General features: G+C 46.9%; 1 protein-coding gene, 1 long non-coding RNA gene and 1 pseudogene across 4 annotated transcripts; 1 reads left to right on the forward strand and 2 right to left on the reverse strand.

Annotated features, from left to right (window-relative positions):
- Positions 1–876: 876 nt before the first annotated feature.
- intu (inturned planar cell polarity protein) lies at positions 877–126,803 on the reverse strand. Of its 3 annotated transcripts, none has more exons than XM_072495678.1 (16): positions 126,327–126,803; positions 99,776–100,392; positions 92,004–92,089; positions 61,350–61,559; positions 40,302–40,420; positions 39,214–39,303; positions 38,216–38,293; positions 36,825–37,014; positions 30,790–30,843; positions 21,391–21,453; positions 18,383–18,604; positions 17,206–17,709; positions 12,977–13,074; positions 8,955–9,144; positions 7,440–7,606; positions 877–1,378 (listed from the first exon to the last, which is right to left on the reverse strand). In XM_072495678.1, the coding sequence occupies exons 1-16, from the start codon at positions 126,410–126,412 to the stop codon at positions 1,267–1,269; spliced, it is 2,886 nt and encodes a 961-aa protein (XP_072351779.1). In that variant the 5' UTR covers positions 126,413–126,803; the 3' UTR covers positions 877–1,266. The 3 variants fall into 3 exon arrangements, with proteins under 3 accessions (XP_072351779.1, XP_072351778.1, XP_072351780.1); XM_072495677.1 differs by lacking the exon at positions 126,327–126,803 and adding an exon at positions 110,549–110,735; XM_072495679.1 differs by lacking the exons at positions 61,350–61,559; positions 126,327–126,803 and adding an exon at positions 110,549–110,735.
- On the reverse strand, positions 64,961–65,257 carry LOC140408210 (nuclear cap-binding protein subunit 2 pseudogene; annotated as a pseudogene).
- Positions 110,912–125,388, forward strand: LOC140409491 (uncharacterized). Its single transcript, XR_011940354.1, has 3 exons — positions 110,912–110,988; positions 113,107–113,167; positions 124,725–125,388. It is a non-coding gene; the product is annotated as an uncharacterized lncRNA (long non-coding RNA).
- Positions 126,804–211,314: the final 84,511 nt, after the last annotated feature.

The following is a 211,314-nucleotide window of genomic DNA, read 5'->3' on the forward strand; positions in this document are numbered from 1 at the left end:
TCCTGACATACTCCAAGAATTATTTTTTTTTAAATATAAATTTAGCGTTCCAATTATTTATTTTCCCCAATTAAGGGGCAATTTAACATGGCCAATCCACCTACCCTGCACATCTTTGGGTTGTGGGGGTGAGACCCATGCAGACACGGAATGTGCAAACTCCAAACGGACAGTGACACGGGGCTGGGATCAAACCTGGGTCCTCAGCGCCGTGAGGTAGCAGTGCGCCACCGTGCCACCCACCCCTAAGAATTATTAAGGACATTTTCACTTATTGTTTTTGTAGCTGTGGGAATAGGTTAGGTTGTTTATGTGAATTGTCTACAACATTTGTATTATTGATAAGTGGATGTAGTATTGTTTGTACAGCTGCAATCTGTATCTAAAGATGTATCATTGTTCACAATGTAATTAACTTCTGGAGACCTAATGGAAATGAAATTTGTCTTATTTACATGTCACTATTTACAGAGATGATATGACACAAGGTGACCTCACCCTTAGCTAATGAAAATACTTAAGGGAATTGGGGATAGTCAGAATTAAGGATAAAAGTTAAGGATAAGGATAAAATCCAGAGTATTCATTGGCACAGTTCAACTGTTGCTTCTGTGGTGTAATTCTTCTGTGACACAGTTCAACATCACTTCAGAAAAGAAAGGAAATAGTCTGCTTGTGCTGTCAGCAATCAAGAAATCTGGGTCTTGAAGGAGAAGACACTTCCATGCTGTATTTGCTACTTTTTGTTAAGTATATATAATATCTTGCTTAATAAATTCTACAAATTGATGTTGTCAAGTTTTGCTGGGAGCATGAATGATTTGTTTCATTGTTTAATGTCACTCATATGGAACAAAATAACACAATGTTCGTCAATAAGTTTTAGTTGCTGCATTTATTACCTTTTGCAAACCAGGGAATCTATAAATCAAGGTGGGATATTTATGCAGAGTTCATTTTTGCATTAATTGTCAAAGGCCCATTTCAAGTAATGGTTCAAAACAAATTTCACAGTTACATAAACAGTCCAACAAACAAAATCCAGTACGAAATGAACACATTACAAATCAATTCCCTTCATTTAAATTACAATTACATTAAGATCGTTGTATGAATACTTCAGTTAGCAATATAAGTGATTGTATAAATATAGAGTAATTGTTTTATTAACAAAAATTATGGACCATGTTGTTTTACACGTTCTTTCTCTTCCATACATTTTGGAATGCGTCAATGAACTGTCGTCAAAGCAGACCAGCACTTGCATTACGTAATCAAACCGAATGAGAGTCTGAAAGCAAGCTCTACAGCAATCTCCGTCACAGAATCATGGAAACACACATAAAACTCTTGAGGATGAGGATCTATAAAAAGTCTTCTGCAATGGAATGAACAAAAACATTTTACTCAAAAATATGGCTGAGTCCTTCTGAAAAATTTTACATAAAGTCAAAACTTTATTCCTGTAAAGTTTATGCAGTTCAATATATCGTCACTCTTTGAAGGCACATATTCCTAAAATTTAACTGGTATCTTCATTTACTTACAAACTATGATAAATATAAACTCTTGAAGAAACAAATTGCATCCTGTAAATGTACATCCTGTAAATTGGACATGGAGCTTAAAACATCTGTGGTGGTATGGTTAATTCACTAACGTAAATAAGGGAAGATTTTAATTAATCTTAAGTTTTCTTCCACTGACTGTAATACAATGAGTAAATCAGGTTGAAATTTGTTAGTAGCTTTCTATTACTAGGACCACAGCAAAGAAAGACATTTGGATGAATTTTGTAATATTCTACTATATTGTTTCTGACCTTATAAAGCAGATAATATTGCTACATATGAACAGTAATTCATTTAGTATATATCTTAAGGCAAACAAAGTTTCAAACTTTATTGGATTTCTTCCGGCCTTGGCTGCTACCCTCAGCAGGTTTTTCCTAGCAGGAAGTCACTACCTCTTAGGTCTCAGATTCAAATTACCTGACATTCATAATTCCAACAAGGTAGCTAAACAGAAATCAAGAGTAAAAACGCAAGTCCATCTCCAATCAAGGAGTGCTGAGGCAAATTGAACTAAACCATCCCAGCTGAATTCAGTTAACTCAGCACAGATCTGGGAATTAGATCTAGATTGGATCTGCATGATTAGGTTAGACTGACTGGATACATTTGCTGAGTCAATATGTGAAGAATTAATTTTTTGAACACAAGTATTATCCACAATACTTTCATGGTTTCCTTTAAACCCCTGGCAAAACATTACTTATAAGTTAGCAGTCGAAAAAATCCAGAGAATTGACAAATTCAAAGTCACATAACAATCTATTTAAAATAGATGACTATGTTCACAATTCTTATATTGGATTACAATCTAAACTAGGCTGCTGTCTGGAAGTGCTGAGTGAAGGCCAAACATTCCCCAATGGAAGATTTAAAAAAAAATCATTTATGGGATGTGCTAGATAGGCCAGCATTTATTGCCCATCCCTTGTTGCCTTTCAGAAGGTGGTGGCGTGTTGCCTTCTTGAACTGCTGCAGTCCTCGAGGTGTAGGTACACCCACTGTGCTGTTAGGGAGGGAGTTCCAGGATTTTGCCCCAGCGACAGTGATGGAACGGTGATATATTTCCAAGTCAGGGTGGTGAATGAAAATTAGAGGGCTGGTTAATTGCTTTTGTGCAACTCTTATCAGTTCTAAACTGTCCTTTCAGTGAAGAAAAGGTGAACGGAGACTATAGGGAGGTAAATTTAGGGGCGATAAATTAAAACACATTATAAAAGGAGGGGAAAATAAACACCTCAAGCTAAACAGCAAAGAAAAATACTACAAATACTGAAAATATGAAATAAAAACAGAAAGCGCTGGAAATACTCAGCAGGTCAAACAGGATCAGTGAAGAGAGAAAACAAACTTAACATCTCAGGTTGATGAACTTTCATCAGAACAATTCAAGACCCTATTTTTCAGATGTAATTTAACTTGAACAATTTTCCAAAGGGCCTTTGATAAGGTACCAAACAGTAAATGTCTGACAAAGATTAGGGCTTGCAGGGGATAATTGGTGAATGAATAGCAAATTGGTTATAAATTAGGGAGTAGAGATAAAGGTAGCTATTCAGATTGGAGAAAGGTAGAAAGTGGTATTCCCTAAGATCAGTGCTGGGGTGTCTGTAATTCATAGGGTGGAATTTTACGGCCGCATCGCGCAGGGCCGTAAAATCCAGTGAACCGTTACAAGCTCCACTGCCCCCGGCAGGAACAGAGATCCTACCAGCAGAGGTGCAGTAAAATTCACTCATGATTTTCATTAATGATTTGGACTTGAGAGTAAGTTTCACAATATCAAAATCTGCAGATGATAGCAGAACTGGGGAGCGCAGCTAACTATGAGGAAAAATACAAGGACATTAGAGGGCATGCATAATGAGCAGTTACGCAACAGATAAATTTTAACATAGAAATGTGTGGTGATGTTTTTAAACTGTTCCAACACAAGTGTCCAACACTCTTCCTGCATCCACCAAACGGCGGAAAAAGGCTTGAGCAGCAAGATGGTCTCAGTCATCACATGCAGGCTTTTAAAAAATATATAAATTTTGAGAACCCAATTATTTTTTTCCAATTAAGGGGCAATTTAGCATGGCCAATCCAGCTACCCTGTACATCTTTGGGTTGTGGGGGTGAAACCCACGCAGACACAGGGAGAATGTGCAAGCTCCACACCGACAGTGACTCGGGACCAGGTGAACCCAGGTCCTTGGTGCGTGAGGCAGCAGTGCTAACCATTGCGCCGCCACACCCAGGCTTCTATCACCGTTTCTTGAAAAGTCTTGTGGTGATGGGGGATTGCCAACCGGGAGAGAGACGTGAACCTGGGAGACTCGAGGCAAGTGACAGATGCATGAAGGTCATTGGATACCTATGTTGGAACAGAGGTGCCATTGGACAGCAGCATCGGAGACTGAACAGTATTCTTTACAATACCCTCTACTCATCCTAAATGGGGGCGGGACTAAAATGGGTCCTAAAATAGGATGTTCCACTTTCACTTGGCTGGGGAAACTACACCGTGCGGGATGACCATCATTGTAGTCAAAGAAAAAAAACTCTAAATTTTGCAATTTAGAATGTTAGAATACTCATGGATAATCTGAAGATTGACCATCAGGAAAGAGGAATTGCAATGGTATGACGTGAACATTCAGGATTCCAAATTGATACTGCTGGCCTCAGTGAGACCTGCCTTTTTGGGGCGGGGCAGCTGAAGGAACAAGTGGGGGACACTGCTTCTTAAGGGCGACAATGCCATCTGTCAATGCTGGAACAAATATTTCAACTGAATCCATAGTGGCAGCTGATACTCGTACCCTGTGATAAAATCTACAGGTGAACCTCAATCAAGGGGAGAGCTGCAAGAATCAATCGAACAGATGAAACAAAACCAAAGCCTGCGGTCCCGACGGTATTCAGGTGAAGTCTTCAACTTTACATCAAGACTCCATCCAGTCATTCTACAGATTTTGCAGCTAAATCATGTGGTCGAAAGTATCGAAATGCCTGGACACACATTCCCCTGAATCATCTACTTCCTATCCTCACAAAAGGCAGTGTGGCTTTAGTCCTTCCAGAGGAACCGCTGAGATGGGCCATTCGCACTGATGGGATTTCATGCCAACAGGATTTCCGGTCCCGTTGACGGTGTGTCAAGCCATGGGATTCCCGGCAGTGAGGAGTGCATTCACAGGAAACCTCATTGACAATGGCAGGACAGGACCAGAAGATCCCACCGACGGCCAATGACGGGCTGCCTCCACCGCAGTGAAACACGCAGTGGGTTTTATGGAAAATCCCACCCATGGTCTTTGTTGTAAGACAAATCTAAGGAAAGCGTTGAGAACAAAACACTGTCATTGATTTCATCAACCAGACCAAAGTATCTGGCTCAGTATATCATGATGTTCTGTGGACTATGCTTTTGGATGTCCAAGGAGCTTCAACACAATCCAGCAATTGCTTCATGATGATAAAAATGCAACTATCTTGAGTGGGAGGTCTGAAACTGATGCCTTCAAAATCCAGACTGGAGTCAAGCAAGGCTGTGTGATAACCCCCAATAATATTTACAAGTTGCTTGTCACCTCAGTAACTGTCAATCATGCTCTGGTGTCAGTATGAAACACTGTCTAGATGGAAATCTCTAACCTCGGTCACCTCCATGACCAAAATAAACTCACCCCCATAGACATCAATTTGCGGATCACTGCATTCTACAGTGATCTACTTGAAATGACTCTCAATCTCTCCAATTCTGCACATAAGAAACTCAGCCTGCCCTTCAGCCCATACCTGGTCATCCAAATATTCCACTCTCATATATATTGAAGGAGAGGCTCCAGAATATATTGAGCACTTCCCAGGCCATGACAGCCAGCTCTCTCAGAAGATCACCATTGATGAGGAGATCCAACCCTGGATAGGCTGTGCTAGTACAGTCTTCTACAAACTGCAACAGTGGGCGGGATTCTCCTACCCCTGCCAGGTCAGAGAATCCCCGGGGGCGGCACGAATCCCGCCCCGACGCCAGCTGCCGTATTCTCCGCCGCCTTTTTTGCGGCGGGGGCGGGATTCACGCCAAGCCGGTCGGGGGCAGTTGGCAGCGGCCACCCTGGCAATTCTCCCGGCCCCAATGGGCCGAGCGGACGTCCGTTTTTGGCCAGTTCCGCCAGCGTGAATCACTCACCTCACGTACCGTGGCAGGTAAGTCGGCGGGGGCGGTCCTCGGGGGGGGGGGGGGGGGGGGGGGGTACAGTGGCCTGGCCGGTGATCGGGGCCCACCGATCTGCAGGCGGGCCTGTTCCGTGGGGGCACTTCTTCCTTCCGCACCGGCCCCTGTAGGACTCCGCCGTGGCCGGCGCGGAGAAGAGAACCCCCTGCGCATGCGCCAAAATACACCGGTCGGACTGCGCATGCGCAGAACCACGGCGGCGGTTCCGCGCAAGTGCGAGATCATGCTGGCCCTTTGCCGCATGCGTGAACTCGCGCAGTCCCTTCGGCGCCGGCTGGAGTATTGCCAACCCCTCCGGTTGCAGAGTGCAGAGAATTCCGCACTTTCGGGGGCTGTTGACGCCGGTTCTCCCGCCTGCGTAGGGACTTAGTCCCCCAGAAGGGAGAACCCCGCTGCGTGTGTTTGACAACAAAGATCTCCGCAAGTCAACAAAAGTCCTAGTATTCAGAGCAGTTGTCATCATCACACCCCTGTACTGTAGTGAGACCTGGATTATGTATTAGCGGCACAGAGTGCCAGAGAAATTACATCAACAGTGCCTCAGCCACACCTTTGGATTCTATGGGAGGACCATTGAACAATGATTAGGCAAAATGGCAGAACATTGGAAAGAAAAGAAAGCAAATCCCACACTCAATATTCCACTACCACATGGGATGTCCTGCTCCATGTGCTTAAAGATCTTCAGGTCGTGAATTGCCTCTTCAGTCACATGAAGACCCATGGCAATATTTTGAGTTTGCAGGACAGGCGCCTCTATCAACAACAATGATTTTATTTCTCCTATCAAAGTACATCATGTACACACTTGAAAATTTAAAAAGTAGCAAATAGAAGAGCAAAGGGATCTAAGACACGGGTGAATAAATTATTGAAAGTAAACCCTCAGGTCAGAAAAATAATTAGAAATGCTAGCAGTATTCGGATTTATTGCAGGGCATAAAATTCAAAAGTAGTCAAAGTTATGCTAAATTTGGTCAGATAGCACTAAAGTGCAATTCCAGTTTCCATACTATTAAAATGACACAGGAGAACTGCAGAAGGAACAAAAAACATACAAAAACCACAGAAGAACTGTGATTCCAGTTAAACCAAATGACTGAAAAGATTGTTTTTTAAAAAGGCATACAGGTGACCTGATGGAGGACTTTAAAATTATGAATTGGTTGGGCAGTGTAAATGTAGAGAGAATGGATCCACTTCTGAAATATGTTAAAACTAGGAGCCATGAATACCAAGAAAGAAACAAGGACTCATTTTTTTACCCAAGAGGTGTTAGAATGTAGAATTCACTGATGTAGGAAATGATTGAGGCAAATGATTGAGCCTAGATATTTCCAAAAAACAATCTTGAGTAATGGGAGAAAAGAGAATAGAAAGATTTGCTGAAACGCTGATATGAAGCAGATGGAATGGAGGTCGGAGAACACTTTTATGCGAAGCATAAATACAAGGGGCCAGTTGGGCTGAAAAGCATGTTTCTGTATTATACATAGTGAAGAAAATTTCAGGGATCTTTTGACGTTTAGTCACCATGGATGTTTCCATTATAACTAAGAGATGAGCAATTCGGCAACAAAAAACAAACTAAAAAATTAGAACTCCAAACAGGATAGTTATTGATCAAGGTAATGCTAACTCACCCAACAACCCAATAGGACATGATAGGCGGTGGTTTCTTTTGATCAATCCAGTTTTCAGGGCTATACTGGAATAAGACACCATGTTCCTTCACTGGGCCAAGTCCTGAGCTACTTTTCCGGAGATTCATTTGACTTGAATTGTAGATAATATCTGGGTATTTCCTTTCCTATTAAAATATATTCATAAAAATCATAGTGGTTATCCATCAGATTTTACTCTGCAAATTACAATGCACGTCTTCAAATACTAAAAGATTTAAACATTTTTTTTAGCTTATTCACATGCCTGGTTCTAAGACTGAAATGATGACAATGGACTTATCAAAGGGTAGCACAGATGTTATAGCTTAGTGCACAGAAGTAATCTTTATGGATATTTCACAACTTCTGAAGAGAAATCACTTACAGCAGGAAGCTGTAAGTTGTTTAATTCAGAAGCACACAGTTAAAATCTGGTATTGGCCCTCACACACACTATTCTCCATACCAGGTGAACGTCATAGAATTTACAGAGCAGAAGGAGGCCATTCGGCCCATCGAGTCTGCACCAGCCCTTGGAAAGAGCACCCCACGCCTCCACCCTAACCCCGTAACCCCACCTAACATTTTTGGACACTAGGGGCAATTTATCAGGCCAATCCACCTAACCTGCACATCTTTGGACTGTGGTAGGAAACCGGAGCACCCGGAGGAAACCCACGCACACAGGGAGAACATGCAGACTCCGTACAGACAGTGACCCAAGCCGGGAATCGAACCTGGAACCCTGAAGCTGTGAAGCAACTGTGCTAACCACTGTGCGACCGTGCTGCCCTACCTAATTGAATACTTGACAGATCATATGATAATTTCCTGTACTATAGCAGTAACTCATATGTACCAGAGTAAATAAAGGAAGATCACTAAAGTTGGTAACACTTTGTAATTAAATGGACAAATTAAAGGAAGATTTTACCAGAAATATACTTGGAATGAGTGGATTGTCTTATGAGGACAGGCCAAGCTTGTATCCGCTGGAGTTTAGAAGAGTAAGAGGCAGTTTGATTGACACATATAAGGTCCTGAGGGGTCTCGACAGGGTGGCTGTGGAGAGGATGTTTCCTCTTGTCGGAGAATCTAGAACTAGGGGTCACTGTTTAAAAATAAGGAGTTGCCCATGTAAAACAGAGATGAGGGTCATGAGTCTTTGGAACTCTCTTCCTCAAAAGGTGGTGGAAGCAGAGTCTTTGGATTAAGATTGCCAAATGTTGTTGTGGGCAGTGTTTTGCCCTGGACCAGCATCCATTACAACAGCACTGGATTGAATTATCATTTTGGAAATTCACAACCAAGAAAATGAGGATACATCCATCCTATCTATTTGGGCTGGATTCAAACTAAACGAAAGGATTGGTTGCTAGACCACTCCACTGTATCACTCAGCTGTTTGAATCACCAGGTAAGTTTACCCATAGCAGTATGTATGCTACAAATACTAATATAAACCCAATTACTATATAATTTAAGCAGCCTCACCTGTTTGTCCAAGGTCTGTTGAAAGACTGACCGTATTGATAAGCAACAACGATGGAAGTTTTTGATTAGCTGTGAGTGAACTGAACCATTCAGCTGTGTAATATCTGTATGTGTGGGTGCTAGGAATATTCCTTGTACTGTTTCTAAAGAAATGTAATAAAATAGAGTGTTTTCTGAGCCTGACGTCAACCTGAAAAACAGGAGATAGTAGATCTTCAACAAGTTTGATACAAATTTCTTGGGCATTTAGTCTAAATAAGCAATATTAAATTTTCATTTGAGAAAGTGCTTAACATTAAAATCATTGACAAGGATGCCATTTATATAGTTGTGCTCTCAAACATTCATCACTACCCCTCCACTGTCAGTCTTAACTCAAGATAATCCTTGCTAACTCTACACTGAAGCACTAACTTTGCATCACCTCCACATGTTCATTAAAAGCATTATTCATTGCACTCTCAAGTCTCACATTGAATTTGTATCTCCAAGATCCTCTTCACTTAGCTTCTAAGCCAGGTTATTTTAATTTTCGGAGACCCAGACCAAAGAACACCCATTGAACCGTGCCATTATGCAAGGCTTCACAGCTTTCAAGGCTTTACTCAACAGTGTCACCATAGGAAATCTCACAGACTTCTAAACCCCATACTTGCTCATCAGCAAGGTAATTCCTAACTGTCTTCAGGTTTGAGTGTGCATTACATATCGTTACCAATGTTAATGCAATTAACCGTTTTCTTAGCTCTGCTTTTGATCACTGATCATCACCAAATCCCCAATGGTCTCAGACCTTCACTGTTGCTTCCTGATATGAGTTTCACAATTTTCTCACATTTAAACGTTAAATACTTGTGCACTTGACCATCTCAGGATGCACTGCATTCGTTCTTTCCAGCAGATCCTTCAACTACATCAGGATCATGCTGCAGGGCAAGGACAAACTCAGGCTCAAAAATAAAACCATATTGCCTACTCCTTCCTTGCCTCAAACTGTGAAGACCTATGGAATTTTTGATTTCTACACATTTGTCATCCTTTCTTTCTGTGTCCGCAATTTGCTCCAACTTCAACCCCCTCCCTAAGTACTCTCGGGCAGTATTAGATAATGTGAAATCCTGTTATCCTATTTGTCCTGGAAAGAGCTTCCAATCTTGTTTATGCCCGGATCAACTTTAATCCCCATAATTTTGAAGAAACATTGCCCATCTTGATTTGACTTCTATTACTGCCATCCATGACCTTATTGCAGATCATGGTTTCAACAAAAACGTGGTTCATATATGACAACAATTTGCCCTTACCGAAGCCTCCTGTATGGCTATACTTTCCACTGCCATTTCCAACTAAACTGCCGAAATGGGCGACACATCTTCACCAAATTATGCCAAGTGGTCCCCTTCCGAAACTTTCTCTTTCAAGCACCTTGTCTTATTCCACCTCATCATTCCTTTATAATCCTTATTTTCTCCTGCCCCCCCACCCCTCCTGATATCCCCACATCCCACCAGCTTCATCCCAAATTTTTCACTTCATTATCCTTTCTCCGTTCCTTCTTCAGCCTCTGCAACAGGTGATTACTCATCTTCATTGATTTAATTTCCATTCCAAATCTTCTGGTCTTCTTGTTTTGAGCTGGTCATCCTGCCCTTCATTAATCTCTCCTTCCATACAAACTCTCCTACCTATTTTGAGACCACAATCAGAACAGCATTGATCTTCTCAAATGGTGAAGCAGGCTCAAAGGGCCTCATGCTCTCCCAATTCATTAATTTATATTCATGGTTGTCTCCTCAATTTTGACACCTCTTGTGGCTGCTTTACGCCCATTATCCTTATTATAGATTAAGCCATCTCTGATGATATCCTTGTATCCCTCCCCCATTTCCTTCCAATTTTGCCCCATGAAAATCTTTTTTCAAACTTTGAACTACCTAACCTTTCACCCTCCATTTGGCACAATACTTGAAGTGCAAATTTACATAACTGCTCCCTCAACTACACCCTTGACACTCTTAGTTCCCCGTAAAACCCTTTCTCTCGCACTCTGGTTCCCCAGTGTGGCCCTCACTTTCACTTCCTCAAGTTCAAGAGATTTCAACTATATCTGACACACCAGTTCCACAAGCCATTATCAGTTCTGGTTGCACCAATCAAGTGCTAGTTGGCATTCCCCCCTCTGTCAAAACCGCTCACTAACTGTCTTTGGATTGTTCGAAAATGAACTGGCCAAATAGAGCAACTGGTCTTTTCCTGACCTCCATTTCCATATGTTTTCCAATTTGCTGGAGATCTGCTGCTGAAAATCTTATCCATGACTTTGTAATCTTCAAAGACCAATATTCAAATGTTCCCCAGGCCAGTCCCTGACCCACCAACCTCTGTAAACTTCAGCATATCAAAAACATCTGTTGCCTATACCCTACCCACATTAAGTTTCATTTACCCTTATCCCCTTATCCTGTTCCCACTTTAGACCATAAGACATAGGAGCAGAATTAGGCCATTCAGCCCATCGAGCCTGCTCTGCCAATCAATCATAGCTGATATTTTTCTCATCCCCATTTTCCTGCTTTTTCCCCATAACCCCTAATCTCCTTAATAGTCAAGAACCTATCGAAAAGCCTTTCCAACAATTTTTTATTGGCCTGCGCCTGCATATGTACAGTTCTACTGATAACAAAGTACAATTTGTCTAAGCTGCTGATTGCATTCTTACAGTTAGGGGCTGGTTTAGCACACTGGGCTAAATCGCTGGCTTTTAAAGCAGACCAAGGCAGGCCAGCAGCACAGTTCAATTCCCGTAGAAGCCTCCCCGAACTGGCGCCGGAATGTGGAGACTAGGGGCTTTTCACTAACTTCATTTGACAATAAGCGATTTTCATTTTCATTTCATTTCAGTTACCTCTTCCACACAGTTACCTCAAAAATCTTTCTATCAACTGCAAAACTTTTCCTTTTGATTACACTTTGACCATTTTCCCCAGGTCTTCGATGATTGCTTCGTATCCATTTCTTCTCTTCAAAGTATCATGGGATAGTTTCCTCTTTAACATCCAATTGGAGACATCCAACATCTATACTTCCTCAGGAAACGAAGGAAATTTGGCATGTCCACATTGACTCTTACCAACTTTTACAAATGCACCATAGAAAGCATCCTATCTGGCTGCATCACAGCCTGGTATGGTAACTGCTCAGCCCAAGACCACAAAGAAACTGGAGAGTCGTGAACACAGCCCAGTCCATCACACAAACCTACATCTCATCCATTGACTATCTACACCTCCCGCTGCCTGGGGAAAGCGGGCAGCATAATCAAAGACTCCCACCCGGCTTACTCACTCTTCCAACTTCTTCCATCGGGCGGTAGATACAAAAGTCTGAGAACACGCACGAACAGATTCAAAAACAGCTTCTTCCCCGCTGTTACCAGTCACCTAAACGACGCTCTTATGGACTGACCTGATTGATATTATACTCCAGTATGCTTCACCTGATGCCGGTGTCCATGTATTTACATTGTACACCTTGTGTTGCCCTATTATGCATTTTCTTTATATTTTCTTTTCTTTTCGTGTATTAAATGATCTGTTTGAGCTGCTCGCAGAAAAAATACTTTCCACTGTACCTTGGTACACGTGACAATAAACAAATCCAATCTATATACTATGTTTTAGGTACAGTTTTTTTTTAAATGTAGCTCGACAAGTGCATAAACTCATGTGTTACATTTAAAACCTGGAATTTAGTACCTTTAACTCTTGCATAGCACATACACTATTTTAAATTCACAAGAGTATCCACTAGAAGTACATATCAAGAATATCATTTATACATCTCACATCACAAAGGGTACTCATATCAGGCTCTTGTTCTAGATATAAACAAAACAATGAACAGTGAAAAGAGAAACTGAGACCAAGTATGGAAATTAAAAGGAAATGCCACAGTACATTTTTATTTATGAAAGCATAAAAGAAAGTGCATCAAAAATATTTAATAAACAGTTTTAAACTTACTTTGTTATACTCAACATTTCCTCAGTCTCGGTCTCAGAAAGGCTTTTTTTCATGCTTCCCAGGTAAAACGGATTAGGAAAGTTTTGTTTCTTCTTGCTCTGAAATTGCATTTGTTTTTTTAACAAATTCATTACTTGTAAATCTACTGAAAGATAAACAGTAAACATCTTTAACAGCTACCTTTATATGCAAGTGTAATCAGCTAAAAAATTACGAGCATTGCTTTACTTGAAAAATATCCGAGTACTGAATATTTTAGCCCACACTGAATTTCTACTGATAAGCATGGTGATGCTCCACAGAGTTGGAACCATTGCTGCTGTTACAAAATATATCACATATAACAGAGTAATTAGAATTTTTTCATCTCCTTTTCCATTTGTCTTGCACTTCCCATATGCTTTTCTTTATAACTTTTTATAAAATTGTTAGGATACTGAACCAGACCCCAACTGTTGTTAGAATACCAGACGAGAACTCCAACAATTTCTTAATTTGTAAAATTGTGAGGAAAGGATACTTCACCCCAGGAGTGACGACTCGGACTAATAGGTATCTTTATGTTAAAACAAACTTTAATTTGAACAAGAATTAACCACATTATCAAAAAAATAGCTTTACAATTTTCAGTTAAACAATTCTTAAATAAAAGGAAAAACGTGAGCTTACTATCTACATCTGTCGCTAATTCCAATTAAGCAACCCAATTACCAATGTTAGGTTAGGTTTTAACACAGTTCAATTGCCCCTTAAAAATAAAGTTAACAAAGCAGGTTACTTAGCGGACCTATGAAAAGATTCCCTTTCAAGAGCAGATCCAGTACACTTCTGCTCAACCCAATAGCATTTGGCAAAACTGCTGTCTACAAAACTACAGACAGACCACGCCCCACCTAATAATTAGATCCTCAGTATCCCACTAAGTTCCATGGCCTGCTTTGCTCGGACTAAACACCACTCCCTCAAATTATCTACACTCCAGGGAATCTCCAGCAATCAAATCACTATTGCATTAACCCTTTATCTGTAACCAAGTGGTTTGAATCAATGATTACCTCACCTTTTACGACTCTTTAATTACAGCTTTAGTAAACCCATTGTGTTTATGCATTTTAAAAATAAATAAATTTAGAGTACCCAATTATTTTTTCCAATTAAGGAGCAATGTAGCGTGACAAATCCACCTATCCTGCACATCATTTGGGTTGTGGGGGCGAAACCCACGCAGACACGGGGAGAATGTGCAAACTCCACACGGACAGTGACTCAGGGCCAGGATTCAAACCCGGGTCCTCAAACGCCGTAGGCAACAATGCTAACCACTGTGCCACCATGCTACCCGTCTTTATGCATTTTAAACCAGGTTTTTTAATAACATTGCCACCACAAATATGAAATATAATGTATATCAATTTTTATATTCATCACAAAATCCAGGTTAGAACATGAAGAAATAATGTTTTTTAAAATTAATTTAGAGTACCCAATTTTTTTTTTTCCAATTAAGGGGCAATTTAGCGTGGCCAATTCATCTACCCAGAACATAAGACCATAAGACATAGGAGCGGAAGTAAGGCCATTCGGCCCATCGAGTCCACTCCACCATTCAATCATGGCTGATTTCAACTCCATTTACCCGCTCTCTCTCCATAGCCCTTAATTCCTCGAGAAATCAAGAATTTATCAACTTCTGTCTTAAAGACACAACGTCCCGGCCTCCACCGCCCTCTGTGGCAATGAATTCCACAGACCCACCACTCTCTGGCTGAAGAAATTTCTCCTCATCTCTGTTCTAAAGTGACTCCCTTTTATTCTAAGGCTGTGCCCCCGGGTCCTAGTCTCCCCTGCTAATGGAAACAACGTCCCTACATCCACCCTATCTAAGCCATTCATTATCTTGTAAGTTTCTATTAGATCTCCCCTCAACCTCCTAAACTCCAATGAATATAATCCCAGGATCCTCAGACGTTCATCGTATGTTAGGCCTACCATTCCTGGGATCATCCGTGTGAATCTCCGCTGGACCCGCTCCAGTGCCAGTATGTCCTTCCTGAGGTGTGGGGCCCAAAATTGCTCACAGTATTCGAAATGGGGCCTAACTAATGCTTTATAAAGCTTCAGAAGTACATCCCTGCTTTTATATTCCAAGCCTCTTGAAATGAATGACAACATTGCATTTGCTTTCTTAATTACGGACTCAATCTGCAAGTTTACCTTTAGAGAATCCTGGACTAGGACTCCCAAGTCCCTTTGCACTTCAGCATTATGAATTTTGTCACCGTTTAGAAAATAGTCCATGCCTCTATTCTTTTTTCCAAAGTGCAAGACCTCGCACTTGACCACGTTGAATTTCATCAGCCATTTCTTGGACCACTCTCCTAAACTGTCTAAATCTTTCTGCAGCCTTCCCACCTCCTCCATACTACCTGCCCCTCCACCTATCTTTGTATCATCGGCAAACTTAGCCAGAATGCCCCCAGTCCAGTCATCTAGATCGTTAATATATAAAGAGAACAGCTGTGGCCCCAACACCGAACCCTGCGGGACACCACTCGTCACCGGTTGCCATTCCGAAAAATAACCTTTTATCCCAACTCTCTGCCTTCTGCCTGACAGCCAATCGTCAATCCATGTTAGTACCTTGCCTCGAATACCATGGGCCCTTATTTTACTCAGCAGTCTCCCGTGAGGCACCTTATCAAAGGCCTTTTGGAAGTCAAGATAGATAACATCCATTGACTCTCCTTGGTCTAACCTATTTGTTATCTCTTCAAAGAACTCGAACAGGTTTGTCAGGCACGACCTCCCCTTACTAAATCCATGCTGACTTGTCCTAATCTGACCCTGCACTTCCAAGAATTTAGAAATCTCATCCTGAACAATGGATTCTAGAATCTTGCCAACAACCGAGGTTAGGCTAATTGGCCTATAATTTTCCATCTTTTTCCTTGTTCCCTTCTTGAACAGGGGGGTTACAACAGCGATTTTCTAATCCTCTGGGACTTTCCCTGACTCCCATGTTTGGGTTGTGGGGGTGAGATCCACGTAAACACGGGGAGAATGTGCAAACTCCACACGGAGAGTGACCAGGGGCCACGATCAAACCCGGGCCCTCATTGCTAACCACTGCGCCGTGTCGCCCTTGATGAAAGAATGTACTGGCTGGGAGGCAGTACCTGACCCTAGTCAAGGTGCAGAATGGATAAATCACCTGGGAACTGCTACAATGTGGGCAAAACAAACAGAAATTGGAAACCAAGGTTTGAACTGACAGGGAGTTAGAAACAAGCAGAAAGAGAAATGCTATGGCTAACCTTGGGTTTAAGGCCAGTGATAGGAAGTAGCAGATATGATGGCACTGAAAATAAACAAACTTTAAAAAAAAAACTTACCCTCTCTGCCGTAGCAACAGGATGTTCCTCTCCCCAACCCTGACTAAAGCCAATTGGGGAAGAATGAAAAGGAAGTGGAGGTGTTTATACTCAAAAGTATCACTGAGCAGACATACACAAAGTTAACCATGTTGATATTGAAGTGTTCTGGACCGTATTCCTTGTACTGGCAGAACTGCATGTTAGGAATCTAGATGTACACCTCCTTTAACAGCTTCAGGTTCTGTTTGTAATGCACCACAGACAAACGCAAAGAAAATAATTGTCTGAAAATCTATCAAGACTTGTGTACTTGAGTCACCAAACTCAACACAATTCTGCATCCTGTCCTGCAAAAGGTAGTATAATTGCCCGGATCGTTAAGAGTAATGGAGCTCACTACAGTGGAGGAGTTGGGGAGGGGGGGGAACGGACACATGGATTCCAGCCAAACATCCTATTATTGTTTAGAAAGATGAAAGAAAACAACAGTTGCTCATTTCTCAGCAGCAATTCATTGCTCTGGGTCAGACAAGGAGTGGATGGACTGGCCAGCTTCTCTTGGGATTGGTGGTATTTTTTGCTTATGACATTGCACCTCCTCCTTTTTGATGTCCTCCCCAATCACACTGGAATTTCACAAAGGAAAAAAAAAAAGTGATGGGTACCCACTGGAACCAGGTTCTACCCGGAATTCCTCTCCACTTACTCAGATGACAGTGGCTTTCCATGGTCAGAGACCGTGAATCTCTGGTCTGTTTTGATTATAATAATTGAGGAGTTGGAGAATACCGAAATAAGTAAATTCTACACCTAAATTTCATGATTATATACTTCATCAGATTTTTTATCCCTTACCTTAAATACACTTCCACTGCCCTCAGTTGCACAAGAACCTTGGGATTCCCTTTGAGGTTGTTTCTTGATTGTATCTAATGTGAAATGCGGACTAAAGTTCATACTGAAGGAACCAGCATCTCCATGTCTTTCACCACCACTTTCAGATGCACTATTGCTCCTTGGAGGACTAGATTTCTGCATCCTTAGGTTGGAGTCTCCAAATAGTGTCCTGCGACTTGTTGATGATTGAGCTGATTTAGTTGTACCTTGCAACTTGTTGATGATAGGAGAGCTGCTGATACTTTCAAATTTGTCACGAGAAGAAGGAAGGAACCAATCAGCACATGACAGGCTTGCAGTGGAGGAGCTATCCAGCCTATCTTGTATACTGGCTTCTAGTCCCTCAAGCTGAAGTAAAGTTGATTTAACTTGATCAACATAAACACTGTCCGGCCCTGGATTTCCATGTATTTTGGAAGCACAACCTCCTGCTTCCAGCAGCACACACATCATCAAGTGCCTCTAAAGAGATTAAAGTCTTAATTAATTTTTGCATTTCAAAAACTATCCAATCTTATCAAATATTAATAAAAAGGTCCAAATTCCATTGATCAAAAGAAGACTTCAGGAGCTTTGGGAAAAGAGCAGAGGAGTAACACTAACTCAAAAGCAACCAATGGTTGTGGTATTCTGGCTAGTACAAAGTCAACTCTAAAAATAACAGCAGTAAATTATTCCACTAAATGCTCGCATGACTTAGTCGGCAAATCCTTTCAGCATATGCCGAGGGCAGGCAGTAAAATTGGGGGAGATTCCTAGTTAGCCATGTGATGGAAAAAATTGGCACCTCTACCATCATTATCCATAGCTTCAGGTTACAATATGCACATAAAAGCATATGGTGCCACAGCAACTCTGACTGTAGATCAGATTGGTGCGAAGAGCACAGAGTTTGATCCCCATTCTGGTTGTAGCGGATTCCGGACCCGTCTCCTTCCCCTACCCATAGTGAAGGTTGTGGCACCATCGGTTCGACCTGCCTTCGGGCAGAGAACTCAAGAAGAGGAGAACTGAATAAACACAGGAAGGTCAATAGCCCAATAATATATGAAGAATAACATTTGTTTACTTGCTTGAATTGGAACGATCCTAAATTACATGGAAGAAAAAAGTATAAAGATAATTTAATGCATACCAAACCAACAATTAGTAAAAAGTATCTTCCTTTTGGCTCTTGATAATCCTCGATGATCGGTTTGTGACTTGAAAAAAGGTGTCTACATGGAAACGTCTCACGCCAAATGATGAGCTGACCAATCCTTCGCTCTGCTGCAAGGGGTAGTAAGCAATAATGCTGGCAGTAACGTGCAATGTCAAGCAGGTCATCTTTGGGTAAATGATTGCCAATCAAGTAACCCTTAGAAATACATAAAAATTAAACAAAGGTTAGCAAAGTATTACAATAAAAACAGTAAAGAAAATAAACTGTAAAAATTAACTGAAAAGCAATTCTAGCTATTTGCCAAAATGCAACAAATAACTTGCCTTTCTGCAAGTAGTATGGGTTGTACACCAACATTAGTAGGTCATAGCCATTGTATGCAAATTCTGACTAAATGCAAACACCTCCTGCTCAAACATACACAACTGAGACTTACCAACATTGCACAAGCCATGCCTCTATAGTCAAATTTTAGTCAGAATGAATATATTATCACCATACGTGCACTCTTCAGCATAGGTGAAAAGCCTGTTTAATCTGTCATAAACCTGACTGGAGACAGCAGTAGACAGTATTCAAAGGTGCCTCCATTTGTATGTGTCTCCTAATAATGAGTTTAGAATGGCAGTTCAGATAATCATCAAGTGTGAATAGTTTTTGGAGGAGAAACAGATTATAGGTGATTGGAAACGTCCCTGATATAAACATATCTTAAATGTGTAGTCAAGAAAGTTGATGGGGGCACTTAACCGAATAAACAGAAGGAATAATCAAAGAACAAAGGTGTAACTGTTCAGACCCTGAAAATCCAGGAGCGGCAGATACCATTTAACAGTCTCAAAGTGGACAAGCCAGTTTTCAGCCACCTGGAGACTACGTTTACAACAAACAAGTTTCTAAGTCTTAGAGCCAAGGCAGTGCGGTAAACAGGTTTGTTTCGAATCACTAGCTTTCGATGCACTGCTCCTTCCTCAGGTGAATCCTGAGCAGTGCTCCGAAAGCTAGTGATTCGAAACAAACCTGTTGGACTTTAACCTGGTGTAAGACTTCTTACTGTGCTCATCCCAGACCAACGCCAGTATCTCCACATCAGTGCAGTAAACAGCAGTTTTAAAATATCTTCGCTGGATCAGAAAAAATATAGTTCTCAGAACGGAGTTTCATCCCTATATTGTGTGCAAACTATAGCTGGTTATGTAATTTGGATGCACTGATCCCTTAAAAACACAATGACCTGATTAGGGTCTACTGTGAGCAAAATTAAAGCTCATGGTATTGGGGATAATGTACTGACATGGATAGAGAACTGGTTGGCAGACGGGAAGCAGAGGGTGGGAATAAACAGGTCCTTTTCAGAGTGGCAGGCAGTGACTAGTGGGGTACCGCCGGGTTCAGTGCTGAGACCCCAACTGTTCACAATATACAATAATGATTTGGACAAAGGAATTGCATGCAATATCTCCAAATTTGCAGACGATACTAAGCTGGATGGCAGTGTGTGCTGTGAGGAGGATGCAAAGAAGCTGCAGGGTGACCTGGACAGACTGGCTGAGTGGGCAAACACTTGGCAAATGCAATAGAATGTGGGTAAAATGTGAGGTTATCCACTTTGATAGCAAACACAGGATGGCACATTATCTGATTGGTGGCAGTTTAGGAAAAGGGGATGTGCAACGAGACCCGAGTGTCATAGTGGAACAGTCGCTGAAGATTGGCATGCAAATACAACAGGCGGTGAGGAAAGCTAATGGCATGCTGGTCTTCATAATGAGAGGATTGGAGTATAGGAGTAGGGAACTGTCTTGCTACAGTTATACAGGGCCTTGGTGAGGCTACACCTTGAGTAATGTGTGCGAGTTTGAGGAAGGACACTCTTGCTATTGAGGGTGTCCAGCGAAGGTTCACCAGACTCCCGGGATGGCAGCACTGACATATGAAGAAAGACTGGATCGATTGGGCTTGTACTCACTGGAGTTCAGAACAATGAGAGGGGATCTCATAGAAACATATAAAATCCTGATGGGACTGGACAGGCTAGATGTGGGAACGTTCCCAATGTTGGGAACGTCCAGAACTAGGGGTCACAGCCTAAGAATAACAGGTAAGCCATTAAGGACTGAGATGAGGAAGAACTTCTCTCAGAGTTGTAAACTTGTGGAATTATCTACCACAGAAAGCTGTTGGCGCCAGTTCGTTGGATATATTCAAGAGGGAGCTGGACGTGGTCCTTGCGGCTAAAGGGATCAAAGGGTATGGAGAGAAAGCAGGAGTGAGATACTGAATTTGTATGATCAGCCATGATCATATTGAATGATGGTGCATGCTCGAAGGGCTGTATGGCCTATTCCTGCACCTATTTTCTATGTTTCTATAAGATATAGGAGCACAAATAGGTCATTTGGCTCATCGAGTCTGCTCCTCCATTCAATGAGATCATGACTGATCTGAAGTGATAATCTTCCAGTCCCCTTTTCCGCCCTGATCTCCAGAACCTAGATTCCTTTACTGATTAAAAATATGTCCATCTCAGTCTTGACCATACTTAACAACCTAGCTTCGACAGCTCTCTGCAGTAAAGAATTCCACAGATTCACTCCCCTCTAAGAGAAGTAATTCCTCCTCATTCCTGTCTTAAATGGGCGACCCCTTACTCAGATTATTCCCTCTGCACCTAGATGCTCCCACAAGGGGAAACAACCTCTCAGCATCTACCATGCTTAGCCCACTGGGAATTCAATCATTTACCTTGCAGCAGAAATATTGGTTTAGTATTCTATTGATATTTCAAAAAGGTCAAGTGCGTTCCACTCCTCAAGTCCCATTCTGCTCAAATCCCCCGACAATCAGATGCAATGTCAGTACATTTCACTTGTTAGTCAAGTTCATGGATCAATTAATACCCAAAATGTTGTTTCTCAGAGTTCACGTTACAGTTTGATTCCTTAAATCAACTCTAAACTACCAACCATTAACAGGCTCACCTTGAAGAACAGGCATGAACCCAGTATCACATACAGTCGTCGCATGTCATAATAATCTTCAGACTAAAATGAAACCAACAAGATAATTAGGTTCCTGGTGACTAGCCGATTAAATATAAACATTAATCAATACAGGATAATTCATTTACTTTATTTTATCTTGAAGAATATTCTGATAAATAAATTTTGAGCAGCTGAGAACAAACAATCCATTGTAAACAAGTAAATGAAAGCAGTGTAATTTTGGCAAACTGTTCTTTTGTATATATTGTTCAGATATCTGTGTTGGTAAGAGCAGATCACATCTGAATGGCTCCCATCACTGACACCATGGTACAACACCTACTGCATATGATTTTTTTTGAAACCCTGCTATTGCAATTCCAAATAAGCCACATTAAAAACAACAGTGGCCATGTGATTCAGCCCACACCTCACCCGCACATTCTAATCCAAAATAAAATTCAGATTTTCTTCCCTGCTTATATTATGAACACTCAGTTCCCTGATGCAATGACAAATACACATCTCCAGAATACAACCCAGGGATTTCTTGCAGTCTTCTGAACTTGCATCACGGGCTTAGTGCTGGAAGTAGACACAGGTCACTCTAACCTACAATGTTAGGTTAGGTTTCAACTTGCAAGAGCATGTGGATTTGGGAGCGCATTGAGAAGCTGAATCCAATTCACTGCCTTTCGCATTAGCCATGACATATTGGGGTATGTGCAAGCAGGTTCCTTGCAATAGGCAGGCTGACTATGTTCATGTCCTAATTGTTCAATTACAGCGACATTAGATCATGATAATCTAAAATAAATAGGAGACCATTCGACCCATTGAACCTGCTCTGCCATTCAATAAGATAATGGATGATCTGACTGCTGTTTTAAAACCACTTTTCTGCCTTAATCTTCGACTCCATTGTAGATCAAACCGTGATGATACCAAGATCCTTGTGTACAAGTCGCACTCCCAACTCTTCTATAAGGCTCAGAAACTTTGGACTACCTACAGACCCCACCTCAATGCCATGGAGCGATACCATTAATGCTGTCTGAGACTGATTCTCTGCATCAGCTGAGAGGACAGGTGTATGGACATTAGCTCCTTGAAGGAACCAAGAGCACCAGCATAGAGGCCATAATCACCCAAAACCAACTCTGCTGGGCCAGCCACATGCTTAGGATGTCAAGAGTCCTGGCTGCCAATGCAAATCTTCTTCACCCAGCTCAAGGGAGGCGCCCGAACAAAAGGAGGGCAAAGGAATTGCTTCACAGACACCCTGAAGGCTTACCTCAAGAAATGTAACACAGACGACAAATGTCTGGGAGACCTTTGCTCAGAAGAGACCTACTTGGAGGAAACTCCTGATTGAAGAGACACAATTCTTCAAGATCACCCAACGGCAAGAGAAAAAGGAGCCAGAGAAAGGAATACCAGTCACCTTGACTCCAAAGACCCATCCCACCTCCCGGAAACACCTGCCAAGTGTGTGGTCGGAGATGCAGCTCTAGGATCGGGCTCATCAGCTATGCAAGGACCCACAGAACCCATGATCAGTGACACGGAATTTCTTGGGTGAACAATCATTCTAGTCAGTGAGTGATCGCCGAAGGTGATGATCAAATATCTCTCTAACTCAGCCCTGAATGTATTCAATTATCCCGCCTCCACTGCTCCTCTGTGGAAGAGAAAGATTTACAATTCTCAGAAAATTCCTCCTCGACTCTGTCTCAAATGGGAGACCACTTATTTCAAAACTATGCCCTCTATTTCTAGATTCGCCCATGAGGTAAACATTCTCTCAGCATCGACCCTGCCAAGCCACTTCAAAATCTTGCATTCTTTAATAAGACCAGCTCTCATTCTTCTAACCTCCAATGAGTATAGGCCCAACCATTCCTCATAAAACAACCCCTCTCCCCTTCATTCCTGGAACCAGTCTAGTGAACCTTAAGTCAGGAGACCAAAACGGTATACTAGGTGAGGTCTCAGCAAAGCCTTGTACTGTTGCAATAAGACTTCCCTACTTTAATACTCAGTCTCCCTTGTAGTAATGATCAACAATCCATTTTCCTTCATTACTTGTGGTACCTGCATGCTAACACTCTGTGATTCAGGTACAATGACACCTGATCCCTCTGTACCACAGAACTCTGCAGCCTCTCTCCATTCAAATAATATTCTGCTTACTATTCTTCATGCCAAATTGGACAATCTCACATTTTACTGCAATATGTTCCATTTGCCATTATTTCCCCATTCACTTAACCGATCGATATCCCTTTGCAGACTTTTGTGTCCTCCTCACAAGATACCTATCTTTCTACATTTGGCTACAATACATTCTGTCCATTCGTTCAAATCATTAATATAGTGTAAAAAGTTGAGGCCACTGCACCGATTCCTGTGGCATTCCACTAGTTGCAGTTTGCCAATCTGTAAATGCTCCCTTTATTACAAACCTGTTTCCCATCCATTAGCCAATCCTCTATTCATATACTCCCCAATATTATGAGCTTTTATATTGTGTAGTAACCTTTTATGTGGCACCTTATTTAATGTGCCTTTATCACCCTGCTTTTTCATTCCTAGAAGAACGGTGATGAATTTGTCTAATTTGATGGGCAGAATCTTATGCCCTCCACACGGTGAGTTTGGGGCAGGATCATTTTATCAAATAGCAGGGGGCCCACCACCTTCCCATCTTCACCCTGATTAAATCCATGGCATGAAAGACAGCAGATGGCCTTCCGGCCCTGCTGCAATTGAGGCCGAGTGGGTAATTAATGCCTCATAAGAGCCCCATATCACGACTGCTGGTATTAACACAGCAGCAAATGGGGGACTCTCCATTCAGGGAGCATGACAAGGAAACCCTGGCGTGTTTGCTTGTGGGATCCCCAGGGAGGTTCCTAGTTCAACAACACTCTGGACGAGGGACCTGGCATTGGGAATGAGGGGCCCACTGAGAGACACCCAACTCCCCTTCCTGCCACCCTCCCCCTTACCCCCATGATCTATCCCGTCTCCCACTCTGATTCGCCTGGATCCTCCTCAATCCAAGGCTGCAGGTGGATGTAGCACCAGCAAAAGTTACGGGGCTACCCCAGTAGTGCTGCTGAGCATTGCCGGCCTCTTATTGAAGATGGTCTGCAATCAACCAGACCCTGCTTACAAAATGCAAAATAAAATGTCTACTTTTAGATATGATTCAGAGATTGGGCAGAATTTGCTGAACAATCCTGACTGCGGCAATCGATAAACAAATAACCAATTTAATCAATTTAACCAATTCAACATAATCAGTTGAGTTCGTAAGCTAGAAGCGATGTATATTCACACGCAGAGACCCATTCTCAGTAAACTGAAGGAATATGTTCAAGCCTTAGGTCACTTTTCAAATTACTTGGGAGCTTGGGGAGCCTTCCTCCTGTTGCTTTCTTCATGCAATGCCTCAACCAATCAGAGTTGACTTGCTAGTCGATCAGCACCCATTGTGATCATTTGAAATTTGGCATTCTTGCATTTCTCCTGATAAGTGAAAGTCGAAAAGCTTCTGCAACATTTCTTTCTTTCCAGCATTATTCGAGTTCTGTACCACCAAACTACTTAATAATGGATTCCAGTATTTTTCCAGGAACAGATTAGGCTAAGAGGTCTATAATTAATTTTTGTCATTTCCATTCTTTCTTAATTACATTTGGGGTTTTCCAATCAATCAATGGAATTTTGGAAAATTACGACCAATACATTCACTATCTCTGCAGCCACTTACTTTAACATCTGATGACACTGGGCATCAACTCTTGGGGAATTCTCACTGCTATTTTTCCAGTGATCATGATTGTTTTAAGTTCCCCCCCCCCCCGCCTCATTTTTCTACGTTCTTGGGATACTTTTTGATTCTTCCAACTGGAGGACAAATACAATAGGCAGGATTCTCTGTCCAGCGACGGCAGAATTGCAAAACATGATTGGGCGGAGAATGGCGCATGAGCCAAAAATCATAGCCAACGCCGGGCACCCAACAGAATGCCATGCTCCATACCTCGACAGCGGTGTCAATGCATTCTATTCCACACGTACAGTAAACGCTGTTGGCATACCAACCCGGTATTCTCCAGGGCTCTGCGATGCTCTGCCTCTGCCAGGAGGAATTACGAAGAGCGAGGTTCACTTGTGGCTTTAAAAATCAGGAAACAGGCGGCGTGGCCTGTGAGGGAGAGAGGAGGTAGGTCATGTTTCCAGAGACACGACCGTAGGCTGCCGATTGGGCCCGGTGGGGCATAGACCACCATTACCGCGGCTTACAAGGCAGCTATCTTTCTGTGCACCCCACTGGCTGCCTGTGGCTGCGCAGAGTGACATCGGCCATGTGGGTGCCACCTGTCAGCTGGGCATCATGCGGTCTACCCAAGGGGGTCGCCCACAGTAGCCCCTAAAGGAGGGCGCCGGATGGGGGCCACATGGTACCACTGGCATGGGTAGCACTAGCCATTAGCGATCTGCCGGGAGGGACAGGTGTTGGTGCCAGAGGCCCTCGTGGTGCCAGGTACTGACAGGACATGTGGGTGGGGGTCTTCCAAGGGCAGAGGCTGCAACGTAGGCCGGGGCCACAGTGTAGCCCATTGGACCTGGTTGCGCACGGGGGGTATGCACCATGCTAACATGTCGGCCTTTCACCCCCTGCAGTCAATGGACTTCAGAATCCAACCAGGAACGGTTGCCATCATCCTAATAGCCACAGCCCTAGGTGATGCACCAAGACTGTTAGGAGCAGGAGCTGCTTGGGGAGGGCCCTGCAGTGGCGGAGTCTGCCCCAGAGGAACAGGGGGCAGCCGGTGGAGGATGGAGAGCCGGCCATCCAACAAGCCAAGGAGGCACTGCATCAGGCCTCATGTGTACTGGCAGTGCCTGTCATTTGAGACCTGCGGGACGGGCATTCCGTTGAAGACTCCAGCTGAGCAGAGACAGTGTGACATATCTGCCTGATCATGACGCACCTGGAACCATGGGGATATGGTGGAGGACATCCACTCCCGGTAGCCGTCAAGGTGATGGTCACCCTGAACCTTGGGGTCGTTCCAAGCGATGATTGGTGACCCGTCTGGGATCTCACAAACCTCGGTGCACAGGGATCTCCACGCCATCACGGAGGCCCTATATGCCTGCTCAGCATATAATATCAACTTCAATGTGGACCAAACCCATCAGGGTGTCTTTGGCATCGCCGGGATGCCCCAGGCCCAAGGGGTGATCGACAGATGCATGCCCTCCTATGACAGACAGGTCTTCACAGACCAAAAGAGGTTCCACTCGATAAATATGCAGCTGGTGTGTGACCATGAACTGCACATCATGCACGTCTGCGCCCGATACCTGGGCAGTGTGCACAATGTCTTCATCCTGGCACACTCGATGGTTCCCGACACCTTCGAGGTGCACCCCAGGCTGAGGAGATGGCTCTTGGGCGACAAGAGTTATCCGCTGCGGTCATGGATGCTGATGCCTATCCGGAGGCCAGACCGACGCAGAGATCCCTACAATCATCTCCATACAGTGACTAGTGGCTTGAATGAGCGGTGCATCGGCATCCTGACGATGCGGTTCAGGTGCCTGGACCCCTCTAGAAGGGTCCGTCAGTTTAGCACTAGGAGGGTCTCTCAAATCGTGGTGGCCTGCTGTGTCCTCCACATCATCACACAGCAGAGGGGTGGTGTGACTGTGCCACCTCCCAGTGGGACTGGCTCAGATCAACCAACACCCGGACAATGCCGTCGACGCTTCAGCCATAACTCCTTGCTCCTTGTGACTGGGGCAAGCTCTGGGGCGCCACTGCAATGTCAAAGTAGCATAGCTGCCTGGGACAGGGCAGCCCTGTCCTGTGCCTTGGCTACTGCACACACAGAGTACTCAGTCCTTGGACATCCTGGCCCATGGCCGATACCTTCGCCCCAAGGCCTCCACTGCGGACACCAACTGTGCAGTGCTGGCCTGGGTAGGATGCATGGTCGGCACCGCCTCCTGCCGCTGCAGGCGGTTGGACTCCTCCAACTGCAAGCGCTAGATAGATGTTGACAGCCCCTAAGCAGTCCCTGGATCTGTGTCTGCATCTTTATTATCAATGGGACTGCCCTTTCCAGAAGCCCAAGACCCTTCTGGATGGCAGCTAGTCCGTGGGGTCAGGCCACCCTCCGACCCCTCCCCCCTTCCTACCTCCACCTAATGTACCATTGCACGTGTATGGTCCGCACCAGATAGAACCCCAGGGGCCCCTTCACTAATGCCCAACCGAGGCGAGTGTCTCTGGGATGGTGGAGGGTATTGGAGACACAATCAACATTCTGGGGATTACCATTGATCAGAAACTGAACTGTATTACCCATATTAATACTGTGGCTACCAGGGCAAGTCAATGGCTAGGAATCCTACCGTCAGTAACTCACCTCCTGACCACCACCACCAACCCCCTCCCCCCCCCCCCCCACCTCCCTCCCCCCACCTCCCTCCCCCCAAAGTCAGGAGCGTAATGGAACGCTGTCCACTTGCCTGGATGAGTGCAGCTCCAACAACACTCAAGAAGCTCAACACCATCCAGGTCCTTGATTGGCACCCTTTCCAAAAACATTCACTCCCTCCACCACCGACAAACAGTGGCAGCCATGTGTACCATATACAAGATGGACTGCAGGAACTCGCTAAGGTTCTGTAGACAGCACCTTCCAAACCCACGACCACTACCATCTAGAAGAACACGAGCAGCAGATACTTGGAAACACCACCACCTGGAGGTTCCCCTCCATGTCACTCACCAACCTGACTTGGAAATGTATTGCTGTTCCTTCACGGTCGCTGGGGCAAAATCCTGAAACTCCCTCCCTAACAGCACAGTGGTTGTACCTATGCTTCAGAGACTGCAGAAGAGACAGAAAGCGCACAGTGTTAGGCAGTCAAACACGTGCAGCACAAGTGGAGGGCAGCTGGTGGCCTTTGTGGCCATGCTTACTCACCCTGGCCACCCTGAGGAGGTTGTGCAACTCTCCCAGCGCTGCTGTACGGTCCTGGCGGTGGGGGCTACTGCATTCACTGTCTCTGCCACCTGTACCCAGGCCCAGTGCAACGAGGTGGGTGGCAACCTCCTTCCCACCCCGGGAACAGGGTGACCCACCTTTCCTCCACGATGTCCAGCAGGGTCTCCAGCTCTGCATCCACATACCAGGTGCCGTTCTTTGTGTTGTCATCTTGTTGGCTGGGATGAGTGGAGTGCTAATATGCAGCTGCAGCGTGCCAGCCTCTCGAGTGGCAATCCCAACCCCGTTGAATCAGACACTATTTTTCAGTGGAATCGATTGAGTTCCACGTGGTGCCAGTGCTAGCCCATTAACGGATCATGAATTGCTCCAGGACCGGCGTGAATTTAGTAGAAGTCCACCGATTCAGTCCCGGTGTCAACACTTAGTTTCTGAAACAGAATCCCACCCAATATACTTGTTCAACATTTCTGCCATTTCCTGGTTTCCCATGATTCCCAGTCACAACTTCACTCACACGGGCAGCATGGTGGCACAGTGGCAAGCACTGTGGCCTCACAGTGCCAGGACCTGGGTTCAATTCCAGCCCCTGGGTGACTGTCTGTGTGGTGTTTGCACTTTCTCCCTGTGTCTGCGTGGTTTTCCTCCCGCAGTCCAAAGATGTGTAGTTTAGGTGGATTGGCCATGCTAAATTGAACCCGAGTGTCCAGGAATGTGCAGGTTAGGTTACGGGGTGCGGTAGGGTGAGGCGGGCTGGGGAGTGGACCTAGATAAAGTGCTCCTTCGGAGGGACGACGCAGATCCGATGGGCCAAATGGCCTCCTTCTGCACTGTGGGGTTTCTATGATAACTTTAGCTACTCTTTTCTGTTTTATATAACTTTTACTGTCTGTTTTTATCTTTCTTGCTAGTTTTCCCTCATACTCTTAATTTTTCCAGATTCAATTCTGGCTTTGTGTAGAAGCCAATTATTTTCTAATACACCTGATAGGTAAAAGATAGCTATTTAGTGTAAATATTAAGCCCCAGTCTTTCTAAATACCCATTTTAAATTCACTCATAACCTCAGGTCATTTCAAAACATACAGCTTCAACAGAACAGCATGACACAGCATAATTCCATTATAGATTAAAACAGCACATTTGCAAGACAGTTTGACACTATACTTGTGCTGTCGGATCAAGGACATAGCAACACCACAGTAATATGAAGGCACCATTGTTCATAATGGTGATAACAGCTAAGTCAGCAGAAGCCCAGTTTAAGCTGGTCGCAATAACAGCATAATATCGCATTCCATAACATGTACAAGAATTCAGACATGAAACAATTAAAGCCAATGTTGCACATTGAAGATTGACAGCTAACCATCAAATCAAACTCATTTGATTCTAACCCAAACCAATTAGGATTACATAGGGGTGTAGATAGATGGCTAAAGACTGATATGATTTAGTATAACCGTGTGGGTCCGTACGGCCATTTTTATCCCGATCATTCTATACTTTGATCTAAACTATTCTCTATCTCTATACTTTCATTTTTCCACTCTGACTCTTGAAGTAAATGCAAGCTGTTTGCCATAAGCAAGAAACCATTTCTGTATTATTTTAAAAATCAAATTGTGTACAAGTTGCTTCTCTTCAAGTCCATTTTGCTAGCTGGACTTATTAGAGAATAAGATTTAAGTGATTCTCAACTGTAATCAAATATAGAGGCAATAAACGATTCTTATTTGCACCCGAGAAGTTTTAACTCAAATTTCTACTGAGTTTTAGTGTTTGCAAGTGCCACTAGATCCACATGGTAGATCTCTTTCACCTTGGGTGACTGTGTATAGAGTTTGCACATTTTCTCAGTGTCTGTGTGGATTTCCTCCAGGTATTCCGGTTTCCTCCTGCAGTCCACTGACATTAGTGTTAAATTATGAATGCAAATATGAGCAACTAGTTTTACTTTGAACACAACCAAGAATCATACAATTTACAGTGCGGAAGGAGGCCAATCGCCCATCGAATCTGCACCGGCCCTTACAAAGAGCACCCTACTCAAGCCACGTCTCTACCTTATCCCCGTAACCCCCACTTAACCTTTTTGGACACAAAGTGCAATTTAGCATGGCCAATCCACCTAACCCGCACATCTTTGGACTGTGGGAGGAAATCGGAGCCCACCCGCAGGAAACCCACGCAGACAGGGGGAGAACGTGCAGACTCCGCACAGACAGTGACCCAAACTGGGATTCGAACATGGGATTCTGGAGCTGTGAAGCAACTGTGCTAACCACTATGCTACCGTGCTGCCCGTACGGAAGTACATGAGATGATGTTCAAATGTTGCACATTATTGTAGTTTTATTACCAGTTCTCCAAAGTCTGCTGATTCTAGATCACTCAGTGCAGTATCAATATCCACCTGAAATTGGAATAATTAGAATTTAGGTGCAATTAAAGTAAAATACATGCCAGAATCACTAAACTCATTGAAAAAAAAAATTTTGGAGTCATGATTAGCACATGAAAAGTAACAGGTGACTTTCTATTATGTGCCAGGGTTTAGAGAACACCAAAATATATCATGGAGTTCACCTGACCCTCAACTTTTAATAGATTTTGATTATGGGGAGCACAAGGGCCCACTTTACAGGTGTCATGCAACAGAGATCTAAAGTATTTTTAAACAAAAACAATGTTTATTCTATGAATCCAGTTAACATTTTAGAAACACACAGTAAACATCGTATCAACTACCAACACTAATAACCCCCCAAAGATACAGTACTCTTATAGGTAACCCTTAGTAAGATTCCTAACAACATCCATAAGTCAAAGAACCTTTTTAACAAAGACCGTAGGTTTGCATTCCTTACAGAAACAGGTATTACTTTGAAATCATCAAGTGATCTGGAGACATTCTTTAGCATGCAGAGAGAGACCAAAATACACCTCCTTGGTTTGAATGCAGCTCTCCAACTGAAAACAAAACTAAAATCCAGAGCCAAAAACAACTTCCAGCTCAAAACGAAAGTAAAAAGCAGAGCCCAGCTCCACCCACACACTGACATCACTGCAGCCACTTGAGAAGACAAACATTTCTTAAAGTGACATTCCCATGACACTTCTTACTTCATAAATTTACAGGCAGTTATGTAGAATTTAAGTAGTTACGAGTGTAATAAACTGACCAGCAGCCTGAATTTTAGGCCCGATACAGAACTGGACACTTTAAATTAAGATTTGGACATATTAAATTAAACCACAGTCAGAACCACAGGCAGGCCTGATGTTAATTCAAACTTAGCTAAGTTCAAATACACTGAACACAGACAGACTGCCAGGACATGTCTGGGCCTGCTCTGTCCAACAACACATCAGGAGATAATCAGTCCCATTCCAATGGATTGATTGTTGTAGACTGTCCAGATAAAGCGAGACCTTTTGGACCCAGTTTACCATATATGGAGTACGGTTACGTGCGAACAATACACCTAAGAGATGGACCTACACCCGCCCTGAAACCTCATGGCTGAGGGAGAGTGAACTTTCTGGAAAGGCACGAAGAGGGGTATAACGATCCAGGACCCTCCTTAGCGAAGACTCACAGAGGTAGTAAAGGTTGGACGACCAACCAGAGATGGAAGATAGTGTACGAGATCCACCTTCATGGCCGAAGATCCTGAGGAACCGAGACTCCGACCCGCAACTCGACTGAGTCCATCGCCTCGGGTAATATTAAGAATCTTGGGATCATTTACTATTGTTTTGAGATAATTTAAGATGGGTGACTGTTTTACTGTGTTTAATAATAAATTTGTGAATCATATACTTGTATTTGTTCTTTGTTCATCTCACAAAGAAAGGCACCTGGGTAAAACATTTGAGGAATAAACTGATTATTTGTCTGAAGTTTTACTGACAACACAAAGAAAGGCAAGTAGTTTTTCAACTATGCTGCTGATGGGGTATGCAAGAGGCAGCAATACTTTTTCACCCAACAACAATTTATATTTCATAAAATGGTGTGCCTAATTTATGACGTATATCGATGAGTATAGTTAGTTAACGGAGGGAAAAAATTAGAAAAATCTAGATTTTAAAAAATAGTCAACAATGGTGTGGCACAGAATGAAACATCCACTATTTACTAATTTCTATCATCCCATCAAGGAAAAGCAAGACATACTCCACAGGGAGGGAAAATTCAGTGCAGGTCACTAAGGGCTACACTAGAAGTGAACCAGAGTCACAATTAGATAATCATGCTAAGTTGGAGAATGCAAACATTTTGGAAAAATTGACAAGGGTAGAGGAAGCAAGAAAAATATAAGATCACCTAAATACCTTGGAAGAAAAAAAATCCAAGATTGACTTTAGCTAGGTTTCAACTGGTCAAAAGGTCCTTTAAATAATTATTAAATAATAGAACTAAGCCTCATGTTACGTGGGTTGATTGGAAAGAAACAAGTTGGCAGGCAATAACATACACAGCACTTCCATGAAGCTTTGTAAAAATAAATCTATAGAAAGCCTGGTACATTTTCAGAGAATCCACTCCTCACTCCTTAGTCTACTGGGGAATGTTCATATTTTATTTTTTTATTTGCGGGATTTGATTATTTAAGGCACAGCAAGATCGATTCTTGATCAGCAAGGGGGTGAAAACAGTCTTTTTTCTCAAGAGACTGGCTGCAAAAGGCAGCTGTATAAGATAACGGTGCACAGCGTTACGGGCAATGTATTGGCATGGATAGAGGGTTGGTTAACTGACAGAAAGCATAGAGTGGGGATAAATGGGTGTTTTTCTGGTTGGCAATTAGTGGCTTGTGGTGTGCCTCAGGCATCAGTGTTGGAACCGCAATTGTTTACAATTTATATAGGTGATTTGGAGTGGGGGATCAAGTGTTATGTGTCAGAAGTTTGCAAAGATGAGTGGTAGAGCCAAGTGTGCAGAAGACACAAAGTCTGCAGAGGGATATAGATAGTTTAAGTGAGTAGGCAAGAGTCTGGCAGATGGAATCCAATGTTGGTAAATATGAGGTCATCCAATTTGGTAGGATGGACTATTATTTAAATAGACTATTATTTAAATGGTAAAACATTGTAGCATGCTGTCGTGCAGAGGGACCTGGGTGTCCTTGTGCATGAATCACAAAAAGTTTGTTTTTCAAGTACAGCAGGTAATTAAGAAGGCAAATGGAATTTTGTCCTTCATTGCTAGAGGGATGGAGTTTAAAAACAGGGAGGTTATATTGTAGCTGTACAGGGTGCTGGTGAGGCCACACCTGAAGTATTGTGTATAGTTTGGTCTCCTTACTTAAGAAAGGAAAGGATGTACTTTCACTGGAGGAGGTGCAGAGGAGATTCACTAGGTTGATTCGAGAATTGATTCCGGCTTTTGAGCAGAGACAGAGAAGACTGGGACTATACTCATTGGAATTTAGAAGAATGAGGGGGGGGGGGGATCTTATAGAAACATAAAATTATGACAGGAACAAATAAAAGCAGGGAGGTTGTTTCCACTGGCGGGAGAAACCAGAACTAGGGGACATAGCCTCAAAATAAGGGGGAGCAGTTTTAGGACTGCGTTGAGGAAGAACTTCTCCACCCAAAGGGTTTTGAATCTGTGGAATTCCCTGCCCAGTGAAGCAGTTGAGGCTACCTCTTCGAATGTTTTTAAAGCAAAGCTAGATAGATTTTTTTAACATTAAAGGAATTAAGGGTTATGGTGAGTGGGCAGGTAAGTGGAGCCGAGTCCACAAAAATATCAGCTATGGTCTTATTGAATGGCGGAGCAGGAGCCAGATGGCCTATTCCTGCTCCTAGTTCTTATGCTCAATAAATCCATGATCAGGTTACATGAATTTTGATAGTGACTAATGGGATGAATAGCGCTTTTCTCTCCTATTCCATGCCATCTTATGCTTTTGTTAAGAATTGGTTGATCATTGTGTAAGATCATCAACAAGTCAAGCTGCAATTAATTTCAAACACTACTTTCACAAAACACTTGCACCAAAACAAAGTGAAAAATACATTTCAGGTCTATTTTTTTCTCAGCAAGCATGGAAATCCTCCCTTATTAATTAATCTTGCTTGCAATGAAAAGCTACAAGTTCATTATCCCCTTTTAATTAAATGTTCATTCCTCATTGTGCTTTAGAGAAGGGCTTGGGACAAATCATATGCAATAGCAGCAAGAGGCATTGAAGATTTTTTTTAAAATTCCAGACACATTCTGTATCCCACTTTTTTGATCCACACACACCGTGGGATGAATAAAACAGGGGGCGACGTGCTCCATGCCCACCTGTCCTGCAGCCATAAAGCACTGTGGGGCTGATTAACAGGGGCTGTGTGAGACTTGAGTTCCTCATTGCAGCATGCACTCTGGAACTGCCAGCCAAACCAATTGGCTTGAAGCATCAGGGAATCATCAGTGGTTGTTGAAGGACTGCTGGTGAAGAAAGGATCCCATGGCCTCGGATCCCTGAGCAGATACGTCCGGAGTCTTGGGCAGCAAGTGCTTGGATAGGTCATGGAGAGGGGCAGTGGAGGTGGGTTTAAGGAACTAGCAGGTGCAAAGGAAGGGGGGCTTCAATCGTAAGGGGAGCTGCCCCACGATCAGAAAAGAGCACCCTCCCCCAACAGCGATCACCCACCTCCCCAACTCCCTTTTGAAACTGAACGTGACAAATTGGGCTTCCCTCTCCCATCCTGCTATCCATGCAAAACATTTTAAGGCATGGGCAACGTATTATTAGGGTCAACTGGCTTGATAACAAACCAATGGACTCTTAATTGTTCATTTAAATATGATAACAAGCTGACCATTTGGTGCCTACTCAAACTCCCATACTATGGGGTGAGTGGGAAGGTGATGGAATGGGTGCCACCACATTTTATATGCCATCCCCCATCGGGGGCATGTAAAATTCAGACCCATCTTTCTGTTTGCATTATGGAACTTTATGTTTAAAGGAATGTATATGGATTTCCCTTCATATGCAAAGCAAAGATTCATAATATTTTATGTTATTACATATTCATCCTGAGGTGCTGCAATATTATTATGGCTGTTTGAACATTATGGTTGGTAACATACATGCTAAAAGAAAAAGGAGATTTAAATATCATTAACGGAAAAAAGATGTTACATGAAAAACTAAAACCATGCAACACAAGTCACATTGAACTGATGTGAAATCCATTCACTTTGAAACTTTCCAGTCATGGAAACATCATTCATCTATGTTAATAAAAAAACACCATAGCAAATGAGCAGAATGAACAAGGTTGCAAGGCTACACGCTCTTCCATCCTTCAGTCCTTCACATTCACATCCTTTCTCAAGTAAGGGGACCAAAACGGTGTGCAGTACTCCAGATGCGGTCTCACCAATGCTCCATACTATTGCAACAGGACTTCCTTACTTTTATACACTATTGCATTCGCAATGAATGCCAAAATTCCATTTACCTTCCTCATTACCTGCTGCACCTGGATACTAACTTTCTGCGATTCGTGCACGAGGACATCCAGATCCTTCTGTACTGAAGCATTTAGAAGTTTCTCTCCATTTAGATAATAGGTTGCCTTTTAATTCCTCTGACTAAAATGGATAATCTGACATTCATCCACATTAAATTCCATCTGCCAAATTTTGGCCCACTCACCTAACCATCCATTTCCATTTTTAAATTTCTTATTTCCTCATTGTCACTAGCTTTCCCACCTATACATTCAGTCCCTTCATCCAAGTCATTTATATAAATTGTAAAAAGTGACTCCTTCAAAGAAATTCCCTAAATTGGTGTAACATGACTTCCCTTTCATAAAACCATGATGACTCTGTCCAATTGCCTTGAATTTTACCAACTGCCCTCCCATAACATCTTTAATAATAGCTTCTAACATTTTCCCGATGACAGTAGTTAGGCTAACTAGCCTGTAGTTTGCTGCTTTCAGTTTCCTGGTCTTTTCGAATAAATAATAATGACATTTGCTATTTTCTAATCTAATAGAACCCTCCACGAATCTAGGGAATTTTGAAAAATTAAAATTGATAAATCAACAATCTCATTATCCAAAGAGCTTAGGATGAAGTCCATCTGTACCCAGGAAATGTTAGCCCACAGATCCAACAAATTTGCTCAATACCACTTCCCTGGTGATTCCAATTTTCCCGAGTTTCTCCCTCCCTTTCATTTCCTGATTTACAGCCATTGCTGGTATGTTACTTGTGTCCTCTATAGTGAATACCGAAGCAAAATACTTTTTCACACGATAATGCAATAGGCAATGTGTATTTGAAGGCTAAGGATATACAATAAAAACTGAGTAAATAAAAATTTACTGCAAGCAATGGTTGTAGCTGCCTTTCAAATAAAATTAGCTTACCTTGACACCCTGAGGCAACGTAAGCCAGCGAACTCCGGGTAGACCATCTGTAAACATCGCACTCGAACTACTGTAACACTGAGAACTGGGACTTGCTCTGCAGTTTAACTTTGCTGGCTGGATAGCTCGTTGGAAGTACAGATTGAAAAAGTGGTCTAACTGAGGAACATTCTCCGACTTGCAAAAGGCACTGAAAGAGGACAAGATATTTAGAACTAAAGAGTGTGAATAATAAATTACTTCATTAACTGTTTAGAAACAGAATTACAAAAATAAATAAGCAAAATTACAATAACTCATCATACAATAAACTAGCACTTCAGTGATATCAGATGATGTTTAGAAGATGCTGTCAACCTTGACTTTTAAGTGTAAGCTTTATAAATAAATACTGCTCGCCATCTGTTCTTTTGTCTAGATAAAAGGTTTCACCATCAAGACCTCTTGTAGATCACTATAATTAGTCACTTCAGCATCAATTTATTTTTCCAGCTATTTGTGGTGTGTTTGGTCTGAACGTTGAATCATTGGAAAAAGAACTAAACAATAAGTGAGAGGAGTTAATTAGCCTGAGTTTGTCAACTGTTATTAAGCTTTGATGCTGATCCATGGAACAGCACAACCAGCTCAATGCAATACTTCTACCCTTTCTCCAGTCACTGCCTTAGGCTGACCATTTGTATTCTGTTCAACTCCAAATGGGCGTTTCTGATCCGTATCCCTTCCAGCAGAAAGAACACTTATTTCTACATCTGAATATTGACTGTCTTAGTCTTTACCTCAGCCTGAGCTGAAACCCTTGGAGGTTCCTTTTACCAACTCCAAACTCAATTATTCCCGTTTTCTCATTGCTACTCTTTCATTCTCACCATCCATTGAAATCATATGGAGTCCAACAATTCTGTTCACATGTGTTCCTGCACCACGTCCCACTCCCATCTTCAATAACCTACATTGGCTCTTACTCCTTATAGTACCTCAATTATGATATGTGAAGTTACCAACAGTTTTGAAAACTTACCTGTCAAAAGATTCCTCACTCCAGAACAGGCTTCCCCCTTAGATCAGAATCCCTTTCACCTGGCATGTTCCACACAGATTTCAGAAACCCACCTATTGTGTATTCATGCTATTTCTAGTGTTTCCTCACTAGCAGTCTTGCAGTGAAACAGGGCACTTTAAGAGACTGATCATATGACATCTTCAGCTGTTTGCACAGGCAAACGGGCAGTGTACGTTAGCAGCCTGTAGTGTTAACATCTTCCAATCAAGCTCTTTGTTTGTTTGAGCCTCAAGATATTTTCAGTTTATAACTTTGAATTAATATTTATAATCATTTTTTAAATTTACTATCGATCTGGTGCTTGTAACAACTTTGTTTCAGTACTTGCCTGTCTAATGAGTTGTACATATACTTCAAGGTTCTCACTACATTCCGGATCATGTTCCTTAGCTGTAGAAGGGGTACCCTTTGAAGGAGAGAACAACCGGTCAATTTAGCATGTGCACATGCTTGAATGAATTATAATAGCTCTTGTACTGGTGGAAAATAGCAGCAAAAACTTCTGTTTGTTTTGTTGGGGGTGGAGGAGAAATGGGCAGCAATAACTCCTACTGATATTGTGCCTTTAATGCAGCAAAACATCTTGAGGCATTTCACAGTAGCGGATCAAATAAAATTTTACACCAAGCCATATAAGGAGGCATTGGGAGAGGTAATCAAAAATGTGGTCAAAGATGGATGTCTAAGAAGTGTCTAAAAGGTGGAGAGAGATCAAGAAGTGGAGAGTTAAGGAAGCGATTCCCAGAGTTTAGGGCCTAGGCAGCTGAAGTCCCAGACATGACTGGTGGAATGATGAAAATCGGGGATGTGCAAGAGGCCAGAATGGAGAAATTAAGAAATCACAAAGCATTATAGGGCTAGAGGTTACAGTGATAGGAAGTGAGGAGATCACGTTTGAAATCAAGGCTGATAACTTTCAAAATTGAAATATTGGTACACCAGGAATCAATGCTGGGCTATACGCACAGAGCAGATAGGCGACGGGTGACTTTGTGAATAATTAGCATTTTGAAGTAGAGATTTGTTGTTAATGAGCTTGAGTTTATGGAAGGCACTAGGTGGGAGGCCAACCAAAGCAATGACTTTCTTTCATAAGCGCCACAAATCATTCAACATTCTCCTGCTACTTAAAGCCAAATCCTGTAAACCACATATTTATATTCGCACATCAACCCGAATTTCTGGGTTCCGAACTTCTGAATGCAATTGGAAATATTATTTTGGTGAGCTAAACTGGAAAAAAAAAAGAACATGCACAGGCCAATATGAATTAATAATTATTCTTCCAAGAATGTTTCTACAACATTAACCAAAAACTTTATTTACCTTTCAGCTGGTAGTCCTATGAGCAGTAGGTTGCTACCTTCTTTCCAATAGCCTACATTAATCAGTTTTCCATCCAGCAGCAATGACGAACTATCCAAAAGAATTGCACAAAGTAAACCATTTTTAAAATTTGATTTCGGGTGACTTTTCTTTGGTTATACATACAGCAGGTCCTCACTCTTGTAATTTATTCTTTTGAACCTTTTTTTTTTTTAAAAAAAACAACAATTTGCATTGCCATTTTCAGTTTTATGTCATCTGCACTCTGGTCCAGGTCCTGCCCCTCCTGTATTGCACTTTGGGCCAGCCATTACCATGTTCTGATGCCAGAATAGCCACCAAAAACCCAAGAAACAGAGAGTGAGTAGGAGCGCAGGGCAGGGACAGGAAGCCGCCAGTCACCGCTCAGGTGATAAACTACGAGGAACAGGGCGGGAGTGGAGTCCCCAGCTTCTTCCGCAGCAACCCCCTTTAAGGGTTAGCTGACTGGTGGTGGTTTAACCTGAGGATCACCACATCTCAGGCGAGGGGATGGGGACTTGGGGGGGGGGGGGGGGGGGGAAGATAGATAAAGCGGGCCTTCAGAAATAAACTCAGCCAGTACGGGAATTGAACCTGTGCTGTTGACCTCGCTCTGCATTACAAAACAGTTGTTCAGCCAACTGAGCTAAACCAGTTGGTTCACTTGAGTGACTGATATGGATCAGATTGGTGGCAACAGCACCAGGTTCCATCCCCTTTCCAGTTGGTATGGAGAGGCCTGCCTCTTCGCTCTACCTGTGGTGGAAGTCGTGGTATTATGGGTAAGACCTGGCTTCGGGAGAAGAAAGTCATATTTCATGGATAGCGAAATTTGTGATTATTGAAGAAATAAAGCATGTTAAATAGAAAGAAAACATGTATATACTTTAGCAAAGTGTAGAGAAAACATATTACACTATATTTGCACCTTCAGCTCAGATGGTTGACTGGTGAATCACTGATATAAATTATATATATTATTTTTCTTTTTAAAATAATGGCAACTTATGACAAACAGCGGCTCAACATTTTTCATTCTACAAATTAAATAACATGCTTTGGATCACCTGATAATTTGTCCCCCAGTTATATTCTCCAGCATGTCACAGAGCGTAAGAAATATTCCTCGGACATTTTTCAACTTTTGGGATATGTTCGTCATTGGATACTGGTAAAGAATTTCTTGCTGTTGAAAAATAAGAAATGCTTCACATCGTTACAGCTAAACGCAAAATGTAACTGCTAACATTAGCACGATACTTCACCACCTGCACAACATATTAAAACTGTTTTTTGTGCTTTGTAGAATAACTAGGTCAACGCTGTTTGCAGTTTAAGGCCTCAATTTTCAAGGTATACACAAATACTCAATGTACAAGAAGTGCATCCAGTTTAATGTTACCTAAGCAACAGCATGATGTAGTTCAGTCAATGATGTTAGTTAGTATTTCATGTTGGGACATCCCCAAGTACTGAATCATGAAACATAAGCGGAGACACCTGAAGTTCTAAACATTTGGTTTTGTTGCAAGCTGGTTCACTAAAAGCTATGATGTAAAAGGGCGGCTAAACTAGCAAAGGAACAATCATGTCCTGCCTGACTGACACTGCTCCAAACTTCAGAAAGGTCACAGAACTAACCAATTCATACGGATGAACATATTTTTAGAGGAGAGTAAATAATAAAAAAAGCACTGGAAGCATATTAATATAGAGGTGCCGCTTAGTCATAAAGTCACAGAATTTTATCATAGAATTTACAGTGCAAAAGGAGGCCATTTGGCCCATTGAGTCTGCACCGCCCCAACCTAACTTTTTTTTGGACACTAAGGGCAATTTAGCAAGGCAAATCAACCTAACCTGCACATCTTTGGACTGTGGGAGGAAACCGGAGCACCCGGAGGAAACCCACACAGACACGGGAAGAACGTGCAGACTCCACACAGACAATGACCCAAGCTGGGAATCGAACCTGGGAAGCAACTGTGCTAACCACTGTGCTACCGTGCTGCCCTAGAGGTCTACAGCACAGAAAATGCCCTTTGGCCCATCATGTCTGCGCTAGTCAAAAACAACCACTAACTATTGTAATCCCATTTTCCCGCACTTGGCCCATAGCCTTGTATGCTATGGCATTGCAGGCGCACATTTACATATTTCTTAAATGTTATGAGGGTCTCTGCCTCCACCATCTTTTCAGGCAGCAAGTTCCAGACTCTCACCATCACGTGGTGGGTGGCACGGTAGCTCAGTGGTTAGCACTGTTGCTTCACAGCTCCAGGGTCCCAGGTCCGATTCCCGGCTTGGGTCACTGTCTGCGTGGAATCTGCACATTGCCCATAGCGAACAAAAGGTGTGAAAGGCCAAACTGCAGAGCAGCTAACATCAGAGGTGTAGCCACCTGGGTTGGCCACTTCCCGACTTAAAATGGAGATCCGCAAAGACTACAGGGAAACTCAGCCAACACAAGGCAAAAACTAGTAAGTGCAAAAATCCTGTGTATTAGAACTTGCAAGAGCCCAGACAGCACTGAAACTCACAGCCATCTGCATGCTAATGAGCGATCCCCGGGTATAATTGAAACATGTAAGGTGAATAAGGCCAAGCCAGACTCCTCAGTGCCAGCAGGAGCCAAGACAAAGGAAGGCCAATGGACACTCAAGGACCGCCCAGTGATCAGGGAACAGCTGCAGTATTGGAGAGATCGATCCAAGTGATCAGAACTTAGTCCAATCACTTGGAACCAGGTACGGGTTCTGCCCCGACAGGGCATGAAGCCCCTGGGGACTATAAAATAGAGTCCCCAAGTTCAATTCGTACTTCTTGGCAGGGTCACTCAGCAACTCGAATCAACCCTTGAGAGTGAACTTCCTAAGCTGCTGCATCAACCAAGTAAGCCTCCAGTCAATGCACACTACGAGATAGGCGCTCCTACCTACCAGTCCATACCAGCTTTTGAATCCTGCAGACTCAGATCAAATGAAAGGCCATTTGTTCACCATATATGGTGGGCCAATTCCGAAGCTAAGTATAGGCCTTTTAGTGATAGGGATAGTCTAGAAAGTGGAGTTTATGCATGAGTAGTGATTTACTGTGTGTAATAAATGTGTTTTGATTTGAATCTTACTAGTTGGTGTGTTGAGTTATTGATCAGTACTTGAACTTGAACCTCGTGGTGGTATCATAAAGATACCTGGCGACTCTAGAGCAAAGGTTATAGAAATAGAGCAAATTCAGTAAAGACCCAACGGGCAACGAATTAAGAGCCAACCAAAAGTTAGCAACATATCACTGGCAACATCCTGACGGGACCCGACTTAGAAGTGGCCTAACCACTCCGGGAGAACCCAAAATTTGTATTAGAATCCAATTGGGAACAGAAAAACCACAAGTGTTCAAGCAGTTCTGATTAATCCTCATAATTCGGAAGCATGTTAATGCGTGCGTAACTAACAGGGCTATAAGGTAAAACTGATAGATTTTGTTGCGGAAAACTGTCGGGAGTTTGTATTCCGGAAAATAGCGAAAGCCGTACTCGTAATTACAGCACCGCCTTAATACCCCTTGTTCCAAATTTTAAGAGAGTATTTAGAGAGGAAAGTTGGCAATGCAACGCCTCATGAACCCTGAAGAATTTGTGGTCGCAGCGACCAGCAGCAGAGTAGGTCAGTGTCCCGTTTGGGAAGAAGAGATCAGGAAATATCTCAAAGTGAAAGGATGGCCCCTTTGGAGTGAATTCTGTGATAATGAGGAAACAGGTCCCGGGAGTATAGGACATACTTGGTGGGAGAACCTGTCAGAGATCCATAAGAAAAGCTTAGGGAAAGCTCGCAAGCCGATGGCAATCGTGTCCTGTCTGGCACAATTGCAAGGCACAGAGGAGGTCGTTCGGATGCTCCGCAAAGAGATAGAAGAGAGACATTGAATGAGCAAGGTCGATGTTAGTGAGATTGAGAGAGAGAATATAGATTTGAGAAGGAAAGGACGGAGAGGTGGATGATGCCAAAGGGACACACCAGTCTTGTCTAGCGCATCTGAGCAGCTTCCAAACCCAATACGATAAGGCCTATCAGGACACGCAACGTGCAGTCCTGGTAAGAGAAGAGACAGAGAAACAGGTAGAGGCATTGCAAAGGCAGTGCAGCAATTTAAAAGCAGCGTTAAGAGCACTCCATGCTGCCACCACGGAGCACAAACAAAGCTCATTAGATCATGCGAAATGCAGGAAGCAGATTGCGGAACTGCAGTCTTTGCTTTCAGTACAAAATGGGTTTCAGAGCACCTTTGGATCCCAATTAGATGAGGAAGACGGCCCTGATTGGCAAGAATTAAATGAAACCATGCATAGGTATGTTCAGGGAACATGTGCGCAAGGAAAGCCCCAAAAGAGAAAAGCACCCCAACCCCCCACAGAGCAGATAGATCAGGCACCCATGAATCCAGTCACTACCCACCGCACAGTCACATCGGAAGGAGACGCAGAATTTCTTTACACCACCCCCTTAACCGTGACCCAATTACGGGACGCGTGCGAACAGATCACACCGTTCCTCCCCACCTCAGACCCCCACCACTTCTTTGCTAGAGTGAAGAAGCAGGCGACCATGTACGGCCTGGATGAGCGTGAGCAAGTGAAGCTCACAGTTTTGAGTTTAGACCCTTCAGTTGTAGCAGCCCTTCCCGACTCACAGAATGTAGGAGGAGGCACCCTTGCAGAGATGCACACGGCGATCCTAGACGCGATCGGCTATAACAGAGGTGACCCAGTAGAAGGCCTGAATAAGTGCAGGCAGAAGACGACAGAACACCACACAGCGTTTGCTGGATGCCTGTGGATCCATTTTACAGCCGTTTTTGGAAACTTAGACCGCGCACATATGTCCCCAGACAACATGGCCAAATGGACCTGCACCCTCATCTCCCATGCCACAGAGGCAGGACGAAAAGCTTGCGCAAATTATGACCCCTCAGATGAGGCCCACAATCAAAAATGGGTTTTGAAGAGATTGTCCCGCGCTTGGGAGCAATCAATTGCAGGCAAAACCGCATTTATAGCACCCGATGAAGAGCAGGTAGAAATGAACCCAGTTAAAGCACACCAGAACCCCGCATGGGTAAATGAGGGCAGGAACAGCCAACCCCAGCCCAAAGCTCAAGAATGTTACAATTGCGGACAATTAGGACATTACGCACAAGAATGTCAAGCCCCCCTGAAACAGCAACGGAATCAGCCCACAAATGCCCCCCGAACCAGCAAAGACACCAACAGCCCCGACCCCCCACCCAGGGAACCATACCCAAGGGAACAATGCACCAGAGAGCCTGCACCACCTTATGTGCCCCAGGGGTCATGTTACAACTGTGGGCAGTCAGGACACTTTGCCCGAGATTGCAGGAGACCCCCACCAGCTAGACTAGCCCCCAGATATGAAAGAGAACACCACCCACAGAAGCTACAAGGTCCCAGCTGCCCCATGCAAACTGTGACAACTTACCCACCACTTCTCATGGCAGGGACACCTCAGCAAGGCCACTTCATTTTTGTTTCACTCCTCCTTCCTCTCTTCTTCAGCCACACTACACTGCCTCCATATGCTAGTTACACCCCAGTCCAAATGTGATTTACGATGTCCTTTCTGATTAAACCTGCAGCATGTTGTTTAATGTTTGTTTGTTAGTGCTATTGTTAAGTGTTGTTTGTACACTCGGAAGTTCCACGGCCACACGCCATATTTGTCGGCAGAAACCTGTGAAAACTTGCCAGCACGCTTATCGGCAGAAACCGCTGAGAGCTTGCCAGATCCCAGTTCATAACTGCTCATCTGGTTCGACTGTAGAACCTTTACAGCAACCCCCCAGGATGACTACATTTTTGACGGTTCTTGCCGGTTGCTCAGGCAGTGGAGAAACGGCATTGATCCCCGCCCTGCCTGAGGACCCCCCTCTGGTCAGCTACGCTCGGGTAGAGCACATACGGAATTGCTCACCGTCCTACCCGGGGATTCCATCCAAATCTTACCCGCCGCGGCCCATACGCACCCCATTTTTGGCTCATTATGTTCAAAATTATTTTGTTTAGTTTTGGCAACCTATGGTTGCTTCCCTCTGCTATTTACATCCTCAAACACTAGGATGGTAAATGACACAGGCTGTGAGACGGTTTGCAGTACGGCAGTATTTTCTTAGATGCCTAGTCCAAATTTTTGGTTTAAAAAAAATGAGGGAGTCACACATGGTGACCAATTATAAAGGGAAATTGGCACTAAAAGACAGACATGCTAACATTCAAGATATCACACAAGATAGTAACAGGTATTATGCTCGTGTCCATAGAACTCCGGAACCTCAGGAACTCCAGAGGAAGAAAAAGAGGAAGAGAAGAAAGGAAAAGAAGACAACAATGAAGAAGTCATACGTGTTTTTCGTCGTTATTGTAATATGTACCTGGTTCCGCGCGAATGCGAAAACACCCTGAAATAATTAACCCCGAGATAGTTACCTACACCCCGACCTGGTGTGACAAGTTTCTAACCTGGTATTCACTATTGTACATTGTAGAATCACTCTTAGTACTGGTAATACTCTGCAGTGTCATGCAGACACTTAAGACTTAGAAAATGGCGAAGGAGAGCCTACCGTTCTCGCACCCCGGTATACACATTTAGGTCCCCTATTTTCGGACTTCATCAAACCCCCCAACCCCTCGCGTGAATTAAAGTGCATCCGTTTTTCTTTATGGGTGTTTTGTTCAATAAAGAAATGTAAACCTCTGTGCTTGACTGCCAAGCCAGACAAACTTGTGTTGCTGCTTTTTGTACATTTAAAGTGTTGTAGATTATTTTTGATTGTTTGAGTGAGGATAGTTTATTGAGGATAGTTAGAGGTACCGTTTTTTATGTTGTAATGTATGTCCCTGTTGTGACATAGCGCCACTTAGAATTGTTAGTTAAAATTTTTCATACGTAGCTATGGTCAGTGTAGAGGCCATGGAAAGAGTGCTCGCTGGGTCAGGAAGTGAAGACAATGCAGTTATGTGATCCTTCACGCTTCGCGTTAGGGATCACAAGGAGGGAATGTAGCCACCTGGGTTGGCCACTTCCCGACTTAAAATGGAGATCCGCAAAGACTACAGGGAAATTCAGCCATCAGGCAAAAACAACCAAGTGCAAAAATCCTGTGTATTAGAACTTGCAAAAGCCCAGACAGCACTGAAGCTCACAGCCATCTGCATACTAATGCGCGATCCCCGGGTACAATTGAAACATGTAAGGTGAATAAGGCCAAGCCAGACTCCTTGGCGCCAGCAGGAGCCAAGACAAAGGAAGGCCAACGGACACTCAGGGACCGCCCAGTGATCAGGGAACAGCTCCAGTATTGGAGAAATCGATCCAAGTGATCAGAACTTAGTCCAATCACTTGGAACCAGGTACGGGGTCCGCCCCGAAGGGGAGTGAAGCCCCTGGGGACTATAAAATAGAGTCCCAAGTTCAATTCGTCCTTCTTGGCAGGGTCACTCAGCAACTCGAACCAACCCTTGAGAGTGATCTGCCTTAAGCTGCCGCATCAACCAAGTAAGCCTCCAGTCAACGCACGCTACGAGATAGGTGCTCCTAGCTACCAGTCCATACCAGCTTTTGAATCCTGCAGACTCAGATCGAACAAAACGCCATTTGTTCCCCATACCTGGTGGGCCAGTTCCGAAGCTAAGTATAGGCCTTTTAGTGATAGAGAATAGTCTAGAAAGTAGAGTTTATGCATGAGTAGTGATTTACTGTGTGTAATAAATGTGTTTTGATTTGAATCTTACTAGTTGGTGTGTTGAGTTATTGATCAGTACTTGAACTTGAACCTCATGGCGGTATCATAAAGATACCTGGCGACTCTAGAGCAACTATAACTCAAGGTTATAGAAATAGAGCAAATTCAGTAAAGACCCAACGGGCAACGAATTAAGAGCCAACCAAATGTTAGCAACAGAGGGTAAACTGTGACAGATGTAGATGTGGGGAAGGGGGAGAGGAAGGGGAAGCAAAGGGGAGAAACGTTAAGGAAAGGGGGATAAGATGGGGGGGGTGAAATATATATAAAGAAAGACAAGAAAGAAGGGGTAAAAGACAGTTACAATGAAATGGGATGAAAACCTTTAACAACTTTTGTTCTCTCTGGGGTCTGCCATTAGCATTCTTTCCCTTGGTTTCTGTGGCTATTAGCCCCCTGTTCCCTTGGCTTCTGTGGCTTTGACTCATTTTTCATTCTCTCAATCCACAGTATAAATATTTCCCACTTTCTCTGTCTTTTAGTTTGACAAATGGTCATCTGGACTAAAAATGTTAGCTCTTTTCTCTCCCTACAGATGCTGCCAGACCTGCTGAGATTTTCCAGCATTTTATCTTTGGTTTCAGATTCCAGCATCCACAGTAATTTGCTTTTATATATATTTATTGAGATTTTACATTTTAAGAAAGTAACGCAACAAAGTTCCAAAATAATAAATTGCCAGAAGCAAAGAGAAAAAATGCTTAACATACACAAGTACAGAATGGAACAGGAGAACAACATTATAACTGGTTCAATATTGACAAAACTGGATACTCGTCTCACCCATAGAATCGCAACAATGCAGAAGGTGGTCATTTGGTCCATTGAGTTTGCATTGACCCTCTGAAAGTGCACTCGACCTAGGCCAACTCCCCGGTCTTATCCCCGTCACCCTGCGCATTGATTATGAACAATCCATCTAACCTGCGCATCTTTGGACAGTAAGGGGCAATTTCGCACCAATCCACCTACCCTGCACATTTTTGGATTGGGGCAGGAAACCGGAGACCCCTCACACAGACACAGAGAACATGCAAACGCCACACAGACAGACAGTCACCCAAGGACGGAATTGAACCCATGTCTCTGGTACTGGGGCAGCAGTGCTAACACCACCATGCCATTCACAGTGCTACCCTACTGAAGACAGAGGGAGAAACAGGATATCATAAAAACATTAAAAAATGGTGCACACTCTCCCATACTGCAAACACCCACAATCATTGTGAGAAATCAGGAGATACTTCCTAATCTGGCACACATTAAGGTACAACCCCCTCAACACCAACGGTGCCAATGGCACCAAGGACCCAGCACAGCCTCCTCTTTCCGGATATCAGACCCATCTACACTCATGTAGGAGCCCAAGAACTGATTTGTCATACCCACGGTTACAGAAAAATAAGAAAATACACAGACACCCCAGCTCGAAGTGGAGTTACATACGTGCCACCCAACGCAACTAAACCCCAATACAGGCTCAGGGCAGAACCAAATTCAATGCATACAATTGTGAAGAGAGGATCTCCAAAATAATCATGCATGGATTATGATCATGCCTTCTGGGCCTCCCTAAGGAGAAAAGAAAGAAAAGAGCTAAAACTACCAGAACTAACCCAGCATATGTCAAACCCTTAAGGCTTCCCAAGAGAGAAAAAAAGAACTAGCACTACCAGAACTAACACACCTGACAACAAAGGTTCAAGACACGACCCAGACCCCTCGTTTCTCTAGCTCCCGCCCAGTGCGCAACAAAGGAGAACAGGCTACTCAATCAGCAAGAAAACGTCCCACCCCTAGGGAGGTAACAGGATATCCACCAAGGCACAGCCCTTCCCCATGCATCAGTGAAGCAAAACACAGCCTCCCAGGATGTTGCCGCAATCTCAAAGAGGGACATCCCGAGCTCCCACGGTCAACAGAATAATAGCCACAGCACCAGCCGACACACAAGAATATCCCCAGGACCTCCAGCACACCCCAAAAACCTACACCCCCACTGAGCCTGTACCTTTCCAACCCCATCCAGGGCAAGGCACAGTCACCACACATACTAATAAGAGGATAATTACTCCAGCCCAGCCGGGGTGAGTGGGGTGGGGAGGGTGGGGGGTGGCAGTCCGAGAAGAACAGTCAAGACACTGGGCACTCTGGGAGAGAGGGCCGATTCCCTCCCCCCGGTACAAATAGGGAAAAGGTGCCCCCCAAACCAAATCAGAATAAGAACCAACACAATGCTCATCTGGACGAAGAAAAACAAACAAAAGAAGGGACGTCCAGCCTAGCTCAAAGTGACCATCATTGTAGAAAGGATACCAAGAGCAACCTCCTTCCTCAACAAACCAACAGCAATTATCAGTCCTACCTCAGCATGCACCAATACTAATCATCACGTTCTGATAGCTCAAGGGAGGAGTAAAGAGAGCGACCCAAGCGGAAGAAAAGAAAACCTCAACCTCTCAGAAGGAACCCAGTCCCCTCAGGATATAAAATCAGCCCAGACCAAAGGATAGAAATGGATTCGTAAATTCAAATAACATGTTTAAAAATCCAAAAGGAAAACCCGAAATGGATTAGCTCTAACTAGGGAGCTATCCTCAATCTCAGTGAGGACTAAACTAACCCTACCAACGTTATCCACCCACGCTTCACTCAGCCCCGGCTCCACTCTTCGCAAATGAGACGGGGTGATTAAAAAAACTGGCCTCCAAATCAAGATTGTTTCCCCCCCCACCCCGGAGTGAACCATAAAACAGTGTGGAAGTTTGATGAGAAGGGGAGAGAGGTACTCCTTTGCCTTTTCTAACTTTTTCACCCTATAGGTGGTTTCTGCTCCACTACACGGAAGGAAACAAGCATCTGGTGAATATCCAGTAAGTGGCCATGGTCTATTTTCCAAAGGTTTAATACTAAAGTTTGTGAGAAGATCAATAAATATCTAAAAGAAAATAAATAGTTAAATGGAATAGCCAGTATGGCAGGACAAGTGGTGCTTCAAGGCTGCAGCATGTGGGAGCTCCTGGATACCAGTGGGTTATACCATGTCTGCAGTAAGTGCCTGTGGATTGAGGAGCTTCGGCTCAGTCATTGAGCTGGAGGCTGAGCTGCGGACGTTGCGACACATCAGGGAGGGCGAAGGTTACATTGGATGCTTCGGTTCAGGAGGCGGCACACCCCTTTAGGATAGGGCCCCTTCTAGTTTGGAAAGTGGTCAGGGATAGGTGGGTGTGACTGCAGCTGAGGCAGGCAAGGGGACTGAGAGAGCAGGAGATCAGGAATGTCAGCCTCTGCCATTATTCAACAGGTTTGAGGTTCTTTCAGCTTGTTTGGATGAGAGTCAGGACTGCAGGGTGGATGAGCTGACTGACCATGGCACTGTGGTACAGGCAGGATGCCATTCAGATGGGGGAGCGCATAAGACTTCAGTGGTAGCAGGGGACAGAATAGTGAAGGAGATTGATATTGTTCTACGAAGCAAGGTGTGAGAGCCCAGATGGCTGCATTGCCTGCCTGGTCCCAGGGTTTGGGACATCTGCTCAGGTCTGGAGAGGAACTTGCAGTGGGAGGGGAGGATCCAGTGGTCATGGTCCATTTAGGAACTATGGCATAAGCAAGACGAGGAAGGTCCTACATTGTCAGTATGAGGAGCTAGGCACTAATTGAGAAGCTGAACTTCAAAAGGATGATAATTTCTCGTTCATTACCTGAGGCACAGGTAAATTGGCACAGGGCAAATAAGATTAAAGAAATTAATGCATGGCTCAAAGACGGAGAAGTGGGTTTCGTTTTGTTGGGCACTGGCACCAGTACGAGGACTGATGTTCGAGTGAGCCGCATAACTAGGAAAGTCTCAGCTGGTCTCACTATAAAATGCATTCCCAAGATCTAACCAAGGCGTGGGATCTAACCTCCTCGCCTTGGAGGCCGCAGGCGAGGGCCGTTCAGTGCTGGTCTCCACAAACGGAGGCCAGACGAAATGGCACTCATGGGGGTCTCCCAATGGATTGGAGCACCTTGGCACCACTGGGTGGCACACAGACCTAGGTGCCAGCCCAGGAATGGAGCTAAGTGCGGTCTCGGCAGCGAGTTCCCCGCTGAGGCCCCCAATTTACCCAGATGGGCGTTAGATTGCATGGTGTTTCTCAGCGCTCTGAGCACTGGGAAACACCCGGCTAATTGCGCTACAGGACTCTGTCTTCATTCGGGTAGATTGCGCCCATAGTGTTTGGAAGGAATTGGTTCAATTGCGGAAATTAATTTTTTTTGTTTCATTAGTCCAGAGATGAAGATGATCCAATTAAAAGAAAAAATAGTAATGGTAGGATAGCACAGGTTCCTGAACAAACATGGCAAGAACTATAGTTCTGACCAAATGTTTTATAAATCAATTAGTTGACAAGATACATCCTTGTAGCTCATTCACATAATTTTCAAATCTGAGGACTTCCATGTAGGAGGGGAAGTCGGGTGGCTCCTGCTTGAGATGTATTGAGGTTTGAAGACCGGTCCCGGGGTAATTTTGGGAGGATTGAAGAAAGAAAGACAATAAGTCACTAAAGGATGCGAAAAGGACTGGGAGGAGCAGTTGTGAAGAAGGGAGGAAACGAGGGTTCGCTGTCGAGTGAGAGGGCCAGCAAAAGCGCTGGCAAGCTGGCGGAGGCTGGACCCCTTGGTGGGGCCGCACTGCTTACGGTGGAAACAATGATGGAAGTGATGGATGTGGAGCTGGAGAAGCAGTTTGCGAGGCGCATGGAGTGCATTGAGGAAGGAGATGGTGGTCGCACTGAAATCATTGATGGAGGAGGCAATTGCCCCAGTGAGGGTAGCTGTGGCAAAGACATCGGCTGAGTTGAGAGAGCAGGGCGAGAAGATGAAGGAAGTGGAGGCGTTATTCATTGTGCACTTTCAAGAATTGGATTACATCGAACATTAGGGGGGCATTGGGAGGAGGGGGGTCTATATATGTTAATGGTGACTATGGGTGATTCCGGATTCCTTTTTGTTTATGTTAACATGCGGGCTGTTGTTTGGGGGTTTGGTAGGAGGATGGGATTGTTGTTGTTGATAAGGGGATTGACATTGTATTGTAAATTTGGAAGAAAATGTAAAAAAGGAGAATAAAAATATTTAAAAAAAAATAATTTTCAAATCTAGTTTATGACTGCATTCTAGTGTTAAATCTTTAACAATGGATTTGCGAGGTGCAGCAGCATAATGAGACTTCTTTTTAAACTACCGAAGAACACGGTTATAAAATATCATTTACCCAGCTCTAATGTGGAGAAGGATTAATGCTGTTACTTGAACGGGTTTCTAAGGAAACATATGTTAAAGCAATTGATGAAAATACTGTATTTTGCAGATTTATAATCACACACTGATAAAGCTTCCGAAGAATGGCTTTCATATAGCTAGAACTGTTAGAAAAGTCACCACACTCAAAACAAAAATGTCTATGCAGTATTTTTCAATGGAAGCAATAAAAATGATCCAATACTAAGCCTGGTGTGAACCACACCCATCTTTATACCAAAAAGAATTCTAGTGAGGTAATTTAATTTAATTTCAAGGCAATAGGATCACTATCTCACCTTCCATCACAACATTCCACCCTCAGTTCTCAACACAAGGGAATATCCCAATGGGGGGAGAGATTGCAAAGATTAGTTCAGAGTTTACAACAATTTTTTAAAAATTATGGAAAGGAGCAACTAGCTGAATGAGCAAAGTTTCCTTCCTAGAACCTCTTATTAACCCTAACTTCCAGTATTTACCAACTAGTATTCACCATTACAATTCCTCTAACAGTAAAGAGAAACATTTTTGCATCTCTGTTACAGAGAACAAAGTTCAAAGGAATAACAGTATTTTCCCAGAGGAACTGGAGACAAAGTGTGTCAAAGGTCCTTCATTCATTCTTTCTTGTCCTTCTGCTCTGCACTTTTCAATGATGACAAAGCTGTTATTCAACTCTAGCTTTCACTTGTCATTTTGTCCTGAACAAATAAAAAGCCTGATGGTTCAGTATACAAATAGGAAAAGTGCAGAAGCAAGGGCACTCTTCCAAAACCTAAAACATTTAATTCTACTTGAAGAAACCTAAAATAAAGCACTGCAGTAAAGCAGAATCTTGAAACTTATCTTCAAGCCTGTGCAGTTCATCTTTCCCCCATTATTATCCTTTAAATTTGCATTGAGACATAAACTGAACAATGTCTCTGGTAGTCTTTGCTTAAACACAGCAGCGCTTTGGCATAGGATAATAAACAGTCTTCTGGCAAATGATCGCACTTCCAGAATGCTGTTAAGAATAAGGAGGGTTTTGAACTTCAACAAACTACACTCAAGGACAACAATGTTTTTGCTATCTTAGGATATATACAGTGTTACCACAGAAAAGTGCAAACTTCACAAGATCCATTGAAGATTTTCTAACTAAATATGGTTCTTGTGTAAGGAATGCCCTGATCTTGACGGGGGGGGGGGGGGGGGGCGGTTGTTAACTGGGGATGAGTGGGAAGGGATATTTTGCTTGGGCTACACACTGCTATTTTAATGTCAAAGCTTGCATCCTTTTCCCCCCCACAAGCAGGTTCGGCTCCCCCTGTGGAGAGCACACTGCAGACGATTGCAGGCTAGGAGCAGATAGTGAGCCTGCAGCTGGGTTAGTGGTATGGCAGGACAGTGGTTGCAAATCCCCAACAAGCGGTTGGGAGTCTGAATACATTAAGTCCACCAACCCTTTTTTGTTTAAATTTGCAACATCCAAGTTAATATATTAGTTAATACTAGTTAAAATTATTTGATATCAAGGGCTTAATTTAACTTAAAGGTGTAAGATATGGCAGCAGAGCTCCAAGCCGTGGTCTGCTCTTCTTGCTCCATGTGGGAGACCAGGAAAGTTTCCAGTTCCCAGGACCATCTTGTGTGCGGGAAGTGTCTCCAGCTGCAGCTTCTGGAAGCCCGAATTTCGGAGCTGGTGTGAAGCTGGGAGACACTGTGGAGCATCCGCAAGGCAGAATGTATCGTGGATAGCACGTTCAGATGCGTGGTCATACCGCAGGCTCAGATTCCACAGGCATGAAGAGAATGGGAGACCACCAGGCAGAGCAAGAGGGCTAGGCAGCATTGCAGGAATCTCCAATGGCGATTCCCCTGCAAAACAGATATACTGTTTTGGATACTGTTGGGGAGGTGGCCTCTCAAGGGCAGCAGCCAAGAATGTGGCACCACAGTTGGCTCTGCTGGACAGCGAGGAGGAAAAAGAAAAAACAAGCTATAAATAGTAGGGGATTCAATTCGGAGGAGAACTAACAGGCATTTCCATGGCTGTGAGCACAACTCTGGACTGGTATGACGCCTCCCAGGTGCAAGGATGTCACGGAGTGATAACAGGGCATTCTGAAAAGGGAGGGTGATCAATCAGAGGTCATAGTAAACATTGATACAAATGACATAGGTAGAAAAAGGGAGGCCCTGCAACGTGAATTTAGGTAGTTAGGCAGAAGGTTTAAAACAGGACCTCTAATGTTATCATATCGGGGTTATATTCTGTGCCACGAGCGAGTGAGTATAGAAATAGGAGGATAAGTCAGATAAATGTGTGGCTAGAGGGATGGTGCAGTAGAGAGGGCTTTAATTGCTTGAATCATTGGAATCTTTTCTGGGGCAAATGAGACCTGTATAAGCAGATGAGTTGCACCTGAACCTTTTCACGTAATCCTTTATCCGCCAACAAACCTGAATCCAGGCCCCATCACAGCCTCTGCACCTGCCCCTTGCTGAGCCTCATCTCCAGCCAATGTGGCGCATGATCGGAATCACAATTCCCGCATACTCCCCCCTCACCACCCCCAACAACATCAAAGAATAACATTTTCAAGTACATCCTATACACATGCGAGAAGATGGAGTACTACCTCCCCCCGCCCCCACCGGTTCTTAAACCTCCACGGGGTCATCCATTTCCATCCTTTCCATAAACCCCCCCCACACTTCCTTCGCTGTCCTCAACCTTCCCATTGACTTGGGGCTTGACCTGTCCATCCTCGATTCCATCACGCAATTAAAACCTCCACCCATAATTAATTGGTGCGTATCCAGATCTGGGATTGTTCCCAGCGAACGCCTCACAAACACATCATCCCAATTTGGCGCATACACATTGACTACCGGTGTCGCCCCAGCACCCCACTCATTATCACATACCTACTCTTCCCCCCCCCCCCCCCCCCTCCCTCCGAGTCTTATGCCTCCAATCGCCCCTACTGTCCGTCATCATCCTCCTCCGGCTCTGCCTCCTCTTCTTTGTTCTTTGTCCATGACCAGTCTCCAACTCTGCCATGTCGCAATCCCCCGCCCCCACCACTCCATCTACCCCTCGCCCCTTCCCCTACCTGGCCACCTCACCTCTGTTCACCAGCATTACCTGCCAGCGTGGTAGCACTCACTCAAAGCCCTTGCGCACCCCTCCACCCATAGATTTAAAAGAACCAAAGTAGGAAATGGGGGAGCATTTTTAAAACAGTGACCATAACTCGGTAGAATTTAAGGTAGTTATGAAAATGGACAAAGATAATCTGGAAATTAAAGTTCTTAATTGGGGGAGGTCCAATTTTAATAAAAATAATAACAAGACCAGCCCATAGTTAACTGGGAACAGCTGCTAGTAGGAAATTCTACATCAGGACAGTGGGATTCATTCAAAAAGAAAAAAAGAGAGGGGACAGAGCCAACATGTTTCTATGATAGTGAAGGGTGTCGAGAGAACCCTGGATGTCAAGGGATACCCTGGGTTGGAAAAGGAAAAAAAGGGAGGCTGATGGCAGATACCAAAGGCTCAAAAAGCTGAAGCCCTAGAGGAATAGAGAAAGTGTAGAGGGTTACGCAAGAAAGAAATTAGGAGAGCGAAGAGGGGGCATGAGAAAGCACTTGCCGGTAAAATAAAGGAAAATCCAAAAGTGTTTTATAAGTATAAAAAGGGCAGGAGATTGACCAGGCCCATTAGGGACCAACGTGGCAATTTGTGTGTGGAACCGAAGATATAGGTGAGGTTTTAATTTAGTACTTTGCATCTGTGTTCATTACGGAGAAGGATGATGTTGCGCATAGTGGTTTACTTGAACGATTTAACATTGAGAGGAAGGAGGTATTAACAGTTTTAATGAACCTAAAAGTGGTTAAATCCTCGAGGCCAGGTGAGCTGCATTCCAGATTGCTGTGGGAGGCAGTGGAGGAGATTGCAGCTGCTCTGACAAAACGTTTTAAATATCCTCTGGCCAGAGGACTGGAGGACAGCTAGTGGTTTCCTCCCACAAGTCCCGAAAGATGTGCTTGTTAGGTGAATTGGACATTTCAAATTCTTCCTCAGTGTACCCGAACAGGCGTCGTAGTGTGGTGCCTAGGGGGTTTTCACGGTAACTTTATTGCAGTGTTAATGTAAACCTAATAAAGATTGTTATTATGTGATGCCATTATTCAAGAAGGTAAGTAGGGATAAACCAGGAAATTATAGGCCAGTGAGTCTAACTTCAGTGGTAGGGATCGGTGCTGGGTCCCTTGTTGTTTGTAGTATACATTAATGATCTGGAAATGAATGTAGGAGGTATGATAAGTAAGTTCGTAGATGGCACAAAAATTGGTGGTGTGATAAATAGTGAGAAGGAAGGTCTTCGATTACAGGACGATATAGATGGGCTGGTTAGAGGAACAGAATTAATCTCCACTTGGTGAGGCATAGATTAATCAAGGACAGTCAGCATGGTTTTGTCAAAGGGAGATCATGTCTTACAAATTTGATTATATTTTTTGAGGTGACTAGGTGTGTAGGGGAGGGTAGTACGAGTTTATGAAGTCTACATGGACTTTATAACGCTTTTGACTAGATCCCACATGGAAAGCTGGTGAAGAAAGTTAAGAGCCCATGGGATCCAGGGCAATTTGGCAAACTGGATCCAAAACTGGCTTAGTGGTAGGAGGCAGAGGATGATGGTTGATGGTTGTTTTAGTGACTGGAAGCCTGTGTCCAGTGGTGTTCCGCAGGGATCGGTGCTGGGTCCCTTGCTGTTTGTAGTATACAATAATGATCTGGATATGAATGTAGGAGGTACGATAAGTAAGTTCACAGATGACCCAAAATTGGTGGTGTGATAAATAGTGAGGAGCAAGGCCTTAGGTTGCGGGAGAATATAGATGGGCCAGTTAGATGGGCAGGAAAGTGGCAAATGGAATTTAACCATGAAGTTAAAAGTGTCAAGTAATACATTTTGGGAGGACTAACAAGGCAAACAAATATACAAAGAATGGTTGGACACTAGGAAGTACAGAGGAGCAAAGGGACCTTGGTGTGCAGGTTCACAGATCTCGGAAGATAGGACAGGCAGATAAGGTGGCTAAGAAGGCCTACGGGATTCTTGCCTTGATAAACCAAGGCCTTGAACACAAGCTTAGGGAGGTTATTCTGGAGTTATATAAAATGCTGGTTGGGCCCCAGGTGGAGTAGTGTGTACAGTTCAGTTCACACACTATAGAAAGAAGTGCTTGCACTGGAGAGTGTGCAGAGGAGATTCACCAGGATGTTGCCAAGGCTGGAGTGTTTCAGCTATCAAGAGACTTGATAGGTTGGGGTTGTTATCCCTGGAGCAGAGACGGCTGAGGGAGACCTGATTGAGGTGTATAAAATTATGAGGGACATGGGGTGGATAGGAAGGTACTTTTCTCCTTAGTGGAGGAGTCAATAACCAGGGAGCATCAATTTAAGGTAATGGACAGCAGGTTTAGAGAAGATACGAGGGAAAACCTTTTCACCTAGCGGGTGGCTCGAATCTGGAACTCACTGCCTGAAAAGATGGTAGGGGCGGGAGCCCTCACAAATAGATGAGCACTTGAAATGCCATTGCATTTGCACGGACCAAGTACTGGATAATGGTGGATTAGACTAGTTAGGTGCCTGATGGTCGGCGTAGACATGATGGGCTGAAGAGTCTCTTTCTGTGCTGTAAAAGTCTATGACTATGTTTTAAATGAAGCCGTTAACATCCAGCACATCCTCACGCTCTTACATTGTTCACACCCTTCCTCACACCGACTATACTCAGCTCCCTCATCCTGATAATGTTCATTCCCTTCTTTCACCCTACACTGCTCAACCTGACATTGCTCATACCCGCCCTTACTCACGACAATGCTCACCATCCCGCCCTCAATCCCCGACAATGCTCACCCCTTCCTTCACCCCAACAATCTCCACTCCTTACAATGTTCATCATCTCCCTCATCCTCAACAATATTCTCCCCTCAGGTAAGTGAAACTGCCCTACAATGCTGACTCTCCCAACATTGGCCAGACAGGAGCCAGGAATTCCAAAGGCGAGCCAGAAGCGCGGTGAACATTGCTGGTGGGAGAAGTTGCGTGGTGAACTGGGAAAATATAGAAGAGTGAGTGGGAGAATAGAGCATTACAATGCTACCAGGAAGAGTGGAAGAGAGTATTGACAGGGAGGAGTGCGTCTGTTGGGAGTGGGGGTTGTGGGTGTGCAGATGAGCTCTGGAGTCAGGTGATGTTATGGAGGCTAAAGTAGGCGGTCTTGATGGCAGACTAGATATATGGTTTCAAGCTCATCTCACAGCCAAACACCAAAATTGTAAATAGTCTGGTTCAACTTTACATAGTTGTCAGGGAGATTTGGGAACAGAGGTCGTAACTGAGTTTGTGGCAGGGACCAAAAACAAGGGCTAATATTCTCAGTATTGCCCATCCGATACTGATGTTGGATAAGCAGTATAACAAATCGGAGACAGCAAAAGGGTTCAAGGGAGGTGATGGCAAGATAGAGCCGACAGTCATCAGTGTATAAATAGGACGAGACAATGTATTTCAGATGATGTCGCCGAGGACAACATGCAGGTGTGAAATAAGGGGCCCAAGGATAGATCTTTTGGGGACTTTGGAGATAATAGTGCAAGAGTTGAAAGAGAAGTCATTGCAGGTGATTCTCTGGCTCTGATTAGATTGATAAAAATAGAACCATGAAAAGACAATTCCACCCAGCTAGATAATAGAGATGTTGGAGAAAGATGGTGTGGCACCTGTGCGGAAGACTACAAAATAGGTCAAGAAGGATCACAAAGGATAGGTTGCCACAACCACATTTATGACATTGATAAGGGCTGTTTCAGTAAATTAGTGGGGCAAAAGTCAAAGGCGTGGGGATTTGGGAGGTGACAACACACAAGAGCTTTGGAGAGGAAAAGGTGGTTGAATACAGGGTGGTAATTTGCAAGGACAGGTGAGTCAAGAGTGACTTTTGTCAGGAGACAGGTGATGATGGCAGATATTAAAAACAAGTGGACAGTACCTGAGGAGAGGGAACGGTTAACAATATCAGCTAACATGGAGCCAGGTTGGGAAGTTGGACTGTCAACAGTTTTGATAGGAAAATAGGGTTGAGGGAGCAGAAGATGAGTCTAACAGACAAGATGAACTTGGTGATAGTTTGGCAGGAGATGGAGTAGAATCTAGAGAAAGTTAGGAGTTCAAGTTTCAGCCGACTGGCAACATTAGGGGAAGTTTGACCCAGTGGGCTAGGGAAAGGGGCATGGCAGCAGTAGCTGATGGCATTGTCTTAATCTTTATGACAAAATAGTCCATGAGCTGGTTATTGGAGGCGAGAGTGAAAGCAGAATGGAAGGATGGTTTAAAAAGATGATTGTAGTTATCAAAAAATAAACACAACATCAGTTAGAATTACTCCACTCACAACACATCGGAATAAACAATAAAGTGATGGAGCAGTCAATAAATCCATCAAAGTGCATAAGCTTGAATATTCAAAATGACATGGGACAGTGATTCATGGGCATTAATAAAATTGCATCTTGACAACTATGACAATTTCAGTTTTGAAAACCACCTCTTGTATTTAAGAGGTTTGCACTTCTGTCCCATTTTGATTTCTTTCTTTCCGCTTTAGATCTCTTCACTATATCATTTCTGGTCAACATGGTAAGTGAAAGATTTGCATTCAAGTCTTTAACTGATTTTATTTTAGAGCCAGGTACTAGTGGTCTATCAACTAGATTCATTCTCTCCTCACTTCCTTTTTTTGTATCTAGCGAACTATCTAAATCAGCTAGGCACTAAATGGTGATTGTTCAGTGGAGCAAATGCTTCCTCTTGTGGGGTGTTCTAGAACAAGTGGTCATAGTCTTAGGATAAGAGATAGCAAATTTAAAACTGAGTTGAGGAGAAACTACTTGTGCCAAAGGGTCGTGAATCTGTGAAATGTGCTACCCCAAAGTGCGGTGGATGCTGGGACAGAGTAAATTTAAGGAGGAGTTAGACAGATTCTTAATTGGTAATGGGTTGAAGGGTTACGGAGAACGGGCAGGGAGGTGGAGTTTAAAAAAAAAAAATTTAGAGTACCCATTTATCTTTTTCCAATTAAGGGGCAATTTAGCCTGGCCAATCCACCTAACCTGCACATCTTTGGGTTGTGGGGGTAAACCCACACAGACACTGGGAGAATGTGGAAACTCCACACGGACAGTGACCCAGGGCCTGGATTGAACCCGGGTCCTCAGCCCCGTAGGCAGAGTGCTAACCACTGCGCCACCGTGCCGCCCAACAGGGCGGTGGAGTTGAGGCCAGGATAAGATTAGTCATGATCGAATGACAGAGCAGACTCAATGGCTTAAATTCTGCTCCTATATCTTATGAACTTATAAATAGAGTTAATAAAATGCTTCATCTGAGGGTGGGTTTTCCTGACTGTTCCCCCCAAAGTACACCAAATTCTCTTGGTGTAATGATAAGGAAAGGCAGTTCAGACACACATAGTGGAGTCTGTGCTCTTTTTACGCAAATAAAATGCCGGAGACGAGTGTTTGGCCTGCACCCAAGGCTGCTGGCCTTCACTTTACTACATGTCTAGTATTTTTTACCCAAAACCCTTCGGGTTGATTGCATTTCTGAAAACGCCTATCAATCTGTATAGCCTAAGCCGATGGCTAGAAAAGTAAGATGTCTCACTAAATAATAAATACAGGGTACCTACAATAAGTATTTTTTTTGACACGTTCGCCATTTCAGTACAAAATTTGCAAGTAAATGTGCAGAAAAACTAGGCTTCCCAAGCTAAAGTTCAGTGAGGTTCAAAAGTGTGTTTTTAGGATGTGTTCAGTTTTTGAATTAACGGATCAAGGGTACTCGACCTATACTTCCTCCAAACTCAAACGATTTCACAAAATCATCCTCTCAAACGTTTTAAAACACACCAGAATAACAAATTTGCACATACCTTTTCCTTTGAATCTTCTGATTCCAGCATTAAAGTTAGATATATAGCAATATGAGGAACGTTGCCAATTCCCATTTGGAGATCTGTGGTGTCTTCACCCCACAAGAGTTTCACCAAATTGCTATCAGTGGGAACTGGTTTAGTAGGGTTTGCGAAAGATTGGCTGGTTCCTACTGGGTCAGGGGCGAAGGTTTCAATTGTCAATTTCACCTGTTAGAAATCATATAAAAGGAAAATTGAAATCACTCAAAGAAAGCAATATTGGAAACAGGGTTGATGCTGAGGAAACAGGAGATTATTACAGCGTTTTTCAAACTTTTTTTCCCAGGACCCACTTTTACTAACTGGCCGCCCTTCGGGACCCACGCCAGCCAACCTTCATGACCCACCATTTTTGTTTACCTTTGGTGAGGAAGGAGCGCCCGTTTGGTCCTCACAATCTCACTTGCTTTGTCAATGTTACATTTCTGCTCAGAATTTAAGCTGATGATTTAAGTTCTTGCTGCATCCCTTGAAAAAAAAAATCAAGGTTTGTCCTCTAAATCGCCATGCTTAGTCTTCAAATGCCTTTGAAGTTGAGGGTTTCAAATGTTCATTTGCCAGTACGTCCCTGAATATAACACACATGGGCTTTGCATCCTGATTTGCACTGGCACAATTAACACAGAAGGAATCATCTTTATACTACTTTGATCTAAATTTCAGTTTCTTCTTAGTAGGCTGTTCACCAGAGGCCTTGGACCTCTGTATACACCTCACACTAGCACTGCTTTATCCTGCTGTGGACTCTCCTGCGCAGGTCTCTCCAGCAGACTCCGTTGTTGTAAGATCCTGGCCCGTTTGTGTCTCTGGCTTTCTCTTCCTGATAACAAAATGTCCATCTTCAGTTCTTCAGAGTCCTGTTTCCTTTCTTGCTCGCAGCTAGAAAATGGAGGAATTGCTCTTCTTGTGAATTTGCACCAAAAGCATGGACGTTCAGGGCACAAGACATCAGTGTACATGCCGGGTGAGTGACCTACTCTCTGCCGCCGTTTCTGGAAGTGGGAGGGGGGATCATTCACATTTAAAACCCAGTCACGGCCAGCATTCTCTTTCTTTAGGTTTTTAATTCAGTTTTAATTAAGAGTGACAAAAATTACAATTTTTGAAGGAACCTAAATTAGACACAATGATTGCTCCTCAGAAATAGAACATAGAACATAGAACAATACAGCGCAGTACAGGCCCTTCGGCCCACGATGTTGCACCGAAACAAAAGCCATCTAACCTACACTATGCTATTATCATCCATATGTTTATCCAATAAACTTTTAAATGCCCTCAATGTTGGCGAGTTCACTACTGTAGCAGGTAGGGCATTCCACGGCCTCACTACTCTTTGCGTAAAGAACCTACCTCTGACCTCTGTCCTATATCTATTACCCCTCAGTTTAAAGTTATGTCCCCTCGTGCCAGCCATATCCATCCGCAGGAGAAGGCTCTCACTGTCCACCCTATCCAACCCCCTGATCATTTTGTATGCCTCTATTAAGTCTCCTCTTAACCTTCTTCTCTCCAACGAAAACAACCTCAAGTCCATCAGCCTTTCCTCATAAGATTTTCCCTCCATACCAGGCAACATCCTGGTAAATCTCCTCTGCACCCGCTCCAAAGCCTCCACGTCCTTCCTATAATGCGGTGACCAGAACTGTACGCAATACTCCAAATGCGGCCGTACCAGAGTTCTGTACAGCTGCAACATGACCTCCCGACTCCGGAACTCAATCCCTCTACCAATAAAGGCCAACACTCCATAGGCCTTCTTCACAACCCTATCAACCTGGGTGGCAACTTTCAGGGATCTATGTACATGGACACCTAGATCCCTCTGCTCATCCACACTTTCAAGAACTTTACCATTAGCCAAATATTCCCCATTCCTGTTATTCCTTCCAAAGTGAATCACCTCACACTTCTCTACATTAAACTCCATTTGCCACCTCTCAGCCCAGCTCTGCAGCTTATCTATATCCCTCTGTAACCTGCTACATCCTTCCACACTATCGACAACACCACCGACTTTAGTATAGTCTGCAAATTTACTCACCCACCCTTCTGCGCCTTCCTCTAGGTCATTGATAAAAATGACAAACAGCAACGGCCCCAGAACAGATCCTTGTGGTACTCCACTTGTGACTGTACTCCATTCTGAACATTTCCCATCAACCACCACCCTCTGTCTTCTTTCAGCTAGCCAATTTCTGATCCACATCTCTAAATCACCCTCAATCCCCAGCCTCCGTATTTTTTGCAATAGCCTACCGTGGGGAACCTTATCAAACGCTTTGCTGAAATCCATATACACCACATCAACTGCTCTACCCTCGTCTACCTGTTCAGTCACCTTCTCAAAGAACTCAATAAGGTTTGTGAGGCATGACCTACCCTTCACAAAGCCATGCTGACTATCCCTGATCATATTATTCCTATCTAGATGATTATAAATCTTGTCTCTTATAATCCCCTCCAAGATTTTACCCACTACAGACGTGAAGCTCACCGGTCTATAGTTGCCGGGGTTGTCTCTGCTCCCCTTTTTGAACAAAGGGACCACATTTGCTGTCCTCCAGTCCTCTGGCACTATTCCTGTAGCCAATGATGACATAAAAATCAAAGCCAAAGGTCCAGCAATCTCTTCCCTGGCCTCCCAGAGAATCCTAGGATAAATCCCATCAGGTCCCGGGGACTTATCTATTTTCAGCCTGTCCAGAATTGCCAACACCTCTTCCCTACGTACCTCAATGCCATCTATTCTATTAGCCTGGGGCTCAGCATTCTCCTCCACAACATTATCTTTTTCCTGAGTGAATACTGACGAAAAATATTCATTTAGTATCTCGCCTATCTCTTCAGACTCCACACACAATTTCCCATCCTTGTCCTTGACTGGTCCTACTCTTTCCCTAGTCATTTGCTTATTCCTGACATACCTATAGAAAGCTTTTGGGTTTTCCTTGATCCTTCCTGCCAAATAATTCTCATGTCCCCTCCTTGCTTGTCTTAGCTCTCTCTTTAGATCCTTCCTCGCTACCTTGTAACTATCCATCGCCCCAACCAAAACTTCACACTTCATCTTCACATAGGCCTCCTTCTTCCTCTTAACAAGAGATTCCACTTCCTTGGTAAACCACGGTTCCCTCGCTCGACGCCTTCCTCCCTGTCTGACCGGTACATACTTATCAAGAACACGCAGTAGCTGATCCTTGAACAAGCCCCACTTATCCAGTGTGCCCAACACTTGCAGCCTACTTCTCCACCTTATCCCCCCCAAGTCACGTCTAATGGCATCATAATTGCCCGTCCCCCAGCTATAACTCTTGCCCTGCGGTGTATACTTATCCCTTTCCATCATTAACGTAAACGTCACCGAATTGTGGTCACTGTCCCCAAAGTGCTCTCCTACCTCCAAATCCAACACCTGGCCTGGAGAACTTCTTCTTTGAAACTGTTGAAAGAGTTAATTGGATCGATGAAAGAATGAACAGCACAAAGCTGTAGGCATTAACGTGCCAGCTGTATTCTTCAATCCCAGGTTTCTATGACGATCCTAGCTTCATTATCTCAGATGTACATCAGTGAAAGCTTAGAATTTCTGTCTTGGTTCTGGGACTCTGCATCTGGACCCGTATTCCAAATCCACCTCTGTCAGCGTCATAATCTGTTCTATATTCCTCTCACACCTGACCACCAGATTTCCCTTGCCTAAACTGTCTGCCTTCTTTGAAGCCAGTATCCCAATCTGTTCTGGTGATTCGATCATCCAAATGTGTTGCATTAACAAATCTCATGCACTGTTCAGCATCACTACGTGTGTAATATACCACAAAATAGAATCCGCATGAAGTTTTCTTGATTTTGTTCAAACCCATGATACTTTGCTTAACATCACTTCTTGTGAAGAGTTCATAGATCTGTTCCTTGGTAGTGTAAAATGACAGATTCCCAACAGAGGGAGTGCAGCTGTATCTCAATAATTTATCATATTTATATCGGCTTCACGAAAATGCTAGTCTCGGTATTGGCTCAGCTCACCATGAGAGACGTTATTGAGGGTGGGCAGCATCAGACATGGCGCCAAAGAGGAGAGCCCTGACTCACAGCAACCAGAGCAAGGAAATCATCTGCAAGTGACCCGAAACCCGTCCCTCACGACCAGCATTCTCAGCTTAAAAATCAGTCATGGTCGTTGGGCACTTATCCCGTGATCCACAAACCTCCCGACACCCGACCACGGGTCATGGCCCGCAGTTTGAAATACCATGTTTAACTGTTCTACTGCATTTCCACTATGCACTTACTGTGTTTTATAGGGCATACTTAAATCTTCACTGTTGTCTATATTTTAAAAACAAGTTACAACTTGATACACCCTCTGACTTTTCCTTTTAAATCATAGGATAGCACAGAAGGGAGCCATTCATGCCATCTAATCTGTGCTAGTTCTTTTGAGAATAGTCCAGTTACCTCCATTCCTTCTCTTTTTCCATATCTTTGCAACTTTCTTTTCAGTTCTCCAGATCATCCATGATTTTCTTTTTATAAATTTAGAGGTACAACAATTATTCTTTTCTAATTTAGGGTAATTGAGTGTGGCCAATCCATCTACTCTGCACATCTTTGGGTTGTGGGGGTGAGACCCATGCAGACATGGGGAGAATGTTCAAATTCCACACAGACAGTGACCCGGGCCGGGGTGAAACCGGGTCCTTAACGCTGTGAGGCAGCAGTGCTAACCAGTGCGTCAGTGTGCTGTCCTATCATCCAGGATTTCTGACATACCACGTAACTGGCTTTCCAAGGTTGCAAGTGGGCCTCAACTGGGGAAGTTACATTTCAACTGTCAGGATTCATTCCTGCGTTTCATCAAGCTTATTAGTATTCTGCAATTCAATCTCATGAGCACTGATATTCTGTGCCATCAAGTCGAGCTTATCGTCAATGACTTCAATAACATTAGTAGTAATCAGGTGTAATGCCTTCGAGTGTGTCGGATCGAGAACCCGTTCGAGGAACAGTGTCACCATATTTTGGAGTCGGCTCCACCCCAGTTGCTAAAAGATTTTCTGAGGATTCCTCGGCGGTTTATTCCCAACGTTTAGCCAGAAATCTTCCAGGGACATACCATGGAGTATTCACTCCCGGATTAGGTAAATATGGGCCATGTAAACATGAAAAATTAGAGGATTAAAGGATGAGTAGTGCCAGAGCCCAGTGAAACATTGCTATTCCCGTGCTTGCATTTCATGACCTCCCTACAATTTATTTTTCTTCTAGCCACTCAAGTAAACAGGTTTGCCACAAGTTACCATTTTTTTTTCTCAACCATCTTAAATCGGTGCCTTCTCATTATCTACTCTTTAGACAATGGAAACTGTTTCTTTTCATAACCGGTCTAAACAGCTCATGATTCTAAACATCTTTGTCAAATCTCCTGTTAGTCTTCCCTGCTCCTAGGAAAACAATCCAGCTTCTCTAATCCATTCACATTACTGCAATCCCTCATCCCTAAATTCATTTTCATAAAGCTCTTCTCTACCCTCTTCAAAACCTTGGCCTTCACATCCTTCCTAAAAGGTTTGGTGGATTGGCCATGCTAAATTACCCTTAGTGCCCAAAAAGGTTAGATGGGGTTTCTGGGATAGTGTGGAGGTGTGAGCTTAGGTAGGGTGATCTTTCTACGGGCCGGTGCAGAATTGATGGGCCGAATGGCCTCCTACTGCACTGAAAATTCTATGATCTATTTAAATTCTATGAAGGGTGGTGCCTGAATTGAACACGGGTGCGTCCAAGGAAGAGGAGAAAGAGGAAGAGTTATTGGTGGAAACAGGATTGTTGAGCAGCAGCCAATGGCTTTATCCAAAACCATTTGAAGACTCTGATGGAGCGGCACAGCTAGCCACCACATGTGCGCGTGTAATGGAGCCTCAGCACTGAACCCGGACTGTCCCACCAGTCTCTGCTCAACAGTCAACATTGCTGCCTCGGAGCAGCCAAGCACAAAATAATTATTCCTTGACCCCAAATGTTCAAGACCCCTGATTCTCAGTGAAAATGGCCAACAGCATAAAATTTAATAAAGGCTGATGGCAGCAACAATAGACAATATAAACCCTCCACTTTGGTTTACATTCATAGTAACTCCAGCTCTCTGTTAGAACATTCAACTCCATGACTGTATTACTGATAATCACTAATTAACACATAACAATTGGCTGTCTTGTCAAAAACAGAGTGAATTTTAAATGCTCAGTTAACTAATTTGAAAAACCAAATCATCCATGTTGAAAATTCATAAGGAAAATTAAAATTTAACTTATTTATTTCCTGTGGCTTTCCTTGCAGACCAATTTTTCCTGCTTGTATTCTTCTTACACTTCTTTCTGTTTTTCATTTACTACACTGTCTCCCTCTTTATTTTTAGCTCTTGCATTTTCTTGTTCACATATGCCCCTCTTCAATTGGTTTTCTTTATCTTTCTCTTCCCTTTTAAGTCTCTGCAACCCTGCCTCCTATTTCTTTTCCATTTCCCAATCCACCTTTTAAAAAAATCTTTATTGTCACAAGTTGGCTTCCATTAACACTGCAATGAAGTTACCGTGAAAAGCCCAGTGAAAAGAACGACTAAAGCACATTCCTTCTCAACACATTTTTGTCCGTCTCTCTTCCAATAAAGACTTCTACAACTTCTCGACAGCTAAAAGCAGGTTTTGTCTTGCCCTGGGTGTTCACAAGAGAGTGGTGATCGGGGCTTTGGTGATGTTACCAGGGAGACTTTACACAATTTCCTGCTACACATACATATTCAATTTGGTAATTTAAGAAAGCAAGCTGCTGGCTTTCAGAATCTCAGTTTTCATACATTTTTGAGAACCAAATAGATTGGAATTCAGCTGTTAAATCATCACAAGATCTAAACCTCAAAGTCGGAAGAACAAAAGCAAACTGTATAAAAATAAAATGATTTAAAAAATAGTGTTGGAAGCAGACAGCTGGGAATGATATCAGTGAGACTGGCTGCTAGATTGTACAATTAAAGTTAGATAGTTGGCAAGATGCCAGGTCGGGTTGCTGTTAGGCCACACAAGAGGATAGGTTGGGATCGAACTGGGCAAGATTTTAATCTTTGTTCAGAGACGTAGATTTGATTTGCGTGGAGCAAGGGAGCTAAACAGCCCCCGATGGAGCGGTGCAGGATAAAAACCACATAATTAAAAAACAGAAGTAGAAAATAAGACAAAATCTGCCTCACATTCTAATGGGGATGCTAATTACCAACATTCATGCTCACTGCTGCATAATGGACAATATTGCAGACACAAAAGTTTAATTCATAAAGATAAACACAAATATTTTCTACATAGATCATTGTATTAACACCCATAGAAGTTCACAGCATTAAAGGCATTTCAGCCCATTCTGCCAGTGCACCATACCTCAGAGCTTGGAAGCCTTACGACCCAATTAAGATCAGTACGTATCGCTAATCCAACATAGTGAAAATGTGTAAAATTCATTGTCAGAGGGATGGCACGTGGCATAGTGGTTAGCACTGGGACTACAGCGCTGAGGACCCGGGTTCCAATCCCGGCCCTGGGTCACTGTCCATGTGGAATGTGCCCATTCTCCCTGTATCTGCATGGGTTTCACCCCTACAACCTAAAGATGTGCAGGGTAGGTGGATTGGCAACTCTAAATTGCCCCTTAATTGGGAAAAAAAATAATTGGTTACTTGATGGATCTCTATGTCTATTCGGAATCCTGGAAATGCGTTATCCCTTCTTAGTTCCCAAATAACAGAGATTCCAGAATGTGATATTGGTAAAGTTATTTAAAACTTTATTCGTCAGCTTTAGTGTCCACTGATAAAGTCAATGTTCAATACAAAATTTACGAAGTTCCAACGAGCCCGGCAAAAAGCTTGTCAGATTGATTGTCTTTAGCAAATACAAAGTTCTAAATACAACTCAGGAATTCTTCAAATCATAATACACTATAAAATGTCTCCGTGATTTAAAACAAAAGAAAATGGCGAATTTGCAAAGCAAGCAGAATAGGTTTCAGAAAATTAGGTTAGAGTGATTCTGGTATAGAAAAGGGATGTTTTCTCATCCTGACAACTGATCTTTTAAGAAGATTACTATCTTTAAAGTTTTGCCCTCTTTGCAGCTGCGATTGGCTTTAACTAATTTAGAATTCACTCAATTCGACCAAACTGTCTGTCAATTTAAGAGATAAAAGTCTTTGTGATTTTGTATTTTTCCATAACCTGGCTTGCCAATTATGCCTCTAACATTAATTAGATTAACACAGTTTTTGAAAAGTCATCATGACCCTGACTGACTGTTACCATGGAAACAGATCTTGTCCAGGCCTGGGAAGGCATGCGAGTCTCATTTCACTGGCCTTGAATTGTCTCTGTTTCAAGCAATTTGCAAAATGTGAGAATGGAGTGTCTTATCTGATCAGTTCACAGCGAGTCAGCTTTTCCTCACTCTCATGGTTAATATATTGATTTAGTTAATTACACTTAGGGATTTTTCCAACCAGGATTTCTTCATTAAACCTTTTATCTATCTTATCTATAGCTAACCAGAAAATCTGATTTCTATCAGTAGTCAAGTATTTTTTTTAAAAATTCATTGTCATAAAAAATTCTATTTTCCATTCTCAGATTTAAAAACTAAGAAAAGAATTAAAGTTTGAAACAGAAATTTGGAAAGTGCGGATAAAAGATAAGTAATCAGAAATAACAAAAATGCTTAAAAAATACAGTAAATCGATTTGAAAAGCAAAAAAATAGATTAAACGCAAACATTAACCCTAAACAGTTATGGCTATGTTGAATTGACAAGAGCACAAAGCATTAACAACCAAAGAGAGGAAAAGACAATAACAGGGCAAGTTTAAATCTCATAATACTTTCACGAGGTAGATAATGTTCTTTTGAAGAAGAAATGTTAAATGCTGGAAAGGCTTGGACCTTAATTTTTTTTTTTTTAAATTTAGAGTACCCAATTCATTTTTTCCAATTAAGGGCCAAATTAGCATGGCCAATCCACCTAACCTGCACATCTTTGGGTTGAGGGGGCGAAACTCACGCAAACACGGTGAGAATGTGCAAACTCCACACGGACAGTCACCCAGAGCCGGGATTGAACCTGGGACCTCGGCGCCGTGAGGCAATAGGGCTAACCCACTGAGTCAATGGGCTGCCCCCTTGGACCTTACATTTGATAATGGAAAGTGCCTATGGAAAATTGGGAAAAGAATTCTGCTCACCTCCTACTGAGGCAAAATATTAAGTAGCAGTTACGCCAAAAGCGTCTGGAAGCAGATTTGGCCACTAGAATCTCACTCCGAACTGTAAAACCTTTGTCTAAAACTCCATGGAGAACATCTCTGTCTCATCACCTTTTGAGGCAAATATTGACCTCCAACTCTCCCAACTGTTCCCCCAGTGAATTGTATTTTGAAGCAAAGATTTTACTTGAAGGCCCAAGCCTTTCCCCAAAAGTAGGGGCAACATAATTCTGAGCTGAATTTAGACTGCGATATCGGAAAATGTTCATTGTAGCTAATTTCTCAGCATACATCAGTACTGTTCAGCCAGGTGTGCTGCTGAAATAATTCACTTTAGCTTTTTAGATTTACATTTGTCATGCGTACCGAGGTACAGTGAAAATTATTATTCTGCGTACAGTCCAGGCAAATCAATCTACAGTTATCTTAGATTGATTCCATTTGAACTGAACCAACTGAAAATTCAAAATTCTCAATAATTGGGTTGGATTTATCAGAGATTGTGTCAATCGTAATTCTTGAGTCTCCCAGCTATAAAGGTAGTTTTAAGGGACTTATATTTGTATTGGTAGACATTAGAAATACGGTATTGTTTTAAGTAGGTTTAATTTAATGTTTCTGTGCCTGGAAGAGGAAAACCTATAGTTAGATTCATGCTAGACAAAGGTGTTTGTATGTGTGGTGGTTGGTTAAGTTCCAACTGCGTTTATATTGTGCCTAGAGAGGGCTACGGTGTGAAGAATAAATAAAAGGCATAAGCATGTGGGTATTGCTTAGCAACTGAGACCTTGTAAAGTAGAGAAGCTTTAAGACTTAGTTTAGTTCATGTGATTGCAGTTGGAGACAGGATCTCAGGGAATAAACATCTCTCAACTCTGCCAGAAGAAAGCCTGGACAGGATGGTAGCTGCAATGAGGCATGCTTCCTAAAGCACAAATTATGGTCCAGTTAACCAGGAAACTGGAACAGAAAGAGTGTTTAAGAAGTCTCTAGTTAAGTGAACAGAGACTAAGGCATTGTTCAGAAGAATTCAAGGAAATGTAAACAGTGTTCCAAGTTAACGAGACAATTGTAATAACCAGATTTAAAGTGGGACAAAATCCTTTTAAGGTAAAACAAATCTCTGGTGCCATTTTAATACAGTCTGGGAATTGAGAGTTAAAACAATTGTGAGCAGTTTGCACAGCAGTCAAGACAAATAAATCCTAAAGGGGTTGATACGAAATCCTCTACTGGATTTGATGTTAAAAGTGGAGTGGAAGCTTCGTATAAAAATATAATTTGGAAAACCTGGTCTGGATTTCGGTCTGCAAACCGCCAAGGGAAGTGATTATAATTATGAAAGATTTAAAAGCATGATTTTGGGAATGGAGTTTGGAAACTCTCACGTGGCAATCATCTGGGAAGATTCTGAGGAGACCTCCACAAACATTTACTTGGAATTCAAAGTGGAGCGTATTTTTTCCCAGAGGAAGTAAAGCTTACATAGGAATAAAAACAGAAAACTAGTATCTCAGCAGGTCAGGTAGAATCTGCGAGGAGGGAACAGAGATAATGGGTAGAAATGTAGGGCCCGCCGCGGCGGGGGCAGAGCCAGGGCCCGAAAATGCGGTGAGCTGTTCAAAAGGTCCGACTTCAGCATGACCATAAAATCTCACCAGCGAGAGGGGCCATAAAATGCCACCCAATGTTTCAGGTCAATAACCTTTTATCAGAACTAGGGAAAAGTTAAAAGTGTAATAAACAATCTCTGATAAATCCAACCCAATTATTGAGAATTTTGAAATTTCAGTTGGTTCAGTTCAAATGGGATTAATCTAAGATAACTGTAGATCTATTTGCCTGGACTGTACGCAGAATAATACTTTTCACTGTACCTTGGTACACAAGCAAAAGAAGGGAGGGTGGGAAAAAAACTAAAGAGAAGGTCTGCAATAGGGCAGATGGGAGACATTCAATGACAACGAGTTTGTGGTACAAGGTCAAAGGGAGTAATAATGGAACAGGAAAAGAAAATCTATGTATAAATCAATGCATGACATAATATATACAAATATAAACCAACATACTTGTGCATTCCCTTATTGCCTCTGCTCCAATGAGGCACTTCCACAATGTCTGCAATATTAATGGTGCAAGGTTCCCGATATTCAACGAAGGATACTGCACGTGGTCTTTGAGGGCAACCTTGAGCAGCTCTAGACCTAGAAAGCTCAGCTTCAGACTGAAACCTCTCAGCCTTCTTTGCAGCAACTTGGGCTGGGTGGGGGCATAAATGCTAGCATCCTGACAAAGGATAATAGGTTCATGCTTGACGGAGCCAAGCATCTCAGCAATCCTTTGGAGAACAGATTGATAAACTGATGAAACCCCCTGGAAGCCTCAAACACTGGTATTCAGTGCCATGATGCCAATGTCTGAACTTCCATTGCATCACTCAGACCTTTGGTGAAAGCTGTTTGTGCAACAATGAAACCCGAGATACCAGCCATTAGGTTCCACAGTTGATTTGATAAGAGGTGACCAACCATTCCAGCATTACATAAAGCCCTAATGTTGGACCCCTGCAATATACTTAACAGTAGGGGCTGGTTTAGCACAGTAAGCTAAACAGCTGGCTTGTAATCCAAAACAATGCCAGCAGCGTGGGTTAAATTCCCGTACCGGCCTCCCTGAACAGGCGCTGGAATGTGGCGACGTGGGGCTTTTCACAGTAACTTCACTGAAACCTACTTGTGACAATACGCAATTTTTATTATTATTGAGCACAGGCTTTCTTGCAGGCTTTTCAATAAACAAGCATTTAGTTAGTTATGTATACACATTGGGACAGCACGGTAGCACTGGCTTCACAGCACCTGGGTCTCAGGTTTGATTACCAGCTTGGGTCACTGTCTGTGTGGAGTCTGCACGTTCTCCCCGTGTCTGCGTGGGTTTCCTCCGGGTGCTCCGGTTTCCTCCCACAGTCCAAAGATGTGCAGGTTAGATGGATTGGCCATGATAAATTGCCCTTGGAGTCCAAAAAGGTTAGATGGGGTTACTGGTTACAGGGATAGGGTGGAGCCATGGGCTTAAGTTGGGTGCTCTTTCCAAGGGCCTGTGCAGACTCGATGGGCCGAATGGCCTCCTTCTGCACTGTAAATTCTATGATTCTAGTCACCCTCGGTAGCTTTACTCATTGAAATCCTCATCGGAGTCCTCTGCAGCAGAACTAGTATGCAACTAAATCACCTCTGGTAAGCTGGCACCTACATTCTCTTTTACCCCTGCCCTGGCCCCTGCCCATTATCTCACCACATGCAGATTTTCCTTATATCCAAACCACTGAAACATTATCCCACTAGCGATCGCGCTCAGCCGGGTGATGGATTGGAAAGGGATCCTGATAGGAGACAGAGAGCAGAGTCTCGCTCTATGTGGATGACCTGCTCCTCTACATCTCGGACCCACAAAGCAGCATGGAGGGAATCATAGAACATAGAATTTACAGTGCAGAAGGAGGCCATTCGGCCCAGCGAGTCTGCACCGGCTCTTGGAAAGAGCACCCTACCCAAGGTCAACACCGCCACCCTATCCCCATAACCCAGTAACCCCACCCACCACTAAGGGCAATTTTGGACACCAAGAGCAATTTATCATGGCCAATCCACCTAACCTGCACATCTTTGGACTGTGGGAGGAAACCGGAGCACCCGGAGGAAACCCACACACATACGGGGAGGATGTGCAGGCTCCGCACAGACAGTGACCCAAGCCAGAATCGAACCTGGGACCCTGGCGCTGTGAAGCAATTGTGCTATCCACAAGGCTACCGTGAATCATGAAGCTCCTGAAAGAGTTTGGAGCCTTCTCGGGCTACAAGCTCAAAGTGAACAAAGTGAGATCTTCCCGGAGAACCTACAAGGGAGAGGGGCACGGCTGGAGGGTTTGTCATTTCAACATGCCCAACACAAGTTCCACTGCCTGGGCATCCAAATAGCCCATGACTGGACATGGATCCACAAATGGAACCTGACCAATCTGGTGGAGGAAATAAAAAAAAGAGTTGGGACACACTCCCATTCTCCCTGGCAGGGAGTCTGCAGACAATCAGGATGAACGTACTGCCTTGGTTCCTCTTCCTGTTCCTCTCTGTACCGATCTACATCCCCAAGGCCTTCTTCAACTCATTATAAAAATGATCATGGCATTTGTGTGTGTCCGGGGGGGGGGGGGGGGGGGGGGGGGGGGGGGGAGGAGAGAGAGAAAGAGAACCTTGGATCCCCAAAAAGGTACTGCAGAGAACGATAACCATGGGAGGACTAGCCCTCACAAACCTGCTGTATTACCAACTGGGTAAAGGATAAAAGGATGGATAAAGGCGCCAGAAGCGTGGGTGAGAATGGAGGAGGACTCCTGCACGGGGACCTCCCTTCGGGCCCTGGCCACAGCGGCGTTCCCATCCCCATCGAACAAACATTCAACGAGCCCATTGGTGATAGCCACACTCTGGTTGTGGAACCAACTGCGACAACACTTCTGATTAACCAAAATGTCCGTTAACGCCCCCATCTGCAATACCCACAGGTTTGCACCAGCCATACTGGGTGCCACCATCAAAAGATGGACATAAGAAGGGGGGAGGGGGCATTGAAAGTTAGGGACGTCTCACAAACAACAGAATGCCAACACTTGAGGAACTAACAGAGTTCCTGCTGAGAGGGGGAAACGAGCTAAGACACATGCAGGTCAAAAATGTCCAAGGTAGGGAAACAAAAACATACCCACAACCGCCACAACAATCGATGGGGGTGAGATCCACGCAAACATGGGGAGAATGTGCAAACCCCACACGGACAGTGACCTGGGGTGGGGATCGAACCCGGGTCCTCAGCATCGTGAGGCAGCAGTGCTAAACACTGTACCATCATGCTGCCCAATAGCAACCAAGAATAATCAGAAACTTTGTTTTTAAAACAGACTGATATTTGCAAAAGAAAAAGTTTCTTAAAAGCCACAGTCCAACCAAGAAGACAATTTCTAAAGAAACAACGAAGAAACAATACAAATTCAATTGAAAGGGAAAAAAGTTAATGGGAGGAAAAGTTGAAGTACTACAACTTAAGAACAGGGAACTACGATGCCAGGAAAAGATGGCGCTATTGATCCATTCAATGAGAATGTGGAATCTTGGAGGTCCTACGAAGAAAATTTCAAGTACTACCTTGTTGCAAACAGGATTCTGGGTGAAATCAAAGTATCAACTCTCTTGAGTGTAATAGGATGGAAATCCGTACCCTAACAAAGACTGGCACAGTAACTTACGAGGAATTGACTAAGACCCTTGAGGAACACGTCTCGTCCAAACTATTAACTCATAGCGGAAATATTCAGATTTCATCAAAGTAGTCAGAGGGTGAAAATATTTCACAATTTGTAGCCGCATTACAGAGACTAGCAAAGAATCGAAAGGATCGACTCAGGAGGATATACTGCGAGACAGACTTGTGTGCGGATTGAGAAATGAGACAATCCAGAGACGATTGCTGACAGAACGCTTTCTAGCACTAAAACTTGCTGTTGAAATAGCAGTGTCTATGGAGTTGACACCAAAAGAAGTTTCCCAAATTGGAGCAGAGGGCAAAATAAACAAAATGAATATTAAGAAAAGAAGATCTTTCAACACACAAGCATGCAATAGGTATGCCAGGTGAGGTATTCTCCACAGGAATGCGAGAAAACAAATGTTATAATGGTGGAAAGAAACACATAACAACGGCATGCTGGGCCAGACAAAATCCTCAAACCTCGAAGATGGGTAAACACATGAATGCACCCAATCCACAAAAAGTCTACAGAATGATCGAAGACAATGAAGATCCCCAAGACGAGACCTGGGGCGGGATTCTCCGTTGCCTGACACAGATATCGTAATTGGCGATCGGGCGAAAAATCCCCATTTACGATTGTATCGGGTGCGCCACCCGTTTTTGGATTCTCCACCTCCTCCAAAATAGCATCATCGAGGAGTACGCCGCATGCCGTTGGGACGGCCTCAGGACGATACCTGAAGGCCCTCCCTCGAAGCTCATCCCCCGATGGGCCGAGTTCCCGACAGCACGGGACACATGTGCTCTCAGTTTTCGTGAACCCCGGTGTGGCAGCTGCAGACTGTGTCCAGCGCCGCCACTATCTAGCTGGTCGGGTTTGTGTACGGCCGGCGCCATTTGTACTGCGCGACCGCTGAGGCTGCTAACCGCTTACCGGTCGGAGCATCGGTGCTGGGGCCTCGACGATTTGTTTGTCGTAAAACCAGACACCTCCTCCGGACATAGCCTCAAAATCGGAGAATCCAGCCCATTGTCTATGGAGATCAAAGAACTAAAACTTAGTGTATTATTGATACAAGGTGTTACTCAAGAGATTTTGGGTCCATCAGAAATTGAATGGGTACAAAATGAAAATGAAAGTAGATACAAGAGCCGCTGTGTCTCTCATCTCTGAAAATGTATGTCAACAAAAGCTCAAGAACATACTGTTAAAACCGAGTGATATAATCTTGAGAACTTACATGGAAGAGGTGGTTCCAGTGAAGGAGGGTTATATCATGGTGCAAGTGAAAGTAAATGGTCAACTGAAAAATTGCCATTACACGTGGTAAAAGAAAAGTTTACCACACTTTTCAGAAGAGCATGGTTGAACAGTATCAAACTGAATTGGCAAGCTGTGAACCAACTGGTTGATGGAAAGATGGAAAGAACACGTTACAGAAACTCTTAGGAAACATATTTAAAAACACTTTTAAGGTAAATGACCGGAGCCGAGGCACGACTTAAGACAAAACCTGAAAGCACCCCAAAATGCTTAAAGGCAAGGGCTGTGTCATATCAAATCAAAAGTAAAAGTGGAACTTGGCAAATTGATCAAAGGTGGAGTAATCGGAGGGGGAGAGAGTGAGGGGGGGGGGGGGAAGACAAGCAATTGAGCAACCCCAATTGTTCCAGTTATCAAGTCAGATGACTCAGGTGGCTCAGCAAGAATCGATGGTGATTTTAAAATGACTATCACCCAGTGTTGTGTGCCGACCAGTATCCCTTGCCATTAAGAGGAAATATTTGCTGGACTGTCAAAGAGTGGACAATTCAGTAAGATAGATTTGTCTCAAGCTTATCTCCAGATGAAGGCGACAGCTGAATCACAACCTCCTCTTCTAACTATTGTAACACAATAATGGCTCTTGGAACACAATAATGGCTCATTTAAATATACAGATCTGAATCTTGCCCAGCGAGAGAGAGATTGCTACGCCTCATGTGATTCCATTGAACCCTCGCGAGACCTTTTAAGCGTCCAGAATCACGCGAGAGGCCTCTTGTGAGATTCAACTGCCTCGTCCCGACACCAGGTTGGGTGTGACAAGGCCGCTGAATCGCGTCTCCAATCTGCACATCAAGAGAGAGAAATTCAACTTTTTCCAATCATCGATAAGCTATCTTGGCCATGTAACAACAAGCTATCTTGGCTATGTAATTGACAAGGACAGGTTCCACAGAAGGAATCTAAGAAGATGACTGCAATTTTAGATGCACCAAGATCGCAGAATATATCACAACTGGGCTCTTTTTTGGGACTCCTCAATTACGATGAGAAATTTATTCCAAATTTTGCTACCATATTAAAACTACTTCATACAGGGGCAGCACGGTGGCGCAATGGTTAGCACTGTTGTCTCACAGTGCTGAGGTCCGAGGTTCGATCCCATCTCTGGGTCACTGTCCTGTGGAGTTTGCACATTCTCCACGTGTTTGCGTGGGTTTCGCCCCCACAACCCAAAGATGCACAGGGTAGGTGGATTGGCCACGCTAAAATTGCCCCTTAATTGGAAAAAAATTGGGTATTCTAAAATTATATTAAAAAAGCTACTTCACGCATTATGTGCAAATCAATAATGGACTTGGACAAAGACTTCGAAGAGGCATATAATGAAGTCACAAATATGCTGAAGAAATTGAAGTCTGAGTTCATTTCGACTCCAAGTTAAAATGCCAACTTGCATCGCCCTATGGGGTGGGTGCAGTTGTCTCTCATTTCATGCCAAATGGAGAAGGAAGACCAATCTATAGCTTTCGCTTTGAGAACATTGACAAGCGCTGAACAGAATTGGAAAAAGCGTGGAGTATAATATTTGGAGTCAAACATTTCATCATTACTTGTATGGAAGACATTTTACCTTGGTAACAGGCCACAGGCCTTTGACAACGATTTTGGTCCATACAAAGGAATACCATTTCTAACTGAGTAGTTTGCAGAGATGGTCCCTCATTTTATCAGTGCATAATTACAAGATTAAATACAGAAGATCGAAGCAACATGTTGAATGCCGATGCTCTATCACTTTTACCTATTTAAGACAAAGCCGAATCACAGAACTATGTGAACTATGTGCACTTTTCCCAGGTGGATAGTGTATGCATTACTGCATCACAGGTGTAATGACACCATATCCGGTGATGGGGAAGATCATGGGCATCATTTTGAAAGATAAACCACTGGATAAACAGAGAAGGAGCCCAGAATTCAAGCCGAACAAGGCATCTTGAATTAAAGGTACAAAACGGAGTACTTATATAGGGCATGTGAGTCATCATTCCTCCATGCTTGCAGAGTCAAATACTAGATCAGCTCCACGGAGAACATCAATTGTACAATAATAATACATGGTTAACTAATCACTGTTTACCATAAGTAAAAGCTAATTGTTGTCACACTACAGGAGTAAAAGCGAGGGACGTTATGTATTAAAACCAATGCCCCTCTGCATAGTATGTCACGTGATTACGCGGTGATATCATCTTAGGCACTTGGGAGATTTTCCCTCTCTTCCATCTTAGACTGTGAGAAAACAACACCACTGCAATAAACTCTTGACAACTGGTTAAGTAACCTACAGTGTGGCAACCTGGTTGTCCTTTGTATTTACTGTGAAGTAAAAGCAAACCCCCAACATAAAACGGTTTACACATAAAATTGTTGCAATGACTAATCTTCACTTATTTGGAACTATATTCAGAGAACACCAAACGGACAGACAGCACCAAAATCAGAATTTGAAACCTATTCATCATTTCACAGTTTGTGAAACTGAGATTCATCAGCAATTCACTGACAAGGATGCTTCAGAAAAATAACAGCTAAAACAAAATCAGATTTGGCAAAGCTCTGGAAGAGCATTGTTTTTTAAACTCGCCTTCATTGTCATATTATAGGGAGGAAAAACAACTTTTGTGTTCAACAAGCAACATAATTAATGGCTTTTGAAAGGTCAATAGGCAGTGTTAAGTATCCAATTAAAAAGGATCAAGAGAAAGCAATGTTGGTATCATTTTACTCTAATCACTTGCAAAGGTCAACAAAAAGTGCCATCTGTACTACGTACCTGTATCGACAAAGAAATGAACAAAGCAAAACCCAGTAAATTTATCAAAATATCTTGGACAAATATCACTTACAACATTAAACCCTTCATTGAACTGATGTTTAAGTAGAAGTGTGGAAACAGAAATTAAAGACATCCCAAATATACGGCTGCTCGAATAAGCGCTGATTTCAACATAACCTTTTAGATTGGATGTTTTCAGGAATGGCAACAAAATGTTCAATGTGATAACAGTGACGCTGGAATATTTTCTTTTTTTTTTTAAATATGTTTATTCAAAGTTTTTCAATAATTTTTACAAAACGCTCCAAAAAGGAAAGAAAACATACAAAATAAAAATAAAAAGGGCAATACGCCCACAAACAAAGCAACTTAATCCTCTAACCCTTAAACGATTTAACAAATTAAGAACAAAATGGGGCAAACGCCCCTTACATAAACCAAAACAAGAACCCCCCCCCGCGAGAAAGTCAAGGAACGGTTGCCAGTGCCTGGAGAACCCCTGCACAGACTCTCGCAAGGCAAACTTTATCTTCTCCAACCTGAGAAACCCCGCCATGTCATTGATCCAAGCCTCAACGCTTGGGGGCTTTACGTCTCTCCACATTAGTAAGATCCTTCTCCGGGCTACCAAAGAGGCAAAGGCCAGAACTCCGGCCTCTTTCGGCTCCTGCACTCCCGGCTTGTCTGACACCCTAAAATATTGCTATCCCCCAGCTCGGTTTTACCCAAGTATCCAAGACCTTGGACATAGCCTTTGCGCATCCCCTCCAAAACCCCACAAGCGCCAGACATGCCCAGAACATATGGCCGTGGTTTGCTGGGCTCCCCGAACACCTCACACACCTGTCCTCTACCCCAAAAATCTTACACATCATCGCCCCTGTCATATGCGCCCTGTGCACCACTTTAAACTGGATCAGGCTGAGCCTGACGCAAGAAAAGGAGGAATTAACCCTGCCCAGGGCGTCAGCCCACAGGCCCTCAGCCAGCTCCTCCTCCAGCTTGCCCTTCAGTTCCTCCACCGAGGCTTCCTCCGCCTCCTGCAGCTCCTGGATAACTCGCCGAGACCTTACCCTCTCCGACCCACACGCCCAAAATCACTCTGTTCTGTATCCTCCGGGCAGGCAGCGGCGGGAATACCCCTACCTTCCTCCTCACAAACGCCCTAACCTGCATATACCTGAAGGCATTTCCCAGGGGTAACCCAAATTTCTCCTCCAGCGCCCTCAGACTGGCAAAAGTCCCATCAATGAATAAGTCCCCCATCCTTTTAATTCCCGCCCGATGCCAACTTAGGAATCTGCCATCCATCCTGCCCGGTGCAAACCTATGGTTGTTCCGTATCAGGGACCAGATTGAGGCCCCCATCTCCTCCGTGTCGTCTCCACTGCCTCCAGATCCTCAATGTCGGCGCCACCACCGGGCTCGTGGTGTACCGCGTCGGTGGTAGCGGCAACGGTGCCGTCACCAGTGCCCCCAGGCTAGTACCTACACATGACACCGCCTCTAGTCTTTTCCACGCCACCCCCTCTCCCTCCATTACGCATTTCTGAATCATTGCCACATTAGCAGCGCAGCAATAGCTGCACAAATTCGGCAGCGCCAGCCACCCCCCCCCCCCCCCCCCCCCCCCGACTACGCTCCAAGAACATAAGAACTAGGAGCAGGAGTAGGCCATCTGGCCCCTCGAGCCTGCTCCACCAGTCAATGAGATCATGGCTGATCTTGAACAGTCTCTTAACCCTCGGGGTCTTGCTTGCCTATACAAACCCCATAATGCTCTTGCTCACTCGCTTGAAAAAGGCCTTGGGGTGAGAATAGGCAGGCACTGGAACACAAACAAGAACCTAGGGAGGACCGTCATCTTAATGGATTGCACCCATCCCGCCAGGGAGCGTGGCAACACGTCCCATCTCTTAAAGTCCTCCTTCATCTGGTCCACCAACCGCGCCAAGTTGAGCTTATGCAGGACCCCCCAACTCTTGGCCACCTGGATACCCAAATACCGGAAACTCCTCTCCACCCTCTTGAGCGGTAGCTCCTCCAGCCTCTTCTCCTGACCCCTCGCATGCACCACAAAGAGCTTGCTCTTCCCAACATTGAGCTTGTATACGGAGAAGTCTCCAAACTCCCTAAGGGTCTGCATGACCTCTGCCATCCCTTCCACTGGATCCGCGATATACAAAAGCAGGTCATCCGCATATAATGAGACCCGATGCCCCTCCCCGGACCAACCCCCTCCAATTTCTAGACTCTCTTAGTGCCATGGCCAGCGGCTCAATTGCCAGGGCAAACAGCAAGGGGCGCAGGGGGCACCCCGGTCTCGTCCCACGGTACAGTCTGAAGTACTCTGACCTCAATAGATTTGTCGATACACTCGCCACCGGAGCCTGATACAACAATTTGACCCACCCTATGAACCCCTCCCCGAACCCAAACCTACCCAGTACTTCCCACAGGTCCTCCCACTCCACCCGATCAAAGGCCTTCTTCGCGTCCATTGCCGCCACCACTTCAGCCTCCTCCCCCCCCCCACTCTGAGGGCATCATGATCACATTCAGGAGCCTCCACACATTTGCATTCAATTGCCTGCCCTTCACAAACCTCGTCTGGTCCTCGTGTGTCACTCCCGGGACACAATCCTCAATCCTAGTGGCCAGGACCTTCGCCAGCAACTTAGCATCCACATTTAGGAGCGAAATCGGCCTATACGAGCCACACTGCAGCGGGTCCTTGTCCCGCTTGAGGATAAGCGAGATCAGTGCCTGAGACATTGTCGGGGGAAGAATCCCTTCTTCCTTCGCCTCGTTGAAGGTTCTCACCAGCAACGGACCCAACAGTTCCACAAACCTCCGATAGAACTCGACCGGGAACCCATCCGGCCCCGGGACCTTGCCCGCCTGCATGCTCCCCAACCCCTTAACCAGCTCCTCCATCCCGATCGGGGCCCCCAATCCTTCGACCTGTCCCTCCTCCACCCTCGGCAACCTCAATTGGTCCAGGAACCGCTGCATCCCCTCTTCCCCCCCCTGGGGGTTCTGACTTGTACAGGTTCCTGTAGAATTCTCTAAAGACCTCAGTTATTTTGGCTGGACTCCACACCGTGTTTCCCCCTCTGTCCCTGATTCCTCCAATTTCCCTAGCCGCCTCCTTCCTACGTAGCTGATAAGCCAGCATCCGACTCGCCTTCTCCCCATACTCATACGCTGCCCCCTGTACCTTCCTCCACTGGGCCTCAGCTTTCCCTGTAGTCAACAAATCAAACTCAGTTTGGAGCCTCCTGCGCTCCTTTAGCAGCCCCTCTTCAGGAGATTCCGCGTATTTCCTATCCACCCTCAGGATCTCCCCCACCAATCTCTCCCTCTTCTCCCTGTGAGCCCCGATTGAGATTAGCTCTCCCCTGACCACCGCCTTCAGCGCCTCCCAGACCACACTCACCGGTACCTCCCCATTATCATTGGCCTTTATGTACCTTTGAATGCACCCTCGGACCCGCCCACAGACCTCCTCATCCACCAGCAGTCCCACATCCATGCGCCACAGCGGGCGCTGGCCCCTCTCCTCCCCCCAACTCCAGCTCCACCCAATGCGGGGCGTGGTTCTAAATCTCTATTGCCGAGTACTCTGTCCCCTTCACTCTTGGGATCAACGCCCTACTCACCACAAAGAAGTCTATCCGTGAATAGGCCTTGTGCACATGGGAAAAGAATGAGAACTCTCTCGCCGCTGGCCTGGCAAACGTCCACGGGGTCCACTCCCCCCATCTGATCCATAAACCCCCTCAGAACCTTGGCCGCAGCTGGCCTCCTGCCCAACCTCGACCTAGATCGATCCAGTGCCGGGTCCAGTACCGTATTGAAGTCCCCCCCCCATTATCAGGTTCCCTGCCTCCAGATCCGGGATCCGGCTCAGCATGCGCTTCATGAACCCTGCATCGTCCCAATTCGGGGCATATACGTTCACCAGCACCACCTGGGCCCCCTGCAGCCTACCACTCACCATCACATAACGGCCCCCTTTATCCGCCACAATACTCACTGCCTCGAAAGTCACCCGCTTGCTCACCAGGATTGCGACCCCCCTGTTCTTCGCATCCAGCCCAGAGTGAAAGACCTGCCCCACCCATCCCTTCCTCAGCCTGATCTGATCCGCCACCTTCAGGTGCGTCTCCTGCAACATAGGAGGACGTCTGCCTTCAGTCTCTTTAAGTGCGCAAACACCCGGGCCCTCTTGACCGGCCCATTCAGGCCTCTCACGTTCCACATGATCAGCCAGATCGGGGGACTACCCGCCCCTCCCGCCATCTCCTTTCTTATGCCAGCCACGTGCCCACGCCTCCCGCACTCTCCAGCCCCCCAGATGGGGTCTCCCCGCCCCGACTCCCCCTCTTACTTCCAGCTCCCCCTCAGTCAGTACAGCAGCAACCCAGATCCCCCCCCACCCAACCCCCCACTCCCTCGACCAGGCAATTGCTTAGCCCCCCCTGCTCCCCCCATTGCACTCCCATTAAGTCAGCTGACTCCTGCTAAAGTTAACTTTAGAAACAGAAACAGCCCATTATTATACATAACACTACTTATTCAAAACAGCGTAAAAGTGATTTTCACCAAATCGCCACTGCAATGCTCTCCCCAAGTTTGTGTCTTTAGTTCACATCTAGCCTTTTGTCCTTGATGAAAGCCAATGCATCGTCTGGTGTTTCAAAGTAAAATTCCCGGTCCTCAAACGTGGCCCAAAGACGGGCCCGATACAGCATCCCGAACTACAGCACCCAGGTCTTGATATATGCGCAACTCACAATTCTCCCACCTGCTGCTCCGTTCTTTCTTGGCCCATCGCAGAATAAGTTCCTTGTTAAGGAAGCGGTGCATTCGTGCCACCATCGCCCTCGGCGGCTCATTCGCTCGGGTCTTCTTCGCAAGGGCTCTATGTGCTTTATCCACTTCCAGAGGCCGTAGAAACGCCCCAGCCCCCATCAACTTTTCCAACATACTTACCACATAAGCCCTCGCGTCCGATCCCTCACTGCCCTCAGGGAGGCTGACGATTCTCAAGTTCTATCTCCTGGACCTGTTCTCCAAGTCCTCCAGCTTCTCTTGTATTCTTTTCTGGCGGTCATTCATCATCTCCAGCACGGTTATATATTCCTCATGCTCGGACAACGTTTTCTCCACCTCCTGAATCGCACGCCTGTTGGTTTCTTGAACCTGCACCACCTGATCAATCGATGCCTTAAATCGGGTTCAGAGTGTCTTTCTTAAGCTTGGCGAAACATTCTCAAAAAACTTCACCAGCTGTTCCGTCGATCACTGTGCCGTCTCCCCGCGGGCCTGCTTCTCCGCCATGTTTTCACGCGTTGCCGGCTCTACCTGCGTCTTTCTTGTTCAACTTAGTCTTCTTACACGGCCACTTCTAGTCCAATTCTCCATACACTAGTGGGGGATCTCTCCTCACCGTCTCACTCTCCACCGATTTATCCAATAAAATTCGGGGGGAAAACGGGAGAAAGGTCCAAACATTCCGTCACAAGCGGGAGCTATCAAATGCGCGACCTGCTCCTCCATGGCTGCCACCGAAAGTCTCAGGAAAGCATTTTATGAAGGGGTAATTCTGAGAGCAAGAAAAATGAGAGAGAGAGAGAGAGAGAGAGAGAGAGAGAGAGAGAGAGAGAGAGAGGGAGAGAGAGGGAGAGAGAGGGAGAGAGAGGGAGAGAGACAACACTGGAATAAAATTGTATTAAACTACCTATTCCCCAGCCACGCAGCCATTATTATGCGTGACAATTTCTGTGATTTTCGGAGCTGGGTTTGAAAGCAAAAGTAACTCGTATTACATATTAACTGCTCTTCCACAACGATGGCTGGCAAATATGCAAGAACATCAAATCAGCCAAGCAAGGCAGAATAGTCTTTGTGGGATTTTATATTCTGCAGTCAAAACATTTACTTTAACTGCATTTCTTTATTTAATGTTGATCTTGGAACTCAAGAACAGCAAAAACAGAAAGTGCATACAAGCTGTGACAAAATTCAGGGACAACATGAAAGTTTGGAGGAAAGGTCAAAACAAAATGTTAAATTTTTTATAAATTCTTCATTTGTATTACATTAAGTAACTTTACCGTGCACTCCAAATGTGGGTCTGCTGTTGATACATCCTCTGATTCAATAATGTCAGCCATTCTCTAAAATGATCTGATTGGCACCACATCTGGGATCTCTTGTACCATTGTGCCATGGACAGTTTGTTATTCCACCATGCAGATCTTTCCCTCATCACACGGGCAGCAAAACCCTTGATAAGGACAAAAGCCCTCCAGCGCTGCACCTGGGTTCTCTTTATCTTCCTGACTTGCAGTCACATCCTTCTGACTATGAACCAGGCCTACACCATAACCTAACAATTGAGAGATGAGGCAAATCTTTCTATGCTTCTATGAGAGATAAGCAGATTAGTTCCAGTGAAAAAGACAGATAGGAGGAGGTTTAGTAAGGTTATTTAAAAAATAATTATGAAACGTTTAGATCAGAATGAAAAAGGAAAACTATTTCTTCTTGTTTGGGAGTCAGTTAGTTTTCAATCTACTACGATTAATAGGAGAATAAGGAGTGAAGTTTGGATAAATGTCTTTAAGTAGAGGGCTGCTGGGCAGGTTAAGGCAGCAATGTTGTATCTTAGAAGAGAAAATGAAATAAATATCTAAGCAGACTCTGACCTGCTCTTGTAGCCACGGTATTTATATGGTTACTCCAGTTCAATTCTGGTCAATGGCAACTCCCAGGATGTTGAAAGTGCCTGGCACTTGTGTTGCGTGAATATCAGAGGCCTTGCTCTGAGTGGCCCATTTGTTTATTTGATCTTACCATTGCTGGGCAGAAAAGTCTATGGCCAACAGCAAGATCACGCAGGAGAGAGAGAGAGAGAGAGAGAGAGAGAGAGAGAGAGAGAGAGAGAGAGCGCTAGAGAGAGAAAGAGAGAGTGTGAGGGGCAGAGAGAGTGGGAGAGAGAGAGGGAGAGGGCAGAGAAGAGAGGGCAGAAAGAGAGAGAGAGAGGGTAGAAAGAGAGAGAGAGGGAGAGGGCAGAGAGAGAGAGAGAGAGAGAGAGAGGGAGAGAGGGAGAGGGCAGAGAAGAGAGGGCAGAAAGAGAGAGAGCGAGAGAGAGAGAGAGAGAGGGCAGAAAGAGAGAGAGAGAGAGAGAGAGAGAGAGGGCAGAAAGAGAGAGAGAGGGAGAGGGCAGAGAGAGAGAGAGAGAGAGAGAGAGAGAGGGAGAGGGAGAGAGAGAGAAAATAAATTGAAATGCTCAGTTGTGAAAAGTCAGTTTGGTATATTATGCATTAGAGAATATAGAAGGAAACTATTGTATGATCACACTGCTACAACTCTTTTAAAAATATATAACCAGTAAAATGTAAAGCTGACAATGTAGAATTTGTTCCAATTTTTACTGAATGTTGGCAGTTTATAGATATCCACTTCCTGTTGAAAAAGTTACGAATCACATCTCACCTCCCATTGTGAACATCTGGAATTTGGTCTTATTAAATGAACTGTACAATTCAAGACAGCTGCTCACATTCAGCTAGAACTTTTAAATTCAGACTAACAGATAAGATCAAAATAGAAAATGGGGCGAAATTCTCCGGTATCGGCGCGATGTCCGCCGACTGGCGCCCAAAATGGCTCAAATCAAGTCGGGCATCGCGCCGCCCCAAAGGTGCGGAATGCTCCGCATCTTTGGGGGCCGAGCCCCAACCTTAAGAGGCTAGGCCCGCGCCGGACAAATTTCCGCCCCGCCAGCTGGAACATATTGAAGCTAATTGTGGTTTTAAATTAAATTTACAATTTTGAAATTCAATGGAAGCCAGGGTACAGTAAAAAACTGTTCAATTTTAAAGGAAAAGAGAATTGAAGAAAATAGAGTTGACACAAAACATGAAGGTTTTACAATGAGCACAAGCAGTGGATGGCCTACAACACATGGGCCAGATTAATTAAAATTGCATGAAATTAAGAAGTCACTTATGGATCTATTAAATGACTTACTGCAAAATGCTATTTCATGATTAAGCACACAGTTAGGCAAAGATGTTTTAACTTAAAGGGAATCTGTAATCATCTTAATTGCTCATGAGGCGTCGTGGCTGTCTGGAAGCCCACGGAAGGCGTCACCGGGCATCTACCGGCCACGTCTTGCTCCCGGTCGGGCATAATGCTGCCGGTAGATCGCACACATGGTTTCTTCGGTTCCCAAGAGTCAGATTTGATTTGAAACGTTAACTCTGTTTCCCTTTCCACAGATGCTGCTGGACCTGCTGCGTTTTTCCAGCACATCCTGTTTTTATTCAAGATCTCACTTAGCCACTCGATTTTGCTTTTACAACCATGCCAGTAGGTTTGGCTGGCAGCCATGGCAGTAGCATAGGCCAAATGGACACATTGTATACTTAGTACAGATGAGCTAAATGATCTTGCAGCTCGTTTAAATTAGCTTCATGATTTATGCTAAAAGTATAACACTACAATTATGGTAACTAAATAAAACTATTTACAGAGAAACCTGTAAATTATAGACATGCAAATGGTTGGTCAGCTATCTTTAGTTGCAAGTGCTCTTATTTTGAAAATGGGCATTTATAGGCCTCAACAAATTTTCCTAATCTTGAACCAATCAAGGTTATGCTCATCATCCAAATCACCTGCAACAATAACCCTGGAAATCTGGAAGGAGATAACAAAACTGGTGTGCCAAGTACAGTGAATCTGTTCCTAACGGCACTCTCAGATCACATGGGAAGGCAGTGTCTTACACCATAGAATTTACAGTGCAGAAGGAGGCCATTCGGCCCAACGAGTCTGCACCGGCCCTTGGAAAGAGCACTAAAGTATTATACCTTTGAATAAATGTTTTCATGTGCATAAATGTTTTCATGCGCCCGGTTTCAATTAATTAAACCACATGTTTATCCAATCCCTAGATGATTGGGTTGTGGGCGAGTGTTGGAGGGTTGCGGAGTGTTGTGGTAATGCCACCAGACTAGCAACCCAAAGGCCCAGGTTAATGCTCTCGGGTTGAGGGTTTGGATCCCACCATGGCAGTTTCTGGGATTTAAATTCAGTTAACAAATCTGGAATGAAAAGGCAAGTCTTGGCAATAGTCACCATTGGGTCACTATTGCAGATTGTCTTAGAAACCCATATGGTTAACTAATGCCCCTTTAGGGAAGGAAATCTGCCAGTCTTACCTGGTCTGAGCAACATGTGACTTCAGACCCACACCAATGTGGTTAACTCTAAATGTCCCCTAAAAGGGTTTAAGTAATCAATAAATTGTATCAAAGCCTACAAAAAGAATTGAATTTGTACAGATTACCCAGCATCAATCAACCTAGGCACTGGAAACGAGAATGGTAAGCATAGCCCTCTCAACCTTGCAATGTCCTCCTTATTAAGGCACGGTAACACAGTAGATAGTACTGCTGCCTCATAGAGCCTGGGACTCTGGTACCTGTGTGGAGTTTGCACATTCTTCAGTGTCAGCGTGAGATTCCTCTGGGTGCTCCAGTTTCCTCCCACAGTTCAAAGGTGTGCAGGTTAGGTGGTTTGGCTATGCTAAATTGCACCTAGGTGAGGTTACAGGGATATGGCGGGGACTTGGGCCTAGGTAGTGTGCTCTTTCAGAGGGTCGTGCAGACTGTAATGATATGTAGAATATCATTTGTGTATATAACCTAATAACCAAACTGTATATAAACATTATTGCCTGCATGCATAGATGTATTCTAGCATCCGGCCACAGGTGGCATGGCGACAAGAGGTTACTGGAGGACATCCACATGTGGGAGACAGGGGGTGGGATTCTCCGAAATGGAGGCAGAGTGTCCACGCCGTCGCGTTTTACGACGGCGTGAATAGGCCGCTCCCACGTCGAATTCTGGCAGTGACTAACCTCGCGGAGCACTCCGGCCCCGCACAAACATGGCGCTGGGGTTCTGCGGCCGGTCGCGCAGGGAAGTGGGGGGGGGGTTCCGGCCCGCCGATCGGTGAGCCCCGATCGTGGGCCAGACCCGTTCCCCTTCCACCCCCATGGGCCGTTCCCCCAAGCCTTCGCGACGAGTACCCGCCGGCAGCGACCAGGTGTGGTCGGCGCAGGCGGGACTGGCCGTTTACGGGCCGGAGAATCTGCGGCCCAGCCGTGGATAACGACCGCGCCGCGCCAACGCGACTCTCCATACCTCAGAGAATCGTGCACCTGCGTTGTGCGAAAAACTGGCGCGGCCGCCGATTCTCCCAGCCGGTGTGGCTTCTGAGAATCCCGCCCAGGATGTCTTCCACCATCCGAGCACAGATGGCCTGGCAACAGGAGGAACCCACATGTGGGGGAGACAACCTGGACAACAGGCACAGGATGCAGTCGCAAATTGAGCAGCTCCTGAGTCAACAGTAATTAATAATAGTTAATCACAGTTGTTTGTATTTAGCCATTGTATCCAACTGTAATCTTAGTAGACATCATAGAAACCCTTTAGTGTTTTAGTTAATTAATAAACAGTTTTGTTCATTTACAAAGCCATATGTTCTCTGATCACTTCAAACTACAAAGACCTCGCCATCTGTGCATACAGAGAACATTACACGGACTTGATAGGCCGAATGGTCTCTGGGGATTTGTTCTATTCTGAACATCTAGGGGTTTGTGTCAAACTTTGGGAGAGCTGTCCCACAGACTAGGCAAGCAATAGCCTGGTATAATCATCCTCACAGCATCAGTTATGGGAAAATGTCCCAGACATCACCATTGCTGGGTATGCCCTGTCCCAATGCGAAGATAGACCCACCAGAGGTGGCCCGGCTTGGGTTACTATCTGTGTGGAGTCTGCACGTCCTCCCCGTGTCTGAGTGAGTTTCCTCTGGGTGCTCTGGTTTCCTCCCACAGTCCAAAGATGTGCGGGTCTGATGGATTGGTTGTGCCAAATTGTCCTTAGTGTCCAAAAAAAAGGTTAAGTGGGGGTTACTGGGTTACGGGGATAGGGTAGAGACGTGGGCTCGAGTAGCGTGCTCTTTGTAAAGGCCAGTGCAGTCTCGATGGGCCAAATGGCCTCCTCCTGCACTGTAAATTCTATCATTCTATGATCCTCAAGTCAGATTAGTTAAGGAAATGCACAAATGTTTGCCTTGTTCAGTCTGAACCCAGATGCCCTTTCAACTCGTTGCACCATTATCAGCTGGCACTCTCAGTAACTTGTCTCACACCTTTTGAAAACCTTTAAAAAAGTGTAAGGGCAAGTCCAGCTGACAGGAGATGCTGTTACATCCCTTCACATGACCAAATCTGGACCATTAATTTAAAGAAGTGACCAGAAGAAAATAAATAAATAAATTCAGGCATGATTGGCATTCAACTTATCTTATTAATGGTTCCATTAAAAAAATAAAGAGAAGACAAATTAGTTAGCTTTGTGCTTTCCATTTAGGTGTTAATTCTTAATACACTATCCTTACTTAATGGTCCTTGGGAAATGAACATTATTCACCGTAACAGACATACTTTAAGTGCCCAGTAATAACCACTAAATTAAACAGAACATAAATATGATTACAAAATAAGAAGGCTGGGATGAACACCACAAAAATAAGCAAATGAAACATTCTCAAAATGCAGTATCACAATTATTAAAAGTCACAGAGGTAACTCTCTGATTTCAGCACATGCAGCAGGATTGTCTGTCTGATTTTAATGCCAATCATTTGAATGGAATTGAAATCAGACAGGTCGTATGACTGGTCCACTTTAACAAGTTTCCAACAATTGCCATTGTTGAAACCAAAGGGAATATGCAAAGTAGTTTCCACAATAGGCAGTACTGTTCCAACATCAATGATATTGATCATAAACATACCTGCATTGGACCTGGAATACATGATAAAACCCGCTCGATGTTCTCAGTGGTTACTTCTACGTCATTCACAGCAACTAGAGCATCACCTGATAGGCAAAGTCCAACATTAGTACTTGCTACTATTTTAACAATTTAGGAACTTCACAACCAAACAAACAAATATTGTCTGAATCTTCAATTATTTTCCAAACTCAGTTACTAAATTACCGCCTTATTTTAGAGTTACATTCATTGCAGTGGACTCAACAGTGTTTTCCCACATAAAATTGTTGCTTATGACACTGGGAAAATCTGAGGAACAAAGAGGCCTTGGCGTGTCCATCCATAGATCTTAGAAGGCGGAAGGGCAGGTTAATAGGGTGCTGAAAAAGGCACATGGGATACTTGCCTTTATCAATCGAGGCATAGATTACAAAAGCAGGGAGGTCATGTTGGAGATGTATAGAACTTTGGAGAGGCCATAGCTGGAGTATTGTGTGCAGTTCTGGTGCTACAATATAAGAAGGATGTGATTGCACTGGAGGGGTGCAGAGGCGATTCCCCAGGTTGCCTGGGATGGAACTTTTAAGTTATGAAGAGAGGTTGGATAGGCTGGAGTTATTTTTGTTGAAGCAGAAAACGCAAAGTGCAATGGAGAGCATTGCCTTAGAAAGCAGAAAGTAAAGAGTAGCGGTAGGAGGATAGTTGTTCAGACTAGAGGAAGGTAGAAAGCAATGTTCTACAAAGCCAGTGATCGCCATGGCTCAGTTGCTATCATTCTCACCTCAGGCACAAGGTTCCAGGTTCAAGTCCTACTTCAGGGCTCAAGCCCAAAAATTAAAGTTGACACTCCACTACTGAGGGAGGCAATGTCAGAACTTTTTTTAATGAGACTGGGGGCCTCATCCACATGTTTGGGTGGATGCAAAAGATCCCATGGCACTATTTTCAATAAAAGGGGTTATCTTTGGTGTCCTGGCCAATATTTATCTCTCAATTAACATTCAGTTTCTCACTTTAAAGTGTAGGTGATGTGTTTTTTTTCTACCATAATGCACCATCTCGCACTGATGTTGAATTTTATTTTCTACTTCACGACTATATAATCTGTTTTTAGTTATCTCATTGCTGTTTGAGGAGAAAACTTGCAGATTGGGCAGTTAAGTGAAAACTCTACATCAAAATAAATGAATGCGAGGTGACGTACTTTGGTAGCAAAGCAAACAATCTACATCTTAGTAAGAAAGAAATTGAATGGGTAGAACAGCAAAGGGAACGAAGGGATACATGCACAAACATTACTTTGTGGGCACTACATGCCAACACTGCCCTACAATTGAACCAAAAAGATTTCGGCGTGAGAACAGATGGTGAGTCAGTTTCAGCGGGAGCATTGCGGAAGTGGTTGCTGGGAGGTAAGTCTGTCCTTTAAAAGCACTTGTCTTTGCAGGGGCAGGCCAGTCGATTTCGGCGTGAGAACAGCTGGTGAGTCAGTTTCAGCGGGAGCATTGCGGAAGTGGTTGCTGGAAGGTAAGTCTGTCCTTTAAAAGCACACGTCTTTGCAGGGGCAGGCCAGTCGATTTCGGCGGGAGTGGAGCTGGCTGGTTAGTCAATTTCAGCAGGAGCTGAGAATTTTTTTTTTTTTTTTTTTAAATTAGTTTTTTAGGCGGGAACAGGAAGTCGACCCACGGACGTCTGGGAAGACCCTCACCAATAAATTCTGGTGGAGAGGAAACCCGAGACACTACACGTGTAGTGTCTCCCACCCCCCCCTCCTCCTCTAACCTAATAATAAAACCCATTGGTCTGAGGTAAGTACCATATTTTATTATATTATTATTATTTTTTATAAAAATTTAATTTAGTTGTTAGCCAGATCTTGGTAGAAAGTTAGAGGAATGGCAGGGAAGGGAGTGCAATGTTCCTCCTGCAGGATGTTTGAGGTGAGGGATGCAGTTAGTGTCCCTGCTGATTTTACCTGCAGGAAGTGCTGCCATCTCCAGCTCCTCCAAGACCGAGTTAGGGAACTGGATGGAGCTGGAGTTCGAAGAACTTCGGATCATTCGGGAGGCAGAAGGGATCATAGATAACAGCTTCAGGGAATTAGTTACACCAAAGATTGGAGATAGGTGGGAAACTGTAAGAGGGACTGGGAAAAAGCAGTCAGTGCAGGGATCCCCTGCGGTCGTTCCCATGAGAAACAAGTATACCGCTTTGGATACTTGTGGGGGGGGGGGGGGAGACTTACCAGGGGTAAGCCATGGGGTATGGGCCTCTGGCACGGAGTCTGTCCTTGTTGCTCAGAAGGGAAGGGGGGAGAGGAGCAGAGCATTAGTAATTGGGGACTCTATAGTCAGGGGCACAGATAGGAGATTTTGTGGGAGCGTGAGAGACTCACGTTTGGTATGTTGCCTCCCAGGTGCAAGGGTACGTGATGTCTCGGATCGTGTTTTCCGGGTCCTTAGGGGGAGGGGTAGCAGCCCCAAATCGTGGTCCACATTGGTACTAAAGACATAGGTAGGAAAGGGGACAAGGATGTCAGGCAGGCTTTCAGGGAGCTAGGATGGAAGCTCAGAACTAGAACAGAGTTGTTATCTCTGGGTTGTTGCCCGTGCCACGTGATAGTGAGATGAGGAATAGGGAGAGAGAGCATTTAAACACGTGGCTACAGGGATGTTGCAGGCAGGAGGGATTCAGATTTCTGGATAACTGGGGCTCTTTCTGGGGAAGGTGGAACCTCTACAGACAGGATGGTCTACATCTGAACCTGAGGGGCACAAATATCCTGGGGGGGAGATTTGTTAGTGCTCTTTGGGGGGGTTTAAACTAATGCAGCAGGGGCATGGGAACCTGGATTGTAGTTTTAGGGTAAGGGAGAATGAGAGTATAGAGGTCAGGAGCACAGATTTGACGTCGCAGGAGGGGGCCAGTGTTCAGGTAGGTGGTTTGAAGTGTGTCTACTTCAATGCCAGGAGTATACGAAACAAGGTAGGGGAACTGGCTGCATGGGTTGGTACCTGGGACTTTGATGTTGTGGCCATTTCGGAGACATGGATAGAGCAGGGACAGGAATGGATGTTGCAGGTTCCGGGGTTTAGGTGTTTTAGTAAGTTCAGAGAAGGAGGCAAAAGAGGGGGAGGAGTGGCGCTGCTAGTCAAGAGCAGTATTACGGTGGCGGAGAGGATGCTAGATGGGGACTCTTCTTCTGAGGTAGTATGGGCTGAAGTTAGAAACAGGAAAGGAGAGGTCACCCTGTTGGGAGTTTTTTTTATAGGCCTCCTAATAGCTCTAGGGATGTAGAGGAAAGGATGGCGAAGATGATTCTGGATATGAGCGAAAGTAACAGGGTAGTTATTATGGGAGACTTTAACTTTCCAAATATTGACTGGAAAAGATATAGTTAGAGTACAATAGATGGGTCGTTTTTTGTACAGTGTGTGCAGGAGGGTTTCCTGAAACAATAGGTTGACAGGCCAACAAGAGGTGAGGCCACGTTGGATTTGGTTTTGGGTAATGAACCAGGCCAGGTGTTGGATTTGGAGGTAGGAGAGCACTTTGGGGACAGTGACCACAATTCGGTGACGTTTACGTTAATGATGGAAAGGGATAAGTATACACCGCAGGGCAAGAGTTATAGCTGGGGGAAGGGCAATTATGATGCCATTAGACGTGACTTGGGGGGGATAAGGTGGAGAAGTAGGCTGCAAGTGTTGGGCACACTGGATAAGTGGAGCTTGTTCAAGGATCAGCTACTGCGTGTTCTTGATAAGTATGTACCGGTCAGGCAGGGAGGAAGGCGTCGAGCGAGGGAACCGTGGTTTACCAAGGAAGTGGAATCTCTTGTTAAGAGGAAGAAGGAGGCCTATGTGAAGATGAAGTGTGAAGTTTTGGTTGGGGCGATGGATAGTTACAAGGTAGCGAGGAAGGATCTAAAGAGAGAGCTAAGACGAGCAAGGAGGGGACATGAGAAGTATTTGGCAGGAAGGATCAAGGAAAACCCAAAAGCTTTCTATAGGTATGTCAGGAATAAGCGAATGACTAGGGAAAGAGTAGGACCAGTCAAGGACAGGGATGGGAAATTGTGTGTGGAGTCTGAAGAGATAGGCGAGATACTAAATGAATATTTTTCGTCAGTATTCACTCAGGAAAAAGATAATGTTGTGGAGGAGAATGCTGAGCCCCAGGCTAATAGAATAGATGGCATTGAGGTACGTAGGGAAGAGGTGTTGGCAATTCTGGACAGGCTGAAAATAGATAAGTCCCCGGGACCTGATGGGATTTATCCTAGGATTCTCTGGGAGGCCAGGGAAGAGATTGCTGGACCTTTGGCTTTGATTTTTATGTCATCATTGGCTACAGGAATAGTGCCAGAGGACTGGAGGACAGCAAATGTGGTCCCTTTGTTCAAAAAGGGGAGCAGAGACAACCCCGGCAACTATAGACCGGTGAGCCTCACGTCTGTAGTGGGTAAAGTCTTGGAGGGGATTATAAGAGACAAGATTTATAATCATCTAGATAGAAATAATATGATCAGGGATAGTCAGCATGGCTTTGTGAAGGGTAGGTCATGCCTCACAAACCTTATTGAGTTCTTTGAGAAGGTGACTGAACAGGTAGACGAGGGTAGAGCAGTTGATGTGGTGTATATGGATTTCAGCAAAGCGTTTGATAAGGTTCCCCACGGTAGGCTATTGCAAAAAATACGGAGGCTGGGGATTGAGGGTGATTTGGAGATGTGGATCAGAAATTGGCTAGCTGAAAGAAGACAGAGGGTGGTGGTTGATGGGAAATGTTCAGAATGGAGTACAGTCACAAGTGGAGTACCACAAGGATCTGTTCTGGGGCCGTTGCTGTTTGTCATTTTTATCAATGACCTAGAGGAAGGCGCAGAAGGGTGGGTGAGTAAATTTGCAGACGATACTAAAGTCGGTGGTGTTGTCGATAGTGTGGAAGGATGTAGCAGATTACAGAGGGATATAGATAAGCTGCAGAGCTGGGCTGAGAGGTGGCAAATGGAGTTTAATGTAGAGAAGTGTGAGGTGATTCACTTTGGAAGGAATAACAGGAATGGGGACTATTTGGCTAATGGTAAAGTTCTTGAAAGTGTGGATGAGCAGAGGGATCTAGGTGTCCATGTACATAGATCCCTGAAAGTTGCCACCCAGGTTGATAGGGTTGTGAAGAAGGCCTATGGAGTGTTGGCCTTTATTGGTAGAGGGATTGAGTTCCGGAGTTGGGAGGTCATGTTGCAGCTGTACAGAACTCTGGTACGGCCGCATTTGGAGTATTGCGTACAGTTCTGGTCACCGCATTATAGGAAGGACGTGGAGGCTTTGGAGCGGGTGCAGAGGAGATTTACCAGGATGTTGCCTGGTATGGAGGGAAAATCTTATGAGGAAAGGCTGATGGACTTGAGGTTGTTTTCGTTGGAGAGAAGAAGGTTAAGAGGAGACTTAATAGAGGCATACAAAATGATCAGGGGGTTGGATAGGGTGGACAGTGAGAGCCTTCTCCCGCGGATGGATATGGCTGGCACGAGGGGACATAACTTTAAACTGAGGGGTAATAGATATAGGACAGAGGGCAGAGGTAGGTTCTTTACGCAAAGAGTAGTGAGGCCGTGGAATGCCCTACCTGCTACAGTAGTGAACTCGCCAACATTGAGGGCATTTAAAAGTTTATTGGATAAACATATGGATGATAATGGCATAGTGTAGGTTAGATGGCTTTTGTTTCGGTGCAACATCGTGGGCCGAAGGGCCTGTACTGCGCTGTATTGTTCTATGTTCTATGTTCTATAAAAAGGATTCCACTACTCAGCTTCGAATTATTGTATGACTATAGGCAATGAATCATACAGTCATGATGCAATCATTATGTACTGTAAGGTGGTTCTGGACTCCTCTTTGCTGCCAAATATTGACTACAGGCTGTCTGGCATGCTATCCAATTCACAAGCATTTTGTTGTCCATCTCCAGCAGCATTCTTGTGAAGGCTATCTCAAGTGTTCATCCCAGTTCTCTTCAGCTAACTCATCCCTTTGAGCTGATGAGCTGGCACCTGGATTATTCTTGCCCCCTTCCCAAGCTGCAGGATACACTTGTCCACTGTTGCACCATGTGCAGATCCTCTTTCTATACAATGTTCTAAAATATGCTACATCGGTATCTCCGCTGATGGGTACAATTATAAAATCAAATGACTATGCAGAGCTCAGAGCCCATCCTTTTTCAGCATGGAAGTGGCTGCCGGCTCTACTTGCAAATTTGTGGACCCAAATAGTCCACCAGCAGATGTTACAACTTTCAATGTAGCATCAGCAGCAGCCACCCAACAGTCTACTTGGTATTTCCTCACTGCCTAGCCATGTTGCACTTCATTATTTGAAAACAGAAAGGTACAAGGCTAAGATTGTGGTACAGGGAGGTGCAGAGGTAAGAGATGCATGCTTATATCATCAGCAGTTTGTAAATTAGGCAGATTTGCCAGGTGAGAAGACGACGACTGGATATGAGAACATCTTCTTTGATGATTTCAGCCCTGCCCTTAGTATTGGCCGGTCCAATAATGGCCAGCAACAGCTCCACCACGTAAGTTAAGACATTCAGACACACCTGCACCCTCCTATTATATCCTGCTGATTTGGTTGTGCACTACCTTATCATGCAGAGAGGGTGAAGTTGTGTCAGTGTGTTATGCAATTTGTTTGGATGATTTGGTCACAAGCAATTTAATTACTGCTTGTGTAGTCACATAACATATTTAGGTTGGGACTGGATCCTAAACTGAACAGCCGATCATAGTAAGCAGAATCTAAAGTCATTACTAGAATCACTTTCATATTGCAAAATGTAGATCATCAGTTTCAGAAGTCTCTCATACAAGAGCATAAAATCATGTATACATTACATTGTTACACACCAGCTCTTTAAACTTCTATTCAAATTTCTTCACAACCAGATGGCTCCTGAGAAGTCAATTGGAATTCAAAGACAAAATAAAAAAATTCTCCAGCTGCTTGGTAACCATGATATTGAAGGCCTGCAGCATTGGCTTGCCAACGTGCTAATTCAACCTTTTCCGACTTGAATAGCTTCACTTTCATTTCAAAAGGCATTTGAACTTAGTTAAAAATTCAAATTTAATAACTAATGCATTATGGCACCTCAAAATTGGTGTCGCGCAACACTTAGGAGAAATATTACAGAAATAGTAGGGAAATATAGGAAGTTCCGTTTTATATCAAATGAATGTTTGGGTTACATTTTTAATTTAATTTAAACTACTAGTGATGTTGTTAAGGGGTCTGTTACATTTCCTGTAAATGTAACTGCCATTATTAAATACTTTTTTGGGCAGTGTGGCAGTACATAAATTCTATTGTGCTGCACCAGGGAGTGAAAAAGAAGTCTTGCTTTTATATATAGTACATTTAATGATCTCATGATATCACAATGAACTGTTTTTGAAATGGAGGCGCATTGTAGTATAGGAAACACAGCAGCCAATTTGCACAGTAGGTGCACATTTTAATATCAACACTGATACTCTGCACTGTCATTTCCAATATTAGTTACTGGCTGTATGAACAAGGATGACACGTTTGCAATCATCAGCATTATAGTGATAGTAACAAACAATTACGGCAGCGGCTGTAGATTGTTATTGAATACACAAGGTGTAGTAGTGTTCTGATTGCTTTTGTGATTGTGACAGACCATACAATTAATTTTACATATTTTTATCAGTACAGAAAAAACACATCTTTCTCGCATAATATTTTCACACTTACCGATTAATATTTGACCACATTTCATTGCAGCACTGCCATGGACCAAACTGTGTACAACAAGTTGCTCTTCAGTTGTCATTTTTGTGTCTGTCAATCTGTCAGAGTGCTTTCCTACCACCGGGTTTTTCCTCGAAGGCTGGTGAATAATCCCCACAAAAGCCTCCAAAAGCTTTGTCCCCTTGTCTAATGATTTGTCACTTATTTTGTTTGGATTAACATAAACATACACATCCTTGTAAAATAACAGTACTGAAACACCAATTTTGGGATTTGTCTGGTGCCTTAATATTGAAGCAGGTCCTGGTGGCTGACTACTTCTCTGTTCAGTGTCTTTGCTGGAAACAGCTTTGCTGCAAGAATGTGTGTACCTCACTTTTTTCTTTTTTAAAACATTGGCAAGCTTTTTAAGTTTAAGCTTGTGTTCATGTTTGCAAGCCTCCTTTGGCTTGTGGTCAGTAATAACCTCTGCTTCTTTCTCACTAAATCTGACATGATTGATCAGAGATGCCGAAGTTGAATTTGCTTGGATCAGCACATCTTCCTCGCTTTCACTCAGTTCCAGGTAGAATAGCTCACCGTTTTTCTGCACATCATCCAGCCACTCTGGCTCAAGATCGCTGCAACAACAGAAAAGGTGACAAGTGATTAAGAAGGAATACGAGGAGAGGAGAACACCAAAGTCCTCTTGCTGGGCAGCTGCAGCCTGATTTGTTGGGAATTCTTCAGAGTACCTGTTCTGGATCATAATAGGCTGCATAAATCAGGTGGCTGTAGCCATGAGAGAGGAAAGAAAACACAGAATACACCCAGAGTTTCAGTCGGCTGTCCTTAGCAACACCATAAACAGCATACACAATCATTCACAAAAGTGAATTTTGTTGAACAATAGCTTTGCAATCACCCTCAAAAATAACATCATTCAACAAATGCTATTTTGCCCTGTAATTTGTTCTGCAATCTCTAACTCACACCCAGCATTGTCACAGCCACTCTGAAAAAGTCTTAAATGACTTGCAGATAAGCAAAAGTAAAGTCCTCATCATCCAAATGGCACAAAGACATTTAATCTTTATCTGGATTGGCCTTCAAAATGGCTGCATCACACTTTTTGATAATTACTACCATAATGAAGACAACTGCACTAAATATAAGGGAACAGTTGGGAGTTTTAGAAGCATGTTGTTATTCTTTTTGTTTTACTGCAGTCAGGATGTTGGGATGGGATTTCCTTAGCATAGCTGCCCAGGAGTTAGGAACTGGTTTTAATCCTTCTACCTTTTTCTGGGTAATCATCCTACTGAGAATCAGATATGTCCAAAGTCTCTGACTTTAAGTCAGAGTTTCAGAGGGTTCCATAGTGCAATTGCCCAATGGAAGTTGAAACTTCCTGGGCAATTCAAGTCTAGTTAGTGTTTGCGGACATCTTAGGGGTCCCTCAGTGCATCATCTGGGATACGACCATCTGGTGATTTAAGATCTGGCCAAAATGTATGTTGCTATTTAAAATTACACTGTGGTTGTGTGGGCCTTTTAAGGCGATGCATTCCACTGCCCACATGACCAGCTTGGGGCCAATCGCGAGGGATCATGTGAACCCCAACCAATGAAAAGTTTGGGCGGAGCCCTGAGAAGGGACCCTGGGCAGTGTGGATCAGGAAGCTAAAGAGTAAAGACATGTGTAAAGTGTTCTGTGCCTGTTATCTATCTGCCTTTACCTTTCATTAATAAACCCCTTTTGTTTACTACTGGAAGCCTCGAGTGCATGTCTCGAGCCACCACATTGGTGACGATGAAAAAAAAATTTTGATCGCAGCCAACAGTCGCCATGACTGGGGGGGGGGGGGGGGGGGGGGGAAGAGGGTTGAGAAAACAGAGAGCTCCAGTAAGAGTCGTTTGCAGACCCCAGACCTGCAATTTGATTAGGAACCTCACATCCCCAGAAGCACCTGACTCAAAGACCTTTGACCAGATACTGAAATTGGTTAAAGACCATTACAACCCAAAGCCCTCGATTATCCTCCAATGTTATATGCTGCAGTGAGGGACCATGAAGAGCCTGTCTCAGCCTTTATAGCTAGGCTTCACCAGTTTGTTGAGCACAAGAGTTTGGGACTGTGCTCAATGACGTGTTACGCAAATGGCTGGTTTAAACAAAGAACAACGAAAATTACAGCACAGGAACAGGCCTTTCGGCCCCCCCAGCCTGCGCCGATCCAGATAGTTTATCTAAACCGGTCTTCTATTTTCCAAGGATCTACTTCCCTCTGTTCCCCGCCCATTCATATCTGTCTAGATGCATCTTAAATGATGCTATCGTGCCCGCCTAGACCACCTCCGCTGGCAAAGCGTTCCAGGCACCCACCACCCTCTGCGTAAAAAACTTTCCACGCACACCTCCCTTAAACTTTCCCCCTCTCACCTTGAAATCGTGACCCCTTGTAATTGACACCCCCCCCCCCCCCACTCTTGGAAAAAGCTTGTTGCTATCCACCCTGTCCATACCTCTCAATTTTGTAGACCTCAATCAGGTCCCCCCCTCAACCTACGTCTTTCCAACGAAAACAATCCTAATCTACTCAACCTTTCTTCATAGCTAGCACCCTCCATACCAGGCAACATCCTGGTGAACCTCCTCTGCACCCTCTCTAAAGCATCCACATCCTTCTGGTAATGTGGCGACCAGAACTGCACGCAGTATTCCAAATGTGGCCTAACCAAAGTCCTACACAACTGTAACATGACCTGCCGACTCTTGTACTCAATACCCCGTCCGATGAAGGGAAGCATGCTGTATGCCTTCTTGACCACTCTATCGACCTGCGTTGCCACCTTCAGAATACAATGGACCTGAATTCCCAGATCTCTCTGTACATCAATTTTCCCCAGGACTCTTTCATTGACCGTATAGTCCGCTCTTGAACTCCATCTGCCATTTCTCTGCCCAACTCTCCAATCTATCTATATTTTGCTGTATTCTCTGACAGTCCTCCTCGCTATCTGCAACTCCACCAATCTTAGTATCATCTGAAAACTTGCTAATCAGACCACCTATACCTTTATCCAGAACATTTATGTACATCACAAACAACAGTGGTCCAAGCATGGATCCCTGTGGAACACCACTAGTCACCTTTCTCCATTTTGAGACACTCCCTTCCACCACTACTATCTGTCTACTGTTGCCCAGCCAGTTCTTTATCCATCTAGCTAGTACACCCTGAACCCCATACGACTTCACTTTTTCCATCAACCTGCCATGGGAAACTTTATCAAATGTCTTACTGAAGTCCATGTATATCGCATCTACAGCCCTTCCCTCATCAATTAACTTTGTCACTTCCTCAAAGAATTCTATTAGGTTTGTAAGACATGATCTTCCCTGCACAAAACCATGCTGCCTATCACTGATAAGTCTATTTTCTTCCAAATGTGAATAGATCCTATCCCTCAGTATCTTCTCCAACAGTTTGCCTGCCACTGATGTCAAGCTCACAGGTCTATAATTCCCTGGATTATCCCTGCTACCCTTCTTAAACAAAGGGACAACATTAGCAATTCTCCAGTCCTCCGGGACCTCACCCGTGCTCAAGGATGCTGCAAAGATATCCGTTAAGGCCCCAGCTATTTCGTCCCTCGCTTCCCTCAGTAACCTGGGATAGATCCAATCCGGATCTAGGGACTTGTCCACCTTAATGCCTTTTAGAATACCCAAAACTTCCCCCTTCCTTATGCCGACTTGACCTAGAGTATTTAAACATCCATCCCTAGCCTCAACATCCGTCATGTCCCTCTCCTTGGTGAATACCGATGCAAAGTACTCATTAAGAATCTCACCCATTTCCTCTGACTCCACGCATAAATTCCCTCTTTTGTCTTTTTGAGTGGGCCAATCCTTTCTCTAGTTACCCTCTTGCTCCTTGTATACGAATAAAAGGCTTTGGGATTTTCCTTAACCCTGTTAGCCAAAGATATTTCATGACCCCTTTTAGCCCTGTTTATTGCGTGTTTGAGATTTGTCCTACTTTCCCGATATTTCTCCAAAGCTTCATCAGATTTAAGTCGCCTAGATCTTATGTATGCTTCCTTTTTCATTTTAGCCAGTCTCACAATTCCACCCATCATCCATGGTTCCCTAATCTTGCCATTTCTATCCCTCATTTTCACAGGGACACGTCTGTCCTGCACTCTAATCAACCTTTCCTTAAAAGACTCCCACATTTCAAATGTGGATTCACCCTTAAACAGCTGCTCCCAATCCACATTCCCTAGCTCCTGCCGAATTTTGTTATACTTGGCCTTTCCCCAATTTAGCACTCTTCCTTTTGGACCACTCTCGTCTTTGTCCATGAGTATTCTAAAACTTACTATTCCCAAAGTAATCACCGACTGAAACTTCAACCACCTGGCCGGGATCATTCCCCAATACCAGGTCCAGTATGGCCCCTTCCAGAGTTGGACTATTTACATACTGCTCTAAAAAAACTATCCTGGATGCTCCTTACAAATTCTGCTCCATCGACGCCGCCAACACTACACGAGTCCCATTCAATATTGGGGAAGTTAAAATCTCCCATCACGACCACCCTATTACTCCTACATTTTTCTATAATCTGTCTATATATTTGTACCTCTACTTCACGCTCGCTTTTGGGAGGCCTGTAGTAAAGTCCCAACAATGTTACTGCACCCTTCCTATTTCTTAGCTCTACCCATATTGCCTCAGTGCTCTAATCCTCCAACGTGCCCTCCTTAATCACAGCTGTGATATCATCTCTGACCAGTAATCCAACTCCTCCACCCCTTTTACCTCCCTCTCTATCCCTCCTGAAGCATCTATACCTTGGGATATTTAGTTGCCAGTCTTTCTCTTCCCTCAACCAAGTCTCAGTAATACCAATAACATCATATTCCCAGGTACTAATCCAAGCCCTAAATTCATCTGCCTTACCTGCTACACTTCTCGCATTGAAACAAATGCACCTCAGACCACCAGTCCCTTTGAGTTTATTATCTAGTACCTTACTGGCTTTAGTTGCTGCCTCTTTACTGACCTCTAACTTCCTAATCTGGTTCCCATCCCCCTGCCACATTAGTTTAAAACCTCCCCAACTGTGTTAGCAAAAGCACCCCCTAGGACATTGGTTCCAGTCCTGCCCAGGTGTAGACCATCCGATTTGTAATGGTCCCACTGGCTCCAATGTCCAAAAAATCTGAACCCCTCCCTCCTGCACCATCTCTCAAGCCACTTATTCATTCGGATTATTCTTGAATTTCTACTCTGACTGTCTCGTGGCACTGGTAGCAATCCTGAGATTACTACCTTTGAGGACCTACTTTTTAAACTGATCTCCTAACTCCCTAAATTCTGATTGTAGGACCTCATCCCGTTTTTTACCTATATCGTTGATGCCTATATGCACCACTACAACTGGCTGTTCACCCTCCCCCTTCAATATGTCCTGCAGCCGATCGGAGACATCTCTGACCCGTGCACCCGGGAGGCAACATACCATTCGGGAGTCTCATGTTAGACCACAGAAACTCCTGTCTACTCCCCTTACGATTGAATCCTCTATGACTATAGTTCTGCCAGTCTTTTTCCCGCCCTTCTGTGCAGCAGAGCCAGCCACGGTGCCATGAGCCTGGCTACTACTGCCTTCCACTGGGGAGTCATCTCCCCCAACAGTATCCAAAACGGTATACCTGTTTTGGAGGGAGATGACCGCAGGCGACACCAGCACTGCCTTCCTGCTCTTTCTCTGCCTTTTGGTCACCCATTCCCTGTCTCCCTCACCAATCCTAATCTGCGGTGTGACCAACTCACTGAACGTGCTATCCACGACCTCCTCAGAATCGCGAATGCTCCAAAGTGAGTCCATCCGCAGCTCCAGAGCAGTCATGCGGTCTAACAGGAGCTGCAGCTGGACACAAGTCCCGCACGTGAAGGAGTCAGGGGCATCGGCCTGTTGCTAACTTTTGGTTGGTTCAATTGGCTCTGTTTTATAACCTTTGCTCTCGAGTCGCCAGGTATCTTTATACCGCCACAAGGTTAAAGTTCAAGTAATGATCAATAACTCAACACACCAATTAGTAATATTCAAATCAAAGCACATTTATTGTACACAGTAAATCGCTACTCATGCATAAATTCTACTTCTAAGCTACTTCTACAACTAACAGGCCTATACTTAGCTTCGGACTGGCCCACCAGGTCAGGAGAACAAATGGCCTTTCGTTCGGATTCTGAAACTGCGGGATTCAAAGTCGGTATGGACTGGTAGCTAGGAGCGCCCATCTCGTAGCGAGCGTCGACTTGAGACTTACTTCAGTGTTGCGGTAGCTTGGACAGTTCACTCTCAAGGGTTGGTTCGCGTTGCTGAGTGACCCTGTCAAGAAGAACGATTTGAACTTGGGGGCCTAACTTTATAGTCCCCAGGTGCTTCCCGCCTGTCGGGGCGGACCCTGTACCTGGTTCCAAGTGATTGGACTTTGTTCCAATCGCTTGGTTAGATTTCTCCAATACTGGAGCGGTTCCCTGATCGATGGGCGGTCTTGAGGTGTCCATTAACCTCTTGTGTTGGCTACTGCTGGCGCCGGGGAGTCTGGCTTAGCTTTGTTTGTCCTAAATGTTGCGATTGTTCCCGGGGATCGCTTATTAGTATGTAGATGGCTGCTACATTATTATGCAGATGGCTGCTTGTATCGATGCTGTCTGGGCTTTTGCAGAGTTTAATACACAGTAACTTGCACCTGCTGGTTTCTGCCTGTGTTGGCTGAATTTCCCTTCAGCCTTTGCTGTTGTTCCATTTTAAATTGGGACTTGGCCAACCCAGGTGGCTACAGGCCGCGTCCCTGAACCCCCACATTGAGCACGAGGAGCATAACACGGGTCTGCGATCTCCAGCCATTTTTACATTTTACCTTAACTGATTATAAATATAATATCAAATAATGAATAAGTGAAAGGAATAAAGATTTTACTTACCAATACAAATTTCTCCCAGCTACTGCTAATTGGAGTACTTTCCATACCAGCCAATCAGGTCACTGCTTTGCTGTGACGTCACTCTTCAAGGTAAGTTTTTAAAGTGGAAAACTTACCTTCTCGACAAAGCCCTGCTCCCGCCGAAAATCTGACGGCCGCTTCTCCGAAAGATGTGTCCCCGCCGCTCTCCTCGCGCTCTTTCACTGAGCCCCCGCCGCTCTTCTCGCGCTCTTTTATCCTGTGTCCCCGCCGCTCTCCTCGCGCTCTTTCACCGAGTCTCCGCTGCTCTCCTCGTGCTCTGAGTCCCCGCCGCTCTCCTCGCACTCTTTCACCTGCAGTCACTCTGTCCTCACTCCGACCGGATTCAGCTGGAAACTGCAGGCTGTGACATCACGGTTCAACTTCTTTCTACTTCTACCTGCCCTCGAGTCTATACCGCAATGCACTGATGCAAATTTTCCCCACAACAGCCAATCAGCAGCTCCACTCTACTGCCCTCTGCTGGATCAATAACCTCAATATTTAGAACATGGTTCTGGCAGAGACCACCATTTTACGTTGGGAAAAGCGATCGAGATTGGTCAAGTGATGGAGTGCAGCGAAAAAAGTGCAGCTAAAGGGGAAGTTGACCAAATATGGGGCAGAACAGCCACGAGATGTGCAGCGGGATCAACAGACAAGGCTTAGAGTCAGACATGCCTGGAACACAAGGAGTGGGAAGGAATCGGGGCATCAAACCAAATCTGCGATTGTTGCATTGGAAATCATCCCCAGGAGACCTGTCATGTTCGGGAGTTTCCATTGTAACTGAAGGCGGGCGCATTCAAGCACGTTGCCGAGCAAGACAAAGCACGCCATGCAAAAAAGAACAGTAGCAGCGGTCCACAGAGCCACTGAACAAAGCACACAAGAGAATTTGATGCATCAGTTGAATGCAGTCCAAATGAATCAAACAACTCCAATTAAAGGTCAATGGCAGACCCCTTAAAATGGAAATCGACAACGGGGCTTTGGTGGGTGAACAGACCTCCCAATATCTGAATGCAGGAACAGTGTTTAAGTTTAAATAATGCTACAGCCAAACTTTTGACACTGGAGAGATTTTGAAGATCCTCAGAACAGCCAATACCCCAGCGGCCTAGAGATGGCAAGAGGCCAATCTGCATTTGGTCATTGTGCAAGGACATAGGTCCATTTTGGAGGAGACTGGTTGCCGAAGATTGAGCGCAACTGACTGGAGATCTTCAAAATATCTGACAGCATCCTCCAAGATGTCTTGAGGAAGTAGGAAGACGACTTCCATGAAGAATTAGACTGAATTAAGGCCATAAAAGTCAAGATCTTTGTCAATCTGGATTCAACACCCAGGTTCTTTAGAGCCAGGCCAGTGCTATACGCATTGCATCAAAAGGTTGAAGCAGAGTAAAGAGATTGGAAGAGCTGGGGATAATCAAGCCGTATGAGTGTTCAGAGTGCATAGTCTCGGTCTCTAAACTTGATCGGTCGATAAGGATTTCTGGGGATCATAAAATGAGCATAAACCAGGCTGCCAAGGCCAATCGTTATCCAATTCCCTAAACTGAAGATCTCTCTACCAAGCCTGGGGAGGCGGGGGGGGGGGGGTGGGGGGGGGGTCTCATCAATCAAAGTTGGACCTCAGTCACGCCCATCTGCCATTAGTGCTGGATGAGGAGTCTTAGATGTCTGCTACAATCAATACCCACAAAGGGCTCTTGCAGTATACCACAAAGGGATCTTGCAGTATACCAGACTGCCGTTCGGCATCTCTTCAGCCTGTGCTATCTTCCAGCATACAACGGAAAATCTTTCCGGGGATTCCCATAGTGATGGTTTATAGGAAGTATTAAAAAGGTTTTGTGATGCTGGGGTCCACCTAAAATGCGAAAAATGTAGCTTCCAGGCCTCTGAAGTGACAGACATAGGATTTTGTCAATGTGACAGCTTGGCACCCTTTGGAAGAAAAAGGGATGGTCATACCAGATCTCCCTGCACGCAAAAACATCAGTAAGCTCAAGTCCTTTCTTGGTATTGTCAATTACTCTGGAAGGTTTATTTCAAATCTAGCTACAACACTTGCACCATTGCATCTACTTTCAAGGAAGAATCAGCAGAGGCAACGGAAGGAGCCTCAAATAGAAATCTTTCAAGTCGTGAAGCATTACAGTCTTCAAACCTCTTGGTGCATTATGATCCAGGGAAGCCAATAGTGCTGATGTGTGACCCCCCTCAACTTATAGGGGCTGGTTTAGCCACAAAATGAGAGATGGAATGGAACACCCAATCGCCTTTGCCTCCAGGACCCAAGCAGAACAAAACTATGCCCAGATTGTGAAGGAGGGCTTAGTGGTTATATTCAGTGTGAAGTAACTCCATCAGTATGTGTATGATCAACAGTTCAGCATAGTGACTGACCACGAGCCAGGCTGGGCTTGTTATGGGAAGACAGGCCCCTACAGCCCATAGCCTCGGCAAGGGTGCAGCGTGGGCCCTGCAATTGGTGGCTTACAACTATGTTTTTCAGCACCTGCCTGGGACACGAATTGCTGATGTGGATGTGATTAGTTGCCTGCCCCTACCCAAGAGCCTTCCACCACCACAGATTACGTAGATCATCATTCTAGCCCTAATCTTCCTGGGCAAGCTCCCAGTGTCCGCGGGGCACATCTGCACCTGGACTCTGAGACCCTATTCTTTCAACGGTCAAACGAATGATAGTCTAGTTGGCGATACAAGACGTCTGAACAGCTGAGGCCCTACTTCACCCATCAAGATGAGTTGACATGTGAAGACAGCATGATTCTCTGGAGATCACAGTGGTCGTCCTGCCTCTGACTAGGGTGTTGCACCTGCAAGGCTTATACAGCGCACACCCAGGGCAGACAAAGACGAAGATGTTGGAGTGCAGCTATATCGGAGGGCCAGGAATTGATATGGCCTTGAAGACAGGTACAAAAGTGCTACCCTTGCCCAAAGATTGCAGCAATCTTTGCCACCTTCCGCCACACTTTACCCCAAAGAATTTTTCCTTAAACAAACTCTGGACTTTCAAACCAAGGACTTTCTCAGTCTAACCTACCATCAGAGCTTTACATTTTGCACTAACAGGAATTTGACAACAATTTCAATTTGTAAAGTATAAGATTAGGTTACCACTACAGATAATTACTTTATCAGGGCATATGATTCACCAGAAGACACTTAACTATACAACCAATTCTCATTACAAATAATTTTCGCACTGCACATCTACTTTTCTAGCTAAGATGTTGCTAGTCAAATTAATAAATATAACTCATGATAATTCTGTAATTTAGCCATCGCTGGCCAAAGTATGATGTGGAGATGCTGGCGTTGGATTGGGGTGAGCACAGTAAGAAGAAGTCTTACAACACCAGGTTAAAGTCCAACAGGTTTGTTTCGAATCACTAGCTTTCGGAGAGCACCTTCACCTGAGGAAGGAGCTCCGAAAGCTAGTGATTCGAAACAAACCTGTTGGACTTTAACCTGGTGTTGTAAGACTTCTTATTGTGGCCAAAGTATGGTTAACAAGTTCAGCCAGAGCTATTTAACTTTTTGTAGCTATAGTCAGCAAATCCGTTGTCAAGTAACAACATTGCACTGGAAATTTGCAGTGAGTCTCCTGCAGCTTGTGAATACTCGCCCTCCGATACCCCCGACACCACGCCACTATCTTTCAGCAGGCTGGCGGTCTCCTCACGCCCCGGCTGACGAATGCAGCCAGCGCCGCGCTTCAGCTTCGCACTTACTCGGAGGAGCACGATTCGGAGTCGGAGGTCGGCGCCCCGGACGACGTTGACCCCGCCTCAGCCTCACTCGCCGGACTGCCACCCAGGGTGTGCGGGGTCTCGTAGTTCCCCTCCCGGGCGGGGCCCGCGCCCCTGCTCGCCCCCGCCACGCGGCGAGACATCGCCCCCAGTGCCTTCCAGCAGAAATACCCGGTCAGCTCCCTCCCGCCCTCACCCTCACCCTCACCGCCGCCATGTTGCCAGCATCCGGGGGCAGAGCCCTGACCCGCCACGTGACCCGCGGCCGCCTGCCGCTGTGGCTCCTCTTCGGTAGCCATAGAAACGGGAGAAGCTGTGAAGCTGAGCCAAAGTTTAACTGCATCGATGCCGGTCGTCAGCACAGACAATATTTAAAACAACGGGTATAACAATGCTAATTTCAACCACAAAACATTCTGGAGGTCAGTTTATGGCAGATCAAAACCAATCTTAGTACCGGCACGGGCCCAATCAACAATATTTACCGGAGGAAGGTCCCCCATTCACTTGAGGAAGGAGCAGCGCTCCGAAAGCTAGTGATTCGAAACAAACCTGTTGGACTTTAACCTGTTGTTGTAGGACTTCTTACTGCACAATATATACTTCTGCGCCCCAGCAGTAAACAGAACAGAAATGGTATTCCTAAACATTAGAGATATCCTCGACCCAGTCCACCGAAATGCATCCTAGTGTGCTTTTATACCAACTGTTTACTATTAGTGAGAGACATTTTTGCTTTGCTCCAATGCCAAACTCATGCAGTGTAAATCGCACCTGAAGACCTGAAATGATTCAGAAGGGAAGCGGAGTAAAAGTAGGCTGGGTTACTTTGCTCTATTCCAAAATCAGATTAGAATTCAGTCAGCATTTGTGATCTTTGGGTCAGCAGGGATAGAAATTACCTCGCACTAACGTTACATTTAGTTGAATTGTTAGACTTCAGTAGACCCCAGTTATGTTGAGAGGATTGAAACTTAGCGAATGGACAGAGAGAGGCCTTTGCTGTTTAGGACACGGATTTCTAAGATACCAATGTAGAATCATGAAGTCAGTGTGGTTAATGGCATCTTAAAGGTTGAAAGCATCAAAGTGCCTTGGTTGTTTACTGGTTGTCTCCCCTTTCCTATCTATTGGCATTAATATTAAAAATGGTGTGTCTTTGCACGTTTCCAAAAAAAAAAAGATTTGCTTAGGCCTTGCTACCTCACAGCACCAGGGACCCGGGTTCAATTCCGGCCATGGGTAACTGTCTCTGTGGATTTTGCACATTCTCCCCATGCCTGCGTGAATTTCCTCCTGGTGCCCGGTTTCCTCCCACAGTCCAAAGATGTGCAGGTTAGGTGAATTTGCCATGCTAAAAATTGCTTCTTAGTGCCCAAAGATGTGCAGGTTATGGGGCTAGGGTGGGCAAGTAGGCCGAGGTACAGTGCTCTTTCAGAGGGTCTGTGCAGATTAGATGGGCTAAATGGCCTTCTGCACTGTAGGTATTCTATGGTTCCTGTTGTCATGGTTCTGGCACACTTTTATTTTAATTTACCGTCATTATACATTCCTGTATGGTATAAGCACACAAAATGGTAACTGCTGATCAAATATTGTAATCATAGAATGTCACCAGTGGCAGTACTACTACACTTCACTTTTGAATCTCCCAACTCATTCGCCTGCATTGCAGAGAAATATCTCATGAATAATCTTATATTTGCAAGCCCTGGCCCAACTGCACCCTGACATCTAACCGCTGGATTCCTAATAACTTGTGTATACTTTACATCTAGCATATATTTTGTCTGGCACCACATCTGTCGTCATACAAATTTCTGCGCCATTCTGTCATGGAATAGGGTATGCAGTTGAGGTGTCATGGTAGTAGATTAGTAGCACAATGCTAGGAGTTCAAATCTCACCCTGGCAAGTTATGAAAAAATGTTCAGACTCAAAAAATCTGCACTGGCACAAATTAAAATGATCATGAAAGCTGCCAGACTGTTTTAAAACTGAACTGGTGTGCTAGTGTCCTTCTGGATCAGGATCTACAACTTCCATGTTATCTGACACCCTGATTTTATCCTCAGGCCAAATACTGCCTGTCACCTAAACCCTATGTCCAAATAAAATAATTAACTCAAATTTAGTATGCATAAAACAGCAACAAATCACAACTGAACTGTTACAAAACATACAAGTGGCAAACAGAAACAAACAATATTAATTCATGATATTCTACTGCCTCACGGCACAAAGGACCTGGCTTTGGTCCCGGCCCGTGTGGAGTTTGCACATTCTCCCAGTGTCTGTGTGGGTCTCACCCCCACAACTAAAGATGTGCAGGATAGGTTGACTGGCCACACTAAAATTGCCCCTTAATTGGAAAAAAAAGAATTGGGTATTCTAAATTTATAAAAAGAAAAAAAAAGAGAAAAAAAACCATGAAATCATGATATTCATATAAAGTCATGCTTCAAAGTTGCCCAATTGGCAACAGCTACCAATATGAAAGGAAAGGATCAATTAATCAAATCAACATTATTTTCATACAGGTGCCTTATGAATTTCATCAAGTACTTTGCAGAGACATACAATAAAAATGAAAGTATACAGGTAAGAAGAAAAACAAAGTATTTAAATTCTAGTGTGATCTTCCAATCCTCCTTAAATATGGGAGTGATAGCAGATGAGTGGAGGATTGCAAATATTACTCCCATATTGAAATAAAAGGAGGAATTAACCCAGCAACTAACTACAGGCCCGTCAGCCTAACATCAGTGATGGGGGAAAAGTTTAGAGACAATGATCTGGACATAGTTAATTGGCACTTGGAAAAAAAGCTGCATTCATAAAAGAAAGCCAGCAGTGACTTTTAAAAGACAGATCATGTGAGACTAACTAGACAGAGTTCTTTGATGTTATAAAGGAGTGCGCTGATATTTTTTATTATTTCTTCATGGGATGGGAATGGGGTTGATATTATTCCTGCGGACTTCTGGTTGCGGCTATGCGGAGCAAAGTCGCACGTTTGGCAGCTCCCGCTAAACACGGACTTTTGGGCTCTTTTTATGGGCCCGCAACGGCGCTTGTTCGACGTTTCCCGGTGTGGGAAGGGGACAGCAACATTCCCCCGATGGTGTATGGAGTGGACCAGGAGTGGGGCGATTTAAAAAGTGACATTGAAGCAAAGAAAGATGCGAGGGAGGAGGACCAAGATGGCGGCGGGCGGAGACCAGACAGCATGGAGGCAGTGGCCGCAAGAGCAGCAGGAGCTTCTCCAGCGCTGTTTTAAGGAACTGAAAGCAGAGCTGCTGGAGCCATTGAAGGCTTCAATCGATAAGCTGCTGGAGACCCAGACGGCCCAATGGGCGGCGATCCGGGAGGTCCGGCAGAAGGTCGCGGAGAATGAGGACGAGATCCTGGGCCTGGCGGTGAAGGTGGAGGCGCACGAGGCACTCCACAAGAAATGGCAGGCGAGGTTCCAGGAGATGGAGAACCGGTCGAGCTGGAAAAACCTGCGGATCCTGGGTCTCCTGGGAGGGGCTGGAGGGATCGGACGTGGGGGCCTATGTGGTCACCATGCTGAATTCGCTGATGGGAGTGGGGGCCTTTCAGGGGCCCTTGGAGCTGGAGGGGGCCCACCGAGTGCTGGCGAGGAGGCCCAAGCCCAGCGAGCCGCCGCGGGCGGTGCTGATGAGGTTCCACCAGTTTGCTGATCGAGAGTGTGTGTTAAGGTGGGCCAAGAAGGAGCGGAGCAGCAGGTGGGAGAACGCGGAGGTTCGGATCTACCAGGATTGGAGTGCGGAGGTGGCGAAGAAGAGAGCCGGTTACAAGGCAGTGCTGCACAGGAAGGGGGTGAAGTTCGGTATGCTGCAGCCGGCGCGTCTGTGGGTCACATATAAGGATCAACACCACTATTTTGAGTCCCTGGAGGAGGCGTGGGCCTTTGTTCAGGCCGAAAAACTGGACTCAGACTAAGGGTCGGGGATGAGGGGTCGCGGTGGACGGATGGTTGGAGATTGTTGGGTTGTGTTTCGAGGGGGGTTCTTTGTTTCTTTGTTTTTTGGGGGCTGGTTGGGCATTGTTTTAATTAGGTCCGCCGGGCGGGCTCGTGGGGGGGGGGGGGGAAAGAGGCCTGAGTTGGGGGTAGTGGGACCGGGCCTGGAAAGGGTGCTGCACCAGGGGAGGCTGGGCGGGCGAGTGGAAAGCGCGGGCTTTCCCCCCCCACCCCGTTTAGCGCTGAAGGGGTGGGGCCGGAGCTGGGACGCGCGGGCTTTTTCTACCGCGCTGGGAGTGGAATGGATGAGAACCCGCTGGTGGACGGGGGGGGGGGGGGGGGGCGGTGGCACGGCGGGAGTGGCCGGGGTCAGCAGGAGTCAGCTGACTTAAGGGAGTGCAATGGATGGAGCAATGCAGCTAGGGGGGGACCTGGGTTGCTGCTGGAATGGCCAAGGGGGAGCTGGAGTTGGTAGAGGAGGTCGGGGCGGGGGTCTGCCGCTGTGGGGAACGGGCCGTCTGGGGAGCGCGGGCACGTGGCTGGCCTAGGAAGGGATATGGCTAGTCGGCGGGGGAGGGGGGCTGGTAGCCCCCTGATCCTGCTAATAACCTGGAATGTAAGGGGACTGAATGGGCTGATCAAACGGGCCCGGGTGTTCGCGCACCTGAAGGGGCTGAAGGCGGATGTGGCCATGCTACAGGAGACGCACCTGAGGGTGGCGGATCAGGTAAGGTTGAGAACGGGGTGGGTAGGGCAGGTGTTTCATACGGGTTTGGATGCAAAAAAATCGGGGGGTGGCGATCTTGGTGGGGAAGAGAGTGTCGTTCGAGGCGTCGAGCATTGTGGCAGACAATGGCGGTAGGTATGTGATACTAAGTGGCAAGCTGCAGGGGGAGCAGGTGGTGTTGGTCAATGTTTTTGCCCGAATTGGGACGATGCGGGGTTCATGCGGCGTATGCTGGGTCGGATTCCGGACCTGGAGACTGGGGGCCTGATAATGGGGGGGGATTTCCACACGGTGCTGGATCCGACGTTGGATCGCTCTAGGTCTAGGACGGGCAGGAGGCCAGCGGTGGCCAAGGTGCTGAGGGGGTTCATGGACCAGATGGGAGGGGTGGATCCATGGAGGTTTGCGAGGCCGGGGGCCAGGGAATTTTCATTCTTCTCCCATGTTCACAAGGCCTACTCCCGGATTGACTTTTTTGTCATGAGCAGGGCGCTGATTCCGAGGGTGGAGGATGCGGAGTACTTGGCGATAGCCATTTCTGACCATGCTCCGCACTGGGTGGACCTCGAGTTGGGGGAGGAGAGGGACCAGCGCCCGCTGTGGTGCCTAGAGGTGGGGTTGCTGGCGGACGAGGAGGTGACCGGGCGGGTCCGGAAGTGTATAGAGAGTTGTTGACCACTAGGAAGGCAGAGGCGCAGCGGAAGAAGGCGCAGGGGGCGGTATATGAATACGGAGAAAAGGCGAGCCGTATGCTGGCGCACCAGCTTCGGAAGCAAGAGGCAGCTAGGGCGATCAGGGGAGTTAGGGATGGAGGAGGGTACACGGTGCGAAGTGCGGTGGGTATCAATGGGGTCTTCAGGGACTTCTACGAGGAACTGTACTGGTCTGGGCCCCCACTGGAAGAGGGAGGGATGGGTCGCTTCCTGGACCGGCTGGGGTTTCCGAGGGTGGAGGAGGGGCAGGTGGTGGGGTTGGGGGCGCCGGTTGGGTTGGAGGAGTTAGTCAAAGGGATAGGGAACATGCAGGTGGAGAAGGCACCGGATGGGATCCCGGTTGAATTTTATAAGTAGTATGCGGACCTGCTGGGCCCGCTGTTGGTAAGGACCTTTAACGAGGCAAGGGAAGGGGGGGCTCTGCCCCCGACGATGTCCAGAGCGCTGATTTCCCTGATCCTGAAGCGGGACAAGGATCCCCTACAGTGTGGGTCATACAGGCCGATCTCACTCTTAAATGTAGACGCAAAGTTGCTGGCAAAGATTTTGGCCATGAGGATAGAGGACTGTGTGCCGCAGGTCATACACGAGGATCAGACGGGGTTTGTGAAAGGGAGGCAGTTGAATACCAATGTACAGAGGCTCTTGAATGTTATAATGATGCCGGCGATGGAAGGGGAGGCGGAGATGGATGTGGAGAAGGCCTTTGATAGGGTGGAGTGGGGGTACCTGTGGGAGGTGTTGGAAAGGTTCGGGGAGGGGTTAGTCAGGTGGGTGAGGCTGCTGTATGAGGCCCCGGTGGAGAGTGTGGCCACGAACAGAAGGAGGTCAGAGTATTTCCGGCTACAATCGGGGGACGAGGCAGGGTGTCCCCTGTCCCCCCTGCTCTTTGCACTGGCGATTGAACCTCTGGCCACGACGTTGAGGGAGTCGAGGAACTGGAGGGGGCTGGTGCGGGGTGGGGAGGAGCATCGGGTGTCGCTCCATGCGGATGATTTCCTGCTATATGTGGCAGACCCGGTGGGGGGAATGCCGGAGGTGATGAGGATCCTTAGGGAGTTTGGAGATTTATCCGGGTACAAGCTTAATATGGGGAAGAGCGAGTTGTTCGTAGTGCACCCGGGGGACCAGGAGAGGGGGATTGGTGAGCTCCCGCTAAAAAGGGCGGAGAGGGGTTTCAGGTACCTGGGGGTCCAGGTGGCTAGGAGCTGGGGGGCCCTGCAGAAGCGTAACTTCACGAGGCTGGTGGAGCAGATGGAGGAGGGGTTTAAGAGGTGGGACGTGCTGCCACTCTCCCTGGCGGGTAGAGTGCAGTCAGTTAAAATGACGGTGCTCCCGAGGTTTTTGTTCCTGTTCCAATGCCTCCCCATCCTGATCCCTAGGGCCTTCTTCAGGCGGGTTAACAGGAGCGTTATGGGGTTTGTTTGGGCGCAGAAGACCCAGAGGGGGAGAAGGGTGATCCTGGAGCGGTGCAGGGATGGGGGGGGGTTGGCGCTGCCTAGCCTCTGGGGGTATTATTGGGCCGCCAACGTGGCAATGGTGCGTAAGTGGGTGATGGAGGGGGATGAGGCGGCATGGAAGAGGCTGGAGATGGCGTCCTGTATGGGCACGAGCCTGGAGGCGCTGGTGACAGCGCCGTTGCCGCTTCCTCCAACGAGGTATACAATGAGCCCGGTGGTGGCGGCTACCCTCAAACTTTGGGGGCAATGGAGACGTCACAGGGGGGAGGTGGGGGCCTCGGTGTGGTCCCCGATTCGGGGGAACCACCGGTTTGTCCCAGGGAGGATAGCTGGAGGGTTTCTGAGCTGGCACAGGGTAGGCATTAGAAGGATGGGGGACCTGTTTGTGGACGGGAAGTTCGCGAGCCTGGGTGAACTGGAGGAGAAATTTGGGCTCCCCCGGGGATCACCTTCAGATATATGCAGGCAAGGGCGTTTGTTCGGCGCAGGTGGTGGAGTTTCCACTGCTGCCGTCACGCGGGGTCCAGGACAGGGTGCTGTCGGGGGTGTGGGTTGGAGAGGGAAGGATTTCGGCAACATATCAGGTGATGCAGGAGGAGGAGGAGGAGGCCTCGGTGGAGGAGCTAAAGGGTAAGTGGGAGGAGGAGTTGGGTGAGGAGATTGATGAGGGGATGTGGGCAGATGCCCTGGGGAGGGTGAACTCTTCCTCCTCTTGCGCGAGGCTCAGCCTCATACAATTTAAGGTGCTGCATAGGGCTCACATGACCGGGGCAAGGAAAAGCCGGTTCTTTAGGTGCGAGGACAGGTGTGCTAGGTGCTCAGGGAGCCCAGCAAATCACACCCACATATTCTGGGCCTGCCCAGCGCTGGAGGACTTTTGGAAGGGTGTAGCGAGGACGGTGTCGAGGGTGGTAGGTTCCAGGGTCAAGCCGGGCTGGTGGCTCGCAATATTTGTGGCGGCTCGGGAGTGCAGGAGGCAAAGGAGGCCGGTATTCTGGCCTTTGCGTCCCTGGTAGCCCGGCGAAGGATTCTTCTTCAGTGGAAGGATGCGAAGCCCCCAAGCGTGGAATCCTGGATCAGTGATATGGCGGGATTTATTAAGTTGGAGAGGGTTGGAAATTTGCCTTAAGGGGATCGGTACAAGGGTTCTTCAGGCGGTGGCAACCGTACCTAGACTTCCTGGCAGAACGTTAGAAGATGGTCAGTAGCGGCAGCAACCCGGCGGGGGGGGGGGGGTTGGCTTGTTTTTCGTTTTTCTTGAGTGGGCACGTATTTTTGCCTTTGTGTTGATGAAGGTTGTTAATTAATTAAATTTATTATTTATGTATATGGGGGGGGGGGTTGTTTTATTTATTTATTTTGTTGTTGATATTTTGTGAAAATTTGAATAAAAATTATTTTTAAAAAAAAAGATATTATTCCCGCAAATAGCTGAGACTGTCGCTGAGCTGAGACTGTCGCTGGCAAGGCCAGCATTTATTGTCCGCCTGCAAAGTGGTGGTGCGGGTGGCCTACATTCTTGAACTGCTGCAGACCATGTGGTGTAGGTACACCTACATGCTGTTAGGGAGGAAGTTTCCGGATTTCAACCCAACTACAATAAAGGAATGACGACAAATTTCTAAGTCAGGCTATTGAGTGACTTGGTGGGGAACTTGCTTGTGGTGCTGCCCATGTCCTTCTAGGTGGTAGAGGTCATGGGTTTCGAAGGTGCTGTTAATGGAGCCCTGGTGAGTTGCTGTGTAAACAGCTTTTCAAAAGATATTTGATAAGTTACAATAGAATAAATGTTTAACAAATTTGAAGTCGATCATTAAAAGGGACATAAACAGCATGGATATAAATTGGCTAATGGATAGAAAGCAGAGAGTAGTGCTGAACGACTATTTTTCAGACTGGAAGGAAGTATCTTTTTTTTAAAATTACTGATCTAGGCTTGAGTACAGGGCATTATTTCAAAGTTTGCAGATTTTATGAAACTTGGAAAGCCAGTGAGGAGCATAATAAAAGACCTGAGGATTACATAGACAGGCTGGTGAATTAGGTAGACATGTGACTAGATGAAATGTAACAAAGAAATGTGAAGCAAATCATTTTGGTGGGCAGAATGAGGAGAGACGTTATAATCTAAATTTTAAAGGTGTGCAGGGACAGAGAGACATGGGGTGTACATCTATGCAGTTTTGAAGGTGTCAGAACAAGTTGAGAAGGTATTAAAAGACTTATTGGGTTCTTGGCTTTATGAATAGAGGCAAAAAGGAAATTATGCAAAATATTTATAAAATCTAGTTAGACCACAGCTGGAGTACTCAGAATTTGCTGTTTAAAAATATTTTTCCTCATGTTGTCTCTGAATTTCTTTGTGAATAAATGTAACAGTGTTTTCTGCTTAATGACCTCTCTGCCACTGGAAACAGAGAAACTATCAAAACTCTTCTTTCTATGAACACCTCAGTCAATCTTCCCTTGACCTTCTCTGCTATTAAGTGAACAATTCCAGCTTCTCCACAAAACTGCAGTCCCTCATCCTCGGTACCATTCCAATAAATCTCCTCTACACCGTTTTTGAAGCTATGGCATCCTTCCTAAAATGTGGTGCCCTGTTCTCAAGCCTATGTGTGTATTTTTTAAATAAGTAATGGTTCCAACAACCAAGCCCTATGATACAACTCTACAGTGTACACTTCTCTCCAGTCTGAGGCACAATGGATTTAATTTTTTTAATATAAATTTAGAGTACCCAATTAATTTCTTCCAATTAAGGGGCAATTTAGCGTGACCAATCGACCTACCCTGCACATCTTTGTGTTGTGGGAACGAAACCTACGCAAACACGGGGAGAATGTGCAAACTCCATACGGACAGCAACCCAGAGCCAGGATCGAACCTGCCACCTCAGCGCCGTGAGACAGCAGTGCTAATCACTGCGCCACCGTGCTGCCCTCACAATGGATTTAATGACCATCTTTTGTGTTGTATCATTGTATGATTCTATTTCTTGCCTTTGACTATCTGATACCCAACCTGAACAGATGGAATGTAAAAAAACATAACTGGGCACGCCCCTAGCCAAGCTGTTCCAGTACAGCTGCAACACTGGCATCTACCCAGCAATGTAGAAATTGCCCAGGTATGTTCTGTACACAAGAAACAGGACAAATCCAACCCAGCCAACCGCCCTATCAATCTCCATCATTAGAAAAGTGATGGAAAGAGTCATCAACAGTATGTTTTTTAAAAATTACTTATCAGAGTTACAAAACCAGAGCTATCAAGCAGCACTTACGCAGCAATAACCTGCTCACGAAGGCTCAGTTTGTGTTCCGCCAGGGTCACTCAGCTCCTGACTTTATTACAGCCTTGGTTCAAACGTTAACATAAGAGTTGAATGCCAGAGGAGAGGTGAGAGTGACTGCCCTTGGCATCAAGGCAGCATTTGACCGAATATGACATCAAGAATGCCTAGTAAAACTGGAGTCAATGGGAATCAGGGGATAACTCTCCGCTGGTTGGAGTCATACCTGGCACAAAGGAAGATGGTTGTGGTGGTTGGAAGTCAATAATCTCAGCTCCAGGACATCATTGCAGGAGTTCCTCAGGGTAGTGTCCTGGGCCCAACAATCTTCAGCTCTTCATTAATTACCTCCCTTCCATCATAATGTTAGAATTGGGGATGCTTGCAGATGACTGCACAATGTTCAGCACCATTCGCGACCCCTCAGATAATGAAGCAGACCATGTCCAAATGCAGCAATACCTGGACAATATCCAGATTTGGGCTGACAAGTGACAAGTCACATTCACGCCACACAAGTGCAAGGCAATGACCATCTCCTACAAGAGAGGATCTAACCATCGCCCCATGACATTCAATAGCATTACCATTACTGAATCCCCCACAAACAACATCCTGGGAGTTATCATTGATCAGAAACTGAACTGGACTAGCCATATTAATACTGTGGTTATCAGGGCAGATCAAAGGCTAGGAATTCTATGACGTGTAACTCACCTCCTGACCCCTCAAAGCCTGTCCACCATCTACAAGGCACAAGTCAGGAGTGTAATGGAATACTCTCCACTTGCCTGAATGAGTGCAGTTCCAACACTCAAGAAGCTCGACATCATCCAGGACAAATCAGCCCACTTGATTGCTCCCCCTTCCACAAACATTCAAACCCTCCACCACCGACAAACAGTAGCAGCCATGTACCATCTATAAGATGCACTGCAGTAACTCATCAAGGTTCCTTAGACCGCACCTTCCAAACTCACAACCACTACATCTAGAAGGAGCAGCAGATACCTAGGTTCCACTGCAAGTCACTCACCACCCTGACTTGGTAATACATTGCCGTTCCTTCACTGTCGCTGGGGCAACATCCTGGAACTCCCTCCCTAACAGCAGTGGGTGTACCTACACCTCAAGGACTGCAGTGGTTCAAGAAGGCAAATCACTACCACCTTCTAAATGGCAACTAGGGATGGGCAAGAAATGCTGGCCTAACCAGCGACACCCACATCCTGTAAATGAATAAAAAATATATATATTACTGGTAGAGATTTAATATATTAGTTTTGTCTGCGGAAAGGACCTTCTGTTGTAACTCGTTCAACAAATGTATCCCCAATTTTAGTGAAAAAAATACTTTTCTTTAATCCTTACTGCTAAGTTCCTGCCTGCTCATCAGCTCACCCAGGATTATCCAGTACAATGGTATCTTGTACATCAACCCACAATAATACCCTTTGACCAGTTTATTATTTATTGCCCATTTTGCATTACTGTACAATGGTTCTGTCTTCACAGCAATGCAATGTTTGGAGTATAATAGCACAGTAGTTAGCATTACTGCTTCACAGTGCCAGGATCCTAGGTTTGCTTCCCGGCTTGGGTCACTGACTGTGATGAGTTTGCACGTTCTCCCCATGTCTGCGAGGGTTTTCCCCTGGTGCTCTAGTTTCCTCTCACAAGTCCCGAAAGATGTGCTGTTAGGTCATTTGGACATTCTGGATTCTCCCTCTGTATACCCGAATAGGCGCCGGAATGTGGCAACTGGGGGCTTTTCACGGTAACTTCATTGCAGTGTTAATGTAAGCCTACTTGTGACAATAAAGATTGTTATATTAATTTGATGTCTTTAAATAATTATAATTGGTGCAAAATATGGAAACAATTCCCTCAAGTTTCATGCTATGCACCTGTACAATTACGGGACTGCCTCAGAACATTTTAAAGTACCAAATAGTGGGTAGTCCTGTCAGCATTTTGTAAACATTAAAAATTCCAATGCCTTTTGGCTAAGATCAAGCATCAGATTAAGGTGAGGAGCAATGCTTTTTCTTGTCAGCTTGGATCTTGTATGTCTCTCTTGTGGAGACCATGAATTGGATTCAATTTGAATTGGTTTTTGAAGCAAGCTATGAGATGAATTAAGGGCTTTCCCTGTCCACTCTGCACATTGGATTTGTATTTTTAAGAACTGATATTTCCAAATGATGAAACTCTGTAATAAAAGACAGGTGGAATAAGAGCAGTTCACTGCATCACGCTAAAAAAAATGTATTGGAAACAGACAACCAATATGTGCACAACATTGTTAATGTTGACCATTAACCGACCAGTTAATCTGTCTGTTCTGGAGCATGTTGAGGGAGGAATGTTGGCAAGAAAACAAAAACTTCTTCTTCCTCTTGGAGCAGTGCCTGCCTTGGAGTCTAAGCCTACCTGAGCAGGCAAATGGGACCTCATTTCATCTGAAGCAGGACAGTGTTTCCAAAGTGCCAGCTTAGAATGTGCTCTTGTTTCCAAGAACAAAATGTTCTAGGCATGGATGGCAGGGATTGGCATCCTATTCCCATGCCCAAATCGTGGGCATTTTCCATTGCAGGAAGTACCAACCTAACCAACACTTGGTAAATGTTAATGCCTTCCTAGATTTTTGTTTGCATAGGAATCCATCCGAAGCACCAACATTATTACGGGTAGCAACCATCTCGAATTGCTTATAAGGTATAATGACCCAAACAGCATTCTAGATTCCATTGCCTACTCGTTAGTATTTCAAACATCCTGACCCCAAATTCTGCTAACGCTCATTCATCAAGTAATTTGACCTGCTAGATGGCCCAAAACATGACTTCATCAGGCATATTAAATCCAGTTGTAACTTGCACCACAGTGACGGGGGGGGGGGGGGGGAGAGGGAGATGTGTACGTAGCACATTCCTATCCTGAAATAATACGATCCTCACACACATTTTATTATGTGTTGTTCCTTTCCATAAAGATCAAATTTAACATAATGATTGGACGTAATATCAATTGAAGTAAACCGGTTCACCTATAAATAAAGTTAGACGTTTTGATGTGGAAATGTAAATAAATACGCAAAAGAGAGAAATGTGAAACTTCGGAGCATGAGAGGAGACGGTCCGAATTGAATACAATTATGATTGTGAAACTTTATAAACGATTCCTATTTCTGTTTAAGGTAAGGCGAAAGTCACATTTCTCACCAGTAAGGCAAGCTGTCCCTTTAATTTGATGCAAACTCCGGTTGTCTCGCAGTTTTGTGGGACCTTTACACAGAGGTCAAATGAAGAAAAATGAGAAAGCATATTTCCTCTGGGTATAAATGTGCAGAGTGCAGTCTGTTGTTTCCAAACAAACATCCCCTCTTTAAACAGATTTGTAAAACTGGCTAGCTGTTCTTGCTTCCAGTGAGATTATGTCATTATGGATACCAGTAAAGGCGCCAACATGTCGAAACATTGATCCGAGTATAATCCAAATCACACCCCTCCAAAATCAAACCAAACCCTGCGCCTGCCCTGGAATTCACTGAACCAAAGTAGGGGAATGAAATTAAACAACTTTCTCTACTGAATTGGTGATGGGCCAGGATTCATAACCCAAAATACCTTTGTAATCTCTCAATTCATATGAATTACATATATCAATTTGCTACCAGAAAAAGTAGATTGTCCGTCCCAACCTAATACGAAAACATTTCAAACCAAAGGCTCAAATCTTTCAAAACTCAGCAAAAAATCATTTGGAATTAATCTTTACATCTGCTACTTTGTCTTCCACTTACCGTTCTGCAACTTAGCATGGACATGAAATTAAATTTTAAACTACGTTATTATTTAGGATATAGCACAGTTTATCACATTTAACCCATTTTTTTTTGTCAATTTAACATTTCAAATTAAATTATAGAGGATATCAAAAGTTTATTATTTTATTTTTCACTTTTTTTTGAGGTAGGCTATTTCACCGAAAGGTTCATTCCGTTTCTGAGGTACAACGAGAGTGAAACGTTTGCAGACTGCGTGACAATGGGGTTGCTGTCGAAGACTCCTTAGCCTCTTAAATTCTCAGGTATAAAAATTGTTTTAACATGAACTGTAAATGGAGAAATCGCAATCACGGAATCATCCATCGGCTCTTCGTGTCCGTGCAGATATCTGCAACAGCAACTCAGCAGGTCCCCCGCCCCGCCCTGCACTCTTTAGGTGCTTACCCAATCCCTGTTTGGAAGTGACCATTGCATCTGTATCCACCAAGCGCTCAGGTGGTGCTTTCCAGATATCAAACACTCAACTGGAAACAACATTTGCCAATCCGAAATTGGTGTCTGTTCGGGATTTTTGTGCCAATGGAAAGTTTCCCTCTTGTCTTTGAACAATTCTATCACATCTTTCAACTTTTGCTAAAGGGAACAATTCCAGCTTCTCCAATCTATCCATAGAACCATTCTCCTGGTTTTGTTCGACACCCTTCCTAAAGCTTTCCACATATTTTCTAAAGTGCAGTGCCCTGAGTGGGATACAGTGATCCAGAGGCGAAATCAGAGTTTTTCTTTACAAATGGTTCATCAGAAGACATTCAAAATTGTCAGCGAGTAAACAGTGTACTGTGTGTGATTAAAATGTCGAAAAATAACATAATTCCCAAAATAAATATTTTCAATTGTGTGAGTTGTTTGCACCAAGGCACAGACTCTCCTCCAGCGTAAAGCAAATGATTGATGCATCGTGCCATGTTTTATAAACCATTGTAAACTTTGTAGTTACATTTATTTCCATTCTCTAAAGAAGCCTTTGGGTGCGGTTAAATGAGATGAATGGCGACAGATTTAAGATTTCAAATTCCTCTGTTCAGTTCTGATTCACACTTGTCTTTATGGCGCTGTGCATTCTGTTACCTCCCTCGGCTCGATTGACCCACAGTTTGTTGGACTGACTCTGGAGTGGAGTCAGCAGTAAAAGATCACTACGACTGTACAAATATGACTTGTTCTTTAAAGCGAAAACAGACCAATCACCTACTGCACTCTGTCAAATCTCACCTTTTCTTGGATAATTACACCACAGACATGCATTATATTGCAATCAAAAATCAGAATATTAATAAACAGCTGATCTCAACTGTCAGATTTTGGGGAAAGGGCAATATATTTGGGATTATTGCAGAATTTAAAACGTGACCCAACTCCGACTGTCAGTCAGCTGAAAATCATCAACTGGAGAGATCAGGTTTTTATGAGTTGGACGTTTTACAGTTCTCAATTTCCCATGTTTATTGAACTGCCCAGAGCTTAGCCTTTTCTAAGGACACACCCGACAGATTTTGAGGAAATGTAAAATCCACTAACCAAATATCCTCGGATTTGAGCAGATTGGAAATTATAATCAAATTTAATGTTTCGAAGTCTAATATAACAATATTCATAAATATTTTTTCCGAAAAACCTCCACAGACATGTAACCTTCAAGTTATATTTGCGAAAATCATAGAAATCCGAAACACGTTTAACGTTTCCGACATACACGTTTTACATTAAATGATACCCTTCATTATGCTCACCTATGAATTATGATACTCTGTACTGAATCCAACTCATCCAGACTTCTTGCGGGTCTTGAGATACCGTATCTCCGAACATTGAACATTATTCGCTTCAGATCATATTTCAGTTGAATGCTTACATTCCACTAAACAGTATTACTTCAGTTAATATGCAGCTCCCCACGGTTCGGTTGGACTGTACTATTTCGCAAACAGTGCAAGGCGATTTCCTGATTTACAACTTGCTGACTTTGCAGCATTGGCTCATTGTAACTGAGCCTTCGCAGTGCGCCTCATGTCCATCAGAGAGACTTCAAGGCGATAATCCTTTCCCCGAAAGCGTGTCAGCGAGCATCTTTCTTGCAGTTTCTCTTATTCAAGCGGAATACTGTTCCCTCTTGCCTGTTAAAGTCCAATTGCCAATCAGCTAGGGACAAAGCCTCTCCCTTGTCCCCCTCCCCTCTTTGAAGATCGTGCCATGATAAAGCATACGGATCCTCGGAAATACAGCTATTAAAAGCTCCCGCGAAACGCGACCAACTGAACCGCATTCACTTTCCGTCTCCAATGGAGCAGGTGGGGGCCGCCAGCAATTTCACTCGTCAAGCCATATCCCCGAGGGTCCTAATGCCCGATTATCTCGCACCATCATGTCTACACTAGGATGTTTGCAGCATCATCAGCATTCAACAAAACTAAGACACGAAAATACTTGTTGGAATTATTGCGATTCATACAACTACTCTGATGCTTACTTTCTGTTGAAAGTGAATTATTAAAAAGATAGAAAGTAAAACAAAAACAATTGTTTAAATTGGACAACCCCTAAAAGGTATATGGGAATTATAGGCACGATTAGCACCTGTTGTTATTAATGCCAATTTATAGTGCCTGCTTATTGGAATGATTTCACAGAATTATAGAATCCCTACAGTGCAGAAGGGGGCCATTTGGCCCATCAAATCTGCACGGACCCTCCGAAAGAGCACTAATGTACCCAGGTCCTCTGCCTACCCCACCCTTTTCCCATAATCTGACCTGCACATCCATGGACACTAAGAGGCAATTTAACATGGCCAATCAACCTAATCTGCACATCTTTGGACTGTGGGAGGAAACCGGAGGAAACCCACGCAGACACGGGAAGAACGTGCAAACTCCACCCAAGGCTGGAATCGAGCTTGGGTCCCTGGTGCTGTGAGGCAGCAGTGCTAACCACTGTGGCACCTTGCAGTGAGGGCTAATTGCACTATTGATTGGCAGAACAGATCAGCAGGGGGCCGTCAGTATGTTGTGAAAGCCAAGCATTTTGTTATATTGCCCTCTCTGTTGGAGAGGTGTAAGTAAAGTGAGTTCACTAATAACTGCCAACAGTGGAAAAATGTGTTAGTCTTACTCAATGCAAGGCAAAACAGAAATTTTCTTTTACATTTCATTTGAGAATTGAGGACTGCAGAACATTGTGATGTATCTTTGGAACTCCTAAAGTTAATTTTGAAGTACTGAACAATTTGAAAGATTGTTTTGGGTGCACATCATATTCAGGTACAAAGTGAGTAAATGTTTTCCTCACCGTGAGGAGTGTCTAACCAACCTTGCACATGAGACCCCAGTACTGTGAACTGTTCTGAAATTAATGAGATTCTGTCTTGTACTATGACATGAGTAATATGAGATTGCACTGAAAGTTACATTCAGTGAAAGGAAGCTGTTGCCAAGTGGGACTGTTACAGATGAAATTCCCAAATTAAAGAAGTTTTCTCATTGTGGGTATGCTGCGAACTTCAAAATCAAGCTTAGTGTCACATTTGTAGGAGGCCTAAAAGACAATAAAATCCAGATCAAGCTTTTGAACAAGGTAATAAATTGGCATGGCAGGAGGCCTGTGATGAGGCCACAACCATGGAAATAGCAGAAAGAGCTAGTTGCAAATTGCAAAGGAGTTCTTTTTCTGAGTTGGCAGGGAAGACCCACTAGATTTCAGTGGGATCCACTGGAGCTTAACCACAACTGGAGCATTACTCCCTTATGGGAAGAAATCGGCTTGGATCCAAGCTATGGCATCAAGGTTCTCAGAAGCTGAAATTCAGATGCTACCATTGCCTTTGTAGCTACCAACTATTTAAATGTCTCTATTCCCAGTCAAAGTGCTATGCCTGTGATAAAGTTGATCAGATCCAGATGTCATGCAAGAGTAGAGGATACAATCAAGTCCCAGGTTGTGGTTAAACTCCAGGTGGCAGCCATGATCAAGGTGGTGGTAAACCTAAAGCCAGTTCTGGAAATCCTCAAATGTGCATGTGATAGATGTGGAAACAGAAGTTGATGTTACTGAACAGGAAACTCAAGAGTTACACACAAAGGTCAAGAAAAACAGCACACGGATGTTTAGAGTATTAAGCTTGAAGATATAATTCCAGAACCTACAGTAGAAATGAAAATTGGAGATCCATAACTGACTTTCATCATTGATGCAGCTGCGACCGTGTCGGTTACCTTAGAAGGTCTCACATGGGAGGCTGATGAAGAATGTAAGAGCCCATGGGATTCAGGGCAATTTGACAAATTGGATCCAAAACTGGCTCGTGGTAGGAGGCAGAGGATGATAGTTAAAGGTTGTTTTAGTGACTGGAAGCCTGTCCCAGTGGTGTTCCGCAGGGATCAATGCTGGGTCCTCTGTTTTTTGTAGTATACATTAATGATCTGGATCTGAATGTGGGAGGTACGATAAGTAAGTTTGCAGATGACACAGAAATTGGTGGTGTGGTATATAGAGAGGAGCAAGGCCTCAGATTACAGGACGATATAGTCGGGCTGGTTAGATGGGCAGAAGAGTGTCAAATGGAATTTAACCATGGAAAGTGTGAGGTAATGCATTTTGGAACGACTACCAAGGCAAGGGAATACACAATGAATGGTCGGACCCTAGGAAGTACAAAAGATTAAAGGCACCTTGGTGTTCAGGTTCACAGATCTCTGAAGTCAGCAACACAGATAGATAAGGTGGTTAAGAAGGCTTACAGGATTCTTGCCTTTATTAACTGAGGCATTGAATATAAGAGCAGCGAGGTTATGCTGGAGCTATGTAAAATACTACTTACGCCCCAGCTGGAGTACTGTGTGCAGTTCTGGTCACCACACTTTAGAAAGAAAGTGGAGCAGTTGCAGAGGAGATTCACCAGGATGTTGCCTGGCCTGGATCATTTCAGCTATCTGGGTAGGCTGGGATTGTTTTCCCTGGAGCAGAGAAAGCTGAGGGGGAACCTGATTGAGGTGTATAGAATTATGAGGGACATAGATAGGGTGGACAGGAATATACATTTCCTCTTAGTAGGGGGGTCAATAACCAGGTGGCATAGATTTAAGATAATGTAAAAGAGGTTTAGAGGAGATGTGAGGAACAATCTTTTCACCCAGAGTATGGTTGGAATCTGGAACTCACTGCCTGAAAGGGCGGTTGAGGCGGAAGCCCTCTCAACTTTTAAGAAGTATTTAGATGAGCACTTGAAGTACCATAGCATCACTTCCAGTGGTGGCCATGAGCTAAAAGGTCGCACTAAAGGTGGCTCTCTTGGGAATCTCTTACTAGGCCCGTTTAACCAACAAACGGAGACAAAGTTGCAACAAAATACCCCCAACCTCACCCCCCCAACTGACCGAAATGTCGTTGAACTTGCTGTGGAGCTGAAAAAATAGTAAAGTCCAAGAAAAGAAGAGCCCAACCTCAGAACGAGAGGACACGCAGTGTGAAGCATGTCTAACCGCGAGCAGGAGCAGGAGGTGGTGCGCACGTCTTCAAAGAACTTTCACATCTTTAGACCGACCCATACCAGGTATAAAGTGCACAAGTCATATTTGGGACATCCCATGAGCCAAAATTAGATTAGACTGATGTGGTGTTCTTTGTGATTCTATTATCAGGATGGATGTTGTAGTGTTCACAAAAACCACAGAAATTAAGTTAATTAACGAAGCTAACTTTTATTTACACTACTTATTATAGCTTGACCACTTACTCCTCTAGTAAACAATAATCTAGTAATCTACAATCTTCACTTTACTAACACTAGTCTCTATACTCTCTCACTGCTCCTCTCCAGCGCTCTCCCAGAAGCCTGTGAGTCAGTGCTTTATATAGTTCAGCATCTAGCTCCATCTAGTGGTTAATTATGATATGATATTAACCCTTTGTATTCTGAACATTTCACATAATGTCACATTCCCCTTTCTTTGAGAGAAATGTTTGAAATTCTTTCTTACATTTTTTTAACATACATTGTCGAGAATGTGTTCATACAGTCATGCATAATGTAATATTACATATCATAATTGCAATTACAAAGTTCCAGTCCTTAGTGTTTTACAAGTTTAGTCGATTAGGTAGTTTTCTTGTCCTTTATGACTTTCTCAATGCACTTGCAGTGTCATTGGAATTGTCTCTTGTCTGCTCCTTATGTCTATTCGATATTAACGTTGGTGCTAAGTCAATGTTACAAAACATGGGTCGGGATTCTTCTTTGCCCGATACAGATATCATAATTGGCGATCGGCCGGAGAATCCATTCGGACGCCCAAACCGGGGCCGGCGCCAGTTTGACGCTGGTTAGCCATGCTCCATCCCCTCGGAAGTGGCGTAATCGCGTTGCGCACGGCGAGTCATCGGCTATGATGCCCCACACCCGATGGACCGAGTTCCCGACCATGCGGTTGATGTGTGATCTGAGTGGTCGGGAACCCAGCGTGGCGGCTGGGGACTGTGTCCAGCGCCTCCACACTCGCCCGGGATCCGTGCCGCTGACCGGGGGGGGGGGGCTTCGCGAGGGATGGGGGGACTGGTTGGGGGTGACCAGAGATGGCCTGTGGTGTCGCGGATGGCAGGTCGGGTCCGCGCACGGCTGGCATCGTGTTGTACAATGTAACCGCTGCAGGTCGTCACCGTGCGCTTAGTGACCCGGCCATTCTTCGGCCGTTTTTGGCACGGGAACCAGGAGTTTCACCTGGCGCCGCTGCAAGACCCCCTCCGTCCCGGAATCGGTGATGGTTCGGTGCTGATCTTGGTGTCGTAAAATGCCCCCACATTCTCTGTTTCAGCCGGCACTTAGCTGCTGAAACAGAGAATCCAGCCCATAGTGTCTGGGTTTGTTATAGTTGGCTCTGGAAACTGCAGCGAATTCTTTACTTTTTTTTCTCCTTTTAAAAAAAATTTAAAGTACCCAATTCATTTTTTACAATTAAGGGGCAATTTAGCGTGGCCAATCCACCTAGCCTGCACATCTTTGGGTTGTGGGGGCGAAACCCACGCAAACACGAGGAGAATGTTTTAGGGGCTGGTTTAGCACTGGGCTAAATCGCTGGCTTTGAAAGCAGACCAAGGCAGGCCAGCAGCATGGTTCAATTCCCATATTAGCCTCCCCGAACAGGCACCGGAATGTGGCGACTAGGGGCTTTTCACAATAACTTCATTTGAAGCCTACTTGTGACAATAAGCGATTTTCATTTCATTTTCATTTCAATGTGCAAACTCCACACGTACAGTGACCCAGAGCCGGGATCGAACCTGGGACCTCGGTGCCGTGAGGCAGCAGGGCTAACCCACTGCGCCACCATGCTGCCCTGATTTCTTTACTTTTAACAATGTTCGCCGATTGCTACGAAACATCAATCCAGCCACTGTTTGTACCACATAAGATCGTGGTGCATCCTCTTTTAACACCTTTGCAATGTGCAACCAACCATCAGCTGAATTTCATATCCTGATAACATCTCCTTCTTTCAGTGGTGGTAATTGTTTTGCATGGCTGTATGCTTTTTTAATTTATATTGCAGTTGCTTTATTTTTTCATGTAATAACTGCTCATCCATGTTTGTAATTGTTATGGCAGGCAATGTTGTACGAATCTTCCTTCCCATGAGCATCTGGGTAGGCGACAATCCTGATGACAAAGGAGTAGCTCTGTAGCTTAACAGCGCTAGCGGAAAATCCTTTTTATCATCAAATGCCTTTTACTATTCCGACTCCTTTCTCGGTTTTCCCGTTGGATTGGGGATATAATGGACTTGAGGTGACGCATTGAAAGTTGTATCCTTCTGCAAATTACAACCATTCCCAACCACTGAAACAGGGTCCATTATCCATCATGGCTTTAAATGGAATGCCATGGCGAGCAAACACAGACTTCGCCACTCTTACACCTGAGTGAGCAGTCGAATCTGACAACATTATGACTTCAGGATAATTGGAATAGTAATCAATGATTATTAAATAATTATTCCCTCTGAAATAGAACAGGTCCATCCCAACCTTTGACCATGGGTTTGTGACGATCTCACTTGCTACAAAGGTTTCTTTCCACTGGGATGGTTGATGTGTTTGACAGACACTACACTCTTGCATGTAGTTGTCACCATCTCTATTGATGCCTGGCCAATTATCTGACCGCCTGGCACGTCTTCGACACTTTGTGGAATCAAAAAATGCTATGAAGGAGCTGTAGTTAGTGCTGATTTCATGTCTTGCCACTCAGCTGCATGCTGAGGTGTCCACAGAAATTCAACCTTCTTTTTAATCAGATTTCTTAAAGCTGTTGTTCTGCTGGACAGATTGGGAATAAACTTGCCCATAAAATTAAGTACACCCAGCATCCGTAGAATTGCCTTCTTATCCGTCGTTATCGGCATCTGACCAATAGCATGAATCTTAGCTTGATCTGGTTGTACACCTTCCTTTGATACAACATCTCCAAGAAATTTTAGTTTCAATGCCAAATTGGCACTTTTCCCTGTTCAGCTTTAAACCATAGGAATGAACTCTTGTTCGGACTTTCATAAGCCTTTCACGGTGTTCTTCCAGAGTGTTGGACCATATTATCACATCATCGATGCACACACGAACACCTTATATTCCTTCAATTATAGTCTCCATTGCACGGTGGAAGATCTCTGAAACTCTTATTATGCCAAAAGGTAATCGGGCAGCACGGTAGCACAGTGGTTAGCACAGATGCTTCACAGCGCCAGGGTCCCAGGTGCGATTCCTGGCTTGGGTCACTGTCTGTGCGGAATCTGCACATTCTCTTCATGTCTGCGTGGGTTTCCTCCGGGTGCGCCGGTTTCTTCCCACAGTCCAAAGATGTGCAGGTTAGGAGGATTGGCCTTGCTAAATTGCCCTCAGTGCCCAAAAAGGTGAGGTGGGGTTACTGGGTTACGGGGATAGGGTGGAGGTGTGGGCTTCGATAGGATGCTCTTTCCAAGGGCCGGTGCAGACTTAATGGGCCGAATGGCCTCCTTCTGCACTGTAAATTCTATGATTCTATGAAAGCAATATCGGTCAAAGGGAGTATTTTTAAAAAAGTATTTTTATTAAGGTTTTGCAGAATTTTTCATAATAAAACAGTAGTAACAATAATAACAAAACAAACTAGAGTGAACATTAACATAGTGCAAAAAGAGAATATACAATAACAATTAAATAGACATTACTCCACGCGACTCAGTCTTCCTACACCATCCCAATGAAGCACTCACTCCCCCCCCCCCCCCCCCCACAACCGACCCCCCCCCCCCCCCACGGATTGCTGCTGCCATTTTAATTTTCCCCGAGGAAGTCGACGAACGGCTGCCACCTCCGAGAGAACCCTAGCGTAGACCCTCTTAAGGCAAACATTATTTTCTCGAGGCTGAGAAACCCAGCCGTGTCGTTAACCCAAGTCTCTACACTCGGGGGCTTCGAGTCCTCCCTAGGGAGGCAAAGGCCAAGACCTCGGCCTCTTTCGCCCCCTGAACTCCCGGGTCTTCTGACACTCCAAAGGTCGCTATCTCTGGACTCTGCACCACCCGTGTGTTAAGCACCTTGGACATTGTCCTCGCGAACCCTTGCCAGAACTCTCTAAGCTCCAAGCATGCCCAAAGCATGTGGACATGGTTTGCAGGGCTGCCCTTGCACCTCATACCACAAAACACTTTGGGGTCTTCTACCCCAAAAAACTTGCTCATTCTCGCTGCCGTCATGTGTGCCCGGTGGACCACCTTAAATTGAATTAGACTGAGCCTGGCACAAGCTGAGGAGGAATTAACCCTGCCCAGGACCTCTGCCTACAGACCCGCTTCCAACTCCTCACCTAGCTCCTCCCCCACTTGCCCTTGAGCTCCTTCACCGGGCTTCCTCCGCCTCCTGTAGTTCCTGGTAGATATCCAACATCTTCGCCTCCCCCACCCAGGTGCCGGAGACCACTCTGTCCTGTATCCTCAGTGGCGGCAGCATCGGAAAGGCCACTACTTGTTTTTTCAGGAAGGCTCGTACTTGCAGATATTTAAAGGCGTTTCCTGGCGGCAGATTTTTCCTCTAGCGCCTTCAAACTGGGAAAGCTTCCGTCGATGAACAGATCTCCCATCCTTCTGATGCCTGCCCTCTGCCAGCTCTGGAACCCACCATCCATCCTACCTGGGACAAACCTGTGGTTGTCACATATCGGGGTCCAGACCGACGCTCCCTCCACCTTCTTGTACTTCCTCCACTGCCCCCAGATCCTCAGTGTCGCCACCACCACTGGACTTGTGGAGTAACGGGTCGGCGAGGAGACGGCAAAGGAGCTGTTATCAAAGCTCCAGACTGTTTCCGGGTGCGGGCTATGCAGAGCTATGTCGCATATCGGTAGCTCCCGCTTGGAACGGACTTTGGGGCTCTTTTACAGGGCCCCCACGGCATTTGTTTGACATTTCCTGGTGTGGGAAGAAGACTGCAGCATTCCCCTGACAGTGTTATGTTATGTCCTTTGGCTACCAGACCGGCAGAAACAGTAAAATATTTGGCTGCAACAGGATAAACATGCAGGCGGGGGAAGGGCAAGCTTAAAGCTGCAATCTGACTTGACTCTATCAAAGGTGAATTCTAGCAGCAGAGGGAACAACTGTGAAAAGATCTACCAAGGCCATTGAAGAAGCAGGGACGAGGCTTCCGGTGGCGGCCATGGAGGAGTAGGTCGCGCATTCGGCAGCTCCCATCTGGAACGGACTTCCAGACCTTTTTCAGGAGTTTCCATAGACTTTTTGGGGCAGACTGGTGAAGCGAACACTGCCAAAAGGATTCCATCTCGACTTCCGGTTGCGTCTATGCAGAGCTAAGCCGCACGATTCGGCAGCTCCCGCTACCACGGACTTTCGGGCTCGTTAGAGGAGCTCCAACGGAACTTTTTTTTTTTTTTTTTTGACGCAGCCCGTGGGGAAGGGAAGAGAGAGGTCCCCCTCCAACTTCTATGAAACGGACCAGAGGTGTAACGGCCAAAGGAGCGGCACCGGGAGAAGCGAGGGGAAGAAAACAAAATGGCGGTGGCCAGAGAAAAAGGGGAGCTGCAGGAGTTCATCAAGCGCTGCTTCGAGGAGCAGCGCGAGGAGATGCGCAAGGGGATGTTGGCGCCTATGCTTTCGGCAATTGAAGGACTCGGGATCACCCAGAAGGCCCACGAAGCTAAGATCCAGGAGGTACAGAAAAGAGTCAGTCAGAACTAGGACGAGCTCGTGGGCCTGGCGGTGAGAGTGGAGCAGAACGAGGCGCTACACAAGAGGTGGGCGGGAAGACTCGAAGACCTGGAGAACAGGTCGAGGAGAAAGAATCTGCGAATCCTGTGTCTCCCTGAGGGAGTGGAGGGGGCTGATGCCGGGGCATACGCGAGCACGATGCTCGAGGCGATGATGGGCACGAAGGCCCCTTCGAGGCCGCTGAAGTTGGACGGGGCACATCGGGTGCTGGCGAAGAAGCCCCAGGCAAATGAGCCGCCAAGGGCGATGGTGGTGAGGTTCCACCGGTTCACGGACAGAGAGTGGGTCCTGAGATGGGCCAAGAAGGAGCGGAGCAGTAAGTGGGACAATGCAGAGATCCGAATATACCCGGACTGGAGCACGGAGGTTGCAAAGCGGAGAACGGGTTTCAACCGGGCCAAAGCGGCGTTGTACCGGAAAGAAGTGAAATTCGGAATGCTGCAGCCTGCGCGACTGTGGGTCACATACAAGGGCCAACACTATTACTTCGAAACGCCTGATGAGGCGTGGACCTTTGTACAAGCCGAAAAGTTGGACTCTAACTGAGGGTTTGTGAGGGTGGGGGGGGATGTTATGGGGTTTGATGTGTGATGGTTGTTGTATATAGGGGGTCAATCACGCGCAGGAAATGTTACATGGGCTGGGGGAGAGAGACAAGGCCGTGACAGGAGCTGCGCCAGAGGGGGCGGAGCGGGCTTTGGAAAGGCGGGAAGGGAAACAAAGGAATGCATATGGATTGGGAGACTCCCACGCGGGGAGGTCAATGGGACGGCGGGGGAAGCCGGGGTCAGCAGGCGTCAGCTGACTTACGGGAGTGACATGGGGGGAGCAAAAAAGCTAGACAGGGGTCTAGCGGGGGGAGGGGAGGGGGGGAAGGGGGGGGGGGGGAAAGGGTTGCTGCTGCACTGGCCGAAAGGGAATGGGACACAGAAGAGGTGGTCGGGACGGGGGTCCCCCCTCTGGGGGACTGGAGGGTGAGGGAGGAGTGGACACGGGACTGGCCCAGAAAAGGAGATGGCTAGTCGGCGGGACATGGGGGTGGTGAGAGCCCCTCCAATCCGGCTGATAATATGGAATGTGAGGGGCCTGAATGGGCCGGTGAAGAGGGCTCGAGTGTTCGCGCACGTAAAGGGACTGGAGGCGGACGTGGCCATGCTCCAAGAGACACACCTGAAGGTGGCGGACCAGGTCAGGCTAAGAAAGGGATGGGTAGGACAGGTATTCCAGTCGGGACTGGACGCGAAGAATAGAGGGGTGGCAATATTGGTGGGAAAGCGGGTGTCATTTGAGGCCAAGACTATTGTAGCGGACAATGGAGGGCGATATGTAATTGTGAGTGGAAGGCTGCAAGGGACATGGGTGGGGTTGGTAAACGTATACGCCCCGAACTGGGATGATGCAGGATTCATGAAGCGCATGTTGGAGCGCATTCCGGACCTGGAGATAGGAGGCCTGATAATGGGAGGGGACTGCAATACAGTGTTGGATCTAGCACTGGACCGCTCCAAATCAAGGACTGGAAAGAGGCCGGCGGCGGCCAAGGTACTTAGGGGGTTTATGGATCAGATGGGGGGAGTGGACCCATGGTGGTTTGCAAGGCTGTAGGCCAGGGAATTTTCTTTCTTCTCCCATGTACACAAAGCCTACTCCCGGATAGATTTCTTTGTTCTGGGTAGGGCGCTCATCCCGAGGGTGGAGGGGACGGAGTATTCGGCTATAGCCGTTTCGGACCATGCCCCGCACTGGGTGGAACTGGAGCTGGGAGAGGAGAGGGACCAACGCCCGTTGTGGCGGCTGGATGTGGGACTGCTGGCGGACGAGGTGGTGTGTGGGAAGGGAGGGGGTGTATCGAAAGGTACTTGGAGGCCAACGACAATGGGGAGGTGCGGGGTGGGGGTGGTATGGGAGGCGTTGAAGACGGTGATCAGGGGAGAGCTAATTTCCATTAGGGCTCATAGGGAGAGGACAGAGGGTATGGAAAGGGAGAGGTTAGTGGGGGAGATTTTGAGAGTGGACAGGAGATACGCAGAGGCCCCGGAGGAAAGATTACTTGGGGAAAGACGACGGCTCCAGACGGAGTTTGACCTGTTGACCACAGGGAAGGCGGAGGCACAGTGGAGGAAAGCGCAGGGGGCGACCTACGAGTATGGGGAAAAGGCTAGTCGGATGCTGGCACACCAGCTCCGTAAGAGGATGGCAGCGAGGGAAATAGGGGGAGTCAAAGATGGAAGGGGAGCCACGGTTCGGAGTGCGCCGAAAATAAACGAGGTATTCAAGGCCTTTTATGAAGAGCTGTACAGATCCCAGCCCCCAGCGGGGGAAGAGGGGATGAGACGATTCCTAGATCAGCTGAGATTCCCGAGGGTGGAGGAGCAAGAGGTGGCTGGTTTGGGGGCACCAATTGGGTTGGAGGAGCTGAGCAAGGGTTTGGGGAGCATGCAGGCGGGGAAGGAGCGGGACCGGACGGATTCCCGGTGGAGCTCTACAGGAAGTACGCAGACCTGTTGACCCCGGTACTGGTGGGGACCTTTAATGAGGCAAGAGAGGAGGGGACCCTGCCCCCGACAATGTCGGAAGCGACAATTTCTTTGATCCTAAAGCAGGACAAGGACCCACTGCAATGTGGACCGTACAGGCCGATCTCGCTCCTCAATGTGGATGCAAAGTTGCTGGCAAAAGTGCTGGCCACGAGGATCGAGGACTGTGTCCCGGGGGTAATCCACGAGGACCAGACGGGATTTGTATAGGGCAGGCAACTAAGCACCAATGTACGGCGGCTCTTAAACGTGATAATGATGCCATCGGAGGAGGGAGAGGCGGAGATAGTGGCAGCTATGGACTCGGAGAAGGCCTTTGACCGAGTAGAGTGGGAGTACCTCTGGGAGGTGCTGCGTAGGTTTGGGTTCGGGGTAGGGTTTATCAATTGGGTTAAGCTCCTTTATAGAGCCCCGATGGCGAGGGTAGTGACGAACCGGCGGAGGTCGGAGTACTTTCGACTGTACCGGATGACGAGGCAGGTGTGCCCCCTGTCTCCCCTGTTGTTCGCATTGGCGATCGAACCATTGGCCATGTCATTGAGGGAGTCTAATAAATGGAGGGGGGTGGTCCGAGGGGGGAGAAGAGCATCGGGTGTCGCTATATGCGGATGACCTGTTGCTGTACGTGGCGGATCCAATGGAGGGGATGGTGGAGGTCATGCAGACTCTAAGGGAGTTTGGGGAGTTTTCGGGCTATAAGCTCAATGTAGGGAAGAGTGAGCTCTTTGTATTACAGGCGGGGGACCAAGAAAGAGGGATAGGGGACCTACTGCTGAGGAGGGCGGAGGGGAGCTTTCGGTATCTGGGGATCCAGATAGCCAGGAGTTGGGGGACCCTACATAAACTGAATCTGACGAGGTTGGTGGAGCAAATGGAGGAGGATTTCAAAAGACGGGACATGTTACCGCTCTCGCTGGCGGGTAGAGTGCAGTCGGTCAAAATGGTTGTCCTTCCGAGGTTTCTGTTTGTGTTTCAGTGCCTTCCCAGCGTGATCACTAAGGCCTTTTTTAAGAGAGTAGGCAGGAGTATTATGGGGTTTGTGTGGGCGAATAAGACCCCGAGAGTAAGGAGAGGGTTCCTGGAACGCAGTAGGGACCGAGGAGGGTTGGCGCTGCCAAACCTGGGGAGCTACTACTGGGCAACAAATGTGGTGATGATACGCAAGTGGGTTATGGAGGGAGAGGGGGCGGCATGGAAGAGGATGGAGATGGCGTCCTGTAAAGGAACAAGCCTGGGGGTGTTGGTGACGGCACCGCTGCCGCTCTCGGCGACAAAGTATACCACGAGCCCGGTGGTGGCGGCAACGCTAAGGATCTGGGGCCAGTGGAGACGGCACCGGGGTGCAATGGGAGCATCGGTGTGGTCCCCGATCAGGGGTAACCACCGGTTTGTCCCGAGGAAGATTGATGGGGGGTTCCAGAGCTGGCATCGGGCGGGGATTGGAAGAATGGGGGACCTGTTCATCGACGGGACGTTTGCGAGCCTAGGGGCACTGGGGGAGAAGTTCGAGTTACCCCCGGGAAATGCCTTTAGATATATGCAGGTGAGGGCTTTTGTGAGGCGACAGGTGAGGGAATTCCCGTTGCTCCCGGCACAAGAAGTTCAGGATAGGGTGATCTCGGGTGTATGGGTCGGGGAGGGCAAGGTGTCGGAAATACACCAGGAGTTGAAAGAGGGGGAAGCGTTGGTAGAAGAGTTGAAGGGTAAATGGGAGGAGGTGCTGGGGGAGGAGATCGAAGAAGGTCTGTGGGCTGATGCCGTAGGTAGGGTTAATTCCTGCTCCTCGTGTGCCAGGCTCAGCCTGATACAATTTAAGGTGGTCCACAGAGCGCATTTGACGCGGGCGAGGTTGAGTAGGTTCTTTGGGGTAGAGGACAGATGTGGAAGGTGCTCAGGGAGCCCGGCGAACCATGTCCATATGTTTTGGTCATGCCCGGCACTGGAGGGGTTCTGGAGAGGAGTGGCGGGGAGCAATATCTTAGGTGGTGAAAGTCCGGGTCAAGCCAAGCTATATTTGGAGTAGTGGACGAACCGGGAGTGCAGGAGGCGAAAGAGGCCGGCATTCTGGCCTTTGCGTCCCTAGTAGCCCGGCGAAGGATCTTGCTAATGTGGAAGGAGGCGAAGCCCCCAGCCTGGAGGCCTGGATAAATGATATGGCTGGGTTCATAAAGTTGGAGAGGATTAAGTTCGCCTTTAGAGGGTCTGCGCAGGGGTTCTACAGGCGGGTGGCAACCGTTCCTAGACTATCTCGCGGAGCGTTAGAGGAAGGTCGGTCAGCAGCAGCAGCAACCTTGGGGGGGTGGGGGGGGGTGGGAGGGGGGACTGCCTGGGAGGGTGGATGAGCAAGAGATAACATGAAGGGCTGGGGAAACTGGCACGTACGGGTGAGGGCCAGTGTACAAAGCTGTGTAAATATATCATTTTGCCATGTATATATCTTGCTCTGCACGATTTCTCGTTTTTTTTTTGTTACGAGGGCGGGGGGGGGGGGGGGGGGGGGGGGGGGGGGTTATTGTTTGTAAGGGAGAAAAATTGTGTTAAAAAACTTTAATAAATATATATATTTTTTAAAAATCAAAGCTCCAGACTAGAACCGTTACATGACACCGCCTCCAGCTGCTCCCACGCCCCCCCCCCCCCCCCCCCCCCCCCCCCCCCCCATCGCCCACTTCCTCATCATAGCCATATTGGCCGCCCAGTAGTATTTACGAAAGTTCGGCAGCCAACCCACCCACCCCGACCGCTCCAACAGCGATCTCCTTACTCGCAGGGTCTTATTCGCCCACACAAAGCCCAAAATGATCCTACTCACCGCTTTAAAAAGGCCTTCGGGATGAAGATGGGGAGGCACTGAGAGACAAACAAAAATCTGGGGAGGACAGTCATTTTCACGGTCTGCACCCTCCCTGCCTGTGACAGCGGGAGCATGTCCCACCTTCTAAAGTCCCCTTCCATTTGCTCCACCAACCGGGTCAGGTTGAGCCTGTGCAGGGCATCCCATTTCCTGGTCACATGTATACCCAGGTAACGAAAACCTTTCTCTACCATCCTGAGCGGCAGCTCTTTCAGTCTCTCCTCCTGCCCCTTGGCCTGGATCACAAACAACTCGCTCTTTCCCATGTTCAGTTTGTACCCTGAAAAACCACCAAAATCCCTCAGGATCCGCAGAACCTCCCCTATCCCCCCCCCCCCCCCCCCCCCACAGGGTCCGAAATGTACAGGAGCAAATCATCCGCGTATAACGAGCCCCGATGTTCCACCACCCCCCGAACCAGTCCCCACCAGTTCCTCGAGACTCTCAGCGCCATAGCTAGCGGTTCTATAGTTAGGGCAAATAGTAACGGGGAGAGGGGACACCCCTGCCTCGTTCCCCGGTGAAGCTTGAAGTATCCCGACTTCAGCCGGTTTGTACATACACTTGCTACAGGCGCTTGGTACAGCAATTTCACCCAGCCAATAAAGCCCTCACCAAACCCGAACCTCCCCAGCGTTTCCCACAGGTACTCCCACGCCACCCGGTCAAAGGCTTTCTCTGCGTCCACCGCTGCTACCATCTCCGCCTCCCCTCCCTCTGAGGGCATCATAATAATATTCAAAGTCTCCAGACATTGGTATTGAGTTGTCTGCCTTTAACAAATCCAGTCTGGTCTTCCTCTATCACCCCTGGGACGCAAACCTCAATTCCGTGGCCAGAATCTTAGCTAGCAATTTGGCATCCACGTTTAAAAGCGAAATCGGCCTGTATGACCCGCAATGTTCTGGGTCCTTCCCTCGTTTAAGAATGAGTGAGATCAAGGCCTGTGACATTGTTGGGGGGAGGGTTCCTTTCTCTCAAGCCTCGTTGAAGGTCCTCATCGGGAGTGGGCTCAATATTTCCGAAAATTTCTTATAGAAATCTACCTGGTAACCATCCGGTCCCGGGGCTTACCCCGATTGCATGCCCTCTATATCTTTGACAATCTCCTCCAATTCAATCGGGGCCCCCAGCCCCTCCACCAGGTCCTCTTTGGCCAAAGGGAGTGTTAAAGGTACACAACTTTCTGCTTCTACTATCCAGACGTAGTTTCCAGAAACCCTTGGAAGCGTCCAATTTGTGAACTACTTGGCATGCGGCATTTCTGCTGTTATCTCTTCTCTTTTAGCTATGGGATAGTGTTCTCTTCTTATGTTATTATTTAAATATTTCGGATCGATACATACTCTTAAGCGCCCATTTGGTTTCAAGACACACACCATAGAGCTTACCCAGTCTGTCGACTCCGTCACCTTCGATATGATTTTGCATTGCTGCATTCTATCCAATTCGTCCTTGAAACGGTCTCTTAATGGTGCTGGCACTCTTTTGGGCCCATGTATCACTGGCTGAGCATCATTTTTGAGTTTAATGCTGTACATGAATGGTAAAGTGCCCATTCCACTAAAGACATGCTTGAAGTTGCTCAATATTTCCTCAATTCTATCATTGAGTGAGCCATTTAAATTTCTGGCTATGTGTATTCTTTGTACCAAATTATATTTTATGCATGCATCTATCCCAATTAGTGATGGCTTCGTATCATCCACAATTTCAAATTCCAATGGCATACAGATGTCACTATTCTGTACTGTGAGGCAGCAGGAACCTTTTGTCACTATCGCTTTCCTGTTGTAGTCTGTCAACCTACAGTTTGATTTTTAAATTCTTGGAATCTTGTTTACTTGTTTTAGATCTGCCTCTGTGATTAAATTTGCATGTTCACCTGTATCCAGCTTGAATGGAACATCAGAACCATTAATATTAAGTCTTACAGTCCAATCTTTAATAAATTGGAGAGTTGAAATATTGTTCTATCATCAGTGTCCAGTGCATTAAACTCTGGTTATCACTTCTACCATGAAGTTATCCTGCAGAGTAAACTTAGACGAATCATTATTTGGAGTTAACATGTTTTTTCTCATGTCCTTCATTTTATATACTCTGTACCTATTTATATCTATGGAACAATTTTATAGAGTTGTTTGCTGGTATCGCTGAAATAAAATAGCATTGTGAGGTAAAATGATTGAACTTGCTGCATTGCAAGCATTTCTTCCTTCCGCAGGACAACCTTTTCTATAGTGAGCGTGGCCACAGCATGTGCACATCATCACGCTGGTGAAGTCACTTTCAAAATGGCCGGCATCAGTGTCTTCAGAACTGCGCCACAGAGTTTTTAATTTCAGTTCATTTGTTCCAATTAAGGGGCAATTTAGTATGGCCAATCCACCTACCCTGCACATCCTAGGGTTGTGGGGGTGAAACTCATGCAAACATGATGAGAATGTGAAAACTCCACATGGACAGTGACTCAGAGCCAGGATTCAACCTAGGACCTAGGCGTGTGAGGCAGCAGCACTAACCATGCGCCACAGAGTTAATGCTGTTGACCACTTTTCCTGAGTCGCACCTTTTTCTTTAGCCCTGAACTCTGCATGTTCGTTTGTGGCTTGCTCACTGGCCTTGCAAAGATTTATGGCTTCTTCTAACGGCAAAATCAGTCTTCTCTGTAATCTTTCTCGCAATCGCTCATCATATACACCAAACACTATTTGATCCCGCACCTCAAATCCGCAATGAAAGAATAATTACAGGACTGCGCTCTCAGTCTTAAATCAGTTATAAACAAATCTATTGATTCTCCTTTTGGTGCAGCCTTTTTCTAAACATATAGCGCTCGTACGTTTCATTCACTTGTGCTTTGCAGTGAACATCACATTTGTCCATGACCAGTTCAAATTTTTTCTTATCCTCACTGTCTGTGAATTCAAGGGAATTAAATAATTCAAATGCTTGCGGTCCAGCCAAACTGAGGAGAAGCGTGATTTTTCGATGATCAGGAGCTGATTCTAATGCGGGAGAGATTAAAAAAACTTCAAATTGCTGTTTGAAATTTTTCCAGTTTAGACTTAGTTTACCGGTCATCCTGAAATGTTCTGGCGTTTTCAGACCTTCCATCTTACGATCAGTAGCTTGGTGCTGTCTCCGAGATCCGTGTAGCGGCGTGATTGTTCTTCTTTTCGTCTTAGAAGCTAGACTCACTTTCTAAACTCGCTGCTTACTTTTAGGAACATACCCCTGCTACCATGTGGTGTTCTTGTGATTCTATTAACAGGATGGATGTTGTAGTGTTCACAAAGACCACTGAAGCTAAGTTAATTAACAAAGCTAACTTTTATTTACACTAGTTATTGTAGCTCGACCACTTACTCCTCTAGTAAACAATAATCTTCACTTTACTAACACTAGTCTCTACACTCTATCTATAACTGTACTCTACACTCTCTCACTTCTCCACTCCAGCCTTCTCCAGCTCTCTCCCAGAAGCCTGTGAGTCTGTGCTTTATATGGTTCAGCATCTAGCTCCATCTTCTGGTTAATTATGATATGACATTAACCCTTTGTATTCTGAACATTTCACATAATGACACAACTGAGGCACCCCTCAGGCAGCATGATCTCAGTGCAAGGACATCTGCTCTCTCTCTCCCTGACAGCATGGTCTCAGCCCCAGGACAACCTGCTCCCTCTCCCCACAACAGGATGGTCTAAGCCCCACAACAGGCTATTCTCTCTATTCCTGACAGCTTGGTCTCAAGCCCAGGACAATCTGCTCTCTCTCCCCCTGACAGCATGGTCTCAGTCACAGGACAATCTGCTCTCTCTTACCCTGACAGCATGTCTCAGCCCCAGGACAATCTGCACTCCCCCCCCCCCCCCCCCCCTCCCCCCCCACCAGGATGGCATGGTCTCAGCCCCAGACCAATCTGCTCCCTTCCCCTGACTGCATAGTCTCAGCCCCAGGACAATCTACTCTCTCTACCCCCCCGACAGCATGCCTGTAGCCCCAGGCCAAACTGCATTCTCTCCAGACTCTCTCTGGATTTTCTTCCCATGTTGCTGATTCTACACATTGCTAGTGCGGCCTCAAAATCACCCCAAGACATTTGCAAGATTACAAGGGAAGGGTGGGGCTAGCAATGTGTTCTTTCAGAGATTTATCAAAGGGTGAGATCTTCTGACTCTTTATGTTGGTGGGATCTTCTGGTCCTGCCCATGGAGCAACCCTGCTGCGAGTTCCCAAGCGGCGTGTGGTGGATTCAATGGGAAACCCTGTTGATTGCGGCGGAACCAGAACATCCTGCCTCCAGGCAACGAAAGGCTGCCATCAGCCACCAAGAAACACACTGTGGAGAGGCCAGTGAATCCTGCCCATGGACTCGATGGGCTGAATGGTCTCATTTCGTACTGTAACAATTCTATGATTATATAATATGCAAATAAAATATCTCACTCAATTTGCCTTGAACTTGTTTGATTGAACAATTGTCACATTTCAGATTCTTAATTATTTATTTGAGAACTGACATTTTCTTTCCATCGACAAAATACAATCCAATTTTCTGTTATACCTTTCATATCAGGAACATGTTATTACTGAACAATGTTGAAGATAAATGACAAAGCACAGTGACTGGAGCATAAAAGCATTATGCTGGAGTTCTTCCAGTCTTGCACTATGGTAGCATCTGCAAAAATGTTGGAAATTAGCTGATATTATCCTGCCAAACAGTTGAAAACATAGATGTATCGTAACTCATTCCATGGCGCTAAATATTCATCAAAGTCTTCAAAATGCCTGAAAATCTCCTAAAATCAGAGTAAATGCTTAAAGTGCTCAAATGCTTAAAATCACAAATGCTGATCAACAAATACAACTGTAAAACCACAAGTTTCATTATCAGTTTAAATATTTTATGAATAAAATAAAAGCAGCAGCAATTATTTTTCCCCTTTTAATTTGAACGAAGATCGGATCATACTTTTGTACAGGCTTAATGCTAAAGTCATGATTTATTAAGGCATTAAGTGAAAAATATATGATTCAGTAAGTGGCACCTTTGCTTTCTAAATCCACCTTATACAGAATACATAGGGACCAAAATGTATAGACAATGGGCACGATGTAATGGAAAGAAAAGCCCCGTTTTGAGCGCATTTAGTGGAGTAGGCACCGGGAACGACTCCGCTATTAAACGGGATTCTGTTTTATTTTCGGGCCTCTGCGAGGAAAGCCCCGATGAGGCCGCACTTACATTTTTAAATGCCCCCCCAATGTAGCGACCCCCATGGGGTCCTCTGGAACCCCCAACGTACCGATTAGGGGGTCCTCGAGCACCCCCTCACCCACCTCATATGGGCACGACACTGCTAGGCCCGATCCCCAGCATGGGCAACCTGACACTGAGGCACCTTTGTCCCTGCTAGCCTGGCCGTGCTACATGGATATTCTGGCAGTGCCCATTGGGGGCACTGCCAGGGTGCCCAGGTGGCTGTGCCAAGGTGCCAGGGCAGCAGTGTGAAGGTGCCCAGGTAGCATCGGGGTGCCAGAGTACCACCGATGGTCTTTGATCAACTGGGAGACCCCCCTCCCCATCCCAGTGCCATTACACCTGGTCCATGTTTGTGGAAACCAGTGCTAAACAGCATCACAGCGAGGGCTCCCAGGTGCAGGTGTTCGATCCCGGACCTTGGGATACTCCGGCGCAGATATATTTAAATGAAGCAAACTGCTTATTTAAATATGCAAATCTGGACCCCGCCCAGTGAGGGCAAAATCCAGATCGCAATGTCTCGCAAGATCTCACTAGATCTCGCATGGCGTCCTGAAAGTTGTAAATCTCACGAGATTTAACAGCCTCGTCGTGTCACGAGGCTGTATGATCGTGCCCAGTATACCACTTCCTGCAACCCAGAGTGATAAATGTATGTAAAATGTAGCTGGTCTCATAACATAACATAAGAACATAAGAACTAGGAGCAGGAGTAGGCCATCTGGCCCCTCGAGCCTGCTCCGCCATTCAATGAGATCATGGCTGATCTTTTGTGGACTCAGCTCTACAACCTATTTTGAAGTGGGTGAGTGTTAACTTTACAACTGGAGATATTTACTAAATTATGTTCTTCACAATATATTCTATTTCCTATTTATTCTATTATTATTGATTGATTACAAATATTAAAAAGATACATTTTGATCATATTTGTGCTTTTTTCTAAAACTGAATAAATTTGGTGGAAACTGGTATCACCTTCTTGCTGTTATGCACAGAAATTGTAAAAATTCCTAAAGTTCAGCGAATACCAAATTTTGGTATGACATATATTACCAGTTAATGGTGTCTGATTGAGTAGGTTGAGTTGCCTCACAATGCTTTATGTTGAGGTGTTACAATATTGTGCTTTTCTATTGAGCCCTGCAGAAAGTCCCTACTCCAACATCTCTGACATTAATTTGAAACTCATTCCTATCTATGTATACATTTGCAAGTTCCATTCTATGGATTGCGAAAGCACGGATTGAGCAAAATACACAATGCTCCGATAAATAATTCTGAGTAAATAAAGTTATATCACTCAAACCTCATAGTTCACATTACAACACCAAAAACATTGTTTTCGATATCTTAGCCCTTCACCCATATATATGGGTGCCATGAAGCACAATTGGAACACATAGTTATTTTCATTGCATAGTTAGAGAACAATATTCGCTGCAAAGCAATTTTTGCATAAATTGTAGAGCAGTCTTTACCTAAGTCCACTCTCTCTGTATGGAAGGGCTAAAATGTTCAACAGTGAAAGACAACACTTACATTAACAGTTCAGCCCGGTAAGTAATTGTAGGAATATGGAAATAACCCTATGATATTTAGTTGGCTGTGCGTATTTGCAAAAACAAAATGCATGCAGGGTTTGCTGACCTTATGGAGTTTCATAATGTCCACTTCTATAGTATTAGTTTTGTTAGCTTGACTCGTGTAAAGACCAGGCAGCTGTACAATGGACTAGACAGCACTTAATTAAAATTAACAATATTAGAAAGAGAGCACGCAGCTGCACTGGATGATTGATGGACAGGGCTTTCATTGTGTCCTGAAATTTATTAGTGTAATGCTTCAGTGGGAAATGAAAATTAACAAAGCAATGTGCTTTTAACAGTGACCCACCCAAATTTTCTCTGGCTACCCTCGCAGTGATTTTTGGGTGAAGCACAGATGCAAATGCATTGTTAGCAGCAGATTGACACTACATATGTCCATAAAAAAACCCTCAATCCTTGTTTGTCTTTTAAAATTAGCCACTTTGCTGTATTACAGCAATGTATCTTTAGATTTTTCCTGAAACAGTAGAAATTATCAGGATGAATTTCTAAAAAAAGACATTTCTGCTTCCATCTGATCTATTGGTATAATTTCCATGCTGTTACTCAGATGATAGACAGCTCATTCAGTGTGTTTAATTCATGTTCCTTCTGTGGCTCGACGAGGTGAAAAAACTCCATCAAATTCAGTTTAATGCCCCTGTTGAACGGGTTATGAAAGCGGCCATTATCATTGTAAAGATAACTGTATCTCTTCTGGTTCATTTGTTCATTTATTGTTATGTTAACTGTAGCTGTGTAGAACTGTAAACAATAACAATTAAATAACTCATCAATCAGTAAGTACAGTGCAAAATATATGTTGACGAGTTTATAAAACTTTAACTCTCCTGAATTTTATAAATATATCATATATTGAAATTTAGTTCCTATTTTATCAATGATTTTTGAAATGGTTGGACCAAATGCACAACTCAAATTACTATGTTCCTTGTATAAAAAGAGATAGAAAAATGCCGATTTTATTTGTATCCTCTTGGTTGTGTGACCCTCAGAATAATGGTATAATGAAAAAGTAATTATTTCCATTTTGCACCCAATAACATTAGTATGTATTCTTAGTTTAGAATTAATATAAATAGATACAGGTGAATTTTATAAATATATAGGGCGCGATTCTCCACTCCCACGCTGGTTGGGAGAATCGCCTGGGCCGCCAAAATTTCCTGCAACGCCGGTCCGACGCCCTCCCGCGATTCTCCCAAGCGGCGGGAACAGCCCGGTCGAGTTTCGCGGGCCGCAGGCCGGAGAATCGCCCGAGACTCCCAAAACGGCGATTCTCCAGCACCCCTGCTATTCTCAGGCCCGGATGGGCCGAAGTACCGACGGCGTGACCCCAGTTCACGCCGTCGCCATTCACACCTGCTTTTTGGCTGACGCCAAGCAGGGAGGAGGTGAGCGGACTGTTGCGCAGCTCCTGGAGACCGGGGGTGGTGGTGTGCGGGAGAGTGTGCAGGTGGGGGGGGGGGGGTGCGGGAGAGTGTGCAGGTGGGGGGGGGGTGTGCGGGAGAGTGCAGGTGTGGGGGGGTGCGGGAGAGTGTGCAGGTGGGGGGGGTGCGGGAGAGTGTGCAGGTGGGGGAGGGGTGCGGGAGAGTGTGCAGGTGGGGGGGTGGTGCGGGAGAGTGTGCAGGTGGGGGGGGGGGTGGGAGAGCGTGCAGGTGGGAGGGGGTGCGGGAGTGTGTGCAGGTGGGAGGGGGGGAGAGTGTGCAGGTGGGAGGGGGGTGAGGGAGAGTGTGGATGGTATCGTCCATCCGCAGATGCCACATGTCAGCCGCCCTGATATGGCAGGACGGTGAAGAGGACACGGCCGCAGGGTGCGTGTGGCTGATGGGCACAGGCGAGTACCATCACTGGTGAGCAGTACGGTGTGAAGTGACCGTTGGGCGCAGACAGTGACCAGGTGTTAGGCTGGCTGCGTATCTGCAGCGCGACCAGGCCACCGGGGCACACAGGTATCCCATGCAGCCCGGCTGGCGAGGTGTGGAAGAACCTCCGTGTAACATGTAGTTTCTCTGCCCCCCACCACCCTCCTGCAGTTCACCATGTATGCCGACCAGGCAGCGATGTTCACTGCCGTGGTTGGAGCCGCAGCTCTGGAGTTTGCCATCCGGCAGCTTAGAGTCGGATGGCCCACAGTGGCTGCAGATGCAGCGGTTGCCGGTGCAGCAGTGGGGATGGCCGCGGAGTGGCCCGTTGTCGCCGTGCAGGCCGCAGGCACTCAGGACCCGAATGTACAGGGGGATGCCGAGGGGAACATTGACCGCCAGATGGCGAGGAATGCAGAGGAAGTGCTTGGGGGGGAGCAGGAGGAGGAGGAGGAGGAGCAGGTGGAGCAGGAAGATCCACTGATGGTGGTGCCAGGGCGCCACAGGCGTCCAGCAAGGCCGAGGGTGTACCGTGACAGAATGTCGTTCGAGGCCCTACCGGACATCACATGCAGGAGGAGACTACGGTTCAGCAGGGAGATGGTCGCACATATATGGCAGCTCGTGGCGCACCTCGCACCACGTGGAATGGGAGGAGGACACGCGATACCAGTCTCTGTCAAGGTGACGGTGGCCCTAAACTTCTATGCGACCGGTTCCTTCCAGGCGCCGAGCGGGGACCTCTCTGGGATATCACAGGCATCGGTCCACAGGTGCATCAGGGCCGTCACCGACGCCTTGTACGCCATCGCGGACAGGTACATTCAATTCCCCGAGGACCGAGCACAGCAGGAAGCACGGGCACGTGGATTCGCCAAGGTGGGCGGGATACCGATGGCCCAGGGTGTCATCGATGGTGTGCACGTCCCCATGCGCCCGCCTGCAGACAGCAGGGACGTGTTCATGAACAGAAAGGGCGCATACTCCATGAACATTCAGGTGGTGTGCGACCCCCACATGAAGATCATGCACGTGTGTGCAAAGTACCCCGGCAGTGTGCATGACGCCTACATTCTGGCACAGTCGTTCATCCCCGCAATGTTTGATGGATGCCCCCCCTGGCTGAGGGGCTGGTTGCTGGGCGACAAGAGCTATCCATTGAGGTCATGGCTGCTGACGCCAATACGGAGGCCTCACACCAAGGCGGAGAGCCTATACAACGAGGCACATGCAGCAACCAGGGTGGAGCGGTGCTTCGGGCTGTTGAAGATGCGCTTCAGATGCCTGGACCGATCAGGAGGGGCCCTACAGTACCAACCCGACAGGGTCGGTCGCATAGTTGTGGTCTGCTGTGCGCTGCACAACATTGCCATGCAGAGGGGAGATGACCTGGTGGAGGAGCCGGAGGGAGGACCCGATGGCACCGGAGCCAACGCAAACGAGGGGGATGGGGAAGAGGAGGATGTGGAGGATGAGGATGATGGGGCGCATCAGGGTTGGGGGAGGGGCGCAGGACGCAGACACTGCCCGGCAGCTCGTTACGCCCAGGAGGCTGCGCGACGGCACTGCCGTGGACAGCGGGCACGCGACGCGTTGGTGGCCGCACGGTTCACGCACTATGGGGGTGGGATTCGCTGAACACTGCCACTTGCACCATCACTCCTGTACACGGGCACCACACAGCACCCCCCACCTCCCCCCCCCCCCCACCCCCCGCACCCCCGCACCGCGTTCACGGCAACAATTCCACATCACCTTACCACTGCGGCACTACGGGATTGCACAATGTGGTAGTATGTATTGGGGGTCATGTGGGACTGGAAGCCCTAATGTCATTGGCTGACAGATCCCGGGTCCTGGTTGGCCGTTGACCTCATACTCCGCCCTGAAGGCGAAGTATAAGAAGCCGGTGCCTTCCCCCGCAGGCCAGTTTACTATCGGGCTGCTGGGGAACAGACACGCTTAATAAAGCCTCATCGACTTCACTCTATTTGTCTCACGGAGTCTTTGTGCGCCACACACAACATTGATGATTGGGTAAGCGGGTGTGAACTGTGCCATGTTGAATGATGACAGCCTGCTCTGCGATGAGCTGTGTGCTCAGATTCAGCAGCCGAGGTCTGACTCATGGCTATAGCTGAACCATGCACTCCGGTGGTCACAGCCTTCGTGACGGATATTTCACCACATGCCCGTGTGGGGTAGCTGGCGTCGGTGTACCAAGGACAACGGTGTCTGATTATGGGGGGCGGGGGGGGGAAAGGGTCACCACATCCGGAACAGACCTTGAACGGCTCGTATACCACTACGCCAATCGGGCACCCTCCCGAGCCCCCTGGCACCGGACATAGCACACAGTCTTCCAAGTCAGATTTAACAGTGCGTTTATTCGTGTGGAGAACATAGGTGCCCTACCCACTACAACTAGACTGTGCCCTGCACCCGTGCCAACTTCTTACGTGCCTAACGACTTTGCCTTACGGGCCCTACCACTACGTCTAGGTGTGTTCCCAGATGGTACAGCAGGAGTGGAGGTGGACTGCTGTGAATCACGCCCTTCGACATGGCTCCCCGTCGGCACACGTTTCCTGGGGCGGCCCGGCTTCGATGGGCCAGGCTGCTCTGCGGGCGTGCTGGATGGCGTGGTGCCACCCTGACCTGCCCGCTCCCCACCAGATGCGCCAGGGACGGAACGGGGGGAGGCCGGGTGTACCGGGACATCCCTTGGTGGAGCTACCGGGACGGGCCCCAGAACCTCCTCCTCCCTCGGGGAGGCCGGTGGCCCCCGGGCCTCACTGTGGGACGGAGATGCGCTCGGAGACATGCCCCGTCGCACCCCCGACACCTGGCGCTGCCAGTCCTGGAGGCCTGCAGCGGTATCGACCACGGTCCGAATGTTCGCCGAGACGGGGCCCAAGGAGTGCCACTTTCCTGCCAAGGTCTGTGCGATCTTGACCTGTGAGTGCACGACGCCATCCATCACGTGCGCCAGGCGGTCAGTGCTCTCCGCGACCGACTGCTGGGACTGAGCCATCGCTTGCTGGGACCGGGCCATGGCATGGTGAGACTCAGCCAGGGCCTGGAGGGCGGCGGCAATGTCGTGTTGGCTCTGGCGCATGGCTACCTGTGAGAGGGCAGCCCGCTCCTGGGCCATGGATGATGCGTGCACGTGAAGCCCAACGCCTTGCAGAACCTGACCCATAGCCGAAACCCTTTCACCCATTGCCTCCACCGCGGACGCCACCCGTGCGGTGTCGGCCTGGGTGGCTGCGATGAGCGGCACCACTCCCTGCTCCTGGACGTGGATAGACTCCTCCAGCTGCGTGTGCAGGTCCTGGAAGATGGCCCTCATCCCGTTACTCAGTCCCTGGGTGTCCATACGCATCGGTTGTCCGGGTGGGTCGATTACATCCAAGAACCCGGGAACCGTCTGGGTGGCAGCTGGTTGCTGGGCCTGGGCTGCCCTCCGACCGTCCAGCCCCTCGGCTGCTCCAAACTCCACCTGCTGTACCGGCTCGGCTGTGGGGTGCGCACCAGACAGTGACCCGGGAGCCTCATCACTCATATGCCCAACCGAGGTGAGTGTCTCTGCGATGGTGAACGGTGTGGGAGACAGCAGTGCCGCAAGCTCGAGGTCAGCATCCACCAGAAGTCTGGTGTGTACTGGTCCCCCTCATGGCCAGGTGCAAGCTCCATGCGGGCCATGTCGTCTTGAATTTGATCCAGCGGGTGTGTGGCTGTGATGTGGGCTTCGGCATTACTGTCCACCCTGTGCCCCTGACTAATGTCTGTCCCGGAGGTCTCAGCGTCCCGGTCCTGTGTCCCAGACTGTGAGGTCTGCCCTCCTGTCCGACCAACTGCCAACCTCTGCCGTGCGTCCCTGGGTGCAGTTGCGGTGGGTGGCGTTGCGCTGCTTCCTGGCCGAGACGTCCCTGAAGGTTCGGCGGATGGCCCTGGGGAACATAAAAGATTTGGGGTTCGTTAGACACGATGGCCCGGGTGTATGGTGGTGGTGGGTGCACAGTGTGAGGGGGGATGGGATCTGGGGTGCAATGGCCAGAGTGTGAGGGGGATGGGATCGGGGGGTGCAGTGGCCAGAGTGTGAGGGGGGGATGGGATCGGGGGTGCAGTGGCCAGAGTGTGAGGGGGGCGAAGACGGGTTGGGGGTGGAGAGGACATGCAGGGTTCTCTCACTTGCTACTGCGCCTCCGACCTGGCATGGCGCGACCTCCCGGGTGGCGGATCCCCCAGCGAGGTCCAGGGCCTTCTGCTCGTGAACAGTTAGGGGGTGCAGGACCGGAGAACCCCCTCCGGTTCTCATGCACTCCCGCTGGTTGTGCGCTGTCTTGTTCTGGGGTGGGGGGTTGGATAAAGCATCACCATTAGGCGGGTATCATCAGGGCATGCAGATATTGACAACATTGTTGCTGGTCCAGGAGACACCACGCCATGGGTTCGCTCCAGGGGGGTCCCGGGCTCATGTGGGTCGAGTAGATAGTTGGGCACCGTGACCCCCCCAAACCCCTCTGACCCCCCCCAACATCGCCCCTGATGCCCCAGTCCCCCCCAACTCTCCCAACACCCCCCCCCCCAACCCCACTTCCCCCCCCCGTGCTGGGGGGGGGGGGGGGGAAGCCTGGGGGCACCCTCATGGCACTTACCCTGGCAGCCCGGGTGAGGTCGTGCAGCTTCTTGCGGCACTGCTCCCCGTCCGGGGGGTCTGCCCCACAGCACTGACTGCGGTGCCCACCTCCCGCCAGCCGCGCCTCACCGCGCTGGATGGCTGGCGATGCCCATGTCTTGGGCAGAGGGTGTCCCTTCTCCACTCCACCTCATCCACCAGGGTGTCCAGGTCCGTATCCCGGAACCTCGGTGCGGCTCTTCGGGGCTCAGCCATCTCCTCTGGGTCCTATGTGCGTGGATCGCGCAATTTATGACGCAGCGGTGCGTCATTCGGGCGTCGCACGGTGACGACGCGGCCTTCGCGGAACGCCCCCCTCCCGAGGTTCTCGCGGCCCCGATCCTAGCCCATTTTCGGGACCTGAATCGGTCGGGATTGGGGCAGTCCCGCGCCGTCGTGAACCTCGACGGCATTCACGACGGCGCGGCCACTTCGGCGTGGGAGTGGAGAATCGCGCCCATAATATTTGGAATTTAGTTCCTATTTTACCAATGATTTTTGAAATGGTTGGACCAAATGCACAACTCAAATTACTGTGTTCCTTGTATTAAAAGAGATAGAAAAATGCCGATTTTATTTGTATCCTCTTGGTTGTGTGTCCATCAGAATAATGGTTTAATGGAAAAGTGATTATTTCCATTTTGCAGCCAATAACATCAATATGGATTCTTGGTTTAGAATTAACATAAATAGATGCAGGTGAGAATTTCACTACCAAAGCACAATAAAGACGACATTTTCATTTTGTGTGTTTTATTTATGATTCTTAATCTATAATTAGAGAGACAAGAAAAGCTGGCAGTAAGAATTGGAAATAAATAAAATTTGCAAGAGTCAGAACACAATGGAGAAAGAGGTAAATAGAAAAACAGCAAACGGTAATAAGGAAGGAGAAAGGAAGGGTGTCATGTGGCGCAGTGGTTAGCACTGGGACTGCGGCGCTGAGGGCCCGGGTTCGAATCCCGGCCCTGGGTCACTGTCCGTGTGGAGTTTGCACATTCTCTCCATGTCTGTGTGGGTTTCACCCCCACAACCCAAAAGATGTGCAGGGTAGGTGGATTGGCCACACTAAACTGCTCCTTAATTGGAAAAAAATAATAATTGGGTATTCTAAATTTATTTTAAAAAAGGAAGGAGAAAGGATTTGGTTTTATTGCAAAGTAATCAGCATACCAGGTGTTTTTGTTTTTGCAATTTGTACCAAAACAGGGTGAGGATTTTAAGATGGTGGGGTTTCCCTCTCTGCCACCTAAAGAGTAATCAGGAAACACATCCCACTACTTGTGCCAAGGAGCATTAATTGGCTGGAGGTGGGACTTCCTCCCTTTACTCAGGAGAAAGTTCCGTCTCAAAGGGCTGCAGGCTAATCTGATTGCTGGGGAGGGTAGAAGAGGGAGTTGGTGAGGGTGTTGTTGGAGAGGCTGGGTGGGGGTAGGGAGCACCCACACTGGGATGGGATGAGGGTGGAGATACATTTTGGCAGGGGCAGGAGTCACCCAATGTTGAAAGGAAACCATTCATGGAGCCAAAAGCAGGGTGACCTTCTGGACTTTCTGCTTCTCCCCGAACTCTCCCCACCTGCCTCAAAATTGAGGCCGAGTGGGAAACATCACTTGAGTGGCCATTAATTGCCCACTAATGGGCCTCAATTGAGATAAGGGCGGATGGACTGGAATAGGGATGAATTTAGACACTATCTGAAACTAGTTCTGTGACTGACACCATTAAATAACGAGAACATAAATGCAGGTGCGACAGAGAGGATACGTCAAACAAAGATATCACATAGTCCTGTAAATTCACTGAACAATGAGTAGCTAATGAATTTTAGTAGTTTTAACTCATGTAAACTCTAGAGGGCAACAAAGCTAACATAAAATGAATACTGTGTTGTATCTGATTCATTTAACTGTGTAGGTACAGTTCATAATCTAATTGTGTATACTACAATTAGTTTCGCACACCACCAAATAATAGATTTTTAAAACAAATACAATTATTTGAATTGCATTATGATTCTACATTTGAAAGTGCACAAATAATATTTATCATTAATGTTTCATGTCGGGCCTAGCCCATTAAATGAGGAATAAAAATCACCATGATTCATTATTCAAAATTATTTCCTCTCACGATTTCAATCAGTGATATTTGCCTCAACTACCTCGTGGGGCAGCACATTCCATATTCCAACCACTCAATTGTGGGGTCCCTCAGCTTTAAAAAAATGTTCACAGCTGCAGTATTTTAAATAAGTAATTATTTGGCATTGTAGTATCTTTGCTCCCATTTTAAGGTTATTTCTATAACTAGCAACCTTTCCTAATTAGGGAATGTTCTTTCACGCCTCTCTAACTGGTCCTTACGATGTGTGTTGGATTGCCAGGAGTCAACTCTTCTGATGCTTCACCTTCCTCTCTGTGCAAAATATCTCACCCATGCTGAGCTCCTAGAGTTATTTCTGAATCATCCCAACAGTTTAGTTTGTGAAGAATAGGGAGCATAAATCAATTTTTGAAATCTAATGATCCCTGCTGGAGAGTATGTGGGAAAGATCAATGATGGTCAGATTAGCAGCCATAATGATCCTATTTTAATGGAGGAGGAATGAAAATTGTAGAGAATTGGTAAAAGAGACACTGTAATCTGAAAGACAGGAATAGTACCTACATACATGCAGGTCATTATTGCTGAAATGACTGCAATAACAGACAGGAAGATGAAGCCGATTCCAATGAATATGCTGCGACCCATCTCATTAAACCAGTCCAAAGCAAGGTAGACTCCCATCACACTATTAAGGCACATTGTAGCTAAGAAGCCCAAAAAATAAACCCTGTAAAAATAACCAGAAATAATGTTTGTGAGTAACATTCAAAATATAAAAAGCACAAGGTACTGACATCGATAGAGGATTGGCTGACTGGCAAAAGGCAGAGAGTGGGTCTTTTTAAGGATGGCAGCCGATGACTAGTGGTGTGCCTCAGGGGTCAGTGTTGCGACAACAACTATTCACTATATACTTTAATGATCTGGAAGAAGGAACTGAGGGCACTGTTGCTAAATTTGAAGATGATACAAAGATATATAGAGCATTGAGGAAGTGGGAAGGCTGCAGAAGGACTTGGACAGGTTAGGAGAGTAAGAAATGAAGTGGCAGATGGAATACACTGTGGAAAAGTGAGGTTATACATTTTGGTAGGAAAAATAGAGGCATAGACTATTTTCTAAATGGGAAAAGGCTTTGGAATTCTGGAGCACAAAGGGACTTAGGAGTCCTAGTTCTGGATTCTCTTAAGGTTAACATGTAGGTTCAATTGTCAATTAGGAAGGCAAATGTATAAAGCTCTGGTCAGACCCCATTTGGAATATTGTGAGCAGTTTTGGCCTGTGTCTAAGGAAGGATGTGCTGGCCTTGGAGGGGGTCCAGAGGCATTGAGGCATTAACCCTCTGAAGCACCTCACAGCACAACTCTTCCTCCAGCTCGATCCCCAGCTCCCCGGCGGAATTTCTCAGGCTGGAGAAGATAAATGTTGCCATCCGTGGGTTGGAAGAAGGCTTCCACAGGGCGTGGAAACCGTTCATCAAATTATGTCAAGACCTGTTCGTAGCCAGCAACCAATAAAGTAGGGAGAGGGAAAGGGGGGTTACACAGAGCAAGGAAGGCAACAAAAGGGTTGGAGCTCAGAAGGGAGAAAGGGGGTGGATGATGAATGCACCCAAGAGGAACACAGGGAACAGGCAAAAGGGAGGAAAACTACAAGAGTCAGGCTTGCTGGCAAATGAATGCCTGAACCACATAAACCACTGTAAATACGTGTTTTGGCCAAGACTGGCAATGTAAAATCCGCAAGAGAACTGTAGAGTTCCAAATGCTAAGGGGCTGGATTCTCCGCCGGCAGGATTCTCCGTTTTGCCGGCAGCCCAGGGTTTCCCGACGGCGTGGGGCTGCCCCGCAATGGGAAACCCCATTGACCAGCCTGCGTAACGGAACATCCCACTGGTGGGGTGAAACAGAAATGTGGCGCGGCGGAGAATCCAGCAGGTTTTCAGCATAGCAGGTGTTCCATTTGTTTGATAACGAATGAATGAATGAATGACAGTTTCAAGATGTTGCAATAGCAGATTATTACTTTGGTAAAACTTCTGTCTTTTATACACAAGCTAATAGGATTTTTTTAATTTATAAATTTAGATTACCCAATTCTTTTTTTCCAATTAAGGGGCAATTTAGCATGGCTAATCCACCTACCCTGCATGTATTTTTGTGTTGTGGGGGTGAGATACACACAGACAAGGGGAGAATGTGCAAACTCCACACGTACAATGACCCAGAGCTGGGATCGAACTTGGGTCCTCAGCGCCATGAGGCAGCACTGCTAACCACTGCATCACCGTGCTGCCCAGACAAGACAATAGGATTACAAGAATGTACATTTTTTTCACATGGCAGAATGCATTTTTACTCACATTCAATGATAAGGAGGCTTTTATTAGATGACAAGTTTTATTTTTCCCTAAGGAATGTAAAGTATTTTCCATTGATATTGCATGGAACCTAAAAACTGTGCATAGTGCATGTTGGGTGAGTGGCAATGGAGGATGCACGGGGTCATAGAGGTTGCATGGAATGGCATTGGTGATCTAGAGGGCATGGAATATACATGGGGTCATAAAAATGGCATGGGTGGCTTGGGTAATCTTTGCGGGCATGGAGGGTGCATGAAAGGCTCATAAGGGTGGTATGAGATGGCATGGGTGAACTGAAGGGCATGGAGGATACCCAGGGGCATTACAAATTAAATAGGGTAGCATGGGTAATCTGAGGTGGCATGGGCTGGCTTGTGAATTGATGGGGATGTGAGGGAGTTGAGTGGTGAGGTTTAGGAAGCTTTTAAACAACACTATTGCGAGCTAATGTAGGAGAAACAAGGTGGGCCTTCTAACCAGCCTGCCTCCTCACCCATGCTTCTCGCACATTGGTTTGACCTACAAGCTGTACTGCGAACCTGACCCCGGTGTAAAAGACATAAATGGAGGGTGATGTCAGATGTGTAGTTTGTGAGCCATGAAAATTATTTGGTTGGGTTTCCCCCAATTCAGAGGAAAGTTTTGCTCCTCCTCTCTGTTCTCTGTTTTGTAGCCAGTTTGCTTTCCATTCTGCTGCTTGCACCCTAAATCCATATGCCCTGATCTATAGTTGTGAACTTATTATGTGGTACCTTACTGAAAATCCAAGCATATTACATCTGTTGGATTACCCTTATCCACTGGAGTGCAATCTCAATGGAGTGTGGATGTTTGGTGAGCTGAGGGAGTTTGGTGAGGAGGGGAGAGAGGCACCCCTTTTTTTTCAAACTTTGTCACCCTGTAGGATTGGTTCTTGTTCTACTACAGGGGAAGAAGCGAGCTGCTGGTGAGTATCTGGTATGTAATCAGTAAGTGGTCAAGGTCTATATTCCTAAGGCTTAAAAAAGACAGGAGGTGGTGTAGTGGTATTATCACTAGTAATCCAGAGACCAAGGGCAAGATCTGGGGACCTGGGTTCACACCCTGCCACTGCAGGTGGAGAAATCTGAATTCAAGAAAAATCTGGAATTAAAAAGTCTAATGATTTAGGGAAGGAAATCTGCTATCCTTACCTGGTCTGGCCTACATCTGACTACAGATCCACAACAATGTGATTACTATCAAATGCTTTCTGAAATGGAGGGAAGTTAGGGGAGGGCAATAAATGCTGGCCCAGCCAGCGACGCTCACGTCCCGTAAAATAAAATTTTAAAATTGTGATACGATTAATAAATATCTAGAAGAAAATAAATAATTGAATAAAATAATTATGTAATTAATTAAAGCTCATACATCTGGCTGAACAGGTGGTGTGTCAAGGATGCAGCATGTGAAAGCTCCTGGATATGCGTGTTATACAGGGCAAGTAGGTCTGCAGTAATTGCTTGTGTTTTGAGCAGCTTCGGCTCAAAGTCTTTGAGGTGGAGCCTGAGCTGCGGACACTGCGCCACATCAGGGCGGGCGAGAGTGGATGTTTTTTATCAGGAAGTAATCACACCCCTTAGGATAGGGTCTTCTGGTTTGGAAAGTGGTCAGGGAGAGGAGGATGTGACTGCAGCTGAGACAGGTAAGGGGATCCGGAGTGCCTCTGCAATTGTCCAACAGGTTTGAGCTTTTTTCAGCTTGTTTGGCTGAGAGTGGGAGCTGCAGGGTGGATCAGCTGACTGACTGTGGCACTGTGGTATGGGAAGCCATTCAAGTGGGGGGAGTACAAAAGAATGCAGTGGGAGTAGGGGACAGTATATGCTCTGTTGAATGGTGGGGGATTGTGAGGGGGAGGGGGGGGGGACAGGGTGCACCAGGTGTCATTGTTTACCGATGACCTGTTGTTGTTCACGTTGGACCCGTTGGAAAGTATGGGCAGAATTATAGGTTTACTGGGGAAATTTGGGGCTTTTTCGGGTTCTAAATTGAATTTAGGGAAAAGTGAGTAATTTCCGGTAAATGCTGCGGTGTGGGGGCAGACCTGGGGTGCTGCCATTTAAGATAGCAAGGGAGCGGTTTTGGTACATGGGCATCCAGGTAATGCATGAGTGGGTCATAATGCATAGATGAAACCTGACCGAGTTGTGGAGGAGATCAAGGGGGTCTTTAAAAGGTAGGATATGCTGCACCTGGCATTGGCGGGGAGGGTGCAGGTGGTGAAGATGAACATGCTGCCAGGATTCCTGTTTATGTTTCAGTCCCACCCGATTTTTCAGTAGATGGATGTGCTAATCTTGGAATTTATATGGGCAGGGAAGGTGGCGAGGGTGAAGAGGGCTATGTTGCAAAGACAGAGGTGGGAAGGGGGGTTGGCGCTCCCGAACTTGTTGCATTATTATTGGGCAGCTAACATGGAGAAGGTGAGACAATGGTGGAGGGGGAGGGGGTGGACTGGGTCAGTTTAGAGGCGAAGTCATGTAAGGTTACAGGCCTGAGAGCTCCGGTGACGGCCCTGTTGCTGCTCACTCCGAGGAAGTATACAGGGAATCCAGTGGCGGAGTCGTCTATAAAAATCTGGAACCAGCTGACGAGACACTTTAAACTGGGTCACATATCGGTATTGACGCCATTGTGTGGGAACCATAGTCTCACTCCGGGGGATGGATGGGATGTATAGGCGGTGGTGGGAGGAGGGGCTGCAGAGGGTTAGGGACATGTTTTCCGAGGGGAAGTTCACTGAGCTAGAGGAGGTGTGGGAGAGGTTTGAGTTACCAAGGGGGAGTGAGTTTAGGTACTGGCAGGAGCGGGACTTTGTGCGTAAGGAGCTGCCTTCGTTCCCTCAGGTACCAGGGCATATGCTTCTGGAGAGATTGCTGCTCCCGGATGAGGTGGGGGATGGCAGGATTGGGGATATATATGAGTGGTTGGGAGTGCAGGGCAAAGCATTAGTGAAAAGGAACAAGTGGAAGTGGGAGGAGGAGTTGGGAGGGAGATAGAATGGGGACTTTGATGTGAGGTAATGTGGCCAGTGAACTCAACCTCCTGCGAGAATGCATTTGATGCAATTTAAGGTGGTCCACAGGGTCCACATGATTTGGCTCGGATAAGTGTTTTTTTTCCGGGGGTAGCAGATGAGTGTGAGAGGTGTGGGAGGCTGCCTGCGAATCATGCTCATATGTTCTGGGGGGTGAGAGGAATTGGAGAAACTTTGGGAGGTGGTGTTCGGGACCCTATCGAGGATTGTAGGGGTTGAGGTGAAGTTGGACCCTATGGTGGCGATCTTCGGGGTGTCGGAGGTGCTGGAGCTGTTGCAGGGGAAGGGGGCTGATATCATGGCCTTCGCCTCTCTGATTGCCCAGCGACAGATACTTTTGAATTGGAAGTCGGCTATGCCACCGGGGGTTGTAGCATGGTTGGGGGATCTATACAAATTTGCCTTAAGGGGCTGAGAGGAGGGCTTAGAAGTATGGTGGAGGCCGTTCATGGCTATATTTGAGGAGCTGTTTGTTGCGAGGGGGTCATTAAAAGGGGAAAAATGTGCAAACTATATACTTTGATTGGATGTTAAGCTTGTGTTATTTTATTGAATGGGTTTGGAATAAAATATCCTTTTAAAAAAAAAAGGAACTAGGAGTCATTAATTAAAAATAAGGGTTCGCTTATTTAAGACAGAGATGAGGAGAAATATTTTTCTCTCCTTCAAATTTCATAGAATCCATAGAATCCCTACGTTGCAGAAGGAGACCATTTGGCTCACTGAGCTGACACCAACACTCAGAAAGAGCATTCTACCTAGGCCCACTCCCCCTCCTTATCCCAGTAACCCCGCCATTAATCACGGCCAATCCATCTAACCCTGCGCATCTTTGGACTATGGGAGTAAACCTGAGCACCCGGAGAAAACCCATGCAGACACTGGAGAACGTGCAAACTCCACATAGACAGTCACCCAAGGCTGGAATTGAAACCAGGTCCCTGGCGCTGTGAGGCATCAGTGTTAACTACAGTGCCGCCGTGCCACTAGCACCGGGATTCGCGACGGCCCATTGAATCGGATGTCGGGCAAATAACAAGTTTGGACTGCAAAGTCTTCATCTGCACTCATTTGAACGCAATTATTGGTTTGGAAGCCTGATTCAACAGGCTCCTGTAATGCTCCCGCCCCTCCAGCCGGGAGTCCTGCTGGCATGAATTGGTGCAATTCTTAAGAAACGGGGACCTGGCAGCTTGCACTCTGAGCGGAGGGGGGGGAAAGGGTTGTGTACCCTCCCTACACTTGCCTCCATGGTGCCTAGGGGGGTCCTTCATGGACAGTGGGTGACAGGGGCTTGGGCTGGGCTGGAGGAGCTTAGGTTAGGGGTCATTCCTAGGATGGGGATCATTTGGCGGGTCATCGAATCTGCAGTCTTTAAACCCTTTAAACTGTCAGCCTTTCAAAATGAAAGATCTCTGAGAAGAGAGTGAAAATCTTCCCATCTGTAGCCTTGAACCCTTTAAACTGTCTTCCAGTATGTCAATATTAAAGATGTGTGAGAATTAAATGAAAGTCTTCTTCTAGATATGTCAGGAATAAACGAATGACTAGGGTAAGAGTAGGGCAAGTCAAGGACAGTAGTGGGAAGTTGTGCTTGGAGTCCAAGGAGATAGGAGAGGTGGTAAATGAATATTTTTCGTCAGTATTCACACAGGAAAAAGACAATGTTGTCGAGGAGAATACTGAGATTCAGGCTACTAGACTAGAAGGGCTTGAGGTTCATAAGGAGGAGGTGTTAGCAGTTCTGGAAAGTGTGAAAATAGATAAGTCCCCTGGGCCGGATGGGATTTATCCTAGGATTCTCTGGGAAGCTAGGGAGGAGATTGCTGAGCCTTTGGCTTTGATCTTTAAGTAATCTTTGTCTACAGGAATAGTGCCAGAAGGAGGATAGCAAATGTTGTCCCCTTGTTCAAGAAGGGGAGTAGAGACAACCCCGGTAACTATAGGCCAGTGAGCCTTACTCCTGTTGTGGGCAAAATCTTGGACAGGTTTATAAGAGATAGGATGTATAATCATCTGGAAAGGAATAATTTGATTAGAGATAGTCAACACGGTTTTGTGAAGGGTAGGTCGTGCCTCACAAACCTTATTGAGTTCTTTGAGAAGGTGACCAAACAGGTGGATGAGGGTAAAGCAGTTGATGTGGTGTATATGGATTTCAGTAAAGCATTTGATAAGGTTCCCCACGGTAGGCTACTGCAGAAAATACGGAGGCATGGGATTCAGGGTGATTTAGCAGTTTGGATCAGAAATTGGCTAGCTGGAAGAAGACAAAGGGTGGTGGTTGATGGGAAATGTTCAGACTGTAGTCCAGTTACTAGTGGTGTACCACAAGGATCTGTTTTGGGGCCACTGCTGTTTGTCATTTTTCTAAATGACCTGGAGGAGGGTGTAGAAGGATGGGTGAGTAAATTTGCAGATGACACTAAAGTCGGTGGAGTTGTGGACAGTGCGGAAGGATGTTACAAGTTACAGAGGGACATAGATAAGCTGCAGCGCTGGGCTGAGAGGTGGCAAATGGAGCTTAATGCAGAAAAGTGTGAGGTGATTCATTTTGGAAGGAATAACAGGAAGACAGAGTACTGGGCTAATGGTAAGATTCTTGGCAGTGTGGATGAGCAGAGAGATCTCGGTGTCCATGTACATAGATCCCTGAAAGTTGCCACCCAGGTTGTTAAGAAGGTGTACGGTGTGTTAGCTTTTATTGGTAGAGGGATTGAGTTTCGGAGCCATGATGTCATGTTGCAGCTGTAAAAACTCTGGTGCGGCCGCATTTGGAGTATTGCATGCAATTCTGGTTGCCGCATTATAGGAAGGATGTGGAAGCATTGGAAAGTGTGCAAAGGAGATTTACCAGAATGTTGCCTGGTATGGAGGGAAGATCTTATGAGAAAAGGATGACGGACTTGAGGCTGTTTTCGTTAGAGAGAAGAAGGTTAAGAGGTGACTTAATTGAGGCATACAGGATTATCAGAGGATTGGATAGGGTGGACAGTGAGAGCCTTCTTCCTCGGATGGTGATGTCTAGCACGAGGGGGCATAGCTTTAAGTTGAGGGGAGATAGATATAAGACAGATGTCAGATAAAGGGTTCTTTACTCCGAGAGTAGTAAGGGCGTGGAATGCCCTGCCTGCAACAGTAGTGGACTCGCCAACACTAAGGGCATTCAAATGGTCATTGGATAGGCATATGGACGATAAGGGAATAGTGTAGATGGGCTTTAGAGTGGTTTCACAGGTCGGCGCAACATTGAGGGCCGAAGGTCCTGTACTGCTCTGTAATGTTCTATGTTCCCATTTTCAGCCTTAAAACCTTTAAACTGTCTGTCAGCGTGATAAAATTAAAGATCTGTGAGAATTGAAACATAAAAAATAGAAGAGGAGGCCATTCGGCCCTTTGAGCCTGCTCTGCCATTCATCAAGATCATGGCTAATCATCAAGTTCAATACCCTGATCCCACCTTCCCTCCAGATCCCTTGATCCCTTTAGCCCCACGAGCTATATCTAATTCCTTCTTGAAATTACACAACGTTTTGGCCTCAACTACTTTCTGTGGTAGTGAATTCCACAGATTCACCACCTTCTGGGGGAAGAAATTTCTCCTCATTCAGTCCTAAAATGTTTACCCCTTATCCTCAAATTATGACCCCGAGTTCTGGACTCCCCCACAATCGGGAACATCCTTTCTGAATCTACCCTGTCAGAATTTTATAAGCTTCTATAATATCTTCTCTCACTGTTCTAAACTCCAATGAATACAATCCTAACCAATTTAGTCTCTCCTCGTATGACTGTCCCTCCATTCCAGGAATCAGCCTGGTAAACCTTTGCCGCACTCCCTCCATAGCAAGAACATCCTTCCTCAGATAAGGGATCAAACTGCACATAATACTCCAGGTGTGGCCTCACCAATGCCCTATACAATTGCAGTAAAATATCTATTTTCCTATACTCAAATCCTCTTGCTATGAAGGCCAACATACCATTTGCCTTCTTTACTGCCTGCTGTACCTGTGCGCTTACTTTCAGAGACTGATGCAAGAGGACACAATGTCTCGCGGAATATGCGCCTCTCTCAATTTACACCCATTCAAATGAGAATCTGTCTTCCTATTTTTGCTACCAAAGCGTATAACCTCACATAAATGTGAGGTTATCCGCTTCGGTAGCAAAAATAGGAAGACAGTGCCCACTGGGACAGTGCCCACTCGCTGTCCAAATCCTGCTGAAGCATCTCTGCATCCTCCTCACAGCTCACCCTCCCACCAGTGAAAATCTTCACCAGTGAAAATTTTCCCATCTGCAGCCTTAAAACCTTCAAACTGACTGTTAGCATGATAAAATGAATGGTCTGGGAGATGAAGGTAGCGTAGTGGAAGCCTTTGAAGTGGTTTTGTCACAGTCAATTTCATTTCCCTTCATCTTTTGCAAGCCTGTATGCATGCTTAGAAGCCTAAAAACTTTGAACTGCATTGTTTACATTCAATTTCATGGACCGTTGCCTTTTAAAATCTCTTGATTGACAGGTCCAGGCACTTTCAAAGGAAGGATTACTGTTGTTTATTTATATAGCTTTACAAAGATCCATTAACTCTGAAGTACCTCCTCTTTCTAGCAGCTGTTTTTCTAACTGTCATGATATGTAAACATGCAACCAATGAACACTCAGAATAGGACACAACCAATGGGCAGTCAGGACACTCAGAGGTGGCATCACCACAAGGGGGCATGACATAAACACTATAAAAGGGATGAGGCAGTCATAGCCTGTCTCTTTCCACAGACAGACATCTAGAGAGTTAGACAGGGTTGATCAGCAGCATCACACCCCAGCACGTGGCTTAGAGCAAGCTGGTACAGTTAGACTGAGTTACTATAGTTAGATTAAGAGAGAGTCGAACTCATGTGAGAACTGTGTTAATAGTTCAATAAACACGTTGAACTCATTTCAGAGTCTGGAGCATCCTTTAGTTAAGACTGCATCAAGCAGCCGCCTGTGTTATCTGAAGCAGCATAACACAGCATGATACCAGGAGTGACTGTCCAATCTATTTAGTTCAACTCAGCAAGATCCGTGACAACCAGCTACTGAATACAGGCACAATGGACAAGATTCAGGCTCTTCATCAGCTCAGGACCACCGGCAATCTTAATGCCAACTGGCGATCATTCAAGCAGAAATTTCAACTATACGTGGAAGCATCCGACCTCAATGGCGCGACCGATGCTCGGAAGATAGCTCTTCTACTCACCACTGCGGGTGACCATGCGATAGAGATCTTCAACTCCTTTCACTTTTCCGAAGGGCAGGACAAAATGAAGTACCAAACCATCCTGGACAAATTCAACAGCCACTGCGAGGTGGACACCAACAAAATCTTCGAGCGCGACATCTTCAAGCAGAGGATGCAAGGTAAAGACGAATTCTTCAACTCCTATCTAACTGAATTTAGATTGCTAGCGCAATCCTGCAACTTCGGTGATATCACTAACTCCATGATCAGAGACAAAATCATTTTTGCAGTCCACTCTGATCCTCTGCGAGAGCAATTGTTGAAAATCAAGCACATGACCCTGCCAGTCGCGATTGAAACGTGTACTGTGCATGAGCACTCTAAAAATCGCTATTCACAGTACAAAACGGCAGAAAGTGAAAAACAAGTCTCCCACGAGGTGGAGAGTGTTCAGGCCATCTCCCGGATGCAGCGCCTCCACATTGATGAAAGCGGCCATTTTGCGCTCTCTTCCCGGGGCCCGACGCATGCGCAATGCGATTGGGAACACGAAGCGGCCGAAAACCGCACTGCGCAGGGGTACAGATGTCCGAAAACTGCACCGCGCATGAGCAACGATGTACTGAGGGTCGCGTCATGATGTGTGCGAACTGTGGCACCGCCCATTAAAAAAAAAATGCCCTGCAAGAGGCAAACGCTGTTTAAACTGTGGGAAACCAAGCCACTATGCAACCCTGTGCAGATCTGCACCACCAGTCAGGAGCAAGCGCTCCCAATTCCAACAGCGGCGCATCAGAAGTGTGCAACACCGAATGCATGACTCTGATCCAGGCAGTGCGACGGAACCAGATGATGAATACCTGGACAACACTTACCGAGTGGGCATTATTACGAAGTACGAATACGCCACACCGGACACATCGCGAGTCCAATCAATCCTGGCAGTGGATTCCGAGGACGAATGGCATGCAGTGATGAAGGTCAACCACTGCCCCATCGAGTCCAAATTGGAGACAGGTGCCTCCGCCAACCTGATTTCGCAGGTGGACTTCAAGAGAATCAAAAAGCCCCCACAATCCTTCCAGCTGCATGCAAACTCCTGGACTACAATGGAAACGCAATCAAGGCACTGGGGTCCTGCCATCTGCAGGTGTCCAGCCGACACACACAAGCAAGCTGACGCTTCGAGATTGTTAAACCAGAGGACAAGATTCTACTGCGGCCTGATGCCAAGCCAGTGGTCCACGCACCTCGATGTGTCCCTGTTCCATTGAGAGAGCGCCTGAAGGCAGAGCTCATCAGTCTACAACAAAAAGGCATCATGCCCAAAGGTCACTGAACCAACCGACTGGGTCAGCTCGATGGTGTGCGTAAAGAAGCCTTCGGGGGACTTCCGGGTGCGGCGATGACCAGCTGAGTCGCACGTTTCGGCAGCTCCCTGTGAAACGGACTTTTGGGCTCTTGATAGGAGCCCCAACGGCAATTTTAACGGCTGAAAACACCGTGCGGTAAACCAGAAGGGTGTTCCCCCTGGACACGGATGGAAAAAGGAGAGGAAAGTGGCCGGATTGCAGCGGATCCTTTGGAACAACGGCAAGGAAGGCAAGCAGAAACCAAGATGGCGTCGGAAGGTGGCAGTTTCATATGGGGCCCTGAACAACAAGAGTTTTTGAAACGCTGCGTGGAGGAGATAAAAAAGGAAATGAAGAAAGAGTTGTTGGCCCCGATATTACAGGCGATTGAAGGGCTGAAAGAGGAACAAAAGACCCAGGAGCAGGAGCTTCGGGTCGTGAAGGCGAAAGCAGCAGAGAATGAAAACGACATACAGGGCCTGGTGGTGAAGTCGGAGATACAGGAGGCACACCAGAAACGATCTGTGGAGAGGTTGGAGGCACTGGAAAATAACGCAAGGAGGAACAACTTGAGGATTCTTGGCCTTCCTGAAGGTGTGGAGGGGGCGGACGTCGGGGCATATGTGAGCACGATGCTGCACTCGTTAATGGGAGTGGAGGCCCCGACGGGTCCGTTGGAGGTGGAGGGAGCATACCGAGTTATGGTGCGAGGACCGAGAGCAGGAGAAGCTCCCAGAGCCATAGTGGTGAGATTTCTCCGTTTTAAGGATAGAGAAATGGTCCTTAGATGGGCGAAGAAAACTCGGTGTAGTAAATGGGAGAACGCGGTGATCCGCGCCTACAAGATTGGAGTGCGGAGGTGGCGAGAAGGAGGGCGAGCTTTAATCGGGCCAAAGCGGTACTTCACAAAAAAAAGATAAAGTTTGGAATGCTGCAACCGGCAAGACTGTGGGTCACATATCAAGGGAGGCACCACTACTTTGAGACGGCGGATGAAGCGTGGACTTTTATTGTAGAAGAAAAATTGGAATGATTGGACTACGAAAATGAACGTTTGGACAAAGTGGTGGGACGAGTGGGGGGGGGGGGGGGGGGGGGGGGGGGGGGCGAAGAGGGATTGTATGATTAATCCTGCGGTATGGTAACTTTTCTTTCTCCCACAGGTGGTGATGGGGGGAGGTGGGGAGGGAGAGGAGATGGGGCGTTGGCCATGGGAGGCGGGGCCGAGGGAGAGGCGCGGGCTTGGTTCCCGCGCTATGATAATTATGGCGGGAATAGAGAAGCAGGAAGGAGGGGGCGCCGCACGGGGCGAGCCGTGATCACGGGGGGAAGCCGAGGTCAGCCAGAGTTTGCTGACTTCTGGGAGCAACATGGGGGGAGTAATTACGCTAGCGGGGGGGTCTAGCGGGGGGGGGGGGGGGGGGGGGGGAGGGGGGAATTACTGGGTTGCTGCTGCTGGGGAAAGGGGGGAGTGGGTGCGGGAAAGGATGGGCGGGGGGGCACCGTCTGGGAGAAATACAGCCGCGTGGGAACTGGGCGAGAAGCTGGAAAAAGATGATGGCTAACCGGCAAGGGGGGGGGGGGTGGGAAGCCCCCCAACTCGGCTGATCACGTGGAACGTGAGGGGGCTTAACGGGCCGATAAAGAGGGCACGAGTACTCGCACACCTTAAGAAACTTAAAGCAGATGTGGTCATGTTACAGGAAACGCACCTGAAACTGATAGATCAGGTTAGGTTGCGCAAAGGATGGGTAGGGCAGGTGTTCCATTCGGGGCTGGATGCGAAAAACAGGGGGGTGGCTATATTAGTGGGGAAGCGGGTAATGTTCGAGGCAAAGACTATAGTGGCAGATAACGGGGGCAGATACGTGATGGTGAGTGGCAAATTACAGGGAGAGATGGTGGTGTTGGTAAACGTGTATGCCCCGAATTGGGACGATGCCAATTTTATGAGGCGAATGCTAGGACGCATCCCAGACCTAGAGACCGGAAAGCTGATAATGGGGGGAGACTTTAACACGGTGTTGGAACCAAGGCTGGATAGGTCGAAGTCCAGGACTGGTAGGAGGCCGGCAGCAGCCAAGGTGCTTAAGGATTTTATGGAGCAGATGGGAGGGGTGGACCCGTGGAGATTCAGTAGACCTAGGAGTAAGGAGTTCTCGTTTTTCTCCTATGTCCATAAAGTCTATTCACGCATAGACTTTTTTGTGTTGGGTAGGGCATTGATCCCGAGGGTGAGGGGAACGGAATATACGGCTATAGCCATTTCGGATCATGCCCCACACTGGGTAGACTTGGAGATAGGGGAGGAAACAAGAGGGCGTCCACCCTGGAGAATGGATATGGGACTAATGGCGGATGAGGGGGTGTGCTTAAGGGTGAGGGGATGCATTGAAAAGTACTTGGAACTCAATGACAATGGGGAGGTTCAGGTGGGAGTGGTCTGGGAGGCGTTGAAGGCGGTGGTTAGGGGGGAGCTGATATCAATAAGGACACATAAAGGGAAGCAGGAGAGTAAGGAACGGGAGCGGTTGTTGCAAGAACTTTTGAGGGTGGACAGACAGTATGCGGAAGCACCGGAGGAGGGACTGTATAGGGAAAGGCAAAGGCTGCATGTGGAATTTGACTTGCTGACCACAGGCACTGCAGAGGCACAATGGAGGAAGGCGCAGGGTGTACAGTATGAATATGGAGAGAAGGCGAGCAGATTGCTGGCACACCAATTGAGGAAAAGGGGAGCAGCGAGGGAAATAGGGGGGGTGAGAGACGAAGATGGAGAGACGGAGCGGGGAGCGGAGAGAGTGAATGAAGTGTTTAAGACATTTTATAAAAAATTGTATGAAGCTCAACCCCCGGATGGGAGGGAGAGAATGATGGAGTTTTTGGATCGGCTGGAAATTCCCAAGGTGGAAGAGCAGGAAAGGATGGGATTGGGAGCACAGATCACGGTAGAAGAAGTGGTGAAAGGAATTAGGAACATGCAGACGGGAAAGGCCCCGGGACCGGACGGATTCCCAGTTGAATTTTACAGAAAATATTTGGACTTGCTCGCCCCGCTACTGACGAGGACCTTCAACGAGGCAAAGGAAAGGGGACAACTGCCCCCGACTATGTCAGAAGCAACGATATCGCTTCTTTTAAAGAAGGAAAAGGATCCGCTACAATGCGGGTCCTACAGACCAATCTCCCTCCTCAATGTAGATGCCAAGGTCTTGGCCAAGGTAATGGCAATGAGAATAGAGGAATGTGTCCCGGGGGTGGTTCATGAGGACCAAACTGGGTTTGTGAAGGGGAGACAGCTGAACACGAACATACGGAGGTTGTTAGGGGTAATGATGATGGCCCCACCAGAGGGTGAAACGGAGATAGTAGTGGCGATGGATGCCGAGAAAGCATTTGATAGAGTGGAGTGGGATTATCTGTGGGAGGTGTTGAGGAGATTTGGGTTCGGAGAGGGGTATGTTAGATGGGTGCAGCTGTTGTATAGGGCCCCAGTGGTGAGTGTGGTCACGAATGGACGGGGATCGGCATATTTTCGGCTCCATAGAGGGACAAGGCAGGGATGTCCTCTGTCCCCATTACTGTTTGCACTGGCGATTGAGCCCCTGGCGATAGCGCTGAGAGGTTCCAAGGGATGGAGGGGAATACTTAGGGGAGGAGAAGAACACCGGGTATCTTTATATGCGGATGATCTGCTACTATATGTGGCGGATCCAGCGGAGGGGATGCCAGAAATAATGCGGATACTTGGGGAGTTTGGGGATTTTTCAGGGTATAAATTGAACATGGGAAAGAGTGAGCTGTTTGTGGTGCATCCAGGGGAGCAGAGTAGAGAAATAGAAGACCTACCGTTGAGGAAGGTAACAAGAGACTTTCGTTACCTGGGGATGCAGATAGCTAAGAATTGGGGCACATTGCACAGGCTAAATTTGACGCGGTTGGTGGAACAGATGGAGGAAGATTTCAAGAGATGGGATATGGTAGCATTGTCAATGGCAGGGAGGGTGCAGGCAGTTAAGATGGTGGTCCTCCCGAGATTCCTTTTTGTGTTTCAGTGTCTCCCGGTGGTGATCACGAAGGCTTTTTTCAAAAGGATAGAAAAGAGTATTATGGGTTTTGTTTGGGCCGGGAAGACTCCGAGAGTGAGGAAGGGATTCTTACAGCGTAGTAGGGATAGGGGGGGGCTGGCACTACCGAGCTTAAGTGAGTATTATTGGGCCGCTAATATTTCAATGGTGAGTAAGTGGATGGGAGAGGAGGAAGGAGCGGCGTGGAAGAGATTAGAGAGGGCGTCCTGTAGGGGGACCAGCCTGCAGGCTATGGTGACAGCCCCATTGCCGTTCTCACCAAGGAACTATACCACGAGTCCGGTGGTGGTAGCTACACTGAAGATTTGGGGACAGTGGAGACGACATAGGGGAAAGACCGGAGCACTGGGGGGGTCCCCGATAAGAAACAACCATAGGTTTGCCCCGGGGGGAATGGATGGGGGATATGGAATGTGTCAAAGAGCAGGTATAACGCAATTGAAAGATCTATTTGTGGATGGGAAGTTTGCGAGTCTGGGAGCGCTGACCGAGAAATATGGGTTGCCCCAAGGGAATGCATTCAGGTACATGCAATTGAGGGCTTTTGCGAGGCAGCAGGTGAGGGAATTCCCGCAGCTCCCGACACAAGAGGTGCAGGACAGAGTCATCTCAAAGAAATGGGTGGGGGACGGTAAGGTGTCGGATATATATAGGGAAATGAGAGACGAAGGGGAGACTATGATGGACGAACTAAAAGGGAAATGGGAAGAAGAGCTAGGGGAGGAGATTGAGGAGGGGATGTGGGCAGATGCCCTAAACAGGGTAAACTCGTCGTCCTCGTGCGCCAGGCTAAGCCTGATTCAGTTTAAGGTATTACACAGGGCACATATGACTGGAACACGGCTCAGTAAATTTTTTGGGGTGGAGGATAGGTGTGCGAGGTGCTCGAGAAGCCCAGCGAATCATACCCATATGTTTTGGTCATGCCCGGCACTACAGGGGTTTTGGATGGGGGTGACAAAGGTGCTTTCGAAAGTAGTAGGAGTCCGGGTCGAACCAAGCTGGGGGTTGGCTATATTTGGGGTTGCACAAGAGCCGGGAGTGCAGGAGGCGAAAGAGGCCGATGTTTTGGCCTTTGCGTCCCTAGTAGCCCGGCGCAGAATATTGCTAATGTGGAAAGAAGCCAAGCCCCCGGGGGTGGAGACCTGGATAAATGATATGGCGGGGTTCATAAAGTTAGAGCGGATTAAGTTCGTCCTAAGGGGGTCGGCTCAAGGGTTTACTAGGCGGTGGCAACCGTTCGTCGAATATCTTGCGGAAAGATAGATAGCGGAGAACAAAGAAGGCAGCAGCAGCGGCCCAGGACTTGGGGGGGGGGGAGGGATGGGGGGGGGATGGGGGGGGGGTGTGGCCTGAGACAAGGCCAATTAGGGCTAGTTTTTATTTTATTTTTTTGTTATTTAATATTTATTTATTTGTTGTTGTTTTTGTTTAAATTTAAAAAAGGTCATTATTATCTGTATTGTTACAATGTTGTGTAAAGGATGCACAATGTACTGTGTTGGTTGACCAAAAATTTTCAATAAAATATTATTTAAAAAAAAAAAAGAAGCCTCCGGGGGACCTACGCACCTGCATTGACCCCAAGGATCTAAACAAAAACATTATGCGGGAACATTACCCCATCCCGAAGAGGGAAGAAATCACGAGTGAGATGGCACACGCGCGCTTCTTCTCAAAATTGGACGCATCCCAAGGATTTTGGCAAATCCAACTTGAAGAATCCAGCAGAAGGCTCTGCACCTTCAACACGCCTTTTGGCAAATTCTGCTACAACCGAATGCCATTTGGCATCATCTCGGCACCAGAGATTTTCCATCGCATCATGGAACAGGTGATGGAGGGAATAGAAGGGGTTTGTGTCTACGTTGACGATATCATAATCTGGTCTTCAACTCCGGAGGGACATGTGTCGTGACTAAAGAGGGTATTCCAACACATACATGAACATGGCCTCAAGCATTACAGGTCCAAGTGCTGTTTTGGGACATCCACGCTGAAGTTCCTGAGCGATCAGATTTCACAGCACGGTGTGCGCCCGGACACAAACAAAATTAAAATCATCGAGGCAATGAAAGTCCCCGAGGACAAGAAGGCAGTACTGCGCTTCCTGGGAATGGTCAATTTCCTTCGCAAGTTTATCCCAAATTTGGCCACACACACCACGGCCCTACGCAACCTGGTGAAAAAATCAACCGCCTTTGAGTGGAAGGCGGAGCACCGAACGGAATGGCTGGAGCTGAAAGCCAAGCTCACCACTGCACCCGTCCTTGCATTCTTTGTACCAGACCGAGCGACCAAGATATCCACAGATGCGAGTCAGGATGGCATTGGGGCGGTGTTGCTTCAAAGAGAATACATGTCATCCTGGGTACCAGTAGCATATGCGTCATGGGCAATGACACCCACTGAGACCGGATATGCGCAGATTGAGAAGGAGTGTTTAGGTCTTCTCACCGACATCCTCAAATTTCATGATTATGTCTACGGCTTGCCAACATTTACTGTTGAGACGGATCATAAGCCTCTGGTCCACATCATCCAAAAGGACCTGAACGACATGACTCCTCGTTTGCAGAGAATTCTGCTCAAACTCCAGAGGTATGATTTCAATTTGGTGTACACACCTGGCAAGGAGCTCATCATCGCCGATGCATTGTCCCGCTCCGTCAACTCACCCAGTGAACCACTGGAGATCATCCAGCACACTGAATTGCCGGTACAACTGTGTGCAAGCACTCTCCCAGCAACAGATGAGAAGATCGTTCTCATCCAAGAAGAGATGTCCAAAGAGCCCCTGTTGCAGCGAGTCATCCACAACCTCAGCAATGGCTGGCAGAAAGGGCAATGCCCTCAATTGTATAATGTCAAGGATGACCTAATGCTGATCGACGGCATCCTGCTCAAACTGGACAGGATAGTCATCCCGCTACGTCTCCAGAGCATGGTGCTGCGGCAGATTCATGACGGACACCTGGGCCTAGAAAAGTGCAGACGCAGGGCTCGGCAAGCTGTCTACTGGTCCGGCATCAACCAGGACATCATGGACATGGTCTTGAACTGCAAAACCTGTCAGAGATTCCAACCAGCGCAGAGCAAGGAGACGCTCCAACCACATGACCTAGAGACCTCCCCGTGGTCCAAGGTTGGCATTGACCTATTCCACGCGCATTGTCTTAATCATCGATTACTTTTCGAACTATCCTGAGGTGCTGAAGTTGCCAGACCTCACCTCACAGACCGTCGTCAAAGTGTGTAAAGAGACATTCTCACGGCATGGCATCCCGAACACCGTCATGAGCGACAATGGCCCGTGCTTCCACAGTCGAGAAAGGTCCACGTTTGCCAAGAGCTACAATTTCAGGCATATCACCTCCAGTGCGCACTATCCTCAGTCCAATGGCAAAGTCGAAAAAGGGGTGCACATTGTTAAGCAGCTCATCCGCAAGGCCTCGGACTCCGTTTCCGACATACACCTTGCACTACTTGCGTACCGGGCGACTCCCTTGTCCACTGGCATGTCACCAGCTCAACTGCTGATGAACAGGGACCTGCAGATGACACTTCCAGCCATACACCTGCCCAACCTTGATCACCTCCCGGTGCTACAGAAGATGCAGCAGAGGGCTATGACACCCATGCCACCGATCTGGACGTGCTATCACCGGCAGACACGGTCAGGATCAAGATACCGGATGGTGGGTGGGCTGCTCCGGCAGTCGTTGTTCGACAGGCCGCGCCCAGGTCCTATGTAATACATATGGCTGATGGCTCCATTGTGTGAAGGAATCGAAGGGCACTGCGAAAAGTTGCTTGCCCTCAACCACTTTCCCCTCATGTCGAACTGCCACCTCCAGACACCTCGAACCACGAGGCCACCAGTCATGCCTCCCACTCGCCTGTCAAGACACCGTCATCCCCTCCACCACCTCTCCGGCGGTTGACGAGGATCAGACGCAAGCCTCAGCGACTGGACTTATGAGCATTTGTTTTGTTTGTTCTGTATTCCTCAGCCAGTCACATTAGACAGATACATTCATATGTATATACATTCACAAAAAAAACAAAAAAAAAGGGGTGATGTCATGATATGCAAACATGCAACCAATGAACACTCAGAATAGGACACAACCAATGGGCAGTCAGGACACTCAGAGGTGGCATCACCACAAGGGGGCATGACATAAACACTAAAAAAGGGATGAGGCACTCACACCCTGGGTGAAATTCTCCTACCCGCCCCGCTACATTTCTGCTCCGACCGGCCGGCGGGAGTCTCTGTAACACCGGCCGGTCAATGGGGTTTCCCATTGTGGGGCAGCCCCACGCCGTCGGGAAACCCCCGGGCGCCGGCAAAACGGAGACTCCCGCCGGCGGAGAATGACGCCCCCTGTCTCTTTCCCCAGACAGACATCTAAACAGTTAGACAGGGTTGATCAACAGCATCACACCCCAGCACGTGGCTTAGAGCAAGCTGGTACAGTTAGACTGAGTTACTGCAGTTAGATTAGCAGAGAGTCGAACTCATTTGAGAACTGTGTTAATAGTTCAATAAACACATTGAACTCATTTCAGAGTCTGGAGCATCCATTAGTTAAGACTGCATCAGGTAGCAGCCTGTGTTATCCGAAGCAGCATAACACACTAACCGCTGATTTTTTAAAAAGAGGCTGTCTCTTTGTTCTGAAGAGCTTCTGAGGAAGACAAGGCGCGGAGGCAGCACCCAGACAGAGCACCTGAAGGCTTTAATTATAGAGGTGGGCATGTCTGAAACTTACTGTGTGGGGTGGGGACCAAGAACTGGTTTCTATGTCGATTTCCATGAACATCCCCCTGCCCACCCCCAAAAGAAAATTCAACTCTAGAAATTCAGGTCTTTATTATCCTCTGAATCCTAAGATTTCAGGATACTATTGCATCTTCTCGCTGCCTGACAACAGCAATGACAGGCCCTGTGAGTGCTCAGTCTTAGTAGCATCAGGTTGATGGACAGTGAGTGGAAACTGAGCACCATGGGAATCTGGACTTGGGGAGGGGGCAGGGGTGGGGTTGGGGAGGGTTCTGACCTTGGAAGAGGGTCCTAGAACAGCAGTGGCCTGGGTCAATTTTGTGGAACCTGGAGGAACACCAAATTGGAAAAGAAAGGTAGTCATAAAAAGAGCATGGGGATGAGGGCAGGGAAGAGGAAATTTGGATCAGAGAGCAGATGACTAAGGGGTAGGAGGTTAGGCAGACTACTATAATAATGTCCGTTTTTTTATTCAAATTCATCACTTTAAGAAAAGTAAACCAAACGTCACAAATAACCAAACTTATACATTACATTTTACACTTAGAAAATTATATACACATTTCAAAAGTGATTGAAATTAAGATCACTCTACCGGTTTCTGTAGCCTACATCATTATAGATGTAAGGGCAATAATGATCGAAGTACCCCACACAACGGTTAGTTACATGACAATGCTTGGACCGAAGAGGCTTCACAAGATGGCAGGTATGGCAAAGCCTACTTACAGGGTTCTTTCCCTGTCTCCATTCATCAGAATAAACTGCCTGAAAATACAAATATCAGTAATTACTCCATCAAAAGCAAATATTGATAGAAGCTACAAACTAAATTAGAGAAGGCCGCAAATACACAGCATTCCCATCAGCATCTGTAGGGAGAAGGGACAGAGTAACTTGTGGACTTAAAATCCTTCCTGAGAACACTATAACATCACAGATGAAACTGCTGTGCACTTCCAGCGTTTGTTTTTGCTTCAATCTTTCAACATTTCTAGTTCTTTTCTTAGATAGAAAATGAAAATAGTTTTCAATTTTTGTATTGGCACTTTTTTTTCTTATCTAATTTAGAGTGACATTGAGTATGGCATAAAATACAATGCATATTTAATTTAAAGATAATGTAGATAATGTAAACTTTGTGCTGGATTCTCTGGAACTCTCCGCAAACCCTTGCATGGTGAGGGTTGCAAGGGCTAGGGAATCCTATCGGGCTGCCATTTTGAGTAGGTGGCCCAATAGCGAGGCCCCGTGGCTGGACCCCCCCCCCTCCACCACCCACCCCCCCCCCTCCCAACAGCACAATGCAGCCGCCATTCCCACAGTGCAATTCAGCGGCCCACTTGGGATTTTCTGGATCACCCCTCACCTCCCCCCCCAGGATAGGGGTCACCCAACCCCTCACTGCCTCACCCCACCAGAGACTCCCTAAATAAAGAGATCACCCCACAGAAACCCCCTAATTAAAGAGACACCCCCAGAGAGGAGACCCCTGTTTGGAAGGCCCTAGAAGAGAACCCCTGTCAGAAAGACCCCCAGAAGAGAGGCCACTGTCTGGAAACTAGAGAGCAGTTCAGACAAACAGTGAAAAAATAATTGCTTTACCTGGGATAAGGGGGTGGCAGTGATGGGGGATTTGTTCCTGGAAGGGCGATTTGCGAGTTTGGGGGCGTTAGTGGAGAAGTACAGGCTCATGCAGTTGGAGGCGGAGGCGTCAGGTATCTGCAAGTCTGGAATTTTGCGAGGAAGGTTTATTTGAGTTTTCCGGTTGTGCTGCCTGCATTGTTGGTGGAGTGGGTACTGTCGCTGGACGGGTTGGAGGATGGTAAAACCTCAGGTATCTATGGGAGACTGCTCACGGAGGACGGGGCCTCGCTGGAGAGGATTACTGCAAAATGGGAGGAGGAGCTAGGGGGTAAAGTGGCGGCCTTGCCGAGGGCACCGGGCATGCTGAACAAGGGCTAGGATGAGTCGGGTGTTGTGGGAGGGGCCCAGCGAATCATATTCGTATGTTCTGGGCATGTCCTAAAGTAGCGAACCTTTGGGGCTCTTTATCTTTTTTAAAAAAATATATATTTATTCAAGTTTTTTAACACAATTTTTCTCCCTTACAAACAATAACCCCGCCCCACCCCGTAACAAAAGAGCGAGAAATCGCACGGAGCAAGATATATACATGACAAGATGATATATTTACATAGCTTTGTACACTGGCTCTCTCCCGTAAGTGTCAGTTTCCCCAACCCTTCATGTTATCTCTTGCTCGTCCACCCTCCCAGGCAGTCCCCCCTCCGCCCCCCCCAGGTTGCTGCTGCTGCTGACCGACCTTCCTCTAACGCTCCGCGAGATAGTCTAGGAACGGTTGCCACCGCCTGTAGAACCCCTGCGCATACCCTCTCAAGGCGAACTTAATCCTCTCCAACTTTATGAACCCAGCCATATCATTTATCCAGGCCTCCACGCTGGGGGGCTTCGCCTCCTTCCACATTAGCAAGATCCTTCGCCGGGCTACTAGGGATGCAAAGGCCAGAATGCCGGCCTCTTTCGCCTACTGCACTCCCGGCTCGTCCACTACTCCAAATAGTGCTAGCCCCCAGCTTGGCTTGACCCGGACTTTCACCACCTGAGATATTGTTCCCACCACTCCTCTCCAAAACCCCTCCAGTGCCGGACATGACCAAAACATATGGACATGGTTCGCCGGGCTCCCCGAGCACCTTCCACATCTGTCCTCTACCCCAAAGAACCTACTCAACCTCGCCCTCGTCATGTGAGCTCTGTGAACCACCTTAAATTGTATCAGGCTGAGCCTGGCACACGAGGAGGAATTAATCCTACCTAGAGCATCAGCCAACAAACCTTCCTCGATCTCTTCCCCCAGCTCCTCCTCCCATTTACCCTTCAACTCTTCTACCAGCGCTTCCCCCTCTTCTTTCATCTCCTGGTGTATTGCCGACACCTTGCCCTCCCCGACCCATACACCCGAGATCACCCTGTCTTGAATTTCTTGTGCCGGGAGCAACGGGAATTCCCTCACCTGTCGCCTCACAAAAGCCCTCACCTGCATATATCTAAAGGCGTTTCCCGGGGGTAACTCGAACTTCTCCTCCAGTGCCCCGAGACTCACAAACATCCCGTCAATGAACAGGACCCCATTCTTCTAATCCCCACCCGATGCCAGCTCTGGAACCCCCCGTCCATCTTCCCCGGGACAAACCGGTGGTTACCCCTGATCGGGGACCACACCGATGCTCCCATTGCACCCCTGTGCCGTCTCCACTGGCCCCAGATCCTTAGCGTTGCCGCCACCACCGGGCTCGTGGTATACTTTGACGGCGAGAGCGGCAGCGGTTCCGTCACCAATGCCCCCAGGCTCGTTCCTTTACAGGACGCCATCTCCATCCTCTTCCATGCCGCCCCCTCTCCCTCCATAACCCACTTGCGGGTCATTGCCACATTTGCTGCCCAGTAGTAGCTCCCCAGGTTTGGCAACGCCTACCCTCCTCGGTCCCTACTGCGTTCCAGGAACCCTCTCCTTACCCTCGGGGTCTTGTTCGCTCACACAAACCCCATAATACTCCTACCTACTCTCTTAAAAAAGGCCTTAGTGATCACGATGGGAAGGCACTGAAACACAAACAGAAACCTCGGAAGGACCACCATTTTGACCGACTGCACCCTACCTGCCAGCGAAAGCGGTAACATGTCCCATCTTTTGAAATCCTCCTCCATTTGCTCCACGAGCCTCGTCAGATTCAGTTTATGTAGGGCCCCCAACTCCTGGCTATCTGGATCCCCAGATACCGAAAACTCCCCTCCGCCCTCCTCAGCGGTAGGTCCCCTATCCCTTTTTCTTGGTCCCCCGCCTGTAATACAAAGAGCTCACTCTTCCCTACATTGAGCTTATAGCCCGAAAAGTCCCCAAACTCCCTTAGAGTCTGCATGACCTCCACCATCCCCTCATCCACATATAGCGACACCCGATGCTCTTCTCCCCCTCGGACCACCCCCCCTCCATTTATTAGACTCCCTCAATGACATGGCCAATGGTTCAATCGCCAATGCGAACAACAGGGGGGAAAGGGGGCACCCCTGCCTCGTCCCTCGGTACAGTTGAAAGTACTCCGACCTCCGCCGGTTCGTCACTACACACGCCACCGGGGCTCTGTAAAGGAGCTTAACCCAACTGATAAACCCTCCCCCGAACCCAAACCTGCGCAGCACCTCCCAGAGGTACTCCCACTCTACTCGGTCAAAGGACTTCTCCGCGTCCATTGCTACCACTATCTGGTCTTCATGGATCACCCCCGGGACACAGTCCTCGATCCTCGTGGCCAGCACTTTTGCCAGCAACTTTGCATCCACATTAAGGAGCGAGATCGGCCTGTACGGTCCACATTGCTGTGGGTCCTTGTCCCGCTTTAGGATCAAAGAAATTGTCGCTTCCGACATTGTCGGAGGTAGTGTCCCCTCCTCTCTTGCCTCATTAAAGGTACTCACTAATAGCGGGGCCAACAGGTCTACGTACTTCCTGTGGAACTCCACCGGGAACCCGTCCGGTCCCGGGACCTTCCCCGCCTGCATACTCCCCAAACCCTTGCTCAGCTCCTCCAACCCAATTGGTGCCCCCAAACCAGCCACCTCTTGCTCCTCCACCCTCGGGAATCTCAGCCGGTCTAGGAATCGTCTAGTCCCCTCTTCCCCCGCTGGGGGCTGGGACTTGCATCCCTAGTAGCCCGGCGAAGGATCTTGCTAATGTGGAAGGAGGCGAAGCCCCCCAGCGTGGAGGCCTGGATAAATGATATGGCTGGGTTCATAAAGTTGGAGAGGATTAAGTTCGCCTTGACAGGGTCTGCGCAGGGGTTCTACAGGCGGTGGCAACCGTTCCTAGATTCATAGAAGGCTTTAAATACCTCGTTTATTTTCATCGCACTCCGAACCGTGGCACCGCTTCCATCTCTGACTTCCCCTATTTCCCTCGCTGCCATCCTCTTACGGAGCTGGTGTGCCAGCATCCGACTAGCCTTTTCCCCATACTCGTAGGTTGCCCCCTGCGCTTTCCTCCACTGTGCCTCCGCCTTCCCTGTGGTCAACAGGTCAAACTCCGTCTGGAGCCGTCGTCTTTCCCCAAGTAATCTTTCCTCCGGGGCCTCTGCGTATCTCCTGTCCACTCTCAAAATCTCCCCCACTAACTTCTCCCTTTCCATGCCCTGTCTTCTCCCTATGGGCCCTAATGGAGATTAGCCCTCCCCTGTTCGCCGCCTTCAATGCCTCCCATACCACCCCCACCCGCACCTCCCCGTTGTCGTTGGCCTCCAAGTACCTTTCGATACACCCCCTCACCTTCCCACACACCACCTCGTCCGCCAGCAGTCCCACATCCAGCCGCCACAGCGAGCGTTGGTCCCTCTCCTCTCCCAGCTCCAGTTCCACCCAGTGCGGGGCATGGTCCGAAACGGCTATGGCCGAATACTCCGTCCCCTCCACCCTCGGGATGAGCGACCTGCCCAGAACAAAAAAATCTATCCGGGAGTAGGCTTTGTGTACATGGGAGAAGAAAGAAAATTCCCTGGCCTGCGGCCTTGCAAACCGCCTTAGGTCCACTCCCCCCATCTGATTCATAAACCTCCTAAGTACCTTGGCCGCCGCCTGCCTCTTTCCAGTCCTTGATTTGGAGCGGTCCAGTGCTGGATCCAACACTGTATTCAAGTCCCCTCCCATTATCAGGCCTCCTATCTCCAGGTCTGGAATGCGCCCCAACATGCGCTTCATGAATCCTGCATCATCCCAGTTCGGGGCTTATACGTTTACCAACACCACCCACGTCCCTTGCAGCCCACCGCTTACCATTACATATCGCCCTCCATTGTCCACTACAATAGTCTTGGCCTCAAATGACACCCGATTTCCCACCAATATTGCCACCCCTCTATTCTCCGCGTCCAGTCCCGAGTGGAATACCTGTCCTACCCATCCCTTTCTTAGCCTGACCTGGTCCACCACCTTCAGGTGTGTCTCTTGGAGCATGACCACGTCCGCCTTCAGTCCCTTTAAGTGCGCGAACACTCGAGCCCTCTTCACCGGCTCATTCAGGTCCCTCACGTTCCACGTTATCAGCCGGATTGGAGGGGCTCTCACCCCCCCCCCTTCTCTTCCCCCCCCCCGCCGACTAGCCATCTCCTTTTCTGGGCCAGTCCCGTGTCCAAGCCCCCCTCACCCTCCAGTCCCCCAGACGGGGGACCCCCGCCCCGACCACCTCTTCTGTGTCCAATTCCCTTTCGGCCAGTGCAGCAGCAACCCTTTTTTCCCCCCCTTCCCCCCCTCCCCTCCCCCCCGCTAGACCCCTGTCTAGCTTTTTTGCTCCCCCCATGTCACTCCCGTAAGTCAGCTGACACCTGCTTCCCCCGCCGTCCCATTGACCTCCCCGTGTGGGAGTCCCCCAATCTATCTGCGTTCCTTCGTTCCCCTTCCCGCCTTTCTTCCCGCGTGCGGGAAAAAACCCCGCCCTTTCCACAGCCCACTCCGCCCCCTCTGGCGCAGCTCCTGTCGCGGCCTTGTCTCTCTCCCCCAGACCATGTAACATTCCTGCGCGTGGTTGACCCCCTATATACACCAACCATCACACATCAAACCTCAAACATCCCCCCCACCCTCACAAACCCTCAGTTAGAGTCCAACTTTTCGGTTTGAATAAAGGTCCACGCCTCTTCAGGCGTTTCAAAGTAATAGTGTTGGCCCTTGTATGTGACCCACAGTCGCGCTGGCTGCAGCATTCCGAATTTCACTCCTTTTCGGTGGAACACCGCTTTGGCCCAGTTGAAACGCGCTCTCCGCTTTGCAACCTCCGTGCTCCAGTCCGTGTATATTCGGATCTCTGCATTGTCCCACTTACTGCTTCGCTCCTTCTTGGCCCATTTCAGGACCCACTCTCTGTCCGTGAACCGGTGAAACCTCACCACCATCGACCTTGGCGGCTCATTTGCCTGGGGCTTCCTCGCCAGCACCCGGTGTGCCCCGTCCAACTCCAGCGGCCTCGAAGGGGCCTCCTTGCCCATCATCGCCCCGAGCATTGTGCTCACGTATGCCCCGGCATCGGCCCCCTCCAATCCTTCAGGGAGACCCAGGATCCGCAGATTCTTTCTCCTCGACCTGTTCTCCAGGTCTTCGAGTCTTGCCGCCCACCTCTTGTGTAGTGCCTCGTGCTGCTCCACTCGCACCGCCAGGCCCAAGAGCTCGTCCTCGTTCTGACTGACTCTTTTCTCTACCTCCTGGATCTTAACCTCGTGGGCCTTCTGGGTGATCCCGAGTCCTTCAATTGCCGAAAGCATAGGCGCCAGCATCTCCTTCCGCATCTCCTCGTGCTGCTCCTCGAAGCAGTGCTTGATGAACTCCTGCAGCTCCCCTTTGTCTCTGGCCGCCGCCATTTTGTTTTCTTTCCCTCGCTTCTCCCGCTGATCCAGTGCCGATTTTTTGGCCATTACACTTCTGGTCCCTTTCATAGAAGTTGGAGGGGGACCTCTCTCTTCCCTTCCCCATGGGTTGACGTCAAAAAAAGTTCCGTTGGGGCTCCTCTAGCGAGCCCGAAAGTCCGTGGTAGCGGGAGCTGCCGAATCGTGCGCCTTAGCTCCGCATAGACGCAACCGGAAGTCTGGGGCTCTTTATCAGCACCATGTCGACGATCGTAGGCAGGGAGCTGGAGCCAGCTCCCCTAAAGGCCATATTTTGGGTGTCAGAGCTGCTGGAGTTGCAGATGGGAGCGGGGTAGATGTTTTAGCCTTTGCCTCGCTAATTGTTTGTAGTTGGGTACTGTTGGAGTGGAGGTTAGCTTCTCCACCCAGTGCCTCAGTGTGACTGGGGGACCTCCTGGAATTTTTATATTTGGAGAAAGTTAAATGCAGGCTGAGGAGTCGATTGGGAGGTTCTATATAAGGTTGCAACCGTTTGTTATCTATTTTAAAGAGCTGGTCACTGTTAGCTGTTGGGAGGGGGGCAGGGGAGGGAGTTTGGGGCTGTTATGATTTTGTATTAGTATATAAATTTTAAAAAGTTCAATAAAAATATTGACAAAAAAAATTGTCAATACATTGGCAATACATCTGCTGGCTCAGGCACAGGAAGCAGCACCTGAGGAAAACAGTTAGCTCAGCTTAAACCTGCAGATCTTTGACCTGCAAGCCATTCATTCATTTTTCTTTCATACTGATTATAATAGGCTGTGATTGACCATACACACCCAGCTGTCAGCATTGTTCCATTCACCTCTCTTCAGCATTGAGTGCCTTTGAAGTAGTCGGCAGTGAAACTAACATAAAGCACTCAACTTTGTTTGATGTAGTCCAGGAGCTGTCAATCAACATGTGATGTTTATAAACATTGCAGTTAGTTTCACAGCTGACCAGTTCAAAGTTACACAACCATGAACTGAGATGAATGGAAAGCACTTAACTTTGTTTGATGTGGTCTAGGAGCTGTTAATCAACGCTTGATGTTTGTACACATTGCAGTTAGTTTCACAGCTGACCACTTCAAAGTTACTCCACCATGAAGGGAGGTGAATGGAACAATATTGACAGCTGGGTGTGTGTGGAAGCTGTCAATCACAGCCTAGTAAAATCAATATCAAAGAGAAATGAATGAATGGCCTGCAGATCAAAGATCTAAGGGAGTTTACACCCAGCTTACTGGTTTTCTCATTCCAGGAATTGACAAGCGCTGCTTCCTGTGTCTGAGCCATCAGGTGTACTGTCCAGGTGAGTTTTAAAGCATATTTTCCTGTCTGGATTGCTCTCTGGCTTCCAGACAGGAATCTCTCCTTAAGGGGACTTCCTGACAAGGGGTTCTCTTCTGCAGGGTCTCTGTGGAGGTTCTCTTTATTTAGGGGGCCTGTGGGGGCCATTTTAATTTGGAAGTCTCTGGGGAGTTCGCTTTATTTAGGGGGTGCCCGTGGGAGTCTATTTAGGGGGTCTCTTTAATTAGGGGGTCTCTGGTGGGGGGGGGGGGGTGATGGGAGGGATCCGGTGGGGGTGGGGTGGGCAGGTCTTGCATTATCTGGGAGAGGGTGGCCCTCCAATGGACTTTGGGGGAAACTCCCTTAAAGAGTTACCCCCTTGGTCCACCGTGAAGTCCACTGTGTCAAGTACATCCTTGACTGGACATGCACCTATTCTCACCCACATGATTCCCAGCACAGAGGACCGGAGAACCACAAGAGCCATTAATAGGATTTCTATGCTCCCTTTGCATCCTCCCACTGGCGAACTTCGATTCCGACGCCAGCAAGTGACTGGAGGATCAGAAAGGGATCAGAAAGTGGACTCAATGCTCAATGCCATTGAGGAGAGGAGGGATACCGTCTTCCCAGGATGGGCCGCAGATTCAAGCCCGCCCTCCTGAACAGCACCGGGGAGAAAGTGGCAGAGACAGTCCATGCTGCCAGCCTTACTAGGAGGAGACAGCTCATGATCCTGAGGGGTGGGTGCCAACGGTGAGAATTCTCTATTCTCAGAGGGGCAATGCACCAGGGAGGTTTCCAATGGCCACGGTGCAGGTGTCCTTTGTTTGGGGGGAGGTTTGTTGATCCCCTGCTTCTTCTGCAGTGGGGTTGCGCTTATGACGAGTGCACTGAGGTGGGCCAGCGACTGAGCATGGTCACGCTCATCCCCTTGATGCTGGTGTATGAGGATTTCCAGCGGGTTGCGTTGGTGGGCTCCCACATGACTAGAGGCTCTCTGATCCTTTACAGGACACAGTGAGCAGTCAGCAGCGTGAACAGCCAGCAGCTGTAAGTAGCAGCAGAAGGGTACGTTTAAATAACATACTGTAGCAATGGTGGTCTGAGCCAGACCACCCCGATCCCGAGGGGGGCATCCCGAGTGCACCGGCTTGGCACCAAGTCGTTTTCCATTCCTCCCATCCCGCAGACCCAGGCAGCCACCCACCAGCAAACCCGACACGTTTTAAGAATTTCCGAGTTTTTTTACCCTCTCGCTTCCCCTCAACACCCATGGCACCCAGGCCCCACTTGTAAATACTTGCACCATTTTGTGCCTGCTTGACTTCCACCTGAGAGGGTGGAGCATCGCAAAGGGGTGAACAGTGTCCAACCCACTAATAATATTTAAAGTAATGTAAATGATGGTTTTGCATGAGCCCACCAGTGCGGGTCGCGACCTTTACTAACGCTGTCAGCGGCGACTGGAGCATAGTGTCAGAACAGCGGCAGGCGCAAATTGCGATTTTTGCATTAACCAATATTCTCTGCCCAGTCGCAATTCTAGCTGCTGGCGTCGGGAGGCAGAGAATTCAACCCTTTGTGTTATCCAGCACACTGCCAACTGGAATTCTCCACTCACTGGAATTTCTGACAGTTTGGGCTGGATTCTCCGAAGCCCCGTGCCGAAATCGCGTTTGGCGCAGGAGCGGAGAATCCAATTTCATACCAAAATCAGGCCCGGCGCCAGTGTGGCGATTCTCCGGGACCCGAGAATCGGCGTTTTCGCGGAGTACACCGCGTGGCTGGGGGTCCATTGCCAGAGGCTCGCCCAGCGATCCTCCGCTCCCAACCGGCTGAGTTCCCGATGGCGTGGTTCTAACCACCTATCACTGTTTGGGAAGCTCGTGTGGCGGCTGCGGACTCAGTCTGTGGCAGCCTGTGGGAGTTATGGGCGGTCAGTGGAGCAGATGGGCAAGGACAAGGGTTGCCCCCAGAATGGGTAACACAATCCAGGGGTTGGCATGGTGGTGTCATGCGCGGCTGCCCCTCAAGCTGCCCCCCGATGCTCCCCTTATGGCGGCCCACCACTGTGAAGGGTCCCCCATCCCCATCCGAGGGTCTCCCACCCTGCGCCGGTCACTGTTGCCTTTTGGCTCTTTGTCTGTGAGCAACGATGGTTACTTACCTCCCCACAGAAGCCCTTCCGCCAGGTTCACGGTTTTTAAAAGGAGTACTAATCGGCGCTAGCGTGACCACTTGCTGGGTAGGCTGCTGATTGATGGGAGGCCCTTGGCTATGGGGTGGCTCTCGTTAATTGAATGGAAATAGGGCTTAAGTGGTGAAAATTGGTTTCTCGCCACGCGACAGCAAGATTCCAATTTCACCTATGGGATCTAGCCGGTTGCATCGCAAACAGTTTAGCGCCTGGCGTGGTTCTCGTTTTCGGCTCTCCCGCTATTCACCGGCCTCGCTTCGCTCGACAGAGAATGCAACGAGGCCAGAAAATCGTGCCCTAAGGCTTCCCTCATCATTATTTACTACATAGCCAATTTTTGTGTCATCTACAACTTATTTATGATGCCTCCTACATTCACGTCCAGATCAATGTACACTACCAACAGCAAAGGACCCAGCTCCACTCCCTGTTGAACACCACTGGACACGGGCTTTCAGTCACAAAAATAACCTTTGACCATCACCCTGTGCCTCCTGCCACTAAGCCAATTTTGGACCCAATTTTCCAAATTGCCTTGGATCTCATGGGCTCTTTCCTTGCATGATTCATATCACTGAGGCCCAAGGCCCAATTTCAGATTTTCCTCAGGCAATTTTCCTGATTGTGACATGTGCTTGGTGTGCAACAACAACTTATATTTATATACTGCCTTTAATGTAATGAAACATCCCAGAGCGTTTCACAGGGCATTATAATGCAAAATATGACACTGAGCCATAGCGGGCAAAATTTTAGTATCATGGATCCCACTGATGGGAATCTGGAGCGTATCTCTCGTGGCTGGCTGAGTACAATCATTCAGCCGCTGGTAAACTTCTGGAAGTGATGCCTGAGCGCATCCAATTATGTGAGGGGATGGGATTGAGTGCAGAAATCCAGAGATCATGTGATAACAGTGCAGGAGCTAGTGCCATTTTGAAATGGCAGCTTGCCCGGCCTTCAGACTTTCAAGACTCCTGGTGTGTCGCTTTGGAATCTGCACAGGAGCAACTAAAAACTGAAGACTCCAGCTTTCACTTGCAATGGGATACCATTGTGAAAGGGGCACACCGGAGTCAGACTCTCCATCTGCATCAACACTGTGTTGACATGGGTATGAGGAGCCATGGGTATGAGGAGCCATGACTGAGAGAGTGTGAGACCTGAGGGTTAGAGAGCCAAGAATCTTCTAAATCAACTGGGAACAAGTCCCAGAGAACCTAGGCCTTCTAACCAGCCTGCCTCGGCATCTGCCCCCATATCGTCCCAGGTTTTGTTTCCTGGGCTAACAAGCACTATTCTATCTCACATTCACTCCCCTCGAGCAAAAATCTCACAATTTGTGGTAATCAGATGTCTGTGTACGCTATAAATAAAATCAGATTTGTCAGGAGTCTTGGACCAACTCTGAGTCAGACATTCTCAAAAGATATATTTGGCACAACTTGGGTGTTAGGAATCACAGCAAATGCACTGCACCTGACTTGAGAATTGAAGGACAGCAACATCTTCACAGCAATTACAGTAATAACAAAGACAAAATAGCTACTGAAAAATTAATTCAATAATTTAAAATCAACATTTGTAAACTGGTATATGAGCGATAGGATTTATAATTATACATTTAAAATAATTATTTCTAATTTCCTCAAAGCAAACAGAAATGTTGGTGTTTTGTGGGAGCTTAAAATTGATGGTGTGAATGTTAGGTGTGAACAGTGAACTTGTGGTAGTATGCATTCGGCGTCATGTGGGACTGTGAAGCCGTGATGTCATTGGCTGACAGATCCCGGGTCCTGGTTGGACGTTGACCTCTAGCTCCGCCCTGAAGGCGGAGTATAAGTACCTGGAGTCCTCCCCCGCAGGCAGTCTACTACTGAACTGCGGGGGAACAGTCACGCTTAATAAAGCCTCATCGACTTCACTCTATTCGTCTCTCGGAGTCTTTGTGCTCTACAATTTATTAAGCGTGACTAAAGGACTATGAAGCTCAGCATCATCCCGGAATGCCTGAGGATCAGCCCCCACGCAGTGAACGTGGCAGCAGCTTTCAAGCACTGGCAGACTTGTTTCGAGGCCTACCTCAGAACGGCCACCGGCCGGGTCACAGAAGACCAAAAACTACAGGTCCTGCACTCGAGGTTAAGCACGGAGATTTTCTCCCTCATCGAAGATGCAGAGGATTTCCAGACGGCGTTCGCAGCACTAAAAAGTCTCTATGTTCGCCCAGTAAACCAGATCTACGCTCGCGATCAACTCGCAACGAGACGGCAAAGTCCCGGCGAATCAATAGATGAATTCTACGCCGCGCTACTAATTTTGGGACGGGCCTGCAGCTGCCCGCCGGTGAACGCAAACGAACACACGGACATGTTAATGCGCGATGCTTTTGTGGCAGGTATGAACTCCTCCCAAATCCGCCAAAGACTTTGAGAAAAAGAGTCGCTAGGACTCTCAGAGGCACGGGCCCTAGCAGCCTCCCTAGACGTGGCCGCGCGAAATACCCGCGCCTACGGCCCCGACCGCGCGGCAGCCCATTGGACCCCGTACGCACCCGTCGCGACAAACCCACCCCCCCCCCGGACACCCCACAGGCTTGCGCGGTTCAAACGCCAAGCCGCTCCGGGGGAGCACGCTGCTACTTCTGTGGCCAAGCGAAACACCCCCGGCAGCGCTGCCCGGCCCGCGCAGCGATCTGTAAAAGCTGCGGGAAAAAGGGCCATTTCGCGGCTGTGTGCCGGTCCCACGAGGTCGCCGCTGTCCCGGGAGAACAGGGAGCCCTGCACGCCGCTTACGCTCCTCAACCCTCCCAGCGCCCCATGTATGACCCGCCGGCGCTACCACTCTGGGTCCCGACCACCGCTCTCCCCGGAGAACAGGGAGCCCTGCACGCCGTTTACGTTCCCCAACCCCCCCCCCCCCGCGCCCCATGTCTGACCCGCCGGCGCTACCACTTTGGGTCCCGACCACCGCTCTCCCCGGAGAAGAGGGAGCCCCGCGCGTTCCTAACGCTCCCCAACCCTCCCAGCGCCCCATGTGCGACCCGCAGGCGCCGCCATTTTGGGTCCCGGCCACCACGAGGGGAAGAAGGGCGCCGCCATCTTGGACCATCCCAGACCTGTACGACGCATGGGGGCGGCCATTTTGTCCACCCCCGCCGCCATCTTGTGACCCCCCAGCCATGTGCGATGCATGGGGACAGCCATCTTGTTCACCCCCGACGCCATTTTGGACGGCAACAACGGACCCCAGTGTCGACGGCTCCACGGGGTTCGAAGAAGACGCTCAACCACTACAACCACGTCTGGCTTCAATGACGCTGGACCAAGCTCGGCCCCGGACGCTCCAGACGACGACGACAACGGTGCTGATAAACGGGCACGAGACACCATGCCTGGTCGACTCCGGGAGCACGGAGAGCTTTATCCACCCCGACACGGTAAGACGCTGTTCTTTGACCATCCATCCCAGCGCACAAAAGATTTCACTAGCTGCAGGATCCCACTCCGTACAGATCAAAGGCTTCTGCATAGTTACCCTAACGGTGCAAGGGAGGGAGTTCAAAAACTACAGGCTCTACGTCCTTCCCCAACTCTGCGCCCCCACATTACTGGGATTAGACTTCCAGTGCAATCTACAGAGCCTAACCTTCAAATTCGGCGGCCCAATACCCCCACTCACTATCTGCGGCCTCGCAACCCTCAAGGTGCAACCCCCGTCCTTGTTTGCAAACCTTACCCCGGATTGCAAACCCGTCGCCACTAGGAGCAGACGGTACAGCGCCCAGGACCGGACCTTCATTCGGTCCGAAGTCCAGCGGCTACTAAAGGAAGGCATAATCCAGGCCAGCAATAGTCCCTGGAGAGCACAGGTGGTAGTAGTAAAGACAGGGGAGAAGCAAAGGATGGTCATAGACTATATCAACAGGTACACACAACTAGACGCGTACCCTCTCCCCCGCATATCCAACATGGTCAATCGGATTGCCCAATATAAGGTCTTCTCCACCGTGGACCTCAAGTCCGCCTACCATCAGCTCCCCATCCGCCCAAGTGACCGCAAGTACACAGCCTTCGAGGCAGACGGGCGATTATACCATTTCCTAAGGGTCCCATTTGGCGTCACAAACGGGGTCTCGGTCTTCCAACGAGAGATGGACCGAATGGTTGATCAACACGGGTTACGGGCCACGTTCCCGTATCTCGACAATGTAACCATCTGCGGCCACGATCAGCAGGACCACGATGCCAACCTCCAAAAATTCCTCCAGACCGCTAAAGCCTTGAACCTCACGTACAACGAGGACAAGTGCGTCTTTAGCACAAACCGGCTAGCCATCCTGGGCTACGTAGTGCGCAATGGGATAATAGGCCCCGACCCCGAACGTATGCGCGCCCTCATGGAATTTCCCCTCCCGCACTGCTCAAAAGCCCTAAAACGCTGCCTGGGGTTCTTTTCATACTACGCCCAGTGGGTCCCCCAGTACGCAGACAAGGCCCGCCCCCTAATACAGACCACGACCTTCCCTCTGTCGACAGAGGCTTGCCAGGCCTTCAGCCGCATCAAAGCGGATATCGCAAAGGCCACGATGCGCGCCATCGACGAGTCCCTCCCCTTCCAGGTCGAGAGCGACGCCTCCGACGTAGCTCTAGCGGCCACCCTTAACCAAGCGGGCAGACCCGTGGCCTTTTTCTCCCGAACCCTCCACGCTTCAGAAATCCGCCACTCCTCAGTGGAAAAGGAAGCCCAAGCCATTGTGGAAGCTGTGCAACATTGGAGGCATTACCTGGCCGGCAGGAGATTCACTCTCCTCACGGACCAACGGTCGGTAGCCTTCATGTTTGATAATGCACAGCGGGGCAAAATCAAAAACGACAAGATCTTAAGGTGGAGGATCGAGCTCTCCACCTTCAACTACGAGATCTTGTATCGTCCCGGAAAGCTGAACGAGCCGTCCGATGCCCTATCCCGCGGCACATGTGCCAACGCACAAATTAACCGCCTCCAAACCCTCCACGAGGACCTCTGCCACCCGGGGGTCACTCGGTTTTACCACTTTATCAAGTCTCGCAACCTCCCATACTCTTTAGAGGAGGTCCGTACAGTCACAAGGAACTGCCACATCTGCGCAGAGTGCAAACCGCATTTTTTCAGGCCGGATGGTGCGCACCTGATTAAGGCTTCCCGCCCCTTTGAAAGCCTCAGTCTGGATTTCAAAGGACCCCTCCCCTCCACCGACCGCAACATTTACTTCCTTAATGTGGTGGACGAGTAATCCCGCTTCCCATTCGCCATCCCCTGCTCTGACATGACCGCGGCCACAGTCATTAAAGCCCTGAACACCATCTTCACGCTGTTCGGTTGCCCCGCATACGTCCACAGCGACAGGGGGTCCTCCTTCATGAGTGACGAGCTGCGCCAGTTCCTGCTCAGCAACGGTATAGCCTCGAGCAGGACGACCAGCTCCAACCCCCGGGGGAACGGGCAAGTAGAGAGGGAGAACGGCACGGTCTGGAAGACCGTCCTACTGGCCCTACAGTCCAGGGACCTCCCAGTTTCACGGTGGCAGGAAGTCCTCCCGGACGCCCTCCACTCCATCCGGTCACTACTGTGTACTAGCACTAACCAAACGCCTCATGAGCGCCTCCTTGTCTTCCCCAGGAAGTCCTCCTCTGGAACGTTGCTGCCGACCTGGCTGGCGGCCCCAGGACCCATCTTGCTCCGAAAACATGTGCGGGCGCACAAGTCGGACCCGTTGGTCGAAAGGGTTCACCTCCTTCACGCGAACCCGCAGTACGCTTACGTGGAGTACCCCGACGGCCGACAGGACACGGTCTCCCTGCGAGATCTGGCGCCCGCTGGACGGACACACACACCCCCGACACCAATCACCCAACCCCTCCCTTCCTGCCACCGCCGCACCCCGCGACCGCCCCCTTCCCAGGAGGATCGGTCCTCCTCCCAGGCCCGACCAGGAATGAAGCCCAAGCTGAAACCGTAAGGCTCCCGGAGACGACAACACCGGAACAAGCACCACCACCACTGGGGCCGAGGCGATCGACCCCGACCACCAGACCGCCCGACCGACTCGTGGCGTCGATCTAACAGTACATTATGTGGACTTTTAACGAGAACATTTTGTCTTTTCCTGACGATTACTGTAAATAGTTGAAACAAAAAAAACCCTTGTACATACTGTAATAACATGCAAAAGTTTTCCTCCCAGGACCAGCCTTGTAAACCCTTACCACCATGTGAAGCATCACCCCGCCGGGTTCATTTTTAACAAGGGGTGAATGTGGTAGTATGCATTAGGGGTCATGTGGGACTGTGAAGCCGTGATGTCATTGGCTGACAGATCCCGGGTCCTGGTTGGACGTTGACCTCTAGCTCCGCCCTGAAGGCGGAGTATAAGTACCTGGAGTCCTCCCCCGCAGGCAGTCTACTACTGAACTGCGGGGGAACAGTCACGCTTAATAAAGCCTCATCGACTTCACTCTATTCGTCTCTCGGAGTCTTTGTGCGCTACAGAACTCTTTGCTGCAGAAGGCTGTGGAGGCCAAATCACAGAGTGTCTTTAAGACAGAGATAGATAGGTTCTTGATTAATAAGGGGGTCAGGGGTTATGGGGAGAAGGCAGAAGAATGGGGGTGAGAAAAATATCAGCCATGATTGAATGGCGGAGCAGACGTGATAGGCCGAGTGACCTAATTCTGCTCCTATGCATTATAGTCTCATGATCTCCACCGCCCACTGGTTTACTGACTCCTTATGCTTCATTGATTATTTCCATAAGTCCGTAGCAGCCCTCAATAGAAACTGGTGGAAGGGGCAGCACAGTGACGCAGTGGGTTAGCCCTGTGCCTCACGGCGCCGAGGTCCCAGGTTCGATCCCGGCTCTGGGTCACTGTCCGTGTGGAGTTTGCACATTCTCCCCATGTTTGCGTGGGTCTCGCCCCCACAACCCAAAGATGTGCAGGCTAGGTAGATTGGCCACGCTAAATTGCCCCTTAATTAGAAAAAATGAATTGGGTGCACTAAATTTATAAAATTTAAAAAAAGAAACTATGGTGGAATTACCCATTTATGAGACTATGTGCAGTGGGCAGCTCTAGAGGCATCTTTGCCATTGGCCAGGATGGTGGGATCCCGTGTCAGATTCTGTGCATGGAAGCTAATTAATTATGCAAGCAAGGTCCCCTCCAAATCATTTGATTTGTCCGCCCACTATCAGCTGGCAATTTTGAAGGTTCTGGTGCCATATTTAAACACGAATCTAGCACACTCATATCACTTTCTCCAGCCCACCTGCCTTCTGGAGACCCTCCAACATGTTAAGAAGCCAAAAACAAAAGGAAAATCACTTCAAGAAGAAGGTAATGCTGGCTATGGCGACGGCAGCATTGCCAATGGCTCTGGGTCGACCTTCAGGGAGCCCAGTGGTGCAATCCACGGTGAAGATATAGAATCAGTTGAGGAGGCATTTTAGGGTGGAAGGGATGTCAGTGCTAATGTCACTGTGCGAGAATCATGGGTTTGAGCTGGAGGGGGATGGATAGTGTATACAGGAGGTGGAGGGAAGTGGGGCTGGTCAAGGTGAGGGATTTGTATTTGGAGGAAGGGTTTGTCAGTCTGGAGGAGTCAAGGGAGAGGGTAGAGCTGCCGAGGGGTAGAGTTCATGTATCTGCAGGTTAGGGACTTTGTACAAAAGGTCTGGAGGGGTTTCCCTAGGTTGCCGGATACACCCTGCTGGAGCGACTGCTGCCCCAGGGTGTGGAAGGGGAGGGAAACATTGGGGATATATATAAGTGGCTGGGGAGCAGGGAGGTGAACGGGTGGTGAAGATCAAGGAGAAATGGGAAGCAGTGTTGGGTAGATGCAGATTGGATGGGCCGAATGGCCCCCTTCTGCACTGTAAATTCTATGATTGTTGGGAAGTATGTTTCCCGGCGTGTTTATTTGCTGTAACCTGCTTTGATACATGTAAGAAAAGAAGAAGTTAGTGCCATCCTTCACCACCAAGGTCTGTTTGAGGAGTCCGGGCCCACAGGCATGTGCTGCTCTACTCCAAGGACGGCTCAAAGAAGCACAATAACTTTACCTCTGGCCTGGGAGGCTGTTGTTCAGGAGTTCAGCTTAGCTGCCACCCACCCATGAAGTGCCACACACTGCAAGAAGTGGATGAATGATCTCATCTGCTCCACCAGAGTAAGTCCTCTCTCAGTTTCCTCCACTATCAAACTCTCAGCACGGCATCATGTACTCAAATTACTACTTTCTTCACGGACATCACACGTTCAGTCGGGGACACATAATTATTTACTCTCTCAACGAGACTTTCACAACACCATTCCATCTGTCTTGAGCTCAAACTCCATTCTCTGTCCCTTCTGGGTAGGACTTACCACACACAGGGGATATGTATTTCTCCCTACTTCTGCTCCATCCCCTCTGATTATTTGTCTTTCTTCTTTCTCCATACAGATCAAAGTCACGCACAACAAACATGGGCGAGCCCAGGATTCACCGTCACTGAGTTTGAGGAGGTTGCTACAGAGCTTGCCAGTGAGGATAGGAATCACGCTTGTGGCAACGCGGAGCTTGGCCTCTTCCAACAACCTAATACGGATCTCAGCTCCATCACTTCACCAATTCCTGCAATTCACACTGAATGCTATGTACTCTGAATTAGCTTCAACTTATCCACTAAAACTGCCCTTTTGTATTTTGTATGGCCCAGTAGACTGTGGCCAACTAGCCAGTTGAGTAGCACCTCGAGCCCCCGTAGCACACCTGAGGTTGGGGGGGTCCTCAGGAAAAACTGGCACAGGCCTCACCCACACCCTCCACCAGTGCAGAGATACACGCCTCAGGGGGGTGTCGTTCAAGGCTAGAATCGGGGTCACTTTCTGGAGACATTGCCCCCCAGCAGTCAGAGGCAGGGGCAGTCCAGGTTGGAGGGGTGCTGAACACCAACCACCTGCTCAGTCCCAGTTAAATGATAAGCCTCTGCACTGCCATCTCGCTAGTGGAGATGCAAAGAGAGGCAGCGGAACATCGGACAGATATTTGACAGTCACTCAGCAGACTGGAGCACACAATGGAGAAGTCGTTTGCATTTTGTCTAATGTCATGGCTCTGACGTACAAGTACCTCAAGGTCATCAGGGGAAGTTTAGTGACTACCACGGAGACCTTAGTGCAGTAGGTTCTGCTGGATTTTCGCTCAACTCTGCACTGCATGACCACACACTCCGGTGGGCACAATTAGCATTTAGGACACAAGGGCCCAGGCACCTTGACCTCCCTGTCATGATATTCAAACACACACATCATGATAGACACACCAACAGACAAATCAGAACACACAACACCACAACCAATGACAGAAAGATATAAAAGCACAGACACGACCCCCGGTGGTCAGTATTAGCTGCAGAGGAGGACCAGGACAGACCTACTACATGACACACTCAGGGAGACAGCACGTGCAGAGTATCCAGAACGAACTGTATTATAAGAGTTAAAATAAAATAGAGTTGTACCACATACAACTGTGTTGGCTCATCTGTGCACCAGAGCACCCAACACCACATGGTACAGGAGTGGATCGATACCTGCCGGCATACCTCAGTGTACAGAGACAACCAGCAGTGCCCAGGCAAAATGATAGAGCTCCCGGTTCCGCAGCCGCTCCAGTGTTACGGCGATCTCCGCGAAAACTGGCGGCGATTCCAGCAAGTGTTCGAATTGTTCCTGGTGGCAGCTGAACTCCAAGACCTGGATGATAGCGAAAAAATTGAATTTCTCCTCACCATCGCTGGTGCAAGGGCAAGAGAAATATTCACAAGGTTCAGGTTCTTCAGGAGGCAGCAAAGGTACGATTACCAGGCAGTCCTGGACAAATTCTCCAAGTACTGTGAAGAAAACGCAATCCAATCGGCAAGTAAAGGTAAGAAAAGCTGCAGTACTCACCTCGTGGCTGGGATCCCGGTGCCCGAATTCCCAGAGGCCGAAATCCCGGGCCTGAGAGAGGGCTGGGTCGAGGTTGGCGGCCATCTTGCTAAAGGTATCACGCTAGCACAGTTGCGCGAGCAGTGCGCAGAACCGGAAGTTTTGTTTGCGCATGCGCGAGATGCTGCGCATGCGCAGTCAAGAAAACGGCCATCGGTAAAGGAACAGCGATCTGAGCATGCGCAGTCGCTTCCTACGTGCTACATACCGAGCGTCAGGATGTCAGAGGCCCCAGACTGCACCAATTTAAAGGGGAAACGTCCCAAATCCAATTTAAAAGGGAAACGTCCCAAATCAAAAAAACAAAAATCTGTTAAAGCTGTAAAACAACCTTCCCTCACCTGGAATGACAGCACATTGCCGCAAATTGACCCAGGAGATGAATTTGACCTCCGAAGAACCCTCCGACAAGCAGTTACCTACGCACAAGCCGATGATTCCGACCTTGAATACTTCGATGATGATCTTTACAGTGTTTCCGGACCTCGCGAGCCCAATGATAGCTCCATGGTCCTATACGACTATGACTCGGACGAACCTTTCGTGTTGCACATTGGCGGCCCCCACATTGAATCCGACGCAGATGCGGATTCATTTTTCGGATTTGAGGATCTTCAATCCAGCAGATATGACGTCCCAACTTATCAGTACCGGATGATGCTGCAGCCTGACATTAACAGACAGGGAGCGCTGCAAGCACACGGAGAGCGCCCTGCTGCCACACAGAGCGTGGTCCACGTCCCGCTCAACGTTCCCGACTCTATGAAAGAAGACATGCAAGACTCCAGAGCGCAGTCCTCACATGAACCAGAAGTGACTCCAGTGTCACAAGCCTCCACAGCAAGCTCGTGGACAGACTCCACAATTGCAGAAACGCAAGACTCCAGAGCGCAGTCCTTGCACGAACAAGAAGTGACTCCAGTGTCACAAGCCTCCACAGAGAGCTCGTGGACAGCCTCCACGATAGAAGCAACGCAAGACTCCAGAGCGCAGTCCTTGCATGAACAAGAAGTGACTCCAGAGTCACAAGCCTCCACAGGGAGCTCGTGGACAGCCTCCACGATAGAAGCAACGCAAGACTCCAGAGTGCAGTCCTTGCAGGAACACGACCATGAGGGTCTAGCAACCTCTCCTGACCAACCAGCGGCAGACGATGCAAGTCTGCCATGCTCACGTGAACAGCAAGAAGGCTATAACAGCCTACCATGCTCCACTACACAGCAGCATGACCATGACGGTCTCTCATGCTACAATGAAGGGCACAGCGCTGAAGACTGTTCAAGCCCAACTGAAGACAAGCCAAAGGAATCGCCTCGTCCAAGCCCGAAGAAAAAAGGTTTATGCGCTGACCTTCAGGATCATTATAGCCGAACAGAGATTAATAATGCTGCACGGCCACAGAAGGATGCTGAGGATTTGCTAAAGAAATTAATTGAATGTTTAACTTGCAAGGAGCAGACTGAGAATTGCCAGTGGTTTAGTACGGATCGAAAAAATGGACAAGACATTGATCCTCAGGTAATGGAAATAACACAACCTGAATCATATCTACAGCAGGGACAAATGTCTCCCTTCAACACAACGCTGCAAAGTCCCAACTTCGAAGACCAGCAGTTAGTCAGTAATGACTCTTCAAACCTTGAGGGGAACATTAATTGCATTGAACCTATACACACTCCACTGATAAATGAGCAGAACATTGGAGCAAGAATCCTGAGGACACCGACATTGAGTAGCCAGATAACGAATTTAAAACCCACAGCAGTTTCAAGTGAACCAAGTGTGCTTTCCACTAATGGTGAAGATGCAGATAAGGTCGACCCGATTATCCATTGTACCACACTAACCCCAGTGATTAAGCAGTTATGTATGGGGAGTATAATGTGGGCAATTGAGAACAGTAAAGGAGAGACTGTGACCATGCCAGTCCCAGCAAAATCAGACCCAGAGACCATGAAGGCATGTACATTAGACAAAGATACATATGAGGTACCTGAGAAGAAAAGTGAAACGGAATGTTCTTTGGAAAATAGTACAATGTCGATAGAAACATTGGATCCTATATTCGAGACCATACATATGGGAGAATTTGGGGATAATAAACAAGGTTCTGCAATGTCTGGGGGAAGATTTAAAATTCCAAAGACGAAAAGCCCAAATGAAGGACAACGGCAAGACAATGACAGTCCACCGACATGGTGTGCACCACCAGATGAAAACTCTGACAATTTACCCAACCCTAGTGAACAGCAAGCTGCTAATGAGGATCTATCCACGGGATGTGAGACGAGTGACGACAGCATCCCACTTCCCATGCAAAAGGTACACGGTGACAGACCTCGCCGAGTGCGCACCGAGGCACTCGACGATCACGGTGGGACCACTGACGACTGCGGTGGCGGCGCACCGCTCCCACCCTCGATGGCTCGAGCCTCTCCACTGGTTGGTGCATTCCTGCATGTTCCGACTCCAGAAGTGCAGCTTCAGGGAATCTCGGCTGCCTCCAGTGAACCTGTTGGGACTCCGGACGGGGGGCATCGACGGAAGGCAGACCGGACTCCAGATGGGGAGCAGCCAAGCGCCGACTCTGATTCGCGCACGCCAGACCTTGCTCCGGACGGGCGGTGTCGCGGCCTCGGTGATGGCACGCTCAGGGTGACGGCGGATGCCACGGCGACAGGGAATGGATCGCGTGGCAGTCCCACTGGGTCGGCAGTGGCAACCAGCACCGGCGGTCCAAGATGGACACACCAATTCGCGCCATCGCCAGACGTTGATGCGAGCAACAATTCTCTCTCCAAGGCGACATGCTTCGACGTTTATCTGCGGAGTCGCCCTTCCGGCACAGCAGGTGGCCGGAACCAGCGTGCACGGTCTCGGCCAACTTCCACATCTGGCACAGTCATCGCCTTGCATGATATTAGTGATGGTGCTACTTCGATGGCAACGACCCATCGGCTACAAGATGCCGTCCACCACAAACATAAAAAGAAAAAAGACTCCACCTTGTTCCTGGCATGCAGGGCGGATGGATTGGTGCGTAGGCGCAATCAGCGAGCTTTGCGCCGCCTTCCACGCTCGCAACTGAACCGTACGCACACGCCGGATCCTCCACTGGTTCCCAAGGATGACTTCGTGGAGATGCCACGGATCATGCCCCTTCCATCGCCACCAGAACCAAACCACAGCCAAGGCAACACTAACAAAGATGTTGAATGTTATATTTGCACGAATGAAAAAACCAAGCACTGCACGAAGTACAACAAATGGTAAAGTAGAGACTTCGGCAACAGCATCACCTCCAACAGTCCAAGGTGAACCAGTGTGACCACAAATCTCCACAGCTGAACCGGCTTGAGGACCAGCCCATTCTTGAGGCGGTCACCCATTAGACTGGACTTATAACGCTGTTCATATGTTCAAAAAGTCCATCACTTCTGTATTATAACCTGTTGTTGTTTATTGTTCCAGATATCGTCTGACCGGACCACTGTTCAAGTTTTTTTTTCTCTCTCGCATCCATGTTTTGTTATGGTACAACCTTGTTAGTGTGACGCACCCGACATCGCCCCATGTAAATAGTTACGTCATATACACACGCTGTACACAACACACACACACACTCTTAGATGCACTCACGACACAATTATATTTATAACCACGTAGGCACATATCTTTGTAAAAAGGGGGGATGTCATGATATTCAAACACACACATCATGATAGACACACCAACAGACAAATCAGAACACACAACACCACAACCAATGACAGAAAGATATAAAAGCACAGACACGACCCCCGGTGGTCAGTATTAGCTGCAGAGGAGGACCAGGACAGACCTACTACACGACACACTCAGGGAGACAGCACGTGCAGAGTATCCAGAACAAACTGTATTATAAGAGTTAAAATAAAATAGAGTTGTACCACATACAACTGTGTTGGCTCATCTGTGCACCAGAGCACCCAACACCACACTCCCTTCAGCTGCCCCATCTCCGGCAGGAATCAGGCCAGGGCCCTCTGGTGCCCACAGGGAGGATGAGCACCAGTTGGACATCCCAGGGACCTCCACGTAGAACACTTCAAGGGCGTGCACCACTCAGAATCCTCTCTACTTGTGCTCTCACCAACTCTAGCAGCACAAGGGCAGCACGGTGGTGCAGTGGTTAGCACTGCTTCCTCATGGCGCCGAGGTCCCAGGTTCGATCCCGGCTCTGGGTCACTGTCCGCGTGGAGTTTGCACATTCTCCCTGTGTTTGCGTGGGTTTCGCCCCCACACCCCAAAGATGTGCGGGTTAGGTGGATTGATCACGCTAAATTGCCCCTTAATTGGAAAAAAAAAATGAACTGGGTAATCTAAATTTATTTTAAAATTAAAAAAAAACTCTAGCAGCACAAGCTGCCGAGGGTTCTTTTTCCCCTGAGCAGGAGACCCTTTTGTAACCAGGCCTTTCCGGGGCTCAGGCTACCAGAGGATGTCCACAAAGGTCATCACAGATATCAAGATGTAGCAGTCAGCAGGCTGCCTCCCCTCATGCTGCAGATGTCAGGGCTGCACCAAGATATAATGGTAGAATTAGGAAAGTTTAAAAATGTTGATCGCATCTCAGGGTTCTGGGTGCTCTATCGCTGTGAATAGGTGGCATGTTTTGAAAACCATTTCATCGGTCTGTGAATGTAATGGTCAGATTAAAGCATTTTATTTTGGATCTCTGCAATCCTTTTATTCCAAGGTTCAGCCTTCCTCACACTGATGTCCCTTTAAGATTAACAATCATGTGATGTCAACCTCAAAGCCACTTGGTACCAGACCCTTGTGTGTTGTCAGGGGGATGTGTGTATTTCTTTATTAGGAGTGTATGATGGATGAGTTGTCAACCCTTAGACTTCGAGGGATAGCAACGGAGGAGGAGGACTCATCAGATATGTGACTCTCGACGCATCTAGGTTTTCAAACTAATCGTGTCCCAAGCCAAGGCATGCATTTTAGGATGAGAGCCCTACTCTGGTCCGCATTTCCTTAGTGGCAGTGTTTGCATCCTTACATGGTGTAGGAAGGATCTAGCCTCAACTCACATTGCTGTACTTCTCTGGTGGACTTTAAATTGCGTGAGCAGGACACTGGTGACCAACCAAAATCTAATTCTAGTGAGCCTTGAGCTCGCTCAAATGTGAATGCAGGACCTGTCCTTTCAATGATGGTATGGCTATTCACGCAGAAATCAGGAAATGGCTTGGAGGGCTAGAGGAGAGGCCTCCTTATGATCTGGCGCCTCTTGGAATCTGTCAGCTATTAGGTTATCACAGGTGCATCTCCCTCCTCCATGGCATTGATGCTCTCATGTTGTCCTTCATAAGCCCCTGGGCTTCCTGCACCTCCTCATCTTCATCTTCTGAGGAGGTCTCCTCCTCCTCCAGTTCACCCTCTGGCTGGGCCTCGCCTCTCCGCATAGCCAGATTCTGAAGGGCACAGCTTCATGTGATCATGCGGAAAACCCTCCAGTGCGTACTGCAGAGAGCTAATTGAATGGTCCAGGCATTTGAATCACATCAAGTCCAATGGCCTGTTCCATGAGGGAGCAGGAATCTGGGAATGACTGTAGGAAACATGGCAACTGCCAGGGAACCGTGCACACACCAACTGCACGCTGATGGAATGGAAACCCTTGTAGTTGATGAAAATTAAGGGCTGCTGCCAGGGAGCCCATATTGCCACATGGGTGACATCACTTGCACCCTGCACTCTTGGGAAGCCTGAGAAAACAGTGCAGCCTCTGAACCTGGCTACCATCTTCTGGAGAAACGTTTACATAATGATGGGTCTTCCAGTAGAGGGCATCGGTCACCTCCTTTATGCAGCAATGTGCTGCTGACTGAGAAATGCCACACAGGTCCCCATTTGATCACTGATGTCTTAATGAGAAAATTGAGACCTTTACATATGCAGGTGGATGAAAAGTGGGCAGTAGTTCATCAAGTAGTATTGCCGGTAGGGTATAGAAAGGAGGCGTTGCGAGTTGCACATGAGGTACCAATGGGAGGTCATTTGGGAATAAAGGTGTAGTTAAACTTTGTCAATCATGTCACACATGTCAAGTGATAAGGGAAACCTCAAGCAGTGATAAAACCAGCACCCTTAATACCCATTCCAGCATTTGAGGAACCTTTTACAAGGTTCCGAAAACGAAAAGTGGGAATCAATATCTTTTGACTATAATGGATGTGTCTACTCGAGGCCATTCCAGTACGTAATATTACAGCTAAAAAGATTGTGGAGGATTACTTAAATTCTTTACTAGATATGGACTACCCACAGAAATACAATCGGACCAAGGATCGAATTTTACCTCAAGGTTATTCAAAGAAGGTATGGATAGCTTAGGAATAAAACATTTTAAATCAACTGCGTACCATCCAGAATCGCAGGGAGCATTAGAAAGGTGGCATCAGACATTAAAGACAATGTTGAGGGCTCATTGTCAAGATTATCCAGAGGATTGGGATAAAGGAATTCCATTTGTACTGTTTGCAATTAGGGATGCACCTAATGTATCAACCAAATTCAGTCCTTTTGGATTAATTTTTGGGCATGAGATAAGAGGAACACTTAAATTGATTAAGGAAAAAGTGGTGAGTGAGAAATCGGAAATTACATTATTGGGTTACATGTCAAATTTCAGGGAACGATTAAATAGAGCAGGTGAATTTGCTAGACAACATTTAAAAGTTGCACAAAATGTGATGAAACGGGTAGTGGACAAGAAATCCAAAGTTCGTAGTTTTGCCAGTGGAGATAAAGTTTTAGTGTTGTTACCAGTGGTAGGTGAACCTTTAAAAGCAAGATTTTGTGGACCTTATCAGATTGAAAGGAAATTAAGTGAGGTGAATTATGTGGTAGAAGGAAAACTCACCGAGTGTGTCATGTAAATATGCTTAAAAGGTACTTTGAAAGGGAAGGAGAGAAAAAGGAGGAGGTTTTAATGATTCTAACTCAAAAGTGACGAACCAAATCCAGATAACTGTGAATTTAACGTACCTCAAATTAAATTGGAAAACGAGGATGTTCTTAAAAATTGGGATAAATTGTTGAGTTACCTTTCAGAGCAAAAACAAACTGACCTGAAAGAGTTATTGATATCACGTGGGCAAGTTTGTAGAGATAAATTGGGAAGTACTAAAATAGCTATACATGATGTAGATGTGGGAAATGATGTTCCAATCAAACAACATCCATACAGACATAACCCTTTAAAATTGGCACAGGTTAACAAAGAGATTGAGATATACTTAAAAATGGCATAATTGAAGTGGGTTGCAGCCAATGGAGCTCACCCATAGTGATGGTACCAAAACCAGATGGTACCCAATGGTTGTGTGTGGACTATAGAAAGGTTAATGCAGTTACAAGAACGGACTCTTATTCTATCCCACATTTGAAGGATTGCATTGAGAAAGTGGGACAATCAGCTTTTATTTCCAAACTGGATTTACTTAAAGGTTACTGGCAGGTACCTTTATCCAAAAGGGCGAAGGAGATTTCAGCTTTTGTGACTCCAGATGGTATAAACCAATTCAAAGTTATGCCATTTGGCACGAAAAACGCCCCAGACACATTTCAACGGTTAACTAACAAAGTCGTTTCAGGATTACCCAATTGTGCGGTATACATCGACGATCTGGTAATTTTCAGCCAGACATGGAAAGAACATTTAAAACATCTGATGGAGTTATTCGATCGACTTCAGGAGGCGGGTTTGTTGATAAACCTAGCCAAAAGTGAATTTGGAAAAGCCCAAGTCATTTTCCTTGGCCATACAATTGGACAGGGTCAAATGGCCACACGGGATGTGAAACCAACAGTTATTGAGGAGTTTTCAATACCCTTGAGACAAAGGGAAATAATGCGATTTATTGGCATGAGTTGACTTGATCGAACATTTGTGCAAATGTTTTGGAATGTGATTGCTCCACTGATGGACTTGCTGAAGAAGCGTAACAAATTCCAGTGGACAGCGGAGGGTCAACAGGCATTTGACTGCCTGGAAGCTGTGATAACCAATGCTCCTTTGTTGGAGAATTACAAGGGATTCTGTGATTGAACTAAAGCATCTGACTTTAAAGAGAAATGCCGAAGCGTAGAGAAATGGACTGATCGTGCAGAGACCTTCTTGTTCAAAGAGACTGTCAATCGAGAAGGTTTTCAGTTGGAGGAAAAAAAATAACTATATTATTATACCGGTTTGCGTGTGTCGTTTTTTGAAACGGAATAGTATATTTACTGTGTGCATTTCTTAAAGGATAGAGAAAAGGTGAGAAATGAAACCATCTTGAAGTTGATGGGTTTTCTTTCTTGGGGGGAGGTGTCATGTGAGAGTACCTTTAAGAAATGGGTGTTTATAAATGGGTGTGTATATAAGTATCTGTAGTGAGAGTACCTTTAAGAAATTGGTGTTTATTACTGCAGTGATGTCAGAGAGTGGGTGGAGCTGGGCTGTCTGTCAGCTTTTTACTTTCGTTTTAGGCTGTTTGCTACAGGGTGTGTTTTAGTTTCGTTTTCAGAGCTGGATAGCTGCAGTCACAGCCAGAAAATGTATTAGAGTCTCTCTCTGTAATCTAAAGACTGTAAATCGATCCTGGTGATTTAAAACTAATAACAGTAGTTACTTTAACCTGATGTGCTTCTGGTAAAAGGTGGTTTAAGTCTTATGGATGTTAAAAGGACAGCTTACGGATGACTTAGTGTTGTATTCTTTGGGGGTTGTATTTGAATTAATGGTTGCTAAGATGTTCACTGTATGTTTTGAAAAGGTTAACTTGAGTTCTTAGAATAAACATTATTTTGCTTTAAAAAATACTTTTCCATTTCTGTTGTACCACACCTGTAGAGTGGGCCGTGTGCTCCCCATACCACAACCTATTAAAAGTTGTGGGTCAGGTGAACTCCGTGATACACTTTGGGATTCTCTAAACCCTGACCCATAACAGAACTGTAACTTACAGGGGTTTTCGTCCCTTCCCCCCTCCACCCTGACTATCAGCTTCAGAGCTAAGAGTGGCACAGTGGTTAGCATGGTGGCACAGTGGTTAGCACTGCTACTTCACAGTGCCAGGAATCTGGGTTCTATTCCGACCTTGGGTGACCGCCTGTGTGGAGTTTTCACATTCTCGCTGTATCTGCGTGGGTGTCCTGTGGGTGCTCCGATTTCCTCCCACAGTTCAAAGATGTGCAGGTTAGGTAGATTGGCCATTCTCAATTGCCCCAGAGTATCCAAAGCTTAGGTGGGGTTATGGCAATAGGGCGGGGGGGGGGGGATTGAGCCTATGTAGACTGCTCTTTCTAAGGGCCGGTGCAAACTCAATGGGCCGAATGGCCTCCTTCTGCACTGTAGGGATTCTATGATTCTATGGTCTACAGCAGCAGGGACTGTTTCCTCCAGGATTCCCTGGTGCACTTCTCCATCGCCCCTTCACTCTCTTCCCACGCACCTACCCATGCAATCGCAGAAATGAAATGAAAATCATTTATTGTCACAAGTAGGCTTCAAATGAAGTTACCTGCCCCTTTACCTTCTCCCTGCTCACTATTCAAGGGTCTAAACACTCTTTTCAGGTGAAGCAGTGCTCCACATGCACCTCCTTCAATCAGGTCTTTTGCATTCACTGCTCCCAATGCAGTCTACTCTACAGTGAAGAGACTAAACGCGGACTGGGTGACCGCTTTACAGAACATCTTTGGTCCGTCAGCAAGTCCAGACATTCCTGTCGCTTGCCATTTCAAAACACCGTCCAGCTCTCATGTCCACACGTCCGTCCTTGGCCTGCTGCAATGTTCCAGTGAAACCCAGCACAAACTGGAGAAACAGCACCTCGGGTGTGATTCTCCCCTACCCGCCGGGGCGGGCCGTACTGGCGCCGAGGAGTGGTGTGAACCACTCTGGCGTTGGGTCGCCCGGAAGGTGTGGAATCCTCTGCACCTTCCGGGGCTAGGCCGGGGTGGGGTTGGCGCCGCGCCAACCAGCGCTGAAGTGCCTCCGCTGGCCGGTGTGAGTTGGCACATGCGCGGGAGCGCCAGCGTGTGCTGGCATCATCCCAGAGCATGCGCAGGGGGGTTCTTCTCCGCGCTGGCCATGGCGGAGACTGACAGCAGCCGGCGCGGAATGAAAGAGTGCCCCCATGGCACAGGCTCGCCCGCGGATCGGTGGGCCCCGATCGTGGGCCGGGCCACTGTGGGGGCACCCCCCGGGGCCAGATCCCCCACGCCCCCCCGAGGACTCTGCAGGCCACCCGTAGAGCCAGGTCCCGCCGTTACGGACCTGGTTTGATTTACGCCTGCGAGACCGGCTGAAAACGGGCGGCCGCTCGGCCCATCGCAGGCCGGAGAATTGCCGGGGGTGGGGCCGCTGCCATTGGCCGCCGACTGGCGCGGCGAGATTCCCGCCTCCCGACGCTGGAGAATTCGGCAGCCGGCGTCGGGGCGGCGAGCGGGATTCACGCCGCCCCCCGGCGATTCTCCGACCCGGAGGGGGGCTGGAGAATCCCGCCCCTCATCTTCCGATTAGGCATGTTACAGCCTTCTGTCAAATTCCACCTTCCAACTCTTGGTCTGTAGCCCTGTAGAGAATAGCACCTCCAGCACAAATTTGGTGTTCTTGATTAATAAGGGAATTTCTTGATTTATAAGGGGATCAGCGGTTGTGGGAAGAAGGCAGAATAACAAGGATGAGGAACATATCAGCCATGATCGAATGGCAGAGCAGACTCGATGGGCTGAATGGTCTAATCCTGTTCCTATATCTTATGGTCTTATGGACTTAACATTGAGTTCAACAACTGCAGATTGTTTACTCTTTCTCCCATTTTTATTTCTATCAATTTATTTTCATTCCTTCCATTGATCTATTTTCTCTTCACCATTTTCTCCACTCCCCATCCCAGTCGACTAGGGCCATCTGTTTCCTGTTCCAAGTTGTCCTTAGACACAGCCTCCCTTTTTCTGTCATTAACACATTCTGATCTCTTAATGTGCCACAATCAGCACCCTTCCTAGTCATTATCACCACCATGTGGAGATGTCAGTGTTGGACTTGGGTGGGCACAGTAAGAAGTCTGACAACATCAAGTTAAAGTGACTCACCTGATGAAGGAGCTTCACTCCGAAAGCTAGTGGCTCCAAACAAACCTGTTGGACTTTACCCTGTGTTGTAAGATTATCACCACCATTTACATTCCCTTTGTCTTTTTGTTCATGTTGATCTCCACCTGTTGCTGGCCCTCTATTCAGCCCCAGTGTTCCACCCCCAGTCCCCCTCCCTCAACAGTATAAATCTCAGTTCTCTCTAACTTTGACAGAGTCCTCCAGACTCAAAATGTTGACTCCATTCTCTCTCCACAAATGCTGGTCGACCTGCTGAGATATCTCAGCATTTTCTGTTTTTGTTTCAGATGCCAGAGTCTACAGTAATTTGCTTTTATCTTAGTGACCAATTGCAGCTCCAACCTGTTAAGTGTTTGTGAGAACCATCCCTAATGTGCCACATTAACAGTCCCCACCCATATTCTGCAGTCTGTGTGCATCTCCTTCCAGTAATACATGTGCTATCCCTTGGACCACCTGCGTTCATGCAGCCTTGTCGGAGACCAGCATCCCTCCCCTCGGTCTTCCCTCTGCCTTCCGTTGTTCATCTCCTTCATCCTTCTTGCCCCTCTGCCTGGCATCGGGAGCCCTTAACCTTTCCACCCCTCTTTGCACATCCTTCTGTATTGCCCCCCCTTATCTTTGTCAGCCCTGCCAACATACCCCCCTCATGTCCCCTTAGCCTCAGATTACACCCTGGTCGAACATTGGACCATTGTTGTGGTGGCTGCAGCACAATTCTGTCCAGATAGACACTGGTGTGTGGCACCGGTACTGATCAGAGTTGGCAACACAGGAGGGTCCATTGGTCCAGCAGGACGGTGCTGTCCTTGAAGATCAGCTCAACATGGAGATGGAGGGCAGGAACCGGCCTGGCCCAGCAGAGTGGTGTACAACATATCAGAAGTGGTGCAGCGAGGGGCAGAACGGTGGTGCAGTGGTTAGCACTGCTGCCTCACAGTGCCGAGGACCCAGGTTCGATCCCGGCCCCCGGTCACTGTCCATGTGGGGTTTGCACATTCTTCTCGTGTCTTTGTGAGTCTCACCTCCCAACCGAAAGATGTGCAGCGTAAGTGGGTTGGCCATGCTAAATTGCCCCTAAATTGGAAAAAAAAGAATTGGATACTTTAATTTAAAAAATAAAGGAGTGGTGCAGCGCAATAGCAAGTGGGCTATGTATGTTGCACTCACCACAAAGTCGCAAGTGACCTGAGGACTGCCCTTTGCACAGCACTAATTTTCAAATGGATTTAAAGCTTATGTAATTTCAAGCTGGCATGACACAAGATTTGGAAGGCCTGACGGGATGTCAGCAGCCAACATTTTAATGAGTATTCATGAGATGCAAATTAATGTAAATGCCATTCACGCCATCGGCTAGCAGGAAGACCTACCTGCCACTGGGAGAATTGCAATGTGCATTTACACTGGCGGATGTTTGACTTTTTAGCTCCTGCTAGATTCTCCGATCCGCCCGCCGCAGGTGGGATGGGAAAATTCCAGTTTAGACATGGTTTGTTTCCACTTTATGTATGATATGCTGACGTTAACTACAAGATATGTACATACATATACAC

Source organism: Scyliorhinus torazame, chromosome 3 (genome assembly GCF_047496885.1).
Source record: "Scyliorhinus torazame isolate Kashiwa2021f chromosome 3, sScyTor2.1, whole genome shotgun sequence".
Classification (NCBI taxonomy): Eukaryota; Metazoa; Chordata; class Chondrichthyes; order Carcharhiniformes; family Scyliorhinidae; genus Scyliorhinus; species Scyliorhinus torazame.

Coding starts and splice junctions, on each gene's coding strand:
- intu (XM_072495677.1), bottom strand. CDS start 110,709: ATGTCTCGCCGCGTGGCGGGGGCGAGCAGGGGCGCGGGCCCCGCCCGG. Junction 21,454..30,789: donor CAGCAGACTTTGGAGAACTG/GTAATAAAACTA, acceptor GTTTCATTTTAG/TCTGAAGATTATTATGACAT. Junction 18,605..21,390: donor GTTCATGCCTGTTCTTCAAG/GTGAGCCTGTTA, acceptor TGTATTTCTAAG/GGTTACTTGATTGGCAATCA.